We start from the raw sequence: 265,193 nt of genomic DNA on the forward strand, positions 1-265,193 counted from the left end.
TATATATATATATACATATATATTTACATGTATTTTTATTGCATTGCCAAGAGTAGATTTTAAGAAAAAACACTACAAAGGTTTCAAAAACCCTATTTATTCTCTATCATCAAAAATAGCAACAGGGGGACTTATACAACTTTTCTGTGAGTACCCACCAGTCTATTTTTTTTTCTTTAAAAAAAATAGAAGTTAGTTAAAGAAAAATGATTTGGTTTTTAAAAAATAATGTAAGGAAACACTTAATCGATAGCCCAAGGAGTCATCAGAAATATGTGTAGCAAGAAAGCTTCGTTGGTGGCCCTCTCCGGCCTTTGCACGTCTTTTACTAAACTAGAAAGAGAATATACAGTACCAATATGTTCCCCAACCTGCTTGGATCAAATTGTTTGTTTTTAAACCCATTATTGCTAAACCAGAGTGTTGACACTGAGAGCCGAGGAGTCCACTCATAGAGGATAGAATTGAGAGGCTGCTTCCGAGGACTGGATTTCCACTTGGGCCATTTTGAACTGAGTGCACTGCAGCCATTTGCGGAGAGCAGCCAGGCCAGCAGTGCTCTGGCCCGAGCCGGGCAGCGTCCTTAGGCTGTGGTGGTTCACGTTGTTCTGAATGGCCTGGAGGCGAAGCTGAAGGCCTGCCGATAGGTGCTGTTAAGAAAAGGCAGAGTGTTTAGTTCCCTTCTTCCAAAGCCCAGGCTAGCCCAGGGAGGGTGAAGGGGCCGTGGCGTTAGACAGGCTGCTAGTTTAGTAACCCAGTCCTGGGCCAAGGGTGTTCCAGTGCCACTGCCCAGGGGCTCATCCTATGTTTCTAGAATCACGTGGCCCAGCTCCATCCAAACAACCATGCGCCCGTTACAATGACTGACTCATTTCAACAGGGACAGGACACTGACATGCCAGCATCTGGACTGACACATTTACTTCTTATCCCCAGCAACTATTCATATTCAGCACATGGGCTTTGTGTAGTGGGTAAATGCTAGGACTCCGCTCCCAGGTTCCAATCCTGGCTTCTCTATGGGCACCTCTGAAAAAAAAAAAAGATTCATCCTCTGTCTATGCCAGGGTGTCCTAATGGGTAGTGTGGGAGAGTGGTACCTACTCTGAGGTGTTTGTAAAAGGAGCTAGTATGTGTTTAGAAAAGAACTTTGCACGCAGTGAGTGCTCACTGCTTTTTGGTATGTTTTGTTTTTTGCAGGAGGGCTGGTGGTGGGTGGGGTTTGGGGTAAGGGAGGCTGGGGAGGGGTGTCATCTCAGTCCTGGGGCTTGAACTCAGGGCCTGGGCACTGTCGACTAGTGATCTACCACTTGAGCCACAGCTCTACTTCTGGTTTTTTAATGGTTCATTGGAGATAAGAGTTTCTCAGCGTTTCCTGGCTGAGCTGGCTTCAAACTGCAGCCCTCCGATCTCAGCCTCCTGAGCAGCTAGAATTCCAAGCATGAGTCATCAGCACCCAGCCTCACTGCATTCTAATTGCTTTTTTCCCCCTAGCTTCCCATCAAGTTCTCTCAGCTTCCTCTCCGCAGTAGGTGCAATGTGAAACTGCCACAGGCTCCCACCTAGCAGGGAAACAGCGCAGCAAGCGACTGAAAATGGTTCCAGTGGGAGGACAGGCAACTCATTTTTCACAGAGAACACACACCAGGAGAGCTGCTTGGCGGCTAGCTGCCTCTGCCCTGCCCGCAGCTTCAGACAGCCCCGGTGCTGCAACACGGCCGACCGCCACCTGGGGGTCCAGGTCAGAGGAGTCCGCACCCCTGCCTTCCCCTGACATCACTCCCCAACTCAGGGAAGAAACCTTTCAGGAGAGCTGCCATCCTCTCCTCTGTCACCTAGACCGCTGTGCCACAGACAAAGGGCAGTCTTGGGGGGGGCAGTGGTTGCTTTGCCCTCAATCCCCACCCCTGCTGTCCGCCACCCAGATGTATACTTGTCCTTACAATGACAAATCGTCACAAAAGGATCTTCCCCTGCCAGGCTATGGAACCCTGTCTGAGCCACTCCCTCTCTGGACTGAAACTTCTCCTGTAACATGAAGGTTGCTTCTAGCTCAGTTCTCTCGGCCCTTCAGTGCTCTCCTTGGTTTTTCTTTTGTGTTAGTCATGGGGCTTAAACTCTGGGCCTGGGCGCTGTCCCTCAGCTCTTCAGCTCAAGGCTAGTGCTCTACCACTTGAGCACAGCTCCACTTCCGGCTTTTTTTCTGCTTATGTGGTGCTGAGGAATTGAACCCAGGGCCTCATGCATGCAAGGCAAACTCTCTACCACTGAGCACCTTCCTAGCCCTGTTTTCCTTTCTTAATCAAGTTCTTCTCATCCTAGGAAAGAACCCATCACCATTAGCGGCCAGGAACCATACTTGCTATACCTAGGACTAGACTCCGGGGTATTCTCTAGAGAGTAGAATGGCAGCTGCGGGCCCCGTGCTTTCATCAGTGGACTCCGCTCCACCCCAGGATACACCTCTCCACTGCGTCCTCAACCCAGTGGGACTGAGGCTCCTGCAGCCGCGCCTCTGCCTGCAGGCCCCTCCCCAGACCCCCCCCCCCCCCCCGCCCCGTGCCCCTACATCATCAGTCCTCTAAGACAAGGAGTGGGCTAAACTCCTTCACCTCCACAGAGAGTCAGCATCAATAATCCTGCTGAACTCTGGACGTTCTCTGGAGGAAACTGAGCTTCCAACCTGCCCAGAGGGGACTTACCTTGATATTTGACTGAATCATTGGCAACCACATAGGTATCAGCTGTGTGGAGAAAGACAGAAGCCTCGTTATTGCTGTTCTCCTCTCCCGCATAAGCTACCCTGGCTGCAGCGAGCACAGGACACACTGAAGCCTTTAACACCGCAAGAGGATGTGGCCTGCTGAGCAGCTACCTGTTATCAGGCCAAACCTCACTGGGATGGTGGCATTTGGAAGCTAATAAGCCTGAAATACACACTTTCGAGTAAATGACTGATTGTTCTTGAAAGCTACTGAGCATAGGAAATTAAATGTGTATTTATTTCATTAAAGCCTCATTTTCTTGAGCTAGCACTACTTCCATGAGTTCTTTACAGTCAAGGCTCTGAGTGGGATGTGTCTCTCCTGCCTGTGGTCATGAAGGGAATGTAACTGGACAAGGAGCAGAATGCCTCAGGGACAGATTGAAAAAGACAGTCGCTGGAGTCTCCTGGGAAGGAGAACTACCGGGAGATGGAACCAGACGCTGGTAGACAGGCACGCTCACACACATACACCAAGTCCCTGCTGAGGTGACTTCTTTCTCATCTGCTCCTCCGGAGTGGCTTTTTTATGGGGGTGGGGAGTAGTTCCCCTCTCTCTGCTCCAGTCTCTTGGCGCAGTCAGTCCTTGGGAATATAGTATCAGTGGCGTTGGAAATCCGGAAGGACGGACAGATGGAACATTTTCCATAAAAATATAGTTTGGTGATTTTAATGGGGGGTGATAATCTTCCAAGTTTGGAAATTCTGTTTGATTTCAGTACTTCTCAGAACTTTAGTATTCTTATGTACATCCTACCATTTTACTCCACGGGGACACCTGTTTTAGTGCTGACACCTGGGCGGAATGAAGGCTGCATAAAGAAAGCAATGGGAGGACCGATGCACCATGTGACCACACGAGCCTAAAATACACTGCAGGGGACCCTCCGGTTCTGATTTGCAAACACATGACCAAAGCAATCTTGTTAAAGTTCATCACCACGGACAGCATTATATAACCCAGCAGTCATCTTATTTCAGGAATGTTAGCTTGACTTACTAAATAACAATTGTTTTACTTCCCTTTTGCTAGTGGCTTCTGTCAGTAAGTATTAGATGTAATTTGGGGCTTAATAGTGTTATGATAAAGTCTTTTTTAAAATATCCTTCTCCAGAAACAAGATCCAGAAAATGGAGAGACATTACAAATAGGCTATTTTATGCCAAAATGAAAGTGATAATTTTATGCTTATTTTGGTCTGTATACTATAAAATAAAGACAAATTTCCTGCTTGATTGACAAATCTTCTGCTTCATCTCTCTCCTGCCTGTGGCAGTGCCTAAAACTAGATGTTATGGTTGATCTTTCTCTTTGACCAACAAAGACCAGGCTTACCCTCCTGCTTGGCACAACTAAAAATGCAGACAAACTATCTGAAACAATGATTTTCAGATATTGAGCATCAGGCAACAGAGGGTGGAGGGAAAGGAAACAAACAAAGCAAGGCCTGCAATTCTCCTGGCTCGTTGGGGGGGGGGGGGGGGAGGGTGTTCAGGAAGCAGCACAGAGCAGGGAGACCCAGATGCAGCCTGGGAATCATTCTCAGGTGAGCGGTAGCTGGGTTCCAAGGCTAGAGTTTGTGGGGCAAATTAGAAAGGACAGAGCTGCAGAGAGGGAGGGGAGGAGAGATCTTTGCGCACAGGGAAAGCACCTTGCAGATTCTCAAAGGCTTCCACCTTGAGCTGTCTGCTGAATACTGAGCAGATCTCATAGGTAAGAAAACTATATAGCAGTGAAGGAAAAAGATCCACAATGCAAAATGATTGCAGAAAAAAATCCTTGGTGGTCACACAGAACAAGAATAACTTATGTTCCAATCAAAGTGAAGACAGAACAGGTAGAGCACTCATCAGGGTGGTGAAGCTAGTGAAGAAGTATTAGCCCTAAAAATGCTGCCCCCAGCTGGACTGACAAGACGGAATGCAAAGCTTCAAAAATACTTAAATATTTGTAAGTAATTTAACCATGCCACTGAACACAGATACTTGAAAGTATCTCTATGAATATAAAACTACACAGCACTTAAGAAAATCAAGTTCACAATGGGAGAATTAAATAAACACAAATCCAGACATGTACAAAGATATGAAACTGTGACCAGTGGTGAGAATAAAAATCTCTCAAGAAGAGACCAAAAATGACAGCGAATTAGTAGGCAAGAAATTAAAAGCTTCTAAACCTATTTTCAGTAAGATCAAGAAGGAAGAGGAAAGACTGGACATGATGAATAAGACACTGTTAAGATGATGTGGAAAAAATGGCTGATGATCTTCAAATCCAATGAAAACTATAACTCCACAAACCCAAATCTCAGCAAACTCAAGAACAAAAGGCATGAAGGGCGCTGATCCAGAAGTTCAGAGACAGTGCCCAAGACCGGCATGCACACACACACGAATACAATAATAAAAAGCAGAAGTCAATTAAACAGAAAACAATAGAGACAAGTTAGTAAGACCCTGTTAAAAAGCAAGTTAATTTTGTTTTAAATTAAAAACTGAGAAATCTTTTTTGTTGTAGTTGTTGGTTGTGGAGCTTGAACTCAGGGCCTGGGTGCTGTCTGAGCTCTTTTGCTCAAGGTTAGCGTTCTACCACTTTGAACCTCAGAGTCTTACAGATTTTCCTGCCCAGGGTTGGCTTTGAACTGCCATCCTCAGATCTCAGCCTCTTGAGTAGCTAGGATTCTAGGCATGAGTCACCAGAGCCTCGCTGAGAAATCTCTTATCAGACAGATGAGAAAAAAAATAAAGTCACATATGACCAAGATCAAGAATTAAAGAGGTGACATGATTATGATTCTACAAATACTAAAAGTATAACAGATATATTAGCAACAACTTCATGTTAATGAAATTGGTTATTTTGATGAAATGGACAAATTACCAAAGCTCACTCAAGAATAAACAAATACTTGAACAGCCCTATATTTATTTCAAAATTAAATCTGTTTATGCATATATGTATGTAGTCTATCAACAATACTGGGGTTTGAACTCGTGGCCTTGTGCAGGAGTTCAACCACCTGAGTCACAACCTCTTGTAATTTGAAAATCATTCTGCCATAAGAATTCTGTGTTCAGATAGCTCCACTAATGAATTCTACCAAATATTTGAGGGTAAGACAATTTTATACAAACCTTTTCAATGTAAGAGGGATATTTCCCAACTCACTCTATGAGGTCATCATTACCCTAGTACCAAAACCAAATATTACCAAAAAAAGAGAGAAAATTACAGTTCAATATTCATGAACACAAAGTAAGAACATTCTAAAGAAAACCAGCAAGTTGAATTTAGTAAGATATAAAAAGGGTAAAACACTATGGCCAAATATGGTATACATGTTGGTTTACCATTCAAAAGTCAAACAACAAAACTCACATATTAACAATCAACAAAGTCAAATGACCTTCTTGGTGGGTTTATAAAAAATATTTGACAAACCTTATAAAACATACCTGGGGGAAAACTTCCTAGCACAACAGGAATGAAACAGAAGCTTTCTCAATCTGACAAAAGTCATCTATGGAAAACTATCAGGTAACATTTGCAGTAAAGGATGTAAAACTAAATGTTTTCATCCTAAGACCAGAAACAAACCAAGGTTTCTCACCACTCCTATCCAGTGGTACATGAGGATAAATTTGACAGAAGTATGATACAACAGTTTTGGAAATTAAAAAGTAGCTCTGAGAATAAAGAAAGCAGAAATAAATGGAGAGATACAGTATGTCTACAGGTCAGAAAACTCCATATTGTTAAGATAGCAATTTTCCTCAGCATTAAGCTTCATTGCAATAACAACAAAATTCCTAGCAGTTTTTTTTGATAGAAATTGACACACTGATTTACAATTTATTTAGAAATCATCAGGTGTAGTGGTTCACATTTGTAATCCCAGCAATCAAGAGACAAAGCAGAGGATCACAAGTTCAAGGCTAGCCTGGGATACATGGTCAGACCCTGTCTCTGAAAAACTAAAAAAATCTAGATATGCAAAGGCTGTAAAAGCCAAAAAACTTTATGAATTTAAATTTCACTGATTTTGAAGTATTTCATAAAGCTATAGTAATTTCAATGGTGTAGTAAGTAGAATAAAATTTAGAATCTAGATATAAAACCATACAACTATAATCAATTGATTTTTACAAAAGTATAAAGGCAATTTGATGAAGGAAAAACAATATTTTTAACATTGATATAGGAATAATTGTATATCTATATGCACACAAAAACTCTCAAGCTATATCTTTTTTTTTTGATTGTGGGGCCTGAACTCTGGGCCTGGGCGCTGTCCCTCAGCCCTTCAGCTCAAGGCTAGTGCTCTACCACTTCAGCCACAGTGCCACTTCTGGCTTTTTATGCTTATGTAGTGCTAAAGGAATCGAATCCAGGGCCTCATGCATGCAAGGCAAGCACTCTACTACCACTGAGCCACCCTCCCAGCCCTCAAGCTATATCTTATACCATATAGAAAAGTTAACTTAAAATGGATCATAGACTTAAAAACTCAGAAGAAAACATAGATAACATCTAGAAGAAAGCACAAAAATGCTGAGTATTAGGACACTAAGACAGCACTAGGAAAGTTGAGGCAGGAGGGTTGTGAATCTGAGGCTAGCCTAAACACAGTAAGATTAAAAAATACAACATCAAAATGATCAATAAAAATTGATAAATGATTTTAATAAAATCAAGAACTTCTACCCTTCTCTAAGTACTACTGGGATAATAATGGAAAGACAACACAAAGAAAAAAGCATTTCCAGATCATGTGTCTGGCAAAAGATTTTGTCAAAATTCAACTATAAGGAAAATCTCAAAATTTAATAAGAAAAAACCCAATTCAAGGAAAAAAATGAGGAAATTGACAGACAGTTCACCAAATAGGTGTATAGTCAGAAAATAAGGAAACAAAATGATGCTTAACATCACTAATCAACAGGGAAACACAATTTAAAACCGTATGATCCATTACACATTTGTTAAATATGAAAGATTGGCTATACTGTATGATATATGCATGTATGAAAATGTCAGAATGAAACTCAGTATTGGGTACAATTAATACAGACTAATAAAAATTGACAGTATCAATTGCTCTCACATAGGTGTAGAGAAACTGAATTGTTCATACAATGCCAGTGTCAATGAAACAGAGCACAATCATTATGGAAAATAGTTCACCAATTCCTTAAAAAGTTAAATAGTACCAATACGTAGACCAAATTTCTAGGTATTTACTCAATAGACACAAAAGCGAACACATACATAAAGATTTATATATAACTTCATAGCAGCTTTATTCATAATAGCCCTGAACTAGAAATATTTCTGATAGCCATTAATTGATGAGCTAATAAAATGTAGACTATCCATATAATAGAATACTGTGCAAAATTTTAAAAAGATCAACTGATATATGTAATGACATGAATTAATTTCAAAACTATGATAATGTGAGAAACAAGGCAGGAAAACTTAGGCATGGTATGAATCTAGTTACAGAAAATTCTAAAAAGTGAAAACTAAGCAGATCAATAACTGCCCGGGACAGGAAGAGGTAAAGAAAAGGAGAAGTTGGCATAGGAAATGTTTGGAGGTGAAGGACAGGTTCACTCGCTTGATTGCCATGATGACTTCATGAAAGTAACGTATGTCGGACTGTATAACTTATATGTCCAATTAACAGACATAAATTATACCTTGAAAGAGCTGTAAAAAAGTAAAATCAGTATTGTCAGCCAGCTGCTAACCATATAGTTTCTTCTGCAGTGAAGACTTTTGCTATACTTTTGTGCCTCTCCTACTGGTACCAATTACCTTGCACCATCCTGATAAAAGTCAAGGGTTCACTGAAAATGGGCTGCTATTTTCAACAGAGTGTGAGTTGACATGGTAATTTCTTTAACTAAGTGTGGAGTTACCCCAAGAAGTGAAATACCAACATATAAAATTGATGCAAATAGATGCCTGGGAGGAGGAGCTGATGACAGTGTGGAAGACAAGAGACTCTGTAGAACTGGTAGATACAGAAGGAAAGGCTCGAGAAGAGAAAGGCAAAGTAACCAAAGAGCTAAAACTAGTGGGATGACAGGAAGCAAAGCAGAAGCAGGAAGAGCTAGAAAGACAAAGGCAGTGGGAGACAAAGCTCTCCTTTACGCTTCAATTCGATACTACCCTAGGGTGTTTCTGATGTCCCTTATAGAGGACAAGCGCCTGAATTATTTTCACATACTTCATGCTGATTTGAAAGAATACTTTAGGAAGAGAGAGAACATCAGCCTTGAGTGAAAAACTGAGACCACGAGGCCCTGAGTTTAAGGCTCAGTGTCATACATAAAAACAAACAAATAAAAATAAATAAGTACATTTTAAACTAGATTATCTTAAATAAAAGCACCAAATACCAGATGAAACAATTGCAGACTATTTCCCTTACTTTTCCAGGTATCTTTTGCAGAATGAGTTACCACCAACCAATTTCTCTTACCACAAGCACATTTTCAGGTCACTGCTTCCCAGTGATACCTAAATTCCTGTGTTCTATGCTGTCATCATCTGCCATGGTCGAGTCGGTCATAAGGGCACACACAGCAAGAGCAGAAATAACACAATACCCATTTGGAAGAAAGTTTGTTATATAGAATCTTCCACTTGAGGACTGAATTCACTTTAATTTTCTATTCAGAATACACAGACAAAATAAATCCACATTTGCTCTTAGCAGTACAAAATGGTCTATAGTAATTGTAAGGTTTTCCTACCTTGACAAAAATGGTTGAATTGCATTCCTGTAATGCCTCCATTAAACTAATCACATGGAGACACACCATTTCTACCATCTGAAACAACAAACACGAAAGTCAGTTCCAGGCTCAGTGATGCTGACATGTTGCACTCCTCATAGCCGCTGAGGGCTGATCCTAGGAGGCCCATCTGCACAATGTCAGAGAAGACTATAGGGAGTGGGGACTTCTCCTCTAAACCTAAAACCAGAAACGGAACTCTTTAAGGCTCTCTGGGTTTCGTAATTTGTCCTCCTTTCATCATCAATCAGCTCAGGGCTGCCAAGCAAACTTGGGCGTGACTCATGTCAAGAGATAAACGGCTTGGTTTCCTTCATCCTCAACCGTAACACCTTTTGGGCTTAGTTACTACCACCTTGGTCCTGCCTCGACTGCTTTCTCATAGGACATGGGTGCTTCACGTACTGCCTCTGAGATTTTATTCCTTATAGAACAAGGCAGCCATGCTCAAAAGAGTCCAAATGTACAATGATTGGAAATCCCTAAGGTTGGATTTTATACACTGTAGGGAGATTTAATGGCTTATATGATCTAACAGCACTTTCAGAGCAAAATTAATTAAAATTCACCTGAAACATTATCTATAAGAAATTCACTTACAACATATTTATCTTTAACATTTGGATATCAATAACAATTTAAAGGAGATCATTGTTGGTATAAGACTATCTCCAAAGCAGCCAAGACTATTTATGAGCCCTAAATTTTTCATATAAACTTCCTTTTGGAATTAAAACATCTCTCTAAAAGACAGCAACATCTGCTTCACTAAAGCAAGTGCTCCTCTAGGGCTGGGATTGTGACTGGAGTAAGAGGGATTCACACCAGGGGGTACAGGGGAAATGGGGGGGGGGCAGAAGGAGGAGAGAACACTTCATTAAAGGAAATAAAGACTCCCTTCCTAATTAGAGTTCAAAGAAAATATTTCTGAGATGAATAGCCAATCAATTCAAACCTCACACTCTAGGAATAGCATTGTCCAAAAAGAAATGCACTCATTACCTGACTTACATAACTGTAACCCCTCTGTACATCACCTGTATCATAAAAATAAAAATAATTTAAAAATTACTCACACTCCAAATACCATCCAGGGTCTCACTGGTGTGCTCTAGGTTCCTGATTCCTTACAGATAAGAACTCCACAAATGTGCCCCAGTAACTACAGCCCTGGCTGCTGCCCACTGTGCTGAGAGTCCTCCTCCAAGCAGCAACCAAACGGAGGACTCGCAAGTTGTTTATCCCTCTGCCTCCAGCTGGCAGTCCAAGTTCCTTCAATGAAGTGGGCTCAGGCTAACCGTTCCCCAGATGTTTTTCAGCGGTTTGAAATAGCCTCTTTCTTGGCTAGCCATCAACATTAAAACAATTTTGACAACTAGGGAGCAGTTGGAAGAATGTTTACAGAGTAACATAAAAAGGCATAGTTCTTTTCAGAACTTAAGCCTTGAGTAGGATGCATTCTGAAATCAATGTGTTCTCAACCTACCACAGAGAAGAGGATCTAATAGCTGAAGTTTTTGAAAATTGTATTGCGATCTAAACATGAGAAGGATCTCCCTTCTAAATCTTTGATCTTATAGCACCGAACCACTCCAAGGTAGAAATTTCATGTAAGTTCATTTGGCACTAGGCAGAAAAAAATTGCCTGCTTTGTACATGTTTTAGGATATTCAAATATTTATGTTCTACAGGATCATGCTTTGATACATGTATAGACTGTAGAATGGTTACACCAAGCTACTTAACATGTACATTACCTTTTTCCTTTTTGATAAAATACTAAAAATGTTACTCTTTGCAAGTTTCAAGTATTCTGGTAACTACAGTCACCTTTCTAGCACCATTATGCGCAGCAGATCTTCTGAACTTTTGTCTGTTTTGTTTTCAACCAAAATTTTGAGCAAGTAGAATAGCTTATAACATGATCACTGATTTAGACAAGTCTTTACAACTTAGATAACAAAGAACAGGCAGGATGAGCGGCCACGAGTGGCTGGGACATTTATTGTGAGATTCCGTTCCCTAGAACTCCATGAACTCACCACTTTGTTGTGTGCCATTAGCTGAAGGATGCTGGGTGTCACTCTACTCCAAAACTCCAGTGCTGTGAGGATAGCTGTGAAGCTGAACTCGTTCTGGTTTTGGACATTTGTAGCCACAGCACTTTGTTCACAGTACACCGTCCAGAGCTGGGCAAAGATGAATGCATGGAACAGGGAGCACATGTGGAGCACAGAGGTCTGGAAAGGAGGACAACAGGGCGCTGTTGCATGCTGCCAGGCTGTGGCCTGGTCCAGGTGCACGGCCAAAGCAAAGAGGAGTTATCTCAATTATAAGCTCTGGGATCATCACGAATAAAAAGATCTGCTCTTCTGTCAGTGTGAGTGTGCCCGGGGAACAAAGCATCTTTTCCAAGAGAGGGTGCCTTAACTTGCAGGGCAAATCTACCCACTTTCCCTTGCTCTTTTATGAAACTGACATTTCTGTCCCTAAACTAGTAGGAGGAATCATCATTCTACCACACTCTCAGGTGTTTCCTCGTCTGTACAGTGGGATGGACAGCAGCCTCTGCAGAGAGGTGGAGTGAGGAGCAGATGAGGTGACACGGAGCAGAAGTGGCAGCAGTGAGCACACTCGGAGCATAACGGAGTGAGCACTGCCAGCATGCTGGGGACCGTGGTGAGGCTTCATACATGAGCTGCATTATCCCCTAGTCATCTCCTCGTCTACATTACAGATGAAAAACTAGCGCTCTGAGAGGTGTTTAAAGAACTTTCTCAGTTCACAAAACTACAAATATTGCTGCTTGGAGTCAGTCGGAGATCTGGGTTGAAATGGCAGGAACTGGCTCTGCCTGACTTTTTGCAAACGTCAACCAGGTCATTGAGTGCTCTGTTTTATCACACGGTAGGCTTGCTGTGGCCTACATCTCAGCAGGCTCAAACCCACAAGGACCTCCCAGGACTTTACTAAGTTCAGGGAAAAGCCCTTGGTTCCCTGTACAGCAGGTTAGTGGCATCTGGTTTGCATGTACAGATTCATGATCGATGCCTACCTGAGGTTTACTTCATTCTCTTAAACATTTCATCTATCACTACAAGTTTGAAAGTTCATCTGTGTAGGTTATTCCAGAGTGTACTTTACTGAGCTCTTTCCTAGCCTTGCATTCGTGCTGTATTTCTATGTATCCCCAGAGGTTTGATTTGAAAAGATATAGTGTAAGAAGAATTAGAGTGCAATTTCCCTCCATTTCATCCTTGGTTCTAGAAACTGGTCATGAAATTCTCCTGTATTCTTAGCCTTTTGTTTCTCATTGTTTGGAGACAGAAATGCCAGGGAAAACCAGCACTGGCTTGCCCCATAATTTATCTTCATAAAAGTAAGCAATTTAGGAGGAGAAAAGACAGTCTGGGAATATAAACAACTTTAAATAAAGCATTAGCACAAAGTTGCTTTTCTAACATTTACAGGAGGGCAAGCGATAAGATACATTTACTTCTCAGAAGAAACGTAATTGGTTGATAAGAGCTTCCATTAGCAATTTCCATGCATATAAATATGGTTCCAATCTTGCAGAAATCACTTACCTTTGATTGCTCTGGAAATCCAATCAGGATGACAATGAGATGGTCTGCAATATGAGAACCTGCATCCAGAGGTATGGGGAGGCAAGGAGAGGAGGCATTGGGACACACCGCATTATGCGTGAGGGAACCCAGAAGCAGCCAGGACAGCAAACGGATGTGTGAGACACACTCGATGAATTCTTTCGGTCTAGTTGGGGGGAAGGAAGCATTAGAGATGACTTTTATAGATTCTGTTTCATTGAGTGCCCACAGAATGCCTATTGAAGGGAGGAATTAACAAAGTGAAAGCAGTCTTGTAGGCAATTATGTTGTGTCAACCAAATTATCTATCTCTTTCTCTTATTTTCAGCTCTAATCCTGGATCTTAGCTTCTTGAGCAAGGAGCAGCCATTGGTGACACAAGCTGCAGAATCGTTCTTCAATAATCTGGTCACCTCTCTAACTGGCTTCTGTTTCTGAATCCTTTCCTTTTTTTCTTGTCAGAAAGCACCTGACATCCTCTAGAGGGATGGGAATAGAGAGCAGACATACACCCAGCCACACATTTCCCTGTTCCTAACAATTTACTGCTCTCCTTGCCTATAATTCCAATCCCTTCCTTTACAGGAAGGATGCCAAGCAAAGCAGCAGGTTCTAGCTTGCTCGGAGTTCCCATGGAACTCTGTGTGTCCCCTTCTTCTTCAGCCCCTGTAGAGCCCTGATCAGGGACCTGCACCTCCTTGTACTCTATTTCATCCCTACTGTGGCTTTTTTTACTGTGGCTTGAACCCACAGGTAACAGGATGTGATCGGTTCATACCTAGTGATTAGATGAAATACCGAGTTAAAACTTTATAAATTTTCATTGCCTATGAAGATTATTGGGATGTTGGTATGTGAAGGAGCAAATTTCCTTTTCGGGCAGGATATCACGAAGTGGTCAGGGTCAGCAAGTGAATACAGGGATGGGCCCTAACTTTAGTCTTCCTAACCAATCCTGTTTCACACGCAGAATTCTTCAGTACATTCACGTGTGTGAGGACTGGGCCTCAGGAAACGCAGGCTTGCTGTGGTCTTATTTGTCCTCATCCCAGAAGTCTTACCCTTGCTGCATGGCGGAAGGAGGGTGATAAAGCCACGGCAGGTAGCGGATCACAGCTTTGTTATCCCGGTGGTTGCCCCTGGAGATTTCCATAGCTGCAATCTGAGCCAGGCCAACTTTCAGATGTCCACCAAAGGTATCTTCATGCAGAGGCTGGGAGCACGTTTTCATGTGGCTCTGTAAAACCAAGCATTACTTTGTCAGTCGGGCGTCTACCTGGAGGTAAGGAGTCTATCCCTCCGATCAGCACGCCAAGGACACACCTATTGAAGCTTCACTGGCTTCCAGTAGTACTGAGAAACATTCCTTAGCATGGTTTATAGAGCCCTAGTGACTGACCACTGCAGCCTCTGCAGCCTCCTCTTCATCCATCTGAGCTCCAGTCGCATGGTTCTACACTATGTCCCTTCCCTCCCCACTTCCCTCTGCCTGAAATGCTCCTCTTGCCTCTCTTCCCCAAATCATTTAAATTTTATGTCAAGTGTCACTTTCTCAGGAGCCTTGCCTGAGCTTCCTGGCTGGGTCCGTGCCACTGACTACCTATTCTTTGTAGCAACTGTGAAAATCACAATTTTACTTCAATAAATCTGTCCTCCTAGTGGACTATAATTTGTTTCATGGCAGTTTGAACAAAGGGCTCTGTGCTTGCTAGGCAGGTGTTTTACCATTTGAGCCGCACCTCCAGTCTTAAACTATAAATTAAATGAGGGCAGCTACTCTCGCTGTTTTGCTCATCACTGCAATCCAATGCTGAAAACAGTGCCAGGCTGTACTGGTACTCGGTATAGATTTGCTGAATTCGTTTTGAAAGCTTTCTTTGTTCAGGGATTTGAGGCCTAGGTTCTACATCTCTTTCTGTCCCCATCAGCCACGTGGCCTTTGATAAGCCACTTGCCACTGATCTTTCTGGCTAGTTTCCTAATATGTAAAACCAGAGAGTTGTACTATGTTTATGGCACCCAATATTTTCACCATTATGGATATTGTTAATATTTTTCAAAGCATCTGAGAACAAGTTCCGAAGTTTGGTAATAACTGTTTCCTTTTATGCATCAGTCATTTAAGCAAGGGTAACCAGATTCAGTGATCAGAAACCAGTATGTAACCAACAATAGAAATGACCAGACTGAGACAAGGTGAGAAATGATCGGCTTAAGTTTTTGTTGTTGTTGTTTTTTTTCCTCTGCTGCACCTCGGAAACACCCTGATTAACTGAGAAGGGTCTAAAAGTTGATCTCAGAGAAGAAACAATCATTTTAGCTGCTGGACTCTGGGATCACTGAGCTCTTTGTTTATCAGAGGGGAATCATTTAGTGTCAGATTGAGATTTGACTGTTCTTCAGCTTGAATTCTCATCTGCCTCTGTCCAAGGCTCTCTCAAATCTCTCGCAACATTAATCTTTTCATTCTCTAGTCAAGTCATGCAGAAGTAGACTTTCATCAGCAATCCATTCCACCACCACCCCCAAAACAGTGATCAAGTACAACAACTTCGGTGGGATTCTGTCCATATGCAAATTAAACTTTGTTCTTTGCTTCTTCTTCAAATATTTTCTTTTTTTTTGTCGGTCATGGGGCCTGAACTCTGGGCCTGGGCGCTGTCCCTTATCTCTTCAGCTCAAGGCTAGCGCTCTACCACTTGAGCCCAGGGCCACTTCCGGCTTTTTTCTTTTTGCTTATGTGGTGCTGAGGAATCGAACCCAGGGCCTCAGGCATGCAAGCACTCTACCACTGAGCCAACTTCCCAGCCCCCTCAAATATTTTCTTAAAGGAGATAGTTTAAACTCAGATAAAATGAGAAATGGCTTACAATGGGTTAAGGTTTAGGAAAATCTCTTTGCCAATGTTATCTTATTTCAACCTTGTAAAATAAGGCAAGGGAGGTGTCAGTCAAATGAGGAAATCAAAACTCAATGTCCTCAAATAACTCTGTGGCACAGTAAAAAGGAATGGATTGGGAATCACAGCAGTTTTAGATTCAGTTCTGACTACCATTTAGCAGTAGATTTTGACCAAAGCCTCTCTGTCTACATTTGTAAAATGGAGGTAATAGATATCACAATAAGGACATTGTAAAAACAGAACAAATAGCCAAAGAAGGATGTGAACAAAGCTGATACCATTTGGCCTTCCTTTCCTTTCTTCATTCCTTTTATGCAGAAGTGGATCTCATTTCTTCAGACTTAAGTCATGGGTTTGTTTAATCAACAGCATCCCAGCTTCCTACCCAAGTAGAAGTGAATTCCCATATGGTCCGCTTAATTCTCTAAAAACCTGAGATGAGCATGTGGAAGCCATCTTACCTTCAGTTTGGTTAGTGTGTGCATGTCAGCCATGAAATCCAGCACTTCGCTGATATACTGCCTCATGCACTCCATCGCCGCTGTCCCACACTGAAACACGAGAACACAGCTGGTACACTGTTCACGGAGGAGTTACTCTATTTCCTGGATTTCCTACTCACTCTACTACTCTCAGCATAGTTTGTGATGATCTGTTTGTAGTCTGGACAAAAATTGTTAGGCTGTTTGTGGTAGAGGACAAAGAAACAAGAGAGGCCTGTAGGAGACAGAGTTAAATGCTATTTCTACTGGGTCACCAACGTGATTTTTGTTTGCCTATTTTTAAACTGGTTTATACACAAAGATTCAGCCTAGCTAATGTTATTATCACCCCAAACCACTGCAGCCCTCTGGGAAAGTCTAACATTCCCATAACTATGCACTACCAAATACTGCCATCAGAATCTTAAATCTCATTATACACACACATACACACATGTGTGTGCATCTTTATACATGAGACACATTGTTGTTACTGAGTCAAAAATTCTTATGTTGGAGTCAAGACACAGCTTCGCTTTATATACACACGAGGCACACTATTAAGTAGATAGATGAATTCTAGTCCAGTGTTCACTAGGAATAAGTGAAAGACAGAAACCAGTAATCTTCTTTACATAACTTGAAATATATTGGGAAGATTTTAATAGGAAATAAAAAAGCACGCTTCTGTTTAAAGTTACTAAATGGCACGAAGATGCTCTCTCAGGGTAATGCGGAGAATTTGGGATCAGGAGCAAAGCAAAGGAAAATAAACTGACAGGCTGCGTGAGAGAACCCACACTCCAGGCTGGATATAATGTGGATCAAAAGCAGGCAGTCTTTGAAGTCATGTGAACACTATGCTAAAGGCCTCTGTGGACCTTTTTAGGAAATCTGGAACATTATATACTTAACTAGCTCACCCAGTGGCTCTCATTTTCCCATATTCATGTAAATCTGCACAGCACTGAGCTACATCGCCTCCTCTCTCTTCTAGAATGTTACGCCTGTCAGCTCTTCTGACACGATAACAAACAGTAAAATAAGGTCGCTGGCAGTCTGTCAGAGTGTTTTCCAAGCATTTCATACATTCTAAGGTTTCCTTCTTTTAATTTAAATCAAGTGAAGGAATTATAAAAGGTTATTGTTTTCCTGCCTTTGCAATATGAATCCTTCAGTGCAAAAAAAAGTATTTCCCCTGATTTATTCCATTTTCTCTGACCTTTCACACATCATTCAAACAGAAGCACAGATTCAGTTCTTGAATTTCTTAAAAGGGATTTGTTTCTTTCATCAGCAATATTTTATACCAGCTCAACTAGGCAAATGTCAGAACATAATTACTAGGAGCATTATTCAATATTTGCTTTTTGAGCACGATTTTCAGGAAATAAAAGCAAAAATTACATAGTTACTTCGCTCTAGAGATAATGTCTACATCCAATAAAAAAAAAAAGCCTTATGGTCAGGAGAAACTATGTTGTGGTCAGGGGACTATCAAGGAGCTATCTACACGTATAAAACAAGGCACAAAATTTCCAATCCCCACTTTGTGAACTTTTTAAACCATAGTTACAACCTTAGATGTGTTTGAAAAATCATGAAAGTCAAGCGCCATTGGTTTCAGAATATTTATATTTATTTCAGTAGGAAAAATGATAATAAGGAGTTCAAAATCTATACTAACCTCAAACACATGAAATAAATAATATCCAATTCTTCAAAATGTATCTGACTTTTGTGTTGTATTTCTTATAGAAATAACACACACTTGTAGAAAATTTGGGAAATACAAGGTAGTAAAAAGGAACTCAGCCTTCTGAGTAGCTAAGATTATAGGTGTGAGCCACCAGCACCTGTCTACTTACTGATTTTGATAAACCTTTTATGTAGAAGGAGTATTACTACTTTTTAGCAATCATACAGGTAGAAAATACTGAGCTCTAAAGAATTGATCAATGAAGAAACAGTGAGTGTGCTAGAACTTTTCTTCTCCAAGCACACAGTGGATAGGTAACTAGGTTCCAGCCAATGGGATATAAGAAGATATAAGAAGAACCAAGTACTTCTAGCCCTGACTCAGAAAAGCTGTCCATGTACTTTACTCACTTCTGTTTCCCAACCTGTCCATTGACCAAATGGGATGCATATGTTGGAAGGAACCCAACCCTATATGCATCTATGTGGCACCTCCCCTTCCCCTGCTAATCAGGTTACCACGTGAACCCATTTGAACAAAGATCTTTTGCGTTAAGTTGCTGAGAGCTGGAATTCTATCTCAGAGTGTCTTGTATACTACTACCAAGAACCCTTTCAAAATCACAATCTAGTCATTCTACCCTCAGAAATCTGTCATACAGAAACAACCTCAAATATGGATAAGGATTTAAGAACAACATTCTCATTGTGTATTAATTACAATTCCAGAATATAAGGAACAGAATATCCAACTAGTCATACATGTGAGTATCATTCTTAATAAATAACATTTAGCCAGCACCTGCTGCATGTGTTAGTATACTTTACATGTGTTTTCTCAATCAGTCCTAACCCTGTATAAGTTATAGCGTCTTTTTACCCTCTTACATCTTATCTACAAATGAAACAAATAATCATATAATCAAATAAGCATAGGCTCAATAATTTTCCTATCATCACACAGCTAGTGAGGGTAGGTCTCAAACCCTGATGTGAGTCTAAAGCCTGCATTCTTATGTCTATAAAGACAATTAATTTGGTCAGGACTTACTCCGGGTACACAGGCTATCATCTGCTTGCTCAGGATTGTTGACTCAGCTAGTTTGGTTCCAGCATCTGCACAAATAAACTAATAAAAAATTGAAAGGGTAATTATTTTAAGAGCACTTGGACAGTAATAAGTAATTTATAATTTCATTAACATAGCTTAAATTCATTAGTGTTTACTTTTGGGATAGACTGGCCTAAACACACAAGATTTCCTAGTCACAATAGTTCATTCCTATCAGCCCAGAACCAGCTGAACATGCCCATTCTTACTTTGCCCAGAAATGTAAGTGGTAAGGAAATGGTACATTCAATCAAAGAAAACAGAAAAGGTGTCAGTATTGTCTGAGTTATTCTGGGGTCATTCCATTCATTCTGAAGCACTTCTTGACAGTTTCCTGTTGGCCCAGATGGTTAGATTTTCATGAATTCCATCATTACAGCATATACTCAGAGTCAAAACAGAAAAACAATCATCCTTAGAGTGAGCGCTCTAACTAAAAGTGTTTCTTCCCTTCGTGATGCTCCATGTCTTGCCTTTCCCCTCCCACTTCATTCATGTGCATCATCTGTGCTAAGGTAAGTCCTTAGGTAAGGTAAGGTAAACTCCTGCTCCCTGCGCCGGTGGGAATTCTCACACACTTCCACTGTCATGGTCAGTACATTAGACTGAGTGACCCAGAAATCTGTTTCACAACCTGTAACAAGCTCTTCGGAAGAGCGCAGCCTGGATGCAACAGACACAGCATTAGCCAAGTGTCTGGCATCCCAGAGGACTCACGATGAACTTATGAAATGAAGAAATTAATCAGTTATGATGAGATCATAATGAGGATGGAATCTGCCAGATTATCATTTCATTTTCTTTATTACAGATTTGACAGGTGTTTCTTACTCAATAAGACATTCAGGGGGCTGGGAAGGTGGCTCAGTGGTAGAGCACTTGCCTTGCATGCATGAGGCCCTGAGTTCGATTCCTTAGCACCACATAAGCAAAAAAAGAAAAAAGCCGGAAGTGGCGCTGTGGCTCAAGTGGTAGAGCACTAGCCTTGAGCTGAAGAGCTGAGGGACAGCGCCCAGGCCCCACAACTGGACCCCCCCCCCCCCGCCAAAAAAAAACATTCAGCTATTTATTTATGGTTTTTGGGAAGCAAGTTAGATAAAGTCTGCAGAGTTTGCCATGAAAGATGATCTGTTTACTTTCTCTCTTTTGGTCTCTTACCGGTGGTCCCACAAACTTTGGGTTGTGAAACTCTTTCTGTACAGAGTTTAGTCTCTGAAGAAGTTTCAACCGTAATAGTGCTTCTTTCTCATTTATTTAGAAGACATGGGGAAGCTAGGTGGGTCAAGACTAAAAATGAATCTAGGCAGGCTTTGTCCCTCAAAAACTATAAACTGGGGTTATACAGAACATATTCTGGAGGCTTGATTAGGAGCTCTGGGACAATGGAAGAGAAATCAGCAGTGCTGATTTCTGCTTAGACTCAAATCTAAGCAGTATTAATGGTCAGCAAGGTGAAGTTCTCAGCCAGAGGCCTTCTGAGTCCAACTATTGGTCTTCAATTGTAAGAGGTGTGGTTGCTCATGAAACATACATAGCTGTAAGTAAGGAAGTTGATAAGAGGTCAGCCAGCAGAGCTGCTCTCAGTTTTACATGACAAGAAGTGGACACAGTCTTTGATGTGGATATTTTGTCATTTCCATTAGCCTCAAATACTATTATAGGAAGCAGAAGATACTGTTTGATCATTTACTCTGAATTGGCAAAGAAAGGAATATCTGGGAACATCATGGGACTATCTAAAAAAAACTCCATTATTTTATCCAGGTATACTTATGTCTTTTTGTCTAATTTGGATTTATTTCTAATGAAATAAGAAAAGAAAAATACTCGGTTGGGAAAGTGGCTCAGTGATGTAGCGCTTGCCGTGCATGCATGAGGCCCTGGGTTCAATTCCTCAGCACCACATAAACAGAAAAAGCTGGAAGTGGCACTGTGGTTCAAGTGGTAGAGTGCTAGCCTCGAGCTGAAGAGCTCAGGAACAGCACTCAGGCCCAGAGTTCAAGCCCCATGACCAACCAAAAATAAAAATAAAAAAGCAAAGAAAAATACTAAATCAGGTTTAAAATGGTAAAGCCTTTGACTTTGGCTAAATCTTGTAGGTTAAAAGTGACACAAATAATATCTGACAGAAGAATAGAATGAGAAGAAGGAACATTCCCAACACAACCTTCTGGTACAAATGGCACAGTTCTCCTTCAAAACGTTATCTTCCAAAGCCATCCAAGTCTGCAAGCTCAGACAGACAACTTGTAACTATGTTCCAAAACTTCTATCTGGACACAGCATTAATATTAATTTCTTTATAACAGAAGTGAGACTGCACAGCCAAAAGAGGCCACAGGGAGCATGGACATAAGAACCATGGGAGGTAAAGGGCTTAGAAGAACTTTAGGGACAGTTGAACACGCTAGGCTCTTCCAGCTATGCTTGCACATCTGGTGGTCCTTGGGAGTAAGGTAGGATTTATGAGAAGCAACAGTTCAACTTCTGGTATCTGGCTTCAGGAAGTGCTTTTGCCACATGCCGTACCCAGTGGAGACCAAGACACTGTGTGTGTACATTGTCAGTATGCTCAGTAGCCACCGATGGTTGTCAAGATCTGAGCCTAGATTCAAATGTCTGATTGGTGATGACATTTATGATCAGAATGAAAAAAAATCACTTCCAAATTAATTTTACTCAAAAAGAAATACAGGTGTATGATTCTCTAAGAAAGTTCGTTATTCATTTTCATCCATGTACTTTAATAAGGTTTATTTTTACAGTGTAGCTACAACTAAAACCTTAGTAAGTCTTTGTGTCTTCATTTAACTAGAGGTGCCAATGATGAACTTGGAAGAAGCGCTTCTATAATTGTATAGAACTGCTCAAAGTACAAAGCTATAACTCAAATGGGCGGGGGCAATTACATTGCTATTGAAGTAAAAAGTCTGTACTTTCACAGAGAAATCTGCCACTGAAATATGCGCTTGTGTATGGGTACAAAAGAATACTGAAGTAATACGATATCCATTATGTGTCATTACTGAATTCTATCAAAATGATACCTAAAATAGTTTCTCTACTTTAGGTCCCACAGTGATCAGATCATTACTAACTCAACTAATACTCAAAATGCCACTCAACAGTGACTCTGTGAATTAAAAACAACAGCTGTATCTCTGTCATTTCTTTGTCTTCCAGCCCACAACTAACCTATTTTTAAAAGAAAGCATTTTGCCAACATGATTTCTCATAAGTTGAATATGCAGGTATATCCCACAGTGTGGGAAAGGTACATGCAAATAAGCAGTATATATACTCTTTTTTGGGGGGTGGGGGTCCGGTCCTGGGGCCTGAACTCTGAGCCTGGGCACTGTCCCTCAGCTCTTCAGCTCAAGGCTAGCACTCTACCACTTGAGCCACAGCGCCATTTCCGGCTTTTTTCTTTTTGCTTATGTGGTGCTGAGGAATCGAACCCAGGGCCTCATGCATGCAAGGCAAGCACTCTACCACTGAGCCACCTTTCCAGCCCAGTATATATACTCTTGAGACACAAGAGGAACCAAGGGAATTATTTTGATTTGAAGTTAGTCTTTGTGATTTTCAATGGGTTATTATTGATCTATTAGAATGCTTTCCTTTAATCTATCTCAAGAACAATTACAGTAGCAAATACATCAAGTATCTACAGCAAAACAGCGAAAGAGAATATTGCAAGCTATGGGGAAAATGTCAGTAAATTTGAATTGAAGTAACTTAACAATGCATCTGTCTAAAGTGCATAGGGAGAGGCATATCCTGACAGCTGACATTTTTTTTTTCCTTTTCTGTCTCTATATCTCTATTTCTTTGGGAAAAAAATCACATGAGTATTTAAAGCCACCTGATTTCGTTTGCAAGTAAAAACAAACAGCAGAAGTCATGGTTAGACAATCATGATGTATTTGGCTGGGGAATTTCCCATGATGCCAGGCCTCCAAGAAGAGTTTCTAGGAATTGAAAAATGACTGGTCTCTGCTACTGTCTTGAAATATTTAGAAATCATTTGTCCCTGCCCCACATTCTTGTGTAAATGTTTCATTGTGTTATAAGGGATCTTATAAACATAGTATTTGGTAAACAACAAAGGTATGTTATAGCTAGGATAAGAAGAACATGAAGGGCTCGTTTTAGTAAACTCATCCATCTATTTACACAGGAAGTGCCCTAGTAGTTCCTAATTGGGTTCAAAAAATGACTGGACCCTATCATTGGAGAAACTGTAGCACCGTGAGGGATTATCTATGGGAGTTCTTCTTCCCAATTATCTTCTTTTCTGTTTTTGCTTATTGTCTTCTAATCATGATCACAAATATCCATGAAGAAAGTTACTGTCAGGCTTTGACCACCATTCTGTTCTTACTGTGAGCTTGGTTACCCAAGTGCTGGGAGCTGGCCCTGTCCATCAGTAAGGTGAAAACTTCCTCACATGTCTAGCCTAGATTGCTAAGGAAGTTACTGAGATAGCAGGCCTTCTCCTCCTCTGTTCTCCAGAGAACGGGCCTCAGCAGTCAAAGGCAACAGAAAAGGGACTGGGAAACTCTGCAGAGAGATGAACTGCTCATAAAGAGAGAGACACTGCATAGAGGTCCTCTCTCCGTGGGTTGGGCAGGACCTTGGGAAGAAAAAGGGAATTGCTCATATAAGTGATGCCTCACATTCATTTCTCTCATTAGGAAAGGAAAGTATTTACCCTAAGAGCTTATGGACAAAGAGTGTGTTATTACTTCAAAATGAAATAATGCTTCGCATTTATTTTGTTAGAGAAAGTTGAAATTGTTTATAAAGTTGTTCTTCATGTGCTAGATCTCAGTGTCTCCAAAATACCTCTCTAACCTAAATCATTTTTGTTTTGTTTTGTTTTGGTTCTTTGTGCTAGGGCCTAAACTCAGGACCTCATGCTCTTACTCTGCTTTCTTGTTCACAGCTGGAGCTCTGCCATGTGAGCCATGCCTCTAGTCTGGCATTTTGCTGGCTAATTGGAAACAGAATTTCACAGACATTTCTGGCCAGGCTGGCTGGCCTTGAACTTTATCCTACAGGCTTCAGCCTCTTGAGTAGCTAGGGTTACAAGCATGAGTCACTGGCACTCAGCCAACCCGAGTCATATATATATATATATATATATATATATATATATAATCTCCACACATATATGTAACTATGTGTATATGTGTGTATACATACATATATGCATATATGCTGTTATTATTGTTCATAAAAGCTGAAAATATAATCACAGTACTCAGGAGCCAGAGGCAGAAAGATATTGAAAGGGAGGCTAGCCTGGGATACAAAATGAGACCCTACCTTCAACCAACCAACCAACCAACCAACCAAAAACGATGAAAATGGTACATTGGAAATGGCAGATGAAAATTCATAAAATCCACTTTTTTTTTCATAAAATCTACTTTTTGCTTTCTTTCTTCCTGAAGCGAATTTGATTGTTATTTAGTCACCTGATTTTGATGCAAAAATCATTGTTTTCGTGATTTTCCCTAAGTACAGGGTGATTTAAACTGTCCATGGTTCTTCTGTTATGCGGTCAGAAGTGCTTATTACAGCTGACTAATACACTTCACAGAAAACCAGCCTCCAGCCCTCACGGTGTGGAGTGCCAAACCCCAGGCAGACCGGCCACACCCGTGCGCTCTGCTCAAGGTGGAGGGCAATTTCGGGAGGAAAGCACGGGCGCAGCTCCCAGGTGTAGGCTGTTGGGCCTACCCCTCCCTACTCCTTGAAGCCAGTCCACTTCTGGGCTGAACAACAACGGCAGGTAAAGTCATTTGCCTGCACCCACCAATCCCCAGCTGGCACGCCATTTCCTTCAGGAAGTCTTTCCTAACTTCACCGTACTGGAGGTGGGAGCCTTCCGGCTCTCAACTGCCCCATGAGATTTTGTTTACCTCCCTTTCTCACGGTACTAGTCAGAGCCTGTCTCGAGGGATCCAACCCTGCGTGCCTGCCTTGCTGCTGAAGGCCTCCAGCTCCTCAGAAGCAACCTACCTCCAAGAGCATCAGCAGTGACAATCCTCTGGAGTCTGGCCTGGATGTGTGCAAGCCCCTGGTCTCCGTGGGTCCACGGAGGCTGGCTCACACCTACCTCCTGCCTGGCCTCAGCACACCTGACTGATACAGCACACCTGGCATAGCTCGGCACACTTGAAGGACACAGCCGTCCGCCATCGCTGCCACAGATGCGGTGACTCAACCCTCAGCCTGCTGCCCCTCTTTTGCCTCCCCTTGTCTCCGCTGTGCTGAGAGAGCCATCACTGCACTACAACTCCCGTGAGGACAGAAATGTTCGTTTCGCTCTTCTGTTCATACCTCACAGAACTATTCCACACAAGGAGAAACCTAACAACTGCTTTTTTCTTTTTTTTGGCTCTTTTAGCTGGTGGAAGTGCTGAGTACCTTGTATTAGTTCGTTGCTTGTGTAACACTCACTATTTCTCCTCACTAGACATTATTTCTCATCACTAGGCCCATATCTCCCTTATTTGTTTTCCAAATATCTGTGATCTCATGGAAAGTTGTATAAACAGCATAGCTTACCTGGACAAGCAGAAGGAGATTTGTATCTGGCAAAGGGGACTTGAGCTTTAGGGCCTGTAGAAGTTCTAGAACAACACTACGAGACAAGTAGAATTTATCCCGTTCCTACATAAAAACAAAATAGAAGAGGTAAGAATTCAAAAAATTCAGTTAGAGTAGATCATGTCAAAGGAGCTTCTAAAAATTCACAGGCCGAGAATTAAAAACAGTCTTTTTAAGTGCAGTAAATTGTCTTGAAAAAGTCAAATTAAAGCTTAAAAAAGAACGAGACATTTTATACGTTTAATGAGTCCAGGGAAGCAATGAAGACATATAATTTACCAGTACGAGACAACAGACTGTATCGTAACTATGAGAACTCTAGGAGCTGGCTCTTAGCCAGCAGGACACTATCAAACAAAACTAAAAGTACTTTTTTACAAAATGACTGAGAAAAATGTACAATGTTTCAAAAAGTCTCCTTACCTCTAAGTAGCTTATTTTGTCGATGAGCCACTCCAAGCATACAGAAAAAGAAAGCCCGGCCTCTCCCACCCACCTTCACTAAACAGCATTTTACCTTAATGGATTCATTCTATTTAAAATAATAAATAAACTATAGACCCAGCTGAAGATGCCATAACGTGTTCTTTCCTCCTTTCCCCCCTTCCTTGAAATAACCACAATTCTGCATCTATGGCTTATTATTTCATGTATGCTTTTACACCTTCCTATACATGTATGCCTTCATTATAGCACACTGTCCTATTTAGTTTTCTTCACCTTTCTACAATGTTTCTCAATTCAACATTTAATAATATTTCACAGTATCAGTCCTTCTGTTGATGGCATATTAGACTGATTTCAACATAATGGGCTTATTTTATTGTCCAAGTTTACCTGTGAGATTTCTTTCCTTCATAGCCCAGCCAAAAGTGTGTGAGTCTCCCCAGAGTCATGCACCTTCCAATATGGCAGCTCAGCCTCTCAGCACATCTTCCAGACTGATAAACATTCCCAGCTCAAATCCAACATTTAGTGCAAGGCTCACAACTCTACAGAACTGAGTGCACAGAACTGAGTGCTCCGAGAGCTCTGAGATTCTGTATTAATTCTTCTCTATCTGTTTAGCCTTTTGGTGCTTGTAAGAAGTTTATCAGAAAATACTGTTTACCTGTGTGTGTGTGTGTGTGTGTGTGTGTGTGTGTGTGGTCATGGGGCTTGAACTCTGGACCTGGGCGCTGTCCCTCAGCTCTTCAGCTCAAGGCAAGCACTCTACCACTTGAGCCACAGTGCCATTTCCGGTTTTCTGGTGGTTTATTGGAGATAAGAGTTTGATGGACTTTTCAGCCCAGGCTCGCTTGAACCATGATCCTCAGATCTCAGCCTCCTTAGTAGCTAGGATTACAGGCGTAAGCCACTGGCATCTGGCTACTGTTTACTTTTTATTTAGCTTTTTAAAGGTTAATGAGAGGGCTGGGAAGGTAGCTCAGTGGTAGAGTTCATGCCTTGCAAGCATGAGGCCCTCGGTTCAATTCCTCAGCACCACATAAACAGAAAAGGCCAGAAGTGGCGTTGAGGCTCCAGTGGTAGAGCACTAGCCTTGAGCTAAAGAGCTGGGGGACAACGCCCAGACCCAGAGTTCAGGCCCCATGACCAGCAAAAAAAACAAAGGTTAATGAGAAAGATAGATTCAAATTATTTCTCCTACTGATGTCAGAAGAGAAAATCCAGAATTTTTATTGGTATTATTATAAATTCACAAATTGCTTTGAGGAGATAAGCTGTCTTTGTTATTTATACCATGTCCTCAGCCTTGAAAATAAGGTTTGTCTCCATTATTTAGTGTGCTTGAGTGTTACTCAATAAAAATTTCCAGTTATCTCTGTAACATTCCTGCAAATTTTTGTTAGGTTTATTTTTTGTTGCCGCAATAAGTAATATTTTAGAAGTACATTTTACAATAATTTGTAGCTGAATTTAAAACAAATAATTTGATTATACTTATCTAGCATCTTCGTTGAAGTCGCTTTTAAATTCTAAAAATGTATCTATAGATTCCTTCTGGTTTATTTCTAACCACATCTGAGAAAAATGACACGTGTATTTTTCCTTTGTAATCCTCATACCTTAGTGTCCTGTCTTGCTGAACTCAGTAGAGCCTCTAGCACCAGGAAGAACAGAAGCAGTGACCTTGGGGAACCTGTATTACTTATGATTTGACATTCACCATTAAATACAATGCTTGCTAGAGGTTTCTAGTAGAGTTTTTGCCAAAGACGTTGTCAAGTTTGATGAGTTCATGTCAACTGAACAAAGAATGCTTTTTTTTCGTTTCTGCTAAAATGTTAAAAACATTAATAGATTTTCTAATATTTACATTTTGAGAAAATTGGGTCATGAGGTTCTATTTTCAATGCATTGATTTGCTTTTAACTATTTCTTATAGTTTTCATTATCATATGAGAAAGAAATGCTATGGAGTGAAACTTTCTATAAATAATAATTGTGGGAGGGGGGGACCAAGATGGTGACGGGACAGTAGGGAAACGCCACAGCTCTCTCCAACCAAAAAGAGAGATCAAGTTCCAATGCTTAATTTCCCCAAGAGACCGACAACAAAAATAAACATCAACAAAAAGACCCAGAGAAAAACAAGAGGTGTAAAAAAAAAAAAGAAAGAAAAGGAAGAATTTCAGAACAAAGAAGCATGAAGACTCCTCCCCCAACCTTTACTGGCTGCATGGCAACGCACCAAGCCACGGCCAGCCGGGCCTGTCAGGGGCTGCCAGAGTCCCCAGAGACACAAGGGGTCGTCTGCAGATCACCTGTGCAGAAGATGCCTGAGGGACCTCAGTGTCGGACCTGCTGATTGCCATGAACAGAGAAACCTCCAAGCTGGGAGCCTGCACAAAGATCCAACCCCACCCCTCTCTGAGCAGAGGGGCTCCATCCTGCCAAAGCCACTCAGCCCCCCGGTGGGAACCCCAGAACTACACGGGTGGCCCACAGAACGCCAGAGCAGAAGACCTGCAAGGTACTGGTGCTGAGTCAGAGAGCACAAACAGAGACAAACCCAGCGCTCAGAACCTGAACGGAGACCCTTTCCCCACCCCTCAGCCGGAGGCTGGAGGCCGGAGGCCGGAGGCCCATCCCTGGCGCTGACCCAAACAGCATCAACAGAGACAGAGGAGAAAGACGCAGAGCCACCACGGCCCGGCCCAGACGGGCCCAGCAGCACAACTGAACTCTGACTGCAGCGGCAACCAGCAACCTACATAGCACAGAAACTACTAGCTCCAGGGTGAGAACCGCGCAGGGGACAGTCTATCCGTCAAGGGAGACCAGAGATGGTGGGAACCCCCAGACCTTGACTGAAACCCCTACCCCAACACCTGGACTACAGGACCCACTAAAACTGGGAAATGTTCTAGAGCTCCACTAGCCTGTGGAGCACACCCAGCCGGCCAGGCTAGATCAAGGGCACCCCTGGAAGGGAGCTGAAACACCCAAGCCAGGAACAGTGCCCCTGGGTCACAACAGCCAACAGTGGAAGAAACTTGAACTGTGTACTCCAGGCTGTGTAACCCAGGTGGGATACACGGCAGCACAGGTCCAACCGGCGTGCCCCAGGCCAGGGACCAGGAGCCAGGACCAGGCCTGGGGATCTGGTGCCTGAACAACACAACCAACTCCTTGCAACTGAAGTCAGAAGCTGAGTATACGCATCAGCAGAGGGGAGAAAACAGGGAACTGCACCCCCTGGGAATCACCCTGTGACAGCAAAAGACCTGGGTGTCCAGGGCAAGAGAACCAGAAGCCCAAACCCCACCAGAACCTGACCCATATATCCCAGGCCAGGAATTGAACAACTCAGGCTATAGCACCTGATAATAGGCAGGTAGGCAGGAGCTCAGGCTGGTAAGGTGGCTCAGCAGTAGAGTGCTTGCCTTGTGTACATGAGGCCCTGGATCTGATTCCTCAGCACCACATAATCAGAAAGGTCCAGAAATGGCACTGTGGCTCAAATGGTAGGGGGCCAGCCTTGAGCTGAAGAGCTGAGGGACAGCAACCAGGCCCAGAGTTTAGGCCCACAACTGGCCAAAAAAAAAAAAAAAAAAAATCAGGAGCCCATAGCAGACTCCAGCAACTAGGAGAGCATATCCAGCACACCAGATCTCGCCAAGAGCACCTGTAGGAGTAAACAGGAGCAGTCTAGGCCACTCAGTCCTTCTAAAGGCAGGAACTGCCAGTGATCTACAGCAGAGAACTGAGAGCCCTACGTGGGTCAGACCAGCAGCTGGAGGTTGGCCCCCAACAGAACTCCGGCAGCCCAGAAACAACAACCAAGCAAAGACAGACACCTATTGACCAAAACAAGATTTCCCTGAATCCCCATGCGAAAATCACAGAGAAAAATTACAAGGTTTATCAACACCCAGGATAGCAAGCTACCCCCAAAAGCCAGCAGCCACCCAGGGGAGAGCCCCAGTGGGAGCAAAGCAGGAATGGAAGACAAAAGCTACATCCAAGAGATGCTGAAGGCAATGACTCAAGAATTAAAGGGAGAAATAGACCAGAAATTTAAAAAACACAGGGACGAACTATCGAAAGAGATGCAGGGTCTCAAACAGGAGGTGCACGCAAAAATAGAGGCAATACACACCTCACTAAGAGGTGAGATTAGTACAAAAATAGAGGCAGTACACACATCACTAAGAGGTGAGATTAGTACTTTGAGAACCAACATCGAATCCATAAATGAGTCCATTTCCTCCATGCGAACCACAATGGAAGCCACAGTTAATAGAGCAAAATGGAATGTAGAATGTCAGATACAGAAGACAGAATACACCAACTGGACCAAAAAGTCATATATATGGAAAAATCACTTAAATTATGCCAAAGGGAAATCCAAGAGCAAGTGGATAGTGCCAAGAAATTTAACCTTCGTATAATTAGAGTGGACGAAGGTGAGGAATATCAAAGCAAGGGAATGCAACACCAATTCAACAAGATTACCAATGAAAATTTGCCCCATCTTAAAAAAGAACATCTTACCTACACAACAGAAGCATATAGAACACCTAACAAGCAAGATCCCAGGAGAAACACTTCTAGACACATTATAGTAAAAATGATAGATCTGAATAATAAGGAAACAATCTTGCATACAGCAAAAACGAAGAAGGAGCTATACTACAACGGGAAAAAGATCAGAATCACTGCAGATCTCTCCACACAGACACTGAATGCAAGAAAGGCCTGGGAAAGTACCATCCGAGCCCTGAGAACCAATAACTGCCAGCCCAGACTGATATACCTGGCAAAGCTAGCATTCACATTCGATGGAGAATTAAAATTTTTTAATAATAAAGAAAAACTAAATGAATTAATAGACAATAAACCAGCATTACAAAGAATACTAAGAGGGGGAACACCACCTGAAGAAAGCAACCAGGAATGGGGACCCACACCAGACAGGTATTAATAGAAGTCTAACTTAGTAAGCACAGGAGGAAAGGAAAGAAGAAAAACTTAGGAAAACAGAGAATGACAGGGACTACAATGCATCTCTCTATAATATCCTTAAATATTAACAGACTTAATTCACCAATTAAAAGAAAAAGAACTGCAGATTGGATCAGAAAACATGACCCATCCATCTGTTGCCTTCAGGAGACCCACCTTTCAGCCAAACATACAAACAAACTCAGAGTGAAGGGTTGGAAAAGGATGTACCAATCAAATGCCCCCAGTAAGAAAGCAGGAGTAGCTATCCTGATATCTACAAAATAAACTTTTCATTAAAATCAATACAAAAAGAGAAGGAAGGACACTACGTATTAATACAGGGAACAATCCAAGAGAAGGATATTACCATTATCAACTTATACTCCCCAAACATTGGAGCACCCAAATATGTTAAAAAATACTCTCAAACTTACAGAATAAAATAGATCCCAATACGATAATACTAGGAGAATTAAAACCCCACTCTCACCAAAGGACAGCTCTACCAACCATAGGATTGGCAAAGAAGCTACTGAATTAAGTGAGGCCATACTTCAAGCAGAACTAACACATCTACTGAGTATTTCACCCTAAAACAACACAGTACACATTCTTCTCAGCAGCTCATTGAACTTTCTCCAAAACAGACCATATCATAGTTCATACAAGGAACTTAAGCAAATACAAGGGGATTGACATAATGCCCTGTATCCTATCCGACCACAGTGGAATCAAGCTACTTCTCAGTAACAAAGCATACTGCAGAAATTACTCAAATACATGAAAATTGAACAGCACACTTTTAAGCAACACCTGGGTAACAGAAGAAATTAGAGAAGAAATTTAAAAGTTCCTACAATTCAATGAAAATGAAGCCACATCACAAAGAAACTTGTGAGACACAGCAAAAGCAGTCCTGAGGGGCAAATTTATCGCCCTCAGTGCCCACATCAAGAAAATAGAGACAGACCAAGTAAATAATCTGATGTTGCAATTCAAACAGCTAGAAAAACATGAAAAAATGGAACCTAAAGTTACTAGACGGAGTCAGATAGTCAAATTGAGAGCGGAAATTAATGAGATAGCGAATAGGAAAATTATAAATAAAATTAATAAAACAAAAAGCTGGTTCTTTGAAAAAATAAATAAAATTGATAGACCTTTGGCAAGATGAATTAAGAAGAGAGGAAACCCAAATTAACAAGATCAGGGATGCCACGGGAAAAATCACAACAAATATCCAAGATAGCCAACCAATTATAAAGAACTATTTTCAAAAGTTATACTCTCTAAAGAAAGAAAACCTAGCAGAAATGGATGCATTTTTAGAGAAATACAAGTTTCCCAAACTGAGCAAAGAAGAAGTAAATCAATTAAATAAGCCAATATCTTACAACAAGATACAGGAAGCAATCAGAAGTCTTCCAACAAGGAAAAGTCCAGGACCAGATGGATTCACAACAGAATTCTATCACACCTTTAAAGAAGAACTAATATCCATACTCCTCAAGCTCTTCAGAGAAGCAGAGAAGGAGAGAGCTATCCCAAACTCATTCTACGATGCCAATATCACACTCATCCCCAAACCAAGCAAAGACCCAATAAAAAAAGAGTACAGACCAATCTCCTTGATGAACACAGATGCAAAGATCCTTAACAAAATTCTAGCTAACAGAATACAGAAACACATTAAAAAAATCATACACTACGACCAGGTAGGCTTCATCCCAGAGATGCAGGGATGGTTTAACATATGTAAGTCAATAAATGTAATCCAACACATCAACAGAGCCAAGGTCAAGAATCACATGATTATCTCCACAGATGCAGAAAAGGCTTTTGATAAAATACAACATTCATTCATGTTAAAAGCTCTGGAGAAAACAGGAATAGAAAGAACATTCCTTAAAACAATAAAAGCCATAGACGACAGACCAATAGCCAATATTATACTTAATGGGGAAAAACCACAACCAATTCTCCTAAAATCAGGAACAAGGCAAGGATGCCCACTGTCTCCACTCCTCTTCAATATAGTCCTGAGTGCTTAACCAGGGAAATAAGGCAAGAAAAAGATATTAAAGGGATTTGCATAGGGAAAGAAGAAGTTAAACCATCCCTTTTTGCAGATGACATGATACTATACCTTCATGATCCCCAAACCTCCATCCCCAACTCATAGAAATTATAAATCACTTCGGCAAAGTAGCAGGATACAAAATCAACCCACAAAAATCAGTCGCCTTCCTGTACACTGACAATGTACAAGCAGAGAGGGAAATAAAGGAAGCAACCCCATTCACAATAACCCCCCCCCAAAATAAAATATTTAGGAATTAACCTAACCAAAATGTAAAAGAACTATTTAATGAAAACTATAAAAACTTAAAGAAGGAAATTACAGAAGACACCAGGAAATGCAAAGACCTTCCATGCTCTCGGATAGGCAGACTTAATATAGTGAAAATGGCAATACTGCCAAAATTAATATACAAATTCAATGCAATTCCTATTAAAATCCCAATGACGTACATTTATTTTCCTTTTTTGGGGGGAGGGGTCTGGTCATGGGGCCTGAACTCTGGGCCTGGGCGCTGTCCCTCAGCTCTTCAGCTCAAGGCTAGCGCTCTACCACTTGAGCCACAGCGCCACTTCCAGCTTTTTTCTTTTTGCTTATGTGGTGCTGAGGAACCCAGTGCCTCATGCATGCAAGGCAAGCGCTCTATCACTGAGCCACATTCCCAGCCCCACCAATGACGTACATTTCTGAAATACAGAAAACCGTCCAAAAATTCATATGAAACAACAAAAGACCTAGAATAGCCAAAACAATTCTAGGCAAAAAAGAAAACATTGGAGGGATCTTGATGCCGGACTTCAAACTCTACAATAGAGCCATAATAACAAAGACAGCATGGTACTGGCACAAAAGCAGACCCGAAGACCAATGGAATAGAATAGAAGATCTAGAAATAAAACCACGCGCCTACAGTCAGTGGAAATTTGACAAAGGAGCCAAAGACATACTGTGGAAAAAACACAGCCTCAACTACTGGTGCTGGGAAAACTGGGAGGCCACATGCAAAAAACTAAAAGTGGACCCCAACCTATCACCATGCACCAACATCAACTCAAAAATGGATTAAAGACCTTAACATCAAACCTGAATCTCTGAAACTACTGCAAGACAGAGTAGGAGACACACTTGAACTTATAGGCACAGGCAGGAACTTCCTGAACAGAGTCCTAGGGTCACAACAAATTGAAGAGAGACAACAAATGGGACTACTTTAAAATAAAAAGTTTTTGCACAGCTAAAGCTAGAACAACCAAGCTAGAAAGACAACCAACTAACTGGGAAAAAATATTTACCAGCAATATATCAGACAAGGGGTTAACATCCTGTATATACAGGGAACTCAAGAAACTAATCCCTCCCAAACCTAACAAACCAATTACTAAATGGGCAAGGGAACTAAAGAGGGACTTCTCAGAAGAAGAGATAAAAATGGCAAAGAAACACTTGAGGAAATGTTCACCATCCCTGGTTGTGAAGGAAATGCAAATAAAGACAACCCTGAGATATCACCTTACCCCAGTCAGAGTGGCCCACATCCACAAGTCAGCCAACGACAAATGCTGGAGGGGATGTGGAGAAAGAGGAACCCTATTACACTGCTGGTGGGAATGTACACTTATACAACCACTTTGGAAAGCTTATACAACCACTTTGGAAAGCAGTCTGGAGGGTCCTCAGAAAGCTAAATATTGATCTTCCTTATGACCCAGTCATACCACTTCTAGGCATCTACCCTGAACAACAGGAACCAATATACAAGGACATGTGCACCTCCATGTTTATTGCAGCACTGTTCACAATAGCCAGGATATGGAAACCACCCAGATGTCCCACCACAGATGAATGGATCCAAAAATTGTGGTATTTATACACAATGGAATATTATGCAGCCATTAGAAATGACAAAATAATGGCATTTGCAGGGAAAAGGATGGAGCTAGAAGAAATCATGTTGAGTGAGGTAAGCCAAGAGCATAGAGACAAACGGTACATAGTCTCGCTGATAAGTGGATTTTAATGCAAAATGTTAGGTGATATGACAAAATTAACAGGACTTAAGAAACAAAGGACTTCCACTCATCTGGTCGAATCACTACTAAATAACCCCATGCTGCTGATCACATATATGGTATATATGTGCACACCAGAGGGAAACTAGGAGGATGACACAGAACTAGAGGGAATCAGGGAAAAACATACAACAGTGGGACCCATCAGCTGCACAGGATATTGACCAAAATGAACTAAGCATCTCAATGGCAGCGATGGGAGGGAGGGAGCAAGTGGGAAAGAGGGAACAGCTGATGCTATGCAAAACAAAAGAAATGTACATACCACCCAATGTGAAAGAATTAACTGTATCGCAAAGCTCATAGAACTCATAAATGTTATAGACCATGATAGACAATTTGCCCCATGAAAGTTAGAATGTGTTTGTGACTTTAACTAAGCATCACTATCCCACAATACTGTGAAATTTGGGAAATTATGTAGTCATTTAATCACAACAAAAAATTTGAGAAAAAATTGTGTGTGTGAAATGAGGAATGGTAGTTAAAATTATGATAGAAATATGACATATGAAGGAGCACATGAGTATACAAAACCATAAATAGCCTTAATTCATAAAGGAATTAAAGATTCTCTTAATCAATACCTATAACATTCAGCATTTAAAGTACAAATTCATTGTGGGTTTTCATCCAGAAGATGTTAAATAAAGGTAATTAAGAATAAAATAAACCAGGTGCTGGATGCTCACACCTAGCTACTTGGAACAGTAGGACAGAAAAGCCTGTGAGACTCAATTTCAAAAATAACCAGCAAGCATGGCTTGAGGCATGGCTCAAATGGTGGAGCACAAGCCTACCAAGCATGAAGCCCAAAGTTCAAGGCCCAGTACTGCCAAACAAAGAGAGAGAAATAGATGGGCACTAGTGGCTCACACCTACCTGTAATTCTAACTATGCAGAGAGAGAGAGAAATTAGGAGAAAGAGGAGGGGGAGGGAGAGAAGAAAGGGAGAGAGGGAAGAAGAGAGACAGAGCATGACTTCTAAAAATAAACCATCTTTATTGCATTTAATTCTATGCTGCACAAATTTACTTTTTAAGTGAAAAGAGAAAGAAGTAAATTTTAAAGAAGGATATAAAATAAAAAATGCTGTTTTTTTAAAAACAGAAAATATGGGTAACACGTAGCTCATAATTAGAAAGGCCAAAGAGAAGATTATCATGGAATACTGAATGTGGAAAATGGACACAAATGAATGAAGCATGGGTATTGTAAATAGGAGAGGCTTGTTATAAAATTAATTTTTGGGGGGAAAATAAAGGACTCACAGAAGTAGCCAATACGAATAAAGAAGCATTCTGAACGTTAAAAAGAGAACAAGAGAAACAAAGACTCCATTGAAAATGAGCTTGAAAAATCTGAAACTGGAAGGGCAGACATGGTCCCCCGATTTTCCCCTGCCCCCTGCTTTTCTCTTAGGACAGTGTTTACCAGTTCCCAATAAGGCAGCTCTGACCACGGGCAGAGAGTATTTTTCCACTCTCTTGGTTGTAGGGAACAAGGTGCTAAAAACAATTAAACTGAGGAACCATTATTAAGGCAAGAAAACACAAAAAGAGATTCTCATCTCAGTGGTCAAGAATCAAGACTGAAGAAAAGACAGACAAAGGAGAAGTGAGATGCTCTTTATAGGTTTTTACAAATGACAAGCAGTGATAGCTTTGCCCCTAATCATAAGAGAGGCAACTTGAAAACAACCTTCTTTAACTCATGTCATTGAAAAATATCTCTTTTCTTCAAAACCGCCTGACCTCAATTCTCCAAATCCATGCATTTTAGATGTAGTATGTGTATGATGCATGTACATAGGACTAAAGTGTTTCTTTCCAGTGATATGCTATAGACCTTGGCTAAAATGACACGTTTTTAACTATATTAAAGCAGTTAAGCTCCCAGGGATCTGACAGTAATTGGAGAGAGTTTCTGCTGGTTTCCGTCTTCACACAAACATACGCAGATCTTACCTTGGTGAAGGCGCGGTAACACAAGCCACACAGCTCCACCAGGTAGGCCAGAGTAAAGACAGCATTCTGAATTACAAAGCTGAGAAGCTTTGAAAATGGCTCCAACAAACTCTATAATGAGATTAAGGCCAAGAAAGTAAGTTTCTGGTACTTACAATAAAAAAAGAAGTATTAAATGCTTATTGCATTTTAATGACTCTTTTTTAGTTAAGTGGCTACCGTAGGAACTCTGCTGGTCTAATACAAACAAAAGCTTCCACCAATGACTCAAGAGCATAATTTAAAATTTTTATCGTTTTTGATGTGTTCATTGTTATTTTAAAGGTAATATACAGAGGGGTTAGTTACAGTTGCATAAGTCAGGTAAAGAGTGCGTTTCTTGTCAGACGGTGTCACCCCTTTCCTCTCACTCTCTCCTAGTTTTTCCCTCTAATCCCCTCCCACTCTTTTAATTGTTCTTTAAAAAAAACATTTCTCCATGTAGCATCATGTACAGATGTACCTGACTACAACCCAGTCCTGTCTGCCCGGAGCAATCCAGATCCCAGGATTTCTTTTTTTTTTTTTTTGTCGGTCGTGGGGCTTGAACTCTGGGCCTGGGCGCTGTCCCTCAGCTCTTCAGCTCAAGGTGAGCACTCTACCACTTGAGCTACAGCGCCACTTCCGGTTTTCTAGTGGTTTATTGGAGACAGGAGTCTCACGGTCTCTCCTGCCCGGGCTGGCTTTGAACCGCGATCCTCAGATCTCAGCCTCCTGAGTAGCTAGGATTACAGGCATGAGCCACCAGCACCCGGCCAGATCCCAGGATTTCTTGGACAGGATTGCTTGTCCCAGGGTATTCCACTCAGTTTCCCAGAACAGTTAGGTGTCGATGGTTCATGGGATTCAGACCCTCCACAAGCCTGTATTCTCACTCACATAGAGCAACTGCTCTGTGTACAAGCACCAAGTGCCAGCCTGACCCAGCCTCATCAGTGTTGATTGGAAGACATTATCCATTTTGGTTTCTCTACCTGAATCTCACCCATTGGGTTTTGCTTTTTTGAGACAGTATCTCCCTAGCTCAGACTGGCCTTGAACTCATGATCCTCCTGTCTCAGCCTCCTGAGTGCCACCACTACCCCCGGTCCTAGTTTTTTTAAGTGATTTAGAAATGATGATGGAGCACACCTACTGAGGGTCAAGCAGAGCTAATGTTTCCATTCACTGCATCACACTCCTATTTCTAATAACTATCCTGGGAGACAGAATATTATAATAGGTTTAATGACACAAGCTCCGAAATCTAAGTGCTTTTGAACTCTCCCTCTTTGTAATCTTGAATAAGTGATTTAAGCTCTTTAGGACTTAATTTTCTCCTCTGAAGAAGGGAAAAGATAGAGGCTTAACCTTAGAAGGGTTGAGAGAATTGAAGAAAACATATGAAAAGTACTTGGCAAAAATATATTCTCCATCAGTGCTGGCTGAGATCTTCATTGTTAACCTTCTAGAACTTTAGTAGCTCTCCCTGGGTTTGGGAGCTGAAGCATTTAAGTAGACAAGTAACCGGCCTAAGGCCATGCAGTTATGGGATAAAATTCAAATCCAAGTTCCAGAGTAATTTTCCCAAAGTAAAACTGCTTTGTAGAGAAGGCAGGATTTTAACTGGACACTTTACAATATTTCCATGCTATGACTTTTACTACTTCTGGAATTTTGTAGTCAGTCCCTTGGGTATGGTTTATAAAGTATTCCATGCTTAATGTGCAGACTTAGGTTTTGTAGGAAAGTAGTAATGAGGAAATTAAAGTCATACAGAAACCAAGTACCTAGTGATAACATTTGATACATTTCCCTTCTTCATTTTATCCATATAACCTTTCATATAAAGAATTACATTTTTTAGTAACTCAACAAGAAATTTACAGTATCAATTCTTCATAAACATCTATTTTTGTATATATACTCTCCAATAAATATATTTTTGCATGAAATTTTCATTTTCATTTTCTTCAGAATATTTTCCCATGAAAAGAATGAATAAATCAAAGTATACGGGCATTTGAGAGATTCTTTTTTTCTCATATCTGCAAAAATGAATTCATTAAATGTTAGTTGCATCTGAGAATGGAATTATATTTTTTGCTTATTTGTGTTCCCCACAGAAAACTTTGGAGTACAGACCCTGTAGAAAAATCTTAAGGAAATTTTTGAGGTAGTACTGTTGATTCAGCATTCTTTGCTCTGCATAATGTTGTCTTGAAATGCTATCAGTGAATAAATAGGGATGCAAACATGTATCAAATTGATATAGAATGATTTCTGTACTTAGAAAGATCACCTAGTTAGTAGTAGGGAAGATGGATTGGTATGCATGGCCCCAGATATTACAAGCAATGGCATTCTAATATGTATATATTTATATATACATCTATATAAAGTACATATAGTTATATGCAAACTATATATAATTTTATATAAATATAACTTCCATTTACATTTTCCTGAAACATACATACCCTTGTGGCATTGGTGGAGGGTATCTTCAACAGGCAAATCATAATTCTCAAACTGGAATCTAAAGAACACTGAACAAATATGAAAAAATCAAAGTCAATTCTCTCCTTAATTTATCATTTGCTTCAAATATTTCTTGAATTTGCTTAAGCTAAAAAAGAAAAATAACTATCTCTACACAGCTTCCCAAGCCATATATTCATACAGAAAACAATCACTGTCATGTTAAAAATGAATAATAATGCTAAATGATTAAATAGTTAGATTCAGTTCCTAAAAGACCAAATGTTCTAAAATTAAATCATATAGAAAATTGGATAGAGAACTGATGGATGGATGGATGGATGGATGGATAGATGGACCCATAAGTGGACAGGTAGATATTAAATATATCCAACTCTGAAGAGATACACTAATTTTTGAAAGACACTATTTTGGAAAAAAACCCTTAAGACCATTAAAAGGCATTAGTCCAAGTAAGAACCAGTTTCATCTGTCCTTCCTCTGACATGACATGAAAACACATGACCAAAACCTGGGGAAAAGAAGCAAAATTTCTACCAGATAAAATCATACTGTACAAATCTATTAGAGGCCTATTTTGGCAAACTTCTACATCAAAATGTACTTTTTAGGTCTAGGAATGTGGCTCAGTGGTAGAGTGCTTGCCTAGCATGAATGAAGCCCTGGATTCGATTCCTCAGTAGTACATAAACAGAAAAAGCTAGAAGTGGTGCTTTGGCTCAAGTGGTAAAGTACTAGCCTTGAGCAAATGAAGTTCAGGGACAGTGCCCAGGCCCCGAGTTCAAGCCCTAGGACTGGCAAAAAAAAAAAAAGTACTTTTAAAATTGAGTTTACTAGGTTGAGAGAAAATGTTACAGAAATAATAAACACAGATACTTTAAAAATTGTAAATATATCATAACAGCAGGTATTGTTCTGTTTCTGCAGCACACACTAAGCAGAATCCCTGGAGCAGCAAGCACGTCTACTACCTGAAAACCTGTGAGACTGCAAGTCCTCAGGCCCTACCCCTACTGAATCACAAACTCTTGAATTAGGTCCAAAAATCTGTGTTTTAGCAAGTCCTTCAGGGATAAGGATGCACCCTAATGAGGGCAAAATTCAATGGCTTAATATTTTTCCAACAGATTAAAATCAGAACAGAAGTAGTTCTCTGATCTGCCTAGTTTTGATCTAGAACAGTTTTACAGAGAGAAATTTCATTGTTTGCCTTCCCACATATATTCATATGTTTCAATGAATCTCACCCTCTCTATCACTCTCTAGCAGGGAAAATTCTTACACGAATCCTAAAAATGTCTTATCTTCTAAAAGAACTACTGGCCTATTGAACATGCTCAGCAACCCTAAGATGTGATGTAACACTGACTTACTTTCAGCCAGGGCTGACAACAGGCTTTGTATCAAGCCCCCACATCTCCTCCTCTGCCCCGTGATTTAAAAATCAGGAAATGTCATCTTAGAAAAAAATGAAAAGGCCCACTACATGAAGCATGTTCTCCCACATAACAACGATCAGCAGGCATGGAGGAGGCCACAGGAGGAGAACTGGTGTATTACGGTTGTTAAGGGTCTCCATTCTCCTCATTATGCTGTCTCACTGCACGTCATTCATTAACCTTGCAGGCAAAGCCCCCATGGGCAGAGTTGATTGACACAAATTAGGCACACCAGTTATTTACAGCTGGCAAGACTTCCAGCTAGTCAGCGTGCAATTTTAAAGAATTTTGCTATCACATTTTAGCATGGGCATTTGAATTTGCTGACCTTGCCCACTCCTGTTCTTAGAATTGGTGGCTCTTCAGCCACAGGCCCCAAATGACTCTATCCACGTAGTCACGTTAAATGTGTACACACCTATGTCCAGTTCCTGGATACATCCATGGTTCCAAAGTATCAGTCCTCTTTGTCTGGATTTATTTAGCCACTCCAATTTGGACAAACAGGGCTCGTAGAATGAGAGAGGTGAGAAAGATCTCTGTTCTGTACTTTCACTTTGTACCATAACCTCACACTCAAAGCAGTGCCTAGCAAACCACAGGCCTCTGAATTATTAACCTTATAGACCCTATTAGTAGTATCGACCGTAGGAGGCTGATCGTGATAGTAGTGTATATATGCACAATACTCATTCCTGGAATATAGCCATCAACATGGAACATCACTTGTTAGATCAACAAGTGACTATTTTTGTCCCAATTTAAATACGTGTATTTATGAGCTGCATAAAGGGAAAAACATTTAGTGGAGCAAGCAAGGTTCAAAGACTAGCTTTGCCACACCAGTTGTCTTCTTTATCTGGTTATACAAAAATAAATGCCTGCAACTCTTTCCCATTTTAGAAGAATGCAAGGAATCTTTTAGTTGAAAATATATTGGACTGTAAGTTAAAAGACTTCAGTTCTGTACCTCATGTTGCTACCACCAAACTATTCAAGCAAGTTATACCACTTCTGTGAGTTGGAAACTCCCCAATTAGAAGATGGGTCATGGAAAGAATGGGTTTAATAGGTCTCTTCTGGTTGTAACAGCACAGGCTTCTGTTTTTATGATTTTAGCAGGACCATCTTGATAACGATACCTGGGCTCACACGTTCAGCTAGGTAACTCATGTGTGTGTGTGTATTCTTGAACATTGTATAGTGTCATGCACAGCAAGCAGTTCAACAGAAATGTCATCTTGGTTCTGCAATTATATTATTCACAAGTACACGATCTCTTCCCTTATTCTTAAAAACTGAAACTTTACATAGGTCTGAGCTTCTTAAAGACAAAACTATTATCTATGATTACTTTTCTTATATCCATATAAGAAAAATTTTTAGGTCAAATGTCTTTCTAAACTTTTTTTTATTTTTTGGGTCCGGTCGTGGGGCCTGTACTCTGGGCCTGGGCGCTGTCCCTCAGCTCTTCAGCTCAAGGCTAGCGCTCTACCACTTGAGCCACAGCATCACTTCCGGCTTTTTTCTTTTTGCTTATGTGGTGCTGAAGAATCGAACCCAGGGCCTCAGGCATGCAAGGCGAGTGCTCTACCACTGAGCCACCTTCCCAGCCCCTTTCTAAACTTTTTTTAATCAACTAAAAATATGCAATTACTGACTGAGCTAATTATTATCAGTAAGCAAAATGCCAACCTCATATCATTCTTATTCTGTCATATCAGAAAGAATAATCTAAACATATTTTCTTCATTTGGTGCCTGACCAATTCCTTATAGACCTTTAGAAACACCAAATCACCTGACTCTTGTACTGATCTCTGTAAGCAGATGGTCAGAAAGTAACTCAAACTGAAGTGGTGGGCTCTGCTTACCTTCAGAGGTAAAACACAAGGCAGCTTGGCAAAAAATGTCTGGAACTGGTTGCTGATTGTGGTCCAGAGGCTACTAGGAGAATCCATGGGCAAAGCTTCCATGAATGTAGCAATGTTTTCCAAACAGCGTATCATAGCACCCCCTGCTGGTAAATTCTTTTTGTTATTTAGACCCTAAAAACACAAAAGCATAGGCAATCAACTGCTGAAAATTACACAGGAAGTCATAAAGCTACTTGGTATAGATTGCTTTAAAACCACCTATTCTCGCTACAATCATGTGCTGAGTGCCTACCATCTAGGCAAATCACTGTAATAGGCAGAATGAATATGGATATGTTTAAATAAATAAACTTGGCGGGGGGAACTGGTGATCTTTGACTCTGTGAAAGTGAAACGTGAGCAAGAAAGAAGTAATCTTCTAAGAATCTATCATTGGCATGGCCAGGTGCCAAGAAGAGACAATGAGTTGTGCTTGCTGGGAAGAACTCTCCAGGACAAGGCCTGGAAGTAATTACACAACAGCAGCTTTTCTCCTAACAGTGCCTGAGAACCATCAAACAGTGCAAACGAGAAGAACTGGAGTCTTGCAGTATAGTCTAAAAGTACTGGAGCTAGGACTTGAATTCCATCATACAATACAGCATGACATTGTGAATACGCAGTGGAACTGTTCCACAAATCACATCTTGAGATCCTGGGAGAAGCAGTGGTGCAGAAACTCAAATCCAGCTCTCATGATACAATATACATGCTGCTTTCCTCTGCACATGTGTTCTGAATTCCAGAATAGGATGATTCTGTAGATGTGAGTTCTCAACCCCGGTGGCTACCCCTTAGTTCAAGTCTGGACATTCTGGATGACAATAAGCCCATCCAACATTTAAGTTTTACGTGAAATTACTGGATTTCCCCCAGAGGTACTATTATGGAGTGACTCCAACGTGCCACATGATTTTGGCTGGGGCCTAGCCTATCATTGGAACAAACCTACCTCCAAGAGCTGACTGAGAGCAGCAATGGAGCTGAGCTCATTGAAGTCCATGAGAGACGTGGCTAACGTCCGTAAAAAAGTCCCATCTGCAAAGACATTCATCAGATTTAGCAGTGTTTGGGTCTCTGGCTAGGCAAGCTTCCAGTGCCTGCATCTGCCGCAAGTGAATTACCTTTGATGGTGCTCTGGAACAGCTGAGGGAAGATGCCGTTAGGGGCCAGCTGATGGAAGACGCAGCGCAGAAACTGCTTAGCGACCCCCGCTGCATTGCCAGGAACCATCATGCTGCAACGAACACAGAGAGGAAAAGACACAAATTGAGAGTCACAGAGTGTGTGGTGAGGTACCGGAACCTAGGCATTTACACACGGATTCTCTTATGTAATGTCTCATTGCCAATTTCATCAGTGAGATGAAATAATGTAGTCAAACTTCACAATCTTTTTAAGGAAAAAGATAGTTGTGAAGTGCTAGTGACCCAGGCTATCCCTGGCTTCCTAAAGTAGAAATGTGTGTTCCAAGGCTCAGGAGAAAATGGTGTCCAGAGAATATGATAGTCAGGACTGGAACGCTAGATGAGGACTATTAGCAAGAGCCTCCCACGGAAGTCTAATTGCCAAGGGAGTCGCTCTGAGGAAGAATGCAGTGAGGGAAATGTTCATTCCCATTGGGAGACATGGGAAGTTTTTGAGTGTCCGAGTTGATACTTGTAAGCAGGATAGGATTTTGGTAGCCAGAATTTCCCCTTCACACATTGTATACTTCTGCCTGGCAAAGAGGGGAGCAAAAGATCTTTTTGTGCCCTGCTGAATAGACCAAAGTACCAGTATTTCCTGAGGTGGTTAGGAGGTACGCCATGGAAGGAGGAAAAGTCAAGAATCACAAATGTATTCAAGATGAGAGGTTATTGCCTTATTATGTCATGCCTACCCAGAAATGCTGATGAAAGCTTCTAGGCAGAAAATAATTTTCAGGAAAAACATAAAATAACTTTAAAAAATTGAGAAGTTTGTTTTACAAGGCCAGCATAGTCCCCAAATTAAAATCAGATAAAGACTTTATCTGAATGAATGAATGAATGAATGAATGGAAGCAGAATGGACAGATAAAAGATAATCCAGTACTTTTCATAAACATTAAATTCAACTCGACAGTAAATGAATTATATATTGTGGGGGGCTGGGAAGGTGGCTCAGTGGTAGAGCATTTGCCTTGCATGCCTGAGGCCCTGGGTTCGATACCTCAGCACCACATAAGCAAAAAGAAAAAAGCTGGAAGTGGTGCTGTGGCTCAAGTGGTAGAGTGCTAACCTTGAGCTGAAGAGCTGAAGGACAGCGCCCAGGCCCAGAGTTCAGGCCCCACGACCGGACCCTCCCCCCCAAAAAAAAGAATTATATATTGTGATCAAGTAAGGTTTATCCCAAGAATATAAGCACAGTTTAATATTTAAAAGTCAATATAATTCCAAATATTGAAGAATAAAGGGCTAAAAACTTTTGATTATTCCAATAGATGCAGAAAATACAGTTGACAAAAGTTAACACACATGATAAATTGGAAAAGGAAGGAATTATCATCAGTCTATTAAAGGGGATCTACAAAAATATTATAGTTAGCATAATAGTGAGGTAGTAAACACAGTGGGAAACAAAGCAAGAATGTCCACCGCCACACCTCAAGTTTTGTCTAGGTAGTCCTAGGCACTGTTGAAAGGTATTTAAAATAAATAAAATGAGAAAAGAACAGAAAGGAAGTAACAAAATGAGTCCTTCTTTGCAGATGGTATTTTTTCATATAAAATCAAATGAACAAAGCAACTTCTACCATTAATGACTGAATTTAGCTAGGATACAATGTTAATATACAAAAATCAATTACTATTACAGCAGTAAATAGAATTTCAAAATCTCATTTACATTAGCACTTAAAAACATAATTCTTGGGAATTAATTTAACAGAAAATTTACTGAAAACTTGAACATTGCTGAAAGCAACAAAAAAAATTGTTAAAATTAAAGATCTAATGAAATAGAGGTGCATGCCATGATCATGAATTGACAATTCAATATTTTTATATCAGTTATCTCAAAACTGATTTATACTTTCAATATAATCTGAGCAGGCTGTTCTAAAGCTTATATGGAAATTTAAAGATCTCTCTCTCTCTCTCTCTCTCTCTCTCTATATATATATATATATATATACATATATATATATACACACACACACACACAAACACCACTCTTGAAAAAAATGACTAAAGTTGAAAGACTCATTCCAACTTCATGACTTACTGTACAGTCACTATAGTCAAGATTGTGTAGTGTGAGTTTAAGGATTAAGATTTAGATAAAACCAACAGGATACTCTTACATGATGTTTTGAGCTTAACAGACACAATAGTGTCAATCAACATTTGAAAAAACTGTCATAGGGAGATACAAATTAAAACTACGTATCTACCAGAATGAATAAAATTTAAAAGATCAATAACTCTGAAATATGGGAAGGATGTAGAACACCCTGAAGTTTCATACATTGATGATGGAAATATAAAATAACATGCTAATTTTATGTACAGGAAAAAAACCATGTAATAATTTTAGATAACTATTTCTTACAGAAGATAAGTTCTGGCAATTTCTTATAAAATTAAACATATACTTATCCCAAAAAGCATAAAACATTTGTTTACAAAAAAAGTTTGTATAAGGATGTTCATAGCAGCTCTGTTTATAATTGCCCCAAACTGGGAATAACACAGAAGTCCTACAATAAGAAAATGAATAAACTATGTTTGTAAAAGAAATAAACTACTTATTATAAGCACAGATGGAGCTCAAAATTTTGCTGCAAAAAATTCAGACACAATTCCATTTATGTGAAGTTCTACAACAGGCAAAACTAAGCAGTGGTAGGAAACTCTGGAAGTGAAAGTAATATCCAATATTTTGACAAGGGTTTAAGTTTTGCAGGTATATGCATTTGTCAAAATGCAGTGAATATGTACTTAAGACTCATGTGACTCCTTGTATATAAATTTTATAAAAGAAACAATCATACTTAATGTATAGCATGTTGACTATCAATAATAGTATTTGAAATCTGGTATGTCAAATCACAAGATTTCTTACCAAAAACAAAACAAAAGGTAACTATCTCAGATGATGACTATATTTTGCTGAAGGATATAGGGAAAACTATAGAAATATATGTATTTTCCTCTAAAATGAACTCACATATAAAATGGATAGAAGTGTCATTAGTGGGTATGTGATTAAAAAATAAAATATTGAAGAATGTAAGTCTAAGATTTTATGAGTGTTCACTGTAAAATTCTTTCACCTTTGCAATATGCTTAAAATGTTTCTAACACTACAAAATGTAAAGGAAAAACAAAAGAAAAAAGTTTTGTGCCCAAATAGAGCACAAGAAAGATCTTAAGTTATAGACATGCAATGCTAAAATGATGACATCCTGTGTTTGTAGGACCTGCTACAATCATGCTGCCGCACAGACTCTCACTCCACACAAGAAGGGCATATGTCCATCCCTCTTTGACAGATGAGAAAACTGAGGTGTCCAAAGTCACACATGGCATATATTTCTGTCCTCTGATTCTTGTTCTCTGTGTAGCCAAAGTAACCTTCACATGCTGTACGCACACACAAATGTACGCCTCAGCGTTTAAAGGTCCTCCAGTGGACTTCTGACCGCTGCTAGCAGTATACCCCAAATATGGGGTTTGTAAAACCTGGACCACCTAACAAGCCAGCCTCAGCAAGAGCTTATTTACATCTCTGTGCTGTAGTTACACAGGTCTGTCCAGCGTTCCTCTTGTATGCCCCCACCCCACCCCACCCTTGTCCTGAGCAAAGAATTTCAATGGAAAGTGATCCTGACACTTCTCTCTCCAGTGGCTTCCCCTGTCACCAAACTTACAGAGACACACAGGGCTCTATGTGTCCCAGCGCCCTTGCTTGTCCACCTCATCTCACACTACTTCCAATGCTCATTCCAGCCACATTGATCCACTTCCCCAATATATAGTCATTTTCATGACTGAAAGACTTTGCCTTTGCTGCTCGCTCTGATTGGAATGTTTTTTCCAAAAATCGCTGCATGGATTCCTTTTACTTTACTCAAGTTCTGTTCAGTGACACAGATATCATTTTTCTGTCCTTATCGTTGTATCTAAAATACCAACTCCCATCCCCCTCTATCATCTGGACTACACTGATTTTCATAGCACTTACTACTAAATGATATTAAATAACAGTATCCATTTTCTTATTAATTAGTTTGATCATTTTGTCCTTCTTCTTCAACTTGAAGGACCAGAGTGTACCATTGTAAACCACCATGTCTTCAGTATTTAGTATAACTTCATAAATACTTGTTGAATGTTAACATAGTTTTGGGTAAATATTAATTCCGGCTTGCTTCCCTGATAAACTGTTTCTTAAGGACAGGAACCATGTCAGGTCAGTTCCCTCCCCCCCAATTAAAACTTGAGTATTGGGAATGTATACTTGTTTCCTCATTTATGACATCTTATTATCACCTTAATATGACAATAAAAATTTAAACTTTTTTATTAGGGCATGATTGTAGTTCATTAGTAGAGTACTTTCCTAGCATGCGTAAAATTGTGGGTTTAAGACTCAGCACCGCAAAACCAAACCATAAGTATCTAGCATAGGGAGACTTAAAAATACCTGTTGACTAAAATGAGTGAGTGAATGAATAAATAAAGGTATGAACACAAATTGAAAACTAGTACTCCCTGGAACTGCAACTGGAACCAACAGTAACCCTTCCATACAATACATACAAGTGTTTTTACAAACAGGGTAAGCATTCAGGGGAGCAAAAACAAAGTGAGATTTGTGTCCACTAAAGACCTTACCTTTCTGCTTGATTAGAAAAGGTAGTGCTGGATGCCAATCTAGGAAATAAAATAGACAGAGTCACACAAGTAGCTCGAGTTTTCATCATGAAAGGTGTCGGTAATGAAGCAGGATTGTGGTTCGGGTTTACAGGGGAGGAATAAGTACTGATCATTCCTTTCACCAGGGCCAGAGGGGCTACTCAGTGGTAAGCGTCCAGGGCTAAACTTAACCCTTGAACTCTGTGTTCAGTGTCATGTCATCTATTTCCACAGAGTGGCATGCAGATGCAGTTTGGTTTTCTATCATCCAGCCACAATATGGCCTCCACCGATAAATAACAGAACATTTGACTCAGCCCATTTTCATATTTACTCAAATTACTACAAACTAACCACAAGTCAGAAAAGCCTCCATAATACAGTAAAATAGGTAGCAGAGGTATTTGTCATCCAACTTTTGAATTGAAATAATGAAAAGGGAAATCCATTGCATTTGGAACAGAAATATGTTAGGTTAAGCAAGTGATCTATAACACATAATGTTGGAAAGTATGAAAATTTTGACGTATGGAAATCTGCTATGCCATTATGTAGAAAGAGCATGTCCTAAGCTGACGCATTTAGAAGAACTTCCTTCTTTACTCCTTCCTCTCTCCTTTCCGTTTTTCCTTCCCTTTTCCCTTTCCCTTCTTTTCCTTTGTCTTCTTTTTTGTGGTGCTAGGAATCAAACTCAGCACATGGTAGGTAAATACTCTGCCACTGAAGTACGTCTCCAGCCTAGGATCTCATTTGATTATTGTATTTGTTTTGTTGTGTTTGTTGTGTCATTGTACTGAGGTCTGAACGAAGGGATTCCTATTTCTTAGGCAGGTGCTGTACCACCTGTGCCATCCCTTCAGCCAGAACAATAAGTCTATCTGTTACTAAAAAGTATCGGCAGCGGCAATTCTGACCTTACACTAGTAAAACCCATCAGCTCCACAAGTATAAATAATACAGTATTTATCCCATAATGATTAAAATTAAGCCTTAAGTGAATTATTAAAATCAACGTTTTTAATGAAATAATAGTTTTCTCTCTTATCTCTCCATATTCATCACTTACTTTTTCACAATGGATTACTTTGAAGGTAACGAGTAGATGGTTATATAACTTTCTATTGCCTCTGACTATATAAAAGATACCTCAAAAGAACTGGAGGGACACGAAGAATGGGGTTATATGTTTTGGGAGTCAACATTTTTTCTGTTTATCTTTAACTTGAAATTATTTCTTCATTTTAAAAAAGGTTAAATTTTAGCCCCATTAGTATTCATCTCTTCCCTTCACTCAAATGCCAGGAACATTTCCATTCTGAACTTTTATAGCACTTTACCCTCATACATTACAACACTTATTTATGCCCTATCTTGTCTAGCTACTAAGTGATTCCGCATACAGTCATCTTTGTCAACAACTAAGGCACAGCTTGGCATGGTGTTGCATACCTACAATGGAAGGCTTCCATGCAGGAAGCCTAGACAGGAAGATCATGAGCCCACAGAGCTATCTATGGAGATCCTGCCTCAAAACAGCATAACACTAAGCCAAAACTAAGACACAAATTAAAGTACTCGATAGCAGGAGCAAGGTCTTAAAGCCAGTAGTCTGAAGTCCCTAGCACTGTGCTAGCACAGACCGGGAACTTCATAACTTAATTATAATCTTCCTGCAGGCTGAAAGTCCTATTCCAAAAACATGCACTCTTACTTTATCAGTATATCATGCCTACACTAATGCCCCAAGTTGCATAGTTAAGTGAGTACCTTGAGATTATAAAATAGCTAGAGAATCCATCTCAGGTAAAGAGAGATGATAACAACAGTATTAATAATAGTGGCTACTAATACTACTACTATGGCTCACCATGAACTACTGACAGTTCTGAGCACTATTTCCCACATTATCTCCTACAGGAATAGGGAAAAAATGGTTTTCCCAGTATAGATTCCTCTCTCTTCCTTCTGTTATTGTGATTCATGATCCTGGACAGCTGGGGAACTTGATCAAAAGATCAGCTCATTTTTTATGAGTTTTTTATTGTTGTTGTTGGTTATGCGGCTTGAACTCTGGACTTGGGTGCTGATCAGCTCATTTTTTAAAAACTCATCTGAATTGATATGACAGATTCCAAGCAGCTACAAGGTGAGTGCTTTATTTTCAAACTGCTGGTGTTATATCATGATAATGCTTTGATAAGGCTCCTTCCTACAAAATAGAACAGAAGCCAATATTCACCTTCCCACAGACTGCATGATATCCAGCAAGAGTGGGGCTGCCAAGTCAGGGCTTAAGTGAATGAATGTGGAGAGAACCACAATGGCCAGTCCAAGGGTTTCTTCATCATATTCTTCAAGAATGGCTCCACAGTCATGGCATCTACAAAGAAAACAGAGAAAGGCTTTCCATGAAAGCCAGTCATGGTTCAGGGTAACACACAGCCATATCTCACTAAGTCTTAGAAAATTCCCCCAAAAGGAAGTTAATGTCCCCAATTCTAACAGCAGGTGGCTCACACACAGAAAGAGTGCATACGACAGGTCGTGAAAGCTCCTTAGGTTACTGAAGACATACTCAGCACACTTCACAAGCCTCTGAGTTTTGGTTTTCTTTTAGAATGAGCATCAAGAATACTGACGTGATACTTAGGGAATGGTCAGCATGTGAAAATAGGGCTAGGGAGAGTTGTAAAACATATTTTGAATTTGTGCCAGTCTTAGGGTTTGAACTCAGGGTGCTATCCTTGAGCTTTTGTGCACAAAGCTAGCACTTTACCACTTGAGCCACAGAGCCACCTCTAGTTTTTTGCTAGCAACAGGCTCTTCCTTTTTCATCCTAAATATTGAATCACATATAAGCCAGGTTCCTGTGGCTCACACCTGTAATCCTACTCTCAGGAGGCAGAGATCTGAGGATTGCAGTTCAAAGCCAGGCTGGGCAGGAAAGTTCATGAGATCTTATCTCCAATTAACCATCAAAAAGCTGGAAGTGGAGCTGTGGCTCAAGTGGGAGAGCTCTAGCCTTAAACGAAAAAGCTCAGGGACAGAGCCCAGGCCCTGACTTTAAGCCCTGGAACTGGCGCGTGTGCGTGTGTGTGTGCGTGCGTGTGCACACACACACACACACACACACACACACAGAAATTCCTAAGCACAAACAAAAGCGTCACATAATACATCATTTGTAAATTCACCACACATACCAACATTTGTAGCTACAGTCTTTTAAAGAACACAGTGTGACTTAAAAACAAACCATGTTTCTTCTGACACCCTCTTACAACTCTTACCACTGTGGTGACCAAACCAATTCTATAAACATGGTGAAGAAAAGAACAGTGTGAGCTTACTTGTCTGTCATCACTGTTGGCTGCTCATCAGTGAATTCTTCTGGTGCAGGCACAAACATGCTGACTATGCTCGGTGCTGACAGCAGGCTGGATTTAGTGGCACCTGGGTAAGCAGCAAAGAGATAATCTGTGAATAAGGATCAGCTCCAGGGGCCAGATGAAGGCCTGGTCTGCTCCCCTAAATCCTCTGAAAATCACATTCACAGGACTGTGACTTGAACATCCTAACTGCATTGTGGAAAATCCTCACCAGTGCAAGAAGTCAAGAAAGATGGTTATTTGTTTCTGCTTATGTGATTTTAAGAGCTAGATGTCTACCTCTCCCTTGCTTCATGAATTCAATAAAATCAGAAAGGGTTCACATGGACCAACGGTACTAGAAGAGATGACAAAGAAAAGGGAAAATTGACTCTAGGGAACTCCTAAGTCAGTAGTATCCTTACTTGCTAGCATACATGAAAGCTGTTCACAAGATGCTGCATTTCTAAAAGCACAAATGCACATCAACAGTAAAGTGTTATTAGTATGATACGGAAATAAGATTCTAGAACTTCACACAGCTAAGCAAAGGGGGATATTTGAACTATCTTTAAGTCACTTTGTAATATCCCAAACTGGAATACAAATGTTAATACAATGTTTATCAACTATTTCTGATATAACATTGCTTCCCAAGTATATATAAGTGTATTATAATGATGTTAAAGTGGAAGCAATAGCACAAATTACAAATTTGTTATTAAATAGAAAGACAGCACAAAGTTGCTTCATTAAATGAAAACACAGAAAGCTTAAATACAGTATTTCACATTTCTTGAACATTGTTTACTAGATGCCAAAATGCCCATGCTAAAAGTGGAAGAATTCAGTCCATAATATATATGATAATGCAAACGTAAGTCTTACTGGAGACATGTGACTAAATAAACTATTAATTCAAGACTTTCAGAGGATTATTGTCAATTACTATTATATAGTAATCACAACTAAAGTCAAGACAAGAGGAGAGATGTGGTCCTTTTGGTAGTTTCAAAACCATCATTAACCTAAGAAGAGTCATCATTTTTTACAATAGCATGATGAGGGTTTTTTCCCCCTATATGACAAACACAGCATATGATGCAGTATTTATGATGACGATCTGTAAAAACAGTTAGGTTAAGTCACTGGGCATTGGTCCTTCAAGGAAACATTAGCCGAATCAATCGATTCCTGAATCCTGCATGAAAAGGAAACAATGATGTACAAGGAGGAGATGGGAAGTAGAAAAAGGAAGCCACAGACCTCAGCTCCCTTCTGCTATAACTGAGTCATCACCAAGTCTGCACTATTCAAGGAAGTTCCCATGGCCCCCCAACCGCTCCCAACACTTGGGACACCACAACTATGCTTCCCCTCCTAAATATTCAGAGTACACGTTGAACAGAACTAGAAGCAGCAATAGAGGGTTCTAAAAAACTTGAATGTGGAGAGAACAATTTCAAGACTGGAAAGGCTGACAAAAGACCCATTGGAATCTTGGAGGTAAGAGAAATGATCAAGATGTGTTTGTCTCAAAACACACACACACATCAGGCACCTAGCTGCACTAAAGGGCTCTTTCATTTACCATGAATAAGAGAAAGACCAGTTTTCCATGCTGGCTCCTTTACCTCACTGTTCTTTTTCTGTTAAGTGACCAGATCTCAAACAAGCACCAAAGATTTGTTCAGCCACCTTCATTTCTATTTATGTTTTCCTACCCTCATAGATTAGAAGAGTCTTACCTCATCTGATAAAATGGCTAAAAAATGCTACTCGATACTGAAATAGTGTTTATGAAAGTTGGAGATTAATATCTCTACACTCCTTAGGAAAACCAGAAGAATAGTATGGTCTAGAAAAACAATCTGCTGGACTTAAGAGACTACTTATGAAATGTCCTCTTAATTTTTTTTTAAACCAAAGATAATATAATTTGTCCTCTGAATTTTAAGAATATAAATAAGGACTCACTACTTTTATGGCTAAAATTAATAGGATGGATTTTGAAAATAAAAATTTTGATGATCTAGCACAGATTTATGCTCTGCTTCCTTCCACAGGGAGCCTAAAGTTAAGTATATATTTTCAGTATGCAACTCAGTTGGAAAAGAATCTGTTCACTTATGACCTCAATGTTCTAGAAGAAATATAGATAAGCAGGATCATATTCAGAAAAATAGAGTGACATGAAAATTGGTACATATTGGAGGAACGCTGAAGGGCCCAGGAGTGCCTGGTCTAGAAACAGCTAAGGGAATAAGCACTGGTGGCTGTCTCCAAGTGTCCAAAAAGTTGTGTGAGGGATACTAGATTTTTGTGTGGCCCTAAGGGATAGAAAGTCACTGATCATATTGGTAATAGTCTAAAATAAAATGTCATGCATTCCCAGTCCCTGGAGGTATTTAGCAGAGGTTGGACTACTTCCTGGAGCTGATGAACAGCCCTCAAAACCTGCTGGGTAATTCAATGATGGACATAAATAGTCTTTCAGCACTACAGTCTGAGATTCTGTGACTCAACCAACCTCTCATTCTCAATGGCTGTCCCTCCAGGTCAAGGTTTAGGCACATTGGCACATTACACTGGCGTTTCCCAGGCTGTATCTGTTCTGTGGATAAACAGAGCATTTCAGTCTTCAACATGGTCAGTTTAGTACAATTTACATTACAAAATCGATATAAACAATACTCTCTTAGGGTCATTGTTTTGGTCATTATCTTTATCAACTATTAACATTTAAAGGAATCACCTGGACTGTACAGTAGGATTGTTTGAATGTTTGCTATAGAACTGCCATTCACTTAAACGAAAAGCATCTGAAAGCAAGAGAACATACAGAAGTATCCAACCTCCACCCCACCTCAAAGAAGAACAGTCTTGTATCTCCTGATATGAAATGAATGGCCCATGTCATAGCCCTAAAAGAAATGTTTTATGAAAATCAACAAATACATAAGTGATCATTTGGAGCAACAACCAAAAACTTCATACAGGAACACATGGGCCCATGAAGAGGAAATGGCGAGCAGTTGGTTGGGGAACAGAGAACAGAAATAGAGGGCAGAAGCAGAAATCCTGGCAAGGTGCTTCAGGGATGTTCATTCACAGGAAAGACAAGGCACAGAAGCAAGTCATCTCAATGTATACGATGGAGAGACAGTGCTCTGTGAGTGAGCTGGTGGGTACAGAGCTGGGGCATCCATCAGGACTCATGTTTCAGGTCACTTTTCTCAGTGTGTGTACATGACCAGATTTGCTCTTGTTTGAGACTAGTGAGTCATTGAATCAATATGGGGTTTAAAGTGACATGCCACCTAAATATCACACTACATATTCATAGACTCTGCCCGAAGATGGCAGTAATAAAAATGAGAATATTAAAACCAGCTACTATGGTATGTGTCTATGGTACTAGCTACTCAAGTGGCTGAGATTGAACAATGATTGGAACCCAGAAGTTCAAAACCAGCCCCAACAATATCTTTTTTAAAAAAAGAAAGATAAAGGAAAGAAAGGAAGGGAGGGAAGGAAGAGGGAGGGAGGGAAGGAAGGAGAGAGGGAGGGAGGAAGACAGGGGAAGGAAGGAGGGAGGGAGGAAGACAGGTGAAGGAAGGAAGGAAGGAAGGAAGGAAGGAAGAAGAAAGAAGGAAAGAAAAAGAAAGGAGGAAAAGACATAAATCTTGAGATGAAACTCTAGTAAAACATATAGTAACAGAACCAAATTAGAGAATGGAAAACTCAGGTGAAAAATTCAGGCAACATGTAAATAAGTGTTTAAATGAAAAATCAAGTAACATGAACATGGTTGAATGAAGTCTGGTTGAAAAGTAAAAACAAATCAGTTAATGGGTTATTTGGCATCATGTGGTGTTTTAGGTTAAAATTCAGATCAGAAAACAAAATCAATTTGCCTTTTTATTACTCAAAAAGTCAACCAAATTGGGTTGTAATTATAGCCAGAATCTAAAATGGTTAGTTTAGGCTCAACTATTTGTTACAAAAACAACAGCATGGTAAAATAATTTTCAGAGCTCAGCTTAACCTAGGAATTTAATATCAGAGACCCAGCAAACAAAAGCTGCCATTCTCATATCCTTACATAGCTTCCACTCTGTACAGATAGAAAAAGTCTTCTTTGGTATGAACAGAAAGACTTTGCTCATACCGAATAACCTCCTGAGATTGGCCATCCAATGGCTATTTTTTTCCCTTTTTTTCCCTGCCTACTGGCTTCTGGCTATTCAGTGTTCACTCCCATAAATTTTTTTTTTTTTTTGGTCCGGTCGTGGGGCCTGAACTCTGGGCCTGGGCGCTGGCCCTCAGCTCTTCAGCTCAAGGCTAGCGCTCTACCACTTGAGCCACAGCGCCACTTCCGGCTTTTTTCTTTCTGCTTATGTGGTGCTGAGGAATTGAACCCAGAGCCTCGAGCATGCAAGGCAAGTGCTCTACCACTGAGCCACCTTCCCAGCCCACTCCCATAAATTTTTAAATGAAGACACTAGTTCCTTAGACTGTTAAGAACTCTTACAAAGTTCAGGATAACTGGACCTGTCTGTTACATGCAGATTGGGTGTGTTATGTGGAACTTAATTATTGAAAAGAGGTCTTTTTTTAAGAACAAAAGGAAAAGTAAAAAGATACAATCCCCCATGTATATGTAAATGCACAATTACACACATATACACATTTATATACATATATGTTATAATTTATAAACAGAATATCAGGGTCTTGGTTTTATAGATATTGTAATTGCTGGTAATCATAAAGATTATTAAAATAATTTCTTATACCCAGAAAGTACTAAAAAGACTAAAAGAATAAACTTTCATTTTCACAGTATATGCATGCTTCAAAGTGTTTCATATATCATCTTGTACCTCAAATGATCCATTTAATTAAATAAAAAGAAAAGGCCACTTAAAAGAAGCTTGCGGCTTAAGAAGGTAGTAAATGTGGAGAAGAAAATAAAAAGTTTAGAAAATACCCTGACCATGATTAAAACAGAACACGTCATGGCAGTCAATTCTTCCTCTAAAACTGAGGTTAGATGTAGTTCCATCTTATGAGTGTGAACATGTGTGACTATAACCTAGTGACCACTTCTAATACACAGAACTCATCCCAAACCTACAGGATTGTAACATCATCACTAAGCCTACATTTGTTTTTCCTCTTATTACTTCTAGTAACACTTGCTTACTTTTGGGTACTTTGTGATTTATAGAACAGAGAATATGGTAACACCTAAAATCTGGATCTTAAAGAAAAAAGAATTGGGTGAGCCTAGATTCTCTAGAACACTTGGAATGTTTAAATCAACTTTTTAATTATTTCAGGTTTTTAAAATTATTTGAACCAAAGAACATGAGAGAAAAACTATTCCTCTGGCATTAGCTAATCTGAGAGGTTGAAAAAAAAAAAAAGAAGAAAAAGCTTGACCCACCAGTGTCCCAGTTGCTGATGTTATGGGGGGCGCTAGACTGATGTTCCAGCTGTCGCTTCATTAACTGGCTCATTGTCAGAACTCCCAGGGATCCCCTTTTCATCTGCCTATACTGAGCTATACGAAGGAAATTAGGAGATGATTACTAGGGGAAATAAAATTCCACAGAGCACAAAGGCTCTACACATCTGTATGAATCTTAATTGAATTTCATTATCTATTCATAATTTTTAGCACATTACATGCTCCTATCCAAGTGAAAACTAAGGCACTATGTTGTTCCAAGTGTCTTTCCTTACTCAGTATACACAGTAACAGTGTCCTTTAGCAATTATCTATAGCCTATAAATACTGATCCCAATTACAGCAGAGGAAATATGATTAGATTATTTTCATTTGCTATTTTACTGAAATACTCCACCAGATCCCCAAAAGTATTAAAGACAGATGATACTACTTTGAATTGGGGGCATGTCATAGGGATTGAACTCAGGGCTTGGGTGTCCCTGAACTCTTTTTGCTCAAGGCTAGTGCTCTACCACTTTGAGCCACACCACCACTTCCGGCTTTCTGGTGGTTAACTAGAGATAAGAGTCTCAGAGACTTTTCTGCCCAGGCTGGCTTTGAATTCTGTTCCTCAGATCTCAGCCTCCTGAGTAGCTAGGATTACAGGCATGAACCATCAGCCCCCAGCTACTTTGAATTTTTAACTTATCTTTCTTTACTGGAGCTTATTTAAACAAAGTTTTAGTCTTCATGATATCCCTATAAGGTCCTGTAGGATGTATGCATTGCGTGCGTGCATACGTGTGTGTGTGTGTGTGTGTGTGTGTGTGTGTGTGTGTGTGTATCTAGGAGTAAGTTGACACATCTCAATTCCAATATTTAGAAAGCAAAATTTAATCAAATGATATTATAACTTGAATCCAATCAGCAATTGAGGTGGCCCTAAAACCAAAATTTATCAATGTCAATGTCCTATTTCTATAGGAACTTCTGCCTACTGTTTGAAAAATGTAATCAAATAACATTAAAGTATGTTCTACATGTCTTTGCTTTAGATGATAAAACTGTTATCCTGAATTAAGAAAAACCCAATAATGAAATGATTTATTACTTCCAAACCATATAACAGCAAAAAAACCACAGTTAGAAAGCTTCCTACTCTTTTGCTCCTATTTATCAAGAGATCCCACCAGTCCCCACCAATATCCAGTGTAAGACAGCACGCAAAAACCTCTGGTGTGGCTTTTGTTCACAATCCCAATCAAATACTGGGATATTTGACAACTGGTGTTTGTTTTGTTTTGCCTCTTATGAGATCAACTTCAGAAACCAAAGAAGTGAACTGCATGCCCTAGAAAGAGAGAGTAGAGATCAGGATGACTAAATGGCTCTGGAAAATCTTAAATGTGCTACATGGATTTTACAATTGTGGTAGCAAAGCAGCCACTTGGTATAACATGAAATCAATTATACTATTATTACTAATGTAATAAGCATGCTGCTTGATTGACAGTGGTCAAGGCATGTTTAGCTACAAAATAACCAGCTGATAGAATGAGCAAGAAAAGAGTTCATATTTAATGAATTTTAGAGAAAGGACTAATCAATCTAATGTTAAATATCTCTGATTTTTTGTCGTTGATTGGTAAAATAATAATTTTGAGAACTGGTTTATAATTTCTTAACTTACTTCAGAAGAGTAGCTTTAAATTCAAAATAAAAAAATCTTTTTAAAAGACTTAACAAAAATAATTAGCATCTCAAATCGGATTTAAAACCCCAGTGATTGTGGGTACCAGTGGCTAACATCTGTAATACTAGCTTTTTAGGAGGCTAAGATCTGAGGATCGCAATTCAAAGCCACTCTTGGAAGACAAATCTGAGAAATGCTTATAATCTCCAACTAACCAGCAAAAAAAAAAAAAAAACAGAAGTGGAGGTATGGCTCAATTGGTAGAATGCCAGCTGTGATCAGAAACTCAAGTAAGAGCTTAAAGCCCTGAGTTCAAGCCCAGTTCTAGAACAAATCACACACAAATGAAAATCTACTGGATGAATGATTTCTCCAGTTCTCAGTCTTATCTTTTTGTCTTGTTTTTCAGTGCTGGAGACAGAACTCAGGTCCTGTCATGACATTCTAGATAAGTGTTCTACCACTAAGCTATACCCCAGGCTCCCAATTACCTTTATAGACAGTAGAAAATTAAGCAAGCCTGGAAGTATTGTCTCCAAGAACTAGAAAGTAAATGCTCTGAATGGTGAGGAGGGGAGACGTGGGAATCTATTATGTCAAACTAAATCCCCAAAGCCCAAACGGAGCCATGATTTTGGGGATCATGACACAGTGGTACACTTATATTCTGATATATTTAAACACCACTTAAGTCAAAGCAACTGAATCATACTGACTACCTTAAATTATGCCCATTTTTTATTCTAACTAACTTCATTGTCTTTTTTTAGATGATTCATATAAATTAGGAAGAGAAAAAAAACCTCTCCACAATGTCAACGTGGACTTAAAATTGGCATTGTATCATGTTAAATATTTTTAGAATGAGCTCTTCTTCTTTGCTACCAAAGGGCAAATAATAATCACTTGGAAACTAATTTTTAGAATTCCTATCTTACAAATGATTGAATTATTCTAACACAGGGTGTACACTGACAAAGGATCTGGGCTTGAAAGTCTAACAGACATATCATCACTTTCTATCTCTAATTCAGTAGCTTTATGACTTCATGCAAGTCATTTAGCCTCTCTGTTAGACTGAGGTCCAATCTACCATGCAGTGCTGATGTAAGGGTTGAATCACATAACAATGTGTGTGACCTCAGAACATGGTAGGTGTCAAGTAAATGGTAAATGGTAACTATAATTACTATTGTGACTGTGAAGTCCTTGAAAATCAGGAATGTCTTATTTATTCACCTTTGATCCCCAGTGCCAAGCAGAAGACCTGGCACCCACTAGACACATAATAAACAATTTCTGAATGAATGAAGGCACAAATGAATGAGTGATGAAGATGAATATACTCCATACTACAAGAGCAGTATTTATTTACATTAAGATCTTTGGACTTTCAGGATCTCTTCATGTCAAAGATGGTCCAATAAGAACTGATTAGCTTTTAGGCAGCATACACATAGAACACAAAACTTATCAGCACATATAACAAATGTTTGTGGAGTTTGTGCCTTTGCATCTCTGATTTCTGCTAAGATTTCCCTTGTTAAAGTCTCCTAGTTGACTCCAGTAAGCTAAGTGGACATCATGATGAAATCTCAATGAATCCAACCTTCTCTTCAGACTTAGCAACTGAAGGAACTTTCAAAACACTATCATTCTACAGATGACAAGTGTTCATCCTACAGATCATCCTACAGATCATAAGAAAGAGAATATATATCATGTCATTTTTATTTTCCATTCTACAAAGGCTAGATTCATTCATGCCTCATGATATATTTATTTTATGATAATATAGAGAAAGTTTCATCAGTGATGGAGGTGATTAAAAAAAACATGTTTCACATATAATTCTACCATGAATGCTGCTTTTCATGTGTCACATAACTAGTTTTGGGTTTATCTTCTTTATTTTATTCAATGATGAAATTGGATATTCTTTAACAAATCAGGATTCCTGGCCAATCAGTAACCATATAACTAATAAGGCATTTGTGGTATAAACAAAAGTGGGCATGCTGTACCTCACATAGTAAACAACAGAGCATCACCAAGGACGCTAACAGTATTTTAAAGAGGGAGAGGATTGCAAATTTTAAAACAATATAGAAAATTGTGTCTAAAACTCAATGTAGAAGTGAAGGAAATCTTACTTGATATTGAGGAATGACTATTGGTTTCTGGTACACCTGCTTCTAATGTAGGGGCAGATGAAGATTCCCGTGGCATTTCCAAAGTTGAAAGTCCTTTAGTAGAAGGATCTACAAATGCAAATATTATTTAAAACTCAGAGCACCGATGAAAAGCAAATTCAAGAACCCTTTTCATGCCTTCTTCCCTCATTTTTTATTAAACTTATCCAGTTCCTTATATAACTTATGGCCCTTCCACATTCTATAAAGAACTGCCACATTCTGCCACCATGGATATGTTTCTTAGAGATTAATGATAGTACAATTATAAAAGTTAAAGTTCAGAACCTTCACAGTTCATATCTTTGAATAAGCCACTCAACCTTCAGGCTTCCAAGATCCCATTTCCCTCCAAAATGCAAACAAACAGTGGATACGGTGACCCTCCTGTTTAATTACAGAACCTGTCCTTACTTTTTCCAAGCTTATCATACTAGAATGTAAGTGTAAAGTTACTTGTCTATAACTTTTACCATGTTAGAAGTAATTTCAGAGCAGAACTGCATTGAATGTGAAATAAATAAATAAATGTGAAATAAATAAATTCACATTTTTTATTTGGTTGGTTGAACACAAAACATATTGTGACATTTTTTTCTATTAGACTAATGCTGCATCTATGAAAAATATTTTATGCATATAATGTTGTCTTGTTAATCTATCAATAAACAGGACAAATATAGTGGCTCATATCTATAATCCTAGCTACTACTCAGAGGTAGACTTTGGGAGATGCATTTTTCAAGGCCTTAAACCCCATCTCAGTTAATAATCCAGGAGTATGGTTGCACCTACCAGTTATCCCAGCTATATGAGAGGCCTTAGGTAGGACTGCTGCCTAAGGCTGGTCCAGGCAAAAATGTAAATAAAGCATAAGAAAGAGTGTAGCTCAAGTTGTGGAGCACTTGCCTAGCATCTGCACAGCTTGAGTTCGACCCTAAATACTCCCCTCAAAGGGAGACGTGCTGTCTAATGTTATTCTAGGTAACTATAGCCTATTCTTTCAAACTTCCTGTCAGTTTAGTGGTCTGTCAGAACAAACCTCCTAAAATTCTTTACAGACATTCTGGACATCTTTACAGTGAGTATACTAAGCATCTTGATGGTTTAGAGTTACCACTGATGGCTTCCATAAGTAGACTGTGCTGTAAAACAGGGCTACCTACCCTAAATGCCTTCAAGTTTTTAAACTTTAACATGATCTGTCTCATCCTGTTCATAGTGCCAATTGTTTCTACTGCCACAGAGCAACTGCCATAATTCATGCACATATATAGCTCAAGTATGCTGTTCTATCACAGGAAGATCATTAAACCTGCTCAAGTGTCAGAAATGAAAGCCAAATAGATCAGGATGAAGACCTGGGAGAAAGTTTTGGAGGGATGATTTTGGAATACCTATTTTTTAATTCTTAGATGTTTGTCGATAGATGTGATTGACAGATCATTAACTTCTTGGTAACAAAAAAATGTGACTGTTGTTAAGTTTCCCAATCTCTCATAATAAAGAATAAAGTAACTCCTAATTTTCATTTAGCTAGTCATCAAGATATAAAACATTATACATTGTTTTAGGGTTTTTTGGGGGGGGGGGGGATGTCCAGTCGTGGGGCCTGAACTCTAGGCCTGGGCGCTGTCCCTCAGCTCTTCAGCTCAAGGCTAGCACTCTACCACTTGAGCTACAGCGCCACTTCCAGCTTTTTTCTTTTTGCTTATGTGGTGCTGAGGAATCAAACCCAGGGCCTCATGCATGCAAAGCAAGCACTCTACCACTGAGCCACCTTCCCAGCCCTGTTTTAATTTTTTTAATGTGGCAGCACTGAGGTTTGAACTCAGGGCTTCATGATTGCTAGGCAGGTATTACACACTTTGAACTACACCTCTAACCCTCTTTTGCTCTTGTTATTTTTTGGACAGGGTCTCTCTTTTTGCTCAGGCCAGCCTGGACTACAATCTTCCTATTTACATTTCGTGTTTACATCATGGGATGACACATGTACACACCACTATGCCAAGCTATTGGTTGAGATGAGAATCTCATTAACTTTTTATCCAGACTGGCCTTCAACTGAGATCCTCCTAATCTTCACTTCTCAAGTATCTAGGATTATAAGCACGTACCCCTGGATGCCTGCCTATTGTTTTTCTCTCATGTGTCCTCCCCAAACCACAAGTCAAAAACTTACCTCTTAGCTTTCTCTGTCTCCATTTTACTTGTGTTGTAAGTATGGTAAAATAATGTCACCAATACAAAAATGAAGAAGCTTAACGCTAATTTTGAAGAATTCTTTGAAAGACTACTAAGATGTATATAACTTTATATATCTAGTTTTATATATTAAAGCTTGTAGAGTTTTCAAATGCTTATTAAAATTCATGATATAATATTAATCTTAGAGAAACAATACTATATAGATACTTATTAGCAATCTTGAAGCTAAATAAATTATTCTCAGTTCTTCTCAGTTCTCAATTATTTGATAAATACTGTGTGTGTGAATGCGCTATTCCTGGGGTTTAAATTCAGGGTCTGGGCACCGTCCCACGGTCCCTGAGCTTTGTCACTCAAGGCCTGAAGCTCTACCACTTGAGCCACAGCTCCAACTCCATATTACTTGGTAGTTAATTGGAGACAAAATTCTTACAAGTTTTCTTGCCTGGGGTGGCTTTGAACTGTGATCCCCAGATTTCAGCCTCTGAATAGCTAGGATTATAGGTGTGAGCCATTGGCATCTGGCCAAAACCTTCTGTTTGCATACAGTTTAAGAAAATATTTGAACAGAATTACTCATTTGTCTTAAGATACCTGAATTCAGCATTTTTAAAGTGATCTTCACAAGAATGTAATAACTGTCATTATATTCTTCAAATGCTTCCCAGCATTCTCCTGATCACTTGGGATACAATGAATAAGGGGGAAAAAGGCAAGAGCCATTGCCTTTGAGAACATTCATTTTGTGGAAGGAGAGATAGTACGTAGCATGTGCAGAAGTAAATAGATTATTATAGGTTAGAAGATCAATTCTTTGTAGAAAAGATATCAAGATGCCAGGAAGGATGGGATAGTGCTATATAGCCTAAGGTAGGTCTTATTGTTAACTTGATGTTTGATTGGAGAGTTTTAAAAAGTGATGTAATAAGCCAAGCTGGTATTAGACCATTCCAGATTGAAGGAGCAGCTGGTATAAAAGCACTAAGGTAAGAATGTGTAGGAAAAAATAGCAAGAGGTCACTCTGGTTGAGCGAAATTATAGGAAGAAAAGTACCAATAAAGTGAGAGAGCTGAGGGCAGGAGCTATGGAGAGCATTCTAATCATTTAAAGAACTAGAGTTATTCCTATGAAAGAAATAGGGAATCACCAGAAGGTTTTAAGAGATCAATCTGGTATTGTGTTGAAAGAAATGAAGGAATAAAGGTAGAACACCTTATCAGGACCACTTAGGAAGCTATACAGTTAAGTCAGGTAACAATATGCTAGTGATTTAATCCATAGTAGAAAAAGTAGATATACATGCAATAAGGTGTGATATTCTGGATGGGTTTTGAAGGTAGATTAAGGTTGTCAGAAAAATAGAGAATGCTCAGAAACATTTTAATTTCAGATGAACAACAGATATAAGTTTACTATCGTATAGTATAAGTATATCCCGTGCAATATTTAAGAGATGTAGTCCCAGTTCTTTGCTTCTCCCTCAATTGGTACCTTTTACTATGTGACTCTGAAGTTTCTTCCACTAAACAAGCAGAGTATATTTGCCTCTTGGTTTTGTTTGATTTGCTTTGTTTATAGTCATTAAAGGATGCTTGAAAAGTGCTCACAACTGAGCTTGTTCTCTGAGACTTTGATATCACATTATAAAGAACATTCCCAGGTTTTACAGTGTCCAGGTTTTCTCATGGAAGCAAGAGAAGCGCAGCCTGGTCACCCAAGCACTGTCAGTCCCTAGTGACGGAGAGGTTCCCAAATAAATAAATGCTTACTGTTATATGCAACTGATTCTGCTAGAAAACACTCTAACTGACAGCTGTCTTTGCATGTAGACAATACATAACACTGGATGAAATCATAATGAAAATGAGTATTTACAGAAAAGAAAAAAGATCAAATATAGAAACCTGTGTACTCCCCTCATTAGGGGGACAAGGAGAAACCAATGAAAGAGATTGAGGTCGGGCGCCGGTGGCTCACGCTTATAATCCTAGCTACTCAGGAGGCTGAGATCTAAGGATTGTAGGTCAAAACCAGTCCAGGCAGGAAAGTCCATGAGACTCTTATCTCCAATTAACCAACAGAAAACTAGAAGTGGCAATGTGGCTCAAGTGGTAGAGCACTCTCCGGAGCTGAAGAATTGAGGAACAGCACCCAGGCCCAGAGATCAAACCCCATGACCCACCAAAAGAGAAAGAGAGAGAGAGACAGAAAGAGATTGAGGAGTGACTGATTAATAAGAAACCAAAATAAATGTATATCCAAGTTAAAGAAGCGTGATCAACTATGTCAAATTTTGTAAATATGTTAGAAAGCTAGATATAAGTGCTGACTATTTCATTTAATGATGGAGATCTTGGTGGCTTTGGCAAGCACACTTTTGACCGTATATGGACCTTATGCTTCATAGGGATAGTTTTTAGAATACTGCTTCATAGAGATAGTTTTTAGAAAAAACAAGATAGGACTGGCTACTTTGCTTAATGAGATTTTTTTCCAAGTCTTTCCAATTCCTTGTACATGGGGCAATGTCATTCTAGGGGAGGCATAGAATCCCATTGTGTATACAAACCACATTTTCTTTTTTTTTTGGGGGGGGGGGTCCAGTCATGGGCCTGAACTCTGGGCCTCGGCGCTGTTCCTCAGCTCTTCAGCTCAAGGCTAGAGCTCTATCACTTGAGCCACAGCACCACTTCTGGTTTTTTTTTTTTCTGCTTATGTGGTGCTGAGGAATTGAACCCAGGGCCTCATGCATACAAGGCAAGCACTCTACCACTGAGCCACCTTTCCAGCCCCAAACCACATTTTCTTGATCCATTCATCCACTGAGGAAATCAGGGTTGATTCCATATCTTAGCTATGGTAAATAATACTGCAATAAACATGGTTGTGCAGGTGACTTTAGTGAGGGCTAGTTTGTGGTCATTGGGGTAAATGCCTAGGACTAGGATTGCAGGATCATAGGGAAGCTCTATGTTTAGTCTTTTGAGGAACTTCCATGCTGCTTTCCAGTGGATGAACAAGTTTACATTCCCACCAACAGTATAGTAGTGTTCCCTGTTGGCCACATCTCCACCAGTATATGCTATTATTAGTTTTCTCGATAATGGCCATTCTTACTGGAGTGAGGTGACATCTCAATGTTGTTTTGATTTGCATTTCTTTTATGGCTAGAGATAGTGTCCCTCATTTGCAATAACTACAATATATCTATAAACCTACAAGTTAATCCAATGGATAATAAAAGACAAATAATTACACTTACACACGATTAACTAAACAGTACTCTAAGCATTCACACAATGAAAGCAAAGGAGTATATTCTTAGGAGAGGATCACAATGGCTCAATAGGTATGTGTGTATGACCATATAAAATGATGCTTTCTGAAATGAATTCCAAGAAATGGAAACAAGAGGTTTTTCATTGTACTGTTTGCCGTTATTTATTTTTTCTTTCTTTTTTTTTCCTTTGGTTTATTCCCTTTTGTCACTGTTTTTGGTTTCTGTACCCTTTGTCTTATACATGAGAGTATCTGATTTGGGGAGGGGAAAGGAAATCACGGAAATGGTGGGACAAAGGGTAAACCAATTCAGCAGTGATACTCACTAGACACTGTGTTGGAAATTAACTTTATAACCTGGCAGGGAGGGTGGTCAGGTGGGAAAAAAGTAGGAGATAATGAAGGAGAGGGTCACACTGTTCAAAAAGAAATGTACTCATTACCTGATTTATATAACTGTAACCCCTCTATACATCACTTTTACAATAAAATTTAAATTAAAAAACATAATGGGAGAAAATTAGAGATAATAATAAGAACACTTTTTAATGTAAAAAATGCAACATGCTCAAATCAGAGAACAAAAATTGTTATGGGGCTTGATCCTGGCATAGGTAAGACCAATTGTATCTCAGTTGGAAACATAGCCAGGAAAGCAGGGAGTATATGTCCAAATGCTAAAAGACAGCCAGAGGAGGGGGTAGAAAGTTATGGATGATGACAGGTGGATTTATTAAAAGTTTGGGGAGAAAAGAAGCTATAAAACAATCATGTAGCAGAATGGAAATATGGATCTGGAAAATATGGTATGATTACCAAGTAGCTTTAAGGATCCAGTTAAGGCTTATGCCATATATTTCAAATAAGGCAGCTACATTCTATGGTTTTATCTAGTCACATTAATCTGATAGGAACAAGTACAAATAAATGGAGAGTTTAATTTAGCAAGGACTGTGTTTAGTCAAGCAAAGTTAAAAAAGCAAAAGCTACAGAGGATAAAGGCAGGGACAGATTATACCAGTAGATATGAATTTAGGTGAGCAGGGAGAGAAGACATGAAGTAGGAGACAATGAACAACAGTAGGATTAATAAGCATTGTCCTGAGACAGACTGAGATAGGGTAATAAGAAGATCTATGACATAACCATGGAAATGAGTGGTTAAGCTAAGGTAGAGGATCACATGAAAACAAAACATAATCATTGGAGAAGATGAATTCAGGGAACTGGGAAATGAGCGAGATCGTCAGAAGAGTCATCAACTGTAATATGATAATCAAAAGAACTTAGGCAGGAATAAGTCTGAAAAGAACAAAAAGATCCAGAATTCTATTTCCTGGTTATTTCATATTTGCTAGCAAATGAGAGAGGGGGTTGGTGTAACAATGAGACTTTGAAAATCAAGGTTTAATAACACAAGATTCGGAGCTGAATATGTGTGTGTTATAGCTAAAGAGGGAAAGGTCTACGAGGAGCAATGATGAGTAAGGAAGACATCTACATGGACTGTTGGGAATGTTGTGACCTCGAGGAAAGCCAGGCTTCTATCAGTCTATAAAAGCCAAGGAAATAATTACAAAAGCGAGAAAACACATAAGGTATTTTGCTCATGAAGGACCTTGACTTTCTGAGGACACAGATACAGAGTTTCTGGGTCAATCAAGGTTGAGAGACACAACGGATGTGCAGGGTTTACAGAAATTTGAGTCATGGAGCTAAACAGCCTAACATCCTATGATTTGTCAGCAGGACTAACACTATCAGAATGTACACAGTAAGAGGAGTCTTGAGCTCAAGACAATTAGTGGTATCAAGGCTGTGAATTTAGAGAGATTAGAATGGACAGGTGTCTGGGCTTCCTTTGCTCTTGCTGAGAGAGTCAAGAAAGCCTGGGAAGCCTGAGTAAAGCAATGCTCTGAGTCCACAGGCCTCCTCCACTGTCCAGAAGGAAAGGGTAGATATATGTCTCTTTAGGAGGAGAAGTGTTATGGACATACATTTCTTCAAACTAATTTTCATGTTTATTTCTTGTGGGGAACAGGGAAGTCTCTATAGTCAAAGTACCCAGGAAAGACAGGCTCTGTTGGTAACTCTGAAGAACTATGAACAGTTTTCTTATTAGCTCTCAGCAGCTTCTTCTGAACAATATGGTAGGAGAGTAAAGGCGTTAACTGATGCATTGTCTATAATAAAAATAAGCCCAGTCCCTGAAAAAGTCTGAGACAAAATTACTATGATCATAGAGAATGTATTATAAAAAATTTGAATACATCTTGTCATTACTCTGAGACACATTTCTTTTGTGTGGTTTCAAATATATGAATATAAAACTAGTTTCTTCCCTGGTAGCCTGGGAACTAATCAGATGTAAGAATGAATAAAGAAGACAACACATGTACATATAAACATATGTACTATGACCTATATAGTCTATCTCTCTATCTTTGTCTATATTTATATCTACATCTATGTATCTACCTCATTCATATACCCATCCATTATTCCTCTGTAGTTTCTAGGCCAATGTTTTATTCTATTCATATGCAGCAAGTTTCCTAACTTCTAAAAAGGTGCCCTCATTTCCCTTGAAACCTTCTTAATTTCTTAAGCTTCCTTAACAAGATCTTTTTTTCCCGGTCTGGCTGAGCATGACCTTTCTAAATACACTGAAGTTCAGTCAATACGTTTTTCCAGACCCACTTTAAGGTATGAATCTCTGTCTTATGGGACCTGTTAGAAACATGTGAGGAAAATTTAAAAACCCAGGCACATTCATGAGAACTTGCTTTTGGGTGTAGCAGTGGGGAAAAAGTACTACTAGAATTGAGAGACTACTCCTGGCGCTGTTTCTGTCCAGCCATGTGACCTAGTATAAGGTACATCACTTCCTCTATGCCTCAGAATCTTCTCACATATAAAGAGACGTAGGCTGGCGGTCTCTAAGATTTTTGCTAGTTTCTCAATGTTCTCCAGTCAACAAATATACTAAAATAACTGTCACTGGCCAATTCTATTTTTTCCTGAAGTATCGCATCATCATTACTACCACTATCATCATTGCTTAGATTTGAGTGAAGAAAGGAAATGTGTATTCTAACCAGCACTGCAAAACTACAGTCAAGTGTATTTCAGAATAAGATGCACCATTAGCTTCCTACTTTTTAAAGGTTATCTTCTTAGATATAATGCCTCCAAAAAAATATAGAAAATTGACTCTTGAGGGAGCAAACCCATGTACTGTGACAATTTTACCATGAACTGGTAATTTGGGGCTTCTAATATTTAGTAGTATCAATAATCAGCTATAGTTTTCTAAATGATTATACAGTTGGTTCTTAGTCATTCTAAGCACTCTGCTTCTCCAGATTTGTTCTTCCTCCCTTGGATTATATCACAGCTTACTAAACCAGAACAGAAAAAATAGCAAAAAAAAAAAAAAAAAAGAGCTCCAATTAATTACTTTTACATTTGAGAAAAATCTAATGTTATATTTGGAATATTCTAGTATCAACCAATCATTGTCTATTATTGCCAACAGGGGTCAAGAACTGACTGTTAAGTTTAGAAACAACCAACACAGACATGTTTATGAAGCTAGTAGAACCACATCTGATTCTGCCATACTCTGGTAAGCAGGAAGAATTCAGAGAGGTTATGAAGCAGCTATAATGTCAAATTCTGACATTATAAGATTTTGAATTTGATGCGTATTTGGTGCTCAAACCCAGCAAGTAAGATTCACAAACCTGAAAGTAAAGACAGAAGAAAGAAAAGAGATGGGCTCACCTGGATCTTTCTGTTCTCCTAGTTTGTCTAGAATGTTGAAAGAGATGTCGAGGTACTCTCTCTGAATAGCACTGACAGCAATCTTTCTCTGTTTCCTCTGCCGGGGAACAATTTGAATCTTAAATTCTGATTCCTCGGTTCCATCCTCCTCCACTTTCCTATCCAGGTTCTGCTCTGTATCAGACTCGGCACTTGTGTCGGGCTTCTCACTTTCTATAGGATTCTCAGCATCTTCAGGAACTTTGAGGAGGACAGTTTTTGCTCCTGAACTTGGCATCTGCCCAGGCTTTTCTTCCTCAGTGCCAGGCTCAGGGTTATCATCCATTGACATCTCAGGGACAGCAAACGACTTCTGAAGGAGGTCTCGCTTTTGCTTAAGTGTTAGTGGACTGCCACAGGAAAGCTCTCGCAGCTCCTCCGGCTTTGATAACTCCTCCGAGTCTGTAGGATCTCCTAGGGCTATGAGAGCAGAGTCGTCGTTGCCTGCTGACTGGCTATTTCCTGAGTCCTTAGAAGAAAAGTCTTTGGAACAGTCCTCCACACTGACTTGCACAAGAGGAGTTGTGCTCAGGCTGAGGACGGAGGGGTGGCTGGGGATGGAGGGAGAAGAAGCAGCATTTTTACCTGAGGGACCACCATTTCCTTGCTTCGTGGTCTCCTCTTCTTCATCGCTCTCCACTATTCTAAGAGGTGGAAGAGGCTCAAATACAAGAGAGTCACTGTCAGATGTTGAGAGTATAGAGTGTTTTTCTGGCCCAGATGTTGAATCTGAGGACAAATCTATTAGATCTAAATCCTCTTTAGGAGCAGGCTTTACTGGGGAGTCAACTTTCACCTCAAATGTCTCCATGCAGTTTAACCTAACTTCTGGAATCACAGGCCTTCGAGTTTCTTGAAAACCTTCCATAGGTCGATTCTCAGGGATCTCTAAATTGTCAGGCCTCGTAGCAGAATTCTGTCTAGAACGTCCATGGGCGTGGTCGTTTGGTCTTTGTGTGATGTGAGCTGCGTGGGCAGGAGGCTTATCTATGTCACACCGATCTATGCAAGACTTTCTACGATGCTCATCTAATGTAAACAAGAGGGAGTCTGCATTCCCTATATCAAGAGATTTTTGTTTGAAAGAGCGCAGTTTTTTTTTCTGAATGCTTTCTTCTCTCACACAGTGTAGAATGCTGTCTTGTAATGCACCCGTTTCTCTATATTCAGCCAGTTCTATTTCACCTGATTAAAACAGAAAAAGCTAGTACTATTTTACTTGGAGATTTCACCATTTTTTCCCCTCAAACTTGGGCAACTATTGGCATAAACCATAATCACAATCCCAGCTCCACCAGAAGGGAAAACTGACTTTGTGGCCAAGTTTTCATAAGGTTTACTCTAATGTCATAAGCTGGAAAACTTTGGACAGAAAGAAACCAAACCAGCAAGTTTATGATCTGATTTTCAAAAATCAAGCTTTAGGTTAATTCCTCAGCTCTATTCATTTGTGCACAGAGGAATTTTTTTTTTTTTTTTTTTTTTGGCTGAGGCAGATCTAGAAACCTGTATTCAAATTGTGTGGAAGAGAAGCAAACATTTTTGCAACAAATCAAATCAAGCAATGGCCCTTGAAGACGATCATGACGTTAATGATGTATCTGTAAATTCACGTATATATATATAAATGAGTATATATATACTGTTTGTGCATACATATATATAAAAATCAACGATATCAAAATATGTAGTAACATAATAAAATTAAGATTTCACCCCAAACAAACAGTAGAGTACAACATTTCTGCATAAAATTACTAAGAGAAAAAATTCATACTTCTCTGAACATTCATCTCAACCGGCTGATATTTCACCATTTTGCTGCCGCCTATCCTTTTCAATCTTGCAAAAAAAGTTTGAGACTCTTTATTGCAGGGTCCAGTAGGTGTATCATGAATATCAGATTCATCAAAAACACTATCTTCTTCTAATTGGGGAGAGAAAGTCAAAATTACACTTAAGAGGTTATTCTCTCTTAGGCTGTGTCTATACAAGCATTTCAGTGAAAGCATTCTGGAATCAACTGAGGTGGTTTCTCCACCAGCCAACCTAACTACAGGGCTAATATTCCTATGTCAGACAGAATAATCTGTGACAAGATTGCCAGTATTTTCAATGTGACAGTTGGCAGCATTTTTGAGAGACATCTCAATATTCAAATAGAACCCTCTTTGGGAAAACTTTTCCCAGTGTATACTACATTAAGATCAAATGGCACATAAATAGCAGCTACTTTGTCCAGGAATCTGTTATACTGCTGGGAACACGACTCTTATCTCAAATGGACTTTCAGGCTAATTTGGCAACAAGAAATTAGACAACATGAGTAGTTCTTGACTTTCCCAAATTGTATATTCTTTCCTGGGAATTAGGAACTGGCATAGACACAGCCTAACAGTACATTCACCTTATATTCTGTGAATGCAAAATACTGTACTCTACATTTGATAATGAAACACACAACACACAGAAAAAGCTCAGAAAAGCCTCTCATCATCTCAGAAGCTCCACAAATGATTATGGACAGAAAATTAAACAAAGAAAAAGAAAACAGAAAGTAACACTTCTTCCTATTAAAGTAAGACTCATTTTCTTAGATATTGACACTATTCAACAACTATTACGGATCTCATGAACCCTAGAAAATATCTTTGAATCTTATGATTTTTTGTTTATTCATTTAAAAATATTTTTATTATCTTTAAATAGTCGTGCAAAGAGGTTTCAACTCAACATGCCAATTCATAACTCTTAAGGTTTTAAGTATCCATAAACAAATGGACAACTTATGCCTATTAAGCTTATTTCGATGTTCTTCTTCTACCTCCATTTGGCCACTTCTAATCAACCCAGAATACAATGATAAGGAAAAAAATAGTATGTCACAACGCAAACAACTTAGTTTACAAGTTTTCTTCTTTCATCCCTTTGAACGGCCACATCCCTTTGAACGGCCAAAGCCATACACAAAGTAACAAAAAAAAAGCTGTTTAAATACACTGAATATCACTATAAAAAGAATTAGTACACTATTTCTGTGAATATTACAGAAATAATACTATTTCACACATATGTATGTATATATACACACCTATACATGGCAAGATGAAAATTAGGAATGATTATAATTATTCAACATTTCTTAGATGTAGGGGAATAGAAACACTAGGGTTTAAAAAAAATTGTACATGCCAGTCCTGGAGCTTGAACTCATGGTCTGGGTGTTGTCCTTGAGCTTTTTTGCTCAAGGCTAACATTCTACCACTTGAACTGCCCTCCACTTCTGGTTTTTTTAAATAGTGTAATGGAGATAAGAGTCTTATAGACTTTCTTGCCCAGTCTGGCTTCAAACCATGATCCTCAGATCGCAGCTTCCTGAGTAGCTAGGATTACAGGCATGAGCCACGGGCACCTGTGTTAAGTACTAGTTTTAAGAAACTTTTGTTTCTTAAGAAAGTTTTAAACTTTTGAAGCAGTACATTTTATTTCGATGGTACAGGTGTTTAAATTCAGACAGGTGCTCTAGTGCTGTGCCATGCCTCCAGCCCTGCCAGTAAAGTTTAAATGATATAGCCATAGTATTTTTTGTTAGGCAAATAAAAAAAATGTTAACAATCAGAATGGATAGAAAGCTCCCGGTGAAATTCCCACAAGGATGGGGAAGCCCATCAAATTCCCATGCCTCTGGGGGAAAGCATTCTCCTTTAAAAGATAATTTTCTGAACCAACTGCTCTAATGACTTCTATTATATAACTTTGGAAGTTTTCAGAATGTACTTTGCTGTGTGATAGAAACAGAAGAACAGCAAGATGGCACCACCGCTCCAGGAAGGTCATCTGTGCCAGGCCCAGACACTGAACATACATTGACAGCATTTGTGGTTCAACTGAACCCACCCAGTTTTCCAGAGACCTATGCTGATGGGCAAGGTATTATTTTCAGGAAGGATCTCAATAGTACCACAACTTAATCTAGTTTTGAGATTTTTGTCTGAAGCCAACTTATATTCTTAGATATTTGAGTAACAAAAATAGTAGAGCTCTATCTGATCTTTTCTAGCTCTTTCTCAGCTCTTTCCTTCTCTTCTCTTTCCCAGCTCCCTTTTCTTTCCTAGCTCACTCTTTCCTACCTTTCCCAGACACTCTCTTTTCTAGCTCTTTTCTCTCTTTTCTAGCTCTTTTCTCTCTCTTTCCCATCTCTCCCAGCTCTCTTTCCCAGGCCTTTCCCTACCAATAACAGAAAAAACAAAAAATAAAAAAACAAAAATAGTAGAGCACGGGCAACAATCCATTTTACGGAACTATTTCTAGAGCAGTCTCACCAATGCAGACTGTACTAACTCCACAGAGTGTCACTAGACCTTGATCTTCCTCCTAGGATTACATTAGATGGCGTCTTCTATAATTTTAATAGCACTGCAACGTTCACTAAAGAGATACACCTTAGTTCTTCATCTCTCACCTGAAAACATCCAGACTGTAATTTTGCTATATTTTATATTCCATTATACTTTTCACATTTATAGAAAAGCTATCAACAGAAAAGGTGTCAATATGGGGAATAATTCATACTTGTGCACTAAGAATATGTCATTTCCTTGAATTGCTTCATATTGAATAGTAAGGTTGGATAAAAGCATTTAACCCTCAAGTGATGATTCCATTGACTGCCAATCAAGATTTACATTATAACCCAAAATCAAGATGTTTACAATATGGAAGAGAAAGTCTACAAAAGCTATTTTATCAATTGGTAGGAAATGCTTTTACCTAGTATTATTTCTATGATATATGTGTTAGAAGGCCCAAATAATTTCTCAAGTGCTCAATTAAAAAGTTAAAGGGGTAATATTCATGGGAAAGATGAACAAAATAGTGTTTTTTTCCCATAATGATATATAGGGTACTCAAGCTAGGTCTGGAATAGAAAAGTACCTTTTTCTTTTTCACTGTATCTGCTTATGTTACTGTTGTCACTGTACAGAGGTCCTGCCGTGGCATGGGGCTTGCAGCTGTGATACTGTGCATTGAGGGTATTGACCGTTATGTGAATCAGATGCAGCAGGATCTTGCTGATATCACAGTCTCGGTATGGATACTGCTCAATAAAATGGAAGGAGAGGAAAATATAAATGGTTATTTTAAAGAATAAGCTTTTCCAGTTGATCTTGCTGGATATGTTTTCTTGATATCATTTGAACATAAAAAGGAATGTATAAACAAGTAAAAACATAGATTCTGAGATCATAGCCTTGTTTTTACAAAGGACCATACTCTCTTCCTCCTGCATCTACCACTGACAGCAACGTAATTCAGTTTTCAGCTACAACTGCCTTCCAGAATATTAGCAGGCATAAATATGTTTAAATATCTTCCTTGTTTTCTGATGTAATAATTAGTAATATTTAGATAAAATATGAGATTCTGAGAATAGGGGTTACTTCATTATTTAAAAAAATGTTTTTAGAGCATTATATTGACATCGCCTGCTATTTTACTTTCATTCCGATACCCTTTTGTTTCTTGGCACTAACTGCATATCATGATCCCTCCTTAGAAGATCCAATTTTATGTATTTTTTATTGTAAAGATATTGTAGAGAGGGGTTACAGTTACATGTGCAAAGTAACGAGTCCATTTCTTATCAAGCATTGTAGAAGATCAAATTTTTGTACTACAAAATTCTCAAAACTCAGATATCGTCCTGAAGCTATACTCCTAAGAGAACTCAAAAAGGGGTTGTAGCCACTCACTTTGTAAAGGATGACGAGCAAGGCCTTTAGCCACATTTGCCGGATGTGAGGTTTTAGGGACCAGAGGGAACAACGAGGTGGCTGTTGGAAATAATGCCGTAGTTGAGGACAAGAGCAGTATTTGAGCACCTGAACCACCAAGGGGAGAAGGTGTTTTCCCAAGTTAATGTTATAGTCCATAACCTGAAATAGAAAGAATATTAGTAACTGAAAGAAAACAGCAAGAACATTCAGAAATCAAAAGGAAAAATTTGAATCATCACAGGAAGCCATATTTAATAGGCAAAATTTTTAACAGGCATCTCATGAAATGTTAACAGTAATAATCAGGATTATTTTAAACTTGTCAGAAATTTTTAAAAATTTACTACTGAAAGTTTTATCTCTTATCTATTTATTCCATCATCTATTGAGGATAAAATGAACTAGTTAACTATTAACTAGAATTAAAGTAGTCTCAATGTAGAAAATAAGTCATCTTGATCACTATGTAGGAAAATGTCCTTTTTTTTTTTTTTTTTTTTTTGGTCCGTCATGGGAGCTGAACTCTGAGCCTGGGTGCTGTCCCTCAGCTCTTCAGCTCAAGGCTAGCATTCTACTACTTGAGCCATAGCACCACTTCTGGCTTTTTCTGCTTATGTGGTGCTGAGGAATTGAACCCAGGGCCTCATGCATGCAAGACAAGCACTCTACCACTGAGTCAACTCCCCAACCCAAAAATGTCATTTCTTAGACACCACTAGAAAGACTTTAACTTGCACAGTCTTTCTGGAGAGCAATTTAGCAATATGTATTTGGAAATAAGAAAAAGCATACAACCTCTAATACAGAAATTAAATATATCCTAAAAAATGAGTTAAGTATTCTAAAATAGATGTATAAAGATACTAAACATGGCTTTGTTCTCATACACTGAAAATAATCTCTATATACAACAAAATGAAATTTAAAAATATTATTTGTACCACAGAACCCCTTGTAGTAAGAACATTAAGCAGAAGACTTAAGTTTGTTTGTAAATAGGAACTTCATAATAATTATCAACTTTATATAGGCTATATATAAATCAGTATATAATTATCATTTTTCCAGTATGTAGGTTCATATATTCACATGTGGACATGTATGCATGTATGCATGATATTTGGAAGGAGCAATATATATCAAAATGTGATTTTTGTTGTATTTTCTAGTGTTTAAGGTTTCTTTGCTGAGTATATTTCTTTTCTTTGTGAATTTTGTTCTTTAGCCTTCTCTCCACCTGCTGTTTGGTACCCACCCTCCAACAGTGCTTATTTTTCCTTTCCTGAATTCTTTTTTCATTTTTTATTATGTATATAATGTACAAATAGTTTCCCCATGGTTTTTCTGAGGTACATTTACTATAATTTAGTCAGTTAAGCTCTTCTATTGCTCTTTCCTTACCCTCTCAACTTTCAGTACATTTCATTATGCCCTCTTCACAGTCACAATGTAGTGTAATTATTTATTATGTAGTCCAACTAAACATTCTTTATCATTCTTTCTTTTTTATTATATTTCTAAAGTAAATATCTACAATGTCAATTCAGAGAAGGGGGAGAAAAAAGTAAAGCTTATAAACTAAAATAGCATATTTGTCTTCATAATATACAGGTAAGTATTAATAGTGATCCATGCAGTTATCAACATCAGCTAGAGATAACTCTATGCATAGTTTGCTATATTTGAGCAAATAAATAATAATAGCTACTGTTTATTGAGTTCCTACCATAGAGAAGCTTTGATAAAGCTTAATTTCAATACGTTAATTCTAATAATAATGAGAGAAATGAAAAACTTATATATGGTGGCTCATGCCTATAACCCTAGGAACTAATGAAGCTGAGATCTAAGGATCACAATTTGAAGCTAGCATAGGCAACTAAGTCCATAAGACTCTTATCTCCAATTAAACACACAAAAAAGTCCAGAAGTGGAGCATAGCTCACAAGGTAAAGTGCTAGAGCAGCTCAGGGACAGCATCTAAAACCTGAGTTCAAGACCCAGGACCAGCACACACAAGAAAAGGAAGGAAGGAAGGAAGGAAGGAAGGAAGGAAGGAAGGAAGGAAGGAAGGAAGAAAGAAAGAAAGAAAGAAAGAAAGAAAGAAAGAAAGAAAGAAAGAAAGGAAGAAAGGAAGAAGGAAAGAAGGAAGGAAGGAAGGAAGGAAGAAAGAAAGAAAGAAAGAAAGAAAGAAAGAAAGAAAGAAAGAAAGAAAGAAAGAAAGAAAGGAAGGAAGGAAGGAAGGAAGGAAGGAAGGAAGAAGGAAAGAAAGAAAGAAAGAAAGGAAGGAAGGAAGGAAGGAAGGAAGAAAGAAAGAAAGAAAGAAAGAAAAAAAGAAAGAAAGAAAGAAAGAAAGGAAGGAAGGAAGGAAGGAAGGAAGGAAGGAAGGAAGGAAGGAAGGAAGGAAGAAAGAAAGACAGAAAGAAAGAAAGAGAGAAAGAGAGAGAGAAAGAGAGAAAGAGGGAGGAAGGGAGGGAGGGAGGGAAGGAGGAAGGGAGAGAAGGGGAGAGGGAGAGAGGGAGAGGGAGGAACAGAAAGAAAGGAGAGAAAGAGAGACAAAGGGAAACAGAGAGAAAGAGAAGTGAAGGACGGAAGGAAGGAAGGAAAGAAGGAAGGAAGGAAGGAAAGAAGGAGGAAGGAAGGGAAAGAAAAAAGAAAGAAAAAGAGAAAGAAGGAAAGAAAGAGGGAGAGAGAAAGAAAGAAAGGAAAGAGAGAAAGAGAAAGAGGGAAAGAAAGAAAGAAAGAAAGAAAGAAGTGAGGAAGTGAGGAAGGAAGGAAGGAAGGAAGAGAGGAAGGAACCTTATGTTATTTATAAACAAACAAGCAGAGGATGCCAATGCTATAAGAGCTAATTCTTTAATTACAATTAAAATTAGAAATTCACATTCTCATCTTTCTATCCCCAAGACCTTATCTTTGCAGATTGCTGCAGTCAATCTAAAGAGTAAGAGATGTAGCACTGATCAAATTCAGCATGAGTACATGATCCAGCAATTCTGCTCTGGATTCACACCCCAAAGGAATTCTCACAGTAACCAATAAGGTATGATATACAAGGATGTTCATTGCAAAGCTGTTTGGGGTAGTAAAAACTTGAAGCAATATGATTGTCCATCATTAAAGGAATGAAACTAAAGTATGGAAAATGTATACGATGGTATATGATACAGAAGTTAGAAATGCATATGAACACATGCAATGATGTTAGTGTGGCATGAAATCAAGTTATATTGATTAACTCAACTGTCTGCATTTCAAGCCAGAAAAGAAAAAAAATTTATATGCTGTTATTGCTTAACCAATGCAGAGAATTTTAGTTTAGGATGATGAAAAAAGGTCTAGAGATGAATGATTATACAACATGAATGTTCTTAATGCCACTGAATTGTGTACTTAAAATGGTCAAATTTTATTTTATATGTATTTTATAAACACACACCCACACATTCCCTTATGATAGCAAGTGACTAATTCTTACTCAGCTTTCTATTCCTCTCCATGTACCCTTGCCTAATACCAAGTAATTTGGGCACTTAACATTGGCTGAACAGAATATAATGCCTTGCTTTTACGGAAACCCATGATGTGACCTCTGAAAGCTGTTATTACACTTACTTGGGCAATTCCTGCAATAAATGCATTAAAGCAAGTTGACAGGCGCATTTTCTGAGGTGCAATCATGAAGCAACCTTCCTGTTGGTCATAGCCAAGTAAGACATATAAGTGCCGCTTGACCGTGTTAAAGGCCTTTGCACTGCTGATGTCTGACTCAGCACTGCTCTCATCCTTGGCCATGAACTTCATAAGCACTGTAATCAGCTGATGAACTGTCTGGTGGTCGATCCCAGCATCTTCTGGGAGCAGGTCCTTGATGGTGTTGTCATTCTCAGGAGATTGTTGTCCTGTCAGTGCAAGGAATGCGGTCAGTGGGTAATTCTTCCACACCTGAGTTTACACTAAAGTCTCACTTGACACTGACAAAAGCACAATTCTTTCTGCTCCTACTAAATATTTAAAAATTCTATTTTAGACAAGAAACTTATAAAGGCACAGAGTAAGGGCTCCTAAGCAAAACACCAGTTCAGGGGTAGAAGTTACTATGTCATTAGTGCCAAATTACTTGGGAGTAAGGAAATGGAAATAAAAACAAGAAACTATAAAGATGTTATCCTCAAACTATAAGATGACTAAGTAAACTTTGGATTTAGTGATTTTAAATATATTGGAAAAGTTTTATTCTCAGTGGAAAAGAGACATTTCCTTTCCATATTTGTAAATTAAGCATCCAAGAATTACTCCAAAAAATAGTAGTCTGAACCCACTGAGCATAAAAGTAATCCATTGGGTTACTTTGTTTAAATTATTATTTCAACTCACTCATGCTCATGATCAGCTGGTATAAAAAAATTTTTTCCCCAAATCTTGAGATTCGGGAACGTCTACTCCTTGAATGAGGTAGTCAAAAATTATAAGAAGCAAATTATAAGTGCTTTAATATGTAATGAGAAACATATGAGGGGAAGGGAGACAAACAGGAAAAAGAAAGAAATGCATGAACTTTTAAAAACAGAAAACACCACATGAAGGTGAACTGAAAGTTCACACGAAAATAAAATACTTTCACCCTTTCCCTTAACCTATCTGAGCCTACCCTTTCCCTTAACCCTGAAACTGACTTCCTTGTTATTTTTCAAAGTCAATGCTGTATCCTGTCTTCCTTTGTTCTCCTACCCCTTGTGATCAGGTGTAGTTTAGTACTTTTAGGGAAGGAAGAATGATATTTGTTCTGTATTTATGTCTGGGGGCTTATTCAAAATACTTTGCATTCTTCTCCTTTTGAAAAGCAACATTAGAATATCTAAACTGGAAATTAAGTTTTTGTCTGGTAGGTAAGAGCAGGACACTGGCATTTCATCTCTCATGATACAGGGAAAAGTTCTAAATGCTAATAAACTTTGGTTACAAAACTTTTAACAACCCAGCTTTGATTATATTCCTTATAATTATGATATAAATGACGCAACGAAAAGTTAGCAATTTATACTCATTAACTTCTCAGTTCATTTGGAAAAAAATATCTTAGTCTTATAGGACACAGAAGAAAGATATATAAGATATATGTCTCTGTACTGTAGCAATAAGCTGTCTGAAGTCCATTTTTCTCTGAAACTAATTAGCCTGAAGGTCATGTCAAATTCAGAATTTACTAGTTAAGACCTGCGTATATTGTGACAAGTGATATACCAAGAAGAAACTGTAGACAGTGAGTAAAAAGGTAGCAGAACCAACTTGCTCTGAGAGCTCCTCACATGGGAAAACATTTTTCATTCTAGGACATTAACATTTTCTGTCTCTCTAAAGCTGACCATGGAGGAATGAATATGTACAATGTACTTCAGAGAAATTTTTTACCAAAAATTATTCCAAAGGACTTGTTTATTACAGGGTACCACATGCAGAGAGTGATCAATAAGTTAATAATATTATTTACTAGGGATGCATCTGAAATCAATTTATGTGGAACATCATATTTCAACGACAGGCTAGATATGTGAAACATCACTGTGTAGTACAGTTAAATATTTGTAACACAGGATTTGGTCAAAAGCAATGATTATATAAATCCCTATAAAAACAAAGAAAAGTTTAGAGAACTATCTCTTCATCATTGAAAAAAAATTATTTTAATTTTTTTCCTCCAAAAGATTATTTTTACAATTTGAAGGACATTATTGCTTCAGGACAGTTTGATCCAAAATGTGACAAGTGTTCTCTACAGGGTCCAATGTTATTATAGCAGCAAATGAGAATTGTTCCAACATAGCTTCAACATAATTCCTTTTAGCTCTGGGATGCAAGACTCAGGAGAATATTTATCGTTCAAGTCTGTCTGGCTCCTCCAAACATGAACTAACTTGTTTAGTGGGAATATGTCAGAGGGAGTGGCATCTTTGACGCCTAGTTCTAAACATCTAGGGACTTGGATATAGAGGAAAGAAGCTCCCAGTGAGGGCTGTACTCTCATTTCACTCTATCACAGGCCAAATCTACAAAATAAGCCATCAGATTTTAGCTTCACCATTCCAAAACTCTCCTTGCCATTTCAAGCAGGCATGTTTTAAAAAGTGTGTAAACCTTAAGTTTTCCCAGCAAATCATATTGTCTTATTGGAGAGAGGAGGCTTCATTTCATATATAGCCTCGTCTCACTGAGGATTCATATTGATCTTTGGTACTTTAAGGGGAAGTTTGCTGCTTCCTTTGCTTTTCCTGAACAATCAGTAGTGAGAAACCATTAACTGTTCTGAAAAAAACCTAATTAATAGACTATTAACTTTTTGCATATCATAAAAGTCCAATAATTTGCCCCTTCCACTGTAGGATTTGCAGTCGTGTACTTTATTAACTTTTTAAAAAATACAGTATACTTATGACTGGTATACTCTTCAGAAAGAAAAGTTACCTAAGTCCTATAAAAAATGAGCTATGGATATGCTGAAATGTTGTTCACTGATAAGAATAAAGTTCATATGCTAGTTATCTATAAAAGCTATTAAATCTTCATTTAAAAACTAAATGCCTAAAGTATTTTCTCTAAGGAATGACAAATAGTAGTTTCAAATTCTAGCCCATGCATTTCCTTTACTTTTCTTAACCATAGCAATATAACATGTTATGGGGTTTGACCCTATTATTTCAATAATGAAAACTGCAGGCATTTTTATAATCATGGAGGTAGGGTTTTTCCTACAATGACTTTAGTGTACACAGAGTTGGAAAACCTGAAACTCCAAAGTTGAATACAATGGTAAAGATTCAAATAATTTGAAACCAGGCAGGATCAGGATCTGCTTTTCCAGACTTATCCCCTGGTACTCCACAAAGAATGTTCTACATTCCCACGAGCTGGTCTATTATGTATCTCAGAACAGACCACTCGGATGGACCAGTGGTCCATCTTCACGTGTCTGTTCATGGCCTGCTTCACCATTCAGGGCAGACCCTTGGTCCCATCTCCTTAATTCTATGCTGTGGATTTGGACCCCAGAAGCCATTTTTCTTTTTTTTGGGTCCAGTCATGGGGCCTGAACTCTGGGCCTGGGCGCTGTCCCTCAGCTCTTCAGCTCAAGGCTAGCACTCTACCATTTGAGCCACAGTGTTACTTCCAGCTTTTTTCTTTTTGCTTATGTGGTGCTGAGGAATCGAACCCAGGGCCTCATGCATGCAAGGCAAGCGCTCTACCACTGAGCCACCTTCCCAGCCCTCCATTTTTCTTATATATGTCTACTCTCTCCTCAGAACTGATGTGAACTCTAAATTCTTGTACTTACCAAAGAAAAGAGAAGGATGGGCAGGAGAAAGAGAATGATAGAGAAAATTTTCTCTAGTATTTTCTAACATTCATATGGCAAATAATTACTATGCAAGACAGAACTTTTTATGTATTAGTTTTTCTTCCTCCCCATAAGAATTTATAGTCCTTAGCCGGGTGCCGGTGGCTCATGCCTGTAATCCTAGCTACTCAGGAGGCTGAGATCTGAGAATCACAGTTCAAAGCCAGCCCAGGCAGGAAAGTTCTTGAGACTCTTATCTCCAATAAACTGCTAGAAAACCGGAAGTGGTGCTGTGGCCCAAGCGGTAGAGTGCTCGCCTTGAGCTGAAGAGCACAGGGACAGCGCCCAAGCCCCAGAGTTCAAGCCCCACGACCGACAAATATATATATATATATATATATATATATATATGTAGTCCTTATGCCATATCCATCTTTAAGTCCCTCACAGACTATGAGGCAGTTTCTGACATATAGTAGATATTTACTGTTCACAAATATCTAAATGCACTGAATTCAGGTAGTAGTTCCGATTTGTCTTTGATATAAGAGAAATCCACAAACCGCAAGAAAATGACTAGGGAAACAGGGAACCTCCTCAATTCCTGTCAAAGCAACTGGTGGCAATGAGGCAGAGAAATATCTTATTCTTACCTAGTCAAGTAAAAAAAAAAAAACAAAAATCAAACACCATAAAGGGGTTATATTCCATCCACAGTTCCAATTGTGCTGTTGTATTAATCTCTTTCTCTCATATCTCAGTATCTCATATCTTATGTATATACATAGCTATAGAAGACCTAGAAAACAGACCAGTAGCCAATTTCATATGCTCATGTGCTCTTTACTCCTGCTTTTGTGTCTTCCTATCCCCATCCTTTGTCCATGTCCATCTCCACCAATCCTGATCAGGTTGAAATGCTGCCTGTCCATAAGATCTTCCTTAATGGCTCCAACTAGTAGACAGGTCTCCTTCTCTTGCATTTGACAAGAACTATCCTAAGAACTCTAGATGAGAGTTCATTGATGATTATACGTTATCCCCTCACTTAACCATAAAAAAGTAAGAATATAAATGCTTCTGGCAAATTTTTGTACTCTTTATATTTCTTGGTACACTTAGGTACACATATGTTGGTTCAGTAAAAGTTACTTCCCAAAATGTAATTTCAGACAGAAGCATTCTTATATAAAGTGTAGTTTTGACTTATTGAACCTTAATGATCAATATTCATTTTGCAAGTAAGTGAAGGAATTAATTGTAAACCATCTATAGGAAGAAAGAGTGGCCAAAGAGAAGTTATTTGCAATAATAGGAGAAGTTATTTGGAATAAGAGGAGACAGGAAAAATCAATGTAAGAGAGAGAGCTGGGTTTTTATAGTTTGTTTTTTTTTGGGGGGGGGGGATTGTCTGTTTGTGTTTTGGCTAGTCCTGGGGCTTGAACTCAGGGCCTGAGCACTGTCCTTGAGCCTCTTTGTATTCAAGGCTAGCACTCTACTATTTAAGCCACAACATCACTTCCAGCTTTTTCTGAGTAGTTTATTGGAAATAAGAGTTTCACAAACTTTTCTACCCAGGGCTGGCTTCAAACCACAGTCCTCAGATCTCAGCCTCCTGAGTAGCTAGAATTATAGATGTGAGACACCAGTGCCTGGCTACAAGACAGTTTTACCAAGCACTTTTTCTTGTAAATAGAATGTGAGTCAAAAGATGTCCAGATTTATCCATCAACTCAAATAGAACTGGGAGAAGGTAAGTCTTATGCAGGCTGGGATATCCCTGGACCAACTGGGGGTCCTAACATTTGGACCTTTCTGGGGAAGATTTTGTATTTGGGTCACTATAGGCTTAAGCTGAACTAATAGAAGTCATAAATGCCCAGTCAACTCTACAACCAGACTAATGTCCCCATGTCCCACAAAATGAAAATACCATAACACGGATGCATCAAGAGATAGATGTGGTAGAAAGAAAGCCAAGTCTCCTGGATATATCAGTTCTATTCCTAACCTTAAGCAAACCACAGAGGCAGAATTACACAGGCCCTGGGTATATCAGTTTTTCTGTCTGTATGTAAAATGAAAAAAAAATTAACATTTTACATATATCCAGAGTTGTTGTGAAGTCAGACAGCTGGTTTGCAAAAACATTCTCTATATATGCAATATTATTATATATTTATCATTTAATTATTCATTCCAGTAGACAGGGAACAATATGTAATTAAATACCCTATGCTCACTAAAACTGTTTATTCAGTACTGTGCTGATATAGCAACAGCTGAATTATTTTCAATTAATCTTCAATTCTTGCTCCAGCTATCCAAAGGCAAAGAATTCCTGGTTCTGGCAACATTAGTGAAAACACACCTTATATCTGATTATAAAAACTTCAAGTGGGCTGGGAAGGTGGCTCAGTGGTAGAGCGCTTGCCTTGCATGCCTGAGGCCCTGGGTTTGATTCCTCAGTACCACATAAGCAAAAAGAAAAAAGTCGGAAGTGGTGCTGTGGCTCAAGTGGTAAAGCGCTAGCCTTGAGCTGAAGAACTGAGGGACAGTATCCAGGCCCAGAGTTCAGGGCCCATGACCGGACCCAAAAAAAAAATAAAAAAATAAAAAAAATAAAACTTCAAGTTAAAAGACCAAAAAAGAGAGCTCAGGAACCCTAAGGTCTAGGTTTGTCACCAAAATAAATCTGCGGCACCTGTTCCTTCATAAGAAACCCAGTCTCTTCCTCCGTAAAATGAGGATGTTTGCATATCTCTAGTGTTTTGGCTGTAACATTCTATACATTTTATTTATGTGCAGAAAGGCATTTGATTTGACTCATAAAAATCACAGAGGAATGCAGCTGTTTACAAGCCTTGTGGAGAGTATCATCCATTGAAAATGGAATTTCTGTCTTATTTGCTGTGGGCCCTATGTAAAGGCTAAAATTAGAATCATAAATTATAAGTTCAGTGCCAAGAAGTTCAGCCTAAACAAAATTTGAAATTAAGTCTTGCTACTGAATTAAATAGTATCTGCTTAATTTCAAGCCTAAACAATAAGAGGTCTACACAGGAGAGCTCATTAGGTAGACCAAATAAAATATGTTTATTAAATAGCAAATTCTCTGGTTTCTGTGTGTGTGTGTGTGTGTGTGTGTGTGTGTGTGTGTGTGTGTGTGTGTGTGTGTGTGTGTGTGTGTGTGTGTGTGTGTGTGTGTGCTCGAACTAGGCCTTGAACTTGGAGCCTAGGTGCTATTCCTGAGCTCTTTTTGCTCAAGGCTAGCATCCTACCACTTGAGTCTCAGCTCCACTTCTGATTTTTTGTGGTGATTGATTGTAGATTATCTGGACTCTAATTGGAGATTAAAGTCTTGGGGACTTTTCCTGCCCCAGCTGGCTTTAAACTATAATCCTCAGAACTTAGCTTTCTGAGTAGGTATCAATTTACTTTTTTAAACCATATGCAGAATACTATGATTATCTTGGCATGTCTTTGTTGCTAATTTAAAATATTCCATGTCCAGCAAATAAGAAGGCAAAAAGTACTAGCTTGAAATTACCTTATAAGCGAGCCAACTGTTGCCAAATCTAAGCAAGTTTTACATATAAATTTTCTCTCCAGAAGTTTCAGTTCATATTTAATTTAAACAATGCTGTTATCTACCACCTTTCTCCTGGGTACTTTTTAATGGGATAATTAGCTCCTTGAAAGACTTCCTTAACTTCAAGATATAGATAGATAGATAGATAGATAGGTAGATAGATAGATAGATAGATAGATAGATAGATAGATAGATAGATAGATAGATTCCCACTAAGACTGAGGGGACTCTTAGGTTGTATTTTTTAAGATGAATAATAATAATTAAAGACTAACTTTTCAAGTAAGCCTTAATATAAAAAGACAAGCTAACATAGAATAAGGAAAGTGTCTGAAATACACAAATACAATCTCAAAAAGACCTCACTAAAGAAGAACTGAATAGATTTCACATTTCTAATGAAACTCAGGACCAGAAATTTTTATTTCTTCCTCTCTCTCTCCCTCCCCCCTCCCTCTGCACGGTAAAGACAAGTCATCTGGAATCCAAGACAGAGCAACTCTTCCAAACATTTGCTACTCCTGCTTCATTAATTTTTAAAAAGTAAACACATACTCTTTCAGTTGCCAGTGCCAATGGCATTTACAATTTTCTTTCTCTCTCATTCCTGACTCCCTCTATTTTTAGTGTCCTTTTTCTAATACCAAATGCACATTATCTTCATATCTCCTTACTTGAAATTTTCTTTCTGAGAGTACTGATTCCATTCTGAAAAGCTTAAAACCATCTTAGATGAAAAACCATATAGTTATAGAATGACATGTAAGAGATAGTTACCAAAGCTATTTTTGACCAATATTCAAATATTGAAAACTTTTGTAATCTTCCCCATCCACGTGGCACTACTGCGTGGAAAACATTCAGTCTGCAATGTCCTTGCCAATGGCCATCCAACTCTTAGGATACTTCATGATAAATTATAATATATCATGGAATATCAAATGATAAGTAACATTCTACCATGATGCTGACCATGATCCTATGGTCCTCCAGAAAAATGAAAATGCTCCTTTCTGTGAGAAACAGAAATGCAAAGTCGCAAATCAAGAATGGCTAAGAGGATGAGTAGATGACGGTGGTTCAAATGCATAATCTTTTACAATGTAAATGGAACATATGTTTTGCCTAAAGCAGATGTATATAAAAACAATATTTCTATGTGTAAATACACATACAAATATAAGTACTATGGATAGTTCTGATACTCTTGGCTCTGCGGGAAATGGTGCATATTGAGGTAATATGATGCTTCTTACTGGACCAAAAGTTCACGAGTCAAAAGTCATAAGCTAAGAGTAAGATGAAAGAATTGCTGTTTGAGGGCTCAAATGCTTGAGCATCTGGGGAAAACCCCTGTAGAGCTCACAAATCCTAAGAATATCACTCTGGTCCAGTTAGAGACACCAAAGTCTTTACCTTGTCCACCTGTGCTAGACCCTTGCACAGGCCCTTTCACGTCAGCAGTACCCACCTGGCGTCTGTTCGGGTGTCCCACCGAGAGCTGGAGCAGACTGCTCATGCCTGGTCAACCTCACAGCTTAAAAATCAACAACAACTCTATTTAAATAAGCATTAAAGACAACTTGAGTCTAGAAAATACACTCAGTGCTAACTGCAATTTGACAGTAGAAACATGCTTTTAGCATCACATAAAAGATGTTTATATAACGGAATTTTCATGGTTTTATTTGGATCTCAAGAAGATCCTTCCACATTACTTAAATTCTTAATCACCAAAATTGTCATGTGAATTAATTAGCAAGAAATAACAATAAAGTTTATACCTCAATTTAATAAGTTAGGAAATAAATGTGCTGGAAAACTCATATAAAAATGGCAATTTATTTAATCTAAATCTTGGTTTCTAGGATCTGGAAGTTTTCCCTGGAACCTTCAACTATACTATAGGTTTTCTGAAAGGGCTACATGTGATTATCTTCTTTCCCTGGAAAACTGGGTCATTGATTATTTATGCAGCTTTCCATCGACTTTCCAAAGTTGAAAAAAACCACATTCCCATAGGTTGTCATAAAACAGAGAAACACATAATAAAATTAAATAAAAATTATGATTAAAATGGTAATGTTATATAAGGCTGTTTTCTAGCAAAAGCCAATGAAAAAGCAAACCTCTGAGCTTCTGACAGGGTAAGAAATGCTTTAGGTATTATTTTATTAACTTCATGTTACTTAAAGATTAACATGTTGAATAGTTTTAACAATTTAGACATAAAATTAAATGTACTCACTTATTAATATGGTGATCTAGTTATAAATTTTTAATTATTTTCACTCATGTACCATTGTTAAACATTAGAGCTAAACTAGTCATTTGGTTTCTAAGGAAACTTTTATTATCATTAAAGTGTAATATAAAGAAAAACATTTATCAAATAAACACACATATATGTATGTATGTGTAGACATACATATAGAACTCTTGTTTAAAAACCTGGTAATGAAGTTTATTTCACTTATAAGTTATCTGGTGAGTTTGAATAAAGGTTCAACTTCTTAGCCTTATTTTTCTTTTTTGAAAGCAACCATTATTACTGGCTTGTCTGAAGGTTTATGTGGCTGCTTCTGGCTTCATGAAAAGAAAACGCATTCTAAATTTTAGCTCTACCTCACAGCTGCATAGGTATCATCTACATTTTATTTAGAAAGTGCTTAGATTATATGACTGGTGTGCATACCTTCCTATTCTAGAAGTTAGAAGCAAATGCTCCTTCTAAGCTTCATGCCCCACTATCAGTGAATTTTTTTTTCCTTCTACATCTCAAAACAATCTCTTACTAGACCAGGGCTTTGCTGCACCCACAAACTATAAAAAATTACTCATGACCTTTACAACTCTGGGTGAATGTTTTAGGGAATCTGAGGGCCAAGCTTCTTGGACAAATTGTTTGCTATCCCTGCTACCCTCTGTGAACATTCAACAAGACAAGCAGCCTCAGAAAGACATTAAACAGATGTCATGGAAAGATGGACAAAGATACTCAACGAATTTTGGAGGTTAGGGTCTCGGGGAGGGAGAGCGCCCTCTTGGATTCCGCCGGCCCTTTCACACTGTCCCTCAGAGATCTCACACTCTTCTGGCGATTTCTTGCGAAGCGAGCCCTCTTGATCTTCCACAACGCAGCATCACTAAGGTTGGCAACATTGGTTCTTACAGCAGTGATGGCTTTGCAGAAGGAATTAAAGAGGTTATCGTCTTCCTTGACTAGCTATGTGATACAGACAATTTGAAACAATCATTCTGTATATAATTTCAGTATGAAAAGACATCTTTCACTGATGCATGCATCATCCATCTCCCTGTATGATAAGTCTTATATTAAATAAATAATGACTATCCTCTCTTATTTTATATTTTAGACTGTAAGACTAAATTATCTAATTTTAGAAATTTTTCATGTACTTAGAGATATAGGCAACTGATTAATAAGCACAAGGTGCAAATGTAGCTCATAAGATTGCTTGTGAACATCATAAATATAATAAAACAGTCACAAATAATCATCGGTTCTCAAGGAAATAAGAATTCGGATTTTGGAATGTCAGAATATATCTAAATCTATGAATAAGCACAAGAGACATTCAAATAATTGATTTGAGTGCACAAAGTCACTTGACGTGGAATTGAAATCACATGCCAACTACCTTTTGCTTACCTAGCGGGAACAGCAGGAATTATGGCTATTTACAACCAGTAAATAGTGCTTTTATTTTACTTACTTGTAGGGAAAGGAAATTCTTTGTTACAATCCAAATGTAGCTGAGCTTCCAAAGAAAGAGTCTCAAATCTATTGACAAAGAACTCCCAGCTCAAAGCAGGAATATCCTGCTTGAGAAAATGTAAGAGTAAAAGCTTGCTCAATATTGTGGGTCGGTCTTTGACCACAGTATCAAACTGGAAGTCAAGGCAAAGACATAAGCCCTGGAAAAGAGGGAAGGTAGAGAGCATCAGACATAAATAGCCACAATTCTTCAAAGATAGTATTCTAGACAGTGAATGAAATGAGACAATTTCCCAAACCATACTTATAAGTAGAATGAGCCAACTACATCTTTTTGATGACCAGTAGTATAAGGGGAAAAAATGCAGAGGAGTTGCTCCTAAAGAGAGTATCTCCTGAATTTTGATTCAGAAATATGAACTAAATGTATACTATTAATTTTCTTATGTGTTAGATAATAATCATTTGATCCCAATATTAATGTATCTTGTTTTGATGTCTGTAGTTTTCATCAAGAAGCACCTTCAAAGCTGCATTTTAGATTACATAGGAAGATGGTCTTCAAATTCCCTTTCAATCTTAAATTGTGTGATTCTAGAAGAACATAGGGAACATGGAATGCTAGAAAACAGAAGTTGGAATGGATGAAACATCTACTTCTCTACTCTATGATCCTACCACTCATCTTTTTGTTATCTTCATTGTAACGTAATGCAAATGCCCACACAAAGAGATTTCCATTCTAAACATCATCACTACCAGCATCAATGTAGTATATGTTTATACAATGCTGTGGTCTGAATGTTTGTGAATATTTGTGACCCCTTAAAAATTCATAAAATGCATAAATTTCAAAACTTCATGAGGAATGATTAGGTCATGTGGACAGAGACCTCATGATAGGATTAATGCCCTGAACAGAGGCTACGTTTACAGAGATAGGCATCATCTGTGAGCTGGAAAGTGAGTCCTTGCCTTACCAGTTACTAAATTTGTCAGCACACTGATTGTGGACTTCCTAGCCTCTAGAACTATGAGAAATAAAGTTCTATTATTTTATATGTTAGAAGTTATCCTGATTTTAGTATTTTGCTACAGCAAGTCTAAAATACTAACACAGGTGACAAAGAAGCCAATGATTTAGTGGTACAGACACAGACCATCTTTGGGGTTGATGACACATTTCACACATCACCTGTAATGCTGGTCTCTTTATCGTGTCAAGCAGGAGACCTGCCCTGGTGGCCACTGCTGGGTTGACATCCTCCACAGCCGTCAGGAAACAGCAGAAGGCATGCGCGAGGGAGTACTTCAGCAAGTGGTTTTTGGTCACTGAGTGAATATCCAGAAATCTGCAAATTACAGCCACTTTTTCCACTGAAATATAAAAATACAGTGTACAAAATGCATGTATATATATATATAGACAATATTTAGACAGTATACTGAACCACAGAGAAAAAGTTAATACAGAGCTCCTATATGGAAAGGTGTGTGTATGTGTGTGTGTGTGTGTTGGAAAGGTGTGTGTGTGTGTGTGTGTGTGTGTGTGTGTGTGTGTGTTGGAAAGGTGTGTGTGTGTGTGTGTGTCTCCTGGGGCTTAAGCTCTGGATTTGGGCACTGACCCTGAGCTTTTTCCTCAAGGCTAATGTTCTACCACTTGAGCCACAGCTCCACTTCCAACTTTTGGGCAGTTAATTGACAGTAAGAATCTCACAGACTTTCCTGCCCAGACTGGCTTGGGAACTGTGATTCTCAGATCACAGCTCCCAAGTTCCTGGATTACAGGTGTAAGCCAGAGCTCCTTTTTGCTCGAGGCTAGCATTCTACCACTTGAGCCACAGTGCCACTTCAGGCTATTTCTAGTTGTTAATTGGACATGTCTCATGTTCTTTCTTGCGCTGACTGGCTTTGAACCACGATCTTCAGATCTCCTGAGTAGCTAGGATTACAGGTGTGTGCCCATGCTTGGCTTTATTTGTATCTTGTTGGAAGCAACCATAGTTTTTTATATTACATCCCAGCTATAATTATCTTATCTCCTGTAGTCAATCTGGACTTTGACATCAAGTATTATAAATCTTAACATTTACTTCCATCTCCTCCCAAATGCTTAAGATCTTTAAGCATATATATGTGTGTATGAATGTGTGTGTGTATATATATATATATGTATATATATATATATATTTTATATATATATATATATATTGTGTGTGTATGCTTGCACACACTCTAGGTTCTAGTATCATGGTTTGAACTCAGGTCTTTGCGCTATTGCTCAGCTAACTTTATCATGACTGGTGCTCTACCACTTGAACCATACCCCACCAGTCCAGCATTTTGATGGTTAATTGAAAATGGCATCTTGTGGACTTTCCCCCCACCCCCCCACCCCAAGGCTGGCTTCAAATGATAATCCTCCAGGTCTCAGTTTCCTGGGTAGCTCAAATTATAAGCATTAGTCCCTGAATATATATGTACATGTATATATGTATATTTCTTAATATACATTAAAAATAAATGAACCTATGGAATTTTTGAATATATACAGCATATCTTATTATTAGAGTAATAATAAAGAAGTTTAATAGAAAGTTTCTATTCTTAATGGTTTCCCAATTGAATTAATGAGGTAAAATAAAAACATGGAAAAGGTTAACAAATCATAAATCTCAGAAGAAAATGTTACATAGCGATGTATGAACATACAGATGCCATATGTAAATTAATAGTATGTACATGAGTAGAGTTTTACCAGAGTTCATAGGATAAAGGTCAGAATGGACTTTATTGAACAGGAAGAAAGTCAATATGGTAGATTCTTTTTTTTTTTCTTTGCCAGTCATGGTGCCTGAACTCTGGGCCTGGGCACTGTCCCTCAGCTCTTCAGCTCAAGGCTAGTGCTCTACCACTTGAGCCACAGCACCACTTCCAGCTTTTTCTGCTTATGTGGTGCTGAGGAATTGAACCCAGGGCCTCATGAATGCAAGGCAAGCACTCTACCACTGAGCCACCTTCCCAGCCCCAATATGGTAGATTCTTAAAGGGTGGTAATGTCAATAAACAGGAAAGAATAGAAACAGTATTCTAGGCTGAGTACTCAAATATTTTAATTCATACCACAAAATACTGCTTTACTATTTATGATAACTTCATGGCTATATTTTTAGGAATGTCTGGAATAATTCAACATAGGCTGTTTGGTTATTTTATATCATGACCTAGTAACAGCAGAGACCCGGAACCTAGAGCCTGGTGGGTACCTTTCCCCTCCTATGTGGTCCAAGAGCTTCCATGGACTGGATGCAGAAATCAACAGGGAGGCATTCTGAATTGAAGTGTAGCTGGAACTGGCAACAATTCCAACTTAAATTGGAATTAAAAGCATATTTTCCTATTTGCATTAAATACCACATTTCCTATGAAATAACACAAATATCAAGTACATTCCTGCTAAGAAACTAATGCTATAGATTAACATATAATTTCCTATAATGTTATGTATTAACTATCATATAAATGAATTTGCTTATGGGATCACATGAGCATCAAAAAACAAGCACTCTCTGAAGTTACTAGGAAACTGAACTCTAAGATGTCATAGGTAACCAACCTGACAGAAAGTCATTACTGTGCCAAATGTTTGGACTCTAGATACTAGGGCTGTTATGAGGAGCTAGGCTCAGCATGCTAAACCTGTTTGTTGCCCTTGATAAGGCAAGTATTAGCAGAATGAAGTGATGATGAGCTAGCAGATCTGAGGCTAAGAAAACACACCCATGTTCCTTTCTTACTTATTACTCAGAAAACTTGCTATTCTATGCCCTAGGAAATTATAATCATCACTGCAACAGACTCAGGGAAGACCAGGTCTCTGAAAGGCCAAAGACTTGTCTCTCAGTAGTAAGTGTATACAGTAGGTATCAGCAAACTTCATTGAGTTACCTGGATAACTTATCAGACATCTAGATACCTCTCCCTTTAAGATTTTGAGTCAATAGGTCTAGGAGTGGGTTCAATACTCTGGGGAAAGTAACTCTGATACAAATAACAATGTGGGTTGCCATATTATAACCCAAGCTGGGAAGCAACTAGGAGTAAAGAATGCTGAAGTTAATTATGTGTGTATAATAAGAGTAATTACACTTTGGCAAACATGGCAAGAATCTCCCCTAAAACTACACTGCATCTAAGCTCATCTAAATGGAACCAGCAAAGAACACAGCATGAGAATTCCCTTTACAAGGATGGGAAGGGAAATTAGAGTTAAGACAGGCTTAATCATAGCTGTAATCCTAGATACTCAGGGGGCTGAGATCTGAGGATCACCATTCAAAGCCAGACTTCACAGGAAAATGTGAGACTCTTATCTCCAATTAGCCAGCAGAAAAACAGAAGTGGCGCTGTGGCTCAAAGTGGTAGAGTGCTAGCCTTGAGCAAAGAGACCTCAAGGACAGCGCCAGGCCCAGAGTTCAAGTCCTACGACTGAACACCACCACCTCCCCACCCCCTCCTCCAAAAAATAAAAGAAATTAAGGCTAAAAATAAATGCCCAAACTATACATCCGTCTTAGGAGAAGATCACAAAGGCACAATGCTTATGTGCTTTTGATCATATAAAATAGTATTTATTGAAATTAACTCCAGAAAATGGAAATCAGAGGGCTTTTTCTTCATTGTTTTTGTTTTCTTTTCTGTTGTCTGTCTCGGGGAGGGTAAGGGGAGGCACAGAAATGGAGAGACAAAGGGTGAACAAATGCAGCAGTGGCGCTCACTACATACTATGTTGAGAATTAACTATATTATGGGCAGGAAAGAACTGGAAGAGAGTGAGGGAAGGGGTGACATTGTCCAAAAAGAAATATACTCTTTACCTGACTTATGTAACTGTAATCCCTCTGTACATCACTTTCATAATAACAATTTTTAAAAAATTTAAAACTATACAACTGGTTTACCTTACGGCCCAGGGAATTGTTAAGCTAATATAGAAATACCTGCTTCAAACCTCATCTTCCAGTCTTTGCTGTTGAAATTTCCATTTATGATTGTCCAGAAGATGTCAGCACCATGAGGAAGTGACAGAGCATGGAGAAGGAGAGGAACTGCCAAGGAGGACAGCTGGGAGAACTCAGACTTGACAACTCTCCACAGGCTGGGGAACCAAGGAGAAGGAAAGTGGTTACAGTTACCATAACCTTTTCAGAATAAAAGAAATCCCGACGTCTTAATTCACGGAAAGTGTAGTTAGTTGGCATCCAGTAGGGATGCTTTTGTTGAAACTGCACTCATCCACAAGATAATAATCCTGTGACAAACATTTCCTAGGCTTTATTCTGTTTGAAGAAATTGTTTTATGTAACATTATAGACACTGTATTTTAACGTAAGATTTTAATTGACTTCTAAATTCAGCTCTATAAATGAACAATGACTTAAATAACATACAAATTTATGCCAGTTATAATAAGTGACTTCTAAAATTTTCATATAGTGAGTATCTGGACATTTTTATTGGTTTTGCCTGTCCAGCAGTTTTTTCCCTTTATTTATGGAAAAGAACAACTGTTTTTCTATTAATAACAATCTCTGCAAGAACTGATATGATTGTAACTCAAGCTTCTCCACCTTTCCTGTTATAAGGGAAAACACAAAATGTAAATTAATCAAATATCCTGAACAGAGTGATTGGCCTATAATTGGGCATATGATCCAAACATAATAGCGTCAGAAAGTCTCTCTCCAAGAGCAATATGGCTTCTGAAATATCCTCCTTCTGTAATCTCAGAATTGAAGGGCATCAGTCCAGCACTTCCAGAGTCATCCTGACTAGGAATAAGACAACATTTAGGTTGCTGTAAAAAGTTCTGACAGAACTGGCCTCACTGATAGGCTGAGAGAAAGACGAGGGGGAAAAAGATAAAGTGACAGAGAGAGGTTGTGACATAGACAGAGACAGAGACAGAGAGAAACAGAGAGAGATACACTACTGAGAGATGGTAGAACTAACCTTATTTGCAAAATACATTGAGATACAAGCCGCTGGAGTTGCATTAGTCAAAAGATACACCAAAGCTTTAGAATTTAAAAGATTGTTTCAAATGACATATGCTTAATCTGAGTAATGTAACATGGATCTAATCCTACCTATACCATTAATTAGCTATGCAATCATGTGTAAATGTCTCAACTCATCTGAACTTTAATTTCCTCTTATTGTGGGCTGTATTAAACAACATGATGCATAGTTGATGCATAGTAGATATTCAGTGACCTTGAGCTACTATCATTCATTATTATCATTGTGAAGATAAAGATGTTTCTAGAGTATGAAAATAAGCCCTATGAAGAATGCAAAGGAAAAAGCCATAATCTGTCTGTAATGGTATGTTCAATCTAGTTGAAGGCAGCAAAACAAAACTCAGCACCAATGATCTCTTTTCCTCAGAAGTTATCACTGTCAAAGGAAAGAACATTCCTCCACTTTTCCACCCTTTGTTATTGCTTCCTTCCTTCCTTCCTTCCTTCCTTCCTTCCTTCCTTCCTTCCTTCCTTCCTCTCTGTCTTTCTTTCTTTTTCTTTCTTTATTTTTGGTGCCAAGCTTGGGTCTTGAACTCAGATCCCTGGCACTGTCCTTGAGCTTTTGTGCTCAAGGCTGGTGCTCTACTACTTGTGCTACAACCCCATTTCCAGCTTTTCTTGGGAAGAAAAGGAGGTAGGGATAAGGGTATCACAGACATTTCCTGCCTGATCTGGCTTCAAACTGTAATCCTCAGATCTCATCCTCTGGCACCCAGCTCCACCCTTTATTCTTGATTACAGTCACTTGCTTTCCAGATGGTAGTGCCATTATTCTCTTTCTAGCCCTCTCTTCTGATCCTTTTCCACTGGTAATAAATCTATCCAAATTTTCCTACAAGTCCTTGATATTAGCTCCCTTTCCCCTCTAAAGTAGCCAACGTTTCCTTTATTTTTGTAACAAAATTTTCAGAGAACAGAATATTGTGCTATATACTTTCAGTCCTTTTATAACAAACTTTTCGGAAAACAAAGTACTGTGCTATAAACCTTTAGTCCCGTGACATGACCTTGCATTCTTTTGAATGTGGCTCTTTTTGACATTCTCAATTAAGGCTCAACTTTGACCTTGCTCATCATTTTATTATCTTTCAGAACCTCATTAAAGAAAGTATCTTTGAAGGTTCTTTGCACTTGAGTCCCAACTTACTTCTCTAGCTTCTTTTATTTTCCTTCTCTCCTAAAATTGCACCATGCCGCAAAATAGAACCTTGGGATTATTTAAGTAAGCCTTGTCCATTTCTTTTCTCTTCCTTCCAATTCCATTTGTCCTTGATACTCCTGCTTTCCACTAAATGTCCTACCTATTTCAAACCTTTATGCAAATTCTTGACTGTACTTCTCACTCAAGTGGTATCTTCTGCTGAGTCCTTCCCTAATCATTCATCTAGAAATGTTCCTGCCCACCTGGGAGCTATGCAAATTAGCCATGAATCATATTCCCTTAGATTAATAGAGACTTATACATACATACACAGAATGATCGTGTGTCTTGGGTAAGAGTGTGATGAACTTAGTCTACTTTTATATTTTGAAGTTATTATGAAAACTACTCTCAAAAGTAGACCACATTAAATAATAAAAAAAAAATCGTGGTCACCTTCTGTATATTTTAGTATTCATTCTTTTCCAAACTAGACTGCAAATTCTCGTACACCTAGAATAATAATGTATATGGTAAGCATGGTATATATTTGTTGAATAAATAAATGAACAAAGTGAGTGAACATGAGACAGCTTCAGCAAAGTGTACATGAACCACCCTTCCCTTTTTTTAATCAATTCATTCTCTTACATGTAAAATGAAGACATTTTTTTGATTTATTTCCAGGAAGATTATAACAGGTATTTTAAGATTCTTAGGTAGAGAGCACTACAGACCTAGGATGAAGTTTTATTATTCTTCTCAAAATGACTCATATGTGTATAAAAGTAATTTATCAGACAACATGAGGAAGGATTTTAAATGTTCATTAGCAGTTCTAGTTCTGGTAAGAAAATAATTAAACGGTTACCAAGTTATAGTAGGTAATTATTAACTTATTGTCTGTTGACATAGTCTTTCTTTTCACTATATTGTATTTATTTTTGTTTTTAATAACATATTAACTTGTAAAAAATTATCACTGTAACGTTTTGATACATACATATAATTTACTTTAATCAAATTTGCCTAGTAGGTATGCTATTTTATTACCCAATCAAACAACTGAAAGGCATAAAATAATCTTTATTTTACCATATTTATTTCCACAGAATCTAGCAAGTAAACACTGCTATTTTCATATTAGCATTCAGAATAATGTAGTTCCCATAACAAATTAAGCTTTCTTAGCTAAGAACAATAAGTCAAATGAACTAGAGTGGAAGTGGCAGTGTGGCTCAAGCAGTAGAGCACTGGCCTTGAGCTGAAGAGCTGAGGGACAGTGCCCAGGCCCAGAGTTCAAGCCCCACGACCAACCAAAAAAAAAAAAAAAAAACAAAGAACTAGAGTAAATCATATTCTAATTTTAATTTTCACACCTAAAGCCTAAAGTGTAAACAAAAAGGAAAGGTTAGCAAGACATACCTGGCAATCAACATATGGTCCTGAATATAGGCTAAAAATTGAGGATGATCTTTTCTAGCAATGTATAAACACTCTCCATGCAGACAGAGAATCTTCAGGCAATTGAGCATATTAAAGAGAATGTCTGGCTCTTCAAACTTAGCCATTTCCTATGTAAACAAACCACATGGTTACTGAGCTTTTCAAAACAGCATTGCTACCAAGCCAAACAATCAAAGGTTTAAAAAAAAAACATACCTGGAAAATAGTATATATTAGTCTTAATGTTACTGGAAGCTGTTGGTAGCAAAATTTTCTTTCCGTATCATTCTTTATCACTGTGGAGAAATAATTACACCAAAGTTAGCTTACCTCCACTTCTCCCACCATCTGCTAAGATATCAAATCAGAGAAAAATAGATCAGAAAAAATAGATACCGAATGTATCAAAAATGTTTATGTAATGTCTGCATTGGTGTCCAGATGAGCGTATATCCTGCTACGAGGCAAGTGCAGGAAACCTTCAGAAGTAGTGTTGTCAGCCTCCCCTTTCACTTTGTTGCCTACTACAAATTCTAGTGTTTGGCTCTCTGAGCTACCTTAAGCCAACCCTGCGCTCCTGTGGGATGGAAGCTCTTACGCTCCCTAAATGATGAGAAGCTTTGTAATTAAAATGGAAACAAATATTAAAGAGATGTACGCAAGATAGTAGAGCACTGGCCTTGAGTGACTAGCACTGAAAGTGGGATTTATCAATAGACTAACACAAAATGAGCATATTTTGAACAAGAAGAATATAGTCAGATAAGAACATCACTCATTGGGGCTGGGAAGGTGGCTCAGTGGTAGAGCGCTTGCCTTGCATGCATGAGGCCCTGGATTCGATTCCTCAGCAGCACATAAGCAAAAAGAAAAAGCCTGAAGTGGCGCTGTGGCTCAAGTGGTAGAGCGCTCGCTTTGAGCTGAAGTGCTGAGGGACAGCGCCCAGGCCCAGAGTTCAGGCCCCACGACCAGACCCCCCCAAAAAAAGAAAAGAAAAGAACACCACTCATGGATTCATTTTCTCATGAGGGTCCCTGAATTTTCCACCTCTATGGTGGAGCAGGGATATGGCATACAGACCAGCATGCTGGAGACTAGAAGCCACAAGCGAACCAGGTATCAAAATGATTGCAAAATGTCCGAAATACTGTGTCATGGTAAGTTGTGGAAATTCCTAGGATCAGAGATAACATCCATCAAATTCAGATTAAATAGTTTTTTGGGATACCGCCCCTCACAGGCATTTTAAGTGCTTGTTATCTGCACTTGATTCTATTTTGTTTAACACAACATTTTTATGTATTTTTGGTGTGGACATATCTAGTCGCTATAAGAAATGCAGCTTTCTATAAGATGCAGAAAGAAGGGAATCATCTAGAATGACATGGAACTCACTAAGCATATGTCAATGGAACATTGGTTCCTGCAGGTCACAGACCAGAAGTAACACTAAGGCGCTCAGCAATAAGGAACACTGATCTAGGAAGAAAGCCAAAAGGAACTTCTCTGAGGCGACAGTTTGTTGTCTGCTTCTGTTTGAGATGGATCTCTTATGTAGGTAGCCCTTGAACTCATGATCTGCTTTGTTTCAACCTCTTGAGTGCTGGAATTACAGATGTGCACCACCAGGACCAGCTCAATAGAGACAGTAACTGTTCTTGCAAGAAAATAAAAAAATAAAAGAAGGAAAATAGACCAAAGCTGTAATAGGCGCTATTGTCTGCGTCAGAATACCCTTATATTTTTTAAAGTAGAGTTTATAATAATTCAACAAGGAAAATAGTACAGTTGGATTTCTGTATCTATTGGTAGATTCAATCCAACCAAGGCTCAAAAGTATTCAAAGAAAAATAACTGCATCTTTACTGAATATATTTATAGACAATTTTCTTGTCATTGTTCTATAAATTATACAGAATAACTATAATTTTTTCATGATAGGCCAAGAATATAACTGGGTATTAAAGCTCATGCCTAGCATGTGTAAGGCCTTGGGATCCATCCTCATCACCACAAAACAAAACAAAATAAAATAAAACAAAGCTTTTCCATTTCATTACTTAAGTAAACTAAGGATAATTTAATGTATATGAGAAGTACATAGCTCATATGCAAATATTATGATACTTTATATAATAGACAGATATTTGCATAGAAATAGTTTGTGGATCCTATGTCTCTACTTCTTTTAGGGTTCAAATCTACATAAGTTTAACTCTAAATCTAGGCCTTAACAACTTCAGTCCTAAAACAAGCTCACTATTAAGTAAACCAGGATAAATGGGTTCCAGTCCCAACTCCTGCCACTATAAGGTGTTCAATATTTGGATTTCTAATTCCCAGACCCCACCTCTGTTGTGCCCAGAATCAAAGGTAGAGAATGAAGCTCATTTATTTTCTTTGTAAGAATATAAATGATAAATTACAAATGAATCATGAACTACAGGACCATGAGCAAGTGGCATAATCAATCTAGGATTTATTTTCTTATTTGCTAAGTAAGAAGGCTGAAGTAGGGTGAAGTAAATCAGTAGATTTGGGCTTTCTTTTCAAGGCCTCACCCTGGCTAGCCAGGTATTTGAGCTATGCTGCCAGACTAACTTTCTTCTCTGAAGGATACTTTATTTAAAGAAAATCTTTCTTTTTTTTTTTTGGTCCGGTCGTGGGGCCTGAACTCTGGGCCTGGGCGCTGTACCTCAGCTCTTCGGCTCAAGGCTAGCGCTCTACCACTTGAGCCACAGCGTCACTTCCGGCTTTTTTTCTTTTTGCTTATGTGGTGCTGAGGAATCAAACCCAGGGCCTCAGACATGCAAGGCAATCGCTCTACCACTGAGCCAACTTCACAGCCCAAGAAAATCTTTCTTAAAACTCCAATATAGAGGCTGGGTAGTGGTTTAGTGGTAGCATGCTTGCCTAGCATGCATGAAGCTCTGGGTTTGATTCCTCAGTACCACTGAAACAGAAAAAGCCAGAAGTGGCGCTGTGGCTCAAGTGGTAGAGTGCTAGACTTGAGCAAAAAGAACCTCAGGGACAGTGCCCAGGCCCTGAGTTCAATCCCCAGGACCAGGAGAGGAAAAAAAATACTCCAATACAGCCAGGTATGGTAGCACATACCTGTACTCCCAACTACTGAGGAGGCAAGATAGAAAGATTGCAAGATGATGGCCAACTTCGGGCAAAGTTATGATGATCCTATCTCAAAAACAAAATATGAACCAAAGGCCTAGGGGGTGCATCTCAAGAGACAGAGCACTTGTCTAGCATTCAAAAGACCTCTGGTTCAATTCTCAACACAACGAAAAGCAAACAAAAACAACAACTTCTGAAATATACCACACTGGAACACTCTTGCCAGGCCTTTAGCACATTTTCCCACATCTCCCCACCATGAACTCACTCCAATGAAAACATTCCATACAAAGCAACACAGAGCTTTTACTACTCTGAAAATCAATGAAACATCCCCTCAGGTATTCTTTAAAACTCTGCTTCAATGGTGTGAAACAGTGTGAGCCAAGGCTCTAACACAAACTGGAAAGTGTATACTGCATACTTCCCAACAGCCACATTCACCTACCAGCATGTTCTGTAGGCACACTGCAATTGCCTGGATTCTCTCCATGCTTGGCTGCTGGATTATCTTCCTCCTCTCCTTCAGGGCCTATGATGAACTCTGGTCTGGAAGAAAGGAGACTGTCTTCAAGGCTGTCTGTGGGCTCCTGCAACAAATACAACAAGCAGCAGTCCTTGAGGGCTATAAAAAAATTGGCTTGGGTCAACAAAGGTATATCACTGCCTGGCCTGTGTGCTGAGCAGAGAGTGAGTCTTAGAAGGGCCTGAGCTTGCTTTGTTGACACTGAGAAGTCTATATAAGCTATGCTGAAATATTTCCTTTCACTTGAAATAAATATGGAAAGATAGCAAAATCATTGTCAGATCTTCTAGCCTGTTCTCCCACCTTCTGCTTCATTCCCGAAGATGATTATGCCACTCCCCAATTGATTCTCATCTGTGCATATTTTGTTCAATGACAGAAGGTATTTAGAAGGGAATAAAGTGTTCACAGAGATACCTTCAAATGCAAACTCTGGTTATCTGGTTGTCAGGGGTTTAGGAGCAAGAAATTGATATAATAACCTGAGTTAAAGGAAAGTAATGTAGCCCAGGTGCCCATGAATAACCAAATGGATGAACAAAAAGTCTATCTACACAATGGAATTTTATCTTAAAAAGTAGAGAGAGTCTGATATGTTCCCATTTGGAAGAAATTTTAGGGCACTACATTAAGTGAAATAAACCAGACACAAATGACAACCACTGTATGATCTTACTTTCTTAAGGTATCTACCTGTATATCTATCTGCAGTCAAAAGCATAAAAACAGAAAGTAGCATGACAGCTGGCAGGTGATGAAGACTTGAAGACTTTGTTTAATAGCTACAGAGTAAATACTTAACATTATCTAAGCACACATATATTTATACTTACATGCAACATGTTATTTTATACATGCAAAATAAGCTGCAAAATGGAAAGATTTTTAAAAGAGCATTAAGTATGTATATTCTTTGTGTGTGTGTGTGTGTGTGTGTGTGTGTGTGTGTGTGTGTGTGTGTGTGTGTGTGTGTGTGTGTAATACTCTGGCTATCATGTTTTTTTTCTTTCAGGTTTCATATCCAAATAGCCTCTTTTGAAATGCTCTTATAACTAATTCTTTAATGAGTGAATAGTTTTTCAAGAATTGACAGACAAAGCAAAAGTAGACAACTATTGTAGAACAGTAGCTGATAGGGCTCTGAAAAATACCTTTACAGGTTTACTGAGGTTGCTTCTTTTCATAAGCCACATAAAACAAGACAGTCAAATTATAAATTGAATTTCATACAACTTGATACAGTGGGAGGTTGTGTGCTGCATATTGATTTTTCTACATATACTCAATAACCCACATTTCTGGTACTGTCCTTTAATGTGGTTGGATTGGTGTTACCTGTCTTGCAAACCTGACTAAGACTTCTGCCAGCAATTCTTCACATCCTCTCCTCAATCTCTTGTCCTCCACTTGACTCAGGAGGAAGCTGAAACAGTTAAGATGGCAGTGCACAGTAGAAACTGTGTTCTAAGACAGAGTCCTCTTTTACTAATTTAGTACTTTATCCTCCTCTTTTATTTGTTTTATAAAGTTACGAAGTTCACAGCTTTATACTAAAGTATAACAAAACTAGGGTATTGTTGATAAACATCTTTGAAGCCAGGAGTTATCTGACTTCTTTTTTTATTTTTATTTTTAATTCATTTTTATTGTAAAAACGCTGTACAGAGGGGTTACAGTTACATGAGCAAGGTAACAAGTACATTTCCTATTAAGCATTGTTACCTCCTCCTTTGTTTTCCCCCTACTACCTGACTTCTTTTAATCCACATCAATCATTAAAAAATCAAACACTAACACTTTTATTGAACCCCTCTTCCCATCAAATTCAAGAGAGAAAAACTAAATCCTTTAGCTCTATCTCCAAATTTATTTTGAGCCCATGACAAATGAAAAACATGTGGACATTGGGGATTGCTTTGGTGGCTCAGTTGTTCCATGTTTATGCATATTTCCTTGTTTTATGGCATGATGTTGTAAAAAATGGCACAGTATCGGAAGCTTGCTGTCTGGAGATCATGTTGAGCAAGATAAACCAAACTCAAAAAAAAAGATTATCAAGTGTTCTTGCTCATTTGTGGAGTACAGACCTAAAATACTTATGATAATGATGATGATGATATATATATAAAAAAAAAACACAGATACATATGAGTTAACAGCATAATGAAACCCTCTAAACATTTTTAAAAGGAGGAGGAGGAAGGGGAGATGGGAATGTGGTAGAGGGGATATTTATTCAAATTACACTGTGTGTATATATGGAAATATCACAACAAAACCTCATATTACAAATGCATGTTAACTCAAAATTAAAAATGAAATTAAAGGTCTGTTAGGAACAGGGCAAAGGAAGCTCCTGGCAGCCCCATCCAACTTCTTCACTCTCTCCTTGAAAGAAAAGTCCATACTTCTTGTAAATACTTCTTCAGCTGACTGTCTTCAAACTGTAAACTTCTAGAATCTGCCTCTGGCTATTGGTTAGCATCATCTCTGAGAGCACTAAGGACCCCCTAATTTCAGAAATCCAAGGGCACTTTCTATCTTTTTCCTCTCTTTAAAACTCAATATGGAAGACTAGGCCCTCCTTTTCTAAACAATATGCCTTGGTTTCTGTGCTAATGCTCTCCCATTTTTCTTTTGTATCTCTGGTTCTTCTCAATTTATTTCCGGTCTTTCTTTTTTTTGTTCCTTCTTCCGCTTCTTAAGAACTAGTACTTCCCAGAATTACAACATTAGTTCTCTTCCCATCTCACCCTACACATCCTCCCACAATATGCACATGGCTACAGCATCCATATCTTTCTAATCTTCCCTGAAGAATATGATCCATATTTCCAATGATGCATGCATCAGCACTTGAATGCAGTGGTTTGAGTATGGTCAGCTCCCTCTGAAACCCATGTTAAAATTCTGAGATAATAAGAGATAGAATAGATAATTTGGATTCTGCCCTGACAAATGGATTAATCTATCCATGCAAAAAAAATGGATTAATGGGTGTCTATCATTTTAGGCACTTTTCTAGTTCTGGAAAGTCCTATAATCTTCCTTTTATTAATTCCACTCCTCCTTTACTTAATGTTCAGGTCTCATCTTCCCCAAGAAGGTTCTCTTGACCCCAGCATATGGATTTTTCCATATACACATAGCTACCTTGTTCATCCCTTCATCATTTGATTCAGCATACTGTCTTGTGGGATTTTTAGTTTGCTTTGTTGTTTGTTTTGGGTTTTTTTGTGTGACAAGGTCTTGCCATGTAGCCCATGCTGGCCTTGATCTTAAGATTCTCCTACCTCAACCTTCCAAGTGCTATCTTTTCCAAGGTTTTTTTTTTTTTTTTGTCGGTCATGGGACCTGAACTCTGGGCCTGGGCACTGTCCCTCAGCTCTTCAGCTCAAGGCTAGTGCTCTACCACTTGAGCCACAGCGCCACTTCTGGCTTTTTCTGCTTTATGTGGTGCTGAGGAATCGAACCCAGGGCTTCATGCATGCAAGGCAAGCACTCTACCACTGAGCCACCTTCCCAGCCCAAGTGCTGTCTTTTCCTACAGTTTTTTCTTTACTTAAAAGTCTTCCTAGCCAGGTGCTGGTGGCTCACGCCTATAATTTAGCTACTCAGGAGGCTGAGATCTGAGGATCACGGTTTAAAGCCAACCTAGGCAGGAAAGTCTGTGAGACTTTGATCTCCAATAAACCATCAGAAAACCAGTAGTGGCGCTGTGGCTCAAGTGATAGAGCGCTAGTATTGAGCTAAAGAGCTGAGGGACAGTGCCCAGGCCCAGAGTTCAAGCCCCACAACCAAAAAAAAAAAAAGTCTTCCTGATTAAACCATAGGATTTTTTTTTTGTTGGAATTAAACCTGAGGCTTCCATGTATGCTAATCTAGCATTCTCTACCAGTGAGCTCCAAAGACTGATTTCTCATCATCTATTATTGTGTCTCGTTTGGACTTGGTTTTATGATGGGGTGGATGTTAAATATTATTGTATACTTACTAATTGAACCTGAAGGATATTATGCCACACAAGATGAGCAAGGCACAGAAAGCCAAGCACAGCACATTATTATTTACATATGAATCTAAAATTCCTAGTGGTAGAGAATAAAATGGTGGTTACCAAAAGCTGGCCATTGGAAGTTGTAACTGTTCTACAATAAATATCTGATGACTATGCTAGAATATATACTACAAAGATTTTATGTTGAGCCAGGTAGGACTAATAAGTTAAATGAATTGAAACTAAAGAAAGACTTCATTGATTGTATACTGTACATTTTAGAGAAGTTACTTTCAACCCTAGATTAACAGAAAAGAGAAGACAAAAGAGAAAAAGATGGCAGGAAACGGCTCAAGTAATTCAGCTTCATCTACTTCTGATGGTATGAAAGTATTTTGGTGTTATAAATATATCTTAGGTCTTTAAAAATAGGCTATACAGAAAATAGCTACTATATGGAGCAAAATTTGGCATTTATCAATTTAGACAATTTTATTTAAACAAGAAAAGTAATCTGTAAAAAGGAATGAAGGTTTTCTTGATTGCTGATGAAGTCAATGTGTTTTACAATCCAAAGTTACTTTGGAACACTGTCTATTTACAAGCTATTTATTATATGGTTACATATGCTATCGTCTGCATTATTACTTAAATTATAAAATAATTTAGCACTAAAATTATTTTAGGAATACGAGTAATATTTTGCATTCATAAGAATTACATAAATCAAGTTGCTATGACTCTAACTCAAACCACCTACTTGAGTTCTGTATGGGGCTCCATCCCTTTCCAGGAGCCTGAGTTAGCAGAAACACAAGGCCTTTCTTTTAACACAATCTTACCTGTAACCCAGCATGCAGAAGAACACTGGAGAAAGATCCCATTACACCAACTACTGAATTTTTTTTATTACTACTATATATGAGTCATCTTATTTCTGCAACTGCTTACCACCAGCCGGCTTTCTTCTTTGGGAGCTAGTCTCTCCAGGAGTTCACAGGCAAGCTGATAGCAGAGAATACTAGACTGGCATAAGTTACACTCAATTGCTTTTTCATCCTTCTGGCAAGAATGGGAGCCCCCCCAGGGGGCCTGGAAGACATTGTTTATAATAGAAATAATGTCCTTTGACAAGCTGTGCTCTAAACCCATTGTAATTCCATCATCTTGCAACTCCATCTGGAAGACAATGGAAAAGAGAGACACACATACACACAGACAAAAAAAAAAGAAGTTTGGTCCTTTTATCAAATATTCTATTGACACTACTTAGAGATAATTTTTAATAATTGACAGTATTATCATATTATTAAAGAATATAGTCTTCAAAAACAAGAATATACATTCCTTTCTATAAGCTCCTCTAAAAATAATATAAATACAAGTCAAAGTAATAGGAATTCTTTTAAGAATCATGTGTGAAATTTGAGAGTTTTTAAAAGTTATTTTTCAAGCATAACTGTGAGATTTTGCCCATTTAATAGAATGCATTTTTTTCCTCTATCTTTTGTGCAGTACTAGGGTTTGAACTCAGGGCCACATGCTTGTAAGACAGGTTCTCTTACCACTAAGTCACACCTCCAGTCCAGATTTTACCTATTATAAAAACAACTCTGCTCCTCACCTTGACCGTGGTTTCTAAAAGCTATTATCCACTGACAAGAGCCAGGTTTCCTTGGAGAAATGCCTGGCATCATTTCATCAAGGGCTAGAAAAATATAAAAATGAGCCTGAAACATATCTAGCTATGCTAGAAATCAAGGAAATGTGGAAGGCTGGAGATACGGCTTAGTAGTAGAGCACTTCTTTAGTGTGTACGGGTCCTGTGTTCTATCCACAGCAACACAAAAATTCACAGAGATAGAGAGACAGGAACAAAGACAGAGTGAAGAGAAGACCAAAAGAACCATCTTGACAGGACTCCCACTGACTATATATGGAACAATACAAACAAAACAAGTAGCACATTATAACCCACTTGATAAAATAAGAATTCAGTGGTGCATGTAGGAGTAATTAGATGAATAAATGTATGTCAGCAAAAAAGAAAACCTGTTCCTTTAGTAGAATATTAGCAAATAAATTTTAAAGAAATTATAGAATTATAATTATCATTAGGCAGTCATCATAGTAATAACAAATTTAAGAATGAATCATCCATCAACAAAACTAGTGAATTAAAATCTGATAAGAAATAGGAAGTCTTATAGTCTTGAAAGTATTCTCCCACATGTTACTAATTACAAAAGGTAACATATACTCATCCTCCATATCTCTAGGGGATTGACTTCAGAACCACCCACAGATTCCAAAATCCATGGGTGCTCAAATCCCTTATATAAAATGTCACAGTGTTTGCATATAACCTATGCATATCCTTCTATATGCCTAAAATCATATTAGGACTATTTTTAAGTAATACAATATGAATAGTTGCTATTCTGTATTGTTCAGGGAATAATAATAAGAACCTAAGTTCAGAATGGATACAATTTCTATTTTTTCAAATATTTTTGATTTGTGGTTGTGGTTGAATCTGTAGATGTAGAACCCAGGGGAACACACAGAGGGCTGACTGTAGTGACTTTATAAAGTAAAGAAAGTTGGCAAAAAAATCTCATTAACCAAGTGACCAAAGTTACCATCACCAGGAAGGAAGCTATTATATCTTCTGCCTATACAGGACATAGTATCACATCTGTGATCATCCTACCAAGATGTATGACTCCAATTAACATAAAGAAACATCAGACAAACCCAAACTGAAACACATTTTACAAAATAACTTGGCAGGGCTGGGAAGGTGGCTCAGTGGTAGAGTGCTTGCTTTGCATGCATGAGGCCCTGGGTTTGATTCCTCAGTACCACATAAGCAGAAAAACGCCAGAAGTAGTGCAATGGCTCAAGTGGTAGAACACTAGCCTTGAGCTGAAGAGCTGAGGGACAGTGCCCAGACCCAGAATTCAGGCCCCATGGCCGACAATAATAATAATAATAACTTGGCAATATTCTTCAGAATGTCAAGGATGTGAATGCTACATATGAGGGACTGTCCTGGACTGGAGAAGAGTAAGAAAGTAGAACCAATGGACACTGAGTGATTCTGGATTGCTCCTGGACCAAAAACACTTCTGCTGCTGTTCTTCTTATTCAGCTAGAAAAATGATATTGTTACTGTATCAATTTAAAAATGAATGATCTGGAGGTCGACAAAGTGGCCGAGCACCAGCTTGAGTGAAAAAGCGAAATGAGGTCAAGAGGCCCTGAGTTCAAGCCCCCACTATCAGCAAAAATATTTTTTTTACAATTTTACAAATTGTAAAAATTTTACAATTTTTAATTTTTACATTTAAATTTGTAAATAAAATTGTTCACAATTTACAATAAAAAGTTTTTACAAAAATTAAAATGTTTTACAAAAATAAATTTTTAAAAAATGAATCTTTTGTGTTTAAGGTTATATTACCACTATATTGCGGTGACATAAGAGAATGTCCATATTTTGTAGAAAATACTCCATTAAGTATTTAGGGATATGGGGATACCATGTTTGTAACTTACTCTTTAAAAAGATTAACCAGATTCGTGCATATACAAAGAGAGAAAAAGATAAAAGTGTTAACATATTAAGAATTTGAGGGAGAAGTATTTAGGAGTTCTTGGTAGTCTTCTTGTAACTTCTCTGCAAATCTGAAATACTTGTTTCAAAAAGAAAGTTACAAAGAAATGTTCTCGATGAAAGCTTAAAAACCTATCTTTTCAAGCTAGGAGCCAATGGCTCACACCTGTAATCCTAGCTACGCTGAAGGCTGAGATCTAATGATCACAGTTCAAAATCAGCCCAGGCAGGAAAGTCCAGAAGACTCTTAACTCTAACCACCAAAAAACTGGATGTGGAGTTGTAGGCTCAATAATGCCAGCTTTGAGTGAACAATCAGACAGTGCTTAGACCCTGTGTGAAAGCCCCAGTATCATCATAAAACTCATCTTCTAAAAAGATCTCCAAATAGTTGCATGCCAGTGGCTCACATATATAATCCTAAGTAGTCCAGAGGCTAAGATCTGAGGATCAGGGTTCAAAGCCAGCCCAGGTAGGAAAGTTCATGAGATTCTTCTAATTAACCAGCAAAAAGCTGGAAATATAGCTGTGGCTCAAGTGGTACTTGAGCAAAAAAGCTCATGGACTGTGTCCAGGTCCTGCATTCAAGCCCCAGGACCAGCACATATATAAATACATACCTATACACAAAAATAATCAAATAGCAATTTATAAAATATATTAAAATTAGCCCCATCACTAGAGAATTGTACTTTGTTCTTTTTGAAGATAACGATTATCCAGTTTGTTCAATCAACTTAGTCAACAGAATTAACTCTAATAATGCTAGTGTGCTTCTAAAATTCAAATCCTTCTCATGTTAATATCATTGTAGATATTCACACAAGTAGTTTTCATACTCTAGGAAATTCTCAAAGGAATCTCAAAAATGTCTTGAGTGTTGATGCATCCTTTTAGTAAGTGAGAAGATACCAATTCATATAAAAGAATTACTATCCAATGCCTCATTCTTCACCTCTGATCTAAAGGAAGCTCATGCTTCAGCTACCTGCTTCAGGAGAAGATCAAACATGAGGATGAAACAATTTAGATTCATTTCATCATCTTCACAATCAAAGTCAATAGTCCTTCCTCCTGGGTGTCCAAAATTCTTGAAAGGGCTACGAAATGGACTACGCATAGGACTCCGAAATGGACTCTGGAAAGGACTATGAAATGGGCTCAGCATATTATGCTGAGCTCGCCGACCAGGATCAGAGGCAACACTCACCTGTAAGAAAAAATGTCATGCATGAATATACTCAGAAGCTAAAATTACCATATAAAATAGTTGAGGACTCAATGGAAGGTGTTTCCAGCTATCACACTGAGTTCCTTTGACATTTCCCAATGGCCATATTCCCTCCAAATGCTCTCTATAGTCTCAAAACATAAAAACAAGAAGTAAAGCCTTCCAAATTTTCAGAGCAGTTGTTAGGTTCCTGACAGTTTAGATGAACTAGTATTCATCAGCAACCTAAAGAATGAAGACATTTGACTACATTCTCATCCCATCAAACATTTCCAATCAAATGAGATTAAACTAGATTGTCTAAACCTACTGAAAACCAGAACCAGAAAAAATGAGGGATTGAAAAAGGGAAGCACTGTAAGATAAATTTTAGATGGTAAGCACAGAATCTCAAATTGATATGACTCATTAAAGAACAATGACCTCTGGGATTATAATGATTAAACTATCATCAGAAAACACTTCACATCAAACCTATTATATTTGTTATTCTTCCTTTTCCCACCCCATGCCGAAACTAGGCCATCACTACCTTAATACCCTTACTTTATACCCAAGGATGCTATGGACTAAATTTTCCTTGTCTCCTATTACCTATCCAGTTGGGTTTAGTCAAGGAGAGACTGCAGCAGAAGAGCTGAAGCTGGACGGCTGAGTGGTAGGAATATTTCTCACTAACCTCTCCTGCTTTGGAGCTACATTCATGGAGTGTTGCTACTATTGTATATTTTCTTCCAGTCAGCCCTTTCTTGGGGTACTGCTCTCAGCCCAGAAATCTTTTCCTTCTTCCTTCAGCCCTAAGAGCACAGTAACTTCCGTCTGGACTGCTACTAGACTGTGGGTGATTCATCAATCCTTACTGTCTTTTAACCTTTACTGTAACTACAGGAAGAATCTTCATTAAAGGTTTTTCACTTATATCAAAGATAGATTTTGTAGCAGAGTTCTGCCAAATTATCTGTATATCACTCTATTTTCTCTCATCAAGATCCACAAACACCACTTTTAAAACAAACAGCAAGAGTAATCAGAATCCATGGATATTTATAATGTCATCTATGGGAACTCACTTCATTGAATACCAAGTATGATCCCATGATTATATTAGACTTTCTGATCCCTAATGGCAGGTGGAAATATTATGGGACTGTTCTATGGAGAGGCCTGATGCTGAGAGCATTGATTTCAGAGTTGAGAACAACCCTTAGGTGAAAGTCAACTTCTCCAAAACTGCTCATGGTCTGAGAATATCCCTCTATCAGCAGAAACTTTTTTCAGGTCTTCTCAGGTCCTCTCAAGTCCTCCACAGCAATATTATCAAAAAGTTCTTACAGTTTTGACATATTATTCTCATCCACAAAAGTACAAAGAAATCAAGGAAATGTATTCTATAGTTCACAGTGACAGCTTCCACCAGTTGACCTTCCCCAAACACATGGCAAATAGAAATAATTAATCCTCCAAATTCCTCACTCCCAACGAGAAATGCTGATATGCCAGTGGCTAGTAAAGAATTCTTATTAACTGGGAAACACTCTCCCCCACCAAAAAAAAAAAAAAAATCAGAACATATAACCAAAAAAGCTATTCTGTTTCCTTTATCAATGATGAGGAAACTAAACTTCAAACCAATTCAAAGGAAAATAAAAAGTCATTAACTTACTGATTAAGAGATTATACCAAACCTATCCTAATTAAATGTTTTACTTACTGTGATTAAAAGATTAATGGAACGAGATGTGATGAATTCCTAGTGAGATACTTTCAGATACTGATATAACTGACAGGAGTTTTATTTTATTTTAATCTTAACAAGTAAAACAAGAAATAATTACCCTTCGAGCTGCAAGGTTCCCTGCCAGTTCATTGACTCTTGATTTTCTTTGATTTGCCAGTTCTTTGACAGAATTAACTCCATCAGAAAACATACTTATTAAGAGTTGAAGTGGAACCGTGATATCTAACTCCGATAATACCTGAAGAAAAAAAAGGCACATATCCCCCGCAAAAAAACATGTAAACTGTAAAACTCAGAAAACTATATTTAACACTATTTCCTATTAACTATTAAGCTATTAAACATAAGGACATTTAACCTACACATATCAACACAATCATCATCAAAATTGTACAACAAGAAAATCAGTTATCTTTCATGTTTTTTTTTTTGGTTTTGGTTTTGTTTTTTTTTTTACTACCCCAATATCCACCATACTCCTTCCATCAAGTAAAATTTCTTTTGATGTTGTCTCTCCTCTCTATCCCTAATGACACTGGTCTTAGCTTGCATCTTCCTCTTGGAAGATGCAACAGACCTCCTCCTCCATTCTACACCTATTCTTTTCTGAATGCTCCACCTAATCTTGCCCTCTGCAACAAGTTCATGTCCTTCCAGGTTCTGGGAAGGAAGGCTGAAGAGAGTGGTAAACTCAAAAATAAGATCTGGTGCTTGAACTAGAAGAATCTGTAAGCAGTGGGAATAACAAAAACTATCAGACAGTAAACAGAATCTCCAGAGAGAAGCTGTATGGATACTGGAGGAAAGAATGATAACCTGGATTGGGATGAGGGGGTGGCAGTGTCAAATAGCAGAAACCTTCAAAGGAGAAAAATTTTTTGTTGAAATTTGAAGGATAAGTTGGAGCTCACTAATGGAGACACAGAGGTAAAGAAGTCATTCCAGGTAGAGGGAACAATGTGAACAAACCACTCTTTCAATCAATCATTCTCAACCTTTACAAGTAAAGGAGATTTCTCAGAATCCCAGACAGCTAGTAATATAAGCCCAAAAGGCACTATGAATTCAGTACTATTCTTGCATAAATTTATATTAGCCACAACTACAGCTACGTATAATTTAAATTTTAATCATTTATTCACCTATTTGTGATGTTAATCTGCAGTGATCCTTCATAATCATGAAATTTATGGGTTTCCCCAAAATTCCCCACTCTTTTACCTAGTTTTGCCTCTTAGAGGCAAAAAAGTATTGCTCAAAATGATCATAAATATTATTCACTTACATGAAGCCATAGTAAAGCTTGTTCCTGCACAGAGGAGGGATATCCTGTAAACCGACAACTAATAAAGCCAAACATCTCTTCCATTGAAAAAGGGAGAGGACAGAGCTCTATGTCAAACATTTTGCTGGAAAGAAGAGCAACAACGGTAAATGACCAATGAGCATACATTAGGCTCAACTGATACCACCAAAGTATGTCTAACTACACTCTATTAACAAAACCCTTTAGACTAGTTTGCGTTCTGAACTGTTATAATCATGTTCATTTGACTCTAAGAAAACATTTCACATCAGTAGAACAGTTGTAGATAATTCATCTGTAACAACATTAACATCCATCTTAGTTTAACAGAAAGAATTGATGCTCTAAGGAATTATAGTTATATCCTGGCATCTAAAAACATTTTCCCTTTGCACATTTCCAAAATACCATACCAATAATACCTAAAAATAGACCAATCATATAGTACATATACTTATTACTCTACAGGAACAAAATCTTTTCTGAACAATTTGAAATAATCTCAGCTCAATTTAACAGCTATTATATTAGAGGATTGTGAATTTCTTCACAGGTTTGTTTGAAAGGAGAAAATACATGAAATACATAGCAGAGTGCCACGGACACAGTAGACCTTCAGTAAATGTTAGGTATTATTGTAATTACAATGACTTCATTAAACTACTTACCCACCTTAATACTTCCCTGAATTCTTTTAATTGGTTATCAGGAACTTCTGTTCTGACGGCTTCCAGCCATTCTGGCATGATACACTCCCACACTGACTGGCTGATCACATTGTAGGGAATCAGGCAGAGGATCCGGCTGAGACCTTCCTTCAATTGAGTCACCGTGCTACAAGACTTATCCCAGTATCCACCAACCTGGAGGGGTTTATACAGTCATAGAGGAAAAGAACAAAACACATTCTTCACAATTGTAAAGGAAGAAAAAGACCACAGCCTATTGCACCCAAGTTCAAGGAAATAACGTTCAGAGTGAGAATTTTAAGAATTTACAAATTACCAGTAGGATCCATTAGTAACAGAAAGGAAAACATAGTTACAAATAGACCCAAATATTGCTCAGAGATTGAATTCCAACCACTACTGCAGACTTTCTACACCACATATAAATGAAAATTCCCATGATTTATTCCTAACAGAATGAAGCACTGTTGTTTCTAAAGCCTGACAAACCATTACCATATGCTCAGGTAGGCATTCCTGTGCTTCACAGAAACAATTTTCTACTGCCACCTGCTTTGTTAGGAAGATTTTTCTTTATGGAAAACACTGTTCTGTGTATTCTTCCACAGTGTTGTTTCCCTGAGTATTCTAAGGCTGGTTGAATCAATTATTTAAAAGATGCATTTGGGGTTGATAGAGTCCTTGTCTAGCATGCATGATGTCCTGGGTTTGATCCTAGCACCAGGAGAGAAAGAGAGGGGAGGAGGAGAGAGAGAAATCTGGGACAGGGGATTACATAAGCCAGTTTAATATTGGCTAGAGGCCAAGAGTAACAGAGAGCTAGCCTGGGATTTAGGATCTGGAACAGGAGATGATGAGGGGGTGTAAGGGGCAGAAAACTTTCTAGGCTGATGGGCTGCTTGTGCTGCTCTTGCTGAAGCTAGTTAGCACTGTACAGGCTCAGCTCTATTATTCTGTGCCACCAGCCAGGCCTGCTACTGGCCCCTACGGGAGAACAAGCTGCCACAGCTGTGGCACAAAGCATACTCCTAGCCTCAGGAGTTCCTCTCCTCATTAGATCTGTCCAAGAGATAAAATGTGCAAAATATAGTCAGTGTCATCTATGCAAATATCACAAGGAACCAGTATATGCTCCCATTTTGAGGCGCTTGCTAGACTCATATCAGCACTAGCATTATGGCAGATGTGGTCAATATCAAGAGGTAGGATGCACAGCCCTAACTCTGTTGCCAGTGCAACAACCATGGCTCCTGTGAGGGAGGCAAAAGCTGGTATGGGAGTATATCCATTAGCTTGGTGTCTCCAGTGAGACTTGCAACCTAAGGCCAGGATTGAGATGTTTAACCAGCATGAGCGGTGCTCTGGATTCAGACTGCCATACTATTACAGAGCTATACCTTCTGGAATGTGCATGACTATGGTGTGTATGCTCGCTGTCTCTTTCTCTCTCTCTGAAGACAATGATGGCAGATATCTACACCAACAGCTGCAGTGGCAACTCAAAAAGGAAGGTTAATGACACTAGTGATACCTGTGCCTGTGGACTACTGTGTGAAACATGGACAAGACAGGCTCTGGTGGCTCACATCTTAATCCTAGTTACTCAGGAGGCTGAGACCTAAGGATCTTGTTTGAAGCCAGCCCAGGCAGGAAAGTCTATGAGACTCTTATTTCCAATTAGCTGCAAAAAGTCATAAGTAGAGCTGTGGTTCAAGTGATAGAGCCTAGCCTTGAGCACAAAAATCCAGGTCTAAAGTTCACACCCCAGAACCAGAAGGAAAAAAAAAAAGACCAATGTAATCACTTACCTTTCTTGCAACACTTATGTAAATGACTAGATCAAATTTAATGAGTCTAGATTTATTTTGTAAGCTAGAGTAATCCTACTTTGATCAAAATGGAAGCTATAAGCTTTCTTTATGGGTTATCAAATTCTACTACTCATCATCTCTGAGTTATTTTTGATCTCTTTATACACGAAATTCTGCCATCATTTTCATTCTGTCAGTAATTAATATATCTACATTCTCTGCTTTTCTTTTTTTTGGGGGGGGGGTCCAGTTGTGGGGCCTGAACTCTGGGCCTGGGTGCTGTCCCTCAGCTCTTCAGCTCAAGGCTAGCGCTCTACCACTTGAGCCACAGCACCACTTCCAGCTTTTTTCTTTTGGCTTATGTGGTGCTGAGGAATCGAACCCAGGGCCTCATGAATGCAAGGTAAGTACTCTACCACTGAGCCACCTTCTAAGCCCACTCTGCTTTTCTTACGTGGCATCAACTAAGAATGAAAATCTAACTGCCTAGATCGTTATTAAGACTGAGTAGTCACGTTTCAAAACCCTACAAGCTGAAGCTTTAAAACTTGGTATAACTTCAAAGGACTTATAGTTTGAGTCACTCACTAAGTTCACCATTTACCCACAATATTTCATGTTGTACTTGGAAATATCCAAAACTGTGACATTAACAGTCTCACCCCACCATCTAAGACACTTATAGGCCAGAAATCTACCAAATCTTCTCACTTGATGGCCTCTGGACTCAGAAACTAGGTTTATGGTCTATTCCAACCATCAATTTTTTTTTTTTTTTTTGGTCAGTCATAGGGCTTGAACTCTGGACCTGGGCACTGTCCCTTAGCTCTTCAGCTCAAGGTGAGTGCTCTATCCCTTTAGCTACAGCGCCACTTCCGGTTTTCTAGTGGTTTATTGGAGATAGGAGTCTCATGGTCATTCCTGCCCGGGCTGGCTTTGAACAGCGATCCTCAGATCTCAGCCTCCTGAGTACCTAGGATTATAGGTGTGAGCCACCGGCGCCGACTCCAACCATCAAATTTTTTAAAAATTGCTTCTTTGTGCTAATCTCTGCTCTTTTTTCCTCTTTTATTTCCTCTCTTATTTCATAATTTCTAACCTAAAGCTTCTCTCCATAGCAATTTTTTTGCAGGTGAAACTTGAAGGGAGGATCCAGAGGAAGAAATGTAGGGATCTATTCAAATCTCCAAAGCTGATACCAAGATTAACTGAAATATTTAGTCTAAAGAAACATAAAGTAATCTTATTTGGACTTCCAGTGTTTAACTAAAGCAAAACATCCTGAAAATACACCTCTTCAGTGGGAATTTCCTGTGAATTCAGCTGCCAGGCAAAAAGTAAAGTTTCTGGCAAACCTCCATTAACATCAAAAAGGAAAAAGAAACACACTTCTTTAACTTCTTGATTGTCTTTTCAAAAGACAAAACAACAAGAAGACCCTATTTGTTCACTTTGGTATGTAAATCTTTTTATCATTGACTATTCTGGTTGTATTTTATCATTTAGCACTAATCTATTATGAATTAACTTGCTGGCCTCCAAACAACTGGACTCAATTTAAAAGAAGAAAGTTTTCTTCCCTACAAACTATTTGTTTTTAACTTCTACAATCAGATCATATCAATCCTTCATTATTTTAAGGGAAATCATAATAGAAAAACACCAGCATAGGCAAAGAACTCCAGGAAATGGGAACTTTATATTATATAAAAATTCAGTTTTATAAATGAGTCAGTAGGTGGCACCATCAAAGACAGAAGTATATTCTAATCTCTGAGTCCTGAAAATCAAATGAAATCTATTTCTTCAGATGGACTAGGTTCTATTTTATCCTTAAATGTCCTATTTTTTTTTAGCACAGCATTAAGCTGAAAATTGCCTGAAGGCTTTTTTGAAAGGAAACAAAATATCACAAATAAAAATAAAACCTAGAAAATACTTTGAAAAAAAAAAAAACCCATTTCCTGAACTGTTGCCAAAAAGTGATTCTGAGCATCCTCCACTATGGGTTAGACAGAAATTACACTGGAATGAAGAATACCAGTTCTTCCCAGCCACACATCTGCAGCCTGTGGTCCAATGAATCAGAAGCAAGAGTATCAACACAGAGGAACCCATCGATTGAACTAGGGGACTGGGGGCATTTGGGCAGTTTCAGAGCCATCTCAGCATTTCAAATGGCTACTATTACTGAAGTAGGGAAGTCAGGTCTGGCTGGCACCATACTGGCCACATGTGGATGGTAGGGTCTGGCATCTTGTCTTCATGGTGGAGGAAGGTGAAGTGAAGTCCCTGCCTCCTAAGTGATGGGTGTGCCTGAATCCCTGGAGGCAGGGGCAGGCACCTGTCAGTCCAGTGACTGGGACTGGGAGTTTCCTGTGACCCTGCCCCCTGACCTACCATATTTAGGCCTGTGCCAGTTCAGGCACCATTATCCCATGCCACGTGTCTCCATGTTCCTGTCCGGTCTCCTGGCTACTCTTGGGTCACCATGGCATCCCACTTCAGCTCTCCATTGGAGCTGAATTGGCTTGCTGGTTTTGTTTCTGTTCTTTCATTCCTCTCTGACCTGTTTCCTAACTGTGTTAAGTATATTTGCCGGCTGCAGGTCTTTGTAACAATTGGCTACCTGCAGACCGCTAGTGCTCCAATAAAGACTTCTTGATTCGATCCTACAAAATGTGGCTTCTCTGATTCCTCACTTTACAAAATTACCAGAATCTTAGGCCAGAGGCCCAAAAGGAAGGAGGGCAAGAAATCAGGTCTAGCACTCGGTCCAGAAATCAAAGGGCAATACTGCTGATGAAAAGTAGGAAAAGAATTTAATATTCAGTAAGACGATACTAAAAAGATAAAGAAGATCAAGTGTATCAGTACTACCCTCAGAGATACTGGCAGTGTGATTCAGCAAGAAAACAGAGAAGCCACATTTTGAGAGGATGAGTTCTGAGTCTTTATTAGAAGGCCAGTAACTGCAGGCAGACTCTTGTCACGAAGACCTGTAGCTTCATGAAAACACTTAATACTATTAGAAAACTGAACCATGGAGAGCAGGAAAGGAAAGAAAGAGCAGAAGAACAATACCAACAAACCAGATCAGCTCCAATGGTGAGCTGAACTGGGAAGCCATGTTGACTGGGTGGAGAGCCAGGAGACACTACACAAGCAGACAGAAGACACATGGCACTGCTACCCATGCCTGAGATGGTTCCGGCCTAAATAGGGTCAAGTCAGGTGGAAGGTTCACAAGGCACTGGAGAATTCACAACCCAAGACAGGCAGGTCCAAGTCCTGGCCCCTGCCTCTAGAATTCAGGCAAGCCCATCACTTGGGAGGCAATACTTCCCTGCCTCCACCATGAAGACAAGATGGTGCCAGTTAAACCCACTTCCCTATCATCCACCATGTAGCCAAGATGGCGCCAGCTAAATTCAGCAGCCCTACTTCATTACAACAACTCCCAGATTAAATAGGGAAGATGGGAAGAAGTGTGCACAGTCAAGCAGTCTTAGTCAAACTGAGGTCCTATCAAGGAAACTGCTTTGCAAGAGTCTCCACATGGAGCTGAGAAAACTGCCCTTACTCTGAAGTCAGGCTAAAGACCATTTCATTTGCTTCAAAGATCTATAATCCTATAAGGGAGAGGGGCAAATCAATTCCCATGAAATGACTATTCCTGTTTAGGAGGACATCTCATCCTGTAATAACCTGCTTTCAAGGTTCTGCTATTCCTAGAAGGTATGAGACGAGAATCAAAGACTTCTAGGTGCCATTAAAGAGGTTTGAAAGGAGAATATTGTAAATGCTAGCAATTGACAATCTGTCGAAAATACCTTAGTTACTCTTCCATTAGTGTCTTCAGCCTGAAGAGAGAAGACCAGCTTGAGAGGAATACTTCTTAAATGACTAACATGCCCACATGCAGGGTTGAACAAGAATCTGATCCAAAGGTTAATACAAAGGAGGCAGATACAAGACAAGGTGAAGACAAAGATTTTAAGCTTTATCCTACTTTTATTTACTTATCAGGCATTTGCTGGCCCAAGTGAGGAGTCTGTGTTTTTAGCAAAAACCCCCAAGTCCCTGCTTTATTACCATCATCTCTGAAAGTATACAAAAAACCACAGAAGTTCTGAGTCTCTCCATTAATGTGCAAGCCAGGAAAATCCTGAGCCCTAACAACTTCACAGAAATGTCTGCTGTCAATGTTGGTTCCTTCTGAATAAAAAAATAAAAAACCAGTAATGTCAAGGAAGACTATTTCCTTATTATTTTTCATTAGTATTTATTTATAGGTATTAGTAAGATTTAAATATTGAAGTGTCAAAATTAATGCGTACATTAGAAATTTCAGTTTCTGTGAATAAAACTAGTTCACATGTTGGTAACTTTTCTTTATATATTGACTGTGAAATTAATTTGTCCATTAAGACACAATAGAAATTCTATTAAAAGCAAATATTAAGTCAGTGCTCTTTTTTTTTTACTTAAAGATTGATTTGTGGTACTCAGAACTCTTTTTGTAATTATTTCCTTACATCTTAAAGATACCTCACAAATTCACCTGCCATTATTTCCCCTCCTAAACCAGCATCAAAGCACCTCTCTGAACATGCAGTGGCTAAAGTAAACCTCTTTGGCTATGGACCAGAATAAGAGGAGAACGCTGGACATCTCCTGCACACATTTCCAGTACTCGGGCAATCACGGCAGTGTTTAATGCCTACTCCTTCCTACCAACTAGGCCCAAGCCAATGGCTGCTACTTACCCTAGCAAATTCCATAGGTTTGGGCAGAAGGCACATGACCATGACGTCAAAGCGAACATCGCATACCGTCTTCAACCACTTGGTGACAAATTGAGGCTTCAGTTTTTCTACCAAGCTTCCAACTTCATCGTCCATCATATACGCTGTGGAGTGAAACCACTGAAACACCATGGCCACTAGCCGGGCCAGGCTCTCTGTAGGCGTGTTCTCGCTGGGTGTGCAGAGGCTAACCTGTGGTAGGCAGAACAGATCCTTGTTCAGCCACTATACATTTTTACAAAATTATTACATGTCAATTTAAAGGCAAAAAAAAAAAGAGAAAGGATGTTCAGATAGTCCATTTGGGACAGGAAGTTTTACAAATGAGAATCACTTGTCCAGAGATTGTTTTCCTCCCAACAGGAACAGAGGAACTACATCTACATCTAATTAAGATTTTACCTTTCAGTGAAGCATTTTTTGTCCTATGAATTATCTATGTCATAACCTGCATTGGATAAATACTTCCTAAAAGTTAAGTCCACAGAGTGATATTTCATCAATCTTCAGTGAAAAATAATCTAAACGGCAAAGTGCTGGTGGCTTGTGCCTTTCATCTTAGCTACTTAGGAGGCTGAGATCTGAGGATCGCAGTTTGAAGCCAGCCTGGCCAGGAAAGAACATGAGACTCTGATCTCTAATTAACCACAGAAAAAGCCAGAAGTGGCACTGGGGCTCACATGGTAGAGCACTAGCCTTGAGCAAAAGAATCTCAGGGACAGTGTTCAGGCCCATCATTCAGCTGTAACATCAGAAGCAAGACTTACAAAATCAACAATTAAACTCCAATTTGGTAAACACACACACACACACACACACACACACACACACACACACAAACTTTTTCATGAAACCACATGTAAGCATAAAAAAGATGTATTACTGTGAGGATTTAATCAATTTTGCCAATAGGCAAAATAAAGCTTGCTTCTCTGTAGAACTGGTATATTCAGCTGGCTTAGTACACAAATGATGGGATATAAATTATAAAGAATCTAATACTAGAAACTGTCCCATGTGTTTCCTGTCAAAAAGGTGTGTTTCAGCCAGGCAAGGCCCTGCACTGAATGTCTCCTTTGCTTGTTTATTCAAGTCAATTAGAAAGTCAATTAGCTTTTGGGGCGCAGGGGAGGAGGGGAATCCCAGGATTCTGGGGTGGGATTTGAAAATTGTTATTTTTTAAGTTTTTTTAGGTAAATCTCATTGTACAGCCCAGGGAAGACAACTACCCCCCATTCTAAGGGTAATTTTTCAAAGAATAGGATGGTTTCCTCATCAGTGCAATGTTGGAGTGAGAAACAAAAAACCAGAACAGTTCATTTCTTTTCTTACTAAGAACCATATTCCAAATTGACTGAGCAGTCTCTGGTCGTGCTTATCATCGTCCTTGTTATCAAAGTCAGCATTATCCAGGGAATGGTGGGAAGATGAGAGGCCCAGCTGCCGCCGCCGATTCAACTCATGTTCCCGTTGCTCAGCGTGGAACTCTGCTTCTTTCAACAAGCTGGCAATAAAGGGTGATTTCAAGTTAGACTAAGGAAGAATCACATCTGAGACCAAACCTATTCAGAACAATGAGTTCATGAATACTCAGGCATCTCAAATAATTCTCCCTCCAATTGGTAAAATTACTCCAAGAACCTTAATTTCATTTTCTTATTGTTTATCTTCCGTTCCCAATTCAAAGATCAACAAACTGAAACACAAAGAGGTTACTTCTGCCCAACAATTTTAAGCAAGTTGAACTAATGCCCCTGACTTCTGGTTCACCCCCAAGGTTTCTTTGTACCTACAGTGAAACTATGTGAAAAATAATTCTACATTCAAGGAGAATTTGAGCTCTTAAGGCCCAAATGGGGAAAAAAATAACATTAACTATCTAGCATTCGAAGGCCACAAAAGAGGCAATAGAGAATTCTTTTTAAATTCTCTCAAAAGTACTATTGAAAAAAATAGTCATGGGGCTGGGAAGGTAGCTCAGTGGTAGAGCACTTGCCTTGCATGCATGAGGCCCTGGGTTCGATTCCTCAGCACCACATAAACAAAAAGAAAAAAGCCGGAAGTGGCACTGTGGCCCAAGTGGTAGAGCGCTAGCCTTGAGCTGAAGAGCTGAGGGACAGCACCCAGGCCCAGAGTTCAGGCCCCATGACTGCCCACCACACCCCGCCGCAAAAAAAAAATAGTCATGTTGATGAGGGTTCAGCAAAAACTATGTACTTTAGTATTGTAATCTATTAAAGTATCATGAGTTATAGAGACCATTTGACGAATCAGTACACGTGTGCTAAACTGCCCTAAAAAAAGTAAAAATAGGAAAACCCAAGCACCAGTGGCTCACGACTGTAATGCTAGCTACTCAGGAGGCTGAGATCTGAGGATGGCAGTTCAAAGCCAGCCTAGTCAGCTAAATCCATGATACACTTATCTCAAAGTAACCACCAAAAAGCTAGAAGTGGAGCTGTGGTTCAAGTGGTAGAGTGCTAGCCTTGAGCAAAAATGTTCAGGGACAGTGCCCAGGCCCAGAGCTCAAGCCCCAGTAGGAGCACATACTCATACACACATGTGAGCACACACTCACGCATACACACAAACAGAGGAAAAGCACAATAAACAAAGATATTAGCTACTGATAAAAGGAAAAAAATGAACAAAATCTAAATATGGAATGGTGAAAAGAAACAAGTTATAACCAGATGGTATTATGTATCCATTAGAAAGGGATAAATATGGAACTTCACAACATGGAAAAGAGCTAACTGCATGCTAGATCAAAAAGAATCACAGATTCTCTGTGATTACAAATACATATATATATGCATATATAATGCATTTGCATAAAACTAGACGATACCTAGATTTGGCTGAAAGTCAAACATGATGATGATGATGATGACAATGATAGCAGCAATAAGGCTAGGTTGTTTTTTGGGGGGGAGGACTGTGTTTCTGAAATGTTTAACAAACTTTTTAAAAAAATTTCCACTATGCATCAGCACTGAGATAAGGAGATAGTCCCTCTTCTTAGACATTTAGCTTATTGATTTTTTGTTTGTGTTTTTTTGTTGTTGTTGTTATTGTTTTTTACAAAATCTTGCTCTTAGCAGACAAAAAAGAACAAGTCTAGAGATTATCAGTTCAAATGCCTCTTTCTCTGTCTTCTAAGAGAAGGAGAGAATTTCAAATCCCATCTTAACTCCTTCCCCTTAAGACTTAGCCCAGTATCCCCTTACTTGGAGCTCGACCACACCTTATTGCTCATAAGCAGATAATTTTTTCTTACGGTTTTGCCTAGGCTTCTGGCTAAGATCACTGCCCCTCAATCCAGGATCTCTACACCCATCCCTAACTCTGATGATGCTCCTAAGCCTCTGCTCAGTGCTGTGTGTCCCTGTACTCACCAATGTCCACCACAACTATACACATAGGTTTCCTGGTTCCTTCTGAGCCACTGGAGGACACTTCTGTCTCCCAAGAGCCTAACATAGTATCTGACACATAACTAGCATTCAATAAAAATATTTGTATTAATTAAAACAATATGTACTAATTAAAACAATGTGATGGCAACACTGCTATGCTGAGGACATCTGAAGCTGGACTGAATTGACCCATCTCAGCATGGGAGGAAGCTCAAAGCCAACATGTGTCTTTAGGGCATGCTGTCATAAACGTGGTTACCTAATCACCGCCTCTACAGCGCAGACCAGCTCCTCAGCGCCGCACTCCCGGGTGTTGATGGGGGGTGGGGAGGTCTGATAGAGGTGGGTCTCCGAGGCGGCCCCCACCTCATTACTGTGGTGATTTGAGTGGCATCTTTTGCAGTACCGAACAGGTCTGTTGCCGTGACGACCGCAGCACCCTGCAGAAAAGCAGGTAACGACTGCTCTTCTCACATGGGAACTGCAGTTCTAGAAGCAGAAAAGGTGGCATCAATTAAAATAGACTGCTAAGGTAGACGTGGCTTAAGAACTAGAGCAAATGGAAACTTTAGGGACCACTAGAAGGGACAGTGCATTTCACAAGTACATCCAGGTTTCCAAAATGCAAGTTAGATCCAGTGACAGTTAAAAATAAAGGTGAGAGGTGTCTTTTCCTAGGGAGAGAGGTAAAATAAAAAAAGAAAATGTAGAGGTCAGGGTATCTGTGTTGGGAAACCAGGGAACAAAGGGGATTCTTTCTGGATGATCCAACTTACTGTTTTAAGAGTTTTCAACAGAAATATAAAGACAAAAATTAGAATGGTGCTCCAGAAAGAACACAACACAACGGAGTAGAAATGGAAGACTCAATTCCCAAAATTGTTTTAATCAGCACTCAAAGAGCAGATTTCCACGGCAGTACATTGTCCTTGTGGCATTTAAGGGCAGGTAGGGAGCATGCTGTGCCGAGCTGAGTTGATGGCCCCAAAGCAGGCCTCTCCACTCCCACCAACTGTCATTCGATGAAGACCTAAAGAATATGTCAGTGACACCACAGGGACACACTAAAACACAGTGAGAGCCACTCACAACAGATGAAGGGATGGAAATGTGAAGAGTGAAGTAGCCTAAGCAAAGCTCCTCTGAGTCCAGGGATGCTCTTGACAAGAAGCAGGGCAGCGTGTGCAACAAAGAAAACTGAGAAGCTATGGGAACACCCTGAAGTGAACAAAAGACATGTGCCCGAGCCTGTTAGTGATGGTACCAGCACACACTCTGGATCTACAGAGCTTTCTTAGCCTTTTAATAATGCTCAACAGAGGTGAACACCTCAGTGGAATGTAACATCCTGGCCTTCAGAGTTTTGTGAGGCCTTCAGAACCTTTGTGACAGAAATCTCTGGTAGAGACGAGGAAGAAGGCAAGCACAAAACCTCCATCAAAATAATGACAGTGGGCTGGGAACTGGTGGCTCCTGCTTAGAATCCGAGCTACCTGGGAGACTGCGATCTGAGGATCACCATTCAAAGCCAGCCAGGGCAGGCAAGTCTGTGAGACTCTTATCTCCAATTTACCAACCAAAAAGGCAAACATAGAGCTGTGGCTCAAGGGGTAGAGTGCTAGCCTTGACAAGAAAAGCTCAGAGACAGTTCCCAGGGCCACATAGTCAAGTGGCAGTACTGGTACACAGACCAAAAAAAAAAAGAGAGAGAGAGAGAGAGAAGGAAGGAAGGGAGGAAGAGAGGGAGGGAGGGAGGGAGGGAAAGAAAAAGGGAGGGAGGGAGAGAAAGAGGGAGGGAGGGACAGTAAATTGAATTGCTTAAGAGAATCGCCATCTCAAAACAGTTTTTCCACTCTGATTTTAGCACAAGGACACCAAGTTTAGATATTAGTGCTAGAAAAAAAATTCATTTTTTAAAAACAGGAGTCAGGTCAACAAACCACGGAAGCAAAATGCAGATACAGGCCATTCTATTTTCAGAAATAACAGTCTCTTCAGACATCCGTGTGTATATTGTCTTAAAGTATTTTTCATCTGTTATTTTCTTTTCACTAATATTTTTTTTTGTAGTACGGAGGACTGAATTCATGCTTGTGAGGCAGGCCTTCTACCACTTGAGCCAGGCTTCCAACTCCTGTTTTGTAATGGTTACTTTTCAGGTAGGGTCTCACTTTATACTCTGGCAGGACTACACTTAATCCTCCTATTTGTGCTTCCAGCTTCTTTGGGGATAACAGGCCTGTGCTTCCCCAGCTACAGCTGGATGGCAGCAACATGCTACTGAGCCCTGCAATTGGCTGAATTGTAGTTTCTTCAAACATTTTTCTGCCCAGGATGGCCTTAATCTCTTGGATTATAGGCTTAAACCACCATGTCCAGCTTTTTAATAATAATTTTGAACAACAAAGTCATTAGCTAAAATAAATTTGATGCTTGTGCTAAGATATACTGTCATTATTCCTCTTTTCATAAGCAATTAATATTTATTGAAATCTTATAATACGTTAGATCCTATGAGAAAGGCTTTAAATGGGTTATATAAACATTACAATACCTCTATAAGGCCCATGTTATTTTGTCCCCAGTTTTTAAGTAGAGAAACTGAGAGTTTAGAGGGGATTATATGTTTCCCAAGTCCATACACTGCCCTTCTTTACTCATATTCTTTGGTATAAAAAAGGGTAGAGCCACAACCAAAGAGATTAACGCCTAGGAGGTAGGACTAGAGAATAGACTGTGCCTTGGTGGCTTTCAGTATTTCTGTGGACCTGTTAATATATGGCTGTCATTCCCTCACTTTTTACATTACAGTCTATCCCAGTGATCTATCTGTATCAACACTGTATCTTTGCTGCGCAATGGGCAGAGAATGGAACTCTCATTCACAGACATTCACAGCAAGAAACACAAGTAAGAAAACAACCTCAAAGAGCCCCATACACACCCAGACCCGACTTATATGAGAAGACCTTGGCCGCCAGCCAGAATTTTACACGTAAGGAGTCCTACGGAAGAGCATCCTAGACACTCTTCTCAGAATGAGAGCTTAGTCCCTTCCTCTTGAATCTGATGGGCATGTGGCTGCTTCAATCATTAGAGTAGGGGAGCAGTGATGTTTAGATGTCTCTCAAGGCCAGGTTATAAAAAGGCATACAACTTCTCTCTGGCTATCTTGGAACCTTCTCTCTTTAAAAGTTTTCCTATGGAAATATCCCTTCCAGAATTCAAGAAAGACCACATTTAGGTCTGTAGTTAAAAGCATCAACTAACCTTGTCTTCAAGTCACCCATTCCAGAAACCAAACATGATCTAGAAGATTCTAGATAGTTCCAGTCTTCAGGTATCCAAGTCTGCCCTAATAAGGCTCCAAACATTATCAAGTAGAGACAGGTTAGCTCCACTGTGCCCTGTCCAAGTCTCCAGCCCACAGAATTTATTAAGTAATTGCTTATTGTTCTGAACTACAACATTTTAAATTTTCTTACATGGTATTTGCAAATACACATGATATATTAAATAAAAGGCACCCTGCTTTGTTATCATATATCCTAATTCTAAACAATATCAAATACTCTCCCACCCAGTTTTTTTTTGTCAAAATTCTAAACAACTAAATCTTAATAATTGATCTGAAAGTTCTCAGCCCAGGTGGGCTCAGCTATAAAAACTTATTGTCATAGTAAGCAAGAGAGAGTGTGTTTTCTTAGATTCAGATTCAGTGGGGCATGATTTTGTTTTTGTTGTTTTGTTTCTTGCACCAGGGATGAGCTTGAACTCAGGGCCTGGGCACTATCTCTTAGATTTTTCATTCAAGGGTAGTACTCTACCATTTGAGGTACCTTCTGATTTTCTGTGGTTAATTGGAGATAAAACTCTCAGGGACTTTCCTGTCATCGCTGGCTTTGAACTACAACCCTCAGATCTCAGCCTCCTGAATATAGCTAGGATTCATAGGAATGAGCCATCAGCATCACACTCCATCTAGAACATTTTGACTTTGAAGAGACAGTATGTCCATATAAGCCTTTTGTTTTTACTTTCAATACAGTATTCAGTAAATTATTTGAGATATTTAGCATTTCACTGTAAAGTAGGGTTTGTGTTAGATGATTTGGTCCAACTATATGCTAATGTAATGCTCTAAGCTGTTTTTAAGGTCAGCTATCATATCTGATAGGTTAGGTACATTAAATTCATTTTTCAACTTACAATGGGTTTATTGGGACATAACCTCATCTTAAGTCAAAGAAGATCTGTATTTCAATTGAGATAAATCATGGCAGATAAAGCTGATAACTCCTCTTCATCTTTTACTTCTGTGTTACTTTGCTTGTTTATTGTTTTTGAAGCAGAGTCTCACAATGTAGCCCAGGAAGGCCTGTGCTCATGATCCTCCTGCCTCTAGCTGAGATTACAATCTCTTCATCTTTCATTGTTTATTTCAAACCTACTGCCCAAAAAGGCAAGAACACAAACTGTGACCAGAGCAAGCTCAAATAATTCTGAATTGTTATGAACTTAATGGAAGGTATCAAAAACAATATTCATGGCTGGGAAGGTGGCTCAGTGGTAGAGTGCTTGCCTTGCATGCATGAGGCCCTGGGTTTGATTCCTCAGCACCACATAAGCAGAAAAAGCCGGAAGTGGTGCTGTGGCTCAAGTGGTAGAGTGCTAGCCTTGAGCTGAAGAGCTGAGGAACAGCATGTAGGCCCAGAGTTCAGGCCCCACGACTGACAAAGAAATATATATTCATATAAAAATATAACATTTATTAAGAGGTAAGTAATAAATATTGCCAATTTGAAACTTATTTCTGTTTTTTAGTTTTGTTTTTGTTGGTCATGGGGCTTGAACTCTGGGCTTGGGCACTGTCCCTGCGCTCTTCAGCTCAAGGCCAGCGCTCTACCATTTGAGCCACAATGCTACTTCCGGTTTTCTGGTGGTTTATTGGAGATAAAACTCTCAGGGACTGGGGCTGGGAAGGTGGCTCAGTGGTAGAGCACTTGCCTTGCATTCATGAGGCCCTGGGTTCGATTCCTCAGCACCACATAAGCAAAAAGAAAAAAAAGTCTGAAGTGGTGCTGTGGCTCAAGTGGTAGAGCGCTAGCCTTGAGCTGAAGAGCTGAGGGACAGCGCCCAGGCCCAGAGTTCAGGCCCCACGACTGGATCCCCCCCCCCCCCCAAAAAACAAAAAAAACTCTCAGGGTCTTTCCTGCATGGCTGGCTTTGAACCACAATCCTCAGGTCTCAGCCTCCTGAGTAGCTAAAGGATTACAGGGGTGAGCCACCGACGTCTGGCTTTGAAACTTATTTCTAAAAATAATTTTGTCATATAAAAAGAAGTGCTATGTCAGGCACTGGTAGCTCAGCCTCTACTCCTAGCTACTAAGGAGGCTGGGATATGAGGATCATAGTATAGTTCAAAGCCAGTCCAGGCAGAAAAGCCTGTGAGACTCTTATCTCCAATTAACTATCCAGAAAGGCCAGAAGTAGAGCTGTAGCTCAGAGTGGTAAAGTGCTGGCCTTGAGCACAAAAGGTCAGGGACAGTGCCCAGGCCCTGAGTTCAAGGCTAAGACCGATACACACACATACAGAGAGGTGGAGGGGGAAGGAGAGGGAGAAGGAGAGGGAGAGGGTGAGAGAAGAACTTCAAGCCAAATGTGGTGGCACACTTCAGTACTTGAGAGGCAGAAGCAGGAGGATCTTGAGTTTGATGCTGATTTATTACACTATATAGCAAGTATATGGAGAGACTCAGTCTTGAAAATGAAAAGGGAGAGAGAAAAGTTAAAAAAAAAAACATCTATTCTAAGTCTCAAATATGTTAGGTATGGCATCAAAACCAAGACATGCTGGTTACAAAAATAAAACTTAAGCTGGAGATGAGGTTCAGCTGTTGAGTGTTTGCCAAGCATTTACAAGGCCCTGGATTTGATCACCCAGGTCATTCTCAGATAGCAATCCCCCTGTCTCCTGTGTATCTGAGATTACAGACATGAACCACCATACACAGCTTATTTGTTGATATGGGGTCTTGCTAACTTTTTGCCTGGGCTGGCATCAAGCATATTCTCCCAAGATCTGCATCCCAAGAGTCACTGGGATTACAGGCATAAATCACCACTCCTAGCCTTTGAAGGTACATTATAACAATTTTCAGAAAGATATAAAGTGGTGTACAGTTGATCCCTGAAAGCAGATCAGTGCATCTAATAATTATTGTGCAGGCTGAAATTACCAAAGTATGTGAAAAAAAACCTATCTCAAAAATGATTATTTGGAGACCCAGAACTCCAATAAGAATCATTCATTGAAAGTGGTTTCATGAATCCAGGAATTTTTTTTCAGTGCTGAGGACTAACCCTAGGGCCTTGTTATTGCTAGACAAGCACTCTACCACTGAGCTACAACCCATTTCTTATTTTTTTTAAGACAGGGTCTTACTATATAGCCCAGACAGGCCTTAAACTCACTATGCAGACCAGGCTAGCCTCCTGCCTTCACTTCCTCAATGCTGGGATTACAGGTGTGTACCACTAAGCCCAGTGGAAATCCATGAATATTTCAGGAAAGGCATACTAGACACCTAAAACTAAAGTGGAAAGATACAATTCAAAATGAAAAAAAGGTCTGTAACATCCCAGCTTCTAAACACAGGCAGCAAACAGACTGAGGCACTTGCTGCATGCAACACAGGCCATTTTCTTCCTGAAAAGGAATCAAGGCCTCAGAAGGATGGGTGGGTTTCAAAACTACTCCTAAGAAGCAAAACCAGATTCTAATAAAGGCACATCCACTGTCCCTACAAGAGTGGCAGGAGCTGCTGGCGTGTTCATTGCTGGAGCCACTGTTGACCTGAGACTGCTCTCTGCTGCTGTTGCTGCTGCCGCTTCTTTCTGGATAGATGCCTGCCTGCTGCTCTTACCCTGTCCCTACTTCACCATTTTGCCTTGGGTGAGATGCAGTAGATAATTTTCCTGGTTAGTCCACACGTCTCTAAATCAAAAGAAACTGTACCAGTGATTTTCCTCAGTGACCTTTACACATTTAGATTATGAGCACTTAAACTTTAAGCCTGTGGAGTGTCTTGTGGTGAACATATTTTGTATATGGAAAGAATTTACATAATTGTGTATAGAAAAAAAGATTGTGTTAGAGTAAATACAATCAGCATTTTTTTTTGCCACTGTGATAACCAGGAAAGTCCCATTACCCTACTTCTTGAATCTGGGCTGGCCCTGAAATCTGCTTTACCAAATGCAATGCAACAGAAAGGATGCTGTGTGACTTCTGAGCTTCCATATCAAGGAGCCTTCCAACTTCCTTCCTTACTATTCTACAACACTGCTGCCTGTGAACAAGTCTAGCTTAGCCTCCTGGAGAATGAAACATCTCCTGGAAAGTGGTAGGCACACCCACCTCAGTCATCCAAACCAACCACCTCAGTTAGGACCCGAGATAGGATATGTACAAGTGACACCTTCTGGGACCTGCCAATACCCAGTGTTCCTAGCAGAGTTCATCAGGAGGTCTGCCTCACTGAGCAAAGGCCAAACTTCTGAACAACAGAATTGCAATCAAATAATTGGTAGTTGTTATTATCCATTGCATTTTGGGGAAGTTTGTTATAAGAAATAATTAACTGAGATAGCCTGCCAAAGATACCTACTCATAATCAATCTCCCTCAAATTTTAAGTAATTTATACAAGGTCCTCATAGATAAGAGGAAGTACAGGTATCTCAACCAATGAGTCAAAGCTCTTTGGATGATACCATGCTACCTTCTCTTACACTTTACAACTACTAAAACAAGTAGAGAAAAAAAAAAGAAATGGATTAGAGAAACTTTATAAAAAGCAACTGAAAGGAATTTTAAGGAAAGAATCCTTAGCTAAATATCTCATACAACTTACATATAAATGAATACTTTCAATGTATATACTTGATTGGATAGTTTTTACACATATATTAGAATATTTGCACTGTACTTAAAATAATAAAGATTTTTAGCAGAAGGACAAATCTTTAACAAAGATTAAGCTCCATGTATTGCCTTCTCATTCAAACCTTTTCAAAATTAGATTCCTATCCCAGATTACATGTATGCCCTTACTTCAGATTACTTAAAGAAATGCATGTGCACAAGATGAGTGAGCAAAAGCAAAAATGGAAATAGAGACTACTTGGACATCACAATGTTCCATGCTAAATTGTTTCCTTTCCCCTCCACAAAACCAGTGACATATACAAATCACAAAACCACGGTGCAGACATGAGACAGATGTTGATGAATGAATTTACATATAAACAGGAAACCATGCACCACCACACAGATGGTTGCTCTTACCTTTTTCTGACATATAGCAGATATTTCAGCTGTAAGGGGAAGGTACACAAAATATCAACAAAGGAAAAGAGCCTATTTTAAATAAGGGCAACCATGAAGGGGAATAAAGACAACCTTAGTAACATAACCTCTGATCTTAACCAAAACAGGTTTTGTCTCATAAACTGTCATCTGTTTTGTTGGCCTCTATTCTCCTACAAAGGCATAAAGTGTTCTTTCTCAATCTGATAATGATCTCAAGGTCTTGTTTCATGTCCTAAAAATGTCCCTTAGTTTCACATCTAATTCGACTTTCTCTCTCTCTGACTAGAAATCACATCGTGTTGAAGCCAAACAACATTAATTTTGCCTCTTCATGTTACAGAAGATGAAGTTGAGGGCCACTGTGGTTGGAGAGTTCTAGCTATCAATGGTGGAGATGTACCTACAGCTAAAACCTCTGAATCCCAGTTGGCTATTCTATTATACGATGACAATGGCCTGCACAATACACTTAGACCACCATAAAAGATGGTTTGCTATAGCAAAATTAAAAAGAAAAAAAAACAAGTAACTTGACCTATTTATATTTGAACTATGAATTTATGTCAGTCTTATCTCATGTAAAATCAGCTACATGGTTATGTAAGAGGAGGTAATTCTCAAACATATGAGTAGACCACCAGGAGTAAAGCTGCCTAACTGCTGTCTTCTTCCAACATTACTTTTAATGAATGTGTAAGAATTTTTTTTTAGTTGGAATATCAGTCATTTCCATGGAAATCAATGCTTGAGAGTACTTGAAAATAATTCTTCCAAGAATCTAGTAACATTACCCTTGAAATAGTAAGTGCTCAAAAAATGGAATGACACTGTATTTATAGGATGGTTTCTTGCAAGTTAGTTAAAAGATTAAAGTGAAACGTCTTGCAAATCCTATCTGGAAAGTAAGAATTAGTGGATGCCAAACCAATGAAATGTATCTTATTGTAAAAACTCACTTTATATAACTATTATTTGATAGTTTGTTATCCTAAGTTTAGAGTTATATCTTAAATAATCTTAGACTACTGTCATATTTCTAGAAAAATCCTTAAGTTAATCTTAATTCTTTCAAAGATGAATATCATCTGGAAATGATGACCAAAATTCAGAAACCCATCTCATATTTTAGAACATATGGTCCTGTAGTGCCAGCTACTTGGGAGGCTGATAGGAGAATTGGTTCAGCCCAGAAGTTTAAGGCTAATCTAGGTAATATAACAAGACTGTCCATTAAGAAATGAAAAAACAAGTCGTTCGTAGTGCTGCACACCTGAAATTTCAGTACTTGGGAGGCAGAGGCAAGAGAACTGGAAGTCTGAGGCCAGCCCCAGCCATAAGGCTAGACCGTGGCTCAAAAAAAAAAGAAAAAAAAAGGAGGAAAAGAATTTTAGAACTTCATAGCCAGTTTTCCCTCAAAGCACTGGAAGTAGCCCAATTTACCCACAGTTCAGCCCAAATCTTTCTAGCTGACCTTCCGTGAAATGTGCTAATGGCTCTTTGAAGGAAGTGAAATGTAACTCACAGCGTCACATTGTTCTACAGATGTCAGTCACTAAGTCAATTTCTCTCTTAACACTGAGATAGTGTAATATAAAACATTATACTACAAAGTGGTAGTGTGATTACTATCAGCAAAAGGTCTTAAATTCTGTGTATCAAAAGTATTATGTCAAGTTCTCCCTGTGCCCCTGATTTGTAATATGTCCCCAGATTTTTCCACCTGTCTTTGCTATGCTTTTCTGAATCCTTGTCTCTGTCACTTCAGGCACCAATGAGGTAGCTGAAATAGATGCTTCTCCTGGGTGCAGAGCAATGCTCTGTCTGGAACCTATCTTTTAGGATACAGCTTTAAAAATTCTAAAAATTTTAAGGAGCACTAAAGATCTTGTCTTTCCATTGAAATAGGTTAAATATACTTTATCCTAATTTCACTGCTAGGGAGATGAACTCTCAGAGCAATTAAAAGACGCCTCCCCAGTACAGAGCCTGTAACAATGGCAGATAAAGGCCTGTTTTCAATTCTCTTCCTTCCTTACTCCCTTCCTGACCTATTCCCTTCCTGAAAGAAAATCCCTTAAGACAATTCAACAGGACATTAGTCAAACAGAATCATAATTGCGACATCTAACCTGAATTTGGGTAGGGCTGATACCTCTTCCCCCATTAAGTGTTTGAGAATATTATAAGGAAGACATTGATATAATGCTTCAGGTCAATAATAGTCATGGAATATTATGCTTTGGTTACTGCCTTTGTAAAAATAAAATAGTACAAAAGGAGACAAATCTATCATGCCATTAGTCATGATTATGCATTATTCATCCTTTCCAAAATAAATCATACCTTGTGGCAGAAGAACATCAATCAGCCACTCGCTGTGGTCCCTACAAAGAGAAACAGAATCCATTTGTGAGCTTCTTCAATGAAATGCTCCCCTTCCACATGAATGTTTGTAAGCTTCGTGCTCTTGATGAAAGGCTTTTAATAAAATGAAGTATAATTAAGAATACTATCATAATAAACCTTTTAAAATGTCTAATGCATTCCAGTTAAATGTTAAATTATAAGCATTTCATCATATGTAGTCATCTTTAAATGCTACTTTCCAGATGCTAACTATGCCACCCAAAATACAGCATAATCAATACAAAGCTGAGTGTGACACTACCAGCCAAAAAAAAATCCCACTTGAATTCTATGCCATGTTTGAAAAATCAGTTTTCTTTTGCATCTTTTTTATCCCTCTAGCAGCCTTTTTAATAGAGTTAGTTCAAAACTGGAATTGCTTTATTCTGTGGAATTACTTTATCATGTCATGTGGAGGGAAATATTGCGACGTTTTCAAAGCTGAAATCTCCCAAATGACAGTTTGCTGCATGTTAAATATCAAACTAACCTGTAAAAAAGTAGAGAGGCTAACATAAAACTTGGGTAACACAATCACGTTGAGTCCAACTAATGTTGCTAATGTTCTCATTTTGCTCCACCTCTTTCTTTTTAAGGACTTTTATACGTACCCTGCAATTCTCTCGCTGCATTCTTCACAAAGATACAACGGAGGAGGTTTATCACCCAAAGCTACTGACAGGGAAGGATCTATACACATCTGAAACATACAAAACAACAGAATGAACTCTCCTGCTCCTATGTACCACATTTTCTGTACCACGTGACAGACACTTCAATATGACAGAGTAGTAAAGCAAGATGGAACAAACAATTTTAGGGAAACCATTTCACATTGTAATGCTGTGCTACGCTGACTGATGACTGAAATGTGCCTGCTGTGTATTTCCATTTCTCCTTGTTATTTGCAACTCAAGTAAAAATAGGGGCAAGAAATCCACCCTCAGCCCACATTATCTTGTTCAATGACTATTCAAACTGGCTCTATGGGTAGTAAACATAATCATCTCTTTTAGGAAAAGAAAAATATAGTATTAAGATTTCAAAATCATAACTAAAATCAAAGTGCTGGCAGAAGAGAATTTAGAGAATTGAGAATTTTTTGCTTCCTCAGGTATAGCTCATTTAAAACATGAGCATTAAATCACTTTTCTTACTCAGTATCTTAACTCTAAATCAATCATACAATGTTTTATTTTCCTTTGCTTTTTTTCTGCACATGACTTACAACAATTCACCCTTGATGCTTGGAGTTTCACTAGTCTAAGAACAAAAGAGTGTTCATTTTACACTTGATCATCATTTCAAATATCCGGATGTTTAAATCAAGTGAACAAACTTTTCAAAAGAGTAGCTGAGCCGGACGTTGGTGGCTCACACCTGAAATCCTTGCTGCTCAGGAGGCTGAGATCTAAGGATTAAGATTCATAGCCAGCCCAGGAAGAAAAGTCTCCGAGAAACTTATCTCCAATTAACCACTCAAAAGCTGGAAGTGGGGCTGTTGCTCAAAGTGGTAGAGCACAAAGAAGCCCAGGGACTGAGCCCAGGCCCTGAGTTCAAGCCCCACAACCGCAAAAAAACAAAAGACTAGCTGAGTTTTGCATTTTGTATCACCTTAAATTTTTGTGTTTATCAGTCATTTTGAATTCTGTTGTTGTTTTCAAGAAGTAATTAGTCTACGCTATAGCGATTATACAGTTAAGATGCCTAGTATACAGATACTTGTGGAACTTCACTGGGTCTTTACTTGATTTGGAAGGAGGAAATGACCCAAATTTACAACCCAATCAGCCTGTAATTCAAAGTTAAAGCCCTGAGGAGTTGAAGTGATTGGCTATATAACAATTGTAATTGCTAAATTTAAGTAATTAAACCATCAAAATTTATAAATTACATGTTGCCTAGAGCTAAAGATGTAGTGTAAAAAATTCTATTTAAGTTTATTTCTTACATTCAATGAATAACTACTGTTTGGTTTATTAAATCGAGGATTGGTAACATTTATCCTATAAAGGCCTAAGGAGTAAATATTTTAGGCTTTGTGGCCCACACAGTTTATCACAACTACTCAACTCTTCCCGGCCTGAAAGTAATCATAGCCAATGTATAAGGCAAATGAGTATAACTGTGTTTAAATAAAACTTTATTTACAAAAGCAGACAGCAAGCCAAATTTTGTTGTGTGTCATAGTTTGCTGACCCTCCCTTACATGGTTATCTGGGCTTCAAGTAGTTTATAAAGTGAACTTCAAGTAAAACCAGGTACCAAAAGCAGAATGTGATCTAATACACACAATAAACCCAACATATTTTCACATTTAATCGGACTGTAAATCTTGGATCTTACCTAAAATGTACTTCTTCGCAACATGTTTTAACAAAAATAAATAACATATTTGTATTTCGCCAATCATTTGGGCCTAACTCACTATTATGGCAATATCAGGCTTTTGATAAAGGTTAATCAATTTTCCCCAGGATTTTACCGTACTTCCTTACTTATCAAACAAGCCATCAACACCTTGACTAGATACAGATGAGTCTTTCATTCAACTTAAAAAGAAAAACTCTCGGGGTACTGGTGGCTCACATCAGTAGTCCTACTTGGGAGGCTGAGATCTATGGATCATGCTTGGAAACCAGCCAGGACAGAAAAGTACATGAGACTTTTATTTCCAATAAACTAGCAAAAGCAAAAGTGGAGGTAAGGCTCAAAAGGATGAAGCTCTGATACCGCAAGGAAAAAAACAACAAAACCCAAACCCCTCCTAGGTTATTAGAACCATTTAGAGTTTACTAGCACCATACGTGGGTGGCACATGCCTGTAATCCTTTGATCCTTAAATCTAGTCTTGACAACCAAAGCTCAGAGACAGAGCCCAGGCCCCAAGGTCAAGCACCAGGACTGGCATACACACCACACACACACACACACACACACGTTTATTGGAGATTTAGCTAATTGATCTCTCATCTGTTAAATACATTAACAAGACCCACTGTTCTGAGCAGATCAGCTTGCCCTCACATTAATGTGTTCATATCTAGCTGATTATAAATAAAATCTATGCCCATTGTAGAGGTTTAAGAAAATGGAGAGTAAGAAAAAGAAATGAACTAAAATAACTCAGAACACTCCAACTCAATGTCATAACAGTCTGATGATTCATACTGGCTACTTTTCACTATGAATAATACTTAGTTTTAAAACTTAAATTAGACACACTATACAATTTCATAAATTTCCCTTACACTTAATACAATGTTATAAGCATCTGCATACAGATACCCTTGGTCTGTATGTCATGTGGTAATGGTATGTGTTTGGGAACACTCACATTGTAAAGGGAAAACAATTCTGAGGTAGGCCTATTCTAATGCAAAAAAATGCCCAGCACAGGAAACTTTAACAAAAAAGGTTACCTTTCTATAAAATGTGCAGTGATAATAGAAAAGAGAGCTCTTTAAGAAACTGGAGATCAGTAAGATTTGGGGGTAATGAAAATGTCTTTGAACTAGATAAAGGTGGTAGTTTAAAGCACTGTGTGAATGAATGTCCTAAATGCCACTGAACTGTTCACAAATGGTTAATTTCTTGTTGTGTGAATTCCACCTTAATAAAGAAAAATAAGATAAAGAAGGATGGTTTGGCCTATCCAAGAGAATTTGTTTTAGGGAGAGAAGTAAGATTGATCTAGTGGAGTGAAACAGGCTGTTAGTTTGAAAAAGGAGAAAAATCTAATTCCTTGATGATTTCTGTGATTGGATGACCAGAAAGCTTTATTAACCAGGATGCCAGAGAACTCCTGAAAATGTAGCCTGAGGGGATGGGAAGGTGGCTCAGTGGTAGAGTGCTTGCCTTGCATGCATGAGGCCCTGGGTTCGATTCCTCAGCACCACATAAACAGAAAAGGCCGGAAGTGGGCACTTGGCTCAAGTGGTAGAGCACTAGCCTTGAGCTGAAGAGCTGAGGGATAACACCCAGGCCCAGAATTCAAGCCCCACGATGGACAAAAAAAAAAGGAAGAAAGAAAAAGAAAATGTAGCCTGATATGAAAACCTATAACCAGCAGGAAGAAAAAAGATACAGAAACAAAAGTAAGAGAGAACTATGCAAATCTCATCCTTGAGAAGAAACAAACTGAGCTCCATGAATAGCTTATTATCTTCTGTGTGTTCAGCTCAAATATCCTCAAATCAAGGAAGAGTACTTGTAAACCCCCAAACTGCTAAAGTCCAGTAGAGGGGTACACACAGTAGAGGTCTATTTCCATTGGCAGTTCCTCTCTTCTGCTCCTTTTCAACACTCATTCAGTTTGCCTTTATCAAAGGCAAAGAACAAATTTAGTAATATAAGGATGACCTTTGTTAGTCCTTATATTACTAAATTTGTTCTTTGCCTTTGTTAGTATGAGGTATCTAAATGACAATGTGATAACTGGCACTCTGTTGCTCATTTTAGTTTATAAAACACATTTTCGTTCCTTTTCTATTTATTATGCCTTACTTTTCCTGTTTTCTGTTACTATAAAGTTTTAGCATTCATTTTCTATTATTGAGTCATCAGCAAAGTACATCAAGGGAAGCCAATTCCCATAACATTAAGTTCTCTAGAGTATTCATCAACTCTAATGATTCAACTAACACTCATTTGCCCCTATAAAGCCACACAGTATTCTACCCAGCCAAGTATTTTAGGTCCAACAAATATTACCATAAGTAATTTTGTTTGATTATCTCTCTTAACACCTTATTTCCAAGATTAAGGCATTTAACAGGACTGAACTAATTTGATGAGCAGAAAAGAATAAGGCTGAGAATAAGGTGCTCAGTTCTGTTAATAGTTTTAATATTAAATGACAGTATGATCTTTCTGACCACTTGACTTCTTTAAAACACTATTTCCTCTGCTATAATTTGTTGTATATCATCCAAACATGTCTATCGTTTCAACTGCTATTGCATCTGTGATCTGAACTTAATAATTTTATCTATTTTTTACCCTACAATGCTTGAATTTGCATAGTCATCTACTAGGTATTCTGAATTTGTAACATTCAAGTAAAAATGAAAAAAAAACACATTACCCTGAGTTTACTAGCTCAAATAGAAGCTTAATTGGGAAATATGGAAGAGTTCATCAAGATACTTCTGATAATTAGTTCTGTATTGCATAATGCTTGCCTATGAATTCAACCAAAACTTAGAGGCACCACCACCATTAGGCAGACAATCTGCCCAAATACAGCTAAACTGAATATGGAAGATGTTTGAGTTTATACATACTAGGCCTCTGCTTTACAGAGAATCATACCCCCAAATCTTACCCCCAATCTATACCACTTCATTCAGCAGTGTGTTCCTAATAATGTGACCCCTGAAAAGACAAGTGGCACAAGGTCTAGTAAAACAATACCTTCACGGCTGGCTTGTTAATTGCGTTGTGGCATTCCATGTGCTGGCAGTGGATGGGATTCCAAGCTGTAAAGCAACGGAGAGCCAATGAATATTTTTCATTGAAATCATTCATACACTGGTAAAAGCACAGTAGATAGTTCACTAGTTCACTAGTTTTCTTTATCATAAATGGGACCAACATAATTAGATGGCTACCTAACAAAATCAGGATTTGTAATGTACAAAAAAAATTGAAAGCAGGCAAAGATATCACAATTCCAACCATTTTCCTAAGGAGAGAAAACAGTTACAAGGTGGCATATACAGCACCATCTTACCTCACGACAATATTAATAATTTGTCAAAGATTTCCCAACAGATTATTAACCTCATTGTATATGAGAACAAATTTAAAATATTAAGTAACTTGATAGGGTTACATAGGAGTATACAGAAGGTGGGACTAGAACCAATTATCTCTTACTTCCTGGAATTTTACATTTTTTCACCATAGAATACTATTGGAAATGTCCTAAATTTTTGGCATCAGGCTAAATTTCAAACTAATAAGTAGAGGAATGGTAAGGCATTTACCACCTTTTCACATCCCACCTCATTTGTCATCAAAAGTGGAAACTAGAAAGATGAGTTTCTTGCCACATGGAACTTATTTCTCTCATGATTGGTACCCATATATTGAACCTCTGCTAGTTTGTTGATATCTACAATCAAGTCCTCATCTGAGTATACATAGAAAATGAGGAAAGAAATGAATGATCTGAAAGGTAGCAGATAAGAAAACATAATCAGGAATTATTATCCAGTGATTATGATGTGACCTAATGTATTTAACTAACAATATCCATCATTTAAATAAAATATAATGTGATTGTGTGATTGGGACATCTTTCTAACATATCCTAGTCTAAATTATAGGGCAAGAAATCAATTTATTTAACAAGAGGACAAAAATTATAGACCAGAGACCATGCAGTATCCAAAAAATATAATATCAGGTCCACTATATTTTGAGAGCAAGAAAAATAGAAATGAATGTATGAGAAAACATTAATAGACATCATTTAGAATTATCAGATTTGTTTCCCATATGTGATAAAGTCAAGCTGTCTATAAAGGGGGGTAACAAGTTTTCTATATAACTAGAAAAACAGAAAGACTATTTAACCTATCCATGAATGCAAATACATGGGATATAAGCCCTGTTCCTCCAATCCAATACTCACTCATTACAGACATAATTAATCCATTATAGCATTCTTTTCTATTTATAAATGGATTAAAATCCTTCCTACCACTGAGATCTGAGCAGTGAACACAAATCAGTACACAGTTGGGGTTAGACATGCTAGTGCATGCCTGTAATCCCAGCTATAGATGGTTGAAGGCTAGCCCAAGGAAAAATGTTATAGAGACCTCCTCTCTCAAAAGCAAAGCTGATATGGTGATACACCTCTATAATCTCAGCTACATAATAGACAGAAGTAGAATTGCAGTTGGAAGCTAATCTAGGCAAAGTTAGTACAATTATCTTACCTAAAAAAATTAAAATCAAAATGAATGAAGTCGTACTTTAAGTAATAGGATGCTTATATAGCAAACATGAATTAAATTTTGAGTACTGCAAAGAAAAAAGAAGATGGCAGATTAGTGGCATCTTCTGTTAGACTCCATGAATAAGAAGACTCAGGGTAACAAAGATGAGACTATGTTCTGAAGAGAGGAACATCAGGAATCATGAAAAAGGACAGGGCAGATGAAAATCATAAGGAAACAGAAAGACAACAGAGGAAAATAGAAAGAAAAAAACACACACAAGAAGTCCAGAACTTCAACTCCAGTTCCCCAGAGCAGAAAGGAAGGAAAAGAAACATAGACAAGGAAATCCAGGTGGCTCTACTGACAGACTGACACCTCTAGCTGCAGGATAAATCCACACTTCCCACAAGACTTAAATCCAGTGCAGGTGCTTGGCAAAACAGGGACTGCTCCTGCACAGCTGCCTCATAGTGGAAAAGAAAGACATTTGTTACTCTCCTTTTCTCACAGAGTTATAGAAAGGTGCCACCTTGAGAGAAATGAGACTAACTACTCTGGAGATTTGAAACAAAAGACAATCATGGCTCAGAGCGCTTTGGAACACACTGGCACAGTGCGGGTAGGAGGTGATCATGGAAAGGCCAAGGGTCTAGCCTGGACCTAATGAGATGCTTAATGAGCAGCTCAGGTGGTCAAGGGCCCCATGGTGGGTGGCAGTGCAGACAGAGTGGTCCTCTGGGAGGAGCAACTCTCCCTGCCTGAGAAGCATGAAACAGCACTGGGCCCACTGCTGACAGAGTACTTGGCTGACAGAGGTCTTAGCTTCCCAGTTACATGAGTCCCCTTCTAGATAGGGCTGAGAACTGTGAGCCCAGGCCTGGCACATCACGTACTTTCCCCAGCCTCCTCCCTAACACAGAATGAGACTGCTGGAAGCACAGAGACACTTGCAGGAGCAGACTCTGGCTTCCTGTATTTATTGCCAGGCAGGACTTAGAGCGCTGACCCAGAACCTACCGATCACATTTCTTCCAGCCTCCTCTCTCTCACAAAGTCTCACAGTGGGGTCTCAAAGCACTGAGCCTGGCTGCAAGACTTCCTGAGTGTCTCAATTGTTTTCCCACTGAAAAATTCAGGACTCTGTTAGTTCTCCCACCCTCTAATGCATTGAGGGTACATCCTAGTCTTAGACACTTATTGCCCCTGTGGGCACAAATGAGGAGGAGTGTGGAACAAGAGGGAACCTGCCTAGTCCATAGGCTGCAAAGCTCCTTATAGGCCACAGTGATTCCCACTACACAAAAAAAGGAAAAAGCAAAACTAGAGGTGCAAAATTAATCTTTGACTCAGCCCATATATAGCAACAACGAGTTCAGGCAGCACTACCAGAAACTCCAGCTATTTTTGTCTGAGTGGTACTTGGGATTTAGCTCATTGCCATGAACATATGTCTGAATATTTGGGTACTGAGCTATATACACTCCCAGTCCAGTGATGAGAAACTACACCTCAACCCAGACCCTGTATAATTCAACCTAAATAACAGACTCTGAACAGCCAAAGCAAGCTGGAAGTATCACAATACCTTACTTCAATTTATATGACAGAGCCATGGTAACGGAAACAGCAAGGTACTTGCAAAATAAAAATTAAAAAAAAACAACCAGATATGTAGACCAATAGAAAAGAATAGGAGACCCAGATATAAAGCCAGAAATGCACAAGTACAGCCACGTGGATTTTTTAAAAGTTGCCAGTAACTTGATGGAGGAGACATCCTTAACAAATGGTGTTAAGAAAAGTGGCTTGCCACATGTAGAAGACTGAAACTAGATCCTATTTCTCACTGTACAAAAATCAATTCTAAATAGATCAAAAATCTTAATGTAAGAACTGAAATTCTGTAACTACTATGAAAAAGTACTTGAAGATATAGGCCTAGGGAAAGCATTTTTTAAATTTTAAATGTTATTTTATCGTAAAGATGCTGTACAGGGGGGTTACAGTTTCATGATTAAGGCAATGAATACATTACTTGTCGAGCATTGTTACCTCTTCCCTTGTTGTCCCACTATCCCTTCCCTCCCCCACCTCCCTTACTCCTCCCCAACCCACCCCACTCCTCTGCCTGAAGTAGTTAAGTTCCTTTCCAATATACTGTCCTGTGGGTATCCTTGTTACAATGGGTCATCCTGTGTCCTCGTTTCAGGGTTTTGTTATTCCCCTTCCTCTCCCCAGATAAGACATATGTATATACAAGATGCAGGGTACCAAAATCAAGTACAGTGACAATAGGAGATATACCATAGGGGGAAGAACATACAAAGGAAACAACAACAAAAAAACCCACATAGTATATTTAAAACAATAACAACAAAGACAGACTTCTTGTGTCCATATCTTGGGGTTCATTTCACTTAGCATCATCTTTTTTTGGGGGGGGTGGGTCTGGTCGTGGGGCCTGAACTCTGGGCCTGAGCACTGTCCCTCAGCTCTTCAGCTCAAGGCTAGCGTTCTACCACTTGAGCCACAGCGCCACTTCCAGCTTTTTCTTTTTGCTTATGTGGTGCTGAAGAATCGAACCCAGGGCCTCAGGCATGCAAGGCAAGCGCTCCACCACTGAGCCACCTTCCCAGCCCCCTCACTTAGCATCATCTTATATGAACATATGTACATAGCTTCTAAGCTTTTCAGCTTATCTGATAAGATTATCCTATATGCATACAACTTATTTCAAATAAGGGAAACCATGGCTAAGATATGGAACCAACACTTAGTAGATGAGTGGATCAAGAAAATGTGAGATAGATAGATAGATAGATACACACATATACATACATACAATGGAATTCTATGCTTCCATCAGAAAGAACAACACTACCCCATTTGTTATGAAATGGAAAGGCTTGGAAAAAATCATATTAAGTGAAGTAAGCAAGTCCCAAAGAAATTTAGGTCCCATGGGAAAGCATTTTTGAACAAGATTCCAATTGCTTAAGAAATAAGAGCAAGATTGACAAATGAGATTGAATCGAATTAAAAATGGTTTTCTACATCAATGGAAACAATTGCCAAAATGGAGACAATCTATAGAATGGGAAAAATATTTGCTGAACAAAGGATTAATATTCAGAATATATAAACAGCTCAAAATTTTAATATTAAAAAAACCAAATCCATTTAATAAAAGGGTAAGTAAATTCCACAGATCTCAAAAAAATGGATAAATGGCCAATAAATACATGTAAAAAGGTTCGACATCCCTACCCATAAAAGAAAAATAAGTCATTGAGATTCCATCTCACTATAGTGAGAATGACTATCATCAAGAAAATAGCCAGACACTAGTGGCTTACCCCTATAATCCTACCTACTCAGGAAACTGAAATTCTAAGAATCTTGGTTTGCAGTGAGCGTAAGCCAAAAGTCTAAGATGCACCCCCCCCCAATGCAATTAACTAGCAAAAAGACAAGCTAGAAGCATGGCTCAAGTGCTACAAACCAGCCATGAGCAAGCTAGCCCAGTGCATGAGAAGCCCTAAATTCAAAGTTCAAGTCCTAGTACAGTTATAAAAGAAACCTTTACACACTGTTGGTATAGATGTAAATTAGTACACTCACTATGAAAATTAGTATGAAGGATCTTCACAAAAACTAAAAGTAGACCCAGCATATGCTCCTCTTATACCACTTTCAGGTATATATGTGAAGGAATTTAAGTCAGCATACAATAGAGATATCTGCATACTCATGTTTATAGTAGCACTATTGGTACTAGCTGAACTACTGAATCTACCTAGGCACCTATAGACCAATGAATGTGTATATCTACACAATGAAGTATTTTTGAGCCAGAAAGGAAAATGAAATTGTGACATCTGCAGGAAAATGGATAGAACTAGAGATGATTATGTTAAACAAAATAAGCCAGAATGAGAAACACAAATAATATGCTTTCTCTTTCACCTGTAGAACCTAACCCTTAAGAAGGAATTTCAAAAATATAAAATAAGTTCTATTTAAGAGTGTATTGCAGAAGGGCAGCAGAAGAAAGTGAAAGGGAAATGAATATGGTCAAAGTACTTTATGTACATGTATGAAAATAAAACAATGAAATATGTTAAATTATTTTAAAATAGCTACTATAAACATGTACAAAGGAAAATATGAGTAAGTACACAGTGAGCCTAGAGATGGAGAATATAATGAAAGAATCAATGGACTTTTTAAAATTAAAAGATGCAATATTTGAAATTAAAATTCAGAACTCATTAGACAATTCAGAAGGAAAGATCAATGAATTAGATGAAACAATACAAGCCCGAGACAATGGAAGAACATCTTTAAAGCTAAAAGAAAAATACTGCCAAAGTAGAATTCTAAGCTCTATGAGAATATCTCTCATAAATAAACATTAAAACAAAGAGTATATGAAAACAAATGTTAGACAACAGAACATATTACCAGTTGAGTTCCAATACAAAAAATATTCAGAAAATTCTGAAGGAAAAAAATACTACACAGAACTACCCAAGGTATTATAATGAGACATAGCAAATATAATGTATAACCACAAAAGATATTACTCACATTAATACATTATTAAAAGATGATTATTTTTAAAAATAGTATAATATTGTGAGTTTGTGTGTATAAAATGTCTAACAAGAACAAAAAGGATGACAATGGAAAAGGACAAAAAGGACAAATGGAAATAAATATACATTAACAAGTATAACATAATTTGAAAGTATACTTTGAAGCTAAAGATAGAGAAATTCTATTATAAAGTTAAAACTATCAATCCAATACACACATACAATTAGATACTAAAAAAAAAAATCAGTCCCAAAGAAATTAAGAGCTAGAGATGTAGCTCTATAGAATGCATTTAAAAAATAATCCTAAACAATGTATGAACCAAATAAAAAATCCCAAAGAATGTTATAAAATATTTTATACGTAACATGTATAAAAAATTCATGGGATGCAATGGAAACAATGCTTGAAACCAGCAGCTCTAAATTCTTATATGAGAAAATAGAAAAGATCAAAAATCACATATTTCTTCCTTATGGAATCAGAAAAAAGAACGAGTCAAGCTAAGTGGCGGAAATGGTAGAAATAATAGAAAAATAATAAAGATAAAGATAATGAAACTGAAAAAAAGAAAAACAATTGAAAAAAAGTAATAAATCCAAAAGCTGGATCATTGGAGAATTCATAAAATTGATAAAACTTTCCAGCCCAGTGAAGAAAGAAAAGGCATAAATTACCAATGCCAGAAATAAAAGGTAGAAACCCCAACAGATATTCCAATATATTTGATAAGTTGAATGAAATTCTCATATTCCTCAAAAGACACAAATTTCAAAATATGGCTCAATGAAAACTGTAAGTCCTATTATAAAAAATAAATTCATAACATAAAATTTTCCCACATAGAAAGCTTTAAGTCTAGATGGCTTCATTAGTGAATTCTCTTAACTACTTAAGAAATGAATCCTATATAAACTCAGAAAATAAGAGGAAACACTTTTCAACTCATTTTATGAGACCAGCATTACTCTGAGAAAAAGACTTAATGAAATACTACAATAAAAAAGTATATACAGGGCTGGGAAGGTGGCTCAGTGGTAGAGCGCTTGCCTCGCATGCATGAGGCCCTGGGTTCAATTCCTCAGCACCACCACATAAGTAAAAAAGAAAAAAACTGGAAGAGGCGCTGTGGCTCAAATTGTATAGCACTAGCCTTGAGCTGAAGAGCTGAGGGACAGTACCCAGGCCCAGAGTTCAGGCCCTGCAACCGGACCAAAAAAAAAAAAGTATATACATGGGCTGAGAAGGTGGTTCAGTGGTAGAGTGCTTGTCTTGCATGCATGAGGCCTTGGGATCGATTCCTCAGCACCATATAAGCAGAAAAAGCCGGAAGTGGTGCTATGGCTCAAGTGGTAGAGTGCTAGCCTTAAGCTGAATTGCTGAGGGACATCACCCAGGCCCAGTTCAAGCCCCACGACAGACAATCAATCAATCAATCAATCAATCTAGCATATTAAATCTGACTACAGAACACTGTAGGGAAACATGGAGTTTAACTCCAGGAATGCATAGTTGGTTTGACAATGAAAAGCAAATCAGTGTAACATCACATTAAGAGAAAAAAGATAGTAAATTACATGATCACCTCAATAGAAAGGTAAAATACATTTACCCCAAAGTGACATTCATTCACAATTATAAATCTCAGCATCTATAGAAAACCTACAGCTAACATCGTATTTAATAGTGAAAGTCTGAATACTTCCCCACAGGGATGGATGTCCATGCTCAGCACTTACACTGAACACCTGTAAACTTAAATTATGAGACAATACATTAGAAAAGGTTGGCAGGAAAGCAAGAATAGATTCAGAGAAGGAGGGAAGACAGAAAGGAACACAGGAACGAAGGGAGGGAAGAAGACAGAAGTAACTGAAGTAACAGAAAAGTATCCTTATGTTCAGAGCATATGATCATTTATACAGAAAAGCTTAAGAAACTTACAAAATATATAAAACCTCGTAAGTTAAATTAGCAAGGTTGCAGGATACAAAATACATACTAAAACCAATTATATTTCCACGTAGTGTTAATAAACAAATAGAATATCAAAGTTTTAGTATTTGGCAATCACTTTAGTAAAATATCTAAGACCTGTACATGGAAAATTACAAAACACTCCTGAGAGAAATTAAGGGAGACATAAATAAATGGATAGATATGCCCTGTGTGTGGATCAGTATTGCTAATTCTCTCCAAACCAAACTAAAATATACAAAAATATAAAACTAACACTTAACAGAAGAAAATCATATACCAGTAACTTCACTCCAGAAAATATAAACACAAAGTTCAATATTTTTAAAAGAATATACTTTCCTCAATGCCTATCAGATAGATAAAATGTTATAGGATATGTGAAAGCTAGAAAAAAACTAGAAAATCCATACTCAAAAAAAGTCAAAATAAACAGATCTAACCCAAAGAACTGCAGGCTCATGCCTATAATCCTAGCTATTTGGAAGCTGAGATCTAAGGATCACAATTTGAAGCCAGCTGGGGCAAGAAAATCTGTGAGACTCTTATCTTCAATTAACCAGCAAAAAAGCTGGAAGTGGAGGTGTGGCTAAATTAGTAGCATGCCAGCCTGAGCAGAAAAAGTTAAGAAAGAGATCCAGGCCCTGAGTTCAAGCCCAGTACTGGCACCAGGGCGGAAGGAAGGAAGGAAGGAAGGAAAGAAGGAAGGAAGGGAGGGAGGGAGGGAGGGAGGGAGGGAGGGAGGGAGGGAGGGAGGGAGAGACTTTAAACATGTTAAAGAATATAGACAAATAGATTGCTAAGAGGGGAATTTAAGAGAAATGAAAACCCCCAAAAAGCAACTAAAAGCAAATTTCTAGAACTAAAATAGAACATGTGAAATTAGACTCAAGAGATGGATTTGGGGTGGGTAGGGGCATCATAGGGCTTGAACTCAGGGCCTAGGGCTTGTCTCTCATCCCCCCTACTCAAGGCTAGTGCTCTGAGTCACAGCACCACTTCCAGTTTTCTGGTGGTTTATTGGAGATAAGGGTCTCATAGACTTTTCTGCCCGGGCTGGCTTTGAACCACGATCCTCAGATCCCAGGCTCCTGAGTAGCGAGGATTACAGAAATGAGCCAATAGAACCCAGCTGGTAGACTGAATTTTTAAAACATTTGATATAACAAAAGAAAGGATCAGTGAACAGATTATTCTAACCCAAAATAAAGTATAGCAAAAATTTTAATGGAATATTTGAGACCTTTGACATAATATTTAATATTTTTAAAGTCCCAGAATGAGAAGAGAAAAAGAAAAGGGCAAAGTAAATGCCTAGATAGTATAAGATCTGAAATTTTCCCATTACTGAATAAGGACATGAAATCACAGATTCAAAATGCTACCTCAGCAATCTCTAAGCAAAATAAATACAAAGACTACCACACTTAAGCAGATCATAATAAAACTATTTTTAAATAATAATATTTAAACTCAGGAGTCTCTTGGCTCACAGTTTGCTCACTCTGCTGGTGCTCTACCTTGAACCATGTCTCCAGCCCAGATTGTCACTGGTTATTTTGGAGATGGAGGCTCAAAGACTTTTCTGCCTGGGATGGCTTCAAACCTTGATCTTCTAGTTGTTAGCCTCCTATGTAGATAAGATTACAAGTGTGAGCCAGGAGTGCCTGAGTTATTTTTATAAGGGACAAATCTTTAAAAAAAAAAAAAAACTAATGAAAAACCAACAATTGAGCTTTTATCCTATGAAACTCCAGCCAGGCACTAGTGGCTCATTTCTGTTATCCTAACTACTCAGGAGGTTGAAATCTGAGGATTGTGGCTCAAAGCCAGCCAGAGCAGGAAAGTCTATGAGACTCTTATCTCCCCTTAACCAACAAAATGCTAGAAAGTAGAGTTGTGACTCAAGTGCTACAGCGCTAGCCTTGAACACAAAAGCTCAGGAACACCACCCAGGTTTTGAGTTCTAACCTTCAAGCATCAGGACCAGCACAAAAAAAAAAAAAGAAAAAACTTCCAGAAATAAAAAAATAAAAGCAGAGAGCAATGAAACAATGAATTTAACCTTTACCAATTTTTTCTTTAATTTTTCTTTTAATTTATCTGAAGTATTCAGAAAAAAAAAGTCTAGGATATCTGCAAAACCCTGCAGCTACAGTTTTAATAGTAAGATGCTCCCAAAAGTTAGGAACAAAGCCACAATGCCCATTCTTACCACTCCTATTCAAGAGACCTTCTGTTCAAAAGATCCTAGACAATGAAACAAAGAAAACAAAATTGGAGCAAAGGTCAGAAAGAAAGGAGCACATATGACATCACTGTCTATATAGAAAACAAAATCTCTATAGAAAACAAAATCACCAACTACTACTAGTAATCATTCAATTTAGCAAAGTCAGGAGATACAAGATCAACATATAAAATTAATTGGATTTCTTTATGCTAGCAATAAGCAATTGAAAATTAAATCTCAAAATAATGCCATCAGAGAAAAATCAAACACAAATTCAAGGATTATACACTGAAAAGTACAGAACACTGCTGAAATGTTAATACCTAATTAATGTATAGAAACATTAATGGACTCAAAAGTGAAATATTGTTAAGATGTTTATCCTTTCCAAATAATACCACAGATTTAACATAATCCTAGTAAAAACCCCAGAAATATTGTTTTTTTGGCAGAAATTGAAAGCTGTTACTAAAATTTAAGTTAAGAACCTAAAATAGTCAAAATGATGACAGGAAAAGAGCAAAGTCAAAGCCAGGCACTGGTGGCTCACACCTGGAATCCTAGCTACTCAGGAGGCTGAGATCTGAGGATCACAGTTCAAAGCCAGCCAGGGAAGGAAAGTCCATGAGACTCTTATCTCCAATTAACCACCAGAAAACAGGAAGTTTTCTGTGGCTCAAGTGGTAGAGTGCTTGCCTTGAGCTGAAGAGCTGAGGGACAGCGCCCAGGCCCAGAGTTCAAGCCCCATGACTGACCAAAACACAATTACCAATAAGTACATAAAAATATGTTCAATATTCATCATTAGAGAAATGTAACTAAAGCCACACTAAGATTCACACCCACCATAATGGTTAAAATCACATTGATATTTAGTGTTAGGGTGCAGAGCAACTGAAGCTCTCCTATATTGTTGGATGAAATATAAAGTAGCATAAACATCTGAAAAAACTGTTAGACATTTCTTACAATTCCAGAAATTCATACACTCAAGAAAAACTAATGCATATCTCCACAAGTCTTCTTACATAAGATGTTCATAGCAGCTTTATTGAATGTTCACTAAAATCTGGAAATATCCCAAATATTCATCAATAGGAGCACTGAGAAGCAGAGTATGACATATATGTGTAATTAAATACTTAGCAATAAAAAAGAACCATGTGGGAGGCTAAGATTGGAAGGATTCCAGATTCCAGGTCAGCCCAGGCAAAAAAAAAAAAGTGGAGACCTCAATGGAAAAAATTGGACATGGAGATATATATTTGTCATCTCAGCTACAATGGGAAACATAAATAAGAGGACCATGGTGCAGGTCTGCTTGAGGGAAAAGTGAGAGTCTATCTTAAAAATAACTAACTCGAGCTGGATGCTGGTGGCTCACGCCTGTAATCCTAGCTACTCAGGAGACCTGAGGATCACGATTCAAAGCCAGCCCCAGCAGAAAAGTCCGTGAGACTCTTATCTCCAATAAGCCACTAGAAAACCAGAAGTGGCACTGTGACTCAAGTGGTAGAGCACTGGCCTTGAACTGAAGAGCTCTGGGACAGCGCCCAGGCTCAGAGTTCAAGCCCCACGACCAACAAATAATAATAATAACTAAAGCAAAAAGGATAGATACATGGTTTAAGCTGTACAGAACCTGCCAAGCAGAATGCAAAGATGTAATCACAAACATCAGTATTACCAAAAAGAAAAAAAAAAAGAACTAGACTAACCTCAGCAACATGAATTAATTTTAGTAATATTATATTGACTAAAGTCAGATGGGAAAATGTGTACTATTTGATTTCTGTTTATATTTGTGGAGGGTGTATTTGTTTGAGATAATACATAGATTATACAGAAACCAGATTAGAGACTACCTGAGGGTAGAATAGGAAGTGGTCATTAGAAGATACATACCTTTATTTTGTATTATCTTTATCTGAGGGATAATCACAGTAATATTATACTCCAATCATAACTGATCCAGCAGTATACCTGATATTTGTTTATCTTGCTATTACAAAATATTCCTTAAAAGTATAATTTTTACTAATAAGACACAGTGACTGACAACTTTCTAAAACTGACATCAAGTCTCATAGAAAAGTTATATGAACCCTCCTCCCAAAAGGCAAGTATAAATAATATCATAACTACATATGTCATAGTCAAGCTCAAGTTAATAATAAAAACCTTTCAAATAAAGTAGAAAATAGTGCCTTCAAACAAGCAAGCTATAGAAGCAATGCAATTGAAATGTTCATGAAATATCTTCAAAAGATAGAAATAAAATGACTGCCAGTCTAGAATTGTATACACACAGAAAACACCTTTATGGAACAAAGGTAAGTGCAAGGTTTGGTGACATACGACTGCTATTGCAAGCTTTTGGAGAGTCTGAGGCAGGAGGACCATGAGTTTGAAGCTAATCTACATAGTAAGTTCCAGTCCAGCCTGAGTTAGATAGAGAAACCATGTTTCAAACAAACAAAAAGAAACAAAAGCAAAATAGTGACATTGTCATACAAACACAAAGAGAAAATGTATCCCCAGTAGAATACCACTAAAGGAAATTTAAGTGTATTATTTTTAATGTATTTCAATAGGAGCTTAGAGCTACAAAGAAAATGAACAAGAAGCAGAGAAAATTCAGCAAATATTGACTGAATAGGATAATAATATTTATTTTTATGAGCATGTATTTACATCTGATATTTGCAAATTATATATGTATGTGATCTTCACACATTATATATATATATATGCATCGTGTAAATACATGGAAGTTAGGAAGGAGTTGAAGGCACTGAAATCTATTATCAATTAACAGGAAAGGTAAATACACCTGTGTTATTCTAGAAACTGATAAGCCAAGAATGCATGGCATAATCTCTAGGGTAAAGAATAAACAGTAGGAATAACTCACTAAGACCAACATACGGTGATGAATACATAGATACATTTAACCACTGTAAAAAGAGGGGCAAGGAGAGAGAAAAGAAGCACAGGGAAAGCAGGAAAAATAGAAAGCAATAGCAAAGTTGTGGATTTAAAACCAAATTATGTCAGCAATTATATTACATATATATTGGCTAAATGTTCCAACTTAAGAACAAAGGTTTATTGTTATTATTACTGGACCAAACACAGGGTCTTGAGCATACCAGGCAAGTGCTCTACCACTGAGCTAACATCCATACCCTTTTTTAGTTTTATTTTGAAACAGGGTCTCACTAAGTGGCTCATACTATCCAAACTTTCCATGCTCTTACCTCAGCCTCCTGGGTAGCTAGTATTATAGACCATGCCTAGATACAAAGATCATTAAATTGAGTTTTAAAAGAATCACATAAAATATATGAATATAAAAAGTTGAAAAAAAGTGAAAAAGCTTATACCATGCAAACACTTGTGAATGCTAGTAAAGATGTATGACTTTAATTCAAAGTAGATTTTAACACCAAAAAATCATGACAGATTAAAACATGAATTTCAAAATTAAAAGTTTTGATTCATCTGGAAGATACTGCATTCTACATTTGTATGCAGCTATCAAAGCAGTCTCAAATTATAAACAGCAAATGCAACAAAACTTCAAGGAGAAATTAGACAAATCCACAGTCAGAGATTTTAATGTTCTACACTTGGCAACTGATACAAAAAATGCAGTAACAATGCAACAACACAACTGAAAAATGTGATTTATTTAACATATGTAGAACACTATTCAAACAACTGTCAAACAAGTTTTTTTAACTATACAGAAATTTATAAAACGATGTCCAGCCCTAAAGAAAATATTACAAATGAGAAGGCATAAAGTAATATATAATATTTCATCTCACCACATAAGATATAAATCATCAGCCAGGCACTGGTGGCTCACATCTATAATCTTAGCTACTCAGGAGGCTGAGATCTGAGGGTTGTGGTTCAAAGCCAGCCCAGGCAGAAAAGTCCATGAGATTCTTATCTCTAATAAACTACTCAGAAAAAGCCATAAGTGCCAGTGTGGCTCAAGTGGTAGAGCACTGACCTTGAGCAAAAAGAAGCTCGGGGACAGCGTCCAGGCTCCAAGTTTAAGCCCCACAACTGACTATACATACATACATACATACATATATATATATATATATATATATGTATGTATGTATGTATATATATATATCATCCTTATCAATGGGTCAAAAAAGAAATCATGAAGAAACTTAGGAACTAGCACAGTACAGGAGGTTTACACAGTGCAATAAGACAATAAAATATTAAAGTTTAAGGATTGAAAAGGAAGCATTACACTTGTATTGTTCAACAATGTTATAGTTGCACACAGTAAGAGAAATTTTAACAAAGCTACAGTTAATTATTAGAATTAAAAAGTGACAGTGCTGTCTGTATGCAAATCAATATAATAAAATGAATCACATGCCTACAACAGTAAGAAAACATTAGAATATGCAATTTTAAGAAGATATATCACTGACAATAACGTCAGAATAAACACTTAAGAACAATGACCTAGGAACGTGAGACACCTCTACAGAAAATGGTAAAACAGCACTAAGTTAACTCAAAAAGTTTTTTAAGCATAAAGAGATATTCCAGGTGAATGAATTGGAATAGTCAACATAATAAAAATATTAGTTCCCCCCAAACTAATTGAGACGATCCCAATCTAAATTGACAGTAATCCAACAAAAATCTTAGCAGTTTGGGTGTGTGTATTAGGTTCAACTTGATAAAAACTTCAACAAGGCAAAGACAGCAATAGTATAAGGTACATTGCAAGTATCAGATTGTATTATTACCATATAGTGATTTAGACAGTATAGTACTGGTATGTAGAAAAACACAGCACTAAGCTAAATTAAGAATCTAAAGACAGTACCATCTTCAGATCGTTGAGTTATGAAAGCAATGGTACTACAGACCAATAAGGAAGAACAATGTTTTCAATAAAGACTCAACCGAGAGAAATGAAAACAGAACAAGTGACCACTGCCTCACATCAGTGTTTGTCTATAATTTGACTCAATGCTCTTTTTTGTGTAGATGCCTCACAGCCACATCAGGACATTTCTTATTTTTTTTGTGTTACTGTCAGTGACAGTATTTACATTTATTAATCTTTACTAATCTTTACATTTACTAAAATTACATTTACTAATCTTTTACTACTAGTAGATATGTAATTAATTTTAGTATATTAATTTTAAATATAGTAACCTTGCTAAATCACTTCTTAATTCTAATAATTTACTCTGGTAGCTTTGTTTAAAATTTTATTTTAATGAACATAACTATCATTGTTGAATAATAAAAGTATAATGTATAGTTTTCAATCCATAAGCCTTTTATGTCTTGTTACCATACTGTATTGGATAAACCATTCTGGACTATGCTGCTTTCTTTTTTCTTCCTTTCTCTCTTTCTCTCTTTCTTTCTATTTTTTCTATCTTTCTCTCTTTCTTTCTTTTTTTTTAGCAGTACTGGGAATTGGGCTTAGGATCTCATGCCTCAGGTTTGCTAGGCAGGCACTCTGCCACTTGTTTTTGTACTTCATGTTTGTAACAGACTGAACTGGACTGTGATCCTCCTACTTGTGTTTTTACATGTTCCTGGTGATGATTGGTACATACCAGAATGCCCTGCCATTGGTTGAGATGGAATCTCAGGAATTTTAATGCCCAGGCTGGCCTCAAATCCCCACCTTCCATCTTTGCCTCCCAAGTAGATATGTGCTGGATTTCTACAATCTCCGCAGCTGGCCCTCCATTACTGAACCACACCTGCAGTTCTATATTTTTGCTAGTTAATTAGAGATAAGAGTCTTTCAGATTTGTTGGTCTAAGCTAGCTTCAAACTGAGTTCCTCAGATCTCAGCCTCCTGATTTACTAGGATTATACATGTGAGTCATTGGTGTCCAGCTGACATTTGCCTTTTTAACACTTTCTTTGGGACTCAAACAGAAAAAAATTAATTCCAGCTATACCTAAAAGGTAAAAAGTAAAGATCACAAAAAGTTGAAAAGATTATCATCACAGTTTTGGGGTAAAGGAACATTTTCTTGGGATATAAAAGGGACTAAACATAAAGAAAAAGATGGAAATGATGCAACCTATGTTTCTCTGGGTCTGGATTACTTAATGTAATTTTTCCAAGTCTTCCCATTTCCTTATGAATGGTATAATATCATTCTTTCTGATGAATAAATAGAATTCCATTGTGTGTACATATATATATAATATAACATTTTCCTGATCTATTTATCCACTGAGGGGCATCTGGGCTGATTCCAGATCTCAGCTATGGTAAATAATGCTGTAATAAACACGGTTGTGGTGGTGTCTGTAGTGTATTCTTTTTGTGTAATAAACACGGTTGTGGTGGTGTCTTTAGTATATTCTTTTTGTGTAATAAACACGGTTGTGGTGGTGTCTTTAGTGTATTCTTTTTGTGTTCTATTGAATAGAACTGCTGGGTCATGGGGTAGTTCTATGTTTTGGATCTCCATGCTTTCCAGAGTAGTTGAACAAACATACGTTCCCACCAACAATGTAATAGAATTCCCTTTTGGCCACACCCACGCCAGCATTTGTTATTGTTAGTTTTCTTAATAATGGCCATTCTAACTGGGGTGAGGTATTAAATGAAGTGAGCCAGACCCAGAGAAACACAGGCTGCAGGGTTTCCCTTATACTCTCATAGGAGCTAGAATGAGCCTATAAATCAAGAAATAAACACACAGTAGCAGATGCATTATATTCATAAACTGATTTGTTGAATGCTAACACTTTTGTACAACTGCTTATAGACAATGAAAATAAAATTTAAAAAAATAAGAACATCCTCTGAACAAAAAAAATATCATTACAAGAGTTTTCATGATTTGGGGGGTGGGGGGCAGGAAGTTTGGTGGTACCAAAGTTTGAACTCTAAGCCTTGCACTTGTTGGCAGGCACTTTACTAAGGACAGTTAAAAACAAGAAAACCTATTTGCAACATATATAAATGACAAAGATATCAAGAGTATATCAAAACAACCAAAAATTATGAAAAGGTATTTAGTTTCATAATAATCACAGAAAGGCAAATTATAACAGGACACATGTATATATCCTTCAAAATAGCTAAAATTTTTAAAGAAAACAAAGTATTGACCAAATGTGAAATATAAGACAAGAATAACTCTTTATACTGCTAATTGGAGTACAAGTTAGTATATCCATATTGGAAAGCTTCTTGCCATTATCCACTAAAATTGGATACATCCATATCCACTGATTCACTATTCCATTCTAAGCATGCAGGATGTTCATAGCAGCATTATTTGTAACAACAACAACAACAAAAACAGGAACAGCTAAATATCCATTTACAGCAGGGGTAGGCTAATAGCAATAAAAATGAACAACAGGACTATAAATAGCAGTAACAATGTATAAAGAATAGTTAACTTGAACACCACAGACCACACACACAGAAATAATGGACAGCTCCATTTCTATAAAATTCAAAAACAGGCAAAGTTAGTCTTAGATGCTAGAAGAAGAAAGAGATTGGAAAAAGGAAGAAGTAATCATTGAGAGCAAGCATATGGTGGGAGATGTTTGAAAACATGTTTATGTGAAGATAAAATCAAGACAAAGATAGTAACTTAATTAACAGTGAATTAGAAAAAGACTGGTAAATCTTTTATACAAATCAAAAATCCAATTCCACTAACATGTAGTTAGATATTTGGTAGCTCAACTTAGGTTTAACATAGTAGTGCCATCTTTGCATATCCTCTATTTTTTTAATCTCTTTCATGGAAATGTATAAATCTTATACCATGTCTTTTATTCTAGAGCTCCAAGAACAACTACTTGTTCTTTGCTACAAAATATTAAATCAGCCGGGCGCTGGTGGCTCACGCCTGTAATCCTAGCTACTCAGGAGGCTGAGATCTGAGGATCGAGGTTCAAAGCCAGCCCGGGCAGGAGAGACCGTGAGACTCCTATCTCCAATAAACCACCAGAAAACCGGAAGTGGCGCTGTAGCTCAAGTGGTAGAGAGCTCGCCTTGAGCAGAAGAGCTGAGGGACAGCGCCCAGGCCCAGAGTTCGAGCCCCACGACCGACCAAAAAAAAAAAATATTAAATCAATCACTAGTTATTAGATGCAGTTTGTAATTTTTCCCTCCCTTATAGAATGTGCATAGGATGAATGGTTATTTTATATTTGTCTGATTTTTTTTTTTGGGGTCCAGCCGTGGGGCCCGAACTCTGGGCCTGGGCGCTGTCCCTCAGCTCTTCAGCTCAAGGCTAGCGCTCTACCACTTGAGCCACAGTGCCAATTCCAGCTTTTTTCTTTTTTCTTATGTGGTGCTGAGGAATCAAATCCAGGGGCTCAGACATGCAAGGCAAACGCCCTACCACTGAGCCACCTTCCCAGCCCCATGAATGGTTATTTTAATCGTCAATAAGTATCTTGATTTGAACAAGAGAAAATCCACTTTAATTACAAATATATAAATAGGAATACTACAAAAATGTGAATTTAAGACACACAGGTGATGGCCAGAATAATTAGAATAGGATTTTTTTTTGTCAGTTGTAGAGCTTGAATTCAGGGCCTGGGCACTGTCCTTGAGTCTATTTGTGCTCAAGGGTAGCTCTCTACCACTTCAATCCAAAGCTCCACTATTAGTTTTTGAGTGGTTAATTGGAGACAAGAGTCTAACAGGACTTTTCTGTCCAGCTGCCTTCAAACCAAGATCCTCAGATCTCAGCCTCCTGAGTACCTAGGATTACAGGCGTGAGCCACTGGCGTCCAGCTTCTGTATCTAATTTTTAATGCTAAGAATTCTTGGGATTTCAGTGTCACCTACTTGCTGACAATATGCTTTGGTATATTCTCCACTGCAGCAGGAATTGAAGAGACATCCTAATACTCTAGCCAAAATTTAATTAAAGAGCTGAACTGTGTCAAAAGTGATATCACACAGAGTAGAAAATGTAGAGTCCAAATTTAAGCTCTGCCTCTCATTATCTGTGTGAATGCAAGTGTGTTACTTAAATCCTGTTCCACTGATCATCTATGGAATTGAAAAGAAAACTTACCACTCAAGGTACTTGTGAAGATAAATTGAGAAAATGTCTGTGAAACCTAATTTGGTGCATGAATTGTGTTCTATTAGGCAATTAAAATATTAGAAAGATAATGGCAGCTAGAACAATGTCTTACAAGCAGCTAGTACTGAATAAATAGTAATATAAAGACCAAAATAATTAAGTTTTCTCCATATCTTTTGTTTCCTGCATAGACTGTTATAATCTACTTGAATGGGAGTTCTAAGAGAGCTATATACATCCCCAGAGCCTAAAGTGACCTGCAGAAGTTGTATCCTAACTCGGGAAAGGGGGGAGGGGCGGGGGGGAGGGGAGGGAGGTTGTCAACAAATGGTAGCCTCAATACATGACTGCTAAGGATGCCTTTAGATGGCCACATCTTGATCAGATAGACTATAAAAGAGTTGAAACGATCTAATCATTGAGCTAATTTTTGTGAACACAGATTTGGGTGATCCTTCCTAGGACTATGGTTGAAAGGGATAAATGGAAGTGGATGTTAGTGTGCTGGTCTGGGGAGCTCTTCTCCAATTCACAGCCAATGACTTGTTTCCCTTTATTATTAGGGAAAAAAATCCAAACTCATTCACAGGTTCTATGCGTCTTTTTTCTGCCTTCACTCCACGGCCTTGCCACATTTAGATTTTCTAGTTCCTAAATACTATTAAGCTGTCTTTTGTCTCCTTGCAGTTCTTTATACCTCAGACTTGTATTTTGTCCATTTATGGTTCCTTCCCATCTGTCATCCAGTATGTGGATGTCAAAACTTTAAGTATCAGTTCAAGATTTACTTATTCAAGAACACGCCTTAACAAATCTCCCTTTTCAAATTTTTCCTACTATCAAAGTAAAGTTGGAGACCCTTCTGTGTGTTTCCACAGCTCTGTATTTGCTCTACCTTAGAACTTACTACCACTATTGGTGAGTGTTTCCTCCACAACTAGAATGTAAGCTCCATTATATTAATTTTAGTTTGTTTTATTCAATGTTCTGCCTATCAGTGTCCAGAATAATGCCTAGTAGACACACTATAAGAATTTGAATACAATTAATTCTCATATCTAGATTGTATTAAACTCCCACTTTTGTGTTAGTTCGTGTATCAACAAAAAGTACACTGCCAGGAACATCATCAAATATTTATCCAATTAAAAATTTTCATTTCATTTATTGTCCATTCAAGCAAGTATCATCATATGAATGCTTACTTGAGAAACCTAATTAGAAATTATTATTACCAAAGCCTTCAATGGTTTCATATTTTATTCTATAGATATATCCAACATTTGGGGGGATTTTACATTCGAATTATTCACTTGTCAGTACTGAAACATTTTCTATTATTAGTAACATAAAACACCAACAATAACCATTTCCAACTTTAAGAAATGTGCTTATGGGCTGGGAAGGTGACTCAGTCCCAGTGGTAGAGTGCTTGCCTTGCATGCATGAGGCCCTGGGTTCCATTCCTCAGTACCACATAAGCAAAGAAAGCTGGAAGTGGTGCTGTGGCTTAAGTGGTAAATCACTAGCCATGAAATGAAGAGCTGAGGGACAGTGCTCAAGGCCAGTGCTCAGGCCCCAAGACCAGGAGGAGGGGGAGGAGGAAGGGGAGGGGGAGGGGGAGGGGGAGGGGGAATACTACTCTTAGCCTCCCAAGTATAGCTAGAACCTCAATACCCAACCAATTAATTTATTAAACTATCTAGTTTCAGAAAGATTTATGGCAATGCCTAAAAGCACAGTAAACAAAGCCTAGCAAGATTTTCTTTTCAAGATAGGTGAGGCACAAGTGGCACCAGAGAAAGACAGGATACCACAGTGCTCTTGTCCCCTTACCTGTGTACTGTAATCCCCTGTACTCGCTTATTGCACCAGGAGGTTTTAAATTGGGCCAGTAGTGGAAAAGCATTTGCACAGCTGGAGGTTTCACTTGCGACGGCCCATAGGCAATCACATACAAAAGATCCTGAAGGAAATAGGAAGCATGTTTGGATTTAAGCATCATCAAATACAAATAAAGATAAATTCTTTCAATACTACCAAAGCAGTGAAAATTCTAATGGAGACACTGAGTTGGGTAATTTCCCAGAATCTCATCATGCAGGTAAGCCTCACAGACTAGATCACATTAAAACATTATTGTTATTATTTGTTTATGGGTCCTATTGCAAAGGGAGAGTTCAAAAGTACACTATCTTTTATCAAATTTTTCTCTAATCAGATTCATATTAGGGTTGGAGGCACAGCTCAAGGTGGTAGAGGCTTGCTTGCCTACCAAGTGTGAGGTCCTGCATCCAATCTCTAGTACCACAAAAGAAAAAAAAAAGATTAATATTAGAGCAAATTTTTGGAATAGCATAGACCACCATGCTAATTACTGTTTTTTTAAACAAAACAAACAATATTTCCCTGCTGGGTCCTGACAGCTCATGTTTATATTCCTAGCTACTTAAGAAACTAAGATTGAGAAGACCAAAGTGTGAGGGCATTTAGGCAGAAAAGTTCACAGACCCCGTTCTGAATAGAGAGCTGAACTTGGTGGCACACAGCTTTTATTCTAGTTATAAATAGGAAGCCTAAAATAGGCATATGGCCTCAATGCATGAGTCCTTATCTCAAAAATAACAAAAAAAGGCAAGCAACAGCCAAGCTCACATCTGTAGGAGGCTGAGATCTCAGGAGGATCTCAGTTCAAAGCCAGTATATGAGACTCTTATCTCCAATTAACCAGCAAAAAAAAAAAAAAAACATACACACACACACACACACACAAAAAAAAAAAAAAAAAAACAGAAGTAGAGCTGTGGTTCAAATGGTAGAATACTAGCTTAAGAACAATGCTCAGGCCCTGAGTTCAAGCCCCAGGACCAAGACTAAAAATAATAAAAAGAATAATAATAACAACAACAATAAAAAGAACACAGGGCTGGAGGCATGGCTCAGAGGTAAGAACCTCTGCCTACAAAGCATCAGTTAATAATTTGGGGTTGAATATGACTCAAAACTTACTTTCCAGACTTCTTGTTTATATTTCATGAGGCATTCCAATAATTGACAATGATACACTGTAAGGGAGAAAATGTAATTTGTACATAAAATACAAATACCAATCATCTTTTGAGACATGATAAACTACTGTAGTTTGACTTTTCATTCCAATTATTGATTTAGAAATTACTTACCTCTGTATATTCATACTTTAAAAATTATATAAACATTGGGCTTTACCAAGCTTTATTTCAAGGTCCTAAAGAAGAATTTTTACATGGAATTGATAAAGAATATATTAAGAGCTAGTCATTGGTGGCTCAGGCCTATAATCCTAGCTACTCAGGAGGCTGAGATATGAGGATCATGGTTCAAAGCCAGCCCGGGCAGGAAAGTCCATGAGACTCTTATCTCCAATAAACCACTCAGAAAATCAGAAATGGCGCTGTGGCTCAAGTGGCAGAGTACCTGCCTTGAGCTGAAGAACTGAGGGACTGCGCCCAGGCCCAGAGTTCAAGCCCCATGACCGAAAAAAAAAAAAAAAAAAGAATATATTAAGAAAAGTTTCTAGTAATCATACCTCCATAATTTAAACTGCATCAACACAATCAAGAACCACATAGGGGGAAAAAACTTAGCCAAGTGGTATCATAATAAAAGCTCATATTTATTAGGTACCATCATGTGCCAAGTATTGTGCTAAGAGCTTGATTTGCATTATCTCAAAGCCATGTTGCAATTATTAAACCGAGGCTTAGCTTCTCCTCTTTCCTAAAGCTGAACAAGTAAGCAATGACAGACTGATAGAGTTATAGTGGGGATTTTATCAGTTGATTATCAACTCCATCTTACACAGGATTTTTTTTTAAGCCACACAAAATCAAAGCTTCCTTGATTTGCCTATATTCATATATGGAAGGAAGATTCTTAATTAAATACATATCTACTTGAAACTTTCAGCTCTTTCATTACATTGAAATTGGCCTCACTTTAGTCATCAGTGACCACCAGTGAATGACTGGGACATTCAACTAATTTTTCAGTTTGCATTTTACTTGACAGTGTTTAATATGCTGACCACTGTCCATTTTTAAATCACTCTGTTTTCCTGGCTTCCTGACATGACATGATCACCTTTTAGCACTCTCACTACCTAACTGCTATCAATACCCATTCTTCCTAGACATCAGCCATATACAGGCTTCCCCAGACTTCCCACACACACTTCTGCCCCACCTTGTAATGAGGAGTGGGACTCAGAACTGGCCAGTAAACACAAGAGAGAATCTCTTTGAGAGATTTTGAAACATTTTTTTTTTCTCTCTGAAGAAAAGGAAAAGAAATGTACCAACAGAACTTTCTGTAATGACTCTGATTGATTCTGGTTTGGGATGTGGTATTATGGAGATATAATTATGTCCACTGTGACACCCATTGTACAAACATGAAGGTAAGTCCAAGGGAAGCACAAAGATACTATCTCAGTCCCCCGATAGAGTTGACCTATCTTTAAGACTTCCTGTTAAGCAAACCACAAATGTGTTTGTAGTTTAAGGCTCTTGTTAGACAGACACAAGCTTTCTATCTCCTTGACAAATTCACTCTCCCACTGGGTCAACCAAAAGAACTGTAGAGAAAAATCCTACTCTTCTTAAAGATTGCACAAGAGATCCTGAACAGTGGGAAAATGAACAATAAAAGCAGAGGTGTCAGAAAAGAGGAGTATGTTATTGGAAACTGGGGGTTGGCCCATCTTGTTATAAAATGGCAGATAACTTGGAGAATTATGTTCATGTCCTAATGTTTGGTAGAAGGCAGAATTTGTGAGTGATGAAATCAGATTATTTGGAGAATATTCTTTAGAGAAGTTCAAAAACTGGGATTGTAAGAGGTAACCTAAAAGATGGGTTTGCTGGGGCTTATAAATTAACTAAAAGCTAAGCACTCAAAACTCCCCTTCACTTTGCATCTGGGCCCTTTGATCTGAGGTGCTCCTTGTCTCCATAATTTTACCACAACCTTCAGCTCCAGGAAGAATATGTCTCTGGGAAGTACCTTGTGATGAAAGACAAACTGCCCCTCAAACAAGAAACGCCATCTTAGCATCTTAATAAAAACAACCAAAAGCTCCCGAGACTGTCTGACAGGCACCTTGTTCCTGTTCCATTGCAATGGTGAAGACAATAACAACTTCTCCAGAATTCTTCCAAGAACAAACTAAACCAACCATCAACCAGGTCATATCTGTGTTTGGGGAACTGTTTTAACTATACCTTTTCACAACTGTCCCAGTTGTTCCTATTTAACCTGAAGCTAATGTCTGCACCTTGAAGATGCTGAAGATATTCTGAAGTGCTGCTTTCCCACGGCTGCCATATAATAAATTTCCTTTCTCTGTCCTTCACCATAACTCTTTATTTGGCAGATGGGGACAAGTGCTTAGACCTAACTCAGGACTCCTGAGGTTTAGAAATAGGGTCTAGAAACTCATCTTCAGAATGAATTAATGTAAGGTTTTCAGAATTGAATGAATGTATTTCAGATGTGAAAAGGATGTGAAATTTGGGGGACGGAATGCAACCTATTGAATAATTTTACCCCCTCCCAAAAAATCATGCTAGCTTTTAATAATCAATATCATGGTGTTCAGGTAAGGCCTTTAGAAGGTAATCAACTCATGAAGTCAGAGCCCTTATGAATAGGATTAGTGCCCTTATAAAACAAGCCCCAGAGGACTCCTTTCCCCTTTCCAGCATGAGAAGAAACAGAACAAACCTCACTGGATACTGAATCTGCCATCCCTTTGATCATGGAGCTCCTAGCCTCTAGAACTGTGAGATATAAATTATTGCTGTTTTTGAACCACGTGGATTATATTGTGTTTGTTATGGTAGCACAAACAGACCAAAATAAAGTATAAAAGCCAGCGTGGTTTTGCATGCCTTCGTCCCAGTGACTCAGAGGGCTGAGGAGGAAGAATCCTTTGACTTCAGGAGTTGTAGGCCAGTTGGGAAACAGGACAAGCCAAAAGAAAGGAAAGGAAGAAAAAGAGAAAGAGAGAGAGAGAGAGAGACAGCAAGTGAGAGAGGGAGAGAGAGAGATTAAGAGAAAGAGAGAGAGAAAAAGAAAAAGAAAGAAGGAGAAAAAGAAGAGAGACAGACATAAGGACAGCACTCTAGAGTAAGATGCATTAAGATTTGACGTGAAGAGACAATTTTTTCCTAACTCTGAGTAAAACTTCATTATTATTCTACTTGGATAGAAGGCTAAAAAGTTTCATGAAATTTGCTCACTTTCCAAATAAACATCAATGAAAATAAAAACAGAATTCATAGCTTTGCCTTTGACTTGAACAAAAGCTTTTTAGGTCATGTCCCCAAAGCTTAAATGCAGTTACATTATTAAATAGAAATCAGACAATAAATCATGGAAAAACCTGTCCAAAATAGTGACACAAAAACCAAAATGGCTTATTATCTTTCATCTATTTAACTCTATACAAATTTTATGGTAATAATAAATGACAGATCACAATAAGACATCATATACAACTAGTGAGAATATTGACATTTTTTAACCCCTTTAAACCAGGAATCTCTTTCATTAATTTATTCTATGGAAATAATCAGAAATGCATAAAAGGATGTTCGTGACATTTCTGCGACATTAGAGGAAGAAATTTGCCACATTATTAATAGTAGTTATGTTAGAACAAGAAATTATTTTTATATTTCTAATTTAATTATTTCTACATAGTTAAACCAATCAATTTCCCTTTAGTGTTCTAAAATTTATCCTGTAACATTCTAAAAATATTACTAGCACACAAGATCACTATAATAGGCAAGGAAATCTAATTCAAAAGTATATTTTCTAAACAACTCCCATTGTCTATTCCACCGAGAAGAGAAATTTTCACACAGAAACATTTTGCTTATTTGTTTTATGTTTGGCCTGATGATTGATTTTGGAATTAGCTAAAATACTCAGATTTCCACTTACCTGGATTAGATGTGTACTGCATTGCAATCATTAGCATAGAGGATGCAGAAAGATTAACATGGGCAGGAACGCCTTCTCTCCTGGAAGAACCCACTGAAACCAAAATGGTTTTGATTAGATTCAGCATAATGTCTCTATATATGAGACTATATACTTGCTACTTTGTATATTATGGGAAGCCCATGAGAAAAAAAAGTCCCAACTAAGCCAATAGGGGTTTTGTACCAATAAAACCACAGTCGCGTACAACTGTATAAATCCTACAGAGGATCTACTGCAAAAGGAGCAAAGCGAGAATATGATGTAATGATTTTTATCAAAGTTGTACTCAAATGTGGTCTCTACTCCCAAGATGTTTACTTCTAGATGGAAGAGAAAAATAAAATCCTCTATGTCCAAATATAAAGTCAAGTCGAAGGTGGTCCTAGTAAGAAAGTAAAACTAAATTTTAATGCAACATGAATGCATTTTAGAGATGCAGATAAATAAGCTTACAATAATCTGTAACTTGATGAATTATACATACAAATTTTAATCATCTATTCTAAATTACTGCATTAATTTTTAAATTTATGTTTCTATGTCTTTATAGTTTTATTCAAACCTTCATATGAAACTTCATCATTGTCTTCATTATTGTGAGAGTCACTTTTTTTTTTTTTAGTTTTCCAAGCTTATCATCTTCATATTGATCTAAGTTGTTTGAAATAAAGCACTTTTGAATCTGTGAATAATGTTGTTTCTGGACATTTTATTCTATGCCAACATATTCAATCACAGAAAAGCAAGCTATGTCTTCAAAATTCACCTAATAGCTGCATAATCTTGATTTCCACTTATATACTGCTTGGAAAACATCTTTAATTGCCTTGTACACAAGAATATCAAACACTATTTTAAATTTATTTCTTTTTTTAATAGAGTACAATAGGTAATTAATTTATATATTCAAAACCAAGTTTCCAAAGAGCACTTTATTAGCCCAAACACAGTAATTGAGAGGAAACCCACAATAAGTAGACCTTTATTAAAATTCAAATATAAACAGGTATGGTGTCACACCTGTACTAAATGAGTGTCTTCATTACACAGAGATAGGAGGACAGCAGTCCAGGGATGGCCTTAGAAAAAGGAGGGTATCCAAAAACATAACAGCAAAAGAACCTGGAGGTATGGTTCAAGTGATAGAGCTCACAAATGTAAGGCTCTTAGTTCAACCCCCAGCACCACACACACACACACACACACACACACACACACACACACACACAAAGATTCAAATATAAATAAATTTCTCTTTTCTTAGGGATAAATGAAGTTAAGAGAAACTTCTTAAACCTGGCTTAGGTGCCAAGTTGTCAAGCATAAGTAGAATAGCATGCTGGTAGTATGAGACTCTCAAAAAGACAACTCTCAGTCTTCTATACATGAAAGATCTTTGACAGGGGCAATGACTAAAAACAGATAACCTCAAAACCTGCTTTGTATTATTCTACATTATAGTACAATATGTGGGAAATGTATCTCACCTATACCCACAAAGGGGAGGATATAGTGACACATGATAAGTAAAACACTAACAAAAGACCTATCATGTAATAGAGGAATAAAGAAAGTGAAATATAAAGAACTTCCAACACCATGATGTACAGTGGCTATTACAACGGGTTTTTTTTAAACGTAATACATCCATAGTGGAGCTCCATTTAACTTGAGTTTGTTTATATTCTCACTGTAGCACAGTGCATCTAACTCACCATTGAGTGATATTAAGGTACATAAATTAGTTTGGCTGCACAATGTAAATATGTTCTTAATAATTAGGCAAATCTATGAACACAAGTACACTCTGGTGTGTGTGTGTGTGTGTGTGTGTTATGTGTATTGAGACTTGAACTCAGGGTCTAGGAGCTGTCCCTTAGCTTTTTCACTCAGGGCTAGCACTCTATGACTTGAGCTATACCTCCTCTTCCAGCTTTTTACTGGTTAACTGGAGATAAAAGGGTCTTACAGACTGCCTTACCCAGGCTGGCTTTAAACTGCAATCCTCAGATATCAGCCTCCTGAGTGGTAGCATTACAGGTATAAACCACCAGTGTCCAGCTAGAACTTCTTTTTATAGGCTCCTATGCACCAAGCTCCAAAACACTAGTATGAAATTGGTTTTGCTATGCAAGCTTCTACCTTATTCTGCTTTTAATGGCAAAGTTGATTAATTAGTATAGTCAATCAAGGAAAACAACCATTGAGCACAAATACTAAAAACAAGACACAGTTGTTCTCATTCTTTAGCCAGAGTACTTTTTCAATTCAGCTTGTAAGGGTACCACATTCAAAAATTATAACTTACTTAATTTGAGAAGCGCCAAACTACATGTTAAATTAATCAGCACATCAGCTTATTTTGACTCAAGCTGGCCTTGAATCTCCTTTTGAGAAATTAGAGGGATGAGAAATTTAAAAAAAGAATTGCATAGCAAAGTATCCAGGAGTGGGAAGACTAATACCAAGTACAGTATTTCTGTGTCTTTTGTTTTAAAAATAACTCAGGGGAAAAAGGAACATATAGGTATCACTATATATCATTCTTTTAAGTATAAGTGTCTTCACTTTTGTTTAAATTTGTGTGCAATTTTTAATAAGCATTTTCTAACAATGAAAATTACCATAAAGAGAATTAAGTCCTTTTAAAATGGGAGGTGTCCAACTGTCTCAGAAGATTTAGGTGAGGTCTACTTGGAAAACTGCTCAAATGGCTCAGTGACCTTTGGATGTCCCTATAACCCCTACAAATCCATGTTCTCCTTCAAATCTGGCCAGCCACAAAGTCAAAAATGTTCTCCTGGCTCAAGCTCCAGGAAATTGGCTCCAGTGCTTACATAAACAGACAATTTCAAAGCCATCAACTAGACTGAATAAAATAACCACCATTCTAACTTAATAAACATGAAAAAGCAGACATCATTTATTGAATCTTGTTTAAAAGGCATTATGTGAGTAGATATGCAGTTTGTCCCTAGTCCCTATAAGGGTATAAAAATACAAAAATACATATGATAGACAAATAAGAACATCTTATATTTAATATTGTGCTCAGGAAATACAATTAAAAGTTTTTCAGTTATCTTCACAGTACTACCATAGCAATCACTATTGTCATGCCCTCTATCCATAGATAGAACGTGATGGAAGTATTTGTGTTAGTTTTGAAGGTAAGAAAAGACATCTTCAAAGATGTGGTGCTTAAGATAAAGAAGATAAGAAAATAAATCCTGTGACCATTTGAGAGAAGGATAATATCAATCCTATAATATGTTCCTATATTTTATAATTCCAAGTGTAGTATGGTATATAACTCACCCAAAAAAGTAAGTGCATAATAAAAGCTGTTTTATAAAACAGATCCAATTATTTGCATGTGTGTAGCCAGCTTAATTGTCGGATTATAGTCCAAATCACTGGAATTCATAGCTACTAATCTAGTCATTTGTTTCTACTACAGTATTTTCTGCAGGACTTCCTACATACCAAACATTGTTCTGGGCTCTGGGGATTCAATGGTAAGAAACACAAGTCTTGGGCTGCGAAGGTGGTTCAGTGGTAGAGCGCTTGCCTCGCATGCATAAGGCCCTGGATTCAATTCCTCAGCACCACATAAGCAGGAAAAAAAGCCAGAAGTGGTGCTGTCCCAAGGGGTAGGACATTAGCCTTGAGCTGAAGAGCTGAGGAACAACGCTCAGGACCAGAGTTCAAGACCCACGATTGACAAAAAAAAAAAAAACACACACACACACACACACAAGTCTTCGTTCTTATGAAGGTTAGCTGCCAGAACTGTTACCTAATTTGGCAGCAGCTAGCCAAAAGTGGTTATTTACATTTAAATTCGTTCAAACTAAATAAAATTTAAAATTTCACTTGGCTCTCTCACTTAAGACACAAAAATATGCTCCATAGCCACATGTGGTGGAGGCCACTGTATTGGGTAGTATAAAATTTTACACACCGTTACCATCATCACAGAAAGCTCCATGGACAAGCACTGTTCCAGAAGCGCCAACAGTACCATAAGAAAGTAATGCAGCACAGGGAAATAGACAGTGATGGAAGTTCTGTATTAGTTTTGCAGGTAATAAAGGACATCTTCAAAGATGTGGTACTTGAGATAAAGGAGATAATAATCATTGCCCATTTGAGAGAAGGACTTTGAAACAAAGGACAATACATAGAGCAAACACAAAAATTCAGTGTCTTTATGGAACTGCAGAAAGGTCCACATACATAATGCAGTGTGGTCACATTGAAAGGCAATGATAAAAGCACGGAGGTAGGCAGAGAGCCTTGTGAGGTTGCTGAATCTGGAAACAGTGAGAGGAAGCTAGATTGTTTGGATGTGGAATGTGCCATAATCAGATTTACATGTTTGGAGGACAGCTCCAGTTTTTGTATGGAGAAGTAGTAGGTCTTAAAGGAAAAGCCAAAAGACCAATTTAGACGGTATTGGGTTGATTCAAATGAGAGGTGGTGACCTGATTAGAATACATTGAAAGTAATCCACCCTGGCCTTACATTTTTCTAAAGGGTAAAAATAATAAAGTCACCTTGAAAAAAATCAACACAATCTGATGCCAGACAGCATTACCTGGACTGATAAGTAAACCCTCTCCTCCAGCCTTGTACCTGAACTTGCTATGTAGCCCAAATTGGATTCAAATTGGGATTCTTTCTGCCTCTCCTATAGACATATAAATGCAATTACAGTTTGTTAAGCAAAACTCCCTGAAACAGGGAAATTTTTATCACTACCCACACCTTCTACATTCAGATGAGAAAACTAGAAAAATCTTTAGCAATACTAAATGGACATTTAAAGGTTCCTGTGAACCATTAATTCACAGAATATTGAAATTTGTATACTAAAAGGTTATGAATCATGAAATATCTAAGACCTGGCTCATGAAAATGTGGCCAGCTTGTTAGAGATGCTAATAATTTAGGATCTGCTGACATAAATGAGTGAACAACATTTTATAATTATTAACCTACATGCTATTTCTTTACTCCAATACATTCATCATATATAGGCTCAATCTATCCAACTAGTTTTGGATTACTAGTTCTCTAAAAGCCAGGAAAATAACTTTGTGGTAATAAGAACATTATCTAACTGCATATTGTTTACTTTCTTGTAAATAATGGTGCACAGTGGTCAACAAATAATTTTATATTTTAAGAAAGTTAATAGGATTCCATTTCAACCAATGGCTGCGCATGTCCCAAGCTATGAAGGAAGCACAATGGCTGAATACAGTGTCTGGTTCCTATCATCCCAGAGACAAAAGGAAGCAAAACTGGGAAGATCACATTCCAGGCTGTCCTGGGCATAAAGTGAGACCCTACCACAAAAATTACCAACACAAAAAGGGACAAGTACAGTAGCTCAACTGGTAATGGGCCCCTTAGCAAGTACAAGGCCCTGAATCGAACCCATGGTAACATGAGACAGAGACAGACAGTAACAGGGAAGGAGGGCTTCCACCAACACTGGAAGCGTTCTTGAGTAGTACAGAACCTTCTATAATAACTACTATTTATGCATACAACAAACTATTTATGATATAACCAACTAAGAGATACAGGGTCCAACCTCTAGTAGATGGCCTTTTGCCAGAAACAATATTTAGAAAGATTAAATTTCAAAACAATATAGAGATTTCAGCAGAATATTAAAATTATTTGGGGAAGAATTATACGTCTGTGACATGCATTGATTCATTCTACACTTGCATGTATCCTAGTATGTAGACTAGTCAAAATATAGACTTGTATATATAAACTAGTCAAGACCATCTTCACAACAAACATGAATATAAACCAGAGAAGTTAGGATTATTGACAGGATCATAACTAAGGAAACAAAGGTCTGACAAGATGAGATTTTTCAACAGCTAGAGGATTAAAGATCAGCTCTTTCATAATTTAACAATAAAATTCTTACAGTAAGACTTACTGTATAATACAATCATTAGCTAATAAAAACCTTTATATATTAAAGATTACTTAAATATTATCAATACCTTTAATTTTTTCTACGTAGTATTAGTCTTCAGAACACCATAAAAACACATTGTATATCATATATAATAGCAGGCAATAAAAAAAACAAAAATGATACATGGCCAACAGCCTGGAATCATATGATTTTTTTTTGGTGCCACTCCAGAGGCTTGAACTCAAGAGACTGGGAGCTGTCTCTGAGCTTTTTGGCTCATAGCTAGTACTCTACCACTTGAGGCAACACTCCAACTCTGGCATTATGGGTGCTTAAGTGGAGACAAGAGTATCACAGACTTCCCGACCTGAGCTGCTTTCAAATTATGACACTCACATTACATTATCAGAGCACAGTAGAGTAGGTAGGATTAAAGGCGTGAGACACAGGCACATGACAGATGATTATTTTTAAGTCAGTGCAAAGATTCAAATGAACACTTTATTTTTTTGAGAGTAAGTGACTTTTTGAGATATCTAGATTAGAAAAGAAACTGGATTCGACAGCATAGTCCAGGATAGCAGAGTACACTAGGAACACCTTATTTAAAGCTACATAATTCTTCAGCTTTATCAGTATCTTTAAAAATGATGTAGTCTAGAAGCAGGGAGATCATGAGTTTGAATCCAGCCTAGGCTAAATAGCAAAGACTGTCTAAGAAAAATGTAGCCTTTGTCAGTTGGAGTAAACTGGAATAGCCTGTCAATTTAGAATAAGCTGGGTTTTTTTTTCACCTCTACCAAAGCATCATCTTCCAAACATCCACATTTTAATTCAGTCCAAAAATCACAGATCCTTTATTGGAAAAAGGTTTCCATGGTGACATGCAAGTGTTTTTTTCAATTCTTAGTAATTCTTTTAATATACTTTTATAAACAAAATATATTGCATACAAGTAGAATAAGGAGAAGTTATATTTATGGAAAAAGTTAAAGAAGAAAGCTATGTCAACAGAAATTTTATAACAATTTGATACTTGCTCTGCAAACTTTTTAAGAAGTTATTTTAAGTGTTTCATTTATGAACAAAGATGGCATGACGCACCCATAGCTATACATGCAAGATCAATCTGAAAGAGCTGCAATACCTCATCAGGTCTACCGCAAAGCTCACAATTTCATTATCCAGGTGATGCAGACAATGATATTACCATTAATTACATTATCATTGGTTATACAATAATTTAACACCTGAAAAAATGTTCATGTTTTACTATTGATCTTAGAAACACCACATTAAAAAAACAGAGCCTTTCTGCTCATTTTGTTTTGGTTTGGTTTTGCTTTTATTCAGACAGAGTCTCTCATTTTTGCCCATGCTGTCCTGGACTGTGATTCTCCTATCTATCTCTCCTACATTGATGGGATAACTGGCAAAACCCCATCATACTCAGCTTATTAGTTGAAATGGGTTCTCACTAACTTTTTGCTCAGAATAGCCTTGAACCAATCCTCCACATTTCCACATCCCAAGTAGCTAGGATTATAGGTATGAACCACCATGCCCAACTGCATTTCTGTCTTAAAGATTCTATCAAGTATCTTCCAAAGTACAGTATCTTTCATACTAATATCTCAATCTTGAAATAAAAATATTCTGAAGTTAAATTTTCCTGTCTTGCTTTAGTCAGAATTTCTAGACACTGAACTACCCCCATGGTTACAATAACCAGATTCACATTCTCCCATAAACTCATTTTCACATAATCAATCTGGAACAAGATCCTTGAATCTTTGGATCCATGTCTATATATTTTGTAAAACAAGCACAAAAAAGAAGCACCTGACTAGCATAATAGAATATGGCTGTAAAAGCTGGTACTATAATTTATTCTGAGACTTAAAAGTAACAAAGAGCGGCTACTATTGATTTACCAGAATGATGATGAGACATAAAGTCAAAACCAAGGTAAAAAGAAACCTAGAAGAACAAAATAAACATATAAATCAGATCAACAACTGGGTTAGTTCAAGATTTGTGCCTGTTACAGAAAGTAAGATTCATGTTATTTTACCTAGAATTATTAAGCCATAAATAAGCTTAGAGACTGACTTTTTTCCAAACCTTCCTTTATGATAGAAAAAAAAAATTTAAGACTCAGAGATATGGACTGAATTATTCACACTTTTAAATGAACATCAAGTAATTCCACAAATAAACACTAAAATTGACACAAATTCGTAAAAGCAACTCACTATTTTGTTCTCCTCAGTTGCCAAATTCAAATGCCTCGTAAGTAAGGATTTACCTTGCCTATGGGTATGTTTGGCAATAGAAGGGGCAACAGTGACTAAGATGAATTGTACCCAAAAATTGGTATGTAGAATTAAAACCCCCATGTATAGTAATAAAAAATGTGTATTTTGGGGTTTATATTTCTAATTAAGTAGAAATTAATGACCAACTATGAAGAAATGAATTCTCAGATATTTCAATGCCTGGCCAATCTTAAGTATAACTTCAGCCAGGCATCAGTGGCTCATGCCTATCTCGGGAGGCTGAGGTCTGAGGATCGCAGTTCAAAGCCAGCACAGGCAGGAAAGGCTGTGAAACTCTTGTCTCCAATAAACCACCAGAAAACAAAGTGATGCTGTGGCTCAAGTGGTAGAGCACTAGCCTTGAGCTAAGAGCTGAGGGATAGGACTCAGGCTCAAAGGTCAAGCCCCATGACCAACAAAAACTTCAGAAGCTTATTATATTCAATAGCCTTCCCAAAATTTTACCTTATTCCTAAGAAGTAGGAATACAGTGAATAATTTATTACTAAGAAGTTTATCTCCTCACCTGCTATTCTTAAAAAAAAAAAACAAAAGTGTCCATGCTTGTTCCTAACATTTAATATTACTTAATCTAATATTACTTATCTAAAAACAAGATTACACAGTTCTAAGAATTTTCCCATAAGCAAGTACATATCTATAAGGTTACCCAGACAAATGGGAAAAAAACACATATTCTGTAACTTAAATGGAATGATCAGTCTGTTTATTTTTCTGGATTGCTACGTAATTAGATCAGATTTGCTGAAAAAACATAAAATCACAATTTCATTCCTAAAACCAAACTTGTTAGTAAAATATGCCAGTGTAGCTCAGAAAGAATATGTGTTTACTAGTTGGCGATAAAGAACAACTTCAATTAAGATTAAAAGTACATAAAATTAAAATAATGAACAATGATGGGTAAGATTTGGATGTGACTAATGAAGATGTGTTTATAGAACAAGAAGTAAGGGAAGGAGAGGAGTAAACTTAACAGTTATTGTATACCAGGCACTGGATCAACACTTTACCATTGTTCCAGATTAATGGTTTTAATCATCATGACCACTTCACTCCTTTATAGGTAACAAATAGAACAATTAAGGAACTTTCCTAAGGTCACACAACAAGCAGGTGGAAGGGCTGTGATTTGAATCTAGATATGTTTTACTCCTAAATCCACGATGTTTTCCAGATTACCCACTAAAACAAATTAATTCAAAATCCAATTTTTTTGGCAGTACCAGTCAAGACCTCATGCTTGCTCAGTCTGCCTGCTCAGCTAGCACTATACCGTTTGAAACATATGTCCAGCCTGACCTTTGCTGGTTATTTTGGAGATGAAATCTTATAGACTTTGCTAACCATCCTGGTTTCAAACCATGATCTTCCAGATCTCAGCCTCTTAAGCAGATGGGATTAGAGGCATGAGCCACCCATACCTGGCCAGTTCTAACTATACCTTGCACATGAACTGCAGGCTTTAGCTTTCTTCAGTGACTTCCTAAATTTTGACTCATTGTTCATCACACACCCCAATGAGGGAAGTTAATATGGTCATCTGTCTGTGGGTGAGGTTTCAACAATGTGAGTTAAACTCCCAAATCACATGGCAAATAGGGACAGGGTGGGGACTAGAATCATTACATCCTGACTTTATCTGTTGTTCTTTCCATCTTACTGTACTGCCTTCAGGTGCAAATGAGAATGTCTACATTAGAGGAAACAGTCTTTATACTTCTTTCTAATGTGGCATAAGATACTATAGTTTATGAGTATGAAGTATAGATTATTCTCTTTCTTCCTATTCTATACAATCAAACCAAGTATAATTGTCTTTTATTTCTTTGATCTACATCATAATGTCAATGCTGAAAGGATTAAATTTAAACCATACCATATGTCATAGCAAATGAGCATTCTTATCTTAAAAAAACAAGAGCCTAAAATAAAAAAATTCCGTTTGTATAATAAATTAAAATAATATGGTAATAGATAGATAAGATTGAACTTACATATAGCCATTGGTAGAAAAGATGTGCTAAGGTATTCAATAATATCCTTGTGCAGAAATGGAGGAAAGGTAGCTAACGTTGAAATCATCGTGTAGGGCAAAGTACTCAGAATATCATCATTGAGAAAGGGTAGCAAACATGTGGTTGTATAAAATATTGACTGCCCAAGATCTACAAAACAAAATCAGATAATCAGGCACTGAATATTTTGCCATTAACAAAAATATACTAATTGTATATTTTAATTCTTAGGGAACTGGCTTAAATTATCATAAATAATGATTGTTCCTTTCCTGCTAAGTGTTCTAAAATATACTGCTAAGTATAGTCTGTCTTTAGGAGTTGGTCAGTAAGTAACTGATGATTGAATATATATATATATATTTTAATACTTTTAATTCATGAGCTTTTCCTCAATCCTGGATCAATCAGAAATAATATTTGGTTTTCATATTGCCCCTTAATCCCAAAATTCAAAATGCTTTCCATGCAAAATTGAATCCTAAGTCCTGTCTATTCTTATATCCACTAGATCATGTGCCCCCTAGAGGTTTCAGAAAAGCCAAGGGCAGAATTCGAAATAAGAGCAGCTTATTTCTGCTCTAGCAACCAAACTCAGTGGTCCTATATATGATTCTACTTTGGCAATTGAGGTACTGTAATTTTGCAAATCTCATAGAGTTGCAGATTCATCATGTACTAAAAGGAAAGAAGCTGTACACTAGTCCTACATGACACTGTTGTCCATCACTATGCAAGTACTTCCTAATAATTATCTACCCACATCTTACAATGAGTAATAGGAATAATACTTACCTCTCTTCATTAAAAGAGTTGTTAGGATTTTAAATGAAATAAATACAAAGAGCTTGTTTAACATATAATGTGTGTTCCACCAATATTAGCTATTACTATTACCATCATTATTACCTGCATGAGAAGTAAAAATAGAGGACTTCCAAAAACATAACCATTTAGCTTTATAATACATATAGATCAAACACCATTAGATTAATGTACCTTTTGATATTTCTGAATCTCCCAAAATGTAAGCCACCAGTCAAGATTTAACAATGAAGAGTTATTATTTTTTAATTCCTTATATAGTAAAATATTGGACTCCACTGCTTTACAGCAGATTTGTCTTCTTAGAGGAGTTGTGTTGATTTCTAACATTACTTCTGATTGTCATTAGAATCAATATACTAATGCAACAGGCATGTCATCTGACAATGTGGCCACAAAGCACACTGCAGAACCAGGGCCATTCAACCCTTAGATCAAATCAATGAAATGGAAAATTGACATGTGTTTTACTAAGAATTACATGAAGCTGGGCATAAAAAACACTTCAGTTACTTTTTCTGAGCCTTTAAACCTAATTATAGAACATTAGCACTGAAAGGGGTCTGGGAGTATTATTTTTTAATATAAGGAATCTTAGACCTGCAGAGAAGTGATTATCCCAAATCATCTGAGCATGCGTTGAACTGTGACAAAAACGCTGCCTAACATGCTTTGCTGTAGGTCTCTCAGACTCAAGAGTGAGGACACAGCCCCTAACCGTAACATAGTGGTTCTCAATCTCAGTATGTAAAAGAAGCATCCATAGAAAGCATCTTACAAACACACCACACTGATTTTTATTTAAGAAATCCATGTTCCAAACTCCCTAGGTGATTCTGAGGTTCTTCAGACTACTCTTAGAGAAAGAAAGCTGCTTGGTTTCTCTAAAACATTCAAAAAAACAAATTGGTATGTTTTTCCCCTGTTTCTAAGTTCTGCTATGCAGAATAAAAACACAACAGACAATAAGAAAGAGTAAAGTCATAAAAAGCTATATAAGAAGTACAAGAGCAAAAACAGGAATTACAATTCCTAGAACTTACTGCAGTGCCCACAGAAACTGCAATTAGATGGGTTGTAATTTACCAAATTAAATATTTTTATCTTAACCTAGTATACCATCCTAGGGACAGAAAAGTCCATAGCAAATCCAGGACTGGCATCACAAAGGAAAGGTACTAACAAGCTCATGGCCATAGTGAGCTCTGACCGTCTTGTATTCAAATTTGTCACTTTCTGAGCTAGGAGATCATTGTAAAACAGCCTAGGCTTAAAACAGCTATAACAGTACAGGATAAGTAATTTTACAGATTTCTATATGTTTATACTCACTATAATACAAAATTGTAAATACCAGAAAAGAAAATCAGTTGTCATTATTTCATCATTTTTATGAAAGTAAATTTTTAATTTTTAATTAGGAACACATCACATTAAATAAATTGAATATTCTCATAGGAGAGTTGGTTAAAAGACAAAATAAGCCCACCACCCATACTTTTCCAAAATTCAGCTTTTCTGTACAATGAAACTTTGAGTATCATACTTTCAGAAACCAAAGTATCAATGTTTCAAAGTGAAGACAATATTTTAAAGTGCATTTCACATAAAAATCTTCATTAACTGTATGATTTTCCATTTGATTCTCCCAAATATATATTCGATAGTTAAGCAGAAAAGTATTACTGTATTTTTTATGAATTAGAACTTATTGAACAAGCAAAATAATGAAATTTACTAAATATATAGCAGAAAGGGGGAAGAGATAAAAAAGAAGCATGCTCTCTAGCTTCTGTTCTAAAATACTGCTAAAGTTGTATACCATAACATTTTGGTATAGTAGACTGTTGTAGTGATTATTGGCTGTTAGATCAATTTGGAAGAGTTCCCAGACATTTCTTTTATCCAACCTCCTGATTTTGAAGACATGAAAAATGAATCCCACAGAGATTCTTTGGTTTGTTCCCAAAATACAAAGACCTGGTCATTGTCTTAGAGCCTAGTCTTCAAGCTCCACCTCTTACATATTCTAGAAACAAGTTCAAAAATTGTAGCTTTCTCAATTGTGATTTAAACAGGAGTCCCTACTATAAACCTAATCTAGGGAGAAGAGAGCTTCTTGTTTATCCTTCCTCCTGCCTCCAGTTCACTGGAACAACCTCCCTCAGAGTATAAGAATGTGTAATAATAGGCAGGGAAGCACCATAATTAAGTTTCAGAGTAAGAAAGGCTAAAGCTAAATAAACTCTTTCAAAAGATGTATAACAATAACAACAGTCTCCAACCCAATTCCACAGCGTGGTATACATTCATAAAGAAACATGTAAGTTTTTCCCCAATCTCAAATACTCACCATGTTGGCCATGCTGTAGTAAAGGAACTAGATCCAGGAGAGTCACCAAAGTCACGTAGAGGCCTTGGTAGTCCAAAGAAGGGTAGTCTGACAACTGAGCATCACGACTTTGCTGGCCACGTTCTGAAGGAGCATCTCGCAGGACGCTGTAAAGGAGGGAGCGAGTAACAGTAGGGTTGATGGAACTGACCTGCGGTCTTAGAGATGGGGTGAGTGGGAATGGCACAGGAAAAAGACACATGGTCATGGGCACTGTCAAATTGGAGGCATCTTGGTTTTCCTTCTTCCCTGTGCGGGACAAAATGCTGTTGGGGGGACAAAGAAAAAAAAGAGACAACAAAGACACAAAGAACAGCACATTACATTGAAATGACACTCTAAAACAAATAATAAAACACCAGATACAACCCACATAAGATGCAATCGCCGCCAGCAGAGTCTACAAATCTAATGCTAGTCACGTAGCTTTGTGCTCAGAGATACCAAATAAAGCAGGTTCACTTTGTGGAAGTTTCATTGCATCTCATGTGTTATCTGGTTCATAAGGAGCAAAAATATAAAAATGCATGTTTCAGTGCCAAACCCATGTTTTACAGTTTGTCAATTTGGCCAAGGAGATGTTTCCTGGAAGGAAAACAATAGCTTTGTCTAACCAGTGAGGGCTCTTATTCCTAATTAGAAGAAGCTTTCACAGAACATTTTTTAGCAAGACTCTTGATCTGGTAAATAGAAACTTGTAAAATATAGGTATGGCACTTGCAGAAACATGTTTTAGCAAAGAATAAACATGTGAGTTTATTAAGAAAGTCTTAAAAATCACATGTTTATTGCATCAAAATAATGTCTATATGTATATTATGATACTGTTTCATGACATTCTGTCAGTATCATTTGAGATAATGAAGTTTAAACAGGCATATGAATTTAGAAATAATACATATTTCTAAAATGTTAGCTAAACTACATTGGAAAAGCTATAAAATAAGATATAGTAGATGGTCAATAGCATATGCTTGTGAGCTAATGATAATGGGTATTTATGTGTGCAGTTTTTAATTTGGCATGTAGGGGAGGAAACATTTTATTTTATGAATACAAACAGTGGCTTATTATATAATTACCTTGAAAATTCTAAAGACTAAGAGAGCAGTATCTGCCATAGAGCTGCACATGATACAATAAAATCTCATATATTACTGCTGCTACTTACATTATTCAACAAAACTCACTAAGAACTAAAGGAAAGATAATTTAGAAAGTTAAATAAAATTTTAATGGGAAAAATAACTTCTAAAAATGAGTTGTTTTTCTTTTAGTCTTAATTTTAAAATAAAAACTTTTAGTAAAAACAATAAGGTAGAAAAGTTATTAATTTTAAAATAAAAAATAATGCTTATGCAAATGTTTAAGTTTTTGAAATTAGATTATATTATTTATCATTAAAGATAATTGCTATACATTATAATATCTACAGCACTTATGAAGTGCTTATCAAATTGCACTTATATATTAGCCAAAATATATAACAGATTATAAATGTTTCATTACATGAAAATAACTTTGTTTTACATTTATTCTATGTACATTAAACATTACTAAACTCTTAGTTAATGAGCTTACACCTACAGTTTTACAGTGATGTGAAGAACTGGTTAGTGTTAAGCATGCTTGTTACACCAAATTTTCATTAATTTTAATTTATTCTTAGTGCAAAAATATGTTACAATGTAAGAAAATGACTACATGCTTTTTTATTTTCTATGTGCCTAATTTACCTCAATCTCCTTTGTCTTCTGTTACCCAATGTCCAGGGGAAAACAATTGATAATAAAAATAATTTCAGAATAGTTATGTAATATTTCTTAGCAACAAGTATCTTAAGATTTGGTATAACTTCTGTTTTCACTTTTAAAGGGATTTAATTTACCTTGTGTGTGTGTGTGTGTAGGTGTGTGAGCGCACATGCATGTGCAATGTGTGGGTAATGTATTTGACTTTTCCCACTTATACTTTCCAATGGGATATCCACATTCCAGTTACCCCTGCCTGCCTACATCTGTTATAAATGCCATCAGATTTCCGTCAAACTATACTTTTATTATATAACTTAGTTACTCCAAAGAGTACCACCTTTTAATGTTATATTCTTGATAAACCCCATTACCAACAATAAGATGTTGTCCTACTGAAAATGCCCTTAGAATCATAATGGATATGTCAGTATGTTAATTGTCAAACTTCAGTCCTAAATTGGTCAACTCAGATGTGGATCTTATAGAACTGGTATAAGAACAATGCTTTCCCTTAGAGAATCAAAATAGCTGAGTATTATTAATTAATACTATTTAAACTACTTTAAGCTCAGTGCACTCAACAAACTTCTCCTTGGTGGGGAAATATAACACACTGGTTTTTCCTAATATAGCTCACTATTTTTCCAATGTTGAATACATGTTAACAAGCACTAACAAAATTAACTTTGGAAGCTCTGCTTTGATATTTCCCTTCCTGTGTATGTGGGGTTCCCAAATGATAGCAACAATCGCTTCCCACATGCAGGGAGGGAAGAATGTCAGCATTGAAACAGTAGAACTCTCTCGCTGCCTTTAGATTTAATAAATAGGTGAGGTTGAGAAAAATGAAGGAAAATGAGTAATCCATGAAACCAGTTATATTTGCCATTCATGTCTCAATGCAAGGAAATGTTTTCATTTGTGAAAAAAACTTAAGAAGGGCTCATGAATAAATGTATAATGCATTGTGATTTTATGATGTTTTGTGAAGTTTAATCAGAGAAAAAAAAAACTTATTTCCCCAACCAAACTCTCTTTACTTGGGAATCATCAAATGATATTCCCATCTGAAATTCTTTCCCAGAAGTCTAGAGGCTAGCCCAAAAAGAATATTAAGAATGCCCTGCTTAGAAGAGTCTGAACCAGCAGCCAACTTTTCATCTTTCCTTTTCACCTCCTGAGGTCCTCTTTCATAGCATTGGTTTTCATTATCAAGAGAAGGCAAGAGAAGGCCTCTGTGGGTGTGGGGAAAGATAGCTAACTGGCCTGAGGTATTGGTAGCATAGAAAATGAATATGCCAATGACTTCTCTATACAATTATGAATTTTGATATTTGAATTGTATCTATACACTAAACAAAACGTATTGCAGTATGTTTTGCTTTAAAGCTACTCTATGGACAAATCAATTAACTTAACATTCTCCAGGTCCTTCCATCCTGATTGGATATAATCCTGTGTATGTGTGTGTGTGTGTTCTCCTAAGCAATTAAACATTAGCATTTAATTAAGATTATTGTTATGGGACTAAAATCTCCTTAAAAAAACATATTAAGCTTTTTTTAAAGAGTTAGGATAGGAAACTTTTCCCCAAATGTAATGCATTTTGTTTTGTTTTGTTTTTTAATTTTCAGCTTTTGCACTTGCACCACAAGAAAGATTCAGGAGAAGGAATTACAAAAGAATGCCTGGGACAGGAAGAAGACTAAGAACTCTGAAAGATTCTACAGGGTGAGAAGCAAAATCCTTAAAGACTTTAGAAGCTTAAAATACGATCACAGAATTCTTTTAATGTAAAATAAACATACTCCTCTGTAGCAGGGAGGGGATTAAACTTGATGATCATCTTTGTAGTTACTTCTAATACTAACAGCAAACAAAAAATTCTATTCATCCATTGGAGAGAATGATACTGTACCATTCGTAAGGAAATGGAAAGACTTGGAAAAATTATATTATGTGAAGTAAGCCAGACTCCGAATAAAAAAAAAAGATTGCATGGTTTCTCTCATTTGTGGTAGCTAGATTGTGCCTATAAATCTGTAAGTAAACACATTGGGTACTACTCAAGCAGTTACAAAAGAATTAACTGAAGTATGATAGACTCTATGGAGAGCTCAAATAGTATAATTCTTTAGAAAGACTAAGTCAAAGCTCAGTAAAATAAGAACTAGAAATGGGTACTTGCAATAAGGGCGGGGCCGGAAGAGACGGTAAACAAGGGGAAAAGGGAGAAGAATGCAGTCAAGAATTTATTGTATATTCCGTAAAAATAAGAAAAATAAGGGAAGGGATGGGTCAAAGTGAGGTGGTGAAGATGTTGAAAGGATGACACAGTTCAACGTGCATTGTATACATAAACAGCTTTGTTAAATGGAAAAACAATTCAATACGCAGCCTAAAAAATTAAGAAAAGTGAAGGAAAGGGTAGGCTGGCAGGAGTGGGTGGGAACGTTGAAAGCATGATCAGACACAATGTATTCATAAACTGCTTTGTTGAATGGCAACTCCTTGGTACAACTACTTAAAAGAAAATAAAAATACTTTTTAAAACAAACCCTAACCACTGATGTTGTATATAAAGTAAGTGCTTACTGTCAAACTTAAAACTCTATTAAGTTAAAAAATGAGTACAAGGGCTGGGAAGGTGGCTCAGTGGTAGAGCGCTTGCCTCGCATGCATGAGGCCCTGGGTTCAATTCCTCAGCACCACATAAACAAAAAGAAAAAAGCGGAAGTGGCGCTGTGGCTCAAGTGGTAGAACACTAGTCTTGAGCTGAAGAGCTGAGGGACAGCACCCAGGCCCAGAGTTCAGGCCCCACAACCGGACCCCCCCCCCCCCCCGCAAAAAAAAAAATAATGAGTACAAGTTAGTACTCAGATGTAATTTGACCTAGAACCCTAGGTTACTGTTAGATTCACATAGAGTCACGAAGTTTTCTGCACTGGATGAAATCTGGACAAAACTCAATTCAATAAATAGTCACTAATCTCCTTTTACCATTTTCAGAGCAAGGGCTAGTACACTAGATATTACACAGGACTTTCTTCTATACCTAGAGTTTAGGGAACCTCTACAGGCTCTAATATACATCTAATTATGAACTCAGTGGACATATGCAACTCTTTAACTGTTTTTTTTTCCTCTTTTTTTGGGGGGGAGATGGCGGGAGAGGGTGGAGAGGCTTGAACCAAGGACCCTGGGCACTGTCCCTGAGCTTTTTTGCTCAAGGCTAGCACTCTACCACTTGAGCCACAGCACCACTTCCAGCTTTTTCTGAGTACTTTATTAGAGATAAGAGTCTCACTGCCTTTTCTACCTAGACTGGTTTCAAACAATAATCCTCAGATCTCAGCCTCTTGAGTAGCAGGATTACCAGGATTACAGGCGTGAGCCACCAGCTGGCACTTTAACAGATTTTATAATCAACTATGATAACATATAGTCTTTCCTCTCCTATGGATTAAATTAATTGACGCTAACTAAACATCTAGGCTAATCTCAGCTTTTCAAAATAGGTACAAAATTCTACTGAAATTAGTGAGAGCTGCATATATTCATGAATACTAGATAACTGTTGCTGTGAAAATATAATTCTGACCCAGATAAAGATGATGGAATTTTATAAAATGTAAAGTGTTGTTTTGTTGTTGTTTTTCTCCTTTGAGGACTTTGTTATGTTTCTCAAGTTGGCCTTCAACTTGTGAAGCTTCGCTTCCCAAGTGCTGGGATTTTAGGCATGAACCATCATGCCCAGATTTTTCTTTTGTTTTCTTTTTTTGCCAGTCCTGGGGCTTGAATTCCGGGCCTGGATACTGTCCCTGAGCTTCTTTTGCTCAAGGCTAGCACTCTATCACTTGAGCCACAGTGCCATTTTCTGCGTTTTGTTTATACGGTACTAAGAATCTTGGAGCTCGAATTTGAGCTCAAATTTGAGCTCAAGATTCTTAGATAATTCTGAGCAACTTATTTAGTCATTCTGTGACAATTTCATTATCTGTACAAGGAATATAATAATCTACTTATAAAATTATGAGGTAAATGACATGTCACATTTAAAGTACTCAGAGCAGTGTCTGATATATGTAAGTACAATTGCTGTATATATTGTGGTAATCATAATTCATGTTTCTGATCAAATAGTTCAATTGCACAAAATCTTCTCCAACAAATTGCCTGTACAAACTACCTTAACCCTAGTTTCACCATTAAACTGCTAAAATGATCAAATACTAATGCAATTGGCTCAAAAAAAAAAGAAAGAAAGAAAGAAACATGACTTTAGCACCCTAAATTTCTTTACTTTCCGGTCAATTCTACATCCTAAGTAGCAAGCTCTGAGGTGCCAACAAGGTGTCACCGCTTTTCAAATGGAATTTGTAGAACTTCCTACCAAAAATGTGCCTCTCATTTTAAGGACTTTTACAACTTGTGATCAATAAAAAAGGCTTCTCATTGAGATCCCTAACCTCAAAGACAAAAGGAAAATTCAAGAAAATAGAATCAGATGGGTTTGTTAATAAATTTATCTTATTATTACTATGAACACTGAGTTAATTAATCTACCACCATTCAATAAGTAAATGACCTATACCATAATCTTACACTTAACTGTGCTATGCTAATACATGGGTTTAATTGACAGAATCCTTTCAAGTAGGGATACTCAATGAAAAGACAGCCCAGAGAAGAACAGAGAGATGGGAACTGCAAAATAGTAGCTGCTTGATTTCCACAGGATGTTCCACCCAAAAGCCCATGGCAAAGTGGTATACTGCTATAAATAGCTTCAGTGTCATGACAATCATTCCAAATTTGTGTTCTTCAATAAATAATTTACAAAACCTATACTGCAAAATAACTAAAAGAAATCATAGCAAGTCAGCCTATGTGCTTCTTTAAAGCAGATCTGAAATGAGAAGATCATGGTGATGGAAAAGACCAAGCCTGGGAATTTAATGAGAAGTGAAATGCTCTTTTAACTTTTCTGGTATCATTTCTCAAAACAACTGAGCCCTCGCTGGAAAGTTGCATCTCTTTGCATGTGGGTATGAGTGAAAAGTATGATACAGAATGGTCTCTCAGGTCTCTACCTTGTAGTAAAAATAGTCAGTATATAGTAAGAGCTCATTTGGGTTTTTGTTCCTTCTCCTCCCCAAAATTTCAGTATCAATCATAAAGCATGTTTAATACTTGAAGTGGTACATAGACAAAAAAAAACAATTTTTACTACCATATATTGCGCTTAAAGCAACAGAAAATACTAGTGATGAACCACCTAAAATATGATTCTGATTTTTAGACTAAAAAGTGTTTCCTGGTTTTTCATTTTAAACAATGTAAGCTCTCCTTTTAATTCCATGCTGTGTTAGTGCCAAATATAGACCTTTTATATATCTCTTGAAAAGACATTCAGACTGTGGAAAGCAGGCAACAGGCATGCCACCATCTTCCAGTTAGCCCTAGATTCTGATCTGCTATATACACCCAGAGGACTGGAGTCCAGACTCTTCTGACAAGAGCACTAGAAAATGTAATGCCTTTCAAAACTTTCAAGTCAATAAAAATTTAGGTCCCAATAAATTCAATAGTACTATCTAATAGTTGTCTCAAAGTAGAGGATATTTTCAGGCTTACCTTAACAAAGTTTGAGAAAAGTATTTCAGGGTGTTTGCAATATCTGTTCCTGATGGTACAGGATAAATGTTGTGAAGAACCCGGTTATGATATTCCTGCAAGTACCGGATCTTGGAAGCAACTAGATAAAAGCAAAAAACAAAAACAAAACAAAACAAAAAAAGAAGAAAAAGAATCATCTTGTAATATGTATTAGGCTTACAGATGTTTTTAATAATTATTATAGGAATTTAATCAGTGTTTCAAGGAACATATGTAATTTTTATTGAAATTTCATAATAGAAATAATTATAAAACACCTTTAATTTCTTCTAATTGTATTTAGTACTCAAAATTATTTTAGTCATCTAAATTAATACCCTATTTACGAATTGTACATTATTTTTAATCAGTAAGAAAAGCAATATTCCAATCATTTTCTAATTACTCCCAAATGAGCTAATTCTGAGCAAAGTAATAATAGATATGCCTCTGTCACTAGACAGTTATATTTAATATTGCTTAACTGAAATTGAGAAAACTCAAAGGTCTAAAACTGCTTTTAAAAGGGGGCGGCGTCCGTTGCAAATGCCATCAACTGAAATCAGATTTTTTTAACTTAATAAGGGATCATGAAGTATGTTTAGTTTGATTATGTCAAGTTAATGCTTGAACTGTGCATATATGTTAAAGGTAAGTTAACTTGGTGAGTATTAAGAAAGAATACAACGATGGTGCAGTAATTAAACATTTTAAATGTCACATTTTTCTTCCAAAGAATTTCATAAATTAGAACCCTTCCTAATTGCTTGCTGAGCTTGGCTGCTCAGGAATACTAAACAGGTTTATTTACCCTCCTAGACCTACCTGGAATCACCAGCATTGTCCACATTCCTGACCTGACCTTTGACCTGGCTGTAGTGAATGGCCCAGTTCTAGTCATTCCTCTTTGCAAATCCCAAGGAGCCATGATGATCAACGTCTCTCTGGTCTCCTCTTCCACAGAGTTCTCAATACTGTCCATTTGTTCTTTCACTCTTTAAGGCTATCAAGGGAGCCTCTTAGGTGGTATGGCTCACTGTCAGTGGTTAGCAGAAGACATATCAAGTCCTGGAGATGCAAGGCTTTGCTGTTCCCAATTGCCCATGGAAATAAGCTCCTGGATGCATTCTAACTGAAATGCTAGCTTAAGCAACTTTAAAAAAGTCAAAATTCTTTTGACAGGTATGGGACTTAGAATCACAGAATAAGAAAGTAGCAGAACTGGGAGAACCTTAGAGACCATTTCTCACACCCACTTCACTTAAAAGATGTGAAAATGATGCACACAGTTGAGCAATGGCAGAGCTGACCACTCTGATTTCCTGACTCCCAATCCAGTGCTCTTTACACTATGACATACTCTATAACACAATTTAAATTAAGTCAATATGTACATAGTTATGTGCATATGTCATTACATGACGTAACAATTTCTAATAGTAATAATTAATTCTAAAACCTATATATACCATTTTTCAGATTTGCTTTTTCTCCTTTCTACTTTCTGAGCTATTTCCATAATCTGTTTAATATTTTCCCAGAAAATAAATCTACAATGCAGATAATGTCTTGAATTTATATAGTATATTAGCTCCCAAAGTAAGTATCAAGATCATATCTATTCACTCAACTCTGTTTAGTCGTAAACAACTTTCTGCTTAAGAAAGTTTAAGTAGGTGATATTTGAAAACATATCAATTATATAATCTACAAAAATCTACTTTCTTCTTAGTGTTTTTGATCTGTCATTCATCATAGTTGTCACAGTACAATGAACCTCCAGATTAATACATAGTTCCAGGTTCCAAATATCTGATATTTATGCTAGGTCAGCATATAACCTGCTCACCCACTATGACAATAATGCTTTGTTACTGTGACACTTCCCAAGCTTTAATATTCAGCATGTTTCTGTAGTGTATTTCAAGAATACCATTAATCATTCCAACATCTACAAAACAAAGTTGATGACAGTGCAAGGTATAGACAAAAAGCTCAAATGAAGAGAAAGTCTAAAATTCTCCAACTCAATGTCTTGTTCATAGTTCAAGAGCTCTAAGTTACTACATAATGATCATAAGCATTAAAAAATCTTTATAAAATGAATGGATTTTATAGCTCTTTTTCATTAAAATGCATTAAGAGTTCATTTCAAAAGATATCCAAAAGTGCATGAAAAAGCAGACTAATATTTTACAAATTCACATGGCATTGCCTTTGTTTACTCACCTTTCTATTTTCTATACCAAGTTGCAAATTTCTTAAAAGGTGAAGACTATATCTTCCGCATGTCACTATTCCAAGCCTAACACGCTGTCTGGCACTTAGGGACCCAATAAGTTCAAAAGATTAACTGAGCAATGAATTAATACTTAATAACAGCATTATCACTAGGTTATCTATAACAGTTATACATATATCTGTAGACCTTTTAGTGCCAAACACCTAATAGGAACTTAATAAATTAGTAATGAATTAAGGTAGAAAGAGGGTACATGAAAGAAAGGAGGGGGCAAAAGAAATAAAGAAGGAGACAAAGAGGAAGGAAATGTTAAGTAAACAATTTATACAATAGGTTGGAAGTATATTCAATCTACTTTTTGTGATGGTGCAAGTAACAAAATCGCAAAAATCAAAGATTTAGCTTTCACACTTTCATCTACTTAAAAACAACCAGAAAGGTCCCTGGCAAACAGTAACTTGTAGTTGTGCTACGGATATGAATAAAATTCTTTTTCATTTCAACCTTGTACACAACAAATGTACAAGATTAATAAGCCTATGTGAGCACCCAGCACCCCACTAAAGCACAGAATTCTTGTTCTTTACTTCACAGATACACCAGCCTATTACTGCAGAGACTCAAATAATTGGGCAGCACTGATGTGTACAAATAATCTCCAGCCTCACCTGAAGCTACCTCTACATTTCTCTAGCTATCTTATATTCTTTTTCAAATACAGTTACATGCTTTTGTAACTCCCTCTACACCCACTTCATTCTTTATACTTTTAAAAGACATCTGTTGGGTTAGAGTTGTGGTGCAAGTGGTAGAGCAATTGCCTAAATATGCTCAAGGTCCTGGATTTAATCCCCAGTATCACAAAAAAGGAAAGAACCATATGTTATGAACTAAATTCTGTGTCTCTGTCTCTGTCTCTCTCTTTCTCTGTCTCTGTCTCTCCCTGTCTCTGTCTCTGTCTCTGTCTCTTTCTCTCTCTCTCTCACACACACACACATACACACAATTCATATGCTGAAACATTAACCCCAAAATGTAACTGCACTTGGAAATAAGGCCTTTAAAATGGTGACTATGATCAAATAAAGGTGTTAAGGTAGTGTGACCTAATCCAATCTGTCTGGTGTCCTTTTAAGAAAAGATTAGGACAAAGAGCTGAGTCAAGTGAGGACATGCAAAAATGTGGCCATCTGTGAGCCAAGGAGAGAAGCCTCAGGAGTGACCCAATCTGCCAACACCTTGGTCTTAGACTGCAAGTCTCCAGAACTGTGCGAGAAAAAAATGTCTGTCATTTAAGTAACTCTGTCTGCGATACTGTTATGATGGTCTGAGAAAACTCATACACCATTGCAGAGGAATATCTCTAAATAAGAGCTCAGAGTGCGAACTCTGAAGCCAAATAGTTCTGAAATAAGACCTTGGCTCTATGTCTACTTCACCTATCTCCCCACTTGTAAAGTGGAGACAATTATATCAATGTCAGAAGGCTATTTTGAATATAAATCAGTCTGTGCAAATCACTTAGCATTATAACCAGCACATATTCAATATATAATTGGTATTTTTTAAAAATCTACTTACATCTCTTTTCCCCTGGTATCAAAGATGAAAAACCCATCATGAGAGCCTTCAATCCATCAGCTAGTCCTTTTACTTCATTAATACCTCCTTCTTTCCTAAATCATTCCCACCAACATTCAGACTAATTCTAGAATCTTCCTTGTCAAAAGAAAACAAAACCTTCCCCCAGGACTTTGTTCCCCACCAGTTACTGGCCTCTGACTTCTGAGACAAAGTTCCTGAGTTGAGTTAGGTGCACATTCTCTTCACTCCTTCACTTCTTGTTTGACTCTCATTTACTCAGGTCTGGCTTCTTCCTCCACCACTGCACTGAGTCTACTTTTCCTAGAACCATCCCCTTTAGATTGCCAAATTCCATGGACACAGTCATCTGTCACTTTGCTAGATCTTTCAACTCTCTGCATATAGACAGTCCCTCTTCAGTCTCAGTATTTTCTTCCCTTGGCTCCCCTATACCACTTTCCTCTGGGCTTCCTCTTCTTGAACATATTTCCCTCAAAGTGTTTCTCCACCTTACCCCACTATATGGCCCATTGCATTGGAATTCATCATTGTTCAACCCTAGGCTCCCTGTTCCTCTCTGGCAGTATCTTCCATAGGCATTCCAATTCATCCATATGGCTGTCAATATTATTCCTGGGCCAGATATTATTCTTTTTTTTTTTCTTTTGTCCATCGTAGGGCTTGCTCTGGGCCTGAGCACTGTCCCTCAGCTCTTCAGCTCAAGGCAAGAGCTCTACCACTTAAGCCACAGTGCCACTTCCAGCTTTTGCTGTGTCTGTGGTATTGAGGAATCAAACCCAGGGCTTCATGCATGCTAGGCAAGTACTCTACCACTAAGCCACATTCCCAGCCCCTGGGCCAAATATTCTTAAATGTTCATCTCTCAAGCCCCATTACCAGCACAAAAATAAGTAAATAAATATTCATCTCCAATCCAGATGCATGTTTTTTTGAGTAACAGACTCATCTACCTAATCTCTCTACTTGAGAATCATGAAAATAAATCAAAGTAAATAAATATATCCAACACTGAAAACTCTCCCTCATCAAAAGAAAAACTATCTACTTCATGTCATTTGTGCAAAGTATTCTGAAAATCATCCTTATATTTCCTCTTTAACTCTCATAATCCAATTCATCCCTAAATCCTATCAATGGTACCACCAAAGTACATCTCCAAGATTGGCCTCAGCTTTCATCTTCAGTGTCATTACTCTGTACTACTGTCTCCTAATGAATTCTAATAGTCTCTTCACTCATCTTCCAATTTGCTTTTACATCTCTTCAATTCCTTTTCCCTTTGGCAGCCAGAAGGATTTTTTAACTTAAAAACTGCTTCATGTAATCTTCTGTTTAAAATACTACAGTGGTTCCCCATTTCCCTCAGAATAAACCACACAATCCTTCATGTAGCATACAAGTTCCTAGCCTCTTTTCCAACTTGATGCTGCAGCCTTAAGAGCCCACTGGCTCTTTCTCAATCCTTTTATTTTTTTTTAACATGCAAAGATAATTTCTGTTTGATTTCTTTTTTTTTTTTTTTTTTTTTGTGGTCATGACGCCTGAACTCTGGGCCTGGGCGCTGTCCCTCAGCAATTCAGTTCAAGGATAGCATTCTACCACTTGAGCCACAGTGCCACTTCCAGCTTTTTCTTCATATGTGGTGGTGAGGAATTGAACCCAGGGCCTCATGCATGCAAGGCAAGCACTCCACCACTGAGCCACCTTCCCAGCCCATCCGAAATTTTTTACATGCATTTATCCCTCTCCTAGAATACTTGTCTCACAATGTTCTGTCTGACTAACTCCTACTTACACTTTGAGTTAACTCTACATGCCACTTCTTTATGGAAGTCTTTGCTCACTTCCCTGTGTGAACTGATTTTCTGATCCTCTCCCATTTGAGGAGGTTTTTTCACATCAGTTAACACAATTTGCAAGTGTACTTTTATTTGGGTGTCTGTTTATCTCTTTCAAGTGGACAGTGAGCTCCAAGAACTATGTCTTTTACTCACCATTATAAAGCCCCAGGGCCTTGTAAGAACTGAATGTGCTGACTTCCTAGAAAAGATTGAAGGAAACAAGGCAGAGCAGGAGAGAGGCTTTTTTTTTTTTTTTTTTTTTTTTTTGCCAGTCCTGGAGTTTGAACTCAGGACCTGGGCACTGTCACTGAGGTTCTTTGGCTCAAGGCTAGCATTCTACCACTTGGGTCTCGGTGTCATTTCCAGCTTTTTCTGTTTATGTGGTACTGAGGAATGGAACCTAGGGATTCATGCATGCTAGGCAAGCACTCTACCACTAAGCCACATTCCCAGCCAGAGAATGCCTTTTTAAAGCAATTAAATTAGTTTTCCTTTTTTTTCTTTTTTCTTTTTCTTATTTTCCACTAGTTATTTGGGGTTTTTTTTATTGTGAAAATACTGTACAGAGGGGCTACAATTACATGGGCAAGGTAATGAGTGCATTTCTTATCAAGCATTGTTGCCTTCTCCTTTGTTTCCCCTTCCCATCCCTTCCTATCTCCCTTCCCTTCCCCCGACCTTAAATTAGTTTTTCTTATAGCCTAAAAAGCCAACTATTAAAACTGGGATGAAAATACAATTTAAAACAAGAGATCTAAGAAGTAATTTCTATCTATTACTTAAAAAGTGGTAATTTTTTTGTATATAGTAAATCTATTCATTGTTACTTCATTTCCCATCTAATCCCCAACATTTCTTTAGAAGTCTTGCTACATTTTAAAGACAGAGCCACAAAAATCAAAATTCAGTCTTACATATAAAAATATTGTAACAAGGGCTGGGAAGGTGGCTCAGTGGTAGAGCGCTTGCCTTGCATGCTCAAGGCCCTGGGTTCGATTCCTCAGCACCATATAAGCAAAAAGAAAAAAAGCCGGAAGTGGTGCTGTGGCTCAAGTGGTACAGCGCTAGCCTTGAGCTGAAGAGCTGAGGGACAGTGCCCAGGCCCAGAGTTCAGGCCACACGATCGGACCCAAAAAAAATATATATATATATTGTAACAATACAGTTTTAAATATTTTTCTTTAAATTTTATGTATATTCCTATATTATTAGATATATTTAAAGTCATCCACTCCTATTTTTAAAATTTTAATGATGTTAATGATTATCACAAAAGCAAAAAGTCTGATAAACACAATGAAGTCTATAAAAATTACCTCTAGGACCAGTACTCAGGAAAAACTACATATAAATTTTGATGTACGATAGTACATCAAATTTTCTACCTATAACCATACATTTTTTAAAAAATGGATTAAAGAGCTGGGAATGTGGCTTAGTGGTAGAGTGCTTGCCTAGCAGGCATGAAGCCCTGGGTTCAATTCCTCATACCACATAAACAGAAAAGCCAGAAGTGGCGCTGTGGCTCAAGTGGTAAAGTGCTAGTCTTGAGCACAGAGAGGCTCAGGGACAGTGCCCAGGCCCTGAGTTCAAGCCCCAGGACCAACAAAAGAAAGAAAAAAAGAAAAATGGATTAAATAGTATATAGTTTTAGGATTTTTTTCCCTCACTTTATCAGAAATAAATTTCTAAATAATTTCACTTTTTTTGTTTTTAAAGCAATTATAATTTATTGCATCCATTTGTTCATCATCTATTTGTGAGACTTGGGGCTATTCTTCATGTTCTATTCAGTGTTTCGAATAATATCCTTTTTAAACTATGTATGTGGCCAGGCACCAATGGGTCATGACTGTAATCCTAACTACTCAGGAGCCTGAGATCTGAGGATTGCCCTTTGAAGTCAGCCACAGCAAGAAAGTTTATGAGAAAGAGAGAGAGAGAGAGAGAGTAAGTTTATAAGACTCTTATCTCCAATTAACCACCAAAAAGTGAGAAGTGGAGCTGTGGTTCAAGTGGTAGAGTGCTAGCTTTGAGCACAAAACCTCAGGGACAGCACCCAGGCCCTGAATTCACTGGCATACACACAAAAAAAAATGCACATGGAATCTTCCATGCCCATTTCCTGTATGAGGAGCAGGAAATGTTTCTTATTCATTTCTATTTTACCCTGTTAATACTAAAAAATATCTTTGCTAAAACTTTCAAAAAATATGGATTTATCTTTAAATATCCTTAGACTAAGCTTTGAATAGTGGAACTGCTGATACAAATACGAAATATTCCTTTTAAAGCTTAGGGAAGAATTAATGTCTTTCTCTTCAAAAAGATAATATATATTTACCTACCATCAGAATGCACCATTTAGCATGCATAATGTCTATTGAGCATACACAATGTGTACGAGGTGCTCTATATACATTTTAGGTCTTTTCAATAGCTTCTGAGTTGTGGTTATAGTCATTACTACTTAAAGTTGAATAAAACCAAAGCTTAAAAAACAGTGTTCATTTGTATGGATATAACATGGAATAGTAATACTTTCCCCATTCTATTACTTGACATTTAAACTGTAATCATTAGGTAAGACTGTGATAAACGGATGAGCTATCAGATTACATTCATTTGTTTTTACAAACATACCTACTTCACTAGTTCTACCCTTTTCTTTAAAAAAAAAGAAAAGAAAACAAATCATTTTCATCCCTCAAGGCCCATCTGAAGGCACATCATTAAAATGAAAGACCACTTGGGAGAGAACAAGGGAAGGTGTGACATTCTCTCCAAAGAGAAATGTACTCTTTATCTGACTTATGTAACTGGAAGCCCTCTCTGTACATCGCCTTTATTATAACAAAAACATATTTCTAAAAATAAAATAAGGGGCTGGGAAGGTGGCTCAGTGGTAGAGTGCTTGCCTTGCATGCCTGAGGCCCTGGATTCGATTCCTCAGCACCACATAAGCAAAAAGAAAAAAGCCGGAAGTGGCGCTGTGGCTCCAGTGGTAGAGTGGTAGCCTTGAGCTGAAGAGCTGAGGGACAGTGCCCTGACCCCGAGTTCAGGCCCCATGACCGGACCCAAAAAAAATAAATAAATAAAATAAATAAAAAATAAAAATAAAATAAAATGAAGGGCCAAAACTATAGCATCTTAAGATATTGCAGTCATATCATACATGGAGTCTCATATCCCTCTCTCCCTTCCCAACAACTCAGAGCGCTACTTATTTGCTTCCAAAATTTTGTCACTTCATTATATAACTATGTCACTGATTATAAACTATTCCAGATGGCTCCAAAATTAATTCCATATTTGCAAATCTATCTTACCTAACAATACTTTAAGGTCATTGAAAACATACCTGTCTTATATTTCATTTGCAACTCCCTTAGAATATGTCCTAATACCATATCCACAGCAGATGGTCAGCAGTGACACAGTGCTTAAAATGAATAAAAAATTTAAATATTCGCAACCTTATGCCCTATTGCTAGTCTCTAAATACTTTTTAGAATTCTAATATCATCTACATAAATAATCTCAAATTAAAGTTTACTGTGTAATATATAAATAATGTGGCATCCTTTTTCATGAATTATTTTCTTCTTTCTCTCATTCCAATAGAATAGAATGCCCCCAATTCAATTCTCTTGATATATATTTCAAAAAAGTTTTAATAGGTTCTTGAAGTATTCATTTTTTTTCTTCAAACTGTCCTTCTGTTTCTGTTTTTCTAGCCCTAACAGACTGGGTAAGTGTCATGGAGTTTTTTTGATGCCCTGCAGAGAGCCCTGGATGGGGGGTGAGTTGCCACCTACAACTATGTGTAACCTCAAGCAAACTATTTAATATCTCTGAGACTCAGGGGTTCTTGTTTATTTCATTATGTTCTGTCCTGTTCTATTTTTGCTAAATAACAAATTTAAATAGTGTTTCCCTCCACATTCTTTACAAGTGTTGATTATTAATGTTGCCGATCTGATAGCATATGTTCTAATTTCATCTTGTTTTTATTGTTTTCTACATTAAGTCTAAGACTTAATAGATATGCTGTCATTGTCCCCTTTTAAGTCATTTTCTTTTCAGTCCAACCTTTCATTAAGAAATGATTTTTAAAAAACAAAAACAAAAAACAAGCATCAGTGGTTCCCACTTTTAATCCTATTTAATCAGAGAGACTCCATCTCCAAAATAACCAGCCAAATGCGGGGCTACAGATGCAATTCATGTAGCTGGTACAGCACTACTAAGTAAGCAAACAGAGCAAGCATGAAGTCCTAAATAGTTCAAGCCCCAGAACTAAAAAGAAAAAAGAAAAGGAGAAGGAAAGAAAAAGAAATGATAGACATAAGTAAAAAGTATTTGGACACATTTCTCAAATATAGGTTGCTATAGTGATTTGCCACAGTACTTTAAGAAAAACTATGCCTGACCCTTGAAATGTCTTCTCTTGATCAAAGATCAGTATAGAAGCTGGGTGCCAATGACTCATGCCTGTAATCCTAGCTACTCAGGAGGCTGAGATCTGAGGATCATGGTTCAAAGCCAACCTAGGCAGGAAAGTCTATGAGACTCTTACCTCCAATTAACTACCAGAAAACCAGAAGTGGTGCTGTGGCTCAAAGCGGTAGTGTGCTAGCCTTGAGCAAAAGAGTTCAGGGACAGCACCCAGGCCCCAGATTCAAGCCCTACAACTGACAAAAAATACAGATCAGTATTGAACAAGACATCTTCCTTAATTACTACTACACTTTATCCACTATTTTTGTAACAATAGGAACATTTCATAGTCCTATTTGTTCTATCAAGAAATCATCTCTCATATCTACTGTCTTCTTCATTCACACTGACATCATCTTAATTAAAACTTGTAAATCTCTTTCCTTGATTAATTTCTGTGATTATTAGAGTAATTCTCTTCCGATCTTTTTTCTACATGACATCCACAGAAATCTTTCTAAATTCAAATTTTCTTAACATTCTATTCATTGAAATCTAAAATATAAAGTTAGAACATGGAACCTAGTAAGAAAGATCCTTGCTTACCTGTCAAGCTTTACCTTTTGCTCTTTTCCATGTGTACTATACTGCAATCACACTAAACTGCAAAAGCACAAACTCATGATGCTTTAATTTATCTATGAGTTGTACATTCCCTATACAGGAGTGTAGTTCACACTCATCTGCTTAGTCAACTCCTAAGAATTATTTCAAACTCACCTGTAACCACTTCTGTTGTAGAAAATTCACTTTTCCTACAACAAGGTACATGAGAGGTAGCTTCTTAGTATGTCATAGTGCCTAGAACTTCCTTCTAGCATGGCACTTATCAATTGTATGATGTAACTAGTAATGCATGGTTGTTTCCTTTTGGACTGTAAGAAGTATCTTTTTATATTTTTCAAACCCAGAATGTAAAAAGAGTCTAATCCTAATAAATGTTTGGTGAATGAATGAATGGTTTTGACATACAACTCTGAACACAAGAAAGTGATATAGAATTTATATTCTTTTCATAGGCTCATTTTGGATCCTGGACATGACACTAAAGTTTTCTCTGACTTCACTTCCTACTGCTAACAGAAAGAACAATTTGTAACACAAAAAAATTACTTTTATCATTTTCTTCCTAAATCTCTCAATTCTATCATTATTTTGGAGTATGGAGCTTATCTGGCTGACAGCTCACTGAAAAGATGAGGATGGGATTGTATCTGTGAAGACATAATAAGAGCAAAAAATATCTAATTCAAGAAGGGCAAGCACAGATACAAATAGACGAACTGTGTCTAAGGAACTGTGTGAAAAGCCAACCATGGCCTTACAGTGCTAGGATATGTCCCCCACTCCTTCATGACCTGCTCTGAGGGTAGTTAGACTGACTTCATTCTTGGAGCCAAACAGCCTTAACTGAGGATTGCAGCTAGGTATCTCCTGGCACAGAGAAGGGAAACATTGGTCATACAACCACACCATTGGGAAGATCTTTTTTCTTTTTCTTTTTCTTTTCTTGCCTGTCCTAGGGCTTGAACTTAGGGGCTAGACACTGTTCCTGAGCTTCTTTTGCTCAAGGTTAGTACTCTATACCACCTGAGCTACAGTGCCACTTTCTCCTTTTTCTGTTTATGTGGTATTAAGGAATCAAACCCAGGGCTTTATGCATGCACTCGCCCACTAAGCCACATTCCCAGCCCCTAAAAGATACCTTTTTATAACATGGGTATCAGAATAATTTTACAATTCCATAGTCATCAGCGGTAACTAAAACTTGGCCAATATAATTTGCATCTACTTAATGGAAATCCCTTCTACTTCAGGCTTTTTGCTGGTTAATTGGAGTTAAGAGTTTCATGGACTTTTCCTGCCACAGCTGGCTTCAAACTGTGATTCTCAAACCTGAGCCTCTTGAGTATCTAGAATTACAGGCATGAGCCACTGACACCAAACTAAACCCACAACTTTAATAACAAATAAAAGCAGTTAATTTAAAAAATTCAGAAATAAAGGTGTGAAAGGGCAAAGCATTGTTTGAAAGTTCTAGCAGAGAAGCAGTTCTTTGATGATCCTTGATCAAAAAATGTGACTTCTTTTTTGTTTTTTCAAAAAAGTTCTAATAATTCATTTTAGCATAACAAGGCTAAACCAGTATAGGAAATGGAAGTTAAAGTCTCTGAATGTTACTCCTTTACAGAAGATCACCTCTTTTGCTGAAAGCAAAACATCCTAAAAGTTATGACGAACAGGAGATGGAAAAAGATACACATGGGCAGAGAAGCAAGAAGTCCAAAGGATGCCAAGTGTCACAGATAGCCTTATTCACTCTTCCAAATTATACTTATACTTATATAAATATTCTTTAGTCAGTTTTAGTTCCAGGTGGCAAACTTACAGCTGACACTTTTAACAAATAGGAAAGGTCCGCAAAGAACACCTTGTGCTTTCACAAGTGACTTCAAAATCACCATGACCCCCTACATTTGTATAGTCTTTTACATCTGTCAAAGTACTTCCATATACATTATTAAATACTTTTTTATGGCTGAATTTGTGAAAAGCAGTAATAAATTCTGGGAATTTAGGTATTAAACAAATTTAGCATAAACATAAAAGAAAATATATCAGTGTTCTTATTCATCAGACATTGATTAAGCACTTTGAGGTACTAATAAATGGGCAATGAATACAACATAATCCTCTATCCTCTAAAAGGGCACAATGATAATAATTCCTTAAGTCTGATGTTTACTGCTTGCCAGTATACATAAAAATAATGGTTCCATGTTATTCCTATAGTACCAATGAGAAAAGGATAGCTTGCACAGGTTTAGTAATTATCCCAAGGCACGTAAGGCAAATGATGGAGTCACTTCTGATTCACTACCTCTAAAGACAAACACTAGTTAACTAATTGTCCACTGAATACTTTTAGCACAGTACAAAACATACATAAAATCATCCAATTAACTTTCACACATAAATTAACAATACTTAAACACTTACCAATTGGAAGTAGTTTACCAATCTAAACATGGAAACACTTCATTTGCCAGACATAAGACACAAGTGAAAAATAAACAGAAGATAAAATAAGCCAGGGGTTAGGCAAGTCAAAAGAAAAGTTTCTAGTAGCTATTGACCTGGGAAGCTTTGGCTAGGAACTTTGAAAATCTGATCTATTTTATGAGATAGCGGAAAAAATGATAATGAGTAAATTTTCAATCTGTTTGTTGGATATTAGTAAGTATTTGAAATGGAGTATGGAGCTCCATCCTATTTTGATGCAAGTAGTTGTTTTTAAAGTTTATGGAATAGCTTTCTCAGATCAAGATTTTGAGATTAAAGAATCTGAGCCAAAATTTTAAGCACACTCACCCATCAAAAGAGTGACTCACAAATATAGACTTACCACCTGATGTTCTTGACACTGCAAGGAGAAGAGGGGGAAAGACTACTGATCTTTTTAAGAAAGTACAAATTTAGACATACTGACTTAATAAATGAATACTAATTTTTGTTACTAAACTGTAGTTCTCTATTTTTAAAAACTCATAGATTTTTTTAAAAAAACTGAGGAGCCATTTGATAGATCCAGTAATATCGAAGAATCTTGACTATAAATCAGTTCCTAGAACTAAGTTTGATCAATACCCAAGAAATATCTAAATTATCAACCAACTATCTTATCAATTTCAGAATAATTATGCTGAAAATAAATTCTATTCCCTAAGAAGACACACATATTCCAGAATTATTGAAATAAGATTACTTTTACTTTACTCAGCACTGTCCTTATATATTTGGCTACATAGACAACCTCTTGGAAACATTTGGAATTCTATTTTGTGCATGCATGTGTGCGTGTATGTGTGCGTGCACGCGCATGCTAAAGTCCAGGTAGAGTTAAAATCGGACATGCAGTAATTCAGAGCATATTGTACAATACTCATAAATAATTCAGGCCACCAAAACAAAAGTTTCTTTAAATTAATTAAAACTGGACAGCAAGTCAGTATAAAAGATCATTGAGGACCAACCTTAAGACTAACACTACTATAAGCATTTTGTCCTTTGACTCATATAACCTTTATAACTATCCTATGAAGTTAGTTGCTTCCCCCAGCTTTTTTTTTTTTTTTTTTTTTTTTTGGAGAGGGTCTCACTAGTTACACCAGACTATCCTGAAGATCTCAATTATCTTTTTTTTGTGTGTGAAAATACCATATAGAGGGGTTACAATTACTTGGGCAAGATAATGAGTACATTTTTTATCTAGCATTGTTGCCTCCTCCTTTGTTTCCCCTTCCCATCCCCTCCCATATCCCCTTCCCTCCCCCTCCCCCACCCCACCCCACCCCCCACCCCTACAAGATTTCAGTTATCTTATCTCAACATCCTAACACTACACCTGGCTCTCATGTCCTTAATTTTTTTTATTTTGTTTTTTTGTTTGTGTATGTATGTATGTATTTTTGCTGGTCCTGGGGCTTGAGCTCTCTTTGTTCCTGGTGCTGTCCCTGAGCTCTCTTTGTTCAAGGCTATCATTCTACCACTTGAGCCACAGCACCACTTCTGGCTTTTTCTGAATAGATTATTGGAGATAAGAGTCTCATGAACTTTCCACCTGGGCAAGCTTTGAACTGTGATCCTAAGATCTCAGCCTCATTAGTAGCTAGGATTACAGGTCTGAGCCACTGTCACCCAGCTTCCTTAATTTTTTAACAGATAAAATAACTGCAGAAATTGTTTTCCACTTTCAAAATTCATGCAGTCCATATATGATTTTTTTTCAATCAGTTGGCAAATATTTATCTAGAGTCAAATATGTATAAGCACTGAGAATATAACAGTACCTAAGATAGCCACCACCCCTATTCTCAATGAGCAGATAGAACAGTGTAGAAAATGAAAAACAAAAAAACACTATGTTTTTAAAGGCTTATGGAGAAATAAATAAGATTAATGTAGAAAAGAAAAGAAAAGTTAAGGGAATATCTTTTTTTTTGCCTAGAGGTTCCTCAAAAGTCCTGTCTGAAGGGCTGGGAAGGTGGCTCAGTGGTAGAGCGCTTGCCTTGCATGCCTGAGGCAGTGGGTTCAATTCCTCAGCACCACATAAGCAAAAAGAAAAAGCCCGGAAGTGGCGCTGTGGCTCAAGTGGTAGAGTGCTAGCCTTGAGTTGAAGAGCTGAGGGACAGCGCCCAGGCCCAGAGTTCAGGCCCCACGACCGGACACAAAAAGAAAAAAAAAAAAGTCCTGTCTGAGGTGATATTTAAATACGAATAAAAAAGATGGAAGAGGTTAGATTTGAAAAAGTGAGAGGTGAGTTCTCAAGATGGCGACGGGGCAGTAGGGAAACGCCACAGCTCTCTCCAACCAAAAAGAGAGTTCGAGTTCCAACCTTTAATCTCCCCAAGAGACCGACAACAACAAAAAGACGAACACTCAGAGAAAAACCAGAGGTGGAAAATAACAAAAAAAGAAAGAGAGGAAAAGAAGAATTTCAGAACAGAGAAGAGCGAAGACCCCTCCCCCAACCTTTACTGGCCGCGCGGCAGTGCGCCAAGCCGCCGGCCAGCCGGCCCGGCAGGGGCTGCCGGAGCCACAGAGACACAGGGGGCTGCTTGCAGATCACAAGGTACCGGATTGCAGAACAGCGGATCGCCAGGAACAGAGAAACCTACCAGCCGGGAGTCTCCAGGAGGATCCCACCCCACCCATCACTCTCCACCGGAGCGGAGAGGCTCCATCCCGCCAAAGCCGCCCGGCACCAGCAGCGCCACAAAGGGACCTGTCGCGATCGCAACGACCCGGCGGGGGGCCGCCCAACCCAGCCCGCAACCACCCCAACTGAACTCGGACTGCAACAACAACTGACGGACTGCAACAACAACTGACGACCTACAGGGTGAGTACCCATCAGGGGACAGGGAATCCATCAAGGGAGACCAGAGCTGGAGGGAATCCCCAGACCCTGACCTAGACTCCCTACCCCAACACCCGGACCATAGGACCCACTAAAACTGGGAACTGTTCGAGAGCCCCACCAGCCGGTGGAGCACACTCTGCTGGCCAGGCCAGAGCAAGAGCGCCCCGGGAAGGGAGCTTAAATGCTCAAGCCAGGAACAGTGCCCCTGGGTCAAGACTACCAACAGTAGAAGAAATTTGAACTGTGTCCTCCAGGCTGCATAACCAAGGTGGTATACACATTAGCACAGGCCTAACGAGCGCGCTCCAGGCTGGGGCCGGAACCAGGCCAGGGGACCGGCGCCTGAACAAAGCAAAAAGGGTCAGAAGTGGGACTGTGGCTCAAATGGTAGGGTGCCAGCCCTGAGCTGAAGAGCTGAGGGACAGCACCCAAACCTAGAGTTCAAGCCCACAACCAGCCCAAAACAAACAAAAACACATCAGGAGCCCATAGCAGACTCCAGTATTTGGGAGAGTGCATCCAGAGCATCTGATCTTCCCAAGAGCACCCGCAGGAGCAAACACAAGCAGTCTAGGCTGCTCAACCCTTCCAAAGGCGGGAATTGCTACAGCAGAGAGCTGAGAATCCTAAGTGAATAGCAGCTGGAAATAGGCTCCCAACAGAATCCAGATCAGACACAGACTCTCTCTACCAATAGAGAATCAGCAACCAAGCAAAGACAGACACACCAAAACAAGATTGAAGAGCAGTCTCCTGAACCCCCATGCGAAAATCACAGAGAAAAATCACAAGGTTTACCACTACCCAGGACAGCAAGCTCACCTCAAAAGCCAGCAGCCACGCAGGGGAGAGCCCCAGTGGGAGCAAAGCAGGAATGGAAGACAAAAACTACATCCAAGGGTTGCTGGAGGCAATGACTCAAGAAATAAAGCGAGAAATGGATCAGAAATTGAAAGAGCACAAGGATGAACTATCAAAAGATATACAGGATATCAAACAAAAATTGGATGCAAAAATAGAAGCTGCACAAACCTCAGTAAGAAGTGAGATAAACGCCAAATTAGAGGTAATGCATACTGATATCACCTCATTGAGAGGTGAGATCAGTACTCTGAGAACCAACATTGAATCCATAAAGGGATCCATTTCCATCATGCAAACCACAATAGAAGCCACGGTCAACAGAGTGAATGAAATGGAAGGTAGAGTGTCAGATACAGAAGACAGAATACACCAACTGGACCAAAAAGTGACAGATATGGAAAAATCACTCAAATTAAACCAAAGGGAAATTCAAGAGCAAGCAGATAATGCTAAAAAATTTAACCTTCGCATAATCGGAGTGGACGAAGGTGAGGAATTCCAGAGCAAGGGAATGCAACACCTATTTAACAAGATAGTCAATGAAAATTTTCCCCACCTCAAAAACGACCATCTTAACTACATCACAAAAGCTTATCGAACACCCAACAAGCAAGATCCCAGGAGAAACACTTCTAGGCACATAATAGTAACAATGATGGATCTGAATAATAAGGAAACAATCCTGCATGCAGCAAAAATGAAGAAGGAGCTATACTACAACGGGAAAAAAATTAGAATCACTGCAGATCTCTCCACACAAACAATGAATGCAAGAAAAGCCTGGGAAAGCACCATACGAGCCCTGAGAGCCAATAACTGCCAACCCAGACTGATATACCCGGCAAAGCTAGCATTCACATTCGATGGAGAACTGAAAACTTTTAATAGCAAAGAAAAACTAAATGAATACATAAACATTAAGCCAGCATTACAAAGAATTCTAAGAGGGGGGACACAACCTGAAGAAAGCAACCAGGAACTGGGACCTGCCCCAAACAGGCATTACTCAAAGTCTAACTGAGCAAGCACAGGAGGAAAGGAAAGAAGAAAAACTTAGGAAAACGGAATGGCAGGGACAACAATGCATCTCTCTATACTTTCTCTTAATATAAATGGGCTGAATTCGCCAATTAAAAGAAAACGAACTGAGGACTGGATCAGAAAACAAGACCCATCCATCTGTTGCCTTCAGGAGACCCACCTCTCAGCCAAACATACAAACAAACTCAGAGTGAAGGGGTGGAAAAGGATCTACCAATCAAATTCCCCCAATAAGAAAGCAGGTGTAGCTATCCTGATATCTGACAAAATAAACTTTTCATTAAAATCAGTACAGAAAGACAAGGACGGACATTACATATTAATAAAGGGAACAATCCAAGAGGAGGATATAACCATCATCAACTTATATGCCCCAAATATCGGTGCACCCAGATATGTTAAACAAATGCTCTCAAACTTACAGAATAAAATAGATCCCAATACGATAATACTAGGAGACTTTAACACGCCACTCTCACCAAAGGACAGGTCTACCAACCAGAGGATTGGCAAAGAAGCTACCGAATTAAGTGAGGCCATACTTCAAGCGGAATTAACTGACATCTACCGAGTATTTCACCCTAAAACAACACAGTACACATTCTTCTCAGCAGCTCATGGAACTTTCTCCAAAATAGACCATATCATAGTTCATTCAAGGAACTTAAGCAAATACAAAGGGATCGACATAATCCCCTGTATCCTATCTGACCACAGTGGAATCAAGCTAGCTCTCAATAACAAAGCATACCGCAGAAATTTCTCTAATACATGGAAATTGAACAGCACACTCCTTAACAAGGCCTGGGTAACAGAAGAGATCAGAGAAGAAATAAAGCATTTCCTAGAACTCAATGAAAATGAAAACACCTCACAAAGAAACTTGTGGGACACAGCAAAAGCAGTCCTGAGGGGCAAATTTATTGCCCTCAGTGCCCACATCAAGAGAATGGAGACAGACCAAGTAAATAATCTCATGTTGCAACTAAAACAGCTAGAAAAACAAGAAAAAATGGGACCTAAAGCTACTAGACGAAGCCAGATAACCAAATTGAGAGCAGAGATTAACCAATTAGAAAATCAGAAAACCATAACCAAAATAAACCAAACAAAAAGCTGGTTCTTTGAAAAAATAAACAAAATTGATGGCCCGTTGGCAAGATTAATTAAAAAAAGAAGAGAGGAAACCCATATTAATAGGATTAGGGATGCCACGGGAAACATCACAACACGTACCCAAGATATCCAAACAATTCTAACAGACTACTTTCAAAAGCTATACTCTCTAAAGGAAGAAAATCTGGCGGAAATGGATGCATTTTTAGAGAAATACAAGTTACCCAAACTGAGCAAAGAAGAAGTTAACCAATTAAATAAGCCAATATCCTATAATGAGATACAGGAAGCTATCAAAAGTCTTCCAACAAAAAAAAGCCCAGGACCAGATGGATTCACAGCAGAATTCTATAAGACCTTTAAAGAAGAACTAATACCCATACTCCTCAAGCTCTTCAGAGAAACAGAGAAGGAGGGAGCTATCCCAAACTCATTCTACGAAGCCAATATCACACTCATCCCCAAACCAGGCAAAGACCCAACCAAAAAGGAGAATTACAGGCCAATCTCCTTGATGAACACAGATGCAAAGATCCTTAACAAGATTCTAGCTAACAGAATCCAGAAACACATAAAAAAAATAATACACTATGATCAGGTAGGCTTCATCCCAGAGACACAGGGATGGTTTAACATACGTAAGTCAATAAATGTAATCCAGCATATCAACAGAGCCAAGGTCAAGAATCACATGATTATCGCCACAGATGCAGAAAAGGCCTTTGATAAAATTCAACATTCATTCATGCTAAAAGCTCTGGAGAAAATAGGAATAGAAGGAACATTTCTAAAAACAATAAAAGCCATTTATGACAGACCAATAGCCAATATTATACTTAATGGGGAAAAGCTACAACCAATCCTCCTAAAAACAGGAACAAGGCAAGGATGTCCACTGTCTCCACTCCTCTTCAACATAGTCCTAGAACCCTTAGCCAGGGCAATAAGGCAAGAAAAAGACATTAAAGGGATCCGCATAGGGAAAGAAGAAGTGAAACTATCCCTTTTTGCAGACGACATGATACTATACCTCCACGATCCCAAAAACTCCATCCCCAAACTTGTAGAAATCATAAGTCACTTCGGCAAAATAGCAGGATACAAAATAAACCCACAAAAATCAGTTGCCTTCCTATACACTGATAACGCACAGGAAGAGAGGGAAATAAAGGGAGCAACCCCATTCACAATAACCTCCCAAAAAATAAAATATTTAGGAATTAACCTAACCAAAGATGTAAAAGAACTATTTAATGAGAACTATAAAAAGTTAAAGAAAGAAATTGCAGAAGACACTAGGAAATGGAAAGACCTCCCATGCTCCTGGATAGGCCGACTTAATATAGTAAAGATGGTGATACTTCCAAAATTAATATACAAATTCAATGCAATTCCTATTAAAATCCCAATGACGTACATCACTGAAATACAGAAAACAGTCCAAAAATTTATATGGAACAACAAAAGACCTAGAATAGCCAAAACAATTCTAGGGGATAAAGACAATATGGGAGGGCTATCCATGCCGAACTTCAAACTCTACTACAGAGCTATAATCACAAAGACAGCATGGTACTGGCACAAAAACAGACCCGAAGACCAATGGAACAGAATAGAAGATCCAGATATAAATCCACAGGCCTACAGCCAGCTGATATTCGACAAAGGAGCCAAAGACATACAATGGAAGAAACACAGCCTCTTCAACCGCTGGTGCTGGGAAAACTGGGCAGCCACATGCAGAAAACTAAAAGTGGACCCCAGCCTATCACCATGCACCAACATCAACTCAAAATGGATTAAAGACCTTAACATTAAACCTGAATCTCTGAAACTACTGCAGGACAGAGTAGGAGAGACACTTGAACTAATAGGCACAGGAAGGAACTTCCTGAACAGAGTCCCAGGGTCACAACAAGTTGGAGAGAGACTCGACAAATGGGACTACCTTAAAATAAAAAGCTTCTGCACAGCTAAATCTATCGCAACTAAGCTAGAAAGACAACCAACTAATTGGGAAAAAATATTTACCAGCAATATATCAGACAAGGGGTTAACATCCTGTATATACAGGGAACTCAAGAAACTAATCCCTCCCAAACCTAACAAACCAATTACTAAATGGGCAAGGGAACTAAAGAGGGACTTCTCAAATGAAGAAATAAAAATGGCAAAGAAACACATGAGGAAATGTTCATCATCCCTGGTGGTGAAGGAAATGCAAATAAAGACAACCCTGAGATACCACCTTACCCCAGTCAGAATGTCCCACATCCACAAATCAGCCAACGACAAATGCTGGAGGGGATGTGGAGAAAGAGGAACCCTATTACACTGCTGGTGGGAATGTACACTTATACAACCACTTTGGAAAGCAGTCTGGAGGGTCCTTAGAAAGCTAAAGATTGACCTCCCTTACGACCCAGTCATACCACTTCTAGGCATCTACCCTGAACAACAGGAACCAATATACAAGGACACGTGCACCTCCATGTTTATTGCAGCACTGTTCGCAATAGCTAGGATATGGAAACAACCTAGGTGCCCCACCACAGATGAATGGATCCAAAAATTGTGGTATCTATACACAATGGAATATTATGCAGCCATTAGAAATGACAAAATAATGGCATTTGCAGGGAAATGGATGGAGCTAGAAGGAATCATGTTGAGCGAGGTAAGCCAAGAACGAAGAGACAAACGGTACATGGTCTCCCTCATAAGTGGATGCTAAATCCAAAAGGTTAGTGATACGACAAAACTAACAGGACTTAAGAAACAAAGAACTCCCGCTCATCTGGTTGAACCACTACTAAATATCCTCATGCTGCTGATCACAAATATGGTATATAACATGTGAACACTGTTATATATTACAGACTGTGGTAGACAATTTGCTCCAGGGAAGTTAGAATGAACTTGTGACTTTGAAATTATGTAATCATTTAATCACAATCAAAAAAAAAAAAAAAAAAAAAGAACCTCGGGGAAGGGAGGGAGGGAGGGGATGGTAGGGGGAAAACAATGGAGGGGGTAACAATGTTCAAGAGGAAGTGTACTCATAACCTCACTCATGTAACTGTGACCCTCTGTATAGTAGCTTTACAATAAAAAAAAAAAAAAAAAAAAAAAAAGAATATCAAAAAAAAAAAAAAAAAAAAAAAAAAAAAGAAAAAGTGAGAGAATGAGGTTCTGAACAAAGACTACAAAGTGATGACAATATTTAAATCACACACAGCTGAAATGTCACTCAAGTGCAGTAAAATAATATTTTTAAGACAAGAAGAAAAGAAGAGTAGGAGTGAGGATGCAAAATAACATAATTTTGGAAGCTTGAAAAACAGTAGGTAAGTAGCAGTTGACATAGCAGGCCAAATAAAGGTGAATTCCAGGACAGCAGCAGAGAAAGCTAAGAACAGATACACATCTTGGAATTCTCAAAAGGCACAGAACTGGCAATGCCAGATAGCATTGAAACTAGAGGTGACAGGTAGAAATAGGAGGCTAAAAGATGAGATATGGCAAAGAACTGTTAAAGAGCAATTCTTATTCTAAGTAGTCTCCTGTACTCATATCTCTAAGAGGACATCTCTCCTCACCTCAGCACATCTGAAGTTCATGGCCTAGAACCAATATTCATCAGAAAGACTCTCATGGAGGAAACCACATACATCTGAATATGCAGGTGAACTATATAAATCAAGATAATTTGCCAGCTATACACACTTTAAATGCTGAGTGGAAAGCTGAGCCAGCTCCTGACCCTACTCCAGCAACATCTAACCAGCAGATCCTTGCCCTTCAGCCTGGAGACCGGAAGTCACTTTCTTTTCTCTCTTATAAATTGGACCACTTAAAGTGGAAAGTCTTGCCGGGCGCCAGCGGCTTACACCTATAATCCTAACTACTCAGGAGGCTGAGATCTGAGGATTGTGGTTCAAAGCCAGCCTGGGCAGGAAAGTCTATGAAAATCTCATCTCCAGTAAACCACCAGAAAACCGAAGTGGTGCTGTAGCTTAAGTGGTAGAGCGCTAGCCTTGAGCTGAAGACCTAAGGGACAGCGCCCAGGCCCAGAGTTCAGCTTCCACGACTGGGGGGGGGGAAGTGGGGGGGGGGATTTCCCAGTAAATAAGCAACAACATTCCAAGTCAACTTTTTAGTCTAATTCTTAAATCTATTTAGACAACAAAGCATGGCCAGTGCTCTAAAGAAACACTCTCACATGTAAGACACAGCAGAGGAGCAGAAGGTCAATTTTGAGAAAAAGAAAGTTTCTATACAGAAGAAAACTTTAAAAAAAAAGTTGCTATTAGTATCAGAAAGGTAAGATAATCTTATTCATGAATGAAATGCCAGTGTGCTATATAAAAAGATGAAATACAGAAAATAAATAACGAGTTCTTGCATAGTAAAAACAGAATCCTAACAACAATGAATGAGAGACCTAGAAGACAAAACTCAGGAAATTTCCCTAAAGAAAAAAATATAAGACAAATTAAGAGAGAAATTATTAATGCAGACCAATGTAGTTACATGAAAAGGATAATAGCAAGACCAGAGGAGTTAAATTATTATCAAAATTAATTAAGAAATTACTAGGGTATACAAAAAGTAGTAAGTATATACCTATTTAGTTACCACCCAAGTTAAAAGATTGATGGTTTTTCCATACTTTATCTCTGACTTTATCCTCCTCACTTGACATAGATATAAATACTTTACCTTGCAAAAAAAAATAAATAAAAAGAGAAACCTTAAAGTTATCATGACCCATTGCTCCCTCCTAAGAATTATAGGAAAATTTATTTAAATCTAAAAATTTTGTAACAGAAAATTTCACACTAATACATGTCAGTCAAAAACATTATTTAAAGATATCATAAACAATAAAATCTCATACATTCATCATCAAAAAGAAAACATGAGGCTGGGAATGTGGCTCAGTGGTAGAGTGCATGCCTAGCATACATGAGGCCCTGGGTTTGATTCCTCAGTACTACATACACAGAAAAGGCCAGAAGTAGTGCTGTGGCTCAAGTGGTAAGGGCTAGCCTTGAGCACAGAGAGACTTGGGGACAGTGTCCAGGTCCAGAGTTCAAGGCCCAGGAGTGGAAAAATATAAACAAACAAACAAACAAACAAAACATAAGAGCTGTGCGCCAGTGGCATACACGTGTAATCCTACCTACTCAGGCAGCTGAGATCTGAGGATCACAGTTCAAAGCCAACATGGGCAGGAAACTGTGAGACTCTTATCACCAATTAACCAGCAAAAAGTCAGAAATGGCTCAAATGGTAGAGTGCCTGCCTTGAGCAAAAGAAGCTCATCTTCTTGGGAGTCCCAAAGTGGGCCCATCCCAGTGTGTGTGTGTGTGTGTGTGTGAGTGTGTGTGTGTGTGTGTGTGTGTGTGTGTGTGTGTATGTGTAATCCACGAAGGAGGGGAAACCACAAGTACAGGCCAGCACCCCAGGTACATGCACACGCGCGCGCACACACACACACACACACACACACACACACACACACACACACAAAACAAAGAGTGGGGGAAGGAAGAAAAAAGGGAGGAAGGGAGATGGGAGGGAGAAGGCAGGAAGGAAGGCAGGCAGACATACCATGGGGAAAAAATATGCAGTTTGTTAATTTCAGCTCAATGTAGCCATCCCCCCATGTATTCATATCTTTAAACATCATGTTACGTACAATAAATATACACTTTTGTTAATTTAAAAATAAATTTAAAAAAGAATAAGAAGCAGAGACATATTTTTAAATAGATAAAAACTTACAGTATAGCCTAATATTTAAAACAAGCTAAAAGAAAGTAAGAAAATGGCCGAAGTTGTGTTATTAAAAGCTGAAGCTGCCACGTGCCAATGGTTTATGTGCTCACCCAAGCCACTCAGGAGGTTGCAATCTGGAGGATTGTCATTTGAGGCCAACCCATCTGAAAAGTTTGCTAGACTCTATCTCCAAAATAACAAGCAAAGCTAAAGGCATAGCTTAAGTGGTAAAATGCCAGCCATCCTAGCAATAACAAGGTCTAGTGTTCATAACCCAAATCACTAAAAAAAAAAAAAAAAACCTGAAGCTAGACACGTGGTCTCCTGCCTATAATCCTTAGCTACAAGAGAGATTGAAAGGATTACGGTTCAAGTCTAGTCTACGTGTACCGGAAGGCTGGTGGTTTCAGGCGAGCCCAGGAAGAAAAGCTCATGAGACTCCATCTCAACAGAAATAAGCAAGGGGTGTGTATAAATTTATAAGGTAAAATACCTTATGTATGGATAGGTAATCAAAGGCAGGGAGGGGAGAAAAACTGAGAGATTCAGAGGTCCTTTAGATAATACCAAGGAGAAAGATTCATATGTAATGAGAATACCAGAAGGAAAGGGCAGAAGAAATTGGGCAGAAAAAAATATTTGAAGCAGTGCTTTTGAATAAATCTGGTCTAAGATCTCAAAGATTTGATTAAAAGGCAGACATTTTCAGACACAAAATGATACATGTAGAGTATAATAAACATATAGATACTCATGCCAACAGAAGCCTACATGGTACTCATATTGGTGAAAGCCAAAGATAAAGAGTATAACTTAACAAGAGAAGGTTTAAACGTTATGAACATATAGCAACTAATAGCTGAATTCCTCTCTGAAACCAAGAAGCCCAGAGAACTTGTCTCAAAAAACAACACCTGGTTGGTATTCTTGCTTAGCAAGTAAGACTCTGGTTTCAAACCCAGCATCATCTAAATTTTTATTTTAATTTTTTTGTTTTATTTATTTATTTTTTTTGTCAATCATGGCGCCTGAACTCTGGGCCTGGGCGTTCTCCCTCAGCTCTTCAGCTCAATGCTAGTGCTCTACCACTTGAGCCACAATGCCACTTCCAACTTTTTCTGCTTATGTGGTGAGGAAATTAAACCCATGGCCTCATACATGCAAGGCAAGCACCCTACCACTGAGCCACCTTCCCAGCCCCCATCATTAATTTTTGAAAGACATTTTCAAGTAAAACAAATCTAAGAAAATTGGTTATAAGGAGAGTTATATTACAAAAAAAGAAAAGGGAAAGGCAAAGAAAGTTTTATAAAGAGAAATGATGGAGGCTGGGAAGGTGGCTCAGTGGTAGAGTGCTTGCTTGCATGCATGAGGCCCTGGGTTCAATTCCTCAGCACTACATAAGCAGAAAAAAAAACCGGAAGTGGTGCTGTGACTCAAGAGGTAGAGCGCTAGCCTTGAGCTGAAGAGCTGAGGGACAGCGTCCAAGCCCAGAGTTCAGGCCCCACAACCAGACCCCCCCCAAAAAAAGAGAAATGATATCAAATAGAAACATGGATCTTCAGAAGAAAAGGTAGCTTGGTGAGGCAAACATTATTTTCTTTTCCTCTTAATTTCCTTACTATCCATAAATTTTAAAATTAAAGTCATAATGTTGGGTTTTAGTATTTATAGTATATGTACTTGTACTGCAATGAAGAATTATAAAAAGAGATGGACTAGCCGGGCACTGATGGCTCACGCCTGTAATCCTAGTTACTTAGGAGGCTGAGATCTGAGGATCACAGTTCAAAGCCAGCCCAGGCAAGAAAGCCCGTGAGACTCATCTCCAATTAACCTCCAGAAAACCAGAAGTGGCACTATGGCTGAAGTGGTAGAGTGCTTGCCTTGAGCTGAAGAGCTCAGGACAGTGCCCAGACCCAGAGTTCAAGACCCACAACCGGGAGAAAAAAAAAAGAGAGAGAGAGAAAGAGGGAGAGAAATGGGCCTATGAAGTTGCAAGATTTCTACATTTTAAATAAAGTTCATTTTATTTACTGTAAGTTAATTTTTTAATTAAGGACATGTATTACAGTTGCTAAGGCAACAATTATTTTTTAAGTAGATGAACAAAGGAGTCTCAATGCAACAAGTCAGATTAAAGTATAGTACTTCTTGAACATTACCCCTTCCATCAATTGCCCCCATCTTCAACTATTTTTACATGGCAAAATAAATACATAAGAAGCCAATTACGTAGCTTAAAATGTTGAAACAAACTGACTGAAAAAAATTGGTCAGTAATAGTAGGTTAAAGTAGTAATATTACTATGACAGAAAATAATTTCAAAATAAAACATATTAACATGGATAAGAATACACTAGCACCAGGGCTGGGAAGGTGGCTCAGTGGTAGAGCGCTTGCCTTGCATGCATGAGGCCCTGGGTTCAATTCCTCAGCACCACATAAGCAAAAAGAAAAAAGTCGGAAGTGGCTCTGTGGCTCAAGTGGTAGAGCACTAGCCTTGAGCTGAAGAGCTGAGGGACAGCGCCCAGGCCCAGAGTTCAGGCCCCACGACCGGACCCAAAAAATAAAAAAAATAAAATAAAAAAAGAATACACTAGCACCAGTGGCTCAAGTCTGTAATCCTAGCTACTCAGGAGGATGAGATCTGAGGATCGTAGTGCAAAACCATCCTGAAGAGGAAAGCTTATGAGACTCTTTATCTCCAGTTAACTAACAAAAAAAAAGTCAGAGTGGTGCCATGGCTCAAGTGGTAGAACGCTAGCCTTGAGCAAAAAAAGCTCAGGAACAGTACCCAGGCCCTGAGCTCAAGCCCCAGGACTGAAAAAAAAATAAACTTAATAATGAAAGAGATATTCAAAAGGATATTTTGCATGTATAGGAACTCAATAACACAACTTCAAGACACGGTTAGTAAAAATTGATAGATTTAAAAAATAAATAAATCCCATAGCCACAGTGATTGTAATGTGCTTTTATCAGCATATGATATGAAAAGCTAGACAAAACTCAGAAAAGGCACAGATTTTAACACATCACTCACCAATTGCAAATATATCTTCTTTTCAATTATACATGAAATTTTTGCCAGTGTCAGCCATAAAATAAGTCTCAATAAATGTCAAAAGAGTGAAGACACATAGAATATGTTCTCTGACAAAATGGAAATAAGTTAGAAATCAAAACAATAAGGTATTTGAGAAAATCACAAATATCGAGAAGTTATCCAACATACTTCTAAAGAAACTCTGGGTCAAAATTAAAGGGGGGAAGAGAATTTTGCTAGGTACTTGTGAACCTGTAATCCTAGCTACTTAGAAGGCTGAGATCGGAGGATCATGCTTTAGAGCCAAGCCTAGCAGGAAAGTCCATGAGACTAATCTCCAATTCATCACCAAAATGTTAGAAGTGAAGCTGTGACTCAAGTGGTAGAATACTAGCCTTGAGCAAAAAAGCTCAGAAACAGTGCCCAGGCCCTGAGTTCAAGCCCTAAAACTGGTATGCACACACACACACACACAAAATAGAAATTAGTGAATATTTTGAGCTGAACACTAATGAAAATACAACCTATCATAATTTGTAGAATGTGCCAGGCACAGCAGATCATGCCTATAATCCTAGCTACTCAGGAGGCTCAGATCTGAGTATAGAGGTTCTAAGCCAGATCATACAGGAAAGACCACCAGGAAACAGGAAGTGGTGCTGTGATCAAAGTGGTAGAGAAGTAACCTTGAGCAGAAAAGCTTAAGGAAAGTGCCCTGGCCTTCAGATCAAGCTCCACAACCACTAAGCAAGCAAGCAAGCAATTAAGTGAATAAATAAATAAATAAATAAGGCACATGAACAAATCTTTTAAATGGACAGAAGTAACAAATTCCTTGAACGGCACAAATAACTGTAACTGACTTATGATATTATGTATATATTTTTGGTATTTTTTTTCCATGGTTACTGGCTCCTAACTACCATAGCCTTTGCCTTTTCTAAATGACTAGAACAAAATGGCTGACGAATATATGGCCCTCCATTTTTGTCCCTAAAGCAGCTTTAGAATATCCTTAGAACAAAACAAGTAAAAGACAGTTGTCTGAAATGATGTTGAGGTGCTGGGACCTCAGAAGTAAGGCCTCAGAGAGTCAGGCCTCAGAGAGTCAAGTAGCTGTAGTGTTCTCATTCTTGCTCTGATGCTCCCTTCTTTTTAGCTGTTCCTTTCCCTACCTACAACAGGCTATAGAACTAGGTTTTCTGCAAACTTCCCCCCCCACACACACACACACATACTTTTCTGTTTTGGAATGAGCTATTAGAAATTCTCTAACATCCTGTGTCTCAGAGTCAATCATAGACACACCTTTCAATAAGGATCCTGCCCCATATCCATCTATTAGCACTAGCTCAAATCCTTTTGATACAATTTCGTGTATATTTCACTCACGTTTATACAGAGAAGTCTCCATAGAAACCTACAAGAAACAGATGTGAGCCTGTAATAACCCTAGCTACTTAGGAGATGAACATCAGGAGGATCACAGTTGGAAGCTATCCTAGACATAAACAGGACATCCATCTCAATCAATAGCTGGATGTGGTTACTCCTACCTGCCATCTTAGCTCTATGGGAAACATAAACAGGAGGATCACACTCTCAGGCTAGCATACAACCAAAACCATATTAGAAAAATAAGAAAGGCACAGAGGGCTAGAGATTTTGCTCAAGAGATATACTGCCTTCCTAGCAAACACAAGGAACTGAGTTCAGTCCACAGTACCACCAAAGACAATCAAAACAAAAACAAAGGACAGGTTTAAGAAACCTTCTTGAGGTTCCTGAACAGTGATACATTTAGGAATAGCATGAAAGACTTCTACTGCCTCCCCTATCCATCAGCCCTATGCATCTCTTCACCTGTATGCTTTGAAATCCCTTTATAATAAAACAATAAAAATGTCTGTTCTTCATCAGACCTGAGAAAAGGATGGAGAAATTCTAATTTATAGATGAACTGTAAACACTGGTAACATAATCTTGGGCCAGAGATGGGTTTATGAACTGAGAAGGAAAACTTGTACTTGGGAAAAAACCTCAACTTTTGGGGTCTGTAGGCAGACAGTATCAAAACTAAATTAAGCCAAACTCAGAATGACAAAGACATGTTTTCACTCACATGCAGAATCTAACTATAAATAATAATAATAATAATAAGGCATGATTGTAAAAGATCTGTTGAAGGGAGAATTCAGTTGGTAGGAGAAAGGGGAAAGCAGAGAATGATGGGAGGATGAATATTGAAGTACATCCTATATACACATGAAATTGGAACAACAAAAATCATCAAAGCTGGGCACTGGTGGCTCACGCCTGTAATCCTAGCTACTCAGGAGGCTGAGATCTGAGGATCATGGTTCAAAGCCAGCCGGGGCAGGAACAATCTCTGAGATTCTTATCTCCAGTTAACCACCAGAAAACCAGAAGTGGTGCTGTGGCTCAAGTGGTAGAGCTCTAGCCTTGAGCTGAAGAGCTCAGGGGCAGCACTCAGGCCCAGAGTTCAAACCCCACAATTAACAACAACAAAAAAGTGTATGTAATAGCTGGACATTGGTGGCTCACACCTGTAATCCTAGCTACTCAGGAGGCTGAGAGCTGAGGATCACGGTTCAATAATCCACCAGAAAACAAGAAGTGGCGCTGTGGCTGAAGTGGTAGAGCGCTAGCCATGAGCTGAAGAGCTTGAGAGACAGCACCCATGCCCACAATCGACCCAAAAAAAAAAATCAAAACTGTTTTGAAAAAGGTGTGGGAGGACATAGGTGGTTAATAAAGTGATACAAATGGGGTAAATTTGATCAAAGTACATTATTTTCAAATTGCAAATATCACCATAAAATTCCTTGGCAATTAATTTATACTAATAAGAAGTTTAGAAGATGAATTAGTATGTTAAAAACAAAATATCTTTTTTTGGGGGGGTCCGGTCGTGGGGCCTGAACTCTGGGCCTGGGCGCTGTCCCTCAGCTCTTCAGCCCAAGGCTAGCGCTCTACCACTTGAGCCACAGCGCCACTTCTGGCTTTTTTCTTTTTGCTTATGTGGTGCTGAGGAATCAAACCCAGGGCCTCTGGCATGCAAGGCATGCGCTCTACCACTGAGCCACCTTCCCAGTCCCCAAAACAAAATATCTTTGAAGAAATAAAAAGGTGGAATTGAATTAGAAGACATACAGCTGATATCCACTATAGAATTAATGATTACATAATGAAGGGGAGAAATTCCCATCACAGAAGTGATCTGTGTTTATGAGCACATAGTAGGAAAAACTGATTTTCAGTCTGTGTTTTCCTTCATATCATCATATGGTCCCAAGAAAAAAATTAACCCTCTCTCCTTCACCAAAAGTAACTTGAACAGCTCTATATCAATTAAAGAAACTGAATTTAAGCATTAAAAACTCCAACACAAAAAAATAGCCTTCAGACACTGATGGCTTGAACAGACAATTTTACCAAAAATTTAAGTAAAATTCAATGACCAATCTGCATAAACTCTTTCAAAAAAATACAAAAAATAAGAACTTTTTACTAACATGCACTAGTTTTACAACTGTCACACGGTCACATTTCCATATAAGAAAAGAGGTGCCAGGCGCCGGTGGCTCACTCCTGTAATCCTAGCTACTCAGGAGGTTGAGATCTGAGGATTGCAGTTCAAAGCCAGCCCCAGCAGGAAAGTCCATGAAACTCTTACCTCCAATAAAGCACCAGAAAACCGAAGTGGCGCTGTAGCTCAAGTGGTAGAACGCTAGCCTTGAGCTGAAGAGCTGAGGGACAGTGTTCAGGCCCAGAGTTCAAGGCCCACAACCAACCAAGCCCCTGTCATGGCACTTGAACTCTGGGCCTGGGCACTGTCCAACTCTAAGTGAGCGCTCTACCACTTGAGCCACAGCACCACTTCAGGTTTTCTGGTGATTAAGTGTTGGCATGAGCCACCAGCACCTGGCAAAAGGTACTCTTAACAATTCATTTTATAAGACCAACTTTATCAAGACTCCAAAACAAGACCAGCATAGTACAAGAAAAGAAAACTATCACCTAATATCTTTCTTTAACATTCATACAAAAATCTTCATTAAAATATTAGCCAATTGAACTCAACAATATTTTTAAGCATTACACATAATAACTAAATGCCATTTATTTCAGAACTGAAAAGGTGGTCTAAGCTCATTCTTTTCTCCTAGAACCAATATTAAGACAAAGACAACCATTCACATTACTTTAAAATTGTTTCAAAGCCGGTGATGGGAGGGGAAAACAGGGAGTAAACAAGGTGAGAGGTAACACTGTTCAAAAAGAAATGTACTCATTACCTGACTTATGTAACTATAACTCCTCTGTACATCATCATCTTTATAATAACAATAGCAATATTTTTAATGTATTTCATTGATGTATCTGAAGCACATTTTTGTGAGCAAGGTCTCAAAGAAATTGATTGAAAATGTTCATAGAAAATATTAAAATAAAATAAAATTGTTCCATAGGTCCTAGCCAGGGTAATAAGACAAGAAAAAGAAATAAAAGACATAAAGATTGGAAGGTAGATGTAAACATGCTTTTGCATGTTGGAAAAGTAATGAAAAATTAAATAATAAAAGAAAAATAGGTAATAAAAAAGTTTAAGCTGTTAAACTAATAAGTAAATGTGGCAGGGTGAAGAGTATAAGATGAACACACAAAAACCAATAGCTTTTATCTACATTATCAATAAATAAAAAATTAAACTGGAAAAGCAACTTTATTCACAAAAACACTTAGGAATAAATTTATTTAAAGATATAATAAATACCAAACGTTGTAAGGAATACCTAAATAAAGATCTAAATTAATGTAAATATACCTTATTACAAAGGCTGAAGGACTTATTACTAAGAATTCTGCTCAACATAATCAATAGATCAAAATGTAAGTTTTCTTTGAAAAAAATCACAAGTTGATTTTAAAATTTATGTGAAGAGGACCTAAAATAGCTGAAACTAAGTTTGGAAGATAATAAAGCATGAAAGGCATAGAGTAATAAGATAGACATGTACATGCCTGGAAGAGAATAAAGAAAATTGAATACTATTGAAATAGACTAATAAAACTATAAAAACAGAACAAGGAAACTTGAGGCTGATATCCCTTAGAGATAAGGGTATAGGGGTGAAATTGATTAGAATAAAATGTGAAGAAACAACAATGAAATCCTGTCCCCTGTATCAATAATATAAGCCAAAAAGACAGACATGGCCAGGTACCAGTGGCTCACACTTGTTATCCTAGCTACTCAGGAGGCTGAGATTTGAAGCCAGGCAGATCTGGAAAGTTCATGAGACTCTTATCTCCAATAAATTACTCTAAAAGCCCCAAGTGGCACTGTGGCTCAATTGGTAGAATACTAGCCTTGAGCAAAAGAAGCTCAGAGACAATGCCCAGAGTTCAAGCCCCAGACAATAAAGAAAAAAGACAGACATAAAAATGAATAAATAGATCAGCACACAGAGATAAATCAACACATATATGATTGATTGATTTTCTTTTCTTTTTGGGGGGGGGGGGGATCTGGTCGTGGGCCTGAACTCTGGGCCTGGGTGCTGTCCCTCAGCTTTTCAGCTCAACGCTAGTGCTCTACCACTTGAGCCACGGCGCCACTTCCAGCTTTTTTCTTTTTGCTTATGTGGTGCTGAGGAATTGAACCCAGGGCCTCAGGCATGCAAGGCAAGCGTTCTACCACTGAGCCATCTTCCCAGCCCTGATTGGTTGATTTTCAACAAAATTCCCAAAGTAATTGAGTAGAAACCAAGATACCGGTTGGAAGGGGGGAGTTACGTTAATTTACTTTATTGTTATAATAAAGGTGATGATACAGAGGGATTACAATTACATGAGTCAGGTAATGGGTATGTTTCCTTTCCTACGGTGTCTTCTGTTTCCTCATTCTCTCCCAGTCCCTCTCTACCATCTCTTCCCAAGGGTTGTACAGTTTGCTTTTATCAGCTCCACTGCTGAACTTTTGCATCCTTTTTCCCTTGAGTTCTATACCCTCCCTAACACCTTTCCTAAGAATTATACTTGAATATACCATGCATAAAGAAAACAGAATCAACAAAAAACTAAAATTAAAATTAAAAACCAAAAGGATCTCATTTCCATATTTTAGAGTTCATTTATATATATATATATATAATTTTATATAAATATGAAGAGGCACATAGGCATTGTGCCTTTGTGTTTTTTTCTCCTAAGAGATAAAGATCATTTTTACAACAAATGGAACTAAGACAAAATGATATTGTATATGGAAATAATGAACCTCAACCTTAACCTCACAACATACACAAAAATGAACTCACATGTGTTCATAGACCAAATTGTTAGAGATAAACCTATTAAGTGTAAAAAAGGAAAAAATAGACAAAAATCTTCATGACATTAAATTAGAAAAAGAATTCTTAAGTGAAATATCAAAAGCACAAATTATTCAAGAAAAATTAGTAAGATAGACTAAATACATAAAAGTTTGCTCCTCAAACTCTCAGTTAAGAAAACACAAAAGTAAGCTACAGATTGGAAGCAAAACAAATTTTAAACAAACTGCTGAATACAGAGAATAAAGAACTCTTGCCATTCATTAAAGAAGACCCAAAGAAAATTGAATAAAAGTAGACAAAAGTTTGGGACAATACCCAAAACATGATATACAAACTATTAAAAAGGACATAAAAAGAAATTCAACATCATTAGTCCTCAGGGAAATGCTAATTAAAACCATAAGATAATACCACACATTTACTAGAACAACTAAGTTTATAATGCCAATATCAAGTGTTGGCAAGGATGTGAAGCAACTAAACCTATCTCCTATACTGCTAAAGGGATGCAAAATGTTACCACCACTTTGGAAGGGTACGGCAATACCTTATAATATTGAATATTCACTTTTCATATTATCAAACAATATAACTCTTAGGTATTCAGCCTAGAAAAATAAAACCATGTCAATATGGTTTTCATACAGCAAATATTCCTGCAAACACTATTCATAATAACCAAATCAAGAAGCAATCCGATGTCTAATGACTAGTAAATGAATAAACAATTGCAATATACAAATGTCATGAAGTACTGCATAGCAACAAAAAAATGAAATGTTAATAAATATAATATGAGCAAACCTCCAAAACTGCTAAATAAAAGCTATTATCATTTGGATCCATGTCTCCCAAAGTCCCATGTGGTTCAAGGCTTAGTCTTTGGGCTATCATGGTATGGGGAAGTGGTAGAAATTTGGGAAATGGAGCCTAGTGGAAGAAAGTTAGGCCATTGGGGGTACTGCCTAGAAAGAGATATTAGAACCCTAATGCCTCTTTTCTGTTTCCTGGCTGTCATGAGGTAAACTGCTCATTCTGTGATGCATTCCTGCTACAATGTCATTCCTTGTCACAAACTAAGTACAATACAGCCAATAAGCTATAAAGCTATGAATCTCAAACACTGTGAACCCAATAAACTTTTCATTCTTACTAATGGACTATTTTAGGTATTTTGTCTTAGTTAACAGCTGGTTAATACAAAAGCCAGACAAGGTTAAATACCAAGTGATTCCATCTACATGAAATTCTAATGCACTGTTTTGATAACAGAAAGAGGATCAATGTTGTCCTAGGACTGGGGATAGAAGGAGATCAAGGACAAAGGTCACAAGCACTCTTTGAGGTAAAGATATTATTCTCTATTTTTATTATAATAGTGATTACATGAATGTAATTTTATTAAATGTAACTATTCCCATAATTAACAAAAAAGCATAGAAGCAAGCTGGGCAACAGTAGCTCACACACCTCTAATCCTAGCTACTTAGAAAGCTGACACCTGGGGCTGGGAAGGTGGCTCAGTGGTAGAGTGCTTGCTTTGCATGCATGAGGCCCTGGGTTTGATTCCTCAGCTCCACATAAGCAAAAAGAAAAAAAAAGCCGGAAATGGTGCTGTGGCTCAAGTGGTAGAGCACTAGCCTTGAGCTGAAGAGCTGAGGGACAGCACCCAAGCCCAGAGTTCAGGCCCCAGGACCGGACCCAAAAAAAAAAGAAAGCTGACACCTGAGGATCATAGTTCAAAGCCAGCCTAGCCAGGAGACTCCTTATCGCCAACTAACTACCAAAAAACTGAAAGTGAAATGTGGCTAAAGTTGTAGAGCACTAGCCTTGATCAAAAAAGATCAGGAACTGAGTTCAATTTCTAGGATTGGCACAAAATAACCTATATTTTAATATGTAAGTACTTAGGCAGATGAACACTACAAGATGCTCATACTTTCAAATGAATAAATGAGATTCATGAGTCAAGATAATATTTAACAAATGCTATCCATTTTTTATTTGTATTTGTCATTTAAAATTAAGGTCAAAAAAGTATATTTCTATATACAGGTAGTATAGCCATGAATAGCCTACTCACATGTATACTATAAAATAATATGATTAGGTCTAAAAAATACACAGAAAGACAAAGATATTCTAAAAGCATTCTTAAGAAGTGATTTGTACAGAGATAATTTTTAAATCTAACATACATACAATGGGAAGAATTTCTATCATGAAGGAAGTATTTCAAAACATGGAATAAGACAAATATTAAAACTATATTTCCAGAGCATTTTGCTAAAATAAAAAATGTCGTAGAATTATATGTTGAAAGGATATGTTACAATCATTTCAACAAGGCCACCAACAAACCTATTGCCATTAAAACTATTTTTTTAAAAATGGGAAAAAGCGCAGGGTTCTGGTGGTTCACACCTGCAATCCTAGCTACTCAGGAGATTAAGATCTGAGGATTGCAGTTCAAAGTAACCCCAGGCAGGAAAGCCCATGAAACTTTTATCTCCAATTAACCACCAGAAAATGTGGCACTGTGGCTCAAAGAGGTAGAGCACTAGCCTTGAGTTGAAGAGCTCAGGGACAGTGTTCAGGCCCCAAGTTGAGGCCCCATGACCAAGCCCCCTCCACCCCCCGCAAAAAAAAAAAAAAACTGAACAACCAGGCAAAAAGAATAGGTCATTGATAAGAGAAAGAAAACAAGATTGTCATCTAACTTTGCACCAACTTTTAATGAATACCCAAAAGGATATAACAAATTTAAGATGCTCAGTAGAGGCAATATAAGTTAAGGATTTAAATTTACTCAACCTGACCTTCAAGTACAAAGCTGCAGATAAACCATCACAAACTTGTAGACACTCATATACACATGCATATATGCATGTAGATAAATATCAAGGTATATTGATCCTACTAGTCCTTCCTATGACTCTATCAGAAAAAGATATTTACAGTAGGAGGCAGAATGAGTAGCTGTTATTAAATCTCAACGTATCTGAAGAACAATGCTGAATCATGAGTATAAGAAAGTATAGTAGACATGATACAAGTTTTAAGCTGGAGGATGGGAAGAGGAATACATGCAAATATAAATGTCTAATAGGTGCTGATAGAAAATTTAAAAATGTTATTTTATATTAGATAATGGGATAGAAGGATATGGCAAGAACAGGTTACAAGTAATTCCAGTATTATTCTCTGTGAGAAGTAGTTTAAAAAAAGCAGACTATTGGCATTGTATAAGGGTATTGGTATAAATTTAATGAAAAAATAGAAAACAAAGCTATATTTTACATTTAAAAGCCCAGACATAAAAGACATAAAAAAGACAATATGTTAGAACTGAGGCCAAATATATTAATCATATCAACATATTTAAATGGGCTTAACTCACCAATTGAAAGAAAAGGATTTTCACATTGGCTAATAAAGCAAAATCCAACACTATGCAGAATACAAGAGACATACCTAAAACAAAAAGATTCATAAGAGTTAAAAAATAAAAAGATTGAGAAAGATATACCAGACAAACACAAATAAAAGGAAAACAGGGATCATGTCTTGATGTCTGACAAGGTAGCATTCCATAAAGTATTAAATACATAAAGAAATATGTAAGGTCTAAAGCTATTCACAATGAAGACTTCAGTTATTGATATTTACATGCAATAGAATACTAGTAACTTCCATTAAGAAGTAACCTACATGGGATACAAGAAGAAAAAACAGAAACACACTAGTAATAAAAGAATTTAGCAAACCTCTCCCATCTAAGATCAAATAGACCAAAAATTAAGGTATACAAGAGCTAAATAACATAAATAAGGAATCAAACTGCCAGGGATGGTGGCTCACACCTATAGTCTAAGCTATTAGGGAGATGAAGATAGGAAAATAATGTTCAAGGCCAGCATGGGAAAAATTTAGTGAGACTCTGTCACATAAACAAGCTAGGCCACCACCATGGCCTAATTCTTTGCAGCTACACTGCAGGTGAAGGCAGGAGGATCGCAAGCCAAAGTCAGCCTAGACAAAAAGTATGAGAGCCTATCTGAAAAATGACTGAAGTAAATAGGGCCGGAAGAGTTATAACAGTTTAACATCTAATGCCACCAGAAAGAAGATATATATATATATATATATATATATATATATATATATATATCTTGTATAGAGTATATATATATATATATAAACATATTATACCAAAAATAGATTACAAACTTTTTCCAGAACATATGGATTAGGCTTAAGACATAATTAAACTTTAAGACAGACAGAAAAACCTCAAAGTTCTAAAGAATAAAAATAAGCTAGTAGCATCTTTAGAACATAATGCAATAAAACTACAAATCAATACCAAAATTGAAGAACAAAAATACCTTTCCACGTTGAATTTTATACACTTCTAAACAATTCTTGAATTAAAGGCAAATATAAAATTCCAATTTCTTGGAAATAATGATAATAAAAGGCCAACATTACCAGGATCTATAGGCCACAACTAAAGAAGGTAAAAAGAAAAATGGCATATATCTATGTTGATTAAAAACTAAAATAAATTAACAGCTAATTCAAAAATATTGAAAAAGAATACCAAAATAAAAACAAAGGAATTAGAATAAAAATAATCAGGAATTAATAATAAAAGTTGAAAAGCTAGGAAACCCTATTTCTTCTTCCCTCAAATAACACAGATGTAAAAAATAAAACCAAGATCTGATTTCTTGAGAAAGAAGCCACTAAAATAGACAAACCACTGACTAATCCAATAAAGAGGAAGAGGTGCAGAGGGAAGAAATACAATACGTGACCTTAAATGACAACATTAAAAATAATAAAGAGAAACATCAAAAAAGGAAATTTTGGGGCTGAGAAGGTGGCTCAGTGGTAGAGCGCTTGCCTTGCATGCATGAGGCCCTGGGTTCGATTCCTCAGCACCACCTAAGCAGAAAAAAAAATAAAGCCAGAAGTGGCGCTGTGGCTCAAGCAGTAGAGCACTAGCCTTGAGCTGAAGAGCTGAGGGACAGTGCCCAGGCTTAGAGGTCAGGTCCCACGACCAGACCCCCCCCACAAAAAAAGAAAATTTTTTAATTCCTAAGAGCCTCATTCACACAGTTCTATGCAAACAAATTGAAATACACAATTTTTAGAGAAATAAAACCTTACCAAATATCATCAAACAAATTGACAAAAAAGTTAAGGAGTTCCACTACAAAAAAAAAAAAGCTCAAAGATAGAGTCTTCACAGGCGAACTCTAACAATTTTTTTTTTTCTTTTTGTCACTCGTGAGGCCTGAGCTCTGGGTCTGGGCGCTGTCCCTCAGCTCTTCATATCAAGGCTAGTGCTCTACTACTTGAGCCACAGTGCCACTTCTGGCTTTTTCTGCTTATGTGATGCTGAGGAATTGAGCCCAGGGCCTCATGCATGCAAGGCAAGCACTGAGCCACCTCCCTAGCCCTCTAACAAACTTTTAATGATCAATCCTACTTTATTCTACAGCAAAGAAAGAAAATGTGCACTCATAAAATTATTATGATATTCTTCCTATATCTTGATTAGACTCAATGCCCTCACTCTACTTCCCATAAAATCTACAAACTAATTTTTTCATATAAATGCAAAACTTAATTTTTAAAAAATCTGTTAAACAGCTGGGTGTCAGTAGCTTACCTTGTACTCCTAAACCATTCAGGAGATCCAAGGATTAGTTTGAAGCCAGCCTGGGCAGTAAAGTGTGTGAAACTCTGACCTCCAAATAACAACCAGAAAACTGGAAGAAGTGCTGTGGCTCAAAGTGGTAGAGTGCTAGCCTTGAGCAAAGAAACTCAGGGACAGCACCCAGCTCCTGAATTCAAGCCCTAGGATCAGCACAAAATAACAATAATAATAATTTAGTAAAGTAAGGTTAGAAAATTAGCATATAAAATCAGTAGCCTGGCTGAGCACCAGTGGCTTATGCTTGTAATCCTAGCTACTCAAGAGGCTAAGATGTAATGATAGCAATTTAAAGCTAGCTCCAGCAAGGAAGTCCATCTCCAATTAACTAACCAAAAGCCAGAAATTGAGCTGAGGCTCAAGTGGTGGAATGCTAGCCTTGAGCAAAAGAACAAAAACAAAACAATAGCCTTGATGTATAAAAATTAAAAATAAAAGGAAAAAGACATTCCAATTATAACAAAAATATTTTTTTAAAAATAAGCATAAAGTCAATAAGAAATTCTCAAAACTATATGGGAAATTAAACTATAGGCACCTCTGTAAAGGAATAAACAGACTTGGACAAATAAAAAGACATGTTTTTAGGTAGTAAGACTCAATGTCAATTCTCCATAAGAGATTTTATAAATGTACCTAATAGTCATAAAAATACTATCAGGTATTTTCTGGAGCTATGGAAACTTGCTTTCAAAGCTAATTTGGAAGACTCTGAAAAAGAAAGAAAAACTTGAAAAATAAGCACAACATTGAATGAAAGTATCTAAATATTTTCATAAAATTTTAATCTTGAATTTAGAAAGGAATAATAAGATAGGCATAGCTGAGAATGGGAGGATTATACTTCGAGGCCAGCCTGGGCAGAAAAGTCACAAACCCTCTTCTTAACACAATGGGCACAATAATATACACCTGTCATCCCAAGTTATGTGAGAGGCTGAGATTGGAAGGAATGCCTTTCCAGGCTAGCAGAAAAATCTGAGGGACTCCATCTCCATGGAGGGAAGCTGAATTCAGTGACACATGCCTGTTATCTAGCAATGACACAAATCCCTAGATCTCAACTCACGTCCATGGCTGGATGCAAAGCAAGACACTATTTCAGAAATAGGGTCTGGAGGCATGGGGCAAGTGTTGAGCACCAGCCTACTTAGGCTGGAGTCCCCGACTTCAAATCCCAGTATAGATAGATAGATGGATACAGAGAGAGAGAGAGAGAGAGAGAGAGAGAGAGAGAGAGAGAGAGAGAGAGAGATACATATATGTAACATATATGTATATATGTAGAGAGGGGGGGGTATTTATGATCATAAAAACAATTGTTGCCGGGGCTGGGAAGGTGGCTCAGTGGTACAGTGCTTGCCTTGCATGCATGAGGCCCTTGGTTCGATTCCTCAGCACCACATAAGCAAAAAGAAAAAAGCTGGAAGTGGTACTGTACTCAAGTGGTAGAGCGCTAGCCGTGAGCTGAAGAGCTGAGGGACAGCGCCAAGGCCCAGAGTTCAAGACCCATGACCGGACCCCAAAAAAAAGCAATTGTTGCCTTTTGAATAAGTCATACCAACTTCACTTCAGTGTCCAGGTATTAAAGGAAAGCTAGGGAATATACACATCTCAACAAAGTATACTGCCAGTGAAGACGCTAAGCATCTCTTGAGTCTACTGCAGTACCTGATACATTGCAGACACCCAATAAATATTTGTTGAATAAGTGAATAGACAAGTAGATGAAATATTGAGTGGTACTACTAATGAAGTTAGTGAAACTGTCATATATACAATGTATTGATTAATGGCTCAGTGCCAACTTAAAACAAGTTATTTAAATAGTTATTTAATTCTTCTTTACTCAATATCATTTTTATTTTGGATTCTTCTCATAGGAACATATATCATTTTGGAGTTGATACAAAACTAATGCAAGAAGAACAAATATGTTATATGAAAGATTCAGGCATAACAAAGAAATCAACAGAATAAAATTTAATAATGTTTTTAATTAGTTGAGTTACGTTTCCCTCAAAATAGTTCAACTACCAGTTTCAGATACATTTGAAAGTGTTCTTTCTGCAAAATAGGATCTTTACAAATGAAGCCATCCTGAATTATGATGGGCTCTAAGCCAAGTGACTGGTGTGTTCGGAAGAGAAGGGAGGAAGTTTGGATACAGAGGCAGAGGTGATGAGTACATAGAGATGGAGAATTAAAGCTACAAGCCAAGCAATATCAAAGACTGCTGGCCATCACTAGAAGCTAAAAGCAAAACAATGTGAATTCTTCCCTTGAACATAAAGAGTACACTCCTAAAGGACTAAGCTACTCAGGAGGCTGCGATCTAAGGATCATGGTTCACAGCTAGCCCAGGCAGGAAAGCCTCTGAGACTCTTATCCCCAGTTATCCAAAAGACCAGAAATGGAATTATGGTTGAAGTAGCATCCACCTTGAGTGAAAAAGCCAGTGGCTCACACCTGTTATCCTAGCTACTGCGATGGCTGAGATGTGAGAATTGCAGTTCAAAGCCACCCCAGGCAGGAAAGTCTGTGAGACTCTTATCTCCAATAAACCACTAGAAAACCAGGAGTGGCTCTGTGGTTCAAGTGGTAGAGCGCTTGCCTTGAGCTGAAGAGCACAGGGACAGCGCCCAGGCCCAGAGTTCAAGCCTCACAACCAACCAAAACAAAAGAAAGTGTCTGGAAATTTTGTCAGATCATAGATGAGTATTTTTTGAGCAACTAGTCACATATATTTCAGATATTCTACCACTTAAGAGCTTACTCAAATCTCTAAGAATTAGAGCTCTAATACAGGTCAGTAGGGATGGGAAGTTACTCAAGTGTCTTAAAGAGGAGAAAGATGGTCTGTTTTGAATAGTAGCTATGATGAAGACAAAAGTAAAACACAGGAAAGTTATGTCAGAAGGTTGTCAGAAGGTTGCTATAATAGAAAAATGATAAATTCCACAATTAGGTTAGCAATGAAAAGAATAAACAGGAAATGAGATACTTGAGGAATGTGAAGAGATAAAATAAAAGTATTAATATAACACTATTTTCTTCTCAAAGCTGATATGAGAATGAATTAAATTCTTACCAAGTTGCTTAGCACACAATTGGCAAAATCATAAATATCTAAGCTTTCTTTCTTGGTATGATATGCCAAACTCTGCTACACCAAATTGGTAATATAATTGTGAATAGTATTTATTTTTACTTGTAAGATAATCTCATTTATTCTACAATAAAATAACATTACATATAAACATAGAAGTATACACATATATTCTTTCATTTAACTCATGTCTCTAGGACCTATGAAAATAAATGTCTTGAAATTCTAAATATCCTTCTAATTTTAATCTCATATCAAATGTTAAATGAGACTTACAGGATAATCTATATGCTGTTTGGGAACATTGTTCTTGAAGGGCCAGAAGGAGAGAAAAACAAGACAGAAATAGAATACATGAACCAAAAGAAGCAAAACTCCCACATGAAATGGTTGAGTTTTCCACACAACAGAAAACTATCTTATTGATAACATACTTTTGTTTACTGTACTTTTTGATGCAGTAAATGTGTTCAATGATAGTTACCACGTTTCAGAATATAATAAATGCACATGAATACCCTACACAAAACACTACTTCAAAACAAGAACCTCAACTTAAATCTTATTTATTGGTTGAGAATCTAGTACATAAAATTTGAACAGGAGCCAAGTAAAACTGTCTCCCAAAGAGTCTTTGCCTTTAGATGCATTGCAACTTTATCTGATGAAAAGTACTTGGTCATGTGCTAAAAACTGTCCACCAACTAGGAACCATAATTTTTATACTGAACATAATAAAAGGCAAGCTTAATAAAAAAAAGAACCAAAAACCACAATGAATGTCTAATAAAAGTATAACTTGTTAAATAATGATAATATTTGATGTAACATATTCAAAGTACTTTTGGCAACTGTAGTGTTATTTACCTGTAAATCCATTTCAAAAACATGCATTTCACACAATGTTCACAGTGTCTAAAAGGCAGAAAAAATGTAAAATGATATCCAAAAACTTGATTATGTAATGCTTCCTTACAGAACATATTTCATCCATCTTCATTTTTACTTACACAAAAAATAATCGTTTTGTTTTGTTTAGTTTTGTTGGTCAGTACTGGGGCTTGAATTCTGGGCCTGGGTTGTAGGGCTTGAACTCTGGCCCTCCACACTGTCCCTGAGCTCTTCAGCTCAAGGCTAGTGCTCTACCACTTGAGCCACAGTGCCACTTCTGGTTTTCTGAATGGTTTATTGGAGATAAGAGTCTCAAGACTTTCCTGCCTGGACTGGCTTTGAACCATGTTCCTCAGCTCTCAGTCTCCTAGGATTACAGGCGTGAGCCACTGGTGTCCAGCAAGAAATAATTCTTGAGTAAACTGTGCATTAAGGGATGGATTGCAACTCAGATATGAACACAATTTAATCTACAAGCAAAGTATATGGGGGCAACTAACAAGAAAACTAATTACTGAAATATAGGGTTAGTATGCAAATTCTAACCCTATAGGCATAAGTATGCAAATACTAACCCTATAGGCATAAAGGAGATAAGTAACAACCAGGCAAGGCTTCCAAACTAAACACTGGTCAATAAGCAGACATCACGTAAAGAAGAGAGCAATAAAGAGAAAGAAAACATTTCCAATCAAAAATAAAAAGCATGGTACATTAAAGGAACTGAAAAAAAATGATCCGATGTAAAAACAACAAGGAGGAAAAGAAAGATAAAGTCTGATTGGCATAACCAACAGGGCCTGGTGATTTGCTGAATTGTTATGGCAAGGAGTAAAAGTCTGGGAAGATTCCTAACTCTTTTTCTTGGATAAACAGTGGTGCCATTTAAAAAGAAGTATCTCAGTTTAGATAAAAGACAATGAGTTTATATTTTTCATAACTATAAGATAACCTGGTTAGAAATAGAAGTCTCTAGTTCCAGAGATATGATTGGAGTAGAAAATTTTATTTGGAAGTAATCCACATGCAGGTAATAACTCATGCCATGAAAATGTAAATAAATACAGTTAAATGCCTATGTGCTACTGAGGGTAGAGACTGATGATGAAATGGTGGGTAGATGTGATTTTTTAAAAAAACTTGGGCAGGCAATAATACATAAAAATCGAACTGAGAAACTTGAGACTTGGAGGAATAGAAGATGGGAGAGAATGGTAAAAGGGGTGACTCTAATCGAGATATATTTTACACAAAATGGACATGTTAAGTTGAAATCTCCTTGTACAACCACTTGAAGATAATTTTTTAACCTTACTAGGAATACTCAGAAACGAAGAAAGGAAGGTATAAATAAGGAATGCAGCAACTAGTGTTAAATAATACAGACAAATCATACAAAACATGGGCTAAAAACCCTTATTCTTTTTGCAACCACAAATACAGTTAAGTCATACTCTAATTTTTGCATATATGGATAAAATTAGTTTCCCCTCTAAGAAGTTAGCAATGGTGCACAAAGACTTCAAATTATTTCAGGTTGTAATATAATTTAAAGGGGAAGTACTTATCTATTTTAGTAATATTATATAAGGTGCAAAAGGAAAACCTATTAATTTCTGCAGCATGGCCCTTAAATATGCATGGGAGAGGGACAAGTTCAATTCAAACTCTTAGTGCTAAGTGGATATACTCTTAAAAAGAGTGTCTCTAATGTAATAAAGACTTTAGCCAGGCACCAGTGGCTCTTGCCTATAATCCTAGCTCTTCAGGGGGCTGATATCCAGAAGATCTCAATACAAGGTCAGCCAAGGCAAAAAATAAAAATAAAAAATACTGACTCTGTCTCCAAAACAACCAGCATAAAAACCAAGCTGAAGGTATGGTTCAAGTGGTTCAAGCAAGCAAGAGAAGCAAGCTGGTTTAAAAAAGGGGAGGGATTCTTAGATACTAAGATAAAGATGTTGATTTGGATGAATACATTAAAAACAGTCTATACTCACATTGCTACAATTAGCCATTTTTAAATTTACACCTAAATTACCAGTAAGTTAATTTCCAAATTTAACTAAAATTTCAACAGATATTTATGTAAGGAGTTTGTGTTCACCACTGCCACACTGTCATCATAAAACAAAATGTAATAAAAAAATGTAATTACTGGGAAGTTCATGCTTATAAATGCTCTGTTTAGATGATTAAGCTAGACACGTCAAGGCAAGAAGGTACCATGGAGGGACACCTACCCACCTGAATGCTGTAGAAAGCAGTCCAATAGTCCATGTTCTGTTTAAATTATATCATAGCTACCTCTTATTCTATTAAACTCTGGAAAACTAGATCCAAACTTTATAATTATCCCCATTTTGGCAGCAAGGGTCTATACTTGATGGTGATAACAATAATAATAGCTCACATCTATTAACTGGACATTATGTGCCAGGACTCCATGCTTAATAATTCATGGAGGATTCATTTAATCCTCACAACACCTATTACTATCCCGGTTTTGTAGACGATGCAATCAGGGCTTAGAAAAGTTAAATTAACTTGTTCAAGGTCACTGAGCTTGCAGAAAGATGCAAACCCAGGCCGAAGTCTGATGCTACAACCACAATGCTTAATTTATGCTGCTATAAAAGCAGAGCTTCCTTTGAAAGACCACTACCAAAGTACTCCAAATTGGTAAGCTTTAACTCTTAGTAAACAGAAAAAGTAGAAGAGGGTTTCTCTTCAAAACCCCAAATAGAAGACATCACAAATTCTTATTTTTATCATTCTCAATTCTATGTCAGCTTTGACTTGAACTTGACTATAAAAAAAAAAAAGAAGCATTTGGAAGGAAAATAATTTAACTCTTGTACAATCCCCTGAGAAATTGCTAGGAAGCTTTCGCTCTTGTTACAAAGCTCTGCAGACAGCACAGGAAACAGGCTGAACACTTCAAAACAGGCTCCAAACCACATTTTTGCTAACACTATCCATCTCTCATCACTATTAGCACACAAAAGAAAATACCATAAAATAAAAATTATTTTTCATATCTCTGTGATGAACAATACAGGTTAAGTCACGTAATCTGTTTGGGTTGAAATCCAAGTACTTCCTCTTGCTGGTTCAACCAAACTGTATCCACTTCCTGTACCAATGAAACCTTTACTTACATCAAAAGGACCTACGAAAAAGAGTAATGAAGATATTTTTACATTATATTAAGCCTAATTGTCTCTGGGTTGATCCTTAGGAAAACAGTACTGTGCACTCTCCTAAACACAGAGGGGAAGTGAACTCTCCTGTCTCTTCTCTTTCAGTCTAGTGATCTTCACATCCAGTAGGGAAAAAACAAAAACCAAAAACTCATGGTCCTCTGTTCTCTTTCTCCTTCCCACTAGCTATACTCCTGCCAAGTGCAAGGATAAACTACTGCCAATCTGTAAGTTCTCTTTAGTAAAAAGTATTTTTCCTTTGTGACATCAACTATGCAGCTTTTCATATTTTTTTCAAGGCCTCAAAAAATTGATATATTTTTGTTTTGTTTTCACATATGTACTATGCACTGGCCTGTAAGTCTACTTGTGTTAGCACATGTAAGAGGCAAAGAAAAAAAGACGCCTTGGTTATCTTTGTTCTAAATAAAAATATCTAAAAATTCCCAAAGCAACTTTATCATTTCACAGCCTTCACCCATTTTATTCCTTTGCCCTCCAAACCTCCAAGACTAAACAAAGACAGCTACTACTACCATTCCTTACTTTAGAATGGAAATTCTGAGGTACAAAATTAATTGCCCCAGGTCAGTTAGCCAAAGGGGCATGCAAAGCTCAAATCCACATGATCCAGCTCCAAATATAGTGTCCTGTTTATCCTCTACAGATGAAAACATCTGTTTTACAAGCAAGTCTGTAATAGCTAAAGTTCACAAATTTCATTGTACAATCAAGATTATAGTCAACCTGGCATTCACTGCCCAGAAAAGAGAGAAAAACAAAGCATCCGGTATACATGTCAAAATACATCAAAGAAGAACACCCAATAAGAGGACAATAATACTGGATTTAACCTGAAGTTTCTTACATAATACGCAACTATAAAATCAAATGACAAGTGGCAGTGTTTCCTAACAATCATAGAACAATAAAATATTCAAGGGTATCTCATCCTCCAGTAGTCAGTTCTACACTGATTCCACCTATGTTACCATTACTCAAAACAGAATGAACCCAGTATTTTAAAGCCTCTTCAGAAGCAGAATTTAATTGTAAGGGTAGTTTTAACTATAAACAGAAAAGAAAAACCACAAAAGTTTCCTAACTATATAGAAAAGGTGTATTATTTAAGTGAAAAATATTTTCCAGCATGATTACCATCACATATTGAGTATATGCTATGTTCTAGGCTCACTAAACTTTTCATGTGTTTTCTCCCATTTATTATCACATCAACCCATCAGCATCATTGCCCTACAGGTGAGGAAATAAAGTTCAGGGAGGTCAATTATCTTGCCAAGGTCAAACAGACACAGAGCTTATAGCTTCAAGATTCCATAGATCACTGAGATTCAAACTCAGATCTTCAAGATTTCACAGCTCACTGTAATTCCACACAGTAGGATGTGCAATTTCTAAAGAACCATTTATCTGGGAATTTTATGTGCTGCAAAGTCTATCCAGTGAATAAATGGCATAGTTCATCTTATCATATACAAGATACTGCTCTCAAATTATTCTGTCTTTTGTGTCTCATAAAATGGCTTTAGTAACCTTCCAAAGAAGAATTACAAAGACAGGTAGGGACAGCATATCCACACAAAGATGTAATGTTTGGAAAAAACCAAAAAAAAAAAAAAAATCATTTAGATGAGTAAGTTCTGCATGCCTGTTAAAAATAAGAACCTATTGCTTGACAAAAAAAAATCTCTACCACCAGAAACTTAAGTTCTTGAATCCCTCTGGCACACTCAGGAAAATGTTCATATTTATCAAACTACCGAGTATATACCCAAGGCCTACTAGTGCGCAGTGCAATAACTGAGACTACAGGGATCATCTCAGAAACTTCTTGTCTCCCCAAGGAGTTAGCAGGTTGTTTCAGCCAGGCCCAGGGTCAGTCATTACTAGCATAACCAAAATCCCCCTGTGCTATTAAAGTTCGTGTGAAGGGCCCTAGATAGAAATCCTGCTCTTTGCGGGGGGGGGGGGGGGGGGGATGAGATCAATGTGGGATCCTTTTCCCAGCGCCCCTTTCACTTTCTTGCAAGCTCCGTAAGGTTGTGGTTAGCTCTAGCATGAGTGTTGGCATTCATGAGTTAATTTTCCTGACACTGGAGCCAGGATTCTGCTTGGCTCCCGGCTCCCTCCTCCTCTCCTTCTCTCCCTTCTTGCCTCTTCAACCCGAAGTGGAAACTGCAGACTCAAAACTCCCCGATGGCTACCAGCACCAAGAACTGGGCATGCTCAGAAGGCCAAGCAGGCTTTGGTTGCAACTGACAGTTCCCCGCCCCTGATTTGCTGCTGCCCCCCTTCCCCCACTTCAACAAGAGATACTGAAATGTTTATCTGAAAGATACAAGGCCTCTTTTTTTTTTTTTTCCTGAGAATGACCCCATTTTAATTTCATTCCGCAGGGTCTTTTAGTTTGGTGAAACCTTACCACGAGCCCGAGAAGACAGCATCGGTTTGGGGGGGGGGGGGGTTCAGCACCAGGGACAGCGCCGCGTTGCCATTAACTCCCCCTCCCCCACCTCCTCTTCCACCCCGCACCCCCCACCCTCCCCAACCTCAGCCCCCACCCCCGCACCAGCACAATGCCAAGGTCTCCCAGCAGCCGCAAACGCCGCAAATGCAATAGCTCCCAGCCGGAGGCTGGGCCGGAATGCCGGGGCCGGCTGCTACTTACACTGCTCCGCTTTGGTGGACATGGTGCTGTCCAGATGGAAAGGCTTTGCCCCAAAATCTGTGTCGTGTGAGCTCCCTCGCTCCGCCAGCGATGTTGCGAGGAAAAGAGCGCATACCCCCCACCCCCCACCCCCTCGCGTTCCCCCTCCCTTAGGCCCGTGTCGCTACCATTCGGACAAAACGCACATCAAATTGCAGAATTCGGTCCCGGAAGGTTAGGAAATCGCCCCCGGAGAAATGGGTGGGATTTAATAGGCGGCCAAAGGCTTCCTGTCCGTCCCCTCCTGGAGCTGCCCGCGTGGATGTGGGCGGGGAGACCGACAGGAGAGAGCAGGCTTCGGCTCCTGGTGAAATGGGAAAATGGGCTCGACCGGGGGAGGAGTATTTCCATTCATAAGGCGCATGGAGGGGACGGGTGTTTCCCAGAGAAAAGCCTCTTAAAGTGCCGGAGTCCCCGACCATTTGGATCTCCCATTGGCGTTCTCCAGGCCTGTAAATCCTGTTCCCCAGCAGCAGCCCCCAGTGCCTCCGCGGGGATGACCGGAGAGGGACTCAGGTGCGCCGCGCGCTCTCCACCACCTCCGGGAGGAAGAAGCAGGAGGCGGATCCGGGGCGGGCTGCAGAGAGCCGGGCTGGAGGGCGACGAGGAGGCGATGCTCCCGAGGACTGCCAGGAAGGAAATGCAGAAGTAACCCTCAGCATGGCTTCCCAGCGTGCTGAGGGCCAGGCCCTCAGCCACCCCGGCCTCCCCTTCCTGGATGGGCTCTCCTGCTGATGAGAGGGATGGGAGGTCCCACGGGCCTTGGGGGCTAAGAGAAGACTTGGAAAGCTGAAGCTAGGGAAAGGAGATTTGCACAGATGGTGAAACTGGAAGGACCACGGTAAAGGAAGAAGAGAAAGATGGGAGGCAGGAAGGAACCCGTGGGTGCTCCCTTGAAATGCCCAGACTGGACACAGGCACATCAGGAAGCCCCTCTGCTGGGCAACAGAAGCCAACAGAAAGAGAAGGCAATAAAAGGGAGTAGGGGGAATCATCGTGCGTTTAATAGCAGGTTTCTAAAGATTCACTACAAAGTGGAGAGGTATTCTAAACCTGGATTTGGAGTCTGGAAGAGCCAGATTCCAGACCTAGCTGTAGCATTTACTTCCCCCAGGCTAACTTTTTAATCTCTCTAAGCCTCAAGTTCTTTACCTGTAAAATGGAAGCAATGAACTCAGCCCTATCACCCAAAGTGATGCTAGGCAGTTCAAATAGTTCAATGGATACAAAAGTCCTTTTAAAAACCAAAGTACCCGACAACTACTAACCATTATGACTTTTATTGTTATTAACTAAACTATTCCTTTGGGAAAGCTGAAGGACTGTGATCACTGCAAGGTGATTTAGCCGAAGCTATAAACTGACCAGTGTTTTTAATGTTGATGAAATCAATGTTTTCTATTTAACCAAAAAGAAGTCTGTATTTTAGGGAAAAAGAACAGTAAATTGTGTACGAGATGTATAAAATACTTAAGATGACTAAGAAAAAAATTATGAACAAAATCAAGTAAAGATATTTCTGAGTAGCTAGAAAGAAAACGTCTACAAATAATAAGAAGTCTGCCAAGCATTGGTGGTTCACACCTGTAATCCTAACTACTCAGGAGGCTAAGATCTGAGGATCAGAGTTAGAGCCAGCCTGGACAGAAAAGTCCCCATGAGACTCTTATCTCAAGAACCACTCAAGAACTGGAAGTGGCACTGTGGCTCAAAGTGGTGGAGCAGTAGCCTTATGCAAAAAAACTCAGGGACAGTGCCCAGCCCCTGAGTGTATGACCCATGACCACCAGGAAGAAGAGGAGGAGGAGGAGGTTGCTCATGTGGTAAAGGCTTGGTGTCATGGTATTGGCAAAATGTCATCAGGGAGTAGTTATTTGGCCCTTGTGGATGTGGATGTGATTGGACTCTGTTACCACTACTGGGCAAGGTGGCTTGCTGATCAACCTTTACCATTGTTTACTCCCAAAACAAGAAGTGCTCACTTTTAAAAATAACTGATTTCATGAAGAATGAAGAGTTAAACAGGAATAAAAAATAAATAAACTGGCATCATACTGAAGAAAATATGAACATAATGAGCATTTCTGGGAAGACAAAAACATTTGGGGTGATTAAAAGAAGAGTTAAAGATTTGTTCAGGAATCTCTGGGAATTTGAGGCTTTGAATAAAAAAAAACCAACAGTAATTGAAAAATTTTTTAATGTCTTAGAGAAACAGAAGACAAAGTACTAGCCAACACCGGTGGCTCACGCCTGTAATCCTAGCTACTCAGGAGGCTGAGATCTGAGGATTGCAGCTTGAGCTGAATTGCTGAGGAACAGTGCTCGTGTTCAGGCCCAGGGTTCAAGCTCCATGACAGACAAAAAAAAAAAGACCAAGTACTATTGGGAAACTACTATCCCTTCATCTTCTTACAAGCTGTATTATTATAAACATGGAACCTCCTGTAATCCCACTACGTGAATGTCAATGTCATGGACTCCCACACTACCCAGAGTTTCTATTTTAGGTCATCCTCATGAGCTGTGTGATCTTTTTCAAGTCATTTACCTTCTCTATGTTTCAGTTTCCTTACCTACAAAATGGTGATAGTTTAATCACATTGAAAGTCATGTTGAGAGAAGGGGTGACATTGTCCAAAACCCACAACCGGACTCCTCCCCCCAAAAAATATACTCATTACCTGACTTAAGTAACAGTAACCCTTCTGCATATCACCTTTATAATAACATTTTTTAAAAAGAAAAGCCACTGTTGCTGGACACCAGTGACTGATACCTGACACTTGTAATACTCACGACTGGGGAAGCTGAGATCTGAGGATCGTGGTTCAAGGCCAATCTGGGCATACAAATCCAAGAATTTTGTTGTTGTTGTTGTTGGTCGTGGGGCTTGAACTCTGGGACTGGACACTGTCGCTCAGCTCTTCAGCTCAAGGCTAGCACTCTACCACTTGAGCCACAGCACCACTTTTGGTTTTCTGGTGGTTTATTGGAGATAAGAGTCTCACTGTCTTTCCTGCCTGGGGTGACTTTGGACCTCAATCCTCAGAACTCAGCCTCCTGAGTCGTTTAGTATTATGGGCATGAGCCACCTGCACCCAGCCCAAGAAACTTTTAATCTCTGATTAATCAGCAAAGAGCTGGAAGTGGCTCAAGTGATAAGAGTGCCATCCTAGAGCAAAAAAAGCTAAGCAAGAGTACAAGACCCTAAGTTCAAAATCCAGTACCAGCACCAAAACAAACAACAACAAAAACATGAAAAATGTTGCTAGTGGCATTACTTCTCAAGCTGTTCAAATGCACCAAGTCAGATTAGTTCTGGCTATTCAGACCTTTCAAAGCCTGAACTCATCTAGGCTACCAATGTGTGAACTAATTCATTAACCTGGACTTCCCGTCTCAACTACCAGTTTCTTTGTTTTTTTTCTTAAGGTTCAATCATTTATTCTTTTTTTAATTATTGTGAAAATACAGTACAGAGGGGTTACAATTACATGGGCAAGATAATGAGTACATTTCCTATCAAGCATTGTTGCAAATTCAACTATCAGTTTCTCAATGCCAACGTATGGCGTGATTTGTTTCTTCAGTGAAACAAATACGAACTTTCTCACCTTTTCTTCTCTTCATCTCTACTTGGGTCTTTCTTGTTGCAATTCCTTACATTGCAGAAATAGTGCCTCTTCTCACTGCCAAATGAAATGCCCTTTGCTATTCTTAATCTGGCCTCTCTCCTTTCTCTAGTTTTTTTAATCTCTTAATCTTCTCTCTTCCCAGTGTTTTACATCTCTACCTTTTAAATGGGTTTTTCATCCTGCACACAAAATGAATAAATTTTTTATCCTTGAAATTATCATCCTAGTGAGTATTACCATTTCTCCACCTACTGCTTGCATTTTCTTACCATTCTACCCACTATCAACTCCTAGATGAAAAAGGTTCCTTCAACAATCCCTAGTAATCTCTTATTAAGCCAAGCACCAGGGGCTCATGCCTGTAATTCTAGCTACTTAGGAGGCTGAGATCTGAGGATCATGGTTCAAAGCCAACCCAAGCGGTAAAGTCCATGAGATTCTTATCTCCAATTAGCTACCCAGAAAGGCTTTTTATTTCCAACAAACTACTCAAAAAGCCAGAACTGGCAGAGCACTAGTCTTGAACACAAAGAGGCTCAAAGTTTTCTTCAAAGTTTTCTCCAAACATTTTTTTTCCTATCACTTAAATATTTCAAAGAAATATAAAAATGGGTCCAGGTGCAATGGTTCACATGTATATTCCCAACTACTCAGAAGGCAGAGGTTGGGAAGCTTGAGGGTCAACCTGCCTTGATGGCCATGCCTGTGATCTCAGCTGTGCATTCAATGTAAGTGTAAGGGTCATGATCCAGACAGAAACACAAAACTTTGTATCAAAAGTGACCAAAAGCAAGTGGGACACTAGTCGCTCACACCTGTCATCCTAGCTACTCAGGAGGTTGAGACCTAAGGATCATGGTTCAAAGCCAGTCAAGGCAGGAAACTCCATGAGACTCTCATCTCCAATGAACTACTCGAAAAAGCCAAAAGTGGTGCCTGGCCCAAGTGGTAGTGTACTCGCCTTGAGTCAAAGAAGCTCAGGGACAGCGCCTAGACACAGAATTAGCCCAGGACCAGCAAAAAAAATAATAATAATAACCAAAGCAAAATTAGCCATGGCATCAAGCAGTAGGATGCCTACTTAGCAAGTACAAAGCTCTGTATATATAATCTGGGTATATGTATGTGTGTCTGTGTGTGTGTATTATCTGGGGACGTAACTTGTTGATAAAATGTTTGCCAAATGGGTGAGATCTTGGGTTTGATCCCAAGAACTCCAAAACAAAAAATAAATAAAAATAATAATGTTCAGATCATTAATTTTACCATTACCAAATCCCATCATCAAAGCTAATGTATTTTATTTCATTTTTCAATTTTCAGAAATAAAACATTTTAGAGACATTAGAAGCCTTTATCAAAATTATTCTGAGCAGGCACCAATGGCTCATGCCTGTAATCCTAGCCACTCAAGAGATTGCCACCTAAGGATCTTGGTTCAAAGTCCAGCCGGGCGGAAAAGTCTAAGACACTCGTTTCCAAAGTTGGACTAGAGGTGTGGTTCAAGTGGTATAGTGCAAGCTATAAGTGAAAAAGTCAAAGAAGAGCACAAGGCCTTGAGTTCATGCCCTGGTACCAGCACATACCAAAAACAATTTTCTCAATTTGTGGTATGTACTTATATGTGATACTATTCATTTGTTCAGCAACTATTTATTGAATACTCATTATAGAACAAACACTGTTCTAGCCACCAAGAATACTAAAGTGAACAAAGGCCAAAATCTTTACTAGGGGTTAGAGGTATAGTTCAGTTGGCAGAGAGCCAATCAATGATCAAAAGTATGAGGTACCGCTGGGCGCTGGTGGCTCACGCCTGTAAGCCTAGCTACTCAGGAGGCTGAGATCTGAGGATCGCGGTTCAAAGCCAGCCCGGGCAGGAGAGACGGTGAGACTCCTATCTCCGATAAACCACCAGAAAACTGGAAGTGGCGCTGTAGCTCAAGTGGTAGAGCGCTCGCCTTGAGCTGTAGAGCTGAGGGACAGCGCCCAGGCCCAGAGTTCAAGCCCCACGACCGACAAAAAAAAAAAAAAGTATGAGGTACAAAGTTCACATTCCAATCTCAGACCTGAAAAAATAATAAAAAAAACCTTTACTTCATGGAGCAAACAGTTAAAGAGGTAAAAGGGAGTATATTATGTACTGATATACTACTAAAGAAAAACTATTTAAAATGTTAAAGAATGGGATTACATTTTGGATAAGGTAAAATTTTATATAGTATAACTCCATATACATAATATATGCCTATTTCAATATAGCAGTAAGATATATACTTTCACTTTTTTTAGTAATGGATATTTAATCCAGATCTTAGCATATGGTTGACAAGCACTCTATTGTTTATGTATACTCCCTGCCTATTTTTTTTTTCTTTTTTGGAAGTACAAGGCTTTGAACTCCAGACCTCAGGCTTGCTATGCAGGTACTCTACCACTTAATCTACTCCTGCAGTTTCATATGTTTTTAAGCTTATGTAACTATTATTAAATTGTATTTATTTTCCTAAAACACTCTTTGCTCAACACTAATAATAGTACTTAATAATATTGATCAAGCACTAATTTATTCACTTAAAATACTATATAGTATTTCACTTCATAAATATTCCACAATTTATTTATTTACTACATTGTTGATGGAAATTTAGATTTTCTTTTTTCTAGTATAAAAAATGTTGCAATAACAATTCCCACACATATACCTGAGCCAGAATTCTCAAGGATATGTTGAACTTTTCCTAGACACTGACAAATTCCTCACTAAAACAATTGTACCACTTTAACTCCCTCTGGTTCCATTTCTAGTATGGAAATGACAGTCAGACCTACATTCCAAAGACAATTCTTAACTCTCATGAAAGACAAAAAAAAAAAAAACTACCTGAAAGACTGAAGAAGTTCATACATCTTGACTAAAGACCCAAATGCAACTCACAGCCTTTTTGACAGGAAATTACAAAGCACATAGATCAAAGTAGCCTTAGCAGTTGGAAAGTGAAGGGTTATGAAAAAGAACCAAAGCAGAAGATATGTTAATTGTATATTTCTGCCTAAATCTCTAGCTGATCAATAAACCACATATTTGCAGGCCTGCATTCAAACAATAACCCAACTAGGGATTAAAAAAAAAACTAAACTAAACAGCCAGCACCAGTGGCTCACGCCTGTAATCCTAGCTACCGAGGAGGCTGAGATCTGAGGATCAAGGTTCAAAGCCAGCCAGGGCAGGAACGTCCATGAGACTTTTTTTTTTTTTTTGGGGGGGGGTCCCGGTCGTGGGTCTGAACTCTAGGCCTGGGTGCTGTGCCTCAGCTCTTCAGCTCAAGGATAGCGCTCTACCACTTGAGCCACAGTGCCACTTCCGGCTTTTTTTTTCTGCTTATGTGGTGCTGAGGAATCCAACCCATGGCCTCAAGCATGCAAGGCAAACGTTCTACCACTGAGCCACCTTCCCAGCCCAAGACTCTTATATTCAACTAACCACCAGAAAACCAGAAGTGGCTCTGTGGCTCAAGTAGTAGAGAGCTTGTCTTGAGCTGAAGAGCTCAGGGACAGCGCCCAGGCCCAGAGTGCAAGCCCCATGACCAGACAAAACAAACCAAAACAAAAAAAAAAAAAGCAGATTTAAACTGTCATCCATGATTTTTTTTATTTCTCATTACTTACCTACTTTCCAAAAAAATCAACACTCTTGAAAAGAAAATAACAGAATTTAGATTCTCCACAATATCCAGGATATAATCCAAAGAGTGTGTGTGTATGTGTGTGTGTGTGTGTGTGTGTGTGTGTGTATAGCCAGGCATATGGCTGATGGTCTATAATCCCAGCTACTTGGATGCTGAGGTAAGAAGATCATTTCAGTCCAGAAGTTCAAGACTAGCCTGTTTGAAAGTAAAGGATGAAGGAAGGAAAAGAGGGAAAGAGAGAGAGGGAGGGAAGGAAGGAAGGAAGGAAGGGAGGGAGGGAGGAAGGAAGGAAGGAAGGAAGGAAGGAAGGAAGGAAGGAAGGAAGGAAGGAAGGAAGGGAGGGAGGAAGGGAGGGAGGGAGGGAGGGAGGGAGGGAAAGAGGGAATAGAGAAAAAAGAGGAAACATGATTCATATGACTCACCATCAAGTAAAAAAGACAACATGATGAGCATGAGGGTACACACCTGTAATTCCAGCATTTGCAAGCCAGATTGAACTATATAACAAGAGCTTGTAAAAATAAAATCTTTAGACTGAAAAACAATAGAAAAGAACAGAATTTGTTACTAGCAGCCTTACACTATAAAATGTTAAAGGAAATTCTTCAGCGTGAAAAAATATGATACCAGATGAAAAGGCAGATTTTCTCCCAGTTATGGTCTATTGTTTTCCCTTTACTTATGAAATATTTTGTTGGAACATAAGTTTTAAAATGTAAATGTAATCCTGTAATACTAGCTACTCGGGAGGCTGAGATCTGAGGATCCTGGTTCAAAGCCAGCCTAGGCACACAAATCCAAGAGACTCTTATTTCCAATTAACCAGCAAAAACATAAAAGTGCAGGTATGGCTTGAGTGATAGAACTCCAGCCTTGAGAAAAAAAAGGGACAGAACCTAGGCCCTGAGTTCACGCCCCACTACTAATCAATTAATTTAAAATTTTAAATTAGTTTTACTTTCATAATGTAAGTGCTTGGTTCAACTTAAATTTATGTTTTCCCGTTAAGTAGCACCTTAACAATTTATTAAATTCCTCCCCCAAAATGCCAAAAAGTTGACATGTATTATTCCATGCTTTGTTATAAATCTACTTTCTATGTTTGTATGAGGCTCGGCTAGCTTTCAATTCTGTTTTTGTTTTTGTTTTTTTTTTGGGGGGGTCCAGTCATGGGGCCTGAACTCTGGGCCTGGGCGCTGTCCTTCAGCTCTTCAGCTCTTCAGCTCAAGGCTAGCGCTCTACCACTTGAGCTACAGCGCCACTTACATCTTTTTTCTTTTTGCATATGTGGTTCTGAGGAATCGAACCCAGGGCCTCATGCATGCAAGGCAAGCGCTCTACCACTGAGCCACCTTCCCAGCCCCTAGCTTTCAATTCTGTCACCATGGGTTTATTTATATATCTCTAATTATGTCTTAATAACTATAGATTTATGATACTTCACAGGGCAAGTTGATTTATAATCAACTTAACAAATTATATTAAAAAACTGATGTTCATCCATGAATAATGACTTCTCTTTCCATATATGTAGCTCTTCAATGGTATGTTATAGCTTTCTCTATTCTGTGAGTTCTAAACATCTTTTATTAGATTTCTCTTTTTTTCTTTTTTGGCAGTTCTAGAGGTTTGAACTCAGGTGCATGTGATTTCTAGTCTGATTCTCTCTACCACTGAACCATGCCTCCATTTTTATTTTTCATGGGTCATTATAAAGATAGTGTTTCACTTCCTGCTCTCACACCTAAACTACATCAGCACAGTTTAAAACTTTCCATAATCACTTGGAACACAAGCACATGCCACCACATCTAGCTCCAAAAAGAAGAGTCTCAAAGTTTTCTGCCCAATCTCAGTCTTCTAAGTAGCTAGGTTGTTTGATCTATTTCTAAATACCTTATATTTTATTGCTATTTTGAATAGAATATTGTTTCCTGTTACACTTTTTAATTAGATTTTATTGACACTTAAAAGGGTCAGAACATTTCTTGCTCAGGCTAGCTTCAAACCACAATCCTCAAATTTCAGACTAGAATTACAGGTGTGAGCCACCACCTCCCAGCATCATGTTGGGTCAGTGTGGGTGGGTATGACAGTCCTGAGGTTTCAACTCAAGGCCTGGGAACTGACCCTAAGTTTTTGTGCTCAAGCCTAGTTCTCTACCATGTAAGCCACAGTTTCACTTCATTTTTGGTACGTAGTTGGAGATAGGAGTGTCACAGCTTTTCTGCCCATAATCCTCAAGTCTCCGCCTACCAAGTAGCTATTAGTACAGGCATGAGGCACCAGCACACAGCGTCTGAGTTTTAGTAAATCATCTTTTAAGGTGGTCATAAGGTTCTCTATTAGTAAGATACATTTCATTAATATATTTCTAAATGACCCTCACATATTAGGAATAAATTTGAAGGGATGGTAGGGGAAAAATAAAGGGGAGGTAACAATACTCAATAGGAAATGTACTCATTACCCCACTCATGTAACTGTAACCTCTCTGTACAGTATTTTTACAATAAAATATATATGGAAAAAAGAAATAAATTAGATTCTAATATTCTATTTTTCCTTAATGCTGATAAATTTGCTAAGCAAACTATCTTAAGTTTTAATACCTATGATAAAAAGTAACATTCATTAATAATTTTCTCATCTAGTTACAGTAATAAGGTTATTGTTACCTGAAAACATGAACTGGATAGGTTTCTTTTGGGGAGGGGGGCGGTCCAGTCATGGGGCCTGAACTCTGGGCCTGGGCACTGTCCCTCAGCTCTTCAGCTCAAGACTAGCACTCTACCACTTGAGCCACAGCGCCACTTCCAGCTTTTTTTCTTTTTGCTTATGTGGTGCTGAGGAAATGACCCCAGGGCCTCATGCATGCAAGGCAAGTGCTCTACCACTGAGCCACCTTCTGGGCCCTTCTTTGTTAAATATAATCTGCTTATATAAAATAAATTCTTCCATTCCTTGAAGGTTAGTGTAGATTTAGATTGACCAGACATCCTGTTTTGCATAGGACTGTCCCAGCTTAAAATAAAAAATCAACTATCTCAGTCCTGGGCCAACAAAGACAGTTGGTTACCTTAATAGATAAAATTCTATTGGCAAGGAATAAATTACTCTTGTGTTGCTAGTTTCTTTTGTTTCAGGGGTGTGTTTTGTGTGTACCGATACTCAGCTTTTTTTTGCTCACAGCTGGAACTCTGCCATTTTAGCAAACCCTTCAGTTCCAGCCTTCTCCTGGCTAGAAATAACAGTCTCTTAGATATGTCTGCCTGAGTTGGCTTAAACTGTAATCTTCAGATCTCAGCCTCATGAGTAGTTAGGATTATAAAGCCAACAGCTACTTCATCTAGTCTCTTAAGTTAAACACATACATTTTAAAATAATTCTTTTTAAATTTTATTTTTACTTTTTTTTTTGCCAACACTGAGGCTTGAAATCAAGAGTCTTGCACTCACACAGCTTGTTTGCTCATGATTAGCACTTTATTACTTAAGTAGTACTAGAGTATTAGTAGTGGAGTCTACTGCTTCAGTCTATTTTTTTGCTGATTAATTTGGGAGATAGGATTTTACTGATTTTCTGTCCAAGCTGTCTTCAAACTTCAGTCCTTCAGGTCTCAGACTCTTAAGGAGCTAAAATTAGAGGCATAAACCATCAGCACCCAACTTTTTTTTTTCTTTTTTTTAATCAGTTGTGGGGCTTGAACTCTGGGCTTGGACACTGTCTCTGCGCTCTTCAGCTCAAGGCGAGCGTTCATCACTTGAGCCACAGCGCCACTTCCGGTTTTCTAGTGGTTTATTGGAGATAAGAGTTTCACAGACTTTCCTGCCCAGGCTGGCTTTGAACCATGATCCTCAGATCTCAGCCTCCTCAGTAGATAAGATTATAGGCGTAAGCCACTGGCACCCGGCTTTATTTTTAATAAAGTATTAAATAGAGAATGTTACAAATCCAATTACAAATTGTTAGGTGGACTAGAGTTACAGTTCAGTGTTAAGAATATGTGCCTAAGCATGTGCGAGGTCCAGGTGCCATATAAATGAATTAACTAAAAGTTATCTGGCAGTTTGATTCAATCTGAGACTCAAGGCTATATCATATCTCCCTGAATCTCTAAGCTTACAGTGTGCTCCAAACTGCCTGTATTCCAAAAAGTACCTAACAAAGACATTTTTCAATGCCTTTACTTGAGGTGGACTTGACTATGACTATGACTATGTCAAGCAGTAAGTGCCCCCTAGTTCCTGTCACACATGGAACATTTTAATTCTCATTACCTCTCAGAAGCCAAATCCAAAACTCCTTCTCGCTTCCAGTCTATAGTTGAGAAAATATGTGACATCAGCCCTATTCACAAAATTGTATTCCTATTGCTTCTCTGATACAAACTATTTATCTTGCTTTGAGCTCAGAAATGATTTTTCTGTCGTCATTAAGAGTTTGAGCCTTGACAAATGGACATATTGCAATTTTAGTTAAATAGTATTTGCTCTCACTTGGATCTCAGATGGTCACCCAAATTCATGTGTTAAAGGACTATTTCTCTACATTATGGTATTGAGGCCTAGGCGGGGGTCTTCTAAGTCAATGGGCATGCCTGTGGGAAAGTGGGTCCCAAGCCTCTTCCTCTTTATCTCTTTATTTCTTGGCCATGAAGTGGTGTTCTTTTTCCACCACACATTCAAACCATGTGGTGCTACCTCTAAAATCAATGTATCCACCTGATCATGAAACTCAAAATTGTGAGCCAAAATAAATCTGTCATATATATTTTAATAAAAATACATAAAACATATATACAATATGCAATGTAATATTTAATATCATATATATTTAAATCCAAGCCTCATGTCTGTTAGGCAAGGCTTGGGCTGCAATCCTCCTGATCTCCATCTCTTGAGTAGCTACAAATATAAGCATGAGCCACACCTTTTCTGTTCATACATAGATTATCTCAGAAATCTGTTACAGTAAAGGAAAGCTGACTAACACAGTTATCTATTCCTTTACTCTCTGCATCCTATCCAAATAAATAAATAAATAAATGTGAGCTGTTTCATCTGTGGAATTCTTATCTTTTTCTCTTAGTTCTGTCTATCCTTTGAATACCTTATAACTCCTATGTTTTACTACAATTTAAATGGTGAAGATTCTCAAACCTTTAAATTTTTTTTCTCAGTCACATTGCCAAGATTCAAATTCATATTTTTACGTACTTAATAGATATTTCTAAGTGAATGTCCTATTAATACCTTAAACTCAGTGTCTATAAGCCATGCCTGATTTTCTTATCTCCAACTGATTTTATTTCTCAAAATGAGATTTTCTCATTGATATTGCTACTCAGGCTTCAAGTCCCAATGTTTGTCTTTTTCTCCCCTATGCTTCATCCTTATAATCTAATCAAGTTTCAAGTCTTGTCATTTCTCTTTCAGAATTATCCCAGAATTCATTGCTTTTTTTCTGTATTTTTTTGCCATACGTTATCCTTTTCTTCTTGATCTCATGTCTGAATCAATGAAAAACATTCTTAGTAGTTCACCTGATGGTCTTCATTCCTCTTTAATCTATTCTTCATGCTGCTCCCAGCATGATTTACATTAATCATCCTAAAGCAACATGTACCATATTCAATACCTGATCCTATAGTCAAATTTATCCTTGTACTTTTCTCATCACTGTCTTTAATCATTTCTACCTTAAAAGTCTAACTTTCTAGCTTGGCATCAGTGGCTCACATCTATAATCCAAGTACTCAGTAGACCATGATCTAAGGATCACAGTTCAAAGCCAGAATAGGCAGGAAAGTCTGTGAGACTCTTATCTCTTTAACCACCAAAAGCCCAGCAGTAAAAAAGTGGTAAAGCACTAGCCTTGAGCACAAAAAGTCTTAGGGAGAGCACACAGGCCCTGAGTTCAAGCCCCAGGAAAAGCACCAAAAAAAGGTCTTACCTTTCTTCTGCTCAATTGCTACTTTAGCCATGAATCTTTCTCGAACTAATTCACTCAGGAGAAATTTGTTCTTCACCTCCACTGCCAGAATTCTGTGCCTGAACCATTCATACAGCACTTATTTTATAATGTTATATACCATATTTGTCTAATTATACCAGCTCCTTGGGAACAGAGGTCATTTACATACTCACATCAAAACAAAGGCATATGGACCAGTATAAAGAACAGTGTAAAGAATGTAAGCTTTCAAGTAAACTTTGTTATTCAAATCCTGACTCTGGCTATATGACTGACTGACTTTGGACCTACTAAATATCTCAAAGCATTATTTTTCAATTACTGTACCTGATACTCCCTCAGCATCCTCACAGGTTAACTATCTCAAAATAACTTCTGATGGAGAACAATAAAATATTTCCCCTAAAAATATTCTTTTTTTTTTTTTTTTTTTACTTTTTTTTCCTTTTGTCGGTCGTGGGGTCTGAACTCTGGGCCTGGGCACTGTCCCTCAGCTCTTCAGCTCAAGGCTAGCGCTCTACCACCTGAGCCACAGTGCTACTTCCGGCTTTTTTCTTTTTGCTTATGTGGTGCTGAGGAATCGAACCCAGGGCCTCATGCATGCAAGGCAAGCGCTCTACCACTGAGCCACCTTCCCAGCCCCCCTAAAAATATTCTTTACATTAATATAATAGAGTAAAATAATCATGAGTTAGTCATGAGAAAAGAGGAACATAGAAACATAAAGGCAAATAAAAGCCAATTGTCAATGGATCACAGTAATCTCAGCTACTCTAGAGACTAAAATCAACAGATTTCAAAACCAACGTAGACAGCAAAGTCCATGAGGGATTCTATCTCCAATTATCTAGCAAAAGAGTCATACTAGAAGCATAGTTTAAGTGGGTAAGTGCCAGCTATGAGCAAGAAAGCCAAGCAGAAGTGTGAAGCCATGAGTTCAAGCCCTTATTTTGGCACAAAACTAAATAAAAGGCCAATAGGAAGCTGGGAAGTAACTCAGGGGATAAAGTACTTGCCTAAGATGCGGGCCCTGGGTTCAATCCCCAGCATCAAAAAATTTTAAAAGGTGGGGCAAATAGGAATGCCTATCTTGGGTCCAGTAATAGAACACCTCAAAGAATGATGCTGAGAAGCCTACAACTTCCTAGGACTGTGAATGACCTTCCTATTACAGGCTCCATCTCAGCCTATCATGGTTCTCATCCACCACAAGCCTAGTGATTCAGATTCTCCAAGGGCATTAAGAATATCTCACTGCACCACATGTGGTAGTGAAGACCTGTAATCCCAGCTACTCAAGATGTGGTTCAAGAGCCAGCCCAAGTAAAAAGATAGCAAGACTTCATCTTAAACAAGCCAAGTATGGTGATTCAGGCATTGTAAAGCTAGGCAGGAGGAATGGGTAAAAAGTGACAGACTGGGGTGAACCCTCAATAAAAAGAAAGTCCCTATCTGAAAAATAACTTAAAGCAAAAAGACCTGGAAGAGAGCTCAAGTGATAGAATACTTGCCTAGCAAGCAAGATGCCCTATATTCAAACCCAATACTGCCAGAAAGAAAAAACAACAACAACAAACAAACATAACTAGCTGCTATTTGAATTTTAGTTAAAATTCACATGCATGCGCGCACGCACACACACACACACAATCTGCATAAAGGAGATCTGTAATGCAAAGAAAGATAGACCCCAAGTAACATCTCATTATAAACCCTCTACTACCTGTGGTGAATTTTTGTTCCTATGACAATAAAAGGACCAAACTAAAATATCAAATCTGTTATATCTTTAAATTGGGTTAATGATGGCTGCTTTGAAACATTACATATGAGAAATAAATTAAATCCACATATCAAGTGTTAAGCATGGCACCTGGAACACATTAAGATATAAATAGGCCTTTCTCCCTCCAAAAATAGTAACAAAGGAATAGAAGAAAATTGAGTAGAACAGAGGAATGACTGTGCAGAACTGGCTTACCATTAATTCATGCTGTCTATCTTGAATAGTGCCAAGAAATCGTTTCACTTATTTCTTTTTTATTCCCTTATGATCTCATGTCATTCTGTTCTAGAAATTGTCTATTTTAAAATTCACAAATATTTCACCAAGAAATGTAATGTAAACCCAAATGAGTCTCCTTGTTGACTCTAGCACACACCTACCTGTCCATTCCCTATTCATGTCTACCCTATGTCAGTGAGTAAATGCAATACTACTCTAACTTGCCTGTTCAGAGCTTCCTGGTTACTGCAACTATCATGATTTCTCTCTTCTAAAACCCTTCAGTGTTGGCAGATTACAAAATTTAAGAAAATCTTGAATGTTACCATTACTCAATGCTTCATTATGATGTTTGAAAATCAAACTACAAGTGGTTAGCCTAGTACAATGTTTATAAACCATAATGCCTGTTCCACATTGTCCTGGTAACATTAAAAAGATACCAGTAGCCAGGCACGGTGGATCATGCCTGTAGTTCTAGTTCCTCAGGAGGCTGAGATCTGAGGATCACAGTTCAAAGCCCACAGGGAAGAATGGGGAAGGGGGGAGACTGTGAGGCTGTGAGACTCTTATCTCCAAAAAGGCTGAAGTGGAGCAGTGGCTCAAATAATTGAGTGCTAGCCTTGAGCAAAAGAAACTCAAGGATAGAGCCCAGGCCTTAAGTTCAAGCCCCAGGATTGGCAAAAAAAAGGACACCAATGTATGAAAAACAGGAAACAAAAGAAGAGGAAGAATATTATGAACAAAAATTCAAAAGCATGCAGGATACTATAAAGTATACCAACAGAGGCATAATGGGAGTCTCCAAAGGAAAGTAGAGTATGGTATAGGAAAAAAAATTGAAAAAATACTAGCAGAAAATTTCTCAAATTGGCTACAAAGTATTTGCACTCAAGAAGTTCAATAAACTCCAAGCAGAATAACATATGATGCCTAAGTGCATCATGATCAAACTGTCAAAAGACAACTTTGAAAGCAACAACAAAGAAGCAACTAATCAGGCACATGAGATTCTCAAGATCAACAGCTTATTTCTCATCAGAAACTATGGATACAAAAAAATAGTGGGATGATATTATTCCCAAAGTGCTGAAACGAAAACAAAACAGGAATGGAGATGTGGGTCAAAGTAGTATACATAATTGGCCTTATAAGCATGAAGATCTGAGTGTAAACCCCACTACCACAAAAAAGAAAAAGAAAAAAACTCCCAGATAAAGAAAATCCTAGAAAGTTGCCCACTAGCACAGTAAACTAAGGAAATATTAAAGAGACTCCTTTAAAATTAAATGAAAGAACCTAGAGAGTAACTGAAAATCAAAATCACAAGAAAAAATAAAAATACAGAAAAGATAATTATATAAAGACAGCAAAATGTGGTTTCTGTTTATAATAATTCCTTTTCTGTATGATTTAAAAGATAACTGCATAAGGTAAAAATTGAAAATCTGATTTTATGTGAGACAAGATGAGTTAACACATATTAAGCCCTTAGATAAGCACTTGGCACTTAGTAAGTACTTAATAATGTTAAGTGTTATTTTTTAATCGCAATGTACATGAAATGTCACCTAGTAAAATAAGGTAAAAAAAAAAAAAGATAATCAACAGAAATTAAAGTTTTCACAACCTTTATTTACACCGCAAAACATGCAGAAACAATTGGCAGAAACCGAGTTTGACAAAAGGTGTCGTGGCTCCAATGCATTCCAATTAGAAGACATTTAAATTGAATACAGGATAGAATATCTAAATGTCCTAAAGAAATTGGACATTAAAGTCCTTTTGAAGATGAGGTAGAACTGAAAAATAACAATGTGAGATTGTGGTAAGAGTAAAGAAAAAACAGTAAATCTCTATGCAAAATAGCATTCATAGACAATAGCAGAGGGTAAAGAAAACTGGAGAAATGCCAACAAATGCTTAAGTATTTTCTAGAAAGGGAATATTCAATCATACAATCAGAAAAATAAGAATCTTTGAATTTCTAATAATGATGTGTTTATTTTTTTAATGTTTCAATTTGGTACCAAGGCATTAAGGCTCACACTAGTCAAACTTGCTACTCAAGAGGTAGCAATCAAGAGGAATGCAGTGGAAGTGGTGCTATAGCTCAAGTGGTACAGCGCTTGCCTTGAGCTGAAGAGCTGAGGGACAGAGCCCAGGCCCAGAGTTCAAATCCCACGACCGACAAAAAAAAAAGAGGAATGCAGTTACAAGCCAGGCTCAGGGAAAAGTTAGCAAGATCTTATCTCAACAACAAAGCTAGGTACAGTAGTCATTCATGCCTATTATGCTACATATGTTGGAAACATAAACAAGAGGACCATGATCAAGGTCATCCTGGACATAAATATGAGCTGTATCTCAAAAATAACAAAAAAGTAAAAAGGGCTAGAGGCATGATTCAAATGGTAGAGTACCTGCTCAGAATAAGGCCCTGAGTCAACCTTTAATATATAAAAAAATTCTTTCGATTAAATTGAAAAGAAATGTGTTTCAATTTAATTGAAATGAAAGAACTACCCAGTTTACTCAGAGGAATTTACATATATATTCTTCACTTGACTGTGCCGTTGAGATGCAATGTCACCTAAAAAAATAACAGCAAGAATACTTAAGGAATATTTTAATGTCTTTATCCCTAAATTACTTCTGACAGCTAAGAATTTTAGAAATAAGCCTCTGTCATTTGGCTCAGTCTGATAGGGAAGGCAACCTTATTTCCCATGTTTAATTATGGAAAATTGTAACCTATATTCTAATAAAATATTAATAGAAGTCATGATCCAAAAGACTAATTTCTGAAGAGTCCTATTTAATGACCAAAATCATAGATTAGTTCAAGGAACATTTAGTGTATCCTAAGACAGGCAATATATTCTGCCCAACAATCTATGAAGAATATTATAGTTTCTATGTACAGATATTTAGCCACAAGGTAATATGCTATTCAGTATCAATCCTTCTTGAGAGAATGCTCTTATTTCAAGAAAATCAACATTTCACCTTTTAATCTGCAGTAAAACTTACTGTAATAAATCAAATTTGCCAGTGGCCTAGAGGACTATTCCAACATTGAGTCTCCTCAACAAAGATAATGATAAAACTTGTTATAACTATTTTCCCAGTTTTTTAAGTCCTTTATATTGTGAAATATAGCACGTACAAAGAAGTAATAGTTATTTTCCCACAGGTCTTTGAAAGCATTAATGTTTGGAATATTGAACATATAGGGCAGCACAGTGGTCCTTCATCTGTGGTTACTTTTTGTGGTTTCAGTTACTTGCATCAACTGTGATCCACACTATTTACCTTGACTCTCTCTCAAGAGAGGAAGACCCAATTCTCATTACATTGTATTGTTATAATTGTTCTATTTCATTACATTATATTGCTATAATTCTTCTATTTTATTATTTGAAATTGATCTATTTATTATTATTTTAGTATTGTGAATCTCTTACTGTGCCTAATTTGTAAATTAAACTTTATCATAAGTCTGTATGTATAGAAACATAATATCAATAGGGTTACATACTTACTGTCTGTGATTTCAAACATCCACTGGGGGTATTTAAATATATCCCCCCTATGAAAGAGTGGGACTCTTGTATATGAAATATAAATGTAGAGTTTAGTGAATGATTATGTAAGGAAATACCATGTAACTATCACCCAGGTCAAGAAACAAAATATGCTACCACTATAAAAAGCCCCATTTTTCCCTTTGCCTCTCTCACCTTCTAACATTACAATTACCTAACAGGTAAAAGGAGAAATTTTTATCATGATTCCCCATATACAAGAGCAATTTAAAAAGAAATAAACAGCAAACTATTAACCATATATTAGTCACCAGACTACTCAAAAAATAGAGTCAACACCAATGTTTTAAAGAAATGTCATAATTATTTTTACAATCTTACTATTATTCCAAATTACCACTCTTGTACATACCAATGCTAAGGTCTAATTTATTGACAGTTCCATCACTGGTGATGAAATTGGTGGCCATGATGCAGCCCTTTACTTCAAGGATATATTAGGTGGTATGAACACAGAGTTCTCAATATATCCCAAAAATTTGAGTGATTGCTCATTCAGCATCAATATTTCAAACAGAATACCCATTCATGTTCTATGATAGATTCTTCTTAGAGAACCGCTGGACTCTGTGAGCAAAATGAGTTAGGAAATGGAGTTGTCAGAAACCTCCCAGTCTATGGGGAAAGGAAAAAAAACAACTTGCTTTAGTTTAAGTATGTCACTATACTCCCCAGGAAAAGAGTGGAGTATACTCAAAATAACTGAAAAATATGAAGCGAAACTTTTCATTTGATACATGTATGATGGACATATAGTATGTGTATATATCACATATTCATATATATATAAGTTAACTGGTTTATGATCAAATTTAACCACAATGTACCCTTTCCACCACATATTCATAAACACTAAACTTTATGGTTACTTACTTTTCAATTTTATATAAATAACAGCATGTAACATATCCTATTGGTCCTTCAACATTGTTTCTGAAGTTTATCCATGTCACTGGATAGAGTTAGCTTGTGTTACTTTTCTTTACAGTATATAGTATTCTATTGTATACTCTAAACATAACTTCTCAATATTTTGTGATAGGTATCTGAATTATATCAAACACAGTGCTACTACATATATTAGGACATGTATTTCAGTGTTTGAGTATATATTTTAGTTGGGTACATATCTAACTATGAAATTTCTGGCCACAAGATTGCTTCATCTTCAACTTCATTGTATCAAAATGAATTATTTTCAAATAACTTACAACTTACACCTCTGTATCAAAATGAATTATTTTCAAATAACTTACAACTTACACCTCCACCTATTCTTCTTGTGCCACATCCTTACCTATTTGACATTGTAGTTGTTTCAGTTTAAGTCATTCAGGTAATCATGCAGCAGATTTTAATTTGCAGTTTGAATTGGGCATATTTCATGCAATTTTGGACATTTGCTTTCTGTTGAAACTACTGTTCAAGATTTTGACCACTTTTTGTACATTGTCTTTATTTTCCTTATCCATGTGTAGTAGTCCTTCATATCATATAGTTACAGTTTAATGTGAAGATAACATATTACCTTGTTGGCTACCTTTACAATTGTTAAAGTTTGTCTCTTGATGAAAAGATGACTTTAAATTTCATTATCAAACCTTTCTTGTACTATTAGTGCTTTATTATTTTTGTTTAATAAAAAAAAACTTTCCTAGCCAGGCACTGGTACCTCACATCTGTAATCCTAACTACTCAGGAGGCTGAGATCTGGGGATCATGGTTCAAAGCCAGGCAGGACAGGAAAGTCCATGAGACTCTTATCTCTAAATAACCACAAGAAAACAGGAAGTAGTGCTGTGGCTCCAAGTGGTAGAGCACTAGCCTTGAGCAAAAAAGCTCAGGAACAGCACCCAGGCCCTGAGGTCAAGCCCCACTACCAAAAAATAAAAAATAAAACAAAACTTTCCCACTGAATGCCAGTGGCTCACACCTGTAATCCTAGCTACTTGGGAGGCTGAGATCTGAGGATCACAGTTCAAAGCTAGTCCAGGAAAGTCTGTAAGACATTTATCTTCCATTAACTACCAGAAAACCAGAAGCAGCCCTCTACTACTTGAACTATATATACATACCAGTCCTTTTGCTTTTGTATTATTTTTTCAAATAGGTTCTAATTTTGCTCAAGGCCAAATCAAATCATGTTCTTCCTACCTCTACTTTTGTAATCACAGGATGTATCATCCTACTCAGCTTGGCTTTTTAGAGTCTCATTTACTTCGTGCCCAGGGTTGGCCTCAATCCACAATCCTTCCATCTCTGCCTCCAAAATAGCTGGCATTATAGTTATACATCACCTCACCTGGTTTGGACTACAGACTTTGGAAATGGACAATTTGGTTCTAATTTTTTCAGAACATAGAGATAGAAAAATGTCTTCCACACAATCCTAGCCCTGATCCAATAAGAAAAACAAATCTAACATGTGTATCTAATATGTAACAGGTTCCTTATTTATATTGTATCCTTCATCCTGACACAAGATTGTAAAGTGGTTGTGGGTTGTTTTGTTTTAATATAATTTCATGTTATTATTAAGGTGCTGTGCAGAGAGGTTACCATTGTTTTGTTTTGCTTTAAAGTTCCAATCCTGAAGATTAAACCTAGAGCCATATGCATGCTAAGCAAGAACTCTTACCACTGAGCTACATATGAAGTTAAATCTAGGAAGAATGGAATTACTGAGCTAAATGGGTAATTCTAAGAAGTGACAAACCTGGAATTAAAATTCTGGTTTCTAACCAGGTTGCTGGTGGCTCAAACCTGTAATCCTAGCTACTCTGCAGGCTGAGATCTAAGGATTGCGGTTCAAAGCCAGGGCAGAAGAGTATGAGAACTCTTATCTCTAAACACAAAAAGCTGGAAAGGGAGCTGTGACTTAAGTAATAGAGTACTAGACTTGAGCACAAAAGCTTAAGGACTGCACCCAAGCCCAGAATTCAAGCCCCAGGACTGACAAAAAAAAAAATCTGCTTTCTATAAACTCTTGCATCATAAAGTAATATCAGTATCTGAGAAACCCTGAATTACCCATGAGAAGTCTGTCATCTTGCATTCAAATTTCTAGTCAGCTTTTACAAATTAGAATCCCAGGCAGCCACTAAAATTGGCTTAATGGGTAGTTTTAAATACAAGTTGTATTTAAAGTGGGTGAAAATTGAAATGAAGAAATGGTTCCATTTTCTAAAAGTCTAATATATACCAAATGAGGTTTATTACACATGTCTGCAGGATAAAAGATAATATTTGGACTTGAAGTCATGAAATATATAACATTTATAGTCAATTACAAAGATCCTCATGCTTCACCAACTCAGAAAAGTTTACTAGCTTGTTTCTCAAATTATGTTTAAAATTAGAGATAATGACTTTTGAGGTATCATAACCTGTGTAAACTCGAAACTTTCACTGATTTAATAAGTTTACATGTTCATGTTTGTTTCTTTGAGGAACTAATAAAAATATATTGCACCCAGTTTAAGCAGAAGACACTTATGAAGATTATTCCTAGAATAGTAAGAAAATTCTACCCAGGCCTAGAATTCAAGCCCCACAACCAACAAAAATAAAGAAAGAGAGAGAGAGAATGAAAGAAAGAAAGAAAAAAGAGAGAAAGAAGGAAAGAAAAAAAGAGAGAAAGAGAAAGAAGGAAAGAAAGAAAGAAAATTCTAGATACGCATATGCAGAAACTCAAGTAAAGATACAGACTGAAAGTAGTAAAGAAGAGATCGGCCACAGCAGTGGTAGTTTCATGATTTACTCTGTAGCTCTACATTCACTTCCAACCCTGGACTTCTTTCTCATAGGATCTGTTCTATCTAAGGTTAGCTTTCATGTGACCACTTGAATCCCTCTTAGCCTGTAAGCTCATTCTGGCGTTTGAGTCTCACCATTCACTTTTTGTTATATATGCTGTTCATGTATCTAAATTCAAATTTATTAGAAAAAGAAAAATTGGTCCAGCTTATCTTTGGCCATATTTGATGGTCCATTAATATATCTAACCTAAGGAAAGATCTGGAATACAAATTTCAAGGCATACCACTGCCCTCTCACCCACATCTATAACTGGGGCTGTTCCCATTAGCAAGGGGCATAGCCAGACCATTCATGGTGACATTTTTAGTCTAAACCCATTAGGATAGGATACATAGGGTTATTCCTTTTCAGACCCATGTAGTTATTCCTTCCACCTTGTTACAGGATTCCAAAATGAGTCCTATAAAATGGTAGTAGAGCTAAGAGACTGACAGTTACTTTTTTAAATGTTTGGACACTGATATATTTTTGTTTACAAATTGTTTTGCTTAGAAATTATGAGTCTTCTATGTTACATGAGATACTTTCAGTGTGACTTAAATGTCATAGAAATTAAAGCTTTGCAAAAAGTAAACAAAAATATAGATTTGACGATTGTGCTTCATGATAGCTAATTCTTCCCTTTATATCACACAAAAATATGAAAGACATCATTGGTACAACCTTCAGAAAATGTTCCTTGGAGACAGCAAGGGAAGGGGTGACATTGTCCAAAAAGAAATGTACTCTTTACCTGACTTATGTAACTGTAACCCTCTGTACATCACCTTTATAATAACAATTTTAAAAGGGGGGAATGTCCTACATAATTATCAGCTTATTTTCCAATTCTTGTCTTCTCTCCTAGAATGCCACATAGTGGGAATGATATACAATGTAACCTTTCCATATTGCCTTCTTTCTCTTAGTAATATGAGTTCATCTTTCTTTCATGTATGATAGTGGCTTAATGGCTCATTTCTTTCTTAGTACCAAATAATATTTCACAAGAAATAGCACAATTTTAAGGGAGAGGAGTGTGTGTGTGTGTGTGTGTGTGTGTGTGTGTGTGTGTGTGTGTGTGTGTGTTTGGCTCACATGATTATGGAAGCTGAGAAATCCTAGACACCCAGCAAAAGAGAGGTGCAGTTCAAAGGATCAAGAATAAGAAAGCAAACACTATAGATACAAATTGTAGTTTAAAATCTTGAAGACCAAAAAGGCTGAGGGCAGGGGAAGATTGATGTTCTGACTGAAGCAGTCCGACAGAGAATAAATTCAACCTTTCTCCACCTTTTTGTTCTATTTAGGCCCTAAACAGATTGGATAATCTCTACCCACATTGCAGAGGGCCATCTGTTTTGCTCAGTCCACCAATTCAAATGCTAATCTTTTCCAGAAATACCCTCACTGAGATACCCAGAAATAATGTTTAACCAAATATCTGAGCATCCCTTACCCAGTCAAGTTGACACATAAAATTAACCACCACAGTTAGCTTCATAAAATTTCATAAAAATTGAATTTTGTTTGGCATTTACATTTTGAGTTACCTTTGGTAAGTGGTAAAAGAAAAACTCAAAATAATTACAAGGGCCAGAGGACTGAGGGAGAAAGAATAATAGAAGGTAATCATTTGGCAGTTGGGGGAAAAACTGTTTATGCTTTTCTAACTTCTAACTTAATTCCAATCATTGCCAACGACCAGGCTCACCATATCATTTACATTTAAAACTTCCCAGGCTAGGAGGGAAGGGATACCTCATTAGCAGCATGCTTGCCTAGCATCCAAGAGGCTCTTGGTTCACATTCCAAATACCACAAAATAAAATCTGGATTATTAATCCTAACCAACCCAGATACAATTATTTCTCATTATGTACTACTTTTCCTAAGTTTATAAAAATACTCATTATTATTATTAAAGTATAGGCCAACCAGACATTTTTACAACTTCTACCTAGCCTTGTGGCTAGTAATTTGTGAAAACTTGTCCACAGACCCAATCTTTTTCCTAACCAGTATTTGTAATGGCTCAATAAACCAAAGTATTTCAGAAATCCCTCTGCCTCAAGAGTTTTAGCTAATCAGAAAGATTAAGGTCTGTGTCTAGGTTTTCTCTTCTTCCTCGTCCCTCCTCTCCCTCTACTTTTTT

At 38.0% G+C, this 265,193-nt stretch overlaps 1 protein-coding gene across 1 annotated transcript; it reads right to left on the reverse strand.

Annotated features, from left to right (window-relative positions):
• Positions 1–215: 215 nt before the first annotated feature.
• On the reverse strand, positions 216–240,359 carry Unc79 (unc-79 homolog, NALCN channel complex subunit). The gene is made up of 52 exons (XM_042692771.1): positions 240,286–240,359; positions 190,320–190,440; positions 182,890–183,194; positions 179,691–179,861; positions 169,363–169,455; positions 165,382–165,437; positions 164,209–164,338; positions 142,925–142,989; positions 138,121–138,209; positions 137,447–137,487; positions 135,080–135,108; positions 126,990–127,219; positions 124,644–124,815; positions 123,273–123,503; positions 116,676–116,866; positions 115,983–116,106; positions 114,795–114,935; positions 112,717–112,938; positions 109,061–109,288; positions 104,035–104,176; positions 100,674–100,753; positions 100,437–100,585; positions 96,788–96,945; positions 92,983–93,164; positions 91,786–91,987; positions 91,052–91,231; positions 89,520–89,585; positions 80,739–81,025; positions 77,100–77,282; positions 76,282–76,444; positions 73,124–73,273; positions 71,308–72,531; positions 61,992–62,099; positions 58,140–58,256; positions 55,218–55,301; positions 52,670–52,772; positions 51,559–51,699; positions 49,299–49,337; positions 44,562–44,674; positions 44,390–44,475; positions 43,396–43,569; positions 40,062–40,130; positions 37,564–37,674; positions 25,955–26,059; positions 19,316–19,393; positions 16,546–16,635; positions 14,244–14,419; positions 13,162–13,348; positions 11,617–11,814; positions 9,533–9,610; positions 2,703–2,744; positions 216–650 (listed from the first exon to the last, which is right to left on the reverse strand). The coding sequence occupies exons 1-52, from the start codon at positions 240,305–240,307 to the stop codon at positions 450–452; spliced, it is 8,127 nt and encodes a 2,708-aa protein (XP_042548705.1). The 5' UTR covers positions 240,308–240,359; the 3' UTR covers positions 216–449.
• Between the last annotated feature and the right edge of the window lie 24,834 nt (positions 240,360–265,193).

This window comes from Dipodomys spectabilis, unplaced genomic scaffold, assembly GCF_019054845.1.
Source record: "Dipodomys spectabilis isolate Male_0828 unplaced genomic scaffold, ASM1905484v1 ptg000157l, whole genome shotgun sequence".
NCBI classification, from domain to species: domain Eukaryota; kingdom Metazoa; phylum Chordata; class Mammalia; order Rodentia; family Heteromyidae; genus Dipodomys; species Dipodomys spectabilis.

Coding starts and splice junctions, on each gene's coding strand:
- Unc79 (XM_042692771.1), bottom strand. CDS start 240,307: ATGTCCACCAAAGCGGAGCAGT. Junction 116,867..123,272: donor AACCTATGGAATTTGCTAGG/GTAAGTAGCAGC, acceptor AAACCCCTCCAG/GTTGGTGGATACTGGGATAA. Junction 81,026..89,519: donor GACACCCGAACAGACGCCAG/GTGGGTACTGCT, acceptor TTGCACTGACAG/GACAACAATCTCCTGAGAAT.